Source organism: Apodemus sylvaticus, chromosome 6 (genome assembly GCF_947179515.1).
Source record: "Apodemus sylvaticus chromosome 6, mApoSyl1.1, whole genome shotgun sequence".
Lineage (NCBI taxonomy): Eukaryota > Metazoa > Chordata > Mammalia > Rodentia > Muridae > Apodemus > Apodemus sylvaticus.
This window is the reverse complement of record NC_067477.1, coordinates 127,936,263-128,153,166: the sequence shown is the minus strand read 5'-3', so window position 1 is coordinate 128,153,166 and position 216,904 is coordinate 127,936,263. Positions and strand designations below refer to the sequence as shown.

At 44.1% G+C, this 216,904-nt stretch overlaps 6 protein-coding genes and 1 non-coding gene across 20 annotated transcripts; 2 read left to right on the top strand and 5 right to left on the bottom strand.

Annotated features, from left to right (window-relative positions):
- Nucleotides 1–25,435: 25,435 nt before the first annotated feature.
- Nucleotides 25,436–32,528, bottom strand: Morn2 (MORN repeat containing 2). Of its 2 annotated transcripts, none has more exons than XM_052186453.1 (4): nt 32,471–32,528; nt 28,212–28,318; nt 27,073–27,209; nt 25,436–25,656 (listed from the first exon to the last, which is right to left on the bottom strand). In XM_052186453.1, the coding sequence occupies exons 3-4, from the start codon at nt 27,207–27,209 to the stop codon at nt 25,554–25,556; spliced, it is 240 nt and encodes a 79-aa protein (XP_052042413.1). In that variant the 5' UTR covers nt 28,212–28,318; nt 32,471–32,528; the 3' UTR covers nt 25,436–25,553. The 2 variants fall into 2 exon arrangements, with proteins under 2 accessions (XP_052042413.1, XP_052042412.1); XM_052186452.1 differs by lacking the exon at nt 32,471–32,528 and adding an exon at nt 30,348–30,401 and having other exon boundaries at nt 28,212–28,356.
- Nucleotides 32,529–32,631: 103 nt separating this feature from the next.
- Dhx57 (DExH-box helicase 57) lies at nt 32,632–82,703 on the top strand. Of its 4 annotated transcripts, none has more exons than XM_052186448.1 (24): nt 32,632–32,752; nt 39,299–39,528; nt 42,530–42,688; nt 44,246–44,431; nt 44,670–45,508; nt 47,348–47,526; nt 50,395–50,516; nt 51,774–51,969; nt 52,923–53,047; nt 55,131–55,264; nt 56,427–56,481; nt 59,299–59,507; nt 61,997–62,113; nt 64,831–64,927; nt 65,960–66,133; nt 67,043–67,243; nt 69,456–69,732; nt 71,046–71,141; nt 71,226–71,309; nt 72,554–72,688; nt 73,732–73,806; nt 75,272–75,406; nt 79,166–79,366; nt 82,044–82,703. In XM_052186448.1, the coding sequence occupies exons 2-24, from the start codon at nt 39,305–39,307 to the stop codon at nt 82,185–82,187; spliced, it is 4,164 nt and encodes a 1,387-aa protein (XP_052042408.1). In that variant the 5' UTR covers nt 32,632–32,752; nt 39,299–39,304; the 3' UTR covers nt 82,188–82,703. The 4 variants fall into 4 exon arrangements, with proteins under 4 accessions (XP_052042408.1, XP_052042409.1, XP_052042411.1 ...); XM_052186449.1 differs by lacking the exon at nt 32,632–32,752 and adding an exon at nt 32,760–33,082; XM_052186451.1 differs by lacking the exon at nt 32,632–32,752 and having other exon boundaries at nt 39,348–39,386.
- Nucleotides 82,704–93,744: 11,041 nt separating this feature from the next.
- On the bottom strand, nt 93,745–97,694 carry Gemin6 (gem nuclear organelle associated protein 6). 3 transcript variants are annotated; one of them, XM_052186446.1, is made up of 3 exons: nt 97,467–97,694; nt 96,594–96,737; nt 93,745–94,508 (listed from the first exon to the last, which is right to left on the bottom strand). In XM_052186446.1, the coding sequence occupies exons 2-3, from the start codon at nt 96,716–96,718 to the stop codon at nt 94,133–94,135; spliced, it is 501 nt and encodes a 166-aa protein (XP_052042406.1). In that variant the 5' UTR covers nt 96,719–96,737; nt 97,467–97,694; the 3' UTR covers nt 93,745–94,132. The 3 variants fall into 3 exon arrangements, with proteins under 3 accessions (XP_052042406.1, XP_052042407.1, XP_052042405.1); XM_052186447.1 differs by having other exon boundaries at nt 97,584–97,694; XM_052186445.1 differs by having other exon boundaries at nt 97,471–97,693.
- Nucleotides 97,695–105,792: 8,098 nt separating this feature from the next.
- On the bottom strand, nt 105,793–114,212 carry LOC127686749 (tetratricopeptide repeat protein 39B-like). 2 transcript variants are annotated; one of them, XM_052184795.1, is made up of 2 exons: nt 113,899–114,212; nt 105,793–107,899 (listed from the first exon to the last, which is right to left on the bottom strand). In XM_052184795.1, the coding sequence occupies exon 2, from the start codon at nt 107,784–107,786 to the stop codon at nt 105,957–105,959; it is 1,830 nt and encodes a 609-aa protein (XP_052040755.1). In that variant the 5' UTR covers nt 107,787–107,899; nt 113,899–114,212; the 3' UTR covers nt 105,793–105,956. The 2 variants fall into 2 exon arrangements, with proteins under 2 accessions (XP_052040755.1, XP_052040756.1); XM_052184796.1 differs by lacking the exon at nt 113,899–114,212 and adding an exon at nt 113,300–113,396.
- Nucleotides 114,213–114,346: 134 nt separating this feature from the next.
- Srsf7 (serine and arginine rich splicing factor 7) lies at nt 114,347–120,591 on the top strand. 6 transcript variants are annotated; one of them, XM_052186441.1, is made up of 8 exons: nt 114,348–114,490; nt 115,628–115,808; nt 116,322–116,498; nt 117,379–117,453; nt 117,535–117,612; nt 119,032–119,085; nt 119,560–119,595; nt 120,286–120,591. In XM_052186441.1, the coding sequence occupies exons 1-8, from the start codon at nt 114,463–114,465 to the stop codon at nt 120,338–120,340; spliced, it is 684 nt and encodes a 227-aa protein (XP_052042401.1). In that variant the 5' UTR covers nt 114,348–114,462; the 3' UTR covers nt 120,341–120,591. The 6 variants fall into 6 exon arrangements, with proteins under 6 accessions (XP_052042404.1, XP_052042403.1, XP_052042402.1 ...); XM_052186440.1 differs by having other exon boundaries at nt 117,535–117,636; XM_052186439.1 differs by having other exon boundaries at nt 117,535–117,645.
- A 12,847-nt stretch (nt 120,592–133,438) lies between these two features.
- Nucleotides 133,439–187,855, bottom strand: Galm (galactose mutarotase). Of its 2 annotated transcripts, XM_052186438.1 has the most exons (8): nt 187,402–187,855; nt 177,125–177,279; nt 171,124–171,330; nt 166,129–166,210; nt 137,201–137,342; nt 135,273–135,447; nt 134,440–134,552; nt 133,439–134,134 (listed from the first exon to the last, which is right to left on the bottom strand). In XM_052186438.1, exons 1-7 carry the CDS (start codon nt 187,589–187,591, stop codon nt 134,475–134,477), a joined length of 1,029 nt encoding a protein of 342 aa, XP_052042398.1. In that variant the 5' UTR covers nt 187,592–187,855; the 3' UTR covers nt 133,439–134,134; nt 134,440–134,474. The 2 variants fall into 2 exon arrangements, with proteins under 2 accessions (XP_052042398.1, XP_052042397.1); XM_052186437.1 differs by having other exon boundaries at nt 133,439–134,552.
- Nucleotides 187,856–209,630: 21,775 nt separating this feature from the next.
- Nucleotides 209,631–209,734, bottom strand: LOC127688084 (U6 spliceosomal RNA). The gene has a single exon (XR_007978547.1). It is a non-coding gene; the product is annotated as a U6 spliceosomal RNA (small nuclear RNA).
- Between the last annotated feature and the right edge of the window lie 7,170 nt (nt 209,735–216,904).

Below are 216,904 nucleotides of genomic sequence, written 5' to 3'. Positions count from 1 at the left end.
TGCCTCCACCTCCTGAGTGCTGGGATTATCCACGCCTCACCAAGCTTACGTTTTCTTCATCAATGAGCAGTGTGTACATTCTTCATTACTTTTATTATTTTATATTTTCATCTTATTCCATGTATGACTCCCTCTGACCCAGACTAAGACCTACTGACTCCAACCTATTCCTTTTTAGAGACTGGGTCACACCAGTAGACTGGACCTGTAAGGAGTGCTCCTGGCTAAACCTCCTGAGTATTGAGAATACGGGCATGCACTCCACCCAGACTGTAGCCAAATGCATACAATTCTTACAGCCAGTTGGCTGATTCAGGAACAAAGAGGACAGCCCTTCTATCCAGAGTCCAGAACAGGGACAGACAAGCACTAACAATTGTCCTCTGACCCCACACGTGTGCCTTCTGTACTCTTTGCCCCATACAAATGAGTAATGACTGTAGTGAACAAATGTGAAGGGGGGAGGGGTTGAACCAAGCCAGGTGTGATGGTGCACACTTCTGAGCACTCCACTAGGGAGACTGAGGCGTGGTGAAAAGTTCCAGGCCATCCTAGGTTGCATAGTGAGACCTTTTCTCAAACAACACTGTAATACGTGGCGGCTAGATATGTTCAAATTCCTCAGCGTCTTGTTTTAATTTGGAACAATTTAGGAGACAAATAAATTAATAAACAATGGGACAGCTGGGCACAGTAGCACTCGCCTGTTGGGTCACCTAAGTCCAGGAATTCAAGGCCAGCCTGGGAAACACAGCGATACCTGGCACTAAAAGTAAATAAATAAGGTGCTCCACCCTCACCTTCCAGCTGAATTACAAGGTTCTTGTCACTCAGATAATTGGAAAGAAATCCTATTCTGTATGACTTTTCAGTGCGTATTGAAAGGCACCGAACACCCTCCCTGGGAACGAGTCCTTGGCGCTGCTGAGCATGCTGGGAAACCCCGCCCTCCACAGCCCACTTCAATCCTTCCTCTTCAGCCATCACTGGAAGGGGTCCTTTGTCTGAAAGCACACGGTCTAACAACGCCCACGTCACTTCCTGCCTTTCATGCTCTGTTGTGTTTTGCTTTTAAGAACCCTTCCATTTTGCTTGCATGTGACCTCAGCATTTTTATCAGGCTCCTTCCATAAAACCAGGCAAAAAATGTTCCCCAGCGGGGCAGAACTGGGCATCATACCTGTAATCCCAACACCTAAGAGGCTGAGATTGCTGCAAACTTGAGGACAGCCTGGTCTATGCAGTGTGTTCCTAATGGGTCAGGGATATGCAAGGAGTCCTTGTCATAAAACTGAAAAACAAAAGGTCGCATCAATGCCCCACTCCAGTGTCAGGGAATGGGAAGGGCACAAGGCTGAGTAGGACCTTAGCTTCTCACACCCCGAGACATAGGAAAAGCCAGGAGCCATCTCTGGTCTTCCATGTCCATGTCTGTAGCGTGAGGAGATGCTCAAAAGCCCCCGTGACTCTAAAACGCTGAGGACCATTCAGCAGGGCATCTCCAAGCATTGCTCGGTGGCACGGGGATCTGTGGTACCACATCAAAGACTCTCTTCCTGACCCATGTGCCCCCCCCATCAGTTCTCTCTCTCTCTCTCTCTCTCTCTCTCTCTCTCTGTGTGTGTGTGTGTGTGTGTGTGTGTTTGTGTGTGTGTGTTTCTCTCTGTCTCTGTCTGTCCATCTCTGTCTGTCTGTCTGTCTGTCTCTCTCTCTCACTGACAATGTAATCCAAGCTGGTTATGCTAAGCATCTCATAGTTCCTCTTTTCTAGGTCTTCTTGTTTTGGTTTGCTTTTAGTTGTTTTGTTTTGATTTTAGCATTTGGGTCAAAGTAGGAAAAACTGTTCTTTTGGTTTGTTTTGGGTTTTGTTCTCCTCTTTTTTCCTCCTCCTCCTCCTCCTCTCTTTTCCTCCTCCTTCTCCTGTTCCTTTTCTGGTAACCGAACAGCCTATGTATATTTAAGTTTCCTCACAATCGATGCTTTTACCCTTCTGTGGTCACCTCCCGTTCGCCCTCTTGGCATCAGACTGGTCTTTAGCCTACTCGCCTTTGGATTTTCCAGCTCTGACACCGACACTGCCACTGAGCCCAGGCTGAGTCTTGATGTTGTCTTCACTAGCCTTACAGTCCACCAGTCATGAGCCCAGCCTCAGTCTGTCCACCGCCTGCATCCTGACTTTCTCTCTCATATTACCTGAACTGTCCTCCTCAGCCTCCTCCTGCTCTCATTTTCGAGAACTCATTCCAAAAGTCAAACTCTAAAGGAGGACCTGATCCTCCCTTTTTAGAAACAGCGTAGAACTTGATTGTAATCGAACCTGTGATTTTCTGCCATTGTCCCATGTGATGATCTCATTTTGTAAGCTATCATAAACTTCTTGAATGAAGAGTCTGCTTTCCCTTCTACTGCCCACAGCTCCCATTCTGTGTCCTTACACAGACTAGAAGCTCAATAAAAGTGCATTGACAATGGAGCTGCCCAAGCAATCAACAGTATTTATCACTCATCTCTCCAAGTTAATTGCTAACAATTACTTCAATGACCCATTGTCTGAAAATGTGGCAGTCAACAATGATGGGTGTAGGTGCTAAGGAAAAAGAATTGGCAAGATTATAACAGTAGGATAAAGGGTTTTAAAATATTGTCTGGGCCTCAAAGATTATTTTCAGAGTTACATACTCATTAAATGGGGTGCCATGCAGAGGCTACGCTCTGAAGTGTGTACAGAAACTTCCAGTGTTTTCATTCGAAAGCCACTCTTTTCCTTCCTTCCTTCCTTCCTTCTCTTTGGAATGCGCTCTAGAGCCTCTCCGAGCTTGCTCACTTCCTCCGGCAGCTGGATGACCCTCTTGACTCCCAGTATCTACTGTTCATCTGCTTGGGGGTCCATGCTTCTGGCCTGCTCCTGGTCTCCAAAACAAAGTAGTGAAGAAGCCAAAAGTTTCCTGGTAAACTGAGCTCACAAAACCAAATCACTCCAGTCATTTGAAAGTGAGCCATTATCTTCCATCCTTTCTTCATATGGTTTGGCTTGGGGTCTTGCCTGGCCTGCTATATAAAGACAGAACTGTTTGTAAACTTGGATGTGGTGTTCACATGAAAAAGATTCCTGCTTGCTAAAATAGTATCATAGTTTTAAATAGTATTTTATTTTTTAAGTATGGTCTTCTGTAGATCAGGCTAGCCTTGAACTCACTGGGTAGCCCAGGATGACCTAACTCCTGCCTTTCCTTCCCACATCACCCATGCTGGAATTGCAGGCCCTGGCCACCACGTTTGCCTCTTTGAAGCCTATTAAGTGTGTGGTAACTCCTATTCATAAAAAATTAAACACATGGGTACAACACATTTGGAAAATCATTGCAGTGTTAAGAGTATTTGGATTTGTAGAAACAGAGGAGCTTGCTCTTTGATAATTCAGGAATATAAAGGATGAGGAAAGATGAATTTGAGCCCTTCTTTACCCCTGTTAAAGCTGATTTCCTCTGTCTTGACAACTTTAGAAACTACTACATACTAAAGATCTTAAAAGACCTGTAGTTTCTGTTTAAAAGTCACTTTAGCTGAAATAGCTCCCATTTGTTTCTTTATTTGCTCTTCTGTGGTATTTAGTATCAAGTGTGGAAGTAAGTACCAATTTCTCAATGACCACCTAGGCCCCCCAGCTCCACCTCACAAGGGCTTCAATACTTTGTTTACTCTGCATTCTGAAAGATCTCAGTCAGGGTCTAGTACATATTCTGAAGAAATTGGTAATGAATGAATGAACTCATCTCATAAAGATCAACTCAACTTTTAAAAAAATTTCCAATGACTTCACCAAATCCTAAGGTCCTACTTTGAAAAGATTGCTACAGAGTACAAATTTGTTCTCCAGATACAGCCATTACAAGATCTAGTCATCAGTCTCACTGAGGAGAAGAATCTGAGGTTTCAAGTACTGAAGATCTGGACTAAAATTCCAGGCCCTCTGTCCATTCTCTGCAGGGCTCAGGTGCGGTATTAATCTGAAGAGCTGGCCGACCTTGGGAAACTATGTAACCTCCCTAAGCCTGATTTAGGCTCTGGCGTAAGTCTCCAGCAGTGGTGACCACTGTGCTTCACAGGTTTTCCTAGAACAAAGCTGGAAGGTCAGCCCCTTGCCTGAGGTCGACAGATAAAGAAGACACTGAAGGCTGTATTCTCCTGAGGAACTAAATATTATGCCTTGCAGGTCAAAGGCCAGACATTATACTTCTGTGGTCCAAAGCACCAAGCTTAGGAATGAGTCTTCCAGTTGTTGGTTACCACTGTGAGAACAAGAACCGGGAGGTTCAGTGTCAGTGCAGTTGACACTGGAGAGGAAGCCACCAACATCCAGGCACTTGGCGACCACTGGCCTGTACTAGATTAGGGCTGGCTTGGGTGCCAGTCAGAGGTACTGAACAGCCCTTGAAGGAGGCTGGGTGTGGGGGGGGGGGGCGTCAAGGATGGAAAGAGGAGTTTAGTATGATTTGGGGTATACTAGATACAGGCTTGAAAAGAAACAGGTAGACACCAAAAGACTTGTAAGACCAAGTCTGGTTTCCTTAGCAACTTTGGTTGTGTGGCGTTGGTATAGCCAGTGCTGGACCACAGTTGCTCCTAGGCAGAAAGCTGAACACTGCCATGGTAAGAGTGGTGGGAGGTCCTTTCCTGACCTTGGGTAGTGTGGTCAGCCTCTTAACTATAGGTATCACATAGCAACTACAGAGCTTAAGTTTTTAATGTTTCCTTATTTACTTTTAAAATACTTTTATTTAATCTTTGACAATTTGATACATGTCTACAATAGATTTTCATTATATTATATTCACCCTCTTACACTCTCTTACTCTTTTAAATTTTTTAATTGGTCAATACAATTGTATTATATTGGCATATGCTTTTAGGTACAGTATAATGTTATACTTGAATATAATTCGGATTGGTTAAATCAAGCTAATTAACATGTTCACCGTCTCATATACTTATCATCATTTACGGAAGGAACATTTGAAATTAATCCTTAACAATTTTGAGATAAACAGTATGTTATTTACTGTGGTCACTTTGCTTTGCAGTAGATCGTTCTAAAAAATATATCAAAATAAAACAAGGCATCTGGTCCTCCTGTCAGAAACCTGCACACTTTGACCGACGTCCCCCACGGCACCTCCCTCCCACCCACCCCTAGGCTTAGCAAACAGCATCATCCTCTGTGAGTTTGACCTTTCAGGTCCCAGTCATGAGAGGCCATGCAGTGACGCTTTCCTCAATCTTGCTCAGCTCACTCAGCTCAACATCTTATTATTCTACTGTGCTCGGTTTGAAGACCGAGGACAAATCATCTTCAATTTTAAGACATTCCCCCTCCCTGCCCCACTCCAGCCCAGCTCCCCCCACCCCACCCCTGCTCCTGCCCCACTCCAGCCCAGCTCCCCCACTCCCTGCTCCGCTCCCAGCGCCCCCCCCTGCCCCCCTGCCCTGCTCGCTTCCTCTAGCCCTGCTTGCTCCAGCTCTCCTCACTCCTTAAGATACTTCTTAATTACTGTCTACTACAGATGCTTGGGTATTTGTTGCGTGCGTGAGCATGGATGGATGGATGTGTGTACATGTGTGCGCATGTGCCTGTGGAGGTCAAACGTTGACATCAGGTATCTTCTTCAGTTGCTTTCTACCTTACTTTCTGAAACAGACTCAGTGACTCTGGAGGTCACTGGTTGCTGGCAATGTCTGCCCAGTGAGCCCCAGCAGCGTCCTGTCTCCACTCTCCAGCACTGGGGTTATAGGTGAACACCACCATGTCTGGGTCCTTACACAGCCTCTGTGGGTCCGAGTTCACATGCCCATGCTTGCACAGCCAGCACTTTACCCGTTGAGCCATCTCTCTAACCTGAAACGTTCGGACATTTTGACATTTGCTTGTGTTTTGAAGATAAATGTATTTTCCCCATTCGTTCATATTCCAGGCACAGGGAGCGCCTCTCAACGGATATTCACTTTTATGTTGAATAATTCTTTCCCTAAAGAAAGCCACACAGAGTTTTCTTTGTTCATATAAATAGCAAGGAGACCCGTTCTTTTTATTTCATAATTAATGGGTTGGAAAGAAAAAACTGTGGGGGAGGGGGAGTAGAATCAATGACTTTTCACCTAAATTGTATATTTTGTTTTGAAAAAAATTTCACTTTCTAAATATATAGACTGGAAGTCTTACACAGAACTACTATTTGCTAAAGACCAAATGCTCCTGTGTATTTAAAAACTGTAAACCCCAGGAGTGATGGCACACATCTGTAATCCCAGGACTCAGGAGGCCGAGGCAGGAGAGTCAGGAGTTCAAGGTCAGCCTAGGCAACTTGAAACCGTGTCTTAAACAAAAACATAACAAAAAAGGGAAGAAAAGATATATGACATATACACATTAATATGTACACTATACACAAGTTTACTTTTTGAAGCCTTTATGGCACCTAATAAAAATTTAAATTAATAATAATAATTTATTATTTAACCTAGCAAAACACCCTTGTTACTTTATGAAGCCACCAGCAAGAAGTAGAGGGTGAGACCAATATTAGAAGTTTAGTTAGGTATATTAAGTTTAGTACAGACAGACAGAAATGGACCAGGTAGGCCATTCTATGTAAACCTTGCTTTACAGAGGAAATTACAAAAAGAATTATCCCAGGGCCACAGCTCACGCTAAGCTGTGGAGGACCTGAGCCACTGTACTCATTCCTGCGGCTGCAAATGACTCCTCTGGAGCAAGAGGAGCAGACTCAGGAAGGAGCCAGCCACCTTCAAGGGCTGACCTCAGCCTGACCACGCCTATGCTCCTGAAGCCCACTTGATCTGGGCAATGTTTCTTTTATGTAGCAGATTACTTAGCCAGCCAGCCCAGCCTGAGTTAAGGCAATTTATCTTCCTTTATTTTCACTTTTATTATCTTCATCTTGTATAGCTCTGGGGATTGGACCCAGGGCCTTGTAAATTCTAGATAAGCCCTCTACCATTGAGACACAGCCTCGACCCTGGGATCCTTTGGCACCATCTTTCCTGTTTATAGCCCCAGGCCTTTGGAGATGGGAGGTAGGGGGGATCTGGAGATCAAGGTCATCTCTAGGTACATAAATTTGAGGCTGGTTTGAGATTTCTAAGTGCCTGTCTCAAAAACCCAAAGCCAGAGCCAGGGAGGCCCTCAACTCTGGTGAGGGACTTGTGGAGGAAGGAGAAAATTGACTCCACCAAGTCGCCCTCTGACCTCACATAGACCTTGGTACAAGCACACACCAAAAATGTAATTCTTAAAAACCAAAGGTGTCATGGCTCCATGTCCTCTCTGGTCTCTGCGTTCTGTGGATGCCGCCCCACCCATCCCTCAACCTTTCTGGGCTCTACCCGGGAACTGGGCTAGCTCTGGCACTTCTCTCCTGGTTTTCATGATGTTCCACTAGAGCTTGGTTCTGCTTTTGCTGTTGTTCTTTTTGTTTGGTTTGGTTTGGTTCGATAGGGTCTCATGAAGCTCGGGCTAGCTTTGAACTTCTGGGCCTCTGCCTCCACTTCCCAGGCCCTACAGTGCAGGCAGGCACCAGCACACTTGGAAAATGCTACTTTTCTAGGTTGCCATAACATCTGTCCACATTCCTATGATGATAGTTACATCAAATAGTTAATTTAAATGTTTCATGTCTAGGTGATAAGGATCTCTTATATTTTTGGTTGTGAGCCTAGCCTTTAATGGCTGAGTCCTCTCTCCAGTCCGAAATGAGGATCTCAGATAACTCAGGGTGCCTGAAAATCTCCTGAATTATACGCAAAATTCTAAGCAGATTCATTTCTTCTGAGGAAAGGAGGTAGAGCTACATCTGTCTATCAAAGGGTTAAAAATTACTCCCTCAAAAATAAATGAGGCGTCACTGCACGAGATTAGACAAGTCCCTGGGAAATACAGTGAGTTCCATTCTTTAGAGTTTCTGTCTGAAGATGACCCCTGTTTGCTGACTGAGAAACATTTAAATGTTTATTATTTATGCTAGTACTAATATATTACAAATCCACTTCCTTACTCATGGTTTTCTTTTTCCTCAATCCTCTGCCTTAGCTTTCCCAGTACTTCACATGCCAAGCACACATGCCAGGTGATTACAGGCATGTGCTTCCAGCACACTGGATAAAAGCAAAGACAGGCAAGGACTTACAGCAAAATCCTGAGTTTTACGGGGATGGGCGAGAGGTGGGAAGGGCTTCTTGGGCTTCCTCTTCTCTCGGCTGCTTCACATCTCTTTGTTTGCTTCTCAGAATGGTTTTGCTTCTACATTTGTTAGTGGGGTGGCGCACATCCCACTGCACACATGTGAAGGTCAAAGGACGTTATGAGAGTTGGTTTCCCCTCTACCACATGGATCCTGGAGGTTGAGCTCAGGACATCCGACTCGGCAGCAAGTGCTACGGCCAACCGCCTCACTGACACCAGTCTGAGATAATGGCGCACTTAGTAGTTTTGAATTTTTCAAATGAGCTTTTAAACTGTGATTTTATAACTACTTATCTTAAATTGCTTTATTATTTTATATGTACGCCTGTTTTATCTGTATATATGTTGTCCACCATGTGTGTACAGTATCCACAAAGGCCAGGAAAAGGTGTCAGAACTCCTGGAACTAGAGTTGAGAGCTGTTGTGTGGGTTCTGGGAATCATAGCTGGGTCCTCTGGACGCATAGTATCCCTCCTTCTAAAGACAGGTTCTCACTCTCCATAGCTCAGGCTGATTCACTAAGTAGCCCAGGCTGGCCTTGAACTCTCAGTAATCTCCTGCCTTTGTCTTCTGAGTGCTGCTGGGCTTATGCACTGGCAGGACTTTTTTCTAAGTATGGCCGACATACTTCAAATCTTGGCTCTTTGATTAATTTAGTTTTGTGATCATGAGGAGGTAAGTAATCTTTGGACTAGGCACATAGGTCAGTACTTGCTAAGCAAGCGTGAGGATCTGGGTTCAGATACCCAGCACTACCCCACAAAGCCATCTGTCACTCCAGTGCCAGGAAAGGATGGAGACAGGCAGATCTTGGGAACCTGCTAGCCATCCATCCACCCTAACTGAAACTGTGAGTACCAGGTTCATGGAGAGTCCTTGCCTCAAAAAAACAAGGTGGAAAGTGACAGGGAAGAGCCCAAGGTTGGCTTCTGGCCTACACATACACACTGGCAAATGCACCTGCACATGCGTGTGCTTGTACATACGCACCCCACAGCCCACACACAAAATGGAAATTCAAATTACAGATTCACTAACCTCAGCTGTAAATGGGCATTATACAGGTTGTCTTGTCTAGACCATATGGTTATAATGTGACAAAGCCAGAATAAACAGGGACTCAGCATATTAGTTCATCTTGCCAGAGGACTTTTGTAGTCCCCCAATTGTTCCAAACAGAGATCAACAGTTTATTAATTAAAACAGTTCATTCCTCGTCAGTACAGTCAGTCAGCATCCATACGTAGAGTAAGAATCTGAAGTGACACGGCTGTTTATAGGGTGGCTATTATCTCTGGCTTCTACCTATAGAAATTCTTGTCTTTTAGTTGTTGACAGTTTTCAGAGGCTTACAAAGTTCTCCCACCTGTTCTCCGTAGCATGCTTCTATCTCCAGAAGGAGCACTGCTCGGCACTACTCTGTCCATCTGTCTGTGCTCCCACTACAACAAGGTCTGTGTGGTTTTCACTCACCTCGTGCCCCGTCTCCAGCAGGAGACATCACATCAGGTTTTGGAAGTCTTCTTCCTGATTACTCTAGAGGGTCTATAAAAGACAAAATGCTGTTGGCAATGACAACTACCTTACATTCTGTACCATTTTCCCCATATAATTGTGTGATGCAATCGGATTACATTTTTTTATTTCCCTGTAAAAATTCTCTTGTTCCAATTCATGCTAAGAAAAAAAAATCAAGTCCTTGTGTCCCTTCCCTTCAGCATTTATCCCTTCGGGTGACTGGTAAGATAAATTCCCACGCACTTACGACTATAGCTAGACTACTACAGCATGACCTGGGGTGGGGGCCTTTGCCCCATCAGGAGTTCAGAGCAGCTGATCTGACTCTAAAGTCAGGGTTGCTTCCTCAGTCTCTCACACTGAAGAGAGTATCCCATACTGAAGTCTCGAGAAGCTATGTCAAGGGACAAGTGGAATGGGTTGCAAGAAGTTTTTCCATAGCAGGCTGACTGAGGTGCTCTGCCAAAAAATTGAGAATTCACTTGGGAAACACTCCGATTTGTGTGCTTCCGCTAGCAGCGGCAGATCCAAGCCGGCTGATTTTTAAAGCTTTTGTCCTTTGAAGCTAGGGGACAGCTTAGCTGCTCACTCCACCCACAGGAAAGCCTTCAGCAGGAGCACACACTCACCTGCCCTGAGGCTCAGGGGCATGCGGGCTGAAGGAGGGAGAGGACCGGGACAGGGACACCATGACTAAGTCGCCTTCGCCGTCCCCTTCAGCCCTGGTGAACCTGTGTTTACTGCCAGCTCAGCTCTTTGTAAATTTCCCTTAACCTTGCTGTGCCTTTTTCTATAGATATTGGCTTCATACATGGTGCTGCACTTTATTCTAGAGGCATAAAAGTGGCGATGCCAAGCCTGATGTGGCATCCATCACACTGCCAGTTGGCACCCAGAACTGATCCATCTTCCCCCAAGCCCTTGGTCCATTAATTACCCTATTAAATGACTCAATTCCCCTTTCTCCCTCATGGTTAGCTATAGCCCTGAGTCAAGGTCTTTATCCACAGGGCTAGATGCAATAGTGTGGTTTCCTGTTAAAAGAGAAAACACCTCTTATGTCCCCCTCTCCTGCCTGCCGGTTGAATCCCAGTGTGGAGTGCAGCCCCATCATCCTTCTGGACTAAAAGGTGCTGGCCAAGAATGAGCAACACAAAAGAACCCGAGTCCCTCATCAGAGTGACAATCCAATAGCTCTGGACGATGTGGCTTCCCAGTTTTCTTGCTTATGTTTTTAGGAATATGAGAAAGAAGTGTCTTGTTTAAAGCCCTATTTATTAGCTTGACTTTTTCCATCACAGACAGATGATCACAATCCTTATGCTAGCCCCCTAGGAAATTATGTAGAAACAAGAATTGTTTTTAATTCTGGAACATTCCCTCAGAGACTATGCTTTCTACTTATTGATGACAAATGGCCCACTCTTCAGTGTTCTCTCTGGTATCCCTCCTGTCCCCTCCTGTCCCCTCCTGTCCCCTCCTGTCCCCTCCTGTCCCCTCCTGTCCCCTCCAGCCCCCTCCTGACCCCTCCAGACCCCTCCAGCCCCTCCTGTCCCCTCCAACCCCTCCTGTCCCCTCCAGACCCCTCTAGCCCCTCCTGTCCCCTCCAACCCATCCAGCCCCTCCTGTCCCCTCCAGCTCCTTCTGTCCCCTCCAGCCCCTCCTGCCCCTCCTGTCCCCTCCTGTCTCCTCCAGACCCTCCTGTCCCCTCCAGCCCCTCCTGCCCCCCATCCCCTCCTGTCCCCTCCAGACCCTCCTGTCCCCTCCAGCCCCTCCTGCCCCCCATCCCCTCCTGTCCCCTCCAGACCCTCCAACCCCCTCCTGTCCCCTCCAGCCCCCTCCTGTCCTCTCCTGTCCCCTCCAGCCCCCTCCTGTCCCTTCCAGCCCCTCCTGTCCCCTCCAGCCCCCCTGTCCCCTCCAGCCCCTCCTGCCCCCCTGTCCCCTCCTGTCCCCTCCAGACCCTCCAGACCCTCCAGACCCTCCAGCCCCCTCCTGTCTCCTCCAGCCCCCTCCTGTCCCCTCCTGTCCCCTCCAGCCCCTCCAGCCCCTCCTGTCCCCTCCAGACACTCCAGCCCCCTCCTGTCCCCTCCAGACCCCCCAGTCCCCTCCTGTCCCCTCTATCCCCCTCCTGTACCCTCCTGTCCCCTCCAGACACTCCTGTCCCCTCCAGACCCTCCAGTCCCCTCCTGTCCCCTCCAGACCCTCCAGTCCCCTCCTGTCCCCTCCAGACCCCTCCTGTCCCCTCCTGTCCCCTCCTGTCCCCTCCAGACCCTCCAGACCCTCCAGCCCCCTCCTGTCCCCTCCTGTCCCCTCCTGTCCCCTCCAGACCCTCCAGACCCTCCAGTCCCTTCCTGTCCCCTCCAGCCCCCTCCTGTCCCCTCCAGACCCTCCTGTCCCCTCCAGACCCTCCAGCCCCCTCCTGTCCCCTCCTGTCCCCTCCAGACCCTCCAGACCCTCCTGTCCCCTCCCGTCCCCTCCTGTCCCTTCCAGCCCCCTCCTGTCCCCTCCAGCCCCCTCCTGTCCCCTCCAGCCCCCTCCTGTCCCCTGTCCCCTCCAGACCCTCCTGTCCCCTCCAGACCCTCCAGCCCCCTCCTGTCCCCTCCAGCCCCCTCCTGTCCCCTCCAGACCCTCCAGCCCCCTCCTGTCCCCTCCTGTCCCCTCCAGACCCTCCAGACCCTCCTGTCCCCTCCCGTCCCCTCCTGTCCCTTCCAGCCCCCTCCTGTCCCCTCCAGCCCCCTCCTGTCCCCTCCAGCCCCCTCATGTCCCCTCCAGCCCCTCCAGCCCCCTCCTGTCCCCTCCAGCCCCCTCCTGTCCCCTCCTGTCCCCTCCAGACCCTCCAGACCCTCCTGTCCCCTCCAGACCCTCCAGCCCCCTCCTGTCCCCTCCAGACCCTCCAGCCCCCTCCTGTCCCCTCCTGTCCCCTCCAGACCCTCCAGACCCTCCTGTCCCCTCCCGTCCCCTCCTGTCCCTTCCAGCCCCCTCCTGTCCCCTCCAGCCCCCTCCTGTCCCCTCCAGCCCCCTCATGTCCCCTCCAGCCCCTCCAGCCCCCTCCTGTCCCCTCCAGCCCCTCCTGTCCCCTCCAGACCCTCCAGACCCTCCTGTCCCCTCCAGACCCTCCAGCCCCCTCCTTTCCTCTCCAGCCCCATCCTGTCCCCTCCAGACCCTCCTGTCCCCTCCTGTCCCCTCCAGCCCCCTCCTGTCCCCTCCAGCCCCCTCCTTTCCTCTCCAGCCCCATCCTGTCCCCTCCAGACCCTCCTGTCCCCTCCAGCTCTCTATTTTGTCCCTGCTCTTTGTTTATCGGTTACCATTTGAGCTCTCCAGCTAGGAACTTCAGCCACTCTTTGAGAAAGAAAGAAATTAAGATTTCGGATTCTTTGTGGATTATAGGCTGACAGTATTTTTTAGCCACGTAGTGTAAAAGGCGTGTGCTTGGTGGTAAGGGACCTTTTTAAAATGATGCTCCTTCTGCAAGGAGCCTGCAGTCTAATGGCAAAAAAATGAGTCACACAAATAACTCGGACCCACAATGTAGTGTGAAAAATGGAGTAAGTTCAGAGGACAAAGGACGAGCCCTGGCTTCAAGGAGACAGGCTTTGAGCTGAGCTTTGCAGGAAATGGTAAAACACTGGATCACAACAGAACATGGTGTAGAGGTGGGTGGGGATCCTAGGGAGGTGGTAAATAGAATAGGGGTGAATCTGGACCGACAGACTGGGCACAGATGGATGGCCATGAACACCTTCTTTGGAGGCTGGCACGCAGTGGAGAGAGCAGTCGCTGAGGTTTTCAAGTACAGAAGCAACAGATCAGGTTAAGGACTATCCAGAGAAGCCAGCTGCAAAGAGGCCAGGGAGCGAGGCCCCTTTAATAACTCAAGAAAAGACAACCATGGCCTGAATTTTAAAAACTACTCTTAGGAAAGGACACAAATGGACATGGCTGTCGATGGTGCCTTGCTTGGCTTAAGAAAACGAGTTGGAAAAAAAAAAAAAAACAAAAAAAAAAGCAAACAAACAAAAAAAAAAAAGAAAACGAGTTGGACTCACAGATTCAGAGGTAGAAAATATAACTATAACAGATTTTACAAAAGTAAACTGACTGGAACCGAGAAACTAAAACTTGAGCATTCTGTAATAATGAACTTGTTGTGTGCACAATATTAATAGAACCTTAACTTTATTTAGAAATGCATTGGCTATAAGAGATAGGAAAGGTGGCCACAGAGAGCCTTCATAAGGACAAGCACTGCTGGGGTGGTGATGCACACACTGCTGGGTGTGGTGATGCACACACTGCTGGGTGTGGTGATGCACACACTGCTGGGGTGGTGATGCACACACTGCTGGGGTGGTGATGCACACACTGCTGGGGTGGTGGTGCACACACTGCTGGGGGTGGTGATGCACACACTGCTGGGGGTGGTGATGCACACACTGCTGGGGGTTGTGATGCACACACTGCTGGGGGTGGTGATGCACACTTACAATCCTGGCATTCGGGAGGCTGAGACAAAAAGAGCTACACGAGTTAGACCAGCCTGGGCTACACAGGGAGTTCAAGTCCAGGGTGGAATACATGGGAAGAGTCTTTCTTACTTCCCCCCAATACAAGAAAGAAATACAGTAAGGGCTGGGGCGTAGCTCGGTGATAAAATGTTTACTGAGTTTGTGCAGTGCCCTGGGTTTATCCCCCCAGCACTGGAAAAGGGGTTGGTGGTTGGTGGGGGGATTCCAAAGAAATATGGCCATCAGTGAAATAGTAGCAGGGTATTTTACACTGCCCAGTTCTCTCTCTCTCTCTCTCTCTCTCTCTCTCTCTCTCTCTCTCTCTCTCTCTCTCTCTCTCTCTCTCTCTTTCTCTCTCACTGTCTGTCTTATTATATAATCCAGACTAACCTGAACAGAAGTCACTGCATAGCCCAGGCTGGCCTTAAACTTATGCTAACCCCACCTTAGTTTCCCACAGAGCTCTGATTACAAGGATGCATCACCAAGCTGGTTTAAGGTCTTCCACATCTCCCAAGTTATCTCTATATACATCTTTATGGACCATCTTTAGGGGAGGAGACTCTTTAGAGAGCATGAAAATTTTGTAATATCTGTTTCTGTGTTGCTCACTAAAACCACACCAGCATAGCCTGAGGCAGCATGGAAAGGGCTTGGCATGAACCCTTAAATAGCTTTGAGTTAAGTAGGACCCAAAGACAAATCCAAGACGCCTCAGGAAAAGTCCTTTAGATGTCTTCAGACGGACAAACTCGGGCATCTGAACAGCAGCTGCTTTCTACACGTCTGACTATTCTAGAAAGATCATGTCTTCATCAACAAGGCAGGAACCATCAAGAGCCAACTCTCTGAGCTATGGAGCAGAAGAACACCCTGTATAATCCTGAGTGGTGTGCGCTCTGTTTAGCTCATCTTATTTGGAGCACTGAACCTTAGAAACAAAATGATTTTCTTTTTCATCAGTGGTTCTGGTAGCTTTCTCCAGAGGCACGGGTGATTAATCAAATCCCAGGGGCCTGACAGTAGCAGTGAGAGATGCAGCAGTGAGAGGTGTGTTCAGTTAAACTGGACTCCTGTCTTAAGCAAATTGGGTGGCTGAGGGGAGGGGTCTAAAAGAGGACAGAGTTGGTAATGTGACCCTATCCCTGAAAATAGAATCATTCTCTTAATGATTTTTACATTTTATAGAACTCCAGAAACTAAGAAAAAATGTTAGACAAATTAATTACACTCCTGTCCTAAATTCAAAACCAACTGTTCTTTTAAAGCGCCACGGTGCCCTGTATCTGCAATCCCAACACTTGGGGAAGGTGGAGGCAGAAGGGTCAGAAGTTCAAGGTTCTGGCTATCTATACAGCTTGAGGTCTCAAATACAAGAGACTTTGTCTCAAAAACCAACAAAATATCCAGTGTTCTTCATCTGGGGCATAGGGAGGGTTCTATAACTTGGTTTCAAACTATCTACAATCTGAAATGGCATGCAAAAATGTTTCATTTTACTTTAAAAAAAAAAAGATAGAAAGACTACTTTCCAAAGGTCCTTGAAGTCCAGTTTTGCTTCCCCTCAAAGATAAGAATTACTGTTCTTAAAGGGGCAAAGGAAGCAACTGAGGGAGGTGAACAAGGGTGCTCCCTGACGTTGCCTGGGGCGTACGGGTGGCTACGGAGGTATACACACTCCAGACAAGGGAACAGGGAGGAGCGAGAGGCCTTTCACTTCTGCTCCAAAGAAATCAAGCAAATGCACGTGAAGTCTACGCTTGGGACTTCTTAGTTAATGCTTAGCTTGAAATAATTTCATTTCTATTTATATTAGAAGTTAATACCAGGGCTGATGAGTTGAGAGATCCGTGATTATAAGCACTAGCTTCCAAAGCACACGGGTTCGATTCCCAGCACCCACATGGCAGCTCACAGCTGCCTGTTAATGCCAAGATCCAACACCCTCACAGAGACATACATGCAGGCAAAACACCATTGCTCTTAAAAAAAATAAATTATTTTTTAAGTTAATGACAGAGTTCAGAGGTAGAGTATACCCAGCAGGTATAATGCCCTGAGTATAATCCCCAACACTGAAAAATAAAAACAGTATGATGTTTCTTTCAAAAGCCCTAGTTTTAACACAAGTTTAGCACTGTCTCTGCAGAGCCATGGTCATCAACAAAAAACGTGACTACTAACTAGAATTAGTGGAGGCTGTTTTGGGCTAAGAGTGCCAAAACCCTTTCACACAAATTTCTGATCATTTCTGTGGAATCCTTCCCAAGTGACCTTCAGTGAAACATCAGTATTGTGCATGACATAATTCTGTATTGAAAGGGGCTACTTGAAGAAGGAAAGAGGACAAAGATAAGTCTCTATGTCCAGACAGTGCTGTCTCAGCATCTAAAATGCATGTAACTGAAGTACTAACTGTTATGGAAGCAAACACCTTCAAAAAAGAATAGTAAGTTTTTGAGTAAAGTCTGTGTTTTGCATTTTCATCAGACCCCAAGTCCCCATGAAGTGTTTTGAAATGTTTCACAAATAAATACCTTTGTGTAATGAACTCATCTGTATGCAGGCTCTGTCAGCACAACTGTTACTGTCCACAGAACAGCTCTGACCAAAATTCCTCTACCCTTGTTCCTGGTCGGAGAGGCAGCGGTAACCTAACCATCCGCATTCCTCATCTTCTCCATGCGTTCATTGTTCTTAATCCCAAAGACGCAAGCATGAGCTGCCTTGCAAATAAAATAATTCTCTCATTCTCTCTTTAAAACTGTTCTTAAAGTTAACCCAGCTTCAACTAAATACGTAAATGTGCAGAACCACTTCAGTCCCCAGACATTTCAGGAGCTGACAGCCTGCAAAGGTAGATTCAAACATAAATGCTAATCAAGAAAATGAATGAATGTTTTACAAATTGTAACTCCTAAGGCAAAAGTTACTAATTTGAATGTCTGCCTTAAATAAATGTTACTCTATTTTGAACTTGATTAGTACACCACAGATAAATATGGGTGGCTTTGTTCTCTTATAAAAATATTTCCCCTTCCGTGATTCTCCAGGCGTGTACTTACCCCATGGTGCCTGCTGTGGTTAGCTCATTCTCAGACCAAGGCTTATCTGGATTCTGAAGTAACTTAGATCACAGCTGTGGAGAGGATTGCCTTCCCTTGATAGGAGACTGTCATATGCTAACAGGCTTTTAAATGAGGGAAACTGGTGTGTCTTCTAATTACATAAGCTCCAGGTCAACTAATCAAATGAGTGAGCTGAGTCTGCTTTCCAAGGCTGAGAGAGAGGAAGAGCTTCACTCAGGGGAGGACTTCAGCACCTTAGAGAAACAAGACTCCCATCCTGGAAAGTTACTACTACTAGGCAAAGTTACATATGGGAAAAGTAAAACATATATTTTGACGCCATAAATACACTGAAGAAACCTTTAGGGAGAGCTTTGGCTCACTGCAAAGCCGGTGCTCTTCTCTGGAGTATTTCCCAGATGGTCTGGATCGACACTGTATGCCCTGGTTCCTGAGAGCATCCGCTCACCTCAGTTTAACTTCTCTGGTAGTTAACTCCTAATAAATGGCAGCACAATAAATACTATTTAATTTAAAGCAATACTTACCAAAGCTAAGCAACACATTCAAAAATGTCTAATTATTATTATTTGGAAGGGCTGAGGCGGGATTTATTTGAGCACTATAGTCTTTTAAAATGAACAACAAAGCTATTACAAAAATAAAATACCACTTTTAATACTTCAAAAGATATTTGAACCCAAATCTATATTAGCACACTAAAGAATAAAAAAGTCACTATGACAATGACATTAAGAAACACATTTACAATAAAGAAACACATTTACAATATTTTAAGTGAAATATGACACAATGTACTCATTTCAACACTTTTTTTTATCAGTTTTGGAATAGAGTTTTAGAAAAAAATCAGATCTTTACATCTTTAATGTAATTTTAAAACTATAGATGATATATACTACTTTGTTAATTTTTTCCATTCAAATTTTATTTCATTTTTAATTGAACATATTTATGGGTATAGTATAATAATTCAGTAATGCAGTTCTGATACTTTTAAACATTATTTTATCTGGAAAAGTAGCTTTCTAGGGGCCTGGAAATTTAGCTTAAGATTTCTGAGCACAGACTATGTGATAACTACAGATTTACATTTGAGAAATTGAGATATAGTTCATATATAGTACATAAAACTGTTCCTTTAATTGAATAATTCAGTATATCTTAATATATTTACAAAAATATTTTATTAAGAATGCCAAGCATACCTATGTGTTTTGCTCAGCCCCACCCCCACCTCCCCTCCTCCCCTCCCCTCCCCCTGTGACTTGGTGTGCTTTTGTAAACCCCCATGGATGTGCATGAGTGTAGGACCTCTGCTGGAGGTGGGCAGCCTCTCAGGGGCTGCATCCCTGAAGCAAAGACTGTCCCTCCCCAGCAGTCATCAGTGGCTCACAGCATCTTACTTGGGGGTGGGCCTCATGAGCCCCTCCTCAATCCAGGGATTTGGGGCTGGCTTTCTTTTCTCCTCCTCCCCCCCTCCTCCTCTTCTTCTTCTTATTCCTCCTCCTCCTTCCTCCCCTTTGCCTTTTCCCCTCTTTTCTCCTTTTCCCCCTTTCTCCCCTTTCCCTCCTATTCCCCCTTTTCCCTTTTCCTTCTTTCTCCTTCCCCTTCCCCCTTTCCTTTTTCCTCTTTATTTTCCTTCTCCTTCTCTTTCTTCTCCTCTTTTTCTTCTTCTTCTTTTTTTGAACAGGTACTCATGTAGACAAGTCTGTCCAAAAATGACCCTGAACTCCTGATTCTCCTACCTTTCCCTCCAAGATGTTGGGATTAAAGACATGCCCCCCACTAGCAGGCTTTTTCAGGACTATGCAAGCATCACCACCATCTAGCTCTCCAGTTCTTCCATCATGCCTTTTTTTGTTTTGTAATTTCTTAAAATTTGGGGCTGGAGAGATGACTCAGCAGTTAGGGCACTGACTGCTCTTCCAGATGACCCTGGTTCAATTTCCAGGATGTACATGGCAGCTCATAGATGTCTGTAACTACAGGATCTGACACCTTCACACAGACGTACATGCAGGCAAAACACCAGTCCACACTTAATTAATTAGTTAATTAGTTAATTTAATTAAAAATATTTAAATGCATTGCTTAAGAATTTCGTATGCACACACTATGTATTGCGAGTATATCCACCCCAGCCCTTCCCCATCTCCCTCCTCCAACCTCCCCTGCTCTCCCACCAAAGCTCCTCTCAGCTTTATGTCATTAAAAAAATATCTTACTGAATCCAGTCAGTGCTGCATGTGAATGTTTAAAACTGTGATTTCTGAAGATGCAGTTTAGTCCTCATTCTGGTGTGCCAAGCACTTCTCCAGCTGGGCTCTTCCCAGGCCCTGGCTGTCTTGGAGCTAGTTCTGTAGACCAGGCTGGCCTCAAATTCACAGAGATCCACCTGCCTCTGTCTCCTGAGTGCTGGGATTAAAGGCGTACTGCCTGGCTTCAAATTAATTATTTTTAAGAAAAGATAGTTGTTTAATTTTGTGTGTGTATGGGCATACACCTGTGTGCCCACACACACACACACAGGTCCTCACAGAGACCAGAAGAGAAGTCAAATGCCTCTAAGAGGGAGTTATTGGCTTTTGTGAGCCCCCTAATGTGGGATCTGAACTCATCATGAGCAGCAAGTGCCCTTTGCTGCTGAGCTGACTCAGCCCAGATCAACTTTTTGAAATATGGCCGTTCCATAGGTCGTTTATCCAGTCTGCTACTTGCTTTGTTATGTGGAGGCTCTAGTTTAATATATGCTTTTTGTGTGTTCTCATATTGCTTGCCTGTGGGGTTTGGTGCCATACCAAACCAAGACCATATACCACATGAGATATATCCCGAAGATACTTCACCATACAAAAGCTGTTTCAACATATGAAAATGAGCCAGTGTGAGATACAGCATATGAACAGAATGAAGAACTTAAAACCCACATGCTCAGGAGAGATGGCTCAGCCCTCAAGAGTGATTCCTGATTTTACAGAAGACCCAATTTTAGTTCCCAGCACCCACACTGGGCAGCTCAAAACTGTCTATAACTTGGCTCCGGAGGAATCTAATGTGTTCTTCCAGCTTCCATGGGTATCTCCCCTCCCTCATAAAATTAAATGTATCTATTTTAAAATCATATAATTGGCCTTGTGTGGTGTCATAAGCCTTTAATCCCAGCACTCAGGAGGTAAAGGCAGATGGATCTTTGTGAGTTTGAGGTCTATAGAGCAGCAAGGGCTACACAGACACACCCTATCTTGAAAAAAATGAACAACAAAAAAAGGTAATCTAAAAAACTTATAGGGAACACTTAATAATTTGAGAATTAAAATATAATAAAAAAAAAACAAGCTGGGTGTGACAATTCCCATCTGTAATTCCAGAACTCAGCAGATGGAGACAAAAGGGCTGTGAGTTTGAAGGCAGTCTAGGTTGTGTGCATTCCAGGCCAGCCTAAGCCACAGAGTGAGTGCCTGTCTTAGAAAGGCAAAAAAGGAAGGAAGGAAGAGAGGGGAGACGGCAGCTGGGAGCTGATCCTAGGCCAATGCTCCATACCCAAATACCAGTAAAGAGAGATGGCCTCCCAAGAGTGCAGACACGCTTGTGAGCACAGGTAAGACCCCCACTTCTGCTCAGAGGGACCAGTCCAGAGCCATAGAGCGAGCCATCAGGACACAGGAACCAAAGAACAGTCGGAGACAGGATTCTTCTGTATCTGCATCCCGAGCTGACCCTGTGTCACGGCTCTCCATATCCAAATTCCTCCTGGAGAGACCTGGTTTCCCAGGAGTACTGGCACAAAGGCTTGCAGGAGGGACAATCTACAGTCAGAGACAGCAAGACCAGATAACACCAGGGATAACCACATGGCGAGAGACAGGGGCAAGAACATAAGCAACAGACACCAAGGCTACTTGGCATCATGAGAACCCAGTTCTCCCACCACAGTGAGCCCTGGATACCCAACACACCAGAAAAGCAAGACTCTGATTTAAAATGACATCTCATGATGATGATAGAGGACTTTAAGAAGGTCATAACTCCCTTAAAGAAATACAGGAGAACACAGGTAAACAGCTACACGTCCTTAAAGAGGAAACACAAAAATCCCTTAAAGAATTATAGGAAAACACAACCAAACAGGTGAAGGAATTGAGCAAAACCTTCCAGGAGCTAAAAATGGAAATAGAAATAATAAAGAAATCACAAGGAATACAACCCCGGAGATAGAAAACCTAAAAAGAAGATCAGGAATCATAGATGCAATCATCACCAACAGAATACAAGAGATAGAAGAGAGAATCTCAGATGCAGAAGATACCATAGAAAACACTGACACAACAAAAGAAATACAAAATGCAACCTAAAACTCCTAAACCTAAAAGCTCCTAACCTAAAACATCTAGGAAATCCAGAACACAATGAGAACACCAAACCTAAGGCAGAATATAATCAGACTCAGGGCTGAAATCAACCAGGTAGAAACAACAACAACAACAAAAATATACAAAGAATCAACAAAAGCAGGAGCTGGTTCTTTAAGAAAATCAACAAAATAGATAAACCCTTAGCCAGACTAACAAGAGGGCACAGAGACTGTATCCAAATTAACAAAATCAGAAATGAAAAGGGAGACATAACAACAGAAACTAAGGAAATTTTTTAAAAAGTCATCAGATCTTACTACACATATTCAACAAAAATGGAAAATCGGGATGAAGTAGACAATTTTCTAGACAGATACCAAATACCTAAGTTAAATAATAATCAGATAAACCATCTAAACAGTCCCACAACCTCCAAAGAAATAGAAACAGTCATTAAAAGTCTCTCAACCAAAAAAGCCCAGGACCAGATGGTTTTAGTGCAGAATTCTATCAGACCTTCAAAGAAGACCTAATATCAATACTCTTTAAACTATTCCACAAAAGAGAAACAGAAGGAACACTACCCAATTCATTCTATAAAGCCACAATTACACTGAGTATTCTCCCTTGGAGATGGAACTGTTTCTGTCTAATCAGGAACTTGTCGCACAATTTGCTTTCATAGAGGACTTCATAAGAGATTTTTTTCTACTTCTATCATGTTTAATGTTCCAAATAGATTTTAAAAACTGGTTGAGTGCATATTACTTTTAGCTTCAGAAGATATCACATATATTTAAGAAGCATTTAGCTATTAAAAATTATTTTAATGACTTAAAATGTCAATACTGAGTTGTACATTTTAAAATAAATTTTTATTAGTTCAATAAAAAGAAGAAAGAGTTATGTACCATCAAAAAAGGGGGGCGCTGGAGGGATGGCTCAGCGGTTAAGAGCACTGACTGCCCTTCCAGAGGTCCTGAGTTCAATTTCCAGCAACCACATGGTGTCTCACAACCATCTGTAATGGGATCTGATGCACTTTTCTGGTGTGTGTCTGAGTACAATATACTCATATAAATAAAAATAAATAAATCTTTTTAAAAGGGGGGGAACTAAGTACTGCCCACATGCTGACTTTGGACACGTGCATGGGCACGCACACGAATGCGCGCACACGCACACACACACACATAAGCAAATAGATGTAAAAAGGAAAACAATGTATCAGGCATGGTTGCATATGCCTTTAGGCAGTGGATCTTTGTGAGTTCAAGGCCAGCCTGGTTTACATGATAGAAGTAGATGGAAAGATGGTTGAAAGATTAAGAGTACAGGTTGTTCTTACGGAAGACTCAGGTTTGAATCACACCACCATTTGTACCTCCATCCCAGTAGATCCAACGCCAACCTCTGACCTCCACAGGAACTGCATGCATATCATAGTACACAGAGGTTCAGACAGGCAAAATATCCATATACATAAAATAATAAAAATAATTTAAAAGTTCCAGTTCAACCAGGAATATATGTGATACCTGGTCTCAAAAGAAAAGAAAAATAAGGAAGGCATAGGAAGGGAGGAGAGGAAAGAAACAAGAAAAAATATAACTAAATTAGAACCTGGACTAAGAACCTGAGTAAATGTTTTTCTGAAAAAGATACAACAGGCCCCATGAGCAAAATGCTCAGTTCACAAATCTCTGGGGAACAAAAGCCAAAGCCTGTATATGTCAGGATGGCTAACAGCAAAACCACAAATGGTATGCTAACAAAATTGAAACCAAACCAACCACACAAAACTGCCTTAAAGCTGGCATGTAGGAGGCAGAGAGAGGACAATCCTGAGTTGAAGACAGCTTGGGCTATACCATCAAGTGATGGGCCATCTTAGGCAGATCAACCAACTACTACCACCGTCAACAAGAAGAAAGGTAATGTCGCTAAGGATGTGGAAAAAGTTGACCCTCGCATACTGTGAGTAGAAACACACTATGGAAAGACAGCACGGAGAACCCTCAGAGCCCTACTGTGTGATCCAGCAATCCTACTGGGTGCTTATGCATGAGTCAAAAATCAGCATCTTTGCCGGGCTGTGGTGGTGCAGGCCTGTAATCCCAGCACTTGGGAGGCAGAGGCAGGCGGATTTCTGAGTTCGAGGCCAGCCTGGTCTACAGAGTGAGTTCCAGGACAACCAGGACTACACAGAGAAACTCTGTCTCGAAAAAACCAAAGGAAAAAAAAATTCAGCATCTTTAACAGAAGATTGAAGGGAACATTTCTATGTTCACTGCAGCACAGTTCACAATAGCCAAGCTTAAATTGTCTGGTAAGAGAGAAAGAAACTGTCTATACATTTAATGGAATACTACTCAGCTTTTTATGAAGGGAATTTTGTAATATAACACAGCTGAGCAGTCAGGATATTATAACGGCCAGTCAAATGCTGCAGCATTTCTGTAAGGCATATGAAATATCCAAGTTCATAGAACCAGAGTAGATGGTGGTTGCAGCAAGAAATGGCAGTAACTAATCTCTGTGTTAAAGGGTTGGCCAAGCATAAACCCTGGGGATGCGCTGTACAACATCACAGCTAGAGTCAGCAACGATGCACTGCACCTGAGCTCTTGTTTAAAGACAGATTTCATGGGAAGCTTTACCGCAACTGTAAACCACTTCAGTGGGGACCAGCTGATTGCATAACTATAAAGAATATCTCATGAAAAATGTTTTTCCTCCACATAAACCTGAAAGCCCAAGCTGGAAGGGGGTGCTGACAAAGGTTGAAGTGCAGAATTAGACAATGACTTAGCCACCATTTGGACAGACCAGCTCCATTATTAAAACATTTTAAAACATGCATAAACTCTGAACTGATTCACATGAGTTATTTAAAGTCATTACTTAATGAAAATACAATTCCAGAGTTGGGGAGATGGCTCAGTGGGCAACGAAGGCCCTGACTCACTCTCTGGCGTGCTGGTACATGCCTATAACCTCAGTGCTCAGCTGGGAGTGAGCGGAGATGGGTACATCCTGGGGACTCACTGGCCAACCAGATTAGCAGAAACAGTGAGCTCCAGGTTCACTGAGAGGCAAATGAGGTGAAAAGATTGAATCTAGTGGCCAATGCCTTTAATCCTAGCACTCGGTAGGAAGAAATGGGTATCTTTGTGAGTTTGAGGCCAGCCCAGTCTACATGGTGAATTTTAGGCCAGCCATGGCTATACAGTAAGACCGTGTCTCAAAAAAAAAAAAAAAAAAAAAAAAAATAGGTGAAAAGGACTTTTTTTTTCTTTTTCAAGATGTGTAGTCATGGCTGTCCTAGAACTCAGGAGATCTGCCTGTCTCTTCTGCATGCTGGGATTAAAAGCATGTACTACCACCACCTGGCCCAAAAAAGACATTTTGTTTTGTTTTTTTGAGACAGGGTTTCTCTGTGTAGCCCTGGCTGTCCTGGAACTCACTCTGTAGATCAGGCTGGCCTCGAACTCAGAAATCCGCCTGCCTCTGCCTCCCAAGTGCTGGGATTAAAGGCGTGTGCCACCACAACCCAGCCAAAAAAAAGACATTCTAATATCAACTTCTGCCTTCCACATGCACCTGCATGAACAAATGCACACACACACACACATCTACATGCATACAAGCACACATGCACATAAGCACACATGAGCACACACACATACATATACATACTCCAAAAGGCATAAGTGCATGACAGCTTTATTGAACTTACAGAGGAGGGCAGGCCACTTTAGCTGAAGGTGCAGGTACTTTGCCTAAGGGGAGTTGCCGTGGCCACATCTCAGCATTAAGGCAGCAGGTCTACATGTAGAGCTTCAGTTTCAGGCCGGGAGCCGCTGTGAAGTGGAAGTTCCCACTCCACTGCAGGCCTTCGATGTCGGTGTACTCTCCCTCACCTTCTACCCTGCAAATGTGAGATGTGCTCTTGCTCGTTAATGAGCACTGGTCAGTCCCAGCCCAAACACAGCCTCTGTAGACTGCTGTGCTGCGCCTCTGTCTAAGACATTTACCTCCCCACTGCCAGTTCCTATTGAACACCAGTGTGCTGCTTTTATACACTAGGAAAACACACTATTTCAAACAAACACTATCTATATGCAGATATTGGTGCTAATGAATTCAGCATCAAAAAAACTTAACTTTATATAAAACCAAGCAATCGGCTAAAACTTGAAAACTGTGTATTGGTTATCTGGCTCGACTTAAACATTCATTTACTTAATAAATATTTCTTGGTCATCAGCTCCATTTGAGGTCTGTGCTTGGGTAGTGTTCCTTTGCTCCCACTGAAATGGTGAAAACATGTTCATATATGAATAGCCTCTACCCCCTTTCCTCCCTTTATTAATATAAGTGAAAGTAGTTTATGTGTCCTTGTTACAAAAATGGAGTCCTAGAAATGTGCCACACTGACTTCATAACAATTACGTAGCATTTTCATTTCTAGATTGTGAAAGGAATATTTATAAATAAATTTATTTTCTTTATGAGACAGGGTCTCCTGTAGTCCGTGTAGCCAGGGGTGCCATTGAACTCTGAGCCTCCCGCCCTTAACTCTCAGGTGTTAGCATTACAGGCATGAGCTGCCTGCTGGGGTTTGAACTAAGGCTTTGTGCACACTAGACAAGCACTCTATTAACTAAGCTGCATCCCCAGCCTCATAATGAACTTTGGGTGGCATGGTATGGAGTGAGATTAAACTTATAAAACAATGCTTATGCTTCATTTCACTTTTATTTTTTCTGCAATCATATGCTCAGAAAGGGCAATAGTAGGCACATTTCTAGGTTTAACATTATCTAATTTTGGTTATACATTAAAATTATCATAATAAAATATTCATACACATCAGATCAAAATGAAGTGAATCATTATTAAATTAACCACAGGAGTTATTTTAGGTGAAAATTCTTGAGCAAATTTGTTCAAGAATCACATATTTTTCCACTCACCCTACACTAACAGAGACCACAGAGGCTGAGGTAGAAGTTTAATAATCAGCCAGGCATGGTGGTATATGCCTTTAATTCTAGCACTGGGAAGGCAGGAGCAGGTGGATTTCTGAGTTCAAGGCCAGCCCAATCTACACAGCGAGTTCTGGGACAGCTAGGACTACACAGAGAAAGTCTAATCATCTTTTCCAAAAATGTTATTGCACTTTGGACAGCTATGGTTACAGCCTCCCCTCTTACATTCCTCAGCTATTTATGGAGATCAAATAAGTCCCAAATACTAGTTAGCACTAATTAAATCACTACTTAACAAGCATAACTGAAGAGAATCTTTAAGAATTGTAATTATTCTTAAAATGTAAGGTTACCTATTTTCATTGAAATTTCCAGTGTACTTTGCCCCAGTTGGGAATGTGTAAGTCCCCAGTCCATGAAACATGTTGTCCTTAAACTGTCCTTCGTACACAGCTCCCGAGAAATGTTCAAGTCTTCCAAAGCCATTCATCTGGTTGTAAGAAAGAAAATGCTTAGAACCCAGCCTACACTATACACACACGAGCTTGTCAGTAACACCTCCATGAACTTTGTATCACTTCTTGTTCCCACAAAGAGCAGACATTTCTACCGTTATCCGCCCCCCACCCCACTCCTGTCTTTCTGTACTCAAATGCTCTGGATCTGGGGTAGCTGAACATATGAAGGCCAAGCTGATGATAATTAGGGTCCTCGAGACACCAAAGTTCATCAGAAGTCTTAAAAAGCAACTGACGAGTCACTTCAGAAACATTACACAGTCGTTACAAATGTGAATTTGGCTACACCGATGGCTCAGTGGAAAGTGTCTACTGTATAACATGAGGGCCAGAGTTTAGAGTAAAGGCTGGTGTGAGTGAGTCTGACTAGGTCTGGTGGGTAAGAGTGCATGCTCTCAAGCCTCACAACCTAAGGTCGATCCCAGAGATTCCTGTGGTGGACAGAGAGAACCTTCTTATGTGTGCATGACATTCACACCTAAATAGATATGATGGCTTCTTAAGTGTGAATCTGTATTCAAGTAGACCTAGGTACACATTCCCACTTTATCCCCACCATCTGTAAAGGAACCTGAGTCTGATTTATCTCATCTATAAAAAGGAGTTTTAATGGTTTCTTTCTCATGAGGTTGTCAAGAAGATTAAATGGGAAAAAATTAATGTTTTGTCTTTACTCAATGAATAGAAGCTGAGACAGATAATAATATTAGTTCTATTCATGAGATTAACATTGTGTGTAGAATAATAGACACTAAAAACATTTATCTTCCTCACAGAATCTAGTTTGAACACAAGTTTTGCAACATAGCCCAGGAACCGAATCCTCCTGCCTCAGCCTCCTGCATAATGAAATTACAACTCTGAGTCAGTAAGCGAGCTTTACTAAGTGCACTTTGACTGGGAATGGAATGCCTGGAGTCATTTAATCCACAGGGTTATTTACCCACTACAAGAATTAAGGATGATAAAGATACCTTGTCATCTTTCCAGCTTCCTGTGTAGACAATCCCGTTAGGCGTGGTGTGGATGCCTGTCCCGTTTCTCTCACAGATCCCAGAGGCAGTTCTTGTGCAGTCACCATCTAGTAGGGAAGGAAGCCTTGAGCTCTGACCTGGAGCTCTGAAACGAGGGGCGTGAGCTAGGCGGGTGTGACAGTTATGCTGAAGCCAGATCACAACTGCCCGCAACCCAAGTGTGGGCTTTGGGTGGCCTTTTCTTTTCTGGCTTTCTAGGACTAAAACTAAGAGTCAGAGTGGATTTTTAAGAGTGGTTTTTAAGGTATTCTATCTAGATATAACAGTTTTGACTTAAATGTCTATCCATCTGTTAGGATGTCTGTTATTTGAGTGGGATAATATACCAATAAAAGTGGATATTAGCCCCCCCCCAAAAAAAGTCCAGAATGTACAGGATACAGTCCACAGAGTTCAAAAAGGTTAACAAGCCAAAGGGCCCCAGGTGACGACATCTCAATCCCACTTAGGAGGGAGAAATCAATCACAGGAGGGGGGAGGGAGGGACCTGGGTGGGAAAAGGGTCAGGAAGGGGAAGAGGGGAGCATGATCAGATATTGGGTGGAATGAACAGGACTCAAGCCCTGAGGGCCAACAGAAAGAATGGAAACAGGCAACCTCAGGAGGTAGGAGGTGTGGGGGGAACCCTCCAGAATGTACCAGAAACGGGGGAGATGAGAGACTCTCAGAACTCAGAGGGAGGGGCCTTAGATGAAATGCCCTACAGTGGGGAGAGGGAACTTGTAAAGCCCACCTCCAGGAAAAAAAAAAAAAAACAGACATCAAATGAGGGATGGGGTTGCCATCCCACAGTCAAAAACTCTGACCCCATTGTTCCTGTCTGAAAGAATTACAGGGACAAAAATGGAGAAGAGCCTGAGGAAAAGGAGGTCCAGTGACAGGCCCAAATTGGGATCTAGCTCAAGGGGAGGCCCCAAGGCCTGAACTATTACCAAGGCTATGGAGTGCTCACAAAAAGGGACCTATCACAACTGCCCTCCACAAAACTCCAACAAGCTGCTGAAAGAGTCAAATGCACCCTGTGGTTGTATTAAGGAAAAGCTGGAAGAAGCAGAGTAGGAGGGCAACCCCGTAGGAGGACCAGCAGTCTCAATTAACCTGGACCCCCCAAAATCTCTCAGACAGTGGATCACCAACCAGGCAGCACACACCAGCTGATATGAGGCCCCCAACACACATACAGCAGAGGACTGCCAGGTCTGGACTCAGTCAGGGAAGATGCACCTAACCCTCGAGAGACTGGCTGGCCCCAGGGAGTGGTGAAGTCTGTTGGGGGGGGCATCTTTGTCGAGATGGAGGGGGCACAGTCAGAGGGTGGACCAGGGTAGGACTGTAAAAAAAGATATAATTTAAAAAAAAAAAAAGAGCATTGATTTGGGAGGTTGTAGTTGATATGGGATGACTTTAGCTCGTCTTATTTTACCACTGGAAATATAATATATGGTTAAAATAGTTCATAGCTCAGAAAGTTGTTTTCCCTCTGTACTTTAGGGCAAGTTTTAGTAGAAAAAGATAATAGAAAGTTGGATTCAAGATGTAAAATCAGGTAGACATGGTTGAAGTTGAAGTGACTACTTTCATGAAAATATAAATGAGCTATTACTAGCATTATTGTCATTAGTGGGTTCTGCACAATGCCAGAAGCTCAGTCTTCCTGTGGTATATACTATTATAAATGCCAATTCAAAGACGCTTAGGTTTGTTTCTGATGCATATTTGTTGTTGTTATTGTTGTTGTTGTTTTTGTAGTTTGGTTGGGCTTTTGCAACACCATTGAGGAATTAATTGTATAATCTGAATCTGTGGATAATTTTCAGAGAAATAAGAAAGAAGAGGTATTAGGTATTTAAAATGGCACCTATAATTGTAGAAATAACAAATATAGGAATTTGGTTATAGTATTTTATAAGATAGCATTACTAGAAAGGAAAATATTATGATATTTCTAGGAAAAATTTTAAAACCAACTGAAGCATTTTCAAAATATTTAATCTTTCAATTAAATTTTCATAGAATCGAAAAAAGTTTTATAAAACAAATTTCCTATATGAAATGGTAATTAAAATGCATGCTTACCATATGTGTCTCCATTTGGAAATATAAATTTTATCTTATATACTTCTGATGATGCTTTAAGAGATTGAAGAAAATAAAGGTAAGTTTAAATAGTTTAATATCATGAGACCTACAACAAATGTGTTTTCAGCGGTATTCAGATAAATTCTCTTCACACAGACACACTGGCATTTCTACTGTCTGGTACAGAGTCCTGAGGAAATAAATTATCTTGCCTAGAGGACCTGTTTTTATTTATTTTGTAAGATTTTATTAGTGTAACTTTAACTGTTTTTAGGCAGACAGTGGCGGGTGCTTCAACAGCGCTTATCGGACCGAATCTGCTTACAGCGCCCACGCAGCCTCGTGTGCTCTTCTGGGAGCAAGCGCATCTTCTTTGCGTGGAAACAGAATACAGCAGTCATACTCTGGCATGGGGCTAAATTAACTCCGTCACTTCCTCTGCCCTTAGAAAAATGGCTTATACCTCAATTTCTCATTCTTACTTTTGATTAAAAGCATGAACCTACGTACACCGTGCAGGCTAGTGTCTAATTCTGTAGATACTCCTTAGCTCAGATATGGCCTCTCACAAAGTCTTTCTGATTTCTTCTCATCTCATTTCTTCTTCATATCAACTCCTCTAGTCCCAGGACTCAGGGTCTTATTAAAACAATTCCTATGTGTTTGTTCCCTATCACAGTCACCTACACTAAAACAGGGACCATAGATCAGTTAAATCTCCTCCCACCTCCGGACTCAGTATTGAGTACTAACAAAATGCTTATCTAGGGAACGAATGGCCCTTGAGACACAATCATTAAACGCCTACTAAGCAGGGCACTACTAAACACAACTGATCCTGGAGAAAGTCCTCAACCGCTCTTCAAATTTCCACATTTGGTGTGTACAGTCTTATACGGTTTTATCTTGGGGAAATTTTTTTCCTTTTTTGTTTTCAGTAATGTTTTTTGGTTGATACTCTAGCGAGAGTAATCCTTTGAACACTACTGAAAGGAAATCCTATCTAAACGAGTGCACTTCTTGAACAGAGCTGTCACACCAGCGTTTGGGCCTTCTGCTGAAAAAAGTAGAAAGAAGTCTGAAATGCCTTTTGCGCCCTCTAGTGTTACAAACGTGGGACAGCGCTGCATCATGTGAATGTAAAATATTTTTTACCTGCTGCATGATATGCATTGGTAGCTTTATCAAAGATGGTTTCAATATTACTTAGGATATTTTCTTTACAGGTGATTTAAAATCTAATTATATACATGTATATGTATGTGTGTATGTATATGCATATACTTATATACCTGTATATATATTGTGCCGGTACCCTAATGGTCACAGATCTGTGCTGTTTTCTTTTTTTTTTTTTTTCTTTTTTCTTTTTGGCTTTTTGGATTTGATTTTTTCGAGACAGGGTTTCTCTGTATAGCCCTGGCTGTCCTGGAACTTACTCTGTAGATCAAGCTGGCCTCGAACTCAGAATTCTGCCTGCCTCTGCCTCCCAGAGTGCTGGGATTACAGGCGTGCGCCACCAACGCCCGGCTTTTTGCTGTTTTCTAGTTGTTTGGTGGTGTTTTTTTTTTTTTTGTTTTTAAGGCGAGTCTGGATGTCTACAATTTTGTTCAGATGACTACAGGACCTGGAAAAGCTGCTGTTCTTATTGATGCACAACGTACTGCTTTTGGGGGCGGGGAAGCACCCCAGTTTACCATGTCGAGTTGTCATTGTACAGAAATCAGCAGCCATATTAGCCTAGAAGCATCAAGCTTAATTTCTTTTCCATTTGTACAGGGTTACTTCACTGTATTAAATAGGTAAAGAATTATCTGTGCGAGTTGGATTACAGAAACTAATTCTAAATAAAGGGGCGACATTTCCACATTCAACTCTCTGGATTATGTGAGTTCGCAGGAACCTCTGCCATTGCTCTGACACCTTAAAGCAAACAAATCCGGAGAGATTGGCACTGCAAACCAACGACAGACTCGGAGGCCCACGCCGTATCTCCGGACCCCCGGACGCCGGGCGGTCGGTGCCCCTCCACCCCAGTGTGGATGCTGCGGCTGGCTCCGGGTCCATCGGCTCCAGGGGAAGGCGCTCTTCCCTGGAAGCCTGGGCGGAAGCGCACTCACTTGATGGAGACGTGAAGGACAGGCTTTCGCGACTCTGCGACTCCCCTAGGCTCGCCAGCTCTGCAGGCTGGAGGGAGCTGGGCGCTAGGACAGAGCGGACCTGGGTTGCTGGGGCGACCGGCGACCTCTCACCCGGAAGCAAACATGCAAGGAGCCAATCGGAAGACGCCTGGGCGGGGCGGCTGCTGCGGGTGAGGTCCAGGAGGGAGGCCGAACCCAGCCCGGACCCTGACCCTGGGTGCCGCCTCCTGAGCTCCCGCGGCCAGCGACGCTACGAGCCAGGTACGGCCTGACGTGGCGTGTGCGGGGCCGCGCGGGTTCGGGGTTGCCAGGCCCGTCTGCCGCCTCCCCTCTCCAGTGATCATCACATCCGAGGACCATGCTGCCCCTATGATCCTGCCTGTCAGCCCAGGGCCAGTGAACCGGGACCAGCGGGATCCTGGGGACCCCGGGATCTGCAGTCGAGGTCGTCCACACCCGAGGCTCCGAGCAGGGTTGAATAGGAGGGGCACAGCCCCATTTCCTGTCTGTGGCTCGGTGACGACCCGAGGGGCTGTTTGGGGAGAGGGTTGGAGAAGATGAATGTTGAAGAAAGGAGCCTTGCATGACTAGGTATCTGAATGGATCTGGGTGATGTATAGTGGTCAGAGGTTTGCATGGGAGGCAAGCGGAGTGGGATCAGTTTTCATCACCTCAGCTTGATGATGCTGTCTGTACGTGGGAGCCAAACTTGGGTGTGAAACAAAGGATCCTTTTAGAGCCAAACTTAGATCCAGTGTCTATGGTAAAGATGAAATCTTCGCTGGCTAGACAGATAGTGGGATTCCTCCCTGTGGATTATACAACCTAATTTGTATTCTACAGAAAACGTCTGGGGAATGTGGTATTGGATGCCGCTATAGTCGGTAAATCTTGGTTCAAATTTTTGTGTGAAAATCCCAGCTCAAGTTGAAAATGTAACCTTTTCTGTGTTGGTGTGAGGCAACTTGTTTTAAATCAATACAGAATCTCCTTGCCTTTTTCCAACCATTTCTCAGTGTATGGGTGGTGAGATATTTGATGTGTGAATGTTTTCCTCTCTTCCTACATTAAAAACAAAACAAAACAAGACCCGGTATGCAGCTGGGCGTGGTAGGGCACGCCTTTGGAAACAGAGGCAGACGGATCTCTGTAAGTGTGAAGCCAACCGGGTCTGCAAAGCGAGTTCCAAGACAGCCAGTGCTATTACACAGAGAAACCCTGTCTGGAAAGATGTTGAGGTGGAGGGCGGGGGAAGGAAAGGATGGGGAGAGGGGAGGGGAGGGAGGTACAATTATTGATGCATAGCATCAGAAAGTTCAGTTTGGGCCATTCCTTCAGGCACATGTTAATCATTAGCCAGCGGTGGTGGTGCACGCCTGTAATCCCAGCACTCTGGGAGGCAGAGGCAGGCTGATTTCTGAGTTCGAGGCCAGCCTGGTCTACAGAGTGAGTTCCAGGACAGCCAGGGCTATACAGAGAAACCCTGCCTCGAAAAAACCAAATCCAAAAAACATGTTAATCATTTAATGTCATTATGGTTTTGTGAGTGTATGTATATACTGCTGTCCTTTACAGAACTTGTAGTTTGGATTTACGATGTTCTTACCTAGTGGAGATCTGGGGTCAGAGAGCAGTAGAAATAATTGAGGGGGTGTTGTGGTTTATTTGTTTGTTTGTTTTTGTTTTCTAAGACAGAATTTCTCTATGTAGCCCTGGCTGGCTTGGAACTCACTCTGTAGACCAGGTTGGCTTCCAAATCACAGATCTACTGCTTCTAAAGGCATGTGCCACCACTGCCTGGCAAGCTTTAAAGTTTAAATTGAAAGAGGACATTATTTGCATTTTGTTTGGTTTCTATATGGTGTTTGGCCATTTGGGGGGGTTGGGGGGAGCCTACTCACCAAGGAAAAGCTGTCCTTCCAGAGCTAGCTAATGAACAGCTCACAAGGTGATGAGACTTCACAAGTAGCCTCTCTGACATTTCTTGAAGACCAGTCTCACAGTAAATTTCTCCCATTCATATGAAAACTAACCAGTCTTGGATTCAAATCCCAAACCACGCCCTTATCCACCATTCACACAGCAATGAATACCGAAGTCACCCAAAGCAAAGAATCAGTTATCCAAATATTTGTTGAAATCTTTACTTAAACACACACACAGCATTCCACCAAAGCCAGATTACCCTATTAAGTATAAATTTTCTGCTCCATTTACATGAACCAGAAGCAGCACTTACTTCTGAGGAGCTAGCATTCTATCCCAGAGTCTCCCTGACAACAGACTGACACTTCATCCCACCCCTCATAGCCGGCTGCGGAGTTTCAATGAAAACACCTTATGTCTTCCTCCCGAAGTTTTGAAGTCACTGCATTTCAGTTTCCTAATTGAAACTATAATTCCCTTCGTGTGGCTCTCATCTCATCCCAACACCCGCCCTGGGCGCTAACTGATGCTCTGAGCCTTAACCCTTTGGGTCTGTCATTGCTGCTGCTTGAGTGTTCTCTTCACAAGTATTTCATGGCTAGCGCGCTCCATTTATCACACATCTACTCAGAGGTTATCTGGCGAGCTAGTCACCAACTACTCTGTAAACAGCCTTGTTCTCTTAAATAGTTTTTACATTTTTTGAAATTATAATTTCATCTCCCCTGCATCCTTTTCCTCCCTCCCCCCTCCTTTGTATTTCCCTTGCTTTCTCTTGTATTCATGGTCTCCTTTTATTGTTGTTACATGCATACGTGTGTGTGTTTGTGTGTGTGTGTGTGTGTGTATACACACACACACATGTATATATATTGTTGTTACATTCATACATGTATGTATGTGTGTATGTGTGTATATATATATATATATATATATATATATATTCCTAAATACATAAATACAACCTGCTCAGTCTATATAATGTTACTTGTATGTATATGATCTCAGAGCTGACCACTTGGTTTGAATAAACAGTTGAGGGCTCTTCCCCAAGGAAAACCATTCCTGCTATTCTCAGCATTCCCCAGCTGCATGCCAGTTCCTCATCTAGTTTTGAGGCTCCGTGAGCGTCCCCCTTTCTGTGTTAGCATTCCATTGGTGTCCTTGTTCAGGACTTATCTAGGCAGCCATATCGATGAGACTGCACAAGTAGCCTCTCTGACATTTCTTGGAGACGAGTCTCACAGTAAATTTCTGGTTCCTCTCACTCTTACAAGCCCATTGTAATGTCCCTGAACTATTCAGGAGTTGTGTTGTAGGTGGGCCAGTTGGGACTGGACACCACACAGTCTCTGTTCTCAGCATTTTGATCAGTTGTGGATTTCTGTAGTGGTCCTGTCTGTCGTAAAGAGAGGGTTCTTCGATGAGGGGTGAGAACTGATAGATTTCAGAGCTCAAAGTGACAGGAGGCAGAAAGGGACTGCAGTCTGACCCCAACAGGTAAAGCCATTCGTTTCAAACCTCAAAGACAGGCAGACACTCTTCCACAAGACAGGGCTGTCTGCCGGAGGAGAGGGAGGGAACACTTGGAGTTGAGAGAGAGGCTTGGCAGTGAGGAAGTTGATGCAGCTTCAGGGTCTACAAATGAACCTCTCCTTCCTGGAATTGTTGGCTCTCTGCAGTCAGCCTATCTTGGGGGACTGGCTGTCTCAGTAAATCATTTCCTTTCCGTGGCTGATTGATAATGGTTTGAACAAGGTTAGTTGTAACCTCATACACATTCTGTTCTTACAACCAAGGCACTCTATCAAAAACTACACTTAACCTGTGGCTATAAATATTTACAGTGTAGTTAGAAATTATATTAACTTAGTAAAAGACAATTGTAAGTTCTCCTCTAAGATCCATGACTTCAGTAGCCCAGCTTGGTTTTCAGTCCCAGGCATGATTTTCCCCTTTGTTGGTCAGGTTTTAATTCCAGTTAGAGAGCTGTTGGTTACCACCAAGGTGTGTATGCTACTGTTACCCCCTTCGGGTCATGGCACCAGGCTGGCTGTTTTGTTTCATAGATGTTAAGGCTGGGTAAGACTGTTGTTCATGTCCTTCTCTACAAAGCTTGCATGGCGCCATCTGGTGCCATGGGAGCAAGTCCCCAGGGAGGAGGCTTTCAGGCCAGATCCAGTTCAGGTCTTCTGGGCCTGTGTCTGAACGGTATGGTGGTATCATTACTTTACCTTCCACCTCTGGGGAACAACCATAAATTTGTTGCTATAGTTTGGATATTATTTGTCCCCTCAAAAAAAAAAAATCATGTTGAAATTGATTACCAGTGTTAGGAGTTGGATTCTTTAAGGGTGGTTAGGTAATTAAAAAAAAATTAATACCTCAAGGGAGAGAAACCAGTCTCACGAGATAGTTATTATAAAGCAAGGCTTTCCCTTGTGTTTTGACTCTTCCATAAGTTTTCTTTCTCTTCTCTGCCCTGCCAAGACCCAGTTCAAAGACTCTGATTGACATCTGCTCAGATAACCATGTGCTTTGTACTTCCTAGCCCTCAGAACTATGAGCCCAAATAAAGCTTTAGCCTTTATAAATTACTCAGTCTTAGGTATTCTATTACAGAGTCCTGATTATACACCTGTTTATTATCACCCATATCCTCTAGAAAGTAAGCTTCTTCACAAGGTATGAGTTTGTCTTAGCTGTTGAATCTTCAAGCTCTGACCCATACTCTTTCAATAAATATTTGTAGAATAGATAAATTAATGCATGAATCTTCACTCTTACATAAATTATTCATTAACCTCCATTCATTCCCCAGTACATGTTTAATTCCTGCTTTCTGCAAGATATTGCATATGTTAGAGATATACTAGCAATCAAAATAGACATGGTTGCTGCCTCTAAAGAGCTTTCTAGGTGTAGAAGAGGAAGACAAATTAACACTCAGTATGTATATAAAGCCATGAAGGATCTTGAAGAAAAAATACCAAGAGATCTAGTTTTAATTTCCATGTATTTGTGAGTTAACCAATTTTTACCTGCTCTTAATTTCTAATTTCATTTATTTTAGTAGCAGAGTATGTTTTGTATTATTTCTGTGTTCAGAAAATGTATTGAGGTAGCCAGGCATGGGGTCTGGAAAGGCAGAGGCATGAGGATCTCTGTAAGTTCAAGGATTAAGTTTAAGAACAGGCAAGGCTATGAAACCCTGTCTCCAAAAACCACCACCACCAACAACAACAACAACAAAAAGTAGTGAGGTTTGTTTTACAGGTTAACATATGGTTTATCCTAGACAACATTCCTTATGTAATTGAATAGCTACTTTGTTGTGGGATGCTATGTCTGTGAAGTCTGTGCAGGTACTTAGGACTTTCCAGCTAGGTGGTAGAGGCAAGCAGTTTTCTGAGTTTGAATTTGAGGCCAGCCTGGTCTGCAGAATGAATTCCAAGACAGCTAGTACTACACAGAGAAACCCTGTCTGGAAGGGAAAAAAAAAGAGGGAAAAAATGAAAGACTTCGCTCCTTAATGCTCCTGAGCTTGTTCTGCAATTATGGAAAGTGGGCATTGCTGTTACTGAGTTGTCTGTTTCCACATTTCTTATGGTTGTGGCTTTATGAATGTGGGTGTTTTACTGTTAGGTACACATCTGCCTGTGATTGTATATCATCCTTCTGAGTTGGCCCCTTTATTGTTATGATGTATCCTTTTTTAGCTAAAATAACATTTTAGTTATATTCTATTCTGTCTGATATTCATATAGCTAATCTACCTTTCCTTAGTTTCTGATTGTCACATAATATCTGGAACATAAATCCTCAAATATTTACCTCATCTTTTCCATTCTTTGGTTTGTATCTTTGGATTTATATGTTTTCCTTTAAAAAAAAAAACAAAAAACAAAAAACAAAAAACAAAAAAAACGCCTGACATCTTCTGACTGGATTGTTTATTCCATTCACACTTACTGTTGCTACTGACATAGTGGGAGTTACGTACATCATCACGGTTTAGTTGTTAACAATAGTCTTGTGTTTGTTCCTCTGTCCCTAGTTTACTCTGTGATGCTCTCCTTTGGAATTAACCATTAACTATTTCCTAGTGTATTTTAATGATCTCTTTAGAGCATCACTTCTCAACCAGTGGGTCAGGACCCCTACAGAGATCACATATCACATATTCTGCATATCAGATATTTACCTTATGATTCCTAACAATGGCAAATTATAGTTATGAAGTAGCAACAAAATAACTTTATGATTGGGGGCCAGCACAGCATGAGGAGCTGCTTTAGAAGTCAAGAACCACTGCTCTAGAATCTATTGTATCCATCTCTTTGTTTTGTTTTTTTGTGTAGCCTTTGCTATCCCGGAACTCACTCTGTAGACCAGGTTGGCCTCAAACTCACAGAGCCACCTGGGATTAAAGGCATATGTGCGTATAACTTCCCCCATATGCCTCTGTAGTGCCTTCCTGGTTAATAAATCTGGGGCTGGACAGGTAAGAACACTGGCTGCTCCTCCAGATTTCCTGAATTTAATTTCCAGTACTCTCAGGGGTCTCAGCCATCTGTAATGGGATCTGATGCCCTCTTCTGTCATGCAGCCATACAAGCAAATAGAGCACTCATATACATAAAATAAATAAATATTAAAAAATAAATGTGTCTCAGAGAAACTTATTAAATATTAGTTCTAAGGTACATGTATTTGTAAAAAAAAAGTGAAGCAATTTAGCCATTCTGCCCCTAACCTGGTCCATTTAAAATGTGTATGTTCTTTATTTCTTTAAAGTAGGCTTTATCCATAACTTTGATCAAAAAATGGCTACTAAATTTTTTGGTTTATGTTTTCTGTATTAAATTTTTTGTCTTTCAGGTGAAAATGAGTTCTTCAGTAAGAAGAAAAGGCAAGCCAGGCAAAGGGGATGGAAAGGGATCTTCTAGAGGAGGAAGAGGAGGCAAAGGTCACATGAATAAATCTCATGGGGGTGGAGGTGGTGGCGGCGGTGGCTGCGGCGGTGGCGGTGGCAGTAGAAAGGCCTCAAATAGAATTTGGGATGATGGCGATGACTTTTGTGTCTTCACTGAATCCAAGCGCCCGTCCAGGTCATTATGCATTCCCTTACATGTATGTTATTTATGTGTGTGTTTATATGTGGGTACTCTGATGTGCACGTGGAAGTCAAAGGACAACATGTAGGAGTTGAATTTCTTCTACCATGTGGGTCCCAGGGATCAAACTCAGCTAATCAGGCTTGGTGGCAGGCCCCTTCTCCCAGTGGGCCATGTTGTCAGCCCTTGGTGAGACCATTAGAATGTTAAGATACAGAAACTGTTTTAATTCCTCGTGTGTGGTACAACAAATGGCCAAGAAGAAGGTGGGGGTAAGTAGTTCCAGTCCGGTTATTGTTCTCATCTGAAATTCTGGCAGTCTCTTTCTTCACAACTTTTTAAAAGCATGGTGGTAAATAATAGGGTTTTTATTTTTATTTTTTAAGTAGGTTGAATTCTGGCATTTGCTACCTTGTGACACTGAAACTAGAAGTCATGTTACTATTGAATTAAATGTTTCTAGGAAAGTAAATACTAGAAGAGATAAAAGTGCAACAAAATTTAAAATCTTATGTGAACTCCATAGGTTGGTGTTAAAATTAAACAGCCCACAATGCAAGCTGCTCCTGTCTTTCTAGTTGATGGGTTTCCTCTGTCCAGCTGGATGAGCCGTCATCTGATGGCCTTGCACGTGGCGACTAGTAACAGATGGTGGCATCAACCTTCCTCAGCTCCAGCTTCTAATTAATGAATAGACAGAATGCTAGTAAGTCGAGTGGATGGTGACAAAGTAAATGTAGCTAGTGCATCTTATACAGAATAAATATAAACTTCCTATAAACGAAGGAACTATACTAAGTTGTATACGGGATTCTTAGAGGTAGAGAGACTTCTTCAGATAAACATATATATTCACAGGAATAGCGCATCTGAATATTGGTAAGGAAGGAATATAATTGGGTGCAGAGTTTGATGATATCATAGATCATCTGAACTTTTAGCCTAAGTCGATTCAACTGTATGCATTCAGAAAAGAAAAAGAGAAAGAGACTGTAAGTCATTAAACTGGCTACCAAATAAATTGCTGTAATGGATCTGATTGGAGGATTTAAATATATGTTCTTCATACATAATCACAAAAAAAAAAGCAGGTGTCCCACCAGAGAATCTACATGCTTTTCCTTCTTGAAAAAGAAAGGAAGGAAAGAAGGAGAGGGAGGGAGGTAGGAAGGAAGGAAGGAAAGGTTGAGTCATTGTGGACACTATTCAGAACAATATGTCTCAGTTAATGAAAAAGTAACTGCAGTTTCTCTGGAGGGTGGTAGATAAGGCTCTCACTCGAGCCTAGGCTGGCCTAGAACTCACAGCTTCTTTAGTCCCTCCATTTCTGCTGGGATTACAATCATGGGCCATCACACCCAGCTTGTTCACAGTAATTCCAAAGTATGTGTTTATCTTACCTGCTATCTTAAGACCTAACTTCTGAGTTAAATGCAGATCTTTTGTTTTTCAAAGTATATACATTATAGGTCTTAGAGTATCGCCTGTTCAAGTATTCATTAGATATCTACTGAGCACCTTTTATGTCCTGGGTAATGTTTTACAGTCTAGAATTGAGTAATAGGTAAATGTTGTACTTATCTTCATAAAAGATGTTTAAGATGGAAGGACCATAAGTGTATCACAGAGGCAGTAAGTGTTATGAAGCAAAATAAAAAATAGTACTATGTGAGGTAGGTATATAAAAAAATGGTAGAGTTGAGTTTCTGTCATGTGGAAATCCTCTAAAAAGGTTCATTTGAACAAAGACAAGAAGAGAAAGAGCCAGCCATGAGCCTCTGAGAGAACATCACTCAAGGCAGAGGGAAAGAGCATGTGTGAAGCCCTCAGTCGAGAGTACACTTAGAAGGCCTGGGGGAGGCCGGGGATTCAGGGGATAAGAGTAACTCATTGTGTTAGTCAGAGCAGAGCAGCGTGACTGCGCAGGGCCCTGCGACAGGAGAGGGAATCTGGCTAACATGGAGGCAGGTGTAGGACTCTCAGTCACTCTGGCCACAGTGGCCTCTCTTCAGCAAGTGCCTCTCTGACACTCAGAAGATTGGACCTTTCTCTTTGAGCCATTACAGCCCCGTGCCAGGTAAGTTGAGATAGAAGAGGATAAATGATGGAATGAGTCACTGGAGGATGTGAGGAGGTTGGGATAGAGTCTCCAAACAGAGGGGGGACTTTAAGATGAAAAATGGATCTGTGAAGAATGGATGTCATGGTGGACCACACCTGATATCCCACCACTTGGGAGGTGGAGGGAGGCTAGAGGATCCTCTGAGGATATCCATGGTTACAGAGCTAGTTGACCCCAGCCTGTGCTACATGAGATCCTGTCTTAAAAAAAAAAAAAAGAGCCAGCAATGGTGGCGCACGCCTTTAATCCCAGCACTTGGGAGGCAGAGGCAGGCGGATTTTTGAGTTCGAGGCCAGCCTGGTCTACAGAGTGAGTTCCAGGACAGCCAGGGCTACACAGGGAAATTCTGTCTCAAAAACAAAAAAAAAAAAGAAAAGAAAAGAAAGGAAAAAAAGGATGGGAAGGTAAAATATAGGGATATGTAAATAGTGGTCTGTGAGATAGGAACCTGTGAGCCCTCAAATTCCAGAGAAATGATAAGACAAATTGAGGTTGTGAGAATTTCTGTAAGACAGTGGCCCTTCAAAAGTGTACTGCTGCTGTGCAGTGGAGGCACACGCCTTCAGTACCAGCACTCGGGAGCAGAGGCAGGCGGATCTCTGAGTTTAAGGTCCATGGAGGGACACCAGGACTACACAAAGAAACCCAGTCTCCAAAAACAAGCATGTCCTTGTCAGAGAGTAGGCTGGGAACTCTCAAAACTAAAGGAGTCTGAGGAAACTGCCACTGGTAGCCAGGGAATGCTAGCAAATGCTGTAGGAACACTCTCTGTTTGATGTCATCTGCTGTCGGTGTGTGGTGTGTGCTGTGGGTATTTGGGAGCTCTGATAAGAGTATCAAAGTTGTGTTCATGAGCATGTGACTTTAATTCAGGCCCTGCGACAGTAACAAAAGCAAAGGAGAGACACGGCCTAAGTGGAAGCCCAAAGCCAAAGTGCCCCTCCAGACGCTGCACATGACATCAGAGAATCAGGAGAAGGTGAAAGCCCTCCTGAGGGACCTGCAGGAACAGGGTGCGGACGCGGGATCCGAGTAAAGTATCTTGTTTGAGTACATTTTATACTGAGGAGAACGCATTGGCAATGCCAATGGCTCTTCAGCTTTGGGTGCTATATGAGTGAAGAGCAGTGCTTCTCAACCTCCCTATCGCTGCGACCCGTTAACACAGCTCCTCGGGTTGTGGCGACCCCCCCAGCCATAAGATTATTTTTGTTGCTACTTCATAACCGTTACTTTGCTACTGTTGTGAATCATAAACATCTGATATGCGACCCCTGTGAGGGTCGTGACCTGCAGGTTGAGAACTGCTGGTATAGACCCTGTTGTGGCTATACAGTTAGTTGAAAATGAGGCAAGAAAAATACAAGAGCAGTTGTCCAGCCGGTTTTAGAGTGAGTGTACTTCGCTCGCACTGTCCTGAGCAGTGCCGTGGGTTGCCTCGGCTGGCTTTTGTCTCCAGCCCGTACTGATGTAAGATGCTAGTGCTTTACTGAAATTATTCCAACTAAAAGTGTATACTAACAAGTAGAAGCTTGTTCTAGGAGCAAATATAGAGGCAAGTCCTTGCTAATGCAGCCCTGCCTGGCCTCACACTCACTGCAGTCCTCCTGCCTCAGCTTTCCCACCCATCCCAAACCCCTAGCAAGATAAACATTTGTTTTTTTTTGTTTGTTTTTTTTTTTTTTTACTAATGTATATGGGTTTTTGTCTGTTGTATGTCTGGGCACCACTTGCTGCCTGGTACAGGAAGCGGCCAGAAGGGGTAAGCTCCTTTGGAACTGGAGTTAGAGACAGCCGTCAGCTGCCATTTGGGTGGTGGGAATTGAACCCAGGTCCTCTGAGAGAGCAGCCAGTGCTTTTAACCACTGAGCCATCTCTCCAGCTTCTAGATCAAGCTGCCCAAGTGCAATAGCTTCTTGGCTGCCCCCCCTCCACCTCTGCACTGTGCTTCACTCCTCTGTTACGCTGTCAGTTGAAGAGGTTCATTCATTTTTATGTTTGCTAGAAATCATGAGTCATTGGCTATGCTCTACCCTCAGCAATACATAAATGAATCCTTTGATAGAATTAGTAGCCAGTCAGGAATAGCAAATATTCTTCTGTCCTCTACAAACTTGTTTGTCTCAGACTTCCGAAGAGGAGGTAATACAGTAAATATAAGTGAGAGAGACAGGGATAGTACCTAAAATAAAAGAGCGACCTTTGTGGCTAAGAGTGCAGGTTCTGGGCTTAGCCTAGGGTAAGAAGCTTACTGCTCCTTTCTGTGTAACCTTAGTTACTAATCCTCTCTGAGGCTCAATTGATCATTTGAAAAATGGGAATTTCAGTAAGATAGAGCAGGGTTATTGAGAAGCTAAAAAGAATTGTTTCTATAGATAACTTTACCTGGGACCTGAATGGCATGTAGGTACCTATGAAACTTCATTTCCCAAGACAGAAACTAACCGTTGACTATAAGACGAAACCAGCAACTGAAGGGCAGGGTCCCAAGTCCTTGGCTCTTTGATTAAATGTTTAGACCCTTGATTAATTGTTCTCTGCAATAAGTAGACATTAACACCCAGTACTTGAAAATGTCCCCTTCCCTAGAAGAGGCACCTCTGGGGAGGAGGAAGACGACGAGACGGAGCGTGCTGAGGAGCAGTGCTGGCCAGCTGGGCAGGAGCCTATCTTCCTTCCTGATTCCAGTCCTTGGGAATATATAGGCCCAGAAGAAGTGGAGCCTCCTATTCCAGAATTTGCAGTCTCGCCATTGGCAGTGCAAAAACTTTCCAGGTGATCACTTTGTCACTTAAAGAAGTCATGGCAGCTAAGCCTGTTCTCGTCATGACAGTGCCAGTAGGGCCCAGTATGCCGACAACTCTGTCTTCTAAAATGGAGGGATTAGTAATATCAGGGGTGCTTTTTAGCAATTCAGAATGTAGCTGTCCACACTTATAACTCCATATGTGTATTTAGGTCAGTGGTGTGAAGACTTTTACACAGCATCTCTGTCACATTTTGCCCTTGGCAGGTATGGCTTCCACACTGAGCACTGTCAGCTGGCCCTGAGGATCTGTGATGGAGACTTAGGGGCGGCACTGGAGCATCTTCTCCACCAGTGTTTCTCGGAGATGTTTGGAGAGAGGATGGCGCTCTCCGAGGCAGCTGTTTATGTCAGCCTGAGTGAGTGTGTGGAGCAGAGACAGGAAGAGGCGCTTGCTCTCAAGTCCATCTGTGGAGAAAAATTTATAGAAAGGATTCAGAACAGAGTCTGGACCATTGGGTTGGAACTGGAATATTTGACAAACAAATTCTGCAAGTCTAAGCAAAAGGAGAGGAGCAAAAATGCACGGGACACTTCACCTGAGACCTGTAAATTTTACCTCAAAGGAAATTGTAAATTTGGATCAAAATGCAAATTCAAACATGAAGTGCCCCCACATCAAATCATTGGGAGAGCAGAGAGAAACGTAGATGACTCTCATCTTGATGCTGATGACGACACGAGTTTTGTGTATGAGCTTCAGATACGCTTTTCTAAAGACCACAAATACCCCTACCAAGCTCCCTTGGTGGCATTCTGTTCCACCAATGAGAACCTACCTCTGGCTTGTCGTTTACATATTTCTGAGTTCCTTTATGGCAAGGCCTTGGAATTTGCAAAAACTTCAGAACCTGTTGTATATTCTTTGATAACCCTTTTAGAGGAAGAGTCTGAGATTGTCAAGTTACTAACGCACACTCAACATAAGTATAGTGTTCCTCCTGTGGCCGTCCCTCCAGGACCTTCCGAGACCAGGATAAGTAAACCTGCTTACCGCAGGCCAGTCATCCCGAGTAACACTTTCCTTTCTAATCAAATGCTAGAAGGTACGTAAAATAATTGATTTTAGGTACAGGATGGAATCAGCATTCAGAGTAATGAGTTTAAAAGTAAAACATTTTGAGACTGGGTGAGGATTATTTCCTGGTGATCTTTAACCAAAAGAGTTCCCGACTGGTCATTGTGCCTGCCTGTAACTATGACTCGTAGCTGCGACACTTTGGTTGAGTTCCCTAGACAGAAAGTCTGGGCTGACGTGTAAACTTTATAACTGTGTAGCGAATGACCAGCCCCCGGGAGTGAACAGCAGTGCACGCCCCTGGGTAAGTGCCTGCCTTCTTCCTGACTGGAGACTGAGGCCAAAGAGGCCTTAAGACACTTTCTCAGAAAGTCAGTTTCGTTTAACTTGGTTTCATATGTCTACTTCTTATACATGTTATCCATTTCCTCCTGTTTTTTAGTATTCTAGGCTGGTAAAAAAATAAATGGCCAAAATAATGCTATCTTTATGAATCCTTAAATACAAATATATGTAGGCTGCTGGCTTTGTCCAGCTCTGCCAGGCAGATTCTTATACTACAAACTCTTCTTCAGCATTCTGCAGAGGAATTTACTTTCATTCATGTCTCTATTTCAGGAAAAATGCAATTTCCCATCTTTCCTAAGAGTTTGCTGGCTAAGGGCTAGAGACCCAGCTCAGCAGCAGAGAGTCTGCCTGTGTCCGTGAGGTTCTAGGTTTAAACCCCAGCACTGCTGGAGAAACTGAGTTTCCTGGTCAGTGTCAGCACTGAGGCTGGAGGAGACTGCATGGGTGGCCCTCCTGGCCCGACTCAATCCTGAGCAGCAGCGCTAGAACGTGGTGTTCACACGTGTTCCTTAGGAAATGGCAAAACTGTATGTCATAGAAGTTTGTTTGTCTCATTTTGTTTTGTTTCATTGCTTTTTGTGGGTTTTGGTGGTACTGGGCATTGAACTTCTTTGGCTTCTTTTATACCAGGCAAACACAACTATACTAAGCTACATCCTTTATCTGACTTTTCAGCAACATTACTGAGATCATTTATATAGCATAAATTCACCCATTTAAAGGATATCATTCAGTAGGGTTTGGGTGTTTGTTTGTTTGTTTGTTTGTTTGTTTAATGTTTTAGAGTTGCCCAGTCATGAGATCTTCCTGAAATAAACCTGTTGTCCTCGGTCCCTGTTGCTGGCCTAACAACTGCTATCCCATAGGCTGTGTTCATGACTTTGCCTAGTTTATACGTTTCCTAGAAATGGAGTCATAGGGTATGAAGCTTTGGAAGCTGGATTCTTTCACTTAGCACAGTGCTCTAAAGCTCCCACACGTCATAGTGTGCATTTATTCCTTTTTGTTGTTGAGGGATATTTTGTTACATGGATATGCCACATTTTGTTATCAGTACATCATTTCATAAACATTTGGTTCGTTGTATACCATTAAATTTGGAGGACACTTGCAAGTAAGTAACTAAGGCATTCTGTGTTAATTCCTTGAACTGAAAGCTTTGATTCTGGTATACATCTTTAATCCCAGTGCTTGTAAGACAGAGGCTGGCAGATCTATGAGTTCAAATCTAGCCTGGTCTATAGAGCAAGTTCCAAAGCTACACAAAGAAACCCTGTCTTGAAAAACAAAAAGAAAAAGGAAAGTCTCTGTTGTTTCTTTGATTAATAGCACCATTTATTCTTGTGGAAAGCTCAAGTTAGCATCCTAACTTCTTGCTTCAGAGTAGTATGGAAACAAATGAAGCTTTTCAGTCAAGCCACAGGGTTTCCTGTCTTAAGATGCTGTTACTTTGTTAGCGATTTTCTCCCTTTCCTAAAGAAAGGGCAAATTGAAAAAGTTTCCTTTTTCTCCATTCAAGGGGAAAGGTTATCAGAACTGGAGGAGGATGCGGATGCGGATGAGGGACCCGCACCGATAATCGTGGAGAACGAGAGCTATGTGAACCTGAAGAAACGGAGTTACAAAAAATATGACCGGCCATCAAAGTCCCTGTTTGCTGAGAACAGTAAGATCTGCAGGCAGTTCCAGATGAAACAGGTACTGTTCAAGGGCCAGCGCCGCCTCCCTCCGGCTTTGGTTTGCTCTGAACAGTTAAAACTCCTTCCCTCGCCCTTCCAAACCTACTTCTTTTTCTTTTCTTTTTTCTTTTTTGTGTTTTCTTTTTTGTCATTTTGAGACAACATCTTGCTAGCTAGACACAGGTATGTGCTACCACTCCCTTCCTGAGTACTTAGAAGTCTCTACATGCCGTAGCAAATTTACATGCATGTGCTAGGTACTTTGAGCACACTCAACTAGCAAATATCAAATGCAGGTGTAAGCCAAATGTTCTAGGAATGTTTGATGCAATGGTAGCTAATTTAATATTTAAAGGGAATATTAATGGTGTGATTTACTTTAGAAAATCCATATCTAAGAGAAGGGAAAGAAAAAAATTTTTAAAAAGAGAGAGAGAAGGGAAAGAGTCATATGCCATTTCAGAGGCTTACGGGGTAAATAATGTGCCCGGGGTGACACAGAGAGTAGGTAGTAGCAGAAATTTGTCTCAAAAGTCCATGCTGTTTTGATGTGAAGATTTGTTTTAAAAGAAACAATAAATAAAATTTGAGGTTGAGGACCCAATTGGATGTGATGCAAGGGTCAATTATTGGATGAATTTGTGATTAGATTAAGTAATGTCTTAGGACCCTTCTGTGATTTTTATAATTTTATATATTGTATATTATAACATCAAGTATATACTATATGTTATTGTCTTAGTCAGGGTTTCTATTCCCGTACAAACATCATGAGGAAGAAGCAAGTTGGGGAGGAAAGGGTTTATTCAGCTTACAGTTCCAAATTGCTGTTCATCACCAAAGGAGATCAGGACTGAACTTCAAGCAGGTCAGGAAGCAGGAGCTGATGCAGAGGCCATGGAGGGATGTTTCTTACTGGCTTGCTTCCCCTGGCTTGCTCAGCCTGCTCTCTTATAGAACCCAAGACTACCAGCCCTGGGATGGTACCACCCACAAGGGGCCCTCCCCCTTGATCACTAATTTAGAAAATGCCCCACAGTTGGATCTCATGGAGGCACTTCCCCAACTGAAGCTCCTTTCTCTGTGATAACTCGAACCTGTGTCAAGTTGACACACAAAACCAGCCAGTACAGTTATATACTATCAAAATGTATGTAATCATACCATAAATAAAATTATAGAGACAGAAAGTTATTTAGTCAGTTTGTCATGATCTATCTATATTGTTGTTATTTGTAATGACATTAGTATAATTTTGTATTGTTCCAAGTATAGCCAATTATTTTTCCTTTTTTAAAATTTTATTATTTATTTGTTTGTTTATTTATTTATTTATTTTTGAGACAGGGTTCCTCTGTGTAGCCCCAGATGTCCTGGAACTGACTCTGTAGAGCAGGCTGGCCTCAAACTTACAGAGATCTGCCTGCCTCTGCCTCCAAAGCTCTGGGATTAAAGGTGTGCGCTACCACCTTATATTTCATTTAAAAATATTTATTTTATTTTTAAAGAATATTATTATTTATTCATTTGTGTGAATCTGTGTGAGTTTATGTGCACTGCACGAATGCAGGTGCCTTCATAGATCAGAAGAGGGCATTGCATCCTCTGGAACTAAATTTAACACATAGTTGTGAGCCACCTGATGTAGGTGCTGAGAATTGAACTCTGGTCCTCTGAAAGAGCAGTACAGACTTCTAACCATTGAGCCATCTCTCCAACTCTAAAATTTTGTATTTAGTTGACATACATATACTTGTAAGTATGACATTTCAGTACATGGATATAGTATGATTAGTGCTTGTCTTATCTGTCATCTTAGACATTCAGCAATTCTTTCAGAGCATTAAAAAAATCCTTTAGCTATTTTAATATATACAAAAACCATTATTTTAAAAACAGGATCTCTATCCCACCTGGCCAGAACTTACCATGTGGCACAGACTTCTGTTCCTCCTGCTTCAGCCTGTGCTATGCTATAAAACATTAGAAGTTTTCCATCTTATTGAACTTCAAACCTGTTCCTGCTAAGTATCCACAATCCATCTTCCCCATAATATTAGTGTGCAATGCAATGTTTCTTAGTTGATTAGATCTATGTATTGATCTTTTTTTGTTGTTTTTGTTTTTGTTTTTTGTTTTTTTGGATTTGGTTTTTTCAAGACAGGGTTTCTCTGTATAGTCCTGGCTATCCTGGAACTCACTCTGTAGACCAGGCTGGCCTCAAACTCAGAAATCTGCCTGTTTGTGAAACTTTTTTACATAGTTATGGTAAATGGCCAAAAAAGAAAGCTTTGGCAATTGTTCTTGTTATTGATCTAGGGAAGGTCTGATTTTGTATAGAGTTATGCTGCCTAATGCAGTAGCTCTTAAATTCTTTGGCCATTTACAGTTAAACGTACTCGTTAAAATAAGTTCAGTTCCTCAGAAGGAACTGAATTGGACAATGTGTGTATGAATCGTTTCTGGGGACACATAAATACTTATTAGAGTGTTGATATAAATGTTATTGGTAAGGATCAGATCAGTGCTCAGCAAAGGCGGTTCATACCGTTCAGTTTATTCAACTATGTAAAACTACCGATTCCTCTGCTTACTCTGCCGCTACGGCAGCCGGCCTTCTAGCTAACGTCCCTGGATTCAGGCCCGGTGGCTCGGAACTAGGAGAGTAAACTGCTAAAAAGAGCAGAACAGTGAGTTTTGTGAAAGGTAACTAAACCAGCCCTTGGGAGGCAGAGGCAGGCGAATTTCTGAGTTCGAGGCCAGCCTGGTCTACATAAGTTCCAGGACAGCCACAGCTATACAGAGAAACCCTGTCCCCAAAAAAACAACAACAAAAAAAAGTAACTAAAAATAACTCAGCTGCTGCCTTCTCCTTCATTTTTATTAGGCTTCCAGACAGTTCCACGCAATTCTGCAAGAAAGACAGTTACTACCTGCTTGGGAAGAAAGAGAAACCATTCTTAAACTGTTGAGCAAGCACCAAGTGGTTGTCATAAGTGGTATGACTGGGTAAGAAAGTGACGTACGTCAAGTGCAGCTTTAGTGGACACATAAGGCAGGAGCACTGGCTACCTCAACCAGGTCTGCTTTAAAAAAACATATGTAGCCTACGTTGTTGTCCATTTTGTTTTCTCTGTCAAATATCAAATGGTATTCCGTGAAGGTGGTTGAATTATGTAGTTTCAAGGCCAAATTACAAAAACCTAAAATGAAGCTCAGAAATTCCTCCTCTAGCTGTGTCCTCTGCCCTGAGGCTCCTTCATTGCAGGTCTAGCTGCAGGCGTTCACAGGCCTGTTGCTAGCCCAAAGGAGAATTCTGTTCTAAGAGCTGGAAAGCTGCGTATCTCCTGCCTTTACCCTGCTTTCTTTAAGCTTGGTTTTGGTTTTTTCTTTTAGCAACAACTCAAGCAGCATTTTTTCCCCTGTTCATACTCTCTATGAAAAGCAAGCATGCTTACCCAGGGCAACTCTCGAACTTCATTTAGTTTTAATACAGGATTACACAAAGCATTATTAGTTTTGCACTAAGACTCAACTAAGAGAGTAGTTTTATATCTTCTAGTTCCTCATAGTTCTTTATTTCAGTCTCTTTATAGCCAAATCATTCCACACCAAAGAGAAGAATATAAAATGCATTTGTATGAGTGTGCATGTGCATGTTGGGCCTATACGTACAGGTGTGTGAGGGAGGCCTTGTGTAGAGAGGCCACAGGAGGATGTCCTACGTCCTGCTCTGTCACTCTCTGCCTCCAGCCCCTGACAAGCTCTAACTGAACCTGGAACGAGGCTAGAGGCCAGCAAGTCCCTTTGCCCATTGATCCTTCTGTCCCTTCCTTACCCCAACACTGGGGGACAGAGGTTTTCACAGTCGTGTCCAACTTTCTACCTGAGTACTGAGGATTTGAACTCAGGTTCTCATGTTTCACTACAAGCATTCTTACCACTGAATCATCTCTGCAAAGCCCCTAGAATACGCAAATCATAAGCTAACACTTTTTCTTTGGGATCCATTTGTAGAGTTCATATCCCTAAAGACATGTTTTGATCTTAATTGTGTGTTTTTCACAGTCCTCATTTTATAAATGACATCAGACTATCACTAGATTGCCCCGTTCCTAGGACTTGTTAGGCCTGGGTACTCCGTAGGTCAAAGTGTTAGGCTAAGCAGCATGACTCTAGCTAGCTTGGCTTCCTTGTTGCCTGTGATTGCTTTGTTAACTAGCCCTTGAAAACTTCATTTTAGGACTCCTTTGTTTTGACATACAGATGTGGGAAAACCACACAGATTCCACAGTTTATTCTGGATAACTCTCTGAATGGGCCACCTGAGAGGGTGGCAAACATCATCTGTACCCAACCCCGACGAATCTCTGCAATCTCTGTTGCTGAACGTGTTGCTAAAGAAAGAGCAGAAAGGGTGGGTCTGACCGTGGGATACCAGATTCGGTTGGAAAGTGTCAAGGTGTGTATGCTCTGCTTGCCTCCTGGTAATATGAACTAATTGTTTTCAGACAAAAAGAATCTGGGGGATCTGGAGATTGACAGGCAATTGGAAATATGTAACTGCAGTTTATTAATACTCACTTTCAGTAGGTTTGGAATCCCTTGAGAAGCATTCTTATATAAGAACTCTAATCTGGTTGTACCAAATATGCTTTATATAGGCTTTTTAAAAAACCTTTTTAGATTTATTATATATGTATATGTTATATACATATATATATATATAGCACACACACACACACACACATTGTTGTTTTGCCTGCATGTATGTCTATTGCATAAGGTGCGTGCCTGCTGTTTTCAGAGGCCAAAAGAGTGCAGAGCATACCCTGGAACTAAAGTTATGGATGATACGGATGATTGTAAGCTGCCATGTAAGTGCTGGGAATTAAACCTGGGTCCTTGAAAGAACCAGTGCTCCTGACTGCTGAGCCATCTCTCCAGCCCTGGCTTTTTATTCTTAATTAGTAGAAATAATCTTGCTATTAATAAACATGAAGCAAATGTAGACTTGATTTAAACACCCACTTTAAAAACATGTTTTAGAACCAGGCCTGGTAGTATGCACCTTAACTCCCAGCACTTGAGAGGCAGAAGCAGGAGGATCTCTGCATGTTCCAGGCCAGCCTGTTCTATATAGCAAGCTCTAGGGCACCCAGGACTCTACCTACCCTGTCTCCAAAAAAAAAAAAGGTTTTATAATAATATTTGTGTGTGAGAGAGAGCGTGTGTGTGTCTTTTATAGTTGTAATATGAAGCAGAAGAATGCATGGCTGACCTTAGTTAGAAGCTAAATACAATCTTGAATTAAGTGGAATTGCTGGCGGGGCCAATGTTGTTTGTTCAGTTTTGCTTGCCAATAGTTACTTTTCCAAACCTCATAGTGCGTGACAATGCTCTCTTCTATGTAAGTCCTCAGCCACCAGACTGTTATACTGCACCACAGGAGTGCTGCTGAGGAGGCTAGAAGGAGATGCGACCTTGCAGGGGGTCACCCACATCATTGTTGATGAAGTTCATGAGAGGACGGAAGAAAGGTAAAAGGAAGGCCTTCCCAATGGACACGCACGCACGCACGCACGCTGTGAAATGAAGGTGTGCCTGAAAACTGTTGCTTGCTTCCAGTGGAGTTGCAGGCTTTGTATCGATAAGTCATAAGGAAGGCTAAATTAGAGGAAAGAAGTGGCTTTCTTGATCTCCAAGGTTGGGCGCACAGTGGTTGGAGAGGGCAGGCCCATCCCCAGGAGAGCCTCCTGGGCATCGCGCTGTGCTCCTGAGGGGTAGTCCACCTGTGCTGCTTCTGTTGTGTGATCATTCCATAAGCATTCATTCATGAATTTATAACACCGACATCAAGGGCCCTGTCTAGTAGTTGCTGGGGACACAGGTATGAGTAGGTTTCTTGTCTTCACAGTCAAAGCAGAAAGAAATGGGGAGCTGTGGAAGGCGACACCGTAAGACAGCTAGAGACCACGTTGCTGAGGAAATGACTTTAATTAATAACTGAAATACACAAGAGAATCCATGTAAGAGTTGGGAACAGAGACAGTATGGATGGGCATTCTGAACTGGGGAAAGGCAGTTTGACAGGCAATAGTTAATGGAAGAGAAGACAGCAGCAGGAGGAAGACCAGAAGCCAGATCTTCAGAGGCCTTATAAACCAAAATAACATCTAGAATTTATTTTAGTGAATTAGAAATCATTAAAAAACAGTTTTAGAGCCAGGCATGGTAGCACATGCCTTTAATCCCGGCACTCAAAAGCAGGGCAGATAGCTGGGTGGTAGTGGCGCACGCCTGTAATCCCAGCACTCTGGGAGGCAGAGGCAGGCAGGTTTCTAAATTCAAGGACAGCCAGGGCTATACAGAGAAACCCTGTGGGGGGGGGGGGGGAGCGGGGCAGATGGAGTTCAAGGCTAGCCTGCTCTACAGAGCAAGTTTCAGGACAGCACAGGCTGTACAGAATACTATCTTGAAAAGTCAAATATAAAATATATGAACAAAAAGACTACCTGCTAGAAATCTTTTGTTTTCAGAGATTTCTTCTTATGGAAATAGGAGTTTATTTTGTAAATTAATAAGTATGTGTTGAGCGCTTGGTATGTCCTGAGCATTGGAGTGGTGAGCAGAACAATAACAAACCTCTGAAACCCTTGTCCTTGAGTTTACATTCTAATTGTTATGGGAACCCAATAATATAGTGAATAAGTAAAATACACAATGTTTAGTTCTAAGAAGAAAAGATACGAAATGCATGGCGAGAAGTGAGGTTCATTTGAAATTTTAAATAGGTTAGCCAAGGTTAGCGAAGGAAGACCTTGCTGAACATGTTTTAAGTGTCTTGAAAGAAGTGAGGGGACATCCGTGTAAGCGTCCAGCAGACTCTCCTGCTGGCAAGTTACTGATGTACAGGGACCCTGAGCTGCATTCCTCGAGGACAGCAAGAATGGAGTCCTGAAACCCACCCGCTGGGGAGAGCAGAAGGAGACAGGTGCAGGTCAGCAAGCCTCTGCAGAGAAGGCACCAAAGGGCGCGAGGAGAACAGCTCCCTCGCTGAACAGTCAGCTGAAGTGGTAGTCAGCTGTGTTGATCATAGATTGCGGGAAGGGGAAGATGAGGGCTAGCACAGACCACTGAAGAGTGTTGCTTGGTATTCTGTTACTCTGTGGAGTCTGTCAGAGCATGGAGGGCGTGGTTTGTTTTCACTAACACTAGGCCCAGGAGTGTTTGTGTCATTATCTAGACTTCTAGCTTATCCTTTTAGCAGCTGCATGCCATTCTGTAGACTGGATACTGTTACAGTTAGCCATTTCTGTAACTTTGCTCTTGTAAACGATGCTATAATGAAAATCATTGTATGTGCCTTTTGTATACCTATAAATAATCAGAATGATAGACTTCAGTGATAAATCCTATTATATTCTGATTGGTATTGCATTGAATTTGCTGAAGAGATCTGGTGTTTTGTATTTTTAGATTCTGAACTGTTCTCCACCAGGACTGTAACACATCTAAGTTTTATACTTTTCCCCTAAGTCTTAAATGCTCCAAATACACAAAAGTCATTAGTTTTCTTATGCTGCATATGTCTGACCCACACCTATCTTTTCTCGTCTCCAGTGACTTCTTACTGCTAGTTTTGAAGGACATTGTGATGCAGAGAGCCACCCTCCAGGTCATTCTGATGAGTGCGACTCTGGACGCTGGGCTCTTCTCCAAGTATTTCAGCTACTGCCCAGTCATCACCATACCAGGTGAGAGAGCACGCTGAGAGGCCTCCTTCCACTGCCGTGCAGCTCTCCACAGAAGAAGGCTCACCACCTCAGAGTTCACTCAGAATGGGAGCGATTTCTACCTGTCTCCAGAGAAGTGCTTAATTTACAGCAAACAACCCGATGTAAAGCAGCTGATGAAGAAGTAATTTATCCCCTTGCCAGATTTTAGTATTGTATGACCTTAAAGTCTTACTTCTTAGGGCTTCTAACATTCTGTTATGTTCAACATCAGAATATATGTTTTTAAGAATAATCTGTCATGGGACTAGAGAGATAGCTCAACAGGTAAGAGCACAAGCTGATCTTTCAGAGGTCCTGAGTTCAAATCCCAGCAACCATATGGTGGCTCACAACCATCTGACATCCTCTTCTGGTGCACCTGAAGATAGCTACACTGTTCTTAGATATAATAATAAATAAATCTTAAAAAAAATAATCTGTCATAAAGAGGGAAAATACACCAACTTGTTCATTTATGGATTGTGCTACATATCCAGACACTGATTCACTGGAAAGAAAGTTGGATAGTCTGTTTTCTTTTGATGCTTCTACAGCCTTGTGGAATAATTACCACTCTGAGCCTGGCCTGGTTGTCTACAGTTGATTGATTACAACGGGGACAATTTGGAAGCACTGATTGAAGTGATAACATTCTTGGTGACAGCAGAGGAAGAGAAGGAGGCATGTGCTGGACCCAGAACACAGTGCTGACTGATTAAAGTCTCTGTAGGGAGAGTGCAAGAAGGAAACAGGGGCCTGTGGGGAGCTATCATCCTGTCCTTACCCACCTCTGTTCTTTCTACTAATTACAACTTATGCCTGCCAATTTCTGTCATCAAAACCTTTAAGCTGGGTGTGGTAGTATACACCTTTAACCCCAGCACTCAGGAGGCAGAGGCAGTGAGCTTTCTATGAGTTCAAGGCCAGCCTGGACTTCATAGTGAGTTCCAGAACAACCAGAGAGACCCTGACTCAAAGAGCAAGCAAACAAAATACTTCAAAAAAAAACACATTTTATTTTTATTTATTTTTCCAAATACTGTTTTAATATGTACATGGTATATACAAACATACACACAAAATTCCCAACTTTACTTACTGGAGATTCTGATGATTCTAGTTTGTTTTCTTGTTTTTCTAGGTCGTGCATTTCCTGTTGATCAATTTTTTCTGGAGGATGCACTTGCTGTGACGAGGTAAGGAAGAAAATCTTTGAGCACAGGTGCTGTTTATCTTGAGTGTGCCAATGTATTACCTTCCTTTTTACATCTTTTTCTTTCATTTCACTTCTCCATTGAGCAGTTTGTTTTCCTCTCTCTGTCAGCAAGCAGGCTCTAAGTCCTACTTGTTATTAACTAACTCTGACAAGAGGTTAGTGCCTCTGCATCTCTGTTCCATCAGGGCCAAGTGTGTCTATTACTATTAGCATTTCCCTGGGTCATGAGGACCAGCTGAGGAGTTAATAGAGTAATAGTTTACAAAAACTAGCAACAAAAAAAAAGCACTTGCTGTTCTTCTAGAAGAACTAAATTCAGTTCCCAGCAACTAGGACCCCAGCTCCAGAGATCTGATTCTCTCTTCTGGTCTTTACAGGTACCTACATGGCTAAAAAATAAAACTAAAACCAAATAAACAAAGTGCTTAGAACTGGGCCTGACACATGGTACATGCTTTATAAATGTTAACCGTTATCATTATGTTGTCAGAAAGTTTGTAATACAGGCTGAACGTCAGGATGTCTGTGTGAGGACTGGAAAAATGGTTCAGTGGTTAAGCATACTGACTGCTTTTCTAGAGGTCATAGGTTTAATTCACAGCACCCACATAGGGCTCACAGCTCTCTATAACTCCACTCTCAGGTGATCTGATACTTCCGACCTTCCCAGGCACCAGGTATACACATGCACATGCCCACATGCAGACACATACACAGACACGACTATTTAAAAATAAATCTCTAAAATTACTTTTTAAGAGCCAGGTGGTGGTGGCATAGGCCTTTAATCCACTTGGAAGGCATAGGCAGGAAAATCTTTGAGTTCCAGGTTAGCCTAATCTACAAAGTGAGTTCTAGGACAGCCAAGGCTACACAGAGAAACCCTGTCTCTAAAAAATAAAAAATAGATAAATAGATAATTTAAAAAAAAAAAAGGAGGAGGCTAGACAGCTTAGAGTATAAAGATACTTGCCACCAAGGTGATAGTCTGAGTTTGATCCTGAAACCTAGATGGAGGAAGGAGAAAACTGACTTATAGAAGTGGTCCCGAGTCCATTCAGGCAGGCAGGCAGACAGGTATGCAAGCTTGCATGCACGGGGTTAGGGATACATACACACACACACACACACTTTTCTATTGTATACAAACTGCTTTCTCTATGGCTTTTCGACCTTCAGAATCCTCCAAACTTTTATGCTTGCTGAGTTCCTTACTGTTAAACCCACCCTTGCTGGCTGTCCGATTTTTAGCTGTCACTTCTGTGACAAAGACTTCTAGATCAGGCTCTTTATTGCCAAGTACTAAACCTAGAGTGGAAATACTGCTGATGTGGAGCAGCTCGCTGTAGAAACCTCAGCAGCCTCAGCCTGCAGCTCCTTCGCAACGGACCGCCCTCGGCCTGCAGCTCCTCCGCAGCGGACCGCCCTCTTTATTCTTTACTTCTGCTCCCCCTTTCCTTCCAAGTCATCCTTTAACCCTTGGCTTGCATGCTACCTTCATGAAATTCCCATCTCTTTGTTTCTTGGAGGTCTTAGGTACTTCTCTTGTTCCTCTAATGGTACTTTTCCCAATCTGCCTTGCCTTAGTAACTGCTTTGGTCTGTTCTCACTGGTTTTTAAGTTTCTTAAAACACTGTCTGAGCCAGGCAGTGGTGGCACACGCCTGTAATCCCAGCACTCTGGGAGGCAGAAGCAGGCGGATTTCTGAGTTCGAGGCCAGCCTGGTCTACAAGTGAGTTCCAGGACAGCCAGGGCTACACAGAGAAACCCTGTCTCGAAAAACAAACAAACAAACAAACCAAAAGAAGATTTTCTGTACTTCACCATGCATCACCACACCATACCACACCACACTGCCTTGGCCCCTGCATAAGACTGACATCTGATAAATGCCTAGATGGATGCTGACTGGGAAAGGAGAACACAGCATTTGATGGTGAGAAGTAGTGGAGAAAGTCAAAGATTACAGAACCACCAAGTTGTAGACTTTATAAAAGGCTATAGAACTCTTTCTGTGAATAACATCTTGTAGAGAATCATAAAGAAGAACTAAAGTGGGAATTATCTGGGTGAGCAAGGGAGGAGGGCAAAAGGGGCCCCACTTGTTCACTACCCCCTAACTCTTCCCTTTCCTAGGGCCTCTGAGAAACCTTAGACCTCTAGAGGAAGGAGTTTCCAGTTATGCCGGTCAGTTCTCCCAGATGATGAGAAAATGAGGCCTTTGAAATGGATGCTTGGAAGTTCTGTGGCATGGTGATTTAGGGACGGGCCTAGAACTCCAATCTAAGCTTTTAGTACCAAGTGTAGACTTTTCCACTTCACCATAATAACAGTATTATCGCTAACAAATAGTAAACTGTCTTGCAGTGTGTTTGATTATGGCCTTGTAGCAATGTTCAGAAAGGTCGTGGTAATTCAGGTCTACATTTGGTTTCACAGGATAGAATTATCTGCTTTAGAATTATAGTTGGAGCCTTGGGGAGATGGGTGATATTCTCAAAGAAGGAATTAAAACATAGCTGAAATGTCTTCTGAAAGTCTGTGTCTTTCTTCCTGGGTAGCACTTCCAGTCTTATCTGAGTTAGGTAAGAACATTAGACAGAACCAATGGCATTCATTCCAGTGTGTTCCCAACCAAGCAGGGCACAGCCAGCAGAATCCTGGACTGCTGAGAAGGTAACACCTGAGCTAGACAGAGACAGCAGCTTTCTGCTGAGGGGAAACAAAGTGGGAGAAGAATTTCTTTCTTCTGTAGCAGGAACACACCAGAGACACATTCCTTTATCTTCCCCCACAGGTATGTGTTACAGGACGGGAGCCCATATATGCGTTCCATGAAACAGATTGCAAAGGAAAAGCTTAAAGCCAGGCACAACAGAACCGCACTGGAGGAGGTAGAGGAAGACCTGAGGCTGTCCCTTCATCTCCAGGATGAGGAGGAGTCTGTCAAAGATACGATACCTGATCAGCAGTTAGATTTCAAGCAGCTCTTGATCCGTTATAAAGGTACTGTGCTCACTTACGAATGGTATCAAGTATGCCAACGTTTCTTCTCATTGCTTTCATACCATGACCCACAGGAAGGAAAAACAGGACTTCTTTTATAGTAGCATTGCCTTACATTTGTCAGAACAACTTTAAGCTTACAAACCCGGCAGTCCCATATACACATTACAGCTAGCACACAAGCCAATAGCCTTTGTTTAGTTTGTTTTGTTTTTGTTTCTGTTTTCTGATTATTAAAGAAAAGTCTTTGATAGGAGAGAAAGGGAAACCAGCTGACTCTGCAGGAGTCACAGAGGTTAGAGGTTCTTACAGAAGATAAGTAAGAAATAGGAGTCTAAAGAAAGAGAAGAAAGGTGAACTGGGAGCTGGGGCTAGCTTCAGCTTTAAGGGCAAAGGCAAAGTAGTAACCTAGGACTTCCTGCATGTTCACCTCTGGTTATGTTATACACATAATCAGGCTTCATAGGAAGGAACAGTAGCCAGGTGCAGTATGTCACAGGAGGAAGGACATAGCCAGGTACAGTATGTCACAGGAGGAGGGGATCCCAAACAACACAATTAAAATGTTTAAATGAGGAATTATTTTAAAGATGTAATTTTATTTATTATTTTGATTATTTTTTGAGACAGAGGTTTTACTAAATTTCATGGGCTAGCCTTGAACCCCTGGTTTAGCCTCCCAAGTAACCAGGTCTATAAACATACGGTATTATACTCAATTTAACTATGTTCTTTTTAAAGTTCATATATAGCCAGGCAGTAGTGGTGCATGTCTGTAATCCCAGCACTCTGGGAGGCAGAGGCAGGCAGATTTCTGAGTTCGAGGCCAGCCTGGTCTACAGAGTGAGTTCCAGGACAGCCAGGGCTACACAGAGAAACCCTGTCTCGAAAAAAACAAATCCACCCCCCCCCCCCAAAAAGTTCATGTATACTTCTGGTGTGTAAAATTTACCCAATACTTAAGTAAATTTCATACCTTTCCATGAATGACTTCACTGCAGAGGGGGGAACTAATAACAGTTTCCCAGGGGAGAATGATCAGAGTTAACCAATAAAGGGGCAAGCCAAGCCTGCAGGCCCCAGTCATGCACCGAACACCTGCACTGAAATACCACAACATTATTTTGTGATATTTCAGTCAAAAATGTGTGACTTGATTGTAGTGAACACCAGAAAAACCAAATAGAGGGACACTCTACAAAATAATCTTTAAAATGCCAGTGTTGGCCTGGAAAGATGGATTAATGGGCACATCTATGAGGATTGGCGTTCAGATCCCCAGAGCTTGCATAGCAATCAGGCATGTCAGTGAGCGCTCGTATCTTCAGCAAGAGGTGGTCCTGGAACACACAACACACAGTAGGGTCCCGGGCACATTGACAGTCAGTGGACTGAAACTGCGCTTCAGGGTCAGTGAGAGACCCACAGCTGAGGGGGCTTTTGCTGAGACGTCAGTGGTAGGAAGTTTATAGATTCTTACCTGGATTGTCTGTAGATCGATATCAAAGGGATGGAGTAAGTTCTTTCAGCAGTCGGGGGTCAAAAGAGGACCTGGAACTCACTCTATAGACTAGGTTGGCCATGAACCCACAGAAATCTGCCTGTCTCTGCCTCCCAAGTGACAGGATTAAAGGCCTGCACCACTATGCCCAGCATCGAGGAAGTTCTTAAATTCACATGCATCCTTCAAGGAAGAGCCATCATTTCCATCACTGTCTCAAAGGGACCTAAGAGTTGAGCACTGTTGTGGGAGGCTAGTGAAACAGCTATGTTCCATTCATGTGGTAATTGTTACCTGGGCTTCTAGATGATCTGACTCAGGGTTTGACTGAATCTGGCAGGAGTTTCTAAAATGTGCCTGACTGGATTTTATTCTAGATCTTAAACTTTGAATATATATATGATGGTGAAAGGAGAAGAAGGAGAGAGATAAAAGTTCTAACAGGGCAAGCACTGTCAAGGCAAGGGCTTTCTCTTTGGGTCACTGTTCCAGAAAAACAAAGTACACATGGGCCAGGGCTGTAACTCAGTTGATACAGTCTGTATCAAGTGTATGGGCGTGGCAGGGAGCCTTGGCTTTGCTCTCCAGCAGTACAAAAACTAGACGTGCTGGTGTGCGCGTGCTGGTGTGTGTGTGTGTGCTGGTGTGTGTGTGTGTGTGTGCTGGTGTGTGTGTGTGTGTGTGTGTGCTAGTGCGTGTGTGCTGGTGTGTGTGTGTGTGCTGGTGTGCGCATGCTGGTGTGCGCGTGCTGGTGTGTGCACACTTGAGAGGGAGGCAAGAGGATCGAAAGTTCTCTAGCTAGCCTTAAAGAGAGGGGGAGGGGCAGGGAAAGGGGAGAGTGTGTGCACTTCTGTAACTGGTGGTTTCTGAAGGACTAAACCAAGTAAGCACTTGGATGCAAACTCCTGTGCTATTGAACTGACCCAACGCTCACAAACCTCACAGGTGTATGGTGTAATTACTCTTCTGATTTTTACTTTTCTTTCAGGGGTGAGCAAGTCAGTCATCAAGACAATGTCTGTGATGGATTTTGAAAAGGTCAACCTTGAATTAATAGAGGCCTTGTTAGAGTGGATTGTAGACGGCAAGCACTCCTACCCCCCAGGTAACTCTCCTCAGGCCCCAGGGAGGCACATCGAAAATACTTGGTCCTTGGTAAGCTGCAGGGCTCATCCTCAGTGGGTCTCCTCTATACGTCCCCATTACAGGCCATCCTATCTGGGATCTTCTCTTCACTCTTACTCTGCAGAGCACGACTAGTATTTGATACTGTCTGAAATTATTTTGCTTACTGACCCATCTCCCTTCAGTCCATATAAACTTAAGAGCAAGGGTTTTGCTGGGTGGTGGCAGCACACACTTTAATCCCAGCACTCAGGAGGCAGAGGCAAGTAGATCTCTGAGTTCGAGACCAGCCTTGTCTACAGAGCAAGTTCCAGGACAGCCAGGGCTATGCAGAGAAACCCTTTCTTGAAAAAACAAAATAAAAAGAGCAGGGCTTTCTTGTTCTCCTGTATCTCTCAGCTCCTAGGAAAGGGCTTGGAATGTTTAAGTATAGACCTTTTTAAATTAAGACACAGTCTCACTTTGAGGTTCTAGATAGCCTAGAACTCATTATGTAGACCAGGCTGGCCTTGAACTCACAAAAAGCCACCTGCCTCTGCCTTCTAAATGCTGGGATTAAAGGTGTACACTACCATGACTAACTAAAAAATTTTTGTTGAAGGGTTGGGTGCTGATTGAATAGAATAATAAATCAGTAAAAGACTTTATATGCTCATTACGTAGTACTTAGTAGACTTTATATGCTCATTACGTAGTACTTAGTAGCAATGGTAATGGCTGCTCTCTCAGTTTAGACTTTATCATCGTGATGTTTTCTAAGGAAACTTGAAAGCCATACAAATTATTAAGTTCCTTATTTCTCTTCTCTTGGCAAGTGGCCAGGTATTGCTAACCAATGGGCTGGTTTCATTCCAAAGAAAAAGATTTTTTAAAACAAACATGCCAGGCAAAAAAGAAATCTTAGAGAATTATCAAAAATCACCTGGCATGGTGATACATGGTTTTAATCCCAGCCCTAGGGAAGAAGAGGCAGACAGGTCTCTGTGAGTCCAAGGCCACTCTGGTGTACATAGCAACAGAGCAGTTCCAGGTTAGCCAGAAATACGTAGTGAAACCCTGTCATAAAACAAACAACAACAACGAAACAAAAATTGAATCAGTGATATATTTGTGAATGTGAGAGCTATTCCTGACAGGTGGCTAAGCCCTGAGGGAGGAATAGATAATAATAAAGTAGACAAAAATAGACAATTTCCTATCTATCCACCTATCATCTATCTATCTGTTGTCTCACCACTCTAAGTTGTGTGTCATTCAGTGCAAAGGAGCAGGAGATGGATCTGAGGCTAGAAAATGAAAGTCTGTATTAAGGCAGTCAGCTTACCAGCTAAGGCCTAGCCAAGGGCTGAGTAGTGTGTCTCCTACTGATGCCCTTCTTACGTAGGGTGACTGTGAAGGCCAAATAAGGTAATATGTGTGGAAAAAAAATCCCCGTGCTGTTTGGCCCTCCTATCTTTGTGATGATTTGGACACCTTCCTTGTTCCCTGGGAGAGTGAGACATGACCATAGGCAGTGAGTTCAGGAGGTCTGTCTACTTACAGCCATGCCACACGGCTGCACAAGCATTCTGCTTACAGGTGTGAGGCTGAGGGAGACATTAGTGAGGAGGTTTTCTCATGCATGAAGCACAAGATAAAGCTGGGTATGGAGCTCATGGCCACAGCCCAGTGCTTGGGCCACTGAGGCAGGAGACTCAACATAGGCTAAAGGCCAGCCTGAACTACAGGTCTCAAGACCACCTGAACTACCAAGTGAGACTTGGTCTCAGCAGTCTACAAAAGTAACAACTGGGTTAGAACAGAAATGCTATAATCTCTTACTGTTGCTTATTTTCTTAAATGGACAGTATTAAAGGCCATTAAGGCATGGCTAGTTAATATACTATCTCTTCCAAATGTGTCTAAACTTAGATAATTAGATCAGACCACCCATTATAGTTTTTGTTCTGCTTTGTTTTGTTTCTTATCATATCCAGTAATATGTCTGGATCTCATTAACAAAAGAACCTTCTGGTGTAAAAGATTACTTTTCAACAGTAAAAACAGATAACAATGGCCCCGGTCCTGAAGTATGTTGAAGAGCTTAGCTGGGTCTGATATGTGCAAGGTATTTGCTTTGGTTCTCAGATGTTTCAGAATACACACATACACAGACACACTGACACACACAGAGCTTGGCTAGTGCTTCTTGTATAACTTTTTTTTTGCTTTTTGAGACAGGGTTTCTCTGTGTAGCCCTGACTGTCCTGGAACTCACTCTGTAGACCAGGGTGGCCTTGGACTCAGAAATCCGCCGCCTGCCTCTGCCTTCCAGAAGAAAGTATCAGATCCCATTACAGATGGTTTTGAGTCACCATGTGGTTGCTGGGAATTGAACTCAGGACCTATTGGAAGAGCAGTCAGTGCTCTTAACCACTGAGCCATCTCTCCAGCCCTACTTCTTGTATAATTTAAAGCATACTTTTCTATACCTCAGTTTTCTATTGGAAAAAGGTAAGACTAGTTTGTCCTTATTAAATCAGAGTATATACAAAAATATGATTTCATTTCATTTAGATACTGAAGCTTTACAAAGAAAAACTGGTAATGAAAAGTTATCAGATTGTTGGTTTAAAAACAGTTTTGTGACCTCTATTAGTTTTCCTTGATTATTTATTTATTTGTTTGTTTGTTTGTTTATTTGTTTATTATTCCTAGGTGCTATACTTGTGTTCTTACCAGGGCTAGCAGAAATCAAGATGCTTTACGAGCAGCTACAGTCTAACTCTCTTTTCAACAACAGACGCAGTCACCGGTAAGCTTTCTATCTGTAGTCATACACTGCAGCCATCTTGAAAGATGAAGAGCTGAAAGGGCCCTATGGTCGCCCTCGCCGTCCTTAGACTGTGGTGTCACCTCCCAAACGTGTTTGTTTACCAGCTAGAAATGGGAGACCTCTGTGCTCCAGGAAATGCTACTCCATTCCATCAAGGACAGACATTTCTCTTCACGTATCATAGTGACTCAGCAAATCTGCATGCAGTCTCCCTTGCCCGATTTCTGAGGAGGAGGGGAGGCTGGGGAAAGCCAGTGTTAATAATAACAAAGAAAAGCTGCCATGTTGAGAGAAAACCATTTTCCCCAGTCATTGGATGCGCCATCACATACGAGGGCAAGCTAGCTAACAAGCACTTCCTGGAAATTTAGCAGTGGATATCCAAATTTGCATCACGCTTTGCCTCCCTCTCTCTGGACTTAAGGCAAAAGATTATTCTTTGCTGGTTAGTTTGCTTTAGGCTTGTTACTTATAAAATATCAATCATTTATTCCTCTTAGTGGTTTACTACTGAATAACCCCAGAACTTTTCCCAGGTTGGTACAAGGTTTGTGTTTCTGGAAGGCTGTATTTTATGAGAACAGAAGGGGCCCTCATACCTTGAAGGTTGTGCTCACCGCTGTCAGGGCTTTAGTTAGGGCTGGTTTACAGGTTCAGAGGTTCAGTCCATTATCATCATGGTAGGTAGCAGGGTAGCCCAGGCAGATAGATAGGGTGCTGGAGAAAGAGTTGAGAGTTCTATATCTTCATCCAAAGGCAGCAGGAGGAGATGGGCCTGGCTCTCAGTGGCCAGAATTAATTATACAAATGAGACCTCAAAGTCCCGCTTCCACAGTGACAGACTTCCTCTTGCAGGGCCACACCTCCTAATAGTGCCACCTCCCATGAGCCAAACATATTCAAACAACCACAACTCTTGAAGTCATTTAATTAATTACAGTAGAACTTTACCCATCACAGGTCAGCTTCTAGGGTTTGTGTGGAATCCTTACTGCGCTCCACTTCCTCTAGGTGTGTCATTCACCCGCTCCACTCCTCCTTGTCCAGTGAAGAGCAGCAGGCGGTATTTGCGAAACCTCCCATCGGTGTAACCAAGATTATCATTTCCACCAACATTGCTGAGACATCCGTAACCATTGATGATGTTGTTTATGTCATTGATTCTGGGAAGATGAAAGAAAAGAGGTGGGTGAAGTCACAGAGGGACTGACCTCCTTTAGGATAGCACAGCTGTTGGTGGTTACTGCTAAGGTGCTCTAAAGGAATACTGTATGTGGTTCCATGGCCAGCGTCATGAATGCGAAAGTCAGACTGGGATGAAAAATCACAAGGAATGGGTTCATTTTCCCATGTGATTTTTCATGTGCTTGGATGAGAAGGAAATGGCTAAAGAAAATGTATGTGGTGTCTGAAGGACCTAAATCATCACAGCACTAGTTATACCACTGTCCTACAATAAACCAGCCTGTGTATCTGGAGGAATAAGGTGGCTGTCTTACATAAGTAAGATCACTTGTCTGTGCCCAGTAGTCTTGACAACATTCTTAAAAGTAACTCAGTAAAGTAATTTCAAGAACTGTGTTCAATCCCTAGAAATCACACTTAAGAAAGGAAAGAAGAGCCAGGCAGTGGTGGCACACCCTTGATCCCAGTACTTAGGAGGCAGAGGCAGGTGGATTTCTATAAGTTCGAGGCCAGCCTGGTCTACAAAGCAAGTTCCAGGACAGCCAAGGCGAAACCATGTCTCAAAAAAAAAATAAAATAAAATAAAAAGGAAAAAGGAAGGAAGGGAAAGAGGGAGCAAAGAAGAGAGGGAAAGAGAAGGGGTAGAAGGAAAGAAAAGAAAAAGCTAGCTGTGGTGGCATGTGCTTTTATTATCAGTTCTGAGAAAGGAGAGGCAGGAAAATGACAGATATTCACTGGTTAGCCAGCCTACCCCACTGGGCCAGTAAGAGACCTTGTCTCAAAGAGAAAGAGAGGGAGGGAAGGAGGGAGGGAGAGAGAAAAAGAGAGAACTACAGCCAGCGTTATTCTCTGGCTTACATACACATGCACACAGAATGACTCGGTCTGGTGTTTCCCTTTCCTTTCTAGATACGACGCTGGCAAAGGAATGGAAAGTCTAGAGGACACATTCGTGTCTCAGGCCAACGCTCTGCAGAGAAAAGGCCGAGCTGGCCGAGTTGCATCTGGAGTCTGTTTCCATTTGTTCACGAGCCACCACTACAACCACCAGCTTCTGAAGCAGCAGCTCCCAGAAATCCAAAGAGTGCCCCTGGAACAGCTGTGCCTCAGGTACGGCCACGTGCCTCTGCTGCGCGCACAGGCCATGCTTCTTGTTCTACTTAAGTTTCACGTTCTTGTTCCTAGTAGAAGACGTGGCACTTAGAATAGAGTGCAAGAGCTGGGGGTGGGGTGGGGGGTGGGGGGTGGGGGGTGGGGGGTGGGGGTGGCGCACGCCTGTAATCCCAGCACTCTGGGAGGCAGAGGCAGGCGGATTTCTGAGTTCGAGGCCAGCCTGGTCTACAGAGTGAGGTCCAGGACAACCAGGACTATACAGAGAAACCCTGTCTCGAAAAAAACCAAATCCAAAAAAGAAAAAAAAAAGAATAGAGTGCACGAAGTCATCCATTTGCATAAATCAGTGTGGCCTTTCCTTCCCTTTAACTCTCTGTACATAGAGAGTCTCACATTTTCAGAGCAAGGCCTTACAATAATTCTCAAAAATGCATTTCTAAATTAAGAAAGTAACTTGACTTGCCAGGGATTTCTGCCAGAGGACACAAATATCACAGTATGCCAGAGAAAAATCTACAGCCTCATTATCAGTTAGAGAAAAGCAAACAAAACTTACAGCACCATTATTAGCTAATGAACAAATGTCATAAAATAGGATTTAGTAAGTAGTTAAACAGATTCAATATTACATAATCTAAAGAAGTTTTAATTCAATGTTTATGAAAAATTGTTTTATGATATAAGAAATGCAAATTATTCATACTCTTTTATCCAATTGTTAACTTAAAAAAGGAAATAAAATAGCCAAGGCTATGGTAAGGCTTAGTTGTAGAAAGCGCTTCTTTTTAAGTGCTGGGATTGAACCCAGTGCTGTGCATGGCAGCCAAGTCTTCTGCCCTGGGCTATACCTTCCCTCCCATCCCCCACCCCCTCCCACCCCCCCCACCCCCAGTCACGTGTGCTCCTGCCAGTGTACTTCATCCTTTATCCCCCCTGCAGTGTCACTACGTTGGTCACTGTCAGGGCGAGAGAGAAAGCTGAGCACCAAATATGTGCACATCAGTGAGCCACGGCTGTGCTGTATGAGCGATAACACCAAAGGAGATGCTAAGATGGGGGAGGGGTGGGGGTGGTTGGAGGCGCGCACCTTTAATCCCAGCACTCACTACAGAGTGAGTTCCAGGACAGCCAGGGCTACACAGAGAAACCCTGTCTCGGGAAAGCACGAACAGGCACAGGCAGTCTGACTGCCAGGTCCTATGGGTCCTATGGTAGTTCTGTTTTCAGCTGGAGGAGCCTCCCTGCCTCCCACGGCAGCTGCCCAATGTCCCTTCCCACCCGCAGTCGTCAAGATTTCCACATCCTTACCAATGCTTTGTTCACTATCGGAATTCTCTTTCATAATCTGAACCCACTGTTAAGAGAAGGCCATCTTGAAAAGCTTGAAAGCTTTCATTTGAAAGTTTGTTAAAAGAATTTTTAATATGGGTAGGTAGAACTTGGAGTGTTTCTGAAGTTCATTGCTAAGAAAGCTAGAGGGACAAGATTTTTAAAGGCTTTACTTAAAGCAGCCCTGCAGCTGGGTGTGGTGATCCCAGTCGGTGATCCTGGAATGGGGGAGGTGCCTTCTACTTGTCTCAAAACCATGACGTGCTGTGTGGCTTAGAAACGCACTTAGGAGTTGGAGAGCGGGCTGTGGGATTAAGAGCTCTTGCTGCCCTTCCAGAAGACCTGAGTTCAGTTCCCACTGCCCATTGTCAGACAGCTCAAAACCATTTGGAATACAATTCCAAGGGAGTCTACACCCCTGGCCTCTGACAGCACCTGCAGTGTGTGCACACGCCTACATACAGACACATCTCACATAATTAGCCCCGACTGGCGTCCAGTGCCCCATGCAGCTTGGGCTGCTGTGAAGACTGGTCCTAGCTGGATGCTTAAACAGAACCCAAACTCGTCCTCACGCATGCACCAAGTGCATGCACTACACTTTAACTTCTGACATCTACTGATTTGTTTTTTTCGAGACAGGGTTTCTCTGTGTAGCCCTGGCTGTCCTGGAACTCACTCTGTAGACCAGGCTGGCCTCGAACTCAGAAATCCGCCTGCCTCTGCCTCCCAAGTGCGTGGATCAAAGGCTGCACCACCACCGCTCAGCAAATCACCTCTTTTTTTAAAGGCATTTCTTACTCAAAAAACAAAAGTCATCCCCCTGCTTCATTCTACCAGATATCACATTTACAAATCATGATTTTTTTTTCTTTTTCAGAATTAAAATTTTAGAAATGTTTAGTACTCATAATCTCCAGTCTGTGTTCTCTCGGCTCCTTGAACCTCCACATATTGATTCTCTGCGTGCCTCAAAAGTGCGGTTGCGAGACTTGGGGGCCTTGACTGCAGATGAAAAGCTGACTCCTCTGGGTTACCACTTGGCCTCTCTGCCGGTGGACGTGAGGATCGGCAAACTGATGCTGTTAGGATCCATCTTCCGCTGCCTGGACCCTGCTCTCACCATTGCTGCCAGCTTGGCTTTCAAGTCCCCTTTTGTAAGTGAACATATGTCTAAATTGGAATTTCTGTCACAGGTCTCCAAGGAATCTTTAGACTTCAGCGGCATGTGAGCCCCTAAAAATGTGCGTGTATGTGGGTGTGAAAGATCTCAGAGCACAATGGTATGTGATCCTCAGAAAAATTTCTATCTCCCCATCCCCCCAAAAACCTTGGGAATCAGAGGTATAGCTTATTAAAGTAATATGCTTTTTGTTTGCTATTGCTTATTTTAGAAAAATCAAAAATAGTAAACAGCAAGATACCACTATATATTTTCAAAAGGTAATGAACACATTTATCAACCTTCAGAAGTAACTCTATTGAAAGATAATTTTCACACACAGCCCACTCATGTAAAAAATATTTAAGTCAGTAGATGTCAGAAGTTAAAGTGTAGTGCATGCACTTGGTGCATGCGTGAGGACGAGTTTGGGTTCTGTTTAAGCATCCAGCTAGGACCAGTCTTCACAGCAGCCCAAGCTGCATGGGGCACTGGACGCCAGTCGGGGCTGTAGAGTAGAGTCCCTCTCTGACATCAAAGTGAAAAAATAAGTTGAGTGTGATGATCTGTATTCTGGAAGCAGAGGGAGGATGACCACCACAAATGTGAAGCCAGCTTAGCGTACATAGCAAGTTCTAGGCTAGCCAGTGTCTCACAGTAAGAGTGTCTTAAAAAACAAAAACGGGGCTGGAGAGATGGCTCAGCAGTTAAGAACACTGGCTGCAGGCTGGAGAAACGTTCCAGAGGTTAAGAGCACTGACTGCTCTTTCTGAATTCCTGAGTTCAATTCCCAGCAACCACATGGTGGCTCACAACCATCTGTAATGGGATCCAGTGTCCTGTTCTGGTGTGTCTGAAGACATGACAGTGTACTCATATACATTTAAATAAACCTTAACCAAAATGTAAAAGAAAAGAAAAGAACACTGTCTGCTCTTCCAGACTAGGGTTCAATTCCCAGCATCCACATGGCAGCTCACAGCTATTGTATCTCAAGTTTCAGGGACTCTGTCACCTTTGCTGAAGGTAAATCATTAAAAAAAAAAGAAAGAGCCAAACAACAGATCCAGCAAATAAAATGAGCGGTCCTTGATGGCTGTCTTTTGCCATTTGGTCCTAAACGACTAAAGAGCTTACCTCAGGTTCATTTCGGGCTCAAAGAACAAAGAGCCATTCGGTAGCTCGACCGACCCGCCATGCTAGCCCTGACCTTGCCAGATGCTGTCCCTGGGGAGTGGCTTCAGCTGTCGGAGAGTGCCTTTTGAAACCCCAGATAAACCTTGTCCTTCAAATCCCTTCCTCACGTAGGTGTCTCCCTGGGATAAAAAAGAAGAGGCTAATCAGAAAAAGCTGGAATTTGCATTTGCAAACAGTGATTACCTGGCTCTTCTATGCGCATATAAGGTAGGGAACCTCAGACCGTAGGTGTGCAGCCACAGCTGGCACCAATATCAGAGTGAGTTCAGCTTGATTTTCTCCTCAATTTAGGGTTGGCAGCTGAGTACAAAAGAAAGCGCACGAGCAAGTTACAATTACTGCAGACAGAATTTCCTGTCTGGGAGAACCCTGCAAGTGAGTTACCTCTTCTGTGCCCCCCTCACTGTTTCCACTGTGATAGCTGGCAGCTGCCCAGAAGGGTTGTCAGGACAGTGGGAATGCTCAGTCTTGTCAGCTGGGCAAAATGCGCTCCTGAACATGAGGATATGTGTTTCTGTCTTCCCTGTGACGTGGTCATAGGCCTCCTTCCATGGTGTCTTGATGGAGGTCTCTACAAAGCTTTCGTTTTACGAACAATCTGGAGGCTGGAGAAAGGGAGGCCCACGGAACACAAAACAGGTGTTCTTGGTCCTTCTGCTTCCTGGCCTCTAAAAGTCCTTCTTTTCCTTCTGGTAGCTAAGTTGTGCCAGAGACCTGATCTGATCTGACCTGCTTTGCTCTGATCAGAGAATGAACTGGATTCAGGTTGCCCGCATGCGTAGCAAGCCATCCGCCATCCATGTGTGCCTCCCAGTTTTACAGTAGTGGGCTCTTTTGTGTTGCCAGGACTGTCCTCAACACCTATACTCAATCCTCCTGCCTCCCCCTGCCTTCCAAGTAAGGAGACCTTAAACATGAGCCGCTGCATTTGATTCTTGCAGCCTATATTTGACCAAAAGTCACAAGACAAAGATATTGGCACGTTTTAGTGTCTAAATGTAAAACACTCAGTGTCCCCATATTCCCAGCATCAGCTGTGATTCAGTAATTCCATAAGGTAAGGAAGGTTCTACAGATGAGTTTCACTGAGAGAAACGTTAGCTACTCTAGGCTCTGGGAAGGGACTGACAGGACTTGGATAGAAATGCAGACAGACAGGTTAAAAAGTAAAGCAACAAGCCTGATGTGGGAGCTGTGGGCAGATCTCTGAGCTGGAGGCCAGCCTGGGCTGCAGAATGAGTTCCAGGTCAGCCGGGCTACACAGCCAAACCCTGTCTCGAAAAACAAAACAGACAAAACCAAAGCAAAAGGCAACAAGCAGTACCACAAGCAAAAATAAATTACATTTGTTTTGCCCATCCCAAGATTTTGCAAGAAACTCAGACCAGTCACACTACAGTTAAAATGTGTAAAATATAAAATGATGATGGGGTTTTTGAAGGCTTTGGCTTCCATGTAACTGTCTCACTCTGTCTGCCAGTTTGTAATACGTGAAAGCCACCTTCCACCTTCCAAGAGTGACAGAGCCCAAGTGTACTCGTCACTGTGTTACACATCTGGGAGCCGTTCACTAGATGTGTTGCTAGCTCCTTCTTTAAAAGGTCCATCCCTTCTTTCAGGAAATGGCCAGCCTCAAACGGCAGTTCACTGAGCTGCTGTCCGACATAGGGTTTGTAAAAGAAGGACTCCGCGCAAAAGAAATTGAAAAAAGAGCCCAAGGAGGAGATGGCGTCCTGGATGCCACAGGAGAGGAGGTGAGGAATGTGCACCTCTGTCTTGATTGATTTTATTCTAATAGCTTAGCACTGGAATGTGGGCGGGGCATCGTGGCCAGGGAGCAGTGGCACACCGGACTCTCGGGTCCACAAATATGTCAGCTAACTTTCACGAGATCAGGAGTTTTTCAGTTCATTGTCAACACTGCTTTCTTTTAAATTTCACACTTGTTCTTCATAATTCTGTAATTCACAGTAGGCTCTAGTAATGTTTTCTCAAAATAGGCCAGCCTTTACCAACCAATGTCTTAGGTGTGATTTTAGAAAAAGACTTCTTCCTGATGAACTTATGTTCCTTTGTTTTAAAACTATTAGTATTTGCTGAGAGTCTGACTGTCTCACAAACCAGACTCTTTCTCTCCATGATGTTTGTCAGCACCACCTCTGTTTGTTTACTTGTTTAAATCTGTGCAAAAAGAGTTGGCTTTGATCATACTGGGCAGCAGGACCTGGCACCAGTTTCGCCTTGGCCCTAGTGCGGGCCCCTTAACCACAGCACAGTCAGGAGCACTGGCTTCATAACTGCTGGGCATGCTTCTAGAAAATGAGCATCTAAATTACCCCAGGCTGATATGAGCAGTGCTGTCCGTGCTCTGTATCCAAATGTAGTGCAGGTAACAAGACAATCTGCCTGAATTCTTGTTCTATTAGATGCATGCATCTAGAAATGTAAGCTCTTTAAGCCTGGATGCTGACATGTTCCCACCTTGATGATAATGGACTGAACCTCTGAGCCTGTAAGTCAGCCCCAGTTAAATGTTGTCCTCAAAGAGTTGCCTTGGTCATGGTGTCTGTTCACAGCAGTGAAACCCTAAGACAGAAGTGTACACCTTTAATTCCAGCATTTGGGAGATAGAAGCAGCTGAGCTCTTTGAGTTAGAGGCCAGCCTGGTCTAGATAGTGAATTTTAGGCCAGGCAGGGCTAAAGTGGAACCGTCTCAAAAAGAAAAAAGAAAGATAAATGATAGCAAGCGCATGACCTCCTAAAATACCTCCTATGGCAATGCTATGTTTCTCTACAGGCTAACACGAATGCTGAGAACCCCAAGCTGATATCAGCAGTGCTGTGTGCCGCTCTGTATCCAAATGTAGTGCAGGTAACAGGACACTTCCTGAATCTTCTTGTTTCTTGTTCTATTAGTGACCAAAGGATAAACTTTAAATTTGTTCAGTAAATACAGCGCACAAGGATTCCCAGTTCATTCATTCTCCCAATCCCAGATATTGTATGAGACAAGGTTGTGAATGAGTCTGCAGTGCACACACAGACTGCCTAAGTTTAGTAGTATGAAGAAGTGCAGAATTACCCAAGGACATAGATTTGTTTACTTTTTTTGTTTACTCTTTTTTAAAAGATTTATTTATTTATTTTATGTATATATGAGTACACTGTACCTGTACTGATGGTTGTGAGCCATCATGTAGTTGCTGGGAATTTGAATTCAGGACCTCTGCTCACTGCGGTTGGCCCTGCTTGCTCCAGTCTAAAGATTTATTTATTATTATATCTAAGTACACAGAAGAGGGCATCGGATTTCATTACAGTTGGTGTGAGCCACCATGTGGTTGCTGGGAATAGAACTCAGGACTTTCAGAAAAGCAGTCAGTGCTGTTAACCGTTGAGCCATCTCTCCAGCCCGTCTTGCTTACTCTTAAAATTGGCCAAAACAAACAAACAAAAAAACCCACATCTAATAATTAATACAGATTCTGTGTGAGTCCTTAAATAGCCACTATGGGTGAGAATAAAATTTATATATCTGTCCTAACTATGCTCCATTTCTAGAGCTATAGAGAAAATTTGCAAATATGCACAAAGTTGTAACCAGGAGGATATTCTTTCAACAGATCTAATTTTTACCCGGCAAATCTAACTGTGCAGTAATGTGTACCAGCTGTGGTGGTGCACACCTGTAATCACTGCGCAGGAGGATGGAGGCAAAAGGACTGGGAGTTCAGAGGCTGCGTCAGCTACACAAGTCCAACCCACGCGGGCCATTTAAGACCTGCTCTATAAATAACAAAGTTTAATGATGAAGTTATAGACACTTACAATGAAGTACTATATAATTCTTGATAACAATGCTTTAGGAAAATCTTGAACAAATATAAAAATGTGTTCAACATAAAAAGCTTAAGAAGCAAGTGATACAACAGCCCTGGGACAGGGGGCCGGCTCAGCGATAAAGAGGCTTGCCTGCAAGCCTCCAGCCCGAGTTTGATCCCTGGGGCCTACATGATGGGAAAAGAGAACCAGTTCATGCAAGCTGTTCTCTGACTACACATGGTGTGTGTGCCCCCCCCCAACACACACACAGACTTATACACATTCATATCCTGGCACTAGGGAGATGAAACAGGAGAATCACAGGTTTGAGGCCAACCAAGGGTTCATAGTAAATTCCAGGATAACCAGGGCTATACAATGAGATCCTGCCTTGTAAAAAATGAAACATAAAAAGAAACAAAAACTACTCAAGCGATTCTTGTTTTTTTTTTCCCAAAGAACAAGTCCTGCAATGAAAATATGTTTATCTATTTTCATAAATACTTGTCATCTAGGTCAAGACCCCAGAAGGAAAGTTCCAGAAGACCAGTTCTGGAGTCGTCAGACTGCAGCCAAAGTCAGCTGAGCTGAAGTTTGTTACCAAGAATGATGGATACGTCCACATTCACCCTTCCTCGGTGAACTATCAGGTCAGCATGCAGCGTCTGTTATGCTACCTGTAGTACATCCTCAAATGAAACACAGTCCCTAAAGCAGAAGAGCCTTAGTCTGTGACTTGCATGTCTCCAGGAGTGCCACAGATTTAGAGAAAGTTGACTCTGTATAAACAGACTGACAGGCTGTTTCTGGAAAGGCTTTACATTTTGAGAAAATTCTACTATATATATAAGTCTTCAACCCTGCTCTCTAATGAGCCCTGTTCCCGTGCACTGGTCTGGAGGTCGTGAGGTCATCCCACCATCAGCATGCTTTTGCCAGCCCTTTAGTCTGTCCCTCCTTCAGCCTGCTGCCATGAGACTGCAGCCTCTTCCCCATAGGTAAACTCATCTATGGTCACAGTAGCTGTCAAATCTAAAGGGACATCACCTGGTCCCCATATGGCTTTTCACATTGTTAACTTCCTTCCCCTTGATTCAGTGATCTCTTTACTCCTGAAGGAGCCCCTCCCGTCCCTGGTCACTGTCTGCTTTTCCAGGTCCCTTTCTCTGCTCGGGGGCAGTGGTCTGCCTTCCTTCTGCTTTTCTCACTGCAGTGTGTGTATACCCCTAGTACCCCTAGACCCTCCGAGGGCACACGTCATGCCCTCAGCTGCCCACTACATGCTGACCTGAGGTCTGTCCAGAGCTCAGCATTTTCTGAACTTTCCTGCTAGAGAACAGCAACTAGCGTTCTCCAGTCACCTCAGATCAAAAGTCACTGTCTTCCTGTGCACTACTGTCTTCCTGTGTACTGTCCTGGTGAATGGTGCCATCTGTATCAGAGCCTGATGTCATGGCGACTTCTGCTTTTCTCTGTATTGATTCAATTGGTCACCAAGTTAGGCAATGCCACCTTTGCCTCTTCCACTTCCTCAGTTCAAACCCCAAACACTGTTTCATGCCCAAAGTACTGTAATAATCTGGAGTCCTCTCTGGCCTTTTGCATTTCTTTTTTTGGTTTTTTGGATTTTGTTTTTTTCGAGACAGGGTTTCTCTGTATAGCCCTGGCTGTCCTGGAACTCACTCTGTAGACCAGGCTGGCCTCGAACTCAGAAATCCGCCTGCCTCTGCCTCCTAGAGTGCTGGGATTACAGGCGTGCGCCACCATCGCCTGGGCGCCCTTTTGCATTTCTGCTCTGTTATCTTGATCCTTTTCTTAAATCTTCATATATGGAGTGTGTTGTTGGCTCTCACTTGATCCTTCACATCTGCCCTGATCCCTCAAAACCCACTTCCCCTGTCTGTCTGGATGCTGTAGAGGTGCACACACTGCAGCAGAGTTTCCCATTACCATGACCCCAGACATGCTGCTTCTGTTCCCAGAAGGACAGTCTCATTCCCCAGGAAGCCCGTGCTTACCCTGACATTTCCACTAAGTCATCTGCTGGGTGGGGAATGTGGCTAGTGATAGAGTGCTTGCCTGGTCTGGCAAGGTCCTGTGTTCAATCCTCAGCACTTCCAACTCAGAACAGAATCCCCTTAGTACCACTCCCCCTCTAGACTTCTCTGCCTCCACTGTTCTGCGGCCTGGGTATACATCTGCCCACTGTTCTTCCTGCCACACTGTCCTGGAATTATAAAATCCATGAGGAGAGGAGTTTTTACATTCCCAGAGTCTATCATGATGCATGGCTGAAAGTCGATGCTCAATGAAGCTTTCAGGAGAGATGAAGAAGAAAACACAGAAAGAACACAGAGAGAGCCAGGTGGAGTGGTGCTCGCCTTTCATCCCAGCACTAGGGAGGCAGAGGCAGGTCCACACGGTGAGTTCCAGGACAGCCAGAGCTACATAGTGAGACCCTATGTCAAACAAAACAAAACAAAACAAGTAGAGGCCACGTGAGGTTGAAAGGCCAGTGCTGGGCTGGAGCGATGGCTCAGCGGTTAAGCTCACTGACAGACTGCTCTTCCAAAGGTCCTGAGTTCAAATCCCAGCAACCACATGGTGACTTACAACCATTGGTAACAAGATCTGATGCCCTCTTCTGGAGTGTCTGAAGATAGATACCCTGTACTTAACATGTAACAAATAAGTAAACTTAAAAAAAAAAAAAAAAAGAAAAGAAAAGTCACTGCTGGTCAGCCCATGGTGCTACTGAGAAAAGTGGTGGTAAACCTTAGGAAGGGTCTCCTCGGGCTCAGAGGCCCAGGAGGCCGTCCACTCATCTTGCTGCATCTGACTTAGAGAACACAGGCCTGAGTTAGCTCCACTCTTCAGTTAGCCACGTGGAAGACATCCATGCATCCGGGCAGGGCTAGTCTGACTCCGGGTTGTAGGCCACGAAGGATAAGTGTACGTGAACGGGGTCCTTCCACTTGAGCAGCTGTAGCTGTGTAGACAGGCAGGAAATGAGTCAGTGACAAATGCCCTAGAGAAGAGGTTATGCAGGCAGCAAGACTGAGCGAGGATCAGTCAGGAAGAGCTCTGGGTTAGCAATAGGGTCCTGACTGAAAAGCAGGCCACACAGATCTCTAAAGAGAACATCCTAGCACAGGAAGTAAGTGCTGAGACCAGGAGCAGGAGTGTATTTGGGATGGTCTGGAATATGGAAGAAGGCAACAGATCATAAAGTTCAGTGGGGTGACCGAGCCAGGCAGTCATGACGGGAGCTGTGCAGGGACAAATGGGCCAGGGTCGGGTTGTGTAGGGAATTTAGATTTTTACCCTTTGGGGACCACTTGGAGTGTTTTGGCCATAACAGAAAGGTCACTGTGACTGCTGTGGGAGATGCGGAAGCAGCAGTGTGAGTGCAGAGGAAGCCCCTGCGGTGCTCCCTGAGGAAGGCGAAGGTTTATGGCTACAAAGGTCATGCGAATGGGACTCTGTGAGATCCTAACTATTTTAAACACATAGCTGTCAGGACTTGATGATGTTCCAAATGGAACTGGGCTGAAAAGACAGGCAAGCTCTCCCACGCGGGGAGGGGGCTTGAACACAGGGGTGGGGAGCCTTTCTGAAGCCATTTTCTGAAATGAGGATCTGTAAAGAAAAAGAATCAGGAATTCTTTTAGGTATTAGCTTGCAGAGGACCCAGATTCAGTTCTCAACTGATGGTTCACACTGTCCAAAGCTCCAAATGCAAGGATCCAATGCCTTATTATAACCTCTGTAGACACAAATCTATGCAGGCAAAACATGCATAAAATGAATAAATGTAGAAAAATTATTTTAAAACATTATGTATATATGTATCATAACGTCACAAGAGGCCCCAAAAACATGTACAGTTTTACTTTAGTGTTCAGTTACAAATGTAGGTGCTTCTGAGATGGCTCAGCAGATAACTCTGGTGTCAGACCGTGCGGCCTGAGTTCTGTCCCTGGGACTCCACTAGAGGAGAGGGAACTGGATCCTGCCAGTCTCCGTCAACCTTTACATGCGTGCAATGGCACATGAATACGAGCACAAATAAATAAAAATAGTTTAAAAACATACCTCTGAAAACGTCTTTTGAATGCCACCAAAAGGGTCTTTTTATTGCTGTTGATTTGTTTCCTGGGGTACCAGGGATTGAACCCAGGGCCTTGTGCATGCTGTGCAAATGTTTTATCACTGAGCTACATCCCCAGCCCTAACAAGGAGAAGTTTGCAAAGCGTTGGATGCATGTTAGATGTCTAATGGGTATTAGGAAGTCACACATAACACAGCAAACGCAGAGGAAAGGTCTTTAGTGGCTGCACAGCTCTGAAGTCCACGGGACTGGCGGGAATCCCCTTATGTGGCCACCGACCTCACTTTGTTGTTACAGGTCAGACACTTCGACAGCCCCTACCTGTTGTACCATGAGAAAATCAAAACCAGCCGGGTGTTTATCCGAGACTGCAGCATGGTGTCTGTGTACCCCCTGGTCTTGTTTGGAGGGGGCCAAGTAAACGTGCAGCTTCAAAGAGGGGCGTTCGTGGTCTCCCTGGACGATGGCTGGATCCGCTTTGTGGCTGCCTCCCATCAGGTAAGGAGCAGCTGCTCTGGTTAGAGGCTCGGGGCATGAGGGGCTCTGGAATATGAACTGAACAACATTCTTTCAGGACCAAGAGTAACAGAACTAAAGGGCAGGAGTGTGGAACCAACATGAGGCAGAGGAGGGCCTAACAGTGCCGGAAGCAGCGGGGTAGGGGCACCTGGGATGGTTAGAACGATACAGAGGTCCGAGTCAGAGGCTGAGGCAAGATGATTACTGTGTGTTTGAGGACAGCCAGAGTTACATAGCAAAACCTTGCTTCAATAACAAAAACAAACAGTAGAATCTACAAAGAGAGGGTGTTGGACCCTCCTTAGTTATATACAGCTAAGCAAAAATAAATCAATAAAAATCACCCTGACCTTACCATTATCATAAAAGAAAAAAGTGATCAGACTATACTTCATTGATAGGCCTTGGGTTTAATCTCCAGAACCACAAAAATAAAGCAATAAATAAATAAGAAATGAACTATATATACTAGGAGTCCCAGCCACCCAGGAAACTAAGGCAAGAGGATCACTCAAGCCAGGTATGTAAGACTACAGGTGGTGGCGCACACCTTTAATCCCAGCACTTGGGAGGCAGAGGCAGGTGGATTTCTGAGTTCAAGGCCAGCCTGGTCTTCAGATTAAGTTCCAAGACAGCCAGGGCTACAGAGAAGCCCTGTCTCAACAACAACAAAAAAATTAATTAATTAATTAATTAATTAATTAATTAATTAAAAATGCAGATTCTTAAAAGACTAGTAGCTTGGGCAACATAATAAATGAAAATATACCTCAGAGGTAGAGCATGTAGCATAAAACTTTGAATACAATCCCTAGTACTTTAAAAAAAAAATCCCTAGGGCTGGAGAGATGGCTCAGTGGGTAAGAGCACCAACTGTTCTTCCAAAGGTCATAAGTTCAAATCCCAGCACCCACATGGTGGCTCACAACCATCCGTAAAGAGATCTGATGCCCTCTTCTGGTGTGTCTGAAGACAGCTACAGTGTACTTACATATAATAAACAAATCTTTAAAAAAAAAAAAAAAAAAGAAAGAAAAGAAACCCTAATATATGTTATTTACCCTAATATACCCAGCATGTTTAGTTCAAACGTGTAATCAATATGAAAAGCTACTGAGTTAACTTACCTCTCTTTGCATATTGCCTTTAAAGTCGGGTGTGCACTTACACTCCTCAGCACATCTCAGTTTGAACCAGGTAGACTTCATGTGCTCATGAAATCACCACTATGATGATTGGCGTCATAAGCCAGGGGACCAGGCAGGGCTGGTTAGGTGCAGCAGCTGGATGGCAAAGGGCCACTCTCCCTGTGTAAGCAAGATGGCTGCAGATCCTGGCTTCACAACTATTCAACCTGCCACCCGGAAAGGAGAGAGAGAGAGAGAGAGAGAGAGAGAGAGAGAGAGAGAGCGATCCTCGTGCCTGGAGGCCTCGTCAAAGCGTCCCTCCTAGCGTGGTGGTGCCATCTGCTTATAATCTGACACGTGCATGTTGAGGTGGGGGCTCATTTTGAATTTGTGGCCATCCTAAGATACACAGTGAGACCCAACTTTAAAAAAAACAATATATGGCACCATATAATCTGAGGAAAAGAGGAATCAGAAGTTCTTGTCCAACTTCAGCTACATAGCAGGTCTGAGGGCAGCCCGCTCTGTGAGCTCTGTGAGGTCTTGCCCTGACCGGTGGGTGAGCTGGCTCAGCAGGTAGGGGTTGAACCCTGACAAGCAGGGTTCAAGCTCAGAGCCTACTTGGTGGGAGGGAAAATTAACTTCCTCATGTTGTGCTTACCCTCATGTGCATGTTGTGGCCCAAATGCACACACAAATACACCAAATAAAACAAAAAATGTAAAAGCTCCCCATGGGGCTGGAGCAATAGCTCAGTGGTTAAGAGTACTCCCTGGCTTCTCTTCCAGAAGACCAGAGTTCATTTCTCAGCAACAATATAACAATATAACAATAGCTCACAACTGTCTGTAACTCCAGTCCCAGGAATCTAACACCTACACACAGACATACATGCAGACAAAACACCAGTGCTTACAAAAGTAAAATAATGAAATTAACAAACATTAAAAAATAAAACCAAATAAAAGCTCCCAAAGCTGACCCCTGGAATCCTGGAATCCCAGCATTCAGGAGGAGGGGCTGGGAAGCTTTCTGTGAATCCGAGGCCAGTCTGGGATACATATGAGAGAGACTGTCTGAAGAGCCTGACGAGGCTGGAGAAGTGACAGTAAAGCCCTTTCTGTGTGAGCATAAGAACCTGAGCTCAGTCCCATGCACACACCTATGGATGGGCACATACAAGCACAGACACAGAATCAACAAGCTGTAGTGTTGAAAATACTTAAAAGCCACACTCTGTGATAAGTAATGAGGCCTGGCAACACGTGCTGTGACCCCAGCACTCACAGGCTGGGGCAAGAAGACAAAAGTTTCAGACCAGCCTGACTGTATAGCAAGAGCTTATGTCTAAATAAATCATAAATAAATGTGTTAGAGATAAACACTATGTGGATATATTTATAATGGCTTCATTAGTATATTACCGGATGAAATGTGTTCTAAAGTCCTGGCAGAGATCAAGCCATAACCACAGTCAGGGACGTTGCTGTGAAAGCCTCTGCCAGCTAATGCTGCAGTTCCCATCGCAGGTGGCCGAACTGGTGAAGGAACTCCGCTGCGAGCTTGACCAGCTCCTCCAGGATAAAATTAAAAACCCGAGCATGGACCTGTGTACCTGTCCCAGAGGCTCTCGGATCATCAGCATGATTGTGAAGCTCATCACCACACAGTGAAGACTGGTCTGGGCTGCCGGGCTGCCGCACGCACACGCGCTTCACCTCTGTCCCCCGCAGGGCACAGGGGCACTCCTACCTCCCACGGAAGACTGACCTGGGGCTGCCCCTGGGATGCAGAGCTGGGGCCCCACCACCCAAAGGACAGTCTCCACACTGGTGTTTCTGAAAACGTGGGACACTCCCAGCACAATTTCGAGTGTCAGTGGTAGGACAGTCTAAAACCCAGCCTGTCTTTTTGTGACTGTACCAAACTGAATGCAATTCACCTCATCACTCAAAACTGAATGTTTAATACAATTCTGTCTTAATCTATGTATTCTTTTCCTCCTGTTTTTTATTATGCATTGTCTATACTTAATTGATGATTCTTTTCTTTTGTTTTTTACTGGGCATGAGGAGAAATGTTTGGTTTGGCTTTCCCCATCATAATAAAGGCTCACCTGAGAGAACTCAAAGGAGAGGAAGAAAGAAATCATGTGATTAAGAAAAATAAAACTTGCATTTTAGACCTGGTGTGGAGGAGACGTGATTTGTTAGGGGATTTTTATCCATAAATTGAGGTTTTAAAAAGAAGTAAAGGGCGCATGCCTTTAATCCCAGCACTTGGGAGGCAGAGACAGGTGGATTTCTGAGTCCGAGGCCAGCCTGGTCTACAGAGTGAGTTCTAGGACAGAGCCAGGGCTATACAGAGAAACCCTGTCTCAAACAAACAAACAAACAAATGTAAAATCCTACCTTCAAAAGAGAAAAGTTAGTAATTTAATTTTATTAGTTCTGAGGCACTACCTCACAAGCTGGTCCCCACCACCACACCCTACTCAACAGGAGAACCCTCAGGGCTTCATTCTCTGCTTGCACAATGAGAATCTTTGCAGGACTCAGCAGTTCAGAGCACTTGCTGCAGATGACCTGAGGTCAGTTCGCAGAACCTGCTTCACAACCTCCAATAACTCCCTCTCCAGCCTCCCCACACACCAGACACCTCAGCGAAGAATGTATTATTATAGGTAAGTTTTTAGGAACTTTAGGCTGCCCCAAATTACCAAGTAGGTTTTAGTTTCAATACATTTGAAGAGCTTACACTACTTTTTTTTAGTCTCCAATTCTCTTTGCATAAAAACATACATATGCAAAGTTCCCACAATATTCAAGTACTGATTAGCTACTGAAACAAAGCTCTCATTACAAAATGGATAAACCTAAACCCCTTAAAAGAAAGAGAACCAAACTGTATTATTGCTCAAAATAACTTTATTTTAAATGATTGATTGACTGACTGACTGACTGATTGATTGATTGATTGATTGAAAATAAATATAGTGTAGCTATCTTCAGACTTGATTGATTGATTGAAAATAAGTATAGTGTAGCTATCTTCAGACACACCAGAAAAGGGCATTAGATCCCATTACAGATGGTTGTGAACCACCATGTGATTGCTGGAAATTGAATTCAGGACCTCTGGAAGAGAAATTCGTGCCGCTGAGCCACCTCTCCAGCCCCCAAATAAAATTTTAAAAGCTTTAGTTTTACTATTTTCAGTTATGTTTCTGGGTGCAGATGTCCTCGATCCCTGAAACTGGAGTTACCGGTGGCTGCGAGCCATCCAGTGTGCGCACTGGAACTGAACTTGGGTCCTTGGCAAAAGAGGTTGGTTGGCACTCTTTGTGTGTTTTGTCTTTGTTTCTCTGTGTGGCCCTGGCTTTCCAAGAACTTGATTTGTAGACAAGGCTGGATCGTCTCAGAGACCAGCCTGCCTTTATCTCCTGAGTTGGCTGGAATTTAAGGTGTGAGCCACCACTGCTGGCCCTGCCATATTACACTTTTAATTGAGCTGTCACTCTAGCCCAGATTGGGGGGTGGGGGGCGGTTGTTGACATTTTGACACTTGGTGAGAACTATCTGTCAAAGTAGACCTATAGCTTTTTTTTTTTTTTTTTTTTTTTTTTTTTTTTTTTTTTGACCTATAGCTTTTAACACAGGTTTGATCCAGCTAGGAGGTAGTCACAACAAATCCTTCTACCCAGAGCACTGGAATGTCTGCTCTAGAAGCCAGACCTCGAACTGGTCACTTCCAGACACACATAAATTCCATCATTCTATAGTTAGGTCTGAATGTGCAAATAGATGGGAAACCTTCACTTAATACATTAAATAAGGGCTGGAGAGATGGCTCTGAAGTTAAGAGCACTGACTGCTCTTCCAGAGGTCAAGAGTTCAAATCCTAGAAACCACATGGTGGCTCACAAACATCTGTAATGGAATCGGATGCCCTCTTCTGGTGTGTCTGAAGACAGCTACAGTGTACTCATCTACATAAAATAAATAAATCTTTTTAAAAAGAGAGAGAGAGTTTCTTGGTTGCTCTAGCTTGTTTTTTTATTGAGGAGAAGTATTAGAGTGACAAGTCTCACACTAAAGAAATTGAATTTGTAGACAGGCGGTAGTGGCACATGCCTATAATCCCAGCACTCTGGGAGGCAGAGGCAGGCAGATTTCTGAGTTCGAGGCCAGCCTGGTCTACAGAGTAAGTTCCAGGACAGCCAGGGCTATACAGAGAAACCCTGCCTCGAAAAAACTAAATCCAAAAAACCAAAAAAGAAAGAAAGGAAGGAAGGAAGGAAGGAAGGAAGGAAGGAAGGAAGGAAGGAAGGAAGGAAGGAAGGAAGGAAGGAAGGAAGGAAGGAAGGAGAGAAAGAAAGAAAGGAAGGAAAGGGAGGAAAGAAAGTGAGGAAAGAAAGGAAAGAAAGAAACAAACAAACAAAGAAACAAAGAAATTGAATTTGTGGGGCTGGAGAGATAGCTCAACAGTTAAGAGCGCAGACTGCTCTTCTGAAGGTCCTGTGTTCAAATCCCAGCAACCACATGGTGGCTCACAACCATCCATAATGAGATCTGACTCCCTCTTCTGGTGCATCTGAAGACAGCTACAGTGTACTTACATATAATAAATAAATAAATCTTTAGAAAGAAAGGAAAAAAGAAAGAAGGAAAGAAATTGAATTTGCTTTCCTCCTTGAGTTCCTTATCTGTTTATTATAGCTTGCTCCCTGACAAGTAACAGATTTAATCTCCATCCTTTCCTTCTATAACTGAGTGGTGTAATTTGAATAATATGTCTAAGTACAGCATGTAGATCTGAGTCATGTGGTAAATGTCAGCTCCTTTTAAACATGTTCCTAAAATGTCATAAAATAAGACTTTGGAAAGTACTTTGTAAAATTAAAACACAAAAACATACATTGTTCAGAGGCTGGGGAGGAAGCCTCAGAAAAGTGCTTGCTGCGTGAGAGAGAGCCTGGGCTCAGATCCCTAGCACTACACAAGAACTGGCTGGGTACAGGGGCATGCTAGCCTGTGTCTATCCCAGTGCGGCTGTTGAGGGGTGGTGGTAGACCCCTGGAGCTTGCTGGCAAGATAGCTTGGCCAAACTGGTGAGCTCCCGGCTCAGTGAAAGACTGTCTCACAAAATGGGGGAGGCTAGCAAGATGACTCAGTGGGTAACGGCACTGTGGTAACCAACCACGCCTGATGACCAGAGCTTGATCTCAGGGCTCCAGGTAGAAGAACCTGTCCTGCAACTTGTACACACAAGCAGTGGTGCATATATGCTAAACAGTAAATACATAACTGTAATGCAAAATTCCTTAGGGTGAAGAGCAACCAGAGAAGACATTGAAGGTCTGTTTCTAGCAGGCGCGCGCGCGCGCGCACACACACACACACACACACACACACACACACACACACACACGTAACACGCACGCACGCACGCGCACACATACATACACACACAAGGGGCAGGAGGAGAGGGGGGCACTGGGATCAAGGGTATGATTTTCAAATGTTCCTCAGGCTGGGTCTGTGGAGACTCTGCTGCGATATATTCTCTTAATTTCTAGATCTAAAGAGGACCCTCTGGAAGTAAATAATAATAGCTCTATCACACTGTCATTATTTGAACCCCCCAGGTAGATGCTGCTTTTCCCTCTTAAATCATGCTGAAATTAATCATAAATCCTGAAGCACATTTCTCTCCACATTCAAGGCAGAAACTGCCAAAGTAGCTACTGTTTTCAGAAGTTAGATCTCACACCTCCTCTGCCCCATGCCTAGGATAAACCTCAGACCTGAGTGCCAGCATTTTGATCATGAGCCTGTGTCAGTGAGTGTTTGGGTGCTCAGAGGGCAGAGTGCCCAGACAGAAACAGACGAGAGAATGGTCTAGTCATGATAATAGTTTCAGACTGTTCCAGGGTGGGTGGCTTCTTCCATATCTTTTGTCTCCTCCCACCTCTGGGTTGGGGAAGTTGCGTTTCATTTGTTTTGCAGGTCTGGGTTCTGAATCCAGGTCCTTGCCCATCTAGAGCCCTATCACTGTGATGTATCTCTGGCCTTGCTTTGTTTTGATTTTAGACATGGTCTCACTATGTGGCCCAGGCAGGTATGGACCTTGGTGGGGGGCCATCATGGGGGGCAGAGGTCAACATCAGGATTCCCTGTTGCTCTCTACCCTACTCCTGAAGACAGCTTCTCACACTGAACCTGGAACTCAAGTTTTCTACACTGGCCATCAAGCTCTGATCCACCTCCCCATCTCCTCCCTACCCAGCCTTGAGGTGACATATTCACAAGCTTGGCTTTTTTTTTTTTTTTAAGATTTATTTATTTTATGTGAGTACACTGTAGCTGTTTTCAGATACCCCAGAAGAGGGGCGTCAGATCTCATCACAGATGGTTGTGAGCCACCATGTGGGTGCTGGGATTTGAACTCAGGACCTCTGGAAGAGCAGTCAGTGCTCTTAACCGCTGAGCCATGTCTCCAGCCCCACAAGCTTGGCTTTTTACATGGGTGCTGGGTATTCAAACTCAGGGCCCCATGCTTGTGTGGCAGCACTTGACTTCCGGAGCCACCTCTCCAAGCCCTCTTTTAGTATTGTACATGTAACACTAAAGTGTGGATAACAGCCATGATGAGTAACTAGATGGTGAAACTTTTTACCATTTCTAAACTATCACCCCAGAAAGATATCTGACATTGTACTTGTAGTGGTTTGATAAGAATGACTCATCATGGTTACTGTTCTATTGCTGTGAAAAGACACCATGACCATGGCAACTCTTATCCTTATAAAAGAAAGCATTTAACTGGGGCGTGCTTGGTTTCAAAATTAGCTCATTCTCATCATGGTGGGTGGGGTGGCAGCATGCAGGCACACATGGTGCTGCAGAAGTAGCTGAGAGTTCTACATCTGGATCTGAAGACAGCAGGAAGAGAGAGAAACACTGGGCCTGGCTTGGGCTTTTGAAACCTCAAAGCACACCCTTAGTGACACACCTCTTCCAACAAGCTCACACCTCCCAAGCCTTTCCAAGTAGTTTCACTCCCTGAAGACTCACTTATGGGGCCATTCCCACTCAAAGCACTATAGATAGCCCTCACAGGCTCACAGCTCTCACAGGCTCACAGCCCTCACAGGTACATATATTTGGATACTTTGTCACCAGAGTGTGGAACTCTTTGGGGGAGGGGGGAAGCTGGAGAGATGGCTCAGTGGTTAGGAGCACTGACTGCTCTTCCAGAGGTCCTGAGTTCAATTCCCGTAACCACATGGTGGTTCACAACCATCAGTAACGAGATCTAATGCCCTCTTCTGGTGTGTCTGAAAAAAGATTGACAGTGTACTCACATACACAAAACAAACTTTAAAAAAAAAGAAGAGGGAAAACAGAGAGGAGGGGAAGCCACCTGCTCAATCTTATAACTGCAATGAAGGATGAAGAACAGGGCTTAAAGTGATATTTAAATGCTACAAAAATATTGATAAATATGCCATAATAGAATAAAACATGTTTAATTAAAGACTCAAAAGACTCACTTGCACCTGAAATTCCACTTTGAATAAGCTTTTCTTCTTTCTGTCTTTGGACTTTAGATATATTAGACACCAGACACTGTATGCGTGCGCGCGTGCTGGAGGGGGGGATCATAACTGGCACATTTTACTGGGATGTCCCATGCCTTGCAGGACACTGAGCAGTGAGTGTCCTTGCACTCTCCTAGATTCTAATAGCTCTTTCTTTCAGCTGTGACAACCAACTAGGAGACAAAATTACCACCAGTTGAGATCAAGTTTTAAACATACTATTTTGTAAATAAAACTACATTTTGGAGACTAGCAAGATGACTCAGCTGGTAAGTCAAGCCTGCAAATCTGAGTTTAATTCTCAGCACCTACACCATAAAGAGAGAACTGATTCCCAAAAGTTGTAGACCAAAAAAAAGTATCCAGGCCAAAATGTTAGTGTTGCCAAGGGAAAGAAACCTAAACAAAATGAACAAGGAACCATTTATAAAGCATAATAGCTTATAATCAAATAAAAATTGTGCCAATAGACATATCTAAAACTGTAAACATTTTAGAATACTAACACAAAACCTCAGCCAGAACAGCTCTTATAAGGGTGTGCCATGGGGCGCTCAGGCTGCTCACTGGGTAAGGGAAATTGCCAAAGCTGCGGAAGCTGACCTGAGCTGGATCCCCAGACCCACACATAGAGGGAGAAAACCAACATGCAACTTGTACATGTTGTCCTCTGACCTACACATCACACACACACACACACGCCGCGCAACATTACTTACATGCATGTGCACAAATGAATACACTAAGCATGTGCTATTTGAGTAAGTTGCTAAGGATGAAAGCATAAAGACCAAGAACTGAAATGTACAAACAGGAAAAGGCCATGTGCAGATGGAGAGCAATTTTAAAATGTCATCTTTCAGTTCTGATTTTTTTTTTAAATCACATATTTGAAAAATGTGAAGGCATGATTTGTGTGTGATTGCTGAAACTATCACTGCAAGAGTCTAGTTATTATTCTTAGGACTACAGTCAAGTTGTCATTCTTAGGCGTACACACCCACCCTTATCTTATCTCCATGCTAACTGAACAAAATCCAATCTAGTAGACTTTGGCTTATTTAATAAGTAAATCCTAAACAGGAACTTTAATTTCTAGGCTCAGTAACTCTTCTCTCCCAAAGTTTGCTGGAAAAAAAATCCATTGGTTTCAGGGATTGTTTATTCATAAGATTGCCAAGAAGAAAGTAAAGTGTGGCATGCTCTCTGGAAGACTGGCATCAAACAAACCAGAAGGCCGCCACATGACAAGCACTACGGGCCATCCCACACAGTAAGGCTACTAGCTGATTAGACCCCCCGAACAAAACACCTGGTGATCAGAATTTCCGTGCCCTCCCGTATGAAATTCACCTACTCAGCAATGTATTTAAATCTTTACACTGCCTTTTCCTACAGAGAGCACGGCTAAGGACAGACTAACTGAAGCATGCCGAAGTATACCACAGCACTATCCTGAAACCCTCAGTGGGCTGCAGAAGTGCCTCCCACGTGCATTTTGAATCTCATTGAACAACCTCTCTAATCCGGTCGCTGAAGATCAGTTAAAGGGCTAGACATTCAGAGCACAAAGATAGGAAGCTTTCTCGGAAACATTCCATCTGGAACGTAACTTACCCACATACAGAGAGTGTCTTGGTGGCTCAAGAATCTGGATACCTACTTATTGAAACTAAAATGAAAGAAACTGGGGATAACATTTGAAATGTAAGTAAATAAAATAACCAATAAAAAAAGGGGGAAAAAAAGGAAAGAAACTAAAGGCATCAAGTTCCCTAATTCTGCTTTTCCACCCTCAGGCCTATGAATGCAGCGTACTTGTCTAGCATGCAAGAGGCCTTGGGTGTGATCCCCAAGCCTGTCTCCATCATAAATAAGGTGCGCTCATTTAATGGGGTGATAGTACTTGGGAGCTGAGGCAGGAGAATTGTTGCAAGTCTGAAGTTAGGCTGGACTACATTGTAAATACCCGGCCTGACTGGGAAATATAGAAAGGCCCTATTTCAAAAACTAAAATAGATTTTTAAGAAAGCAGAATAAGATTTATATGCAGAAAACTACAAAGTACTGTAGTTCTCTGATTTCTGCACATAGGTGTACATTAACAACTGCTGATGGCCAGGCATACCCTTTAATCCCAACACTCGGGAGGTAGAGGCAGGCTGATCTCTGAGTTCAAAGCCAACCTGATCTATAGAAGGAGTTCAAGGTCAGCCAGGGCTACACAAAGAAACCGGCTCAAAAACAAAACAAAACAAAACAAAACAAAACAAAACAAAACAAAAACCAAAAACCAAAAACCAACAAACCAAAATGATGGGAAGGACATGGAGGACTTTAAAGCCTTCACAGGATGTGGATGGAATATAAAATGGATCAGTCACACTGGAAGGTTAACCATTCCTCCTTCTATAAACATGAACTAGATAGTAATCCTTAGCACAAACTAGCTTCCCACAATCTCTCAAAGTATCATACATTTCCATCAATACTCTTGAAATTAACAGTTGCCTGTGAAGGCTATTAAGTTTTCGTTAATAAATAATTTCATTTTTACATGTATTTCCTGGGGTGGGGTGCTTGCCAGAGACGGTTGCTTGGAGTCAGGTAACCAGGCATGCCCCTTACTTGCTGAGCCACCTCAGAAGCCCTATGAATTTAAAAAACTTGGGGAAAAAATCTGTTTCAGGCACAATGTCTCTAAAAAACAACAGAGATGTTTAGGAAATAAGAGAAACACCATATGGGGAAAAATTACTACAAACTTTGCCTCTAAAACAATTTTTAAAAATCTCAAAGGTTGGCCTTTAATCCCAGCACTTGGGAGGCAGGGGCAAGCCGATCGCTGCGGATTGGTGGCCAGCCTGGGCTACATAGTGAGTTCCACAACAGCTAGAGCTACATATCGATACTCTATCCAAAAAAAAAAAAGAAAAGAAAAAAGAATTTTTTAAATATTTTAAAAAGCTGAATCAATACCCTAAAGCCTTAACAATTTGTTTTTGTTTTAAATTTTATATATAAATTTAATATATATAAATTATATATAACATATAATTTTAATTTTTATATATATATATATATATGAAGTGTGCCTGTAGAGCAGAGCAGGTGCCCACACAGGCCAGTGTCAGATAGCCCCAGGAACTAGTTATACTTGGCTGTGTGCCAAATGATGTGGTTGCTGGAAATCAAACTCGGTCCTCTGGAAGAGCAGTATGTGCTCTTACCACTGAGCCATCTCTCCAGCCCAAGTCTTTTGTTTTTGCAAAAGTATTCCTGATGCCATGTTCAAAGACAGCCTTGGCTGCCACCCAGAAGCAGTAGGAAACAGAGCCAGCTTCGGGAAAGGCTGCCTCTGCAGAATCTGGAGCTCCAACCATTGGCCCTGAGGGAGGATCAGGACCAAGTGAGCTAAACTCTCTGGGCGCACCTTAGCTGAGGTGGTGAGGAGAAACTCCCTTAGCAGCCAGTTTCCATGGCAGAGAGGATCATCTCCCCTCTCCAGCACTCAGGTTTTATTTGTGGGCAAATTGTTTAAACAGTCAAACGGTTCAGTTGCCAAGAAACAGCATGTCTCCAACAGACTACCTTGACAGCAAGTCTATCTACCAACACTAATGGCCCAGGATCTGTCCCTGAGCCAATCCAATCCTGCGTGAGCTTGTGGCTAATTTCCTAATGGCTTATTGCATGTCAGCTATTTTGTATTCTGCGTCCTCTTTTAAATTTCTACAGATTCTTGGACATTGAATCTTACTTTTAGAATCAGGATGCTTAAAGCTGTGAGGAAAAGCCAAGTGTAGTGACCCACACTTGTAATCCCAGCACTCAGACGGCTGAGGCAAGACTGTGAGGTCAAGGGACAGCCAAAGTCAGCCAGGGTTATAGAGTAAGAACCTGTCTCAGACACACCACACACACACACACACACACAGAGGAAAAAAGCCACGCAGCCTTTAATCCCAGTGCTCATGAGGCAGGTGGATCTGAGTTTGAGGTCAGCTTGGTCTACAGAGCAAGTTCCAGGACAGCCAGGGCTACACAGAGAAACCCTGCTGGGGTGGAGTGGAGGCTGCAGACCTAGGAATCTATTAGAAATGGATTCTTGACTGTGTAATGGTACATGCTTGAGGCTGAGGCAACAGAATCGCTGAGTTCTAGACCAGCCTTGGTTACAAAACAAGACCCAGGGCTAGAAAGACTGTTCGGTGGTTAAGAGTACTGCTCTTACAGAGAACCCCAATTCAGGCACCAGCATCGACAGTGGACAGCTCAAAACCACCTGAAACCCCAGCACAAGCATATCTGACATTCAGTCTTGGCATGTGCACACGTCGTATACATTCATACAGACAACACACACATACATAGAGAACATAAATCTTTTCTCCTCTTCAAAAGGAGTGCCTTCCTTTAAATCCCAGTACTCAGGAAGCAGAGGCTGATGGATCTAGGTGAGTTTGAGACCAGCCTGAACTACACAGTGAGTTCCAGGATAGCCTGAACTACACAGTGAGTTCCAGGATAGCCTAAGTAAGCTACATAGTGAGATCCCGTCTCAAAAAAAAAAAAAAAAACTACCAGCAGCTAAAACCTTCAACTTTAATATATTTTAAGTCACTAAAATGAACTAACTACCTGAAACAGGCTATTTATGAAACTACTATTTATAGGACAGTACCATGATGTCAGGTCCATTTTGGTCTGGGCTGGAGCATGTTCACACAAAAGAGCTTTTTCTTTCCCAAATACACATCCTGGTAGTTTAAGAGCGTACTTAAATCATCAAATAGGAAATCTGAGATCAGGTCCCATAATCCTTCCTATGGTGCTTTGGATAGAAATGATTCCCACAGACGCATGTGTTCGAATGTCTAGCCATAAGGAGTGGCATAATTAGTAGGTTTGGTGTTGCCAGAGTGGATGTGACCTTGTTGAAGGAAATATAAAACTCTGAAACTGTAAGCCAGCCCCAATTAGATGTCTTCTTTTATAAGAGTTGCCATGGTTATGCTGTCTCTTCACAGCAATGGAACCTCTACAACCCTTCCTTAGAGCATACCTTTCATGACCTAAACATTTCCCATGTCTCATCTCCCCCCCTCTCTCCCCCCCTCTCTTTTTAATGATTTACTTTTATTTTGCGTGCATTGGTGTTTTGCCTGTATGCATGTCTGTATGAGCATGTCAGATGTCTTGGATCTGAAGTTACAGATAGTTGTGAGCTTTCATGTGAGTGCTGGGAATTGAACCTCAGTCCTTTGGAAGAACAGCCAGTGCTCCTAACAGCTGAGCCATCTCTCCAGTCCTATACGTCAGCTCTTAAAGTTAGAAGTTCCCATCACAAGAACTGAGGGGTGCATAAGCCATAGCCAAAGCACAGTTTATTCAAATTGAAAAACTGTTGTTGAGTCAACCTCAAAGGTCAACGTTTTGTTTTATATTTTCAGGACAGGGTTTCTCTGTTGCCTTGGCTATTCTGGAACTTGCTCTATAGACAGTGCTGGCTTTAAACTCAGAGATCTGCCGGCCTCTGCTTCCCAAATGCTGGAATGAAAGGAATGCACCACCACCACCACCCAGGAAAGCCAACATTTTAAGAATAAAAATATGATTAGTCCAAGGAACCTGAGACTGATTTTTACTTTAATATCTTATATTGAAATTCATAAACTTATTTCACATCGTTATACCTATTCAAAATGCATTCTTGTCTCACAAAAAGGGTGATTTATCTTAAATCACACACAAGAAGAGCTCCTTCCAAATCTGGCTTCCCTGCGTTATTTTCAGTGCAAAAGACGCTGCTCTTGTACCTTTTCCTCCCAAGGAACCTAGCACTCATAATCTACTCATCTGATCTGACCTGAACAAAAACTTAAGACACACACACATACACATACCTATAACCCTCATGTGCTTTTGATGTCTTTGTAATATAATCAACTTACATTTGAAGAATTTAATACAAAAGCAAACAGTGAAGTCAGCATATTCATAGTACTTGGCCTCTCACTGGGAAGCTGAAAGATGTCCTTGAATAAGATCCTGAATTCGGGACAGAATGATCTCATTAGAGCTGCTACAATTTTCTGGAGCATATGGTGGGTCTATAGTCAGAACCCCAGCCACACAGAGAGTCCTTTGTGCATCTCCCTGTTCAGTGACAGGGATGTGGTTCTTCTCGAGCCATTTCTTTAGGCTGGTCTTCTTCTTTTCCAGATCCTCGGGGCTGTATCCTTTACAATCTCCAGATGTGAACAAATTCATCAGCTTCTCTCTTACTCTGGGGTCCCCTTCACTTACAGTTTCCACAGTCTGCACAGAATGTCCCATAATTCCAGTCACAGACAATCTGCCATCTTCAAGGAAGTTCACGAGGACAATGCTTTAGAGACAAATAAATTGAGAGCAGATTTGTGGAAGAAAACCATAAGAATTAGGAAGAAGCGATGGACTAAGAGCATCATCCACAGCTCAGGTCCCTTCAAAAGAGGGAACAACTATCCCTGGGGAAGATCAGTCTTCTCATCACCAACTGTAGCCCTGCCTGGACTGAAACTCCATATGTAGACCAGGATAGTGTCAAAGGACAGAGACAGTCCTGCCTCTGCCTCTGCCTCCTGTGTGCCAGGGTTTAATTAAAAGCTTGGCCCCCTGCTCCTTTCATATCACTTCTTAAGAATTAGGACATCTGTCTTAAATGTAAATGATTTCTTTTTTTTTTTAAGATTTATTATTTATTATATGTAAGTACACTGTAGCTGTCTTCAGACTCCAGAAGAGGGTCTCAGATCTTGTTAAGGATGGTTGTGAGCCACCATGTGGTTGCTGGGATTTGAACTCAGGACCTTCGGAAGAGCAGTCAGTGCTCTTAACCGCTGAGCCATCTCTCCAGCCCCATGTAGATGATTTCTAACAGAAGAGTTATAGTCATTACAGAGTACCCCCTGATCACTAAGCTTCCCCTAAAGTTAACATTGCACATACTAATGGTGTTTTTGTCAAAACTAAGAGTTCACATTAACTAAGTCACAGATGTTATTTAGGTTTGAGTTTCCCACTGACAGCCTTTTTTCTGTTCTAGGATCCAACCAAGATGCCACTTCCTACAACCCTGTGAGTTTAAAAAGTACTAGTGAGGTGTTTTGTAGAGTGTGTCAATTTTTGGTCATGTGGAGCTTTCTCATAAATACACCAAGAATTATTAGGCTTTGGAAAAGAGTAGCACAGAAGTGAAATTCCTTTTTGGATTTTGAAAACAAAGTCTGTTTTCAAAGTCCAAAAACTATGTATTTTATTGAAGATTTGAGCATTTGTAATCATAAATGGAATTAGTTTAATAGCTTTCTTTTTTGAATCCTGTCCTTGACTTCTGATATCAAAATGCTATCAGCTTCAGCCTGGTATGATAGCTCATACCTGTCATCACAGTGCCCCCGAGGTTAAGATAGGAGGATCCTAAGTCTGGGCCATTTCATGCTAAATACAGAGACTGGGAGAGGGGCTATTACATAGTCCTCCACAATGCTACAAAAGGTTAGTAAGATTAGAAATACTTAGTACTGGGGCTGGAGAGATGGCTCAGCTGTTATGAGCACTGACTGCTCTTCCAGAGGTCCTGAGTTCAATTCTCAGCAACCACATGGTAGCTCACAAGCATCTGTAATAGGATCCAATGCTCTTTTCTGGTGTATAGAGAGCAATAGTGTACTCACATAAATACAATAAATAAATGTATGGAGAGATGGCTCAGGGGTTAAGAGCACCGACTGCTCTTCCAGAGAACCTGAGTTCAATTCTCAGCAAACACATGGTGGCTCATAACCATCTGTAATGAGATCTGATGCCCTCTTCTGGTGTCTCTGAAGACAGCTACAGTGTACTCAAATAAATAAATAAATCTTTAAAAAAAATAATAGTAATACTTAGTACTTCAATAAAGTATAGACTTTGTCAATAAATGGTATGCGCACTTTTCCCCTTGACATCTATGTATCTTCAGTTGTTTTTTTACTTTTGAAACAAGTTCTCACAATTGGATATGGTGGCCCACCACATGGATATGATGGAGATAGGAGGATCAGGGGTTTGTGTTTATCCTCAGCTACATAATAAAGTTGAGGCCAGTCTGAGTTATGAGAGACTTACTAAAAAAAAAAAAAAAAAGTTGGGTGTGGTGTTCTAGCATTCAGAAAGTAGAAGCAGATGAATCAGAAGTTTAAAGTCGTCTTCAACTATGTAGCTAGATAAGGCCAGTCTGGGCTACATGAGACACTCTGACAGGAGAATTAGAAGAGGGGAGATATACAATTATAACTGTGTCTGGTTTGCTACACATTCCACAGTTAAAACAGCAGTCAGCAATTCTTCTGTGTGAATAACCCCTCTTTCACTGGTCTCTGCCTTCTCATCTTGGATATCGGGGCCAGTACATAGAACTGTCACTTCAGGCAGTAAGAGGCATACTCACCTGGCAGAGACTGGGTCTGTAGTTAGAAGCCATCCTTTATACTCCTTCTCACAGGCTATCACTCTCACTTCTTTATAAACGTAATCTTCCCATTCTAAGGGGCTTTTCTTCATCCATTCGCTCATGGTTACAAGCTGGCTAGATCTAGAACCATTACCAATTTGGGTTAATCACTATGCATACCCACACAAGCAAATGTCTTAACCCCATTGCCATTCTGGAAGCAGCGAAAGTATGTAATTTGCCTGAAATTAACAAGTTTCTGAATGCAAGTAAGCACTAACATATAGAGCCAGTCTTAACTCACACCTACAGTCCTACCTACTAGTAGCATGGAGCCCAGCCTGGTAACATAGTGTGCCGTCTCAGATCTCAAAAGAACACACAGAAAGCCCATCTGGGGTATAAGAAACTAATACTATGTTTGGAGAATTTTTGAGAATGTTTTGTTTACTATATCCGGGAGGGGCAACTTATAATTCGGACTATACTATGGTAATAACGAATGGTCGTAGGTGCAACTCTAAAACTCCTGTGGCGTGTCCACTCCTTCCAATTCTGGATACGGCTTTCAACCCGACTTTGAACTCTGGCCCGTAGATGATACTCAAACTCCTCAGGGCTGGAGAGGTGGCTCTTCCAGACTGCTCTTCCAGAGGTTCAATTCCCAGCAACCACATGGTGGCTCACAACCATCTGTAATAGGATCTGATGCCCTCTTCTAATGTGTGTGAAGAAAGCAGTGGTGTACTCATTTACATAAAATAAATCTTCAAAAAAATAAAAACTCTTCAGTTCTGGTTTCCTCAGATAAAAGAATTTTGCCCTAAACCCCTTATAGACGTAACTGATGCGGAGTTCTCGGATTCCCACCTACTCTTTATAGATGATTCTCCGCGGGGTTTGCGCCAATTTTCTAGTAAAGCGCTGAGGACGCGCCCGCGAAGTTCTAGAGCTCGAAGACCGGGTCCTGCCCTGAGGCCGCCATACCCAGAGCAGTGCTCAATCCAGAGAAACGCCGCAGAAACGCCTGGCTACATTCCTATTTAGCTCACACGCCACCGAGAGGTCTTGAGTCGGCCCGCCGGAGCCCAGCATGCTTTGCTCCTGACGTCATTTCCTTCCCCCAGAATCCTCCGACCTGTAGTCCTTTGCCTCCGCTCTTGGGGGCGGAGTCACCTGCACTGCAGGTTGTGTACCCGGAAACGAAACCTGAGTTCTCCAGGCCACCGCGCACGTCTCGAGAAATCTTTGTAAGAGGAAAATGTTCGTACCCTGTCCTCAAAGCTTTTTAAGTGGGGTATGAAAATGCGCTTTTGCCTTGAATTCAGCCCAAAGCTTTCTGAGTAAATCTTAAGGCTCTAGAAGCTGAGGTAAATGGCATGAATTCTTGTTTAGCTCGTTTTGGGAGGGCGGTTAAAATGCGTGCGCCTTTGGAGACGTGTTCTCAGTAAATCTCAAGAGCATTGCTGAAGCTGGGAAGATCAGCACTGGATTATGATGAGTACCATCACTCATTACACACCCCTTTGGTAGAAAGGTTTACAGTCGTTGCTTCTGCTTCAGATTTCTGGTCACATAGCTGACTGGGCTCTGACATACTGCAAAATCTTCCAGACTATGATCCTGAAAGGTGGTGCTAGGCAGTAAATGCTAAGATTCTGCCTATACTTAAAAAAACAAACACAAAACAAAACCAAGGGCGATGAAAAAACTGAGCTATAAAATTGTCAAGCCAAGCAGCAGAAACATTAAATACGAATAGGCTTTTTACTACTACTTGGAATTCCATATCAAATAATCCTTCCCAACACCTTCATTCATCGAATGATTGACTGCTTATATTAATGAGCTTTCATGGATTAAGTTAGACTTTACCAGTTAAAACCCTTTATAAGTCTACAAACAGCTAATGTAAATTCCAAGTTATTAATAGTATGGGAGAAAATGTTTGACCTTTAAAGTTACAGTATAAAAAAGCTACAACTGATTTGTGACAACTGTCCAGTTGCATTTTAAGTTTCATTCTTTACTGCAAGCATGTTTGGCCTTATGTTTTCTTCCTCTTTTGAAGCATGGACATGCCCCTACCCTGTCCAAATTACCAGAAATTTAAGTTGCATTTGGGCCACACGTGGTGCTCAGGCCTTTAATCCCAAGCATGTGGGAAGCAGAGGTAGGCAGAGATTTTGAGATCAACAATTAGTCTACACAGTGAGTTCTAGGCCAGCCCTGTCACACACAAACACACACACACACACACACAAATCAGTTGCTTTGTGTTGCAACTATGTACAAGACATTTAAAATATTCTAGCTTTTCTATTCACTTTCAATTAGTACCAGCCAATTGAAATTTCTCTTCTTTATGTATATGCTTCATCATCAAGATTATACTGATGAGGACAAGGAATAGCTCCATTTGTAATCTTATGGCTGGGGAGTGGAAACAGAAGGACCTATGTGGCTCACTAGTCTAATTGTCAAATTCTAAGCCAAAGAGACCCTGTCTCAAAGAAGGTGGGTGGATTTCCTGAAAATGACACCTGAGGTTGCCCTGCACACATACAGAAAGGAACAGAAAACAAATCTACAAAAAGAATACATTAAGGGGCTGGAGAGATGGTTCAGTGGCTAGGAGCACGGTCTGTTCTTCAGAGAGCCAGGATTCAATGCCCAGTACCCACATGGCTGCTTACAAATGTCTAACTCCCAGGAGCTGACACACTCATTTGGCCAGCAGGGGCACCAGCCACCATAGTGGTGCTCAGACACGCATGCAAGCCAAAATCACACATACACACACACACACACACACACACACACACACACACACGAGATTGAGAATACATTGGACTGGGGTGATGCTGTTAAGAAAGTGCTTGCTTGCTTGCACTGGAAGCAGGAGAGCCTGAGTTCATACACCCAGCACTGACATCAGAAGCCAGAGGAGCCCGTTTAGTCTGCTGAGATTGCTCAGTGGTTAAAGGAATTTGCCACTCTTCCTGATAAACCAAGTTTGATCTCTGGGACATTTGTGGAAGGGAAGAACCAATTCCTGCAAGTTCTGTGTCTTCCACAAGTACACACACACACATGCATTTTAGGTTGGATGTGGTGGTGCACACCTTTAATCTCAGCAGTATGGAGGCAGAGGACGGCCCTGTCTGTATAGTGAGTTCCAGGCCAGACAAGGAAGGCTACAGAGTAAGACCCTGTCTTAGAAAACAAGACAAGCCGGGTGGTGGTGGCCGGGCACGCCTGTAATCCCAGCACTCTGGGAGGCAGAGGCAGGCGGATTTCTGAGCTCGAGGCCAGCCTGGTCTACAGAGTGAGTTCCAGGACAGCCAGGGCAATGCAGAGAAACCCTGCCTTGAAAAACCAAATCCAAAAAGAAAAAAAGAAAACACCCAAACTAGAGGACCTGTGTGTGGATTGCTGTCTGTACGTAGATGAGGGCAGGAACAAGGTAAGGCTAGAGCCTGTGATTGATTGGGCAGGGGAAAAAGGCGGAGCTCAGAGTTTCAGAGAACAGGGGACAGGGAGGACAGGACTGAGAAGATGGAGGAAGAGGAAGAACCAGACCCATGTGGCTTTAAATAGCACAGGTAGCTATCATAGAGATAGAATAATACAGGGCAATTTGTCCAATTTAGATGGTCAGCTTGTATCAATATCAATTGGCTCTGAGTTCATAGTGTGGGCGTTTTGTGGGTTGAGAATTTACTGCTGTAAATCTGACTGATAAATTACAAGCCTCAGCCGGGTGGTGGTGCGCACGCCTGTAATCCCAGCACTCTGGGAGGCAGAGGCAGGCGGATTTCTGAGTTCGAGGCCAGCCTGATCTACAGAGTGAGTTGCAGGACAGCCAGGGCTATACAGAGAAACCCTGTCTTGAAAACAAAACAACAACAACAACAAAAAAAATTACAAGCCTCTAGAGTTTAGATTTTACTGGGTTACAGTAGTCACGGGGCAGATGGATGGGAAGATACGAGTTCTGGGATAAGCAAACTGCCACATGGGGACCATGAGGGCGGGGAGACAGCGTTACTGGAGCATAGCCAGCTGTATTTGGTTTTTATTATTACTTGCAGCACTTGTAAGAAGGGTCAGAGTGTAAAGTTCTTCCTATGTATGCATGAGGTCCTGAGTTCACCCACATGAAAGGCAGACATGGCAGCAGGGATCTGTAACCTCAGGGTTTGGGGTTGTGACTGCCAGATCTCAGGCCTGCCTAGCCTGCCATTTTTGCCAAAGCATCAAATTCCAAGTTCTGAGAGAAGGTCTGACTGAGAAATTAAAGTGGCCATTGGGCATGGGGGTACAGGTCTTTAATCTCAGAACTGAGAAGGCAGAAAGGCTTTGAATCTCAGTGAGTTCAAAGCCAGCTTGGTCTACAGTATTGAGTTCCAGGACAGCCAGAGCTACATGGCGGGACCCCGTGTATAATAACAACAACAGCATCTTCCAACTTAGTTTATCAGGAATAGTGGCAAGTTCCTTTAAGCACTAACGACTCCAGGGGCTTGTCTGGCTTCCGGTGCTGGTGCTGGGCAGATGAACTCAGCTTCTTACTCTTCCAGTGCAACTTCCTTTAATGTCACCCTCTGTCTGCTTCAAGTGCCTGCCAGACCAGCACATGTGCATGCATGCATATAATACACACACACACACACACACACACACAGGGGGGGAGAAAGAGGAGAGACAGACAGACAGAGCTTTTAGTCTATTTTTTTCTTTTTTGGCTACTTTGTGGGTTCCTCTCCTGTCTCTTAACCTTATCTTCTCTGGCTCTGTATCTTCGACTGTCTCCTAACAGTATCTTCTCTGGCTCGGCTCAGCTTCTCCTGGCTCAACTGTCACCAACTGTCCTCTCTTCTACTCTCTGACCCTGCTCCCTGCACTCCCCAGTCCTACTGCCTGCTCTCAGCCTCTGCTGGCTTTTTATATCAAACTCTCCTGCTCCCAGAATTCCAAGAGGCAACCGACACTGAAAGGTACAGAGCCCTTTAAAGGTGCAGGCACACCTTTAGAAGGTCCAGGTCCTTCTGTATGTATCATACTACATACAGGAGGGATTGAGGAAGATTCCTGGCATTGACTCTGACATCTACATGTGTTCACCCACACACAAGTCCACACACAGTAAACACACACACACAGAGAGAAAATATTGCTATAGTTTTGTTGCTATGATTTCTGCTAAAAACTGTAATTATTTCCTATAGGGCTGGGTGTGTAGGCAGGGTCTCATTTAGCCCAGGCTAACCTTGAACTTGATGTGAAGCTGAAGCTGGTCTTGAACTCTTGATCTTCCTGACTCCATTTCCTAAATACTAAGATTACAGGAATCCACTACCCATGCATAGCTAAAAACAGATTTTTTACACTTTTCATTCGTGTGTGTGTGTGTGTGTGTGTGTGTGTGTGTGTGTGTGTTGTGTGTCTGTTTATTTGCTTCCATATGGGCACACAAGTGTGGATGCATACAGTTCCACTGACTGGATTTCACTCACCTCATCTAGAAATGAAAATGTGTGATTAGATAACAAACCCAGTCTGGAGAGATGGCTCAGTAGCTAAGAGCACTGACTGCTCTTCCAGAGGTCCTGAATTCAATTCCCAGCAACCACATGTTGGCTCATAACCATCTGTAATAGGATCTGGTGTGTCAGCAACAGTATACTCATATACATAAAATTAATAATCTAAAAAAAGATAACCCCAAACCATTTCAGCTCTAAAATTTCATAACTAGGACATTATTCCTAGAAGCCCTCTAAAGTGAGCAGGGGTTATGTTTTGTTTTATTGGCAACCATATACTTAACAGCCAGCTCTCCCCCCACACCAGCATAGAGAAAGTGTTCAGGTTATTTTTTTTCCTTTTTTCTTTCCTAGACAGTATTTCTCTGTGTAGCCCTGGCCGTAAACAAGGCTGGCTTCAAATTCAGATATCCACCTGCCTCTGCATCCCAAGTGCCAGCATTAGGTGTGTGCCACCATGCCTGGATGACTAAATTAAAATCTTTTTAAAATTGTTAGCTCTCACTATGTAGCCCAGGCTAGCCTAGAATGCAAGATCTTCCTGCATTAGTCTGCAGAATAGTTATTAAAGCACTGCACACCACACCTGACTACTTTTTATTTGCATAAGAAAACATGTGTGTTTGAGCTGGAGATGTAGCCCAGTTGGTAGAAAACTCGCTCAGCTTGTATGAATTCCTAGGTTTGATGCCAGCATTGTATAAGCTTGGGGTAGTGGTATATACTTTTAATCACAGCACCAAGAGAGACTGGGCTGGGGTTTGGGGGACACATGACACAATCCAAGGACATACAGTATGCCAGGCACTGTAAGAACTTAAAAATATTAACTGTATATGGGACTGGAGTGGAACTTGAAAGGCCCAGAGTTTCAAGCATATTAGGTAATTACTTTATCATTGAATTACAACCCAACACTAAAAATTAATATTAGCAATGGCTTATGGTTTTCTTTGCTGCTGTTTTGACAGGGGTCTCACTTTGCTGTCCAGGCTACATTAGCAACCCTTTGACCCTTTGATACGTGGACACCTTATGTCTTTTTAATGCATAGATAAATAGGCTTGCAGATTATTTTTTGTTGTGAAATGACAGGGTTAAGTCAATGCGAACAGCCTGGCTGTTGTGACGCTTGCCTTTGTTCTCAGCACTCAGGAGGCAGAGGCAGGCAGATCTCTGAGTTCAAGGCCAGCCTGATCTACAGAGTGCATTTCAGGATAACTAGGGCTACACAGAGAAACTGTGTCACAAAGAAACAAACAAACAAAAAAAAAAACCACAGATAGATAGATGGATAGATAGATGCAAGGAAGGGGTACAAGGGGGTAGGAATGTGTCTCAATAATAAAACACTTGATTAGCATATTATATGCCAGAATTCAATTTCCCAGGTCAAGAAAAAAAAAGAGAGGGAATGTAGAGAAATTGGACCTAGGGAATATAGGGAACTAAACCATATACACTACAAAAATAATGTAATATATTCTGTGTACCCAAGCAAAAAAAAAAAAAAAAAAAAAAAAAGAATGGTATTTGGAAAAACATTTCCAGAACATCATATCTTTAATTTGAAAAATCCAATTATAAAAAAAGGGTGGGTCTTTGAACTGACTAGGATTATGTTCCTTGCCCAGGGGGGAGATTCAAACCCCAGGAATTGCTTTCTCTGGCATAAAGTAAAGATTGGTTTACTTTTCTAAGATGAACACTTTTGATTTTTGTTTTTGCACTCTAAAGCAATAACTATGAACCATGAAAGTGACTTTTGTTTCTTGTTTAAGACAGTCTCGTGTAGGCCAAGTTAGCGTCTAACTCACTTTGTAGCCCAGGATGATCCTGAGACCTTGGTCCTCTGGCCTCATCTCCCAACGGATGGGATTATAGACATGGGACAGCCTGCTGCATAAGACCCTGTCCTGAGAAACGATGGAAAGCTAAGGGGCTGGAGAGATGGCTGTGCAGCAGATGGACTGGTCAGTTACCAGCACCCACCCATTAGGCAGCCACCAACTGCCTTTAACAACTCCTCTCTCACTTCCATCCTCTTTAACAAGCCAAGCATTGCTAAAGCTGAAATAACTTGCTGCCTTATTGTGCTCCATTTAATTCTTTGTCCACAAAACCCATGAAGCATTAAGAGAATGTGTCTTTGCAATCCAAACTTAGGAATCTAAAAGAACACATATTATTTTTTGTGGGGCACTGGGGATCAGGCTCAGGGCCTTGCTGTGTTAGGCAAGCACTTTACTGACAAAGGAACATTCCCAACACCAGCCTCACATTTTGTTTCCTTTCCTCTGCACAGGGCCTGTCTGTGTAGCCCAGGCTCGTAGCCTCTGTCCATGAGGTCAGGGTATAAGTATGCAGCATCTTGTCTGCCTCTTTCCTAACCAGGAGTGAGGATGAATTCAACCCAACTCACTGCTCAGAAAACTGGGGACTAGTTTTTAATCACTGAGGCAGGTACAACAATACCGAGTCCCGAATCTTTAACTACATTTGCTCTTCAGATGGTTTAAAGGTGTTGAAGAACTAGCTGGTCTTAAGTAGAAATTACACCTTAGAGAAGACAATGAAAGCAAGGGTTCCTTACTTAATTGTACCTCCAACAGCCTCATCTTTTTTTTCCACCTAAAAATGTTTATTTTTAATATTCAGCTGTGTACAGTCCGCCTGTGTGTGCTTCTCGTGAGTGCGGGCATGCATGTGTAGAAGGGCATCTGTGTGCCTGTGCACATGGAGGCCCCGGGTTGATATGGGAAGGGTGTGATTGCGCCTCCCTTTATTAAGGCTGAGTCTCTCAGCTGAACCTAGAGCTCTTGCACAGGGTTCATCTCACTAGCCAGCCTGTTCCTGGGACCCCCATCTCCTCCCACCTCTTACAAGTGGGGCTGCCAGGGCTGGAGAGATGGCTCGGTGGTTAAGAGCACTGAGTACTCTACCAGAGGTCCTGAGTTCAATTTCCAGCAACCACATGCTGGCTCACAATCATCTGTAATGGCATCCGATACTCTCTTCTGGTGTGTCTGAAGACAGCCACAGTGTTCTCACATACATATAAAATAAATAAATCTTAAAAACAAAAAAACAAAAAACAAACAAGTGGTGCTGCCACGCCTATCCAGAAGAATTTACGTGGGTTCTGGGGAGCCAGACTCTGGTCTCCATGTTTATATGGCAAATGCTTTATCTGCTAAGCCATTTCCACAGTAATCTTGATTTCCCTCAATTATCATCATAGGGTTTATATGTAGATGGAGACTTCTTTCTTCTCTATTCTCTGGCAAATTAGAAATTCACACTAGAGCTTCCTTAGTACTCCTCATGTAACAGTGTAAAAGATATTCCCTATCACATTGGGGGAAATCGTCTTTGCTATAAAAGCCAATGAAAGTGATTATAAGGGAAACCCTTTCAGAGTTTATAGTACTCATGTGCCATTATTATTGAAACGGTAATGACCGAGGTCATTTCTTTACCAGTTAAGCATCTACTGTGTTATGTGCAAAACATATTCAGTGTCTAGTGGAAGGCTAAACCTTTGGAAGTTTAAAAACTATTAACATAATCCCCTCATGAATGTTTTTGCAGTTACAGCATCTGCCTTTCCTTTTTCAAGAATGTGCATCACTCCGTTCTCAGTCTGAGTATTGCATTTTATGGGGAAGGAGGAGGAGAGAGAGCAAAGCAATGGTGGGTCCCTTTCTTAGTTACTTAGCAGGTTCTTAGCAGCTGCCGCTTGGATTTTTGCTTTTCCCAGAGGAATTACTTTTCTACCCGCTAATTACTTGACTGATTGTAGATAGCTCACTCACACCACAGAGAAGCACTTTTCTAATTTAGCTATTTGTTCAAGGGCAATATGAGCCCTAAACTGTAGCCGGGCTTCCATGGAATAGTCTTTATAGTTCTTTATGATGTCCAGGTTTTTCGTTGCATTGGCATAGTCTCCTTTCAAATAGTGCAGCATTCCCAGTTCATAGTAACTATATGGCACCAAATAGTGGTCATACTTCAACATTTTCTCTTTCCTGATAACACGAATAAAGTAGTGCTCGGCCTTCAGATGCTTGCCCAAGTGCTTCAGGCACAGGCCTTTCAGCAGATTTAACAAGCTCATGTCATCTATGCCATACTCCTCGTTTGGGTTTTCATTCAAAAGCTCTTTTCCTTTGTCAATTATCAATAGCCAACTTGAAATAAGATCAATTTTCTTACTCATGACTCGGAAGCCACTCCAGGCGTAGATGAACTCCAGAAGGGGCTGTGCTGTGAACCAACCCGTCGTTGTACCATAGCGCTGACTTTTCTCAGCAATAAACTTTTCTATGGGCACAGAAGAGCCTAAAAACTTGATTCTTAGGCTATCCACGCGTAAGAAGTAAGAGCTCAAACTCTCGTTCTCTGAATCCACAGAGTCAGGAGGAAGCAAGGCCAGTATGATAGCTTTGCTGTACGTGTAGATTGCCTTAGACCACCTGCTATGCTGATACAGCAGATTGGCATAGTTGTATGCCTGCTTCCAATTCTGCAAAAAAATGTGGCACCACATGAGTTCCCAGTAACAGAGGTGATGAACCTGCTTCCATTCGTTCTGGGTAATAATGCACTCTTGTAACTTCAACTTTGCACTTTCAAAGTTCCCATTTAGCATGTTAAAACGTGCACGAAAAAATTTAAGTACAACACAGTTGGGGAATTTCTCCAGGTATATCAGGAAGAGACTCTCTGTAGCAGCAGTAGAAGCCTTTTCAACACCAACAACTACACGCACGTAATTGTAATAAAAGAGAAGAGTGAACACACTTAAGATGTTGTTTATATGAGGTTCGGATGCACTGTCATGAAGCAACGCCAGGCCCACATCTCTATCTCCAGAATAGCCAACCATATTGAGAAGTTTAAGTGATTTTGGTGGTACAAGTGAAAACATCAGATTGAATACTCCAACTCCAAATTTTATCCCTCCATTCAGGTGTCTGTGGGTTTTACTTTGGTTCTCAGGCATAAGTTCTAAGACTTGTTGGCAGTCTTTGTATATTTGATAGCTTGACCCAACATTGACACCACTTTTGAGGAAACTCAGCAAGCTGTCGTCCTGTATAAATGTTATAGCAGACTTCAAGACTAGACACTCAGCATAACAGACTTCTGCATGTAATTCCTCTTCTTTGATAGACTTTATTCCTTGCCTACTCACTAGGCGAGATAAAGTCATTATCCTGGGTTTTTTTCGGAAATTGTTACAGGTTTTCAAAGCTTCCTTTGCAGCAGTCATTCCGATCTGGATATCCTGTGGCTCAAAGGTGAGGATGGCCTTGACAACCATAAACATACTGTATATTAGGGCGTGGTAGGAGCTGTTTTTTGACCATGGGTGAATAAGATTGATGGCATCTGAGAATCTGTTATTTAGAAACAAATACAATCCAGTTGTGCATTCTTCCAAGGATGATAAAAGACTCATTGTTGTTGCCACAGGGATAATTTCATGGGCATCCTCGAACTTGTCCTCTGCTTCACTGTCTCTTAGATTGATTGATCTAGTTACTTTTGCCATTCTATCAGTCTCACCTTCACTCAGACTAAAGGTATTTAACAGGTACTCGTCATTGTCCTCATGTCTTTGGAACCGTGACATATTTGCTTCCTCGATTAGAGGTAGGAATATCTGAGGTGGAGTTGCAATGTAAGTAGCTGCTGCACTCCTGACCAGGGTCTCTTCTTCCACACAAAGCTCAGCCTGAAGTGTTGCTGTTAAAATGGAGGCAAATGCAAGACTAGCTGTGAGATGCAGCATTAGGGTATTCTCTATGATCTATGTCAGACAAGGAGAGGATCACTTTATGTACCCAGAAGATGAATTTCTGAAAAGTTCATCTAGAATGTGCTAAAGAAAAGTAAGCACTAAGAAGCAAACCCTGTGTAGTCAGTAGGGTTCTTCTGTACCCAGTTGGTCACTGAACAAATCTCATAAGCTCACGACTCTGTGTGTTCTGTGGTAGCTGCACAAACTCTCACTAGGAGTCAAGGATCTGGTTAGAAAGGATATGTATAAAGTTCTCTAGTTCAAGCTAATGAAGGTGTGCATTGTTAGTTCAAAGAAGAAAGATTATGGGGATGGAAAATCCCTCTAAACTATTCTGAGTACTTTGCATGCACTGTCACTGAAACTAGTTTTTTGTTCGTTTATCTGTATGTTGTGTGTGTGTGTGTGTGTGGGGGGGGGTGTTGAGACAAGGTCTTTCCACCTAGTCCTGGCTATCCTGAAACTCACTCATTAACTCAGGCTGGCCTTAACTCACAGAGAAGCACCTATCTCTGCTTCTTAAAGGAAGCCCAGCAAAGAAATGCAACTTTTAATAAAGAGAGCAAAAGGAAAAAGAGAAATGTTACATTTTTTAAAATGTTGATGGGGATCATCTCAGAGGTATTATTTTAAGGAAAATCTTTGGTTTTACAACTTATATTTCAAGGAATTAGCAGTTATAATTAATAACCTCCAGAAAACCATGTTAATCATGCACAACCCTGAAGACTTTGTTGTGCATGGGAAAGCCATGTGGTGCACTGAGAGAGAAGTTAGTCTTGGTGTGGAATAGCAGTGGGTAGTAGGTAACATGTATCACAGGGGTAGAGTTCTCACCTCATGTGCACAAGGTCCTGGGTTATATCCCCAAATTGCAAAAGCAGCAGCAAAACAAACAAAAACCAAAAATGGAAGTAAGGATAAAATCAAGGATAGTGGCTCTCTCAAGGTTATCAAGAGGCACTGTCAGATTCTGCCAGAAGACCAAGTTTGTCTTCCCATGCATCTAACCCCTGGGATTACCAGGGTAGCCAATACGACTGCTCTGCTTTTGTGGGAGTTCTGGACTCAGAACTCCAGTACTTCATACTGGGCAGCAGCATTTTAACAAACTACTGAGCCATCTCTCCAGCTCTTGTTTTGCTTTCCTGGGACAGGGTCTTAAAGCAAAGCCCTAGTAACCTGAAACATGCTGTGTAAATCAGGCTGGTTTAGAACATCCCATGATCTTCCGTCCTCTGCCTCCCAGCTGCTGGGTTTATAGGCATGCATTACCATGCCTATAAAATTGGATTTTCCCTACTTATTTATTTATGACATTAGGTATAACACCTAAGGCTTCATGAGTATGTATTACTGAGCTCAGGCTGTCAGAATTCTTAAATATATTTTGGGGTTTGGGGAACTGATGATTAAGCCTACAGCCTTATACATAAGGAAAATGCTGTCTCATGCTGCATCACTATGGATGTTCAAATCTCTTATACAAAGTAGCATTCAACTATGCACATTCTCCAGAGGACTTTAAGTCACTTCTAGATTACTTTTTTTTGAAACTTTATTCATTTTATTTATCTTTTTTTCAAGACATGGAGTCTCTATAGCTATGGCTGTCCTGGAACTTACTCTATAGACCAGGCTGGCCTTCAACTCAAAGAGATCCACTGTGTCTACCTCCTGAGTGCTGGGACTAAAAGTATGCACCACTACCAGCCTTCTAGATTACTTATCATACAAAGACTGTGTAAATAGTTATATTGTATTGGATAGAGCAAGTCTGTAGATATTCAGTATAGACACAAATTTTCCCGTGTGTGTGTGTGTGTGTGTGTGTGTGTGTGTGTGTGTGTGTGTAAGAGAGAGAGAGAGAGAGAGAGAGAGAGAGAGAGAGAGAGAGAGAGAGAGAGAGAGAGTATTGAGAGAGTATTATTTGTTTGATTGAGACATGGTTTCTCTGAGTAGCCCTAGCTGTCTTGAACTTACTTTGTAGACCAGGCTGGCCTCAAAAATTACAAAGACCTGCCAGCCTCTGCCCCCCAAGTGCTAGGATCAAAGGCATGCACCACTGCCACCTGGCCCAAATTTTTTTTTTAATCTCTGTCTCTTATATTTCCATTTTGTTTTAAGACAGAGTCTCATGTAGCCCAGGCTATCTCAAACTAGGTAGTGATGGAAGATCTTGAATTCTTGACCCTTCTGCCTCTATCTCCCAAATTCTGGGACACACACACACACACACACCTCTCATGTGGAAGTCAGAAGAAAACTTGCATAAGTAGGTTTCCTCTTACCAAGTGGGTCTTGGGGATTAAACTCAGATCTTCAGGGATGGCAACATCCCTTTATCTACTGAGCCATCTTGCCAGCCTTTTAAACATCTTTTAAAGACAGACTCTCCTTACATAGCTCTGACTGCTCTATTACTTCCTGCCTATAACAGGCTAGTCTCCAAATAAAAGTAATCCTTCTACTTTACCTCCCACATGCTGGGATTATAAGCACATGCTGCCACACTTGGATACTTATTCATTTAAGGCAGAATAAAATCACTTCTAGGGTCTAGATCAAAAGAAAGCCAATGGTCTTAAATAGTTATTTCTCCAAAAATGGTCAATAGCCAGTTACAGTTTCCATGGGTGAATCCTATGTCTAAGGATCAGTGTCTCTTGAGGAGAAACCTTGAAGTTTACATTGTTCACATCATCCTAAACAATTTTGTAAACATTAAGTTATTATGTAAAATAATGTTAAGGAGTTTTTCGTGAAAAGGTTCCAAGAATCATCCTGTTTTAAACCACACCCACTTCACCCCCAGACTATCCCTAGCCTAAAATAACCTAGCTCTGTAGCTAGAGCATCCATCAGAGCCAGTCCTGCTCGGCAGTGTTCTTCGGAGAAGGAAGAGCATGAATGATTTGTTAAGGGCATCAAGAGTCCTTACTTTTACATTTTTTAATATAACAAGGTGTTCCTCAGAAAACCTGGCTTTCCCTGGGTTTTAAACTCCTAAGTAACCCCTGCATTCGTTTTCTTCTTCGTAGTTTTACTATCACATTCCTAATCCCCCATCCTACCCCTACCTAGTCCTCCATGCAGCTGGGGCTGTCTTCAAACCCATGATTCTCCTGATTCAGTGGGTTCCATGCTGGAATTACAAGCATGCGCTACTACACCCTGTTTGTGTAAAGCACTCAGAGATCTTTCCTGTTGCTCTACCATCATACTTTAGTATTGTTTTCAGTGTATGTGGCATGCAGCTAATGAGAAGTTCTTTTTTTTTTTTTTTTTTTTTTTTTTTTTTTTTTTTTGGTTTTTCGAGACAGGGTTTCTCTGTGTAGCCCTGGCTGTCCTGGAACTCTCTCTGTAGACCAGGCTGGCCTCGAACTCAGAAATCTACCTGCCTCTGCCTCCCAAGTGCTGGGATTAAAGGCGTGCACCACCACTGCCCGGCTTCATTTTTTATAATATGACAGAATTACATATTCCACAAACCTTTCCTTTCCAGAATTTCTAAAAGTATTCTGGGAGATCAGATGATCGTAGTTTACAGAAAAATAATGAATGGATACAGTTGAACATGGATATTTAGAGCAACCTGCAGTGAATATGTACATTGTAAGTTGATCATAAATTAACATACATTAAAAGATCACTGCTAGAGATTTTTTTTCCTGCAGGGTTGTAGACATTGGCTATTCTAGAACTTACTATGTAGACCAGGCTGGCCTCAGACTCATAGATATTTGCCTATCTCTGCCTCCCAAATGCTGGGATTAAAAGCATGTACCACCACCACTCAGCTAGATTAATTCTTTGTGTTAAAGAGAAAAAGACAACTGTACAAAATATTCAAATTGCTTGTCTTATTTTTGGATTTTCCTCATCTGACATAAAGGTGACAATAATTTAAAAACAAAACTAAAACAGTGAAGAAAGCAAGATTTAAAAGTGAACTTTCCCCCTTGCCTCCTGCATACGTGCCTTGGGCACTAGGTGACATCACCACTAATCTCTCTCTCTCTCTCTCTCTCTCTATATATATATATATATATATATGTATATATATATACATATATATATAAACTATGAAGTCAACTTTTTCTCAGAACACTGGAAGATGGATGTTGGAAGGGCTTACAGCAAGATCCTGTTTCAATAAACAAACACCACAAACAAAAACAGCTGTTCAACTCTTTTCTGGAAATGTTACATTTAAGAAATGAAGGTAACTTTTATTAAAAATTAATGTAAAAAGATTATGAATACTCTACCTTCCTCTTTTTTTTTCTAAATTCAAAGACAGGGTCTTCCTGTGCAGATCAGACTGGCTTAAAATACTCTGTAGCCCAGGTTGGCCTCTAATGAGTTTCCTGTTCAAGCCACAACTCCCAACTTTAATGTGGTAACAGCCAAGATTTAACAACTGCCACATATTAATAATTACTCAATAGTTTATATTGGCAAGTGTTAGAATAGTTGTTGACCTAAGTAGATTCATTTAAACTGAATCTGGAGGCCAGGCATGGTGGTATACACATTTAATCCCAGCACTCAGAAGGCAGAGGCAGGTGGAGCTTTCTGGGTTCCAGGATAGCCTGGTCTACAGAAGGAATTCCAAGATAGCTAGGGCTACTCAGAGAGACTCCCATCTTGAAAACAAACAAGCAAAACCTAATCAAACAAAAAAAAAGTGAAATTAATTAGACTTTATAGAATTGTTATTCCTTCAGAGAGAATAAAAATTTTTATAATTATTGCTCAATGCTTTTCAGAAGAGAAGCAGATAAAAACAAAAATCAGGGATTGGGGATGTAGCTCAGATAAGAAGAATATTTCCCTAGCATGAAAAAAAGCTCTGGGTTCTATACATAGTGAATCTGTGGCAGGCCAGCCTGGACTGCAGGAGACCCTGTGGCAAGCAAACACAACGGTAAGACTGAGGCAGAGCAATAGGCTGTGATGCCAGAGATTTTTGTTGAGACACTATCATTTTAAATATTTGAAAATCAACATGCATATAAATTGGTAGCACTTAGGAGTCTTATGCTTAAAAAAAAGAGGGCTGGAGAGATGGCTCTGCCTTTAAGAGCACTGACTGCTTTTCCAGAGGTCCTGAGTTCAATTCCCAGCAACCACATGGTGGCTCACAACCATCCGTAATGAGATCTGACACCCTCTTCTGGTGTCTCTGAAGGCAGCTCAGTATACTCATATAAATAACAAATAAATCTTAAAAAAAAAAAAAGTGTCTCACGCTTTGTTGACCAAGTAGGACTCCTTTCTCTGCACTTCACACCTGAATCTACACACACCAAATGAAAATGAAAAAGATGAAATGCACATACCTATGAACTTCCTCTTTTATGTGTAAAATTTCCAACCCTTGAGTATTCCAAGTAGTTATGATGTAATGTCCGGGTTTTTTGGGGGGTTGTTTTTTTTTTTTTTTTTGGTGGTTAATAAAAAGAACTTAACTCTATTTAGAGCTGAATTATGGCAAATGCAGAATTCAGAGGCAGATTTTAAGCAACTCTAACATAGAGATAAGAGTTTCACTGGATATGTATTGAGTGGCTGAGCTGTAAGGTTTTAAGTAAAAATTCGAATACCACTTTAAAAAAATCCAAAGCACTACAAGGGAAAAATAAATTTGTGCTTCAGATGCAAGAATTATCTCGACCAGTATGCTTGCAAACTTTTACAGTTTTGCCACAATTTTAACATTGCCAGAACCCCTTCCAGATAACTCTATCCCTTTGTTTCAGCAAACTCCCAAGGATTCAGATCAAACTTGGTGACAAATTAGCGACTGACAGTGCAAATAGGAGAGGTATTATCCAGAATCCCTGGGGGGAAATCATCCCTTTTGAGGCCTGTGATGCAATGACCATTAGACATAACTGTGGAGTAAAGGGTATTTTCACTCTGGTCATAGTCTAATTACCTCTGTTGAGCCTTAAAGTTCACTGAGCAGCAGACTAGGCCAGGTACCTCAAAGGTGGCGAAAGCGGCATCAGCGGTTAAATTTTACAGACTTTCACAGAACGGTCTAATGTACCTGTACTTAGGTTACTGTCGCTGTCAGTTCCTAGATTAAAATGAAGAGGTAAAAAGGTTGGGAAAGGTTAGGAGGATCCTTAGGGTTCAGGAAAGGGGAAGGGGAGGGGAGGGAGCAGGACACCGCCCGGAAGGCCACAGGTTTATGGGCAAGATCCTGGCGTTCCCATGGAAACGTATCCCTCCGCCCGCTCCTCCCAGAGTCGGTCTCTCGGTTCCCTCCGCTCCGCCTCTAGGCTGTTTCCGCCCAGCTCCTTTGTGCCGCGCAGAACGTTGACACAACGCATGCGCAACAAAAAAAAAATCCCCGCCCGCCGCATATATAAGCGCGAATCCGGCCTCTTCCTTGTAGTGCGGCCGGAATCGCTGGCAGGGTACTTTGTGTAGCTGCTTCCGTGCTACTCGCGCTGTGAGCATTACAAGCTAGAGCCGAGTACTCGGGCCGGCCATCATGTCACGTTACGGACGGTATGGAGGAGGTAAGCGGCCAGGGCCCAGGGGAGGACGGTGCTGTCCGCCGGCTGAGCAGAGCGAGGCCGCAGGGTCGGCGCGGCGGTTGGAGACGGTTATTCCGCGTGCGTAATGGCGGCTTGGGCGCACGCTGTAGGAAGCCCGAGGCCGCGGGGGCGGGGAGTAGGAGGGAGAGCGGGACTGGAGGGCGTGTGTGCCGCGTAGGGCCCGGGCGCTGGGGCATTTTGGTCTCCTGGACAGGCGGAAGCCTGGCGGGGTCGCCGCGGTGGCGTTGCCATTCTCCGCGCTGCCGCCCGCCTCCACCCCCTACCCCCCCCCCCCCGCCCTCTGCTGCCGCGGCTGCCATTTTGAGCACATTGACGACCGTGGTGGCGCATTTCCTCAGAGCTTTCCCGCCACTGGAGCGGGGAGTTCTGGGCGTGAAGATTCGGGTTGGGTTGGAGACGGAACGAAACCGGCAGCTGCGAGCTGCGCGTCGTCCGACAATTGGTCGAAATGAGGAGTAGCGTGAGGAGAAGACCGTTGCAAGCTGCGACGGCTTTTTTCTTTTCCTTGTCTTTTTTTTTTTTTCTTCCCTTTGCCGTTTCAAGCGTGGCTTCTAGCGCTGGGGCGGGGACTTGGGTGAGCCTGCGCCTGCCGGGGAAGAGGGAACTGGTTCGGGCCTGGCTGCTCTTCTCCGAAGACCTCTCGGGCGCGCCCGAGGCTGCCGGGCCTGGGGGGCGGGGCGGGGTCAGGGCCCACCTCCACCCCACACCCCTTTAGGCTACCCTGCTTCGATGCAGTTTCCAGGGTTTCCATCCTATGAGAACGCCAGAACTTGGTCACGAGTCTGGCTTCTAGTATTTCACGCTGTAGATAAAATAATAGTACTTGGTGAAGCCCTCCAAATAAAAGGAGCAGACATAGTGGCGCACACCTTTAGTCCTAGCTGCAGCCTCAGGGAGGCTGGGGCACGAGAGTCATTCAGCTGATGGATAGATGAAATTTTTGTAGGGTGGCCCCGTAGTAGAGCGCTTAGCTGGCCCAGGGTCTCCAAAACAAAACCTGAACGCCGCACAGCTCTTTAAGGATGGTCTGTTTTAAAGAAAGGAATTCAAACTTGACACTCATTGAATAACATTTGTTGTGTTTGCATTTTTAAACAGAAACCAAGGTATATGTTGGTAACCTGGGAACTGGTGCTGGTAAAGGAGAGTTAGAAAGGGCATTCAGTTACTATGGGCCCTTAAGAACTGTATGGATTGCCAGAAATCCTCCAGGATTTGCCTTTGTGGAATTTGAAGACCCTAGAGATGCAGAGGATGCTGTTCGAGGATTGGATGGGAAGTAAGTGGGTTGTTTTTCAAATTTCTTTAAAATACTCCCGCGGGCTAGATAAGTAATCTTGGTGCTAATCATAGACTCTCTGGGGGTGGACCTTATTTTTGGATAGTGTCTCCAGCCTATGTTGGCCTGGAATTCAATCATATAGCTCAGGTGGTAGTTGGAGCCATCCTGTCAACCTCTCAAATGCCTTGCCCTTCAGGCACTTGATAACTTTAAGATTTAGGTCTAAAGGTGAGTTGGCAGAGTTTTGAAAACAAAAGACAAACTACGTAGAGAGAATAAACAGTTGATAGAGTTTAAATTTAGAAGTCACATGTTGTGCCTGGCCTTGGTGGTGCATGCCTTTAATCTGAGCATTTGGGAGGCAGAGGCAGGAGGATTTCTGATTTCGAGGCGAGCCTGGTCTACAAAGTGAGTTCTAGGACAGCCAGGGCTACACAGAGAAAAACCCTGTCTCTGAAAAAAAAAAAGTCATATGTTCTTCTAACATCAGCATTTTCTTATGTTTTGTAGAGTGATTTGTGGTTCTCGAGTGAGGGTTGAACTATCAACAGGCATGCCTCGGAGATCTCGTTTTGATAGGCCACCTGCCCGACGTCCCTTTGATCCTAACGATAGATGCTATGAGTGTGGTGAAAAGGGGCATTATGCTTATGACTGTCATCGCTATAGCCGACGAAGAAGAAGCAGGTATTTAATTAATTAAGGAATGGTTGGTATTCTAGTTAATCAAAGTAATTCTTTTATTAGCAAGGCAGAAACTAGTGTTTTTCTATAAACTTGAATGTTAATTGTACAGGTGTATTTTACAATTTTTGTTTACTTAAAAATGTTACTATATTAATAATCAACCTGGTCAAAACCTTTCAGGTTTCTTCGTTTGAGTCAGTCGCCTTGATTCAGAATGTCACGAGCCTTATGATATCATGCTGAGGCGCCTTGCAAATCCGACAATTAAGATCCTCCTAGACCTTGAGGTGATCAGCATAAGAGGCCAGATCCCCTCGAGTCATCTACACCTAGCTTCACCTTATTCTTTAAAGGGCAGAAAATTTGAGTCGGTGATCGCCGTAACAGTAAATTTGGCTTACAATTGGGGCCCCCCCCTCCGCTTTAGAAAGAGGAACACCAGATTGACCACATTCCCAACTAGAAAAATCTTCTTGCGTCAATCAAGCCTCACCTGGCTCTTTTGGCTGTCAGTTTGATCGTCGTTAGATTGAAGAAAACATCTAGATGCAGCGATCGGCTATAGATACTTCTAGATCATCTAGATCTACTAGACCTACTACTAGACCATGGGCCAAAGAGGGTCGACCTGCAAACTTGCAAGGTTTATTTTAAATACACATTATGGCGTTTTATATTTTGTAATTCTAAGTTGTAATTCAGCTTTTAACAAATCTTTTTTTAGGTTAGTAAAAAAAAAAAAAAAAAATTAATAGGCCCAGAGTTTTTCCAAATGAGATACTAAATTTTAAATAGTTTTGAGATTTGATTTCAGCAGAGGTACAAAACACTAAAACTGAGTTATCATCTAATATTTTGTATTTTTCTAACTTGAAATTAGGTCACGATCTAGATCACATTCCCGATCCAGGGGAAGGCGATACTCTCGCTCACGCAGCAGGAGCCGTGGAAGGAGGTGAGAAATTTGTAAAATTCAAATTTTAACAAGTAGAAAAAAATAAGACAGGTGGGCCTAAGAACTTCTTTTAATTTTTAGGTCAAGATCAGCATCTCCTCGACGATCAAGGTCTGTGTCTCTTCGTAGATCAAGATCAGCTTCACTCAGAAGATCTAGGTCTGGTTCTATAATAGGATCGAGGTATTTCCAGTATGTAGCACATTTTTCCTGCTTACTAGTAGATGGATTGTCATGTCTTTAGTTATCGAGACAGGGTTTCTCTGTGTAGACCAGGCTGGCCTGGAACTCAGATCCATTTGTATCTGCCACCTAAGCACTGGGATTGAAGGTGAGTGTACCACTGGATCCCGGCTGGATTGTCTTAATGACACATTGAAGTATCTTAATTCTAATGGGCTGCTTCCACATATTAGATTGTGCACTTCTAGCACTTAGACTGAGACTGAAACTAGGAGTTACTTAGACCTGGGCGGTTTGAGGACAAAAAGGTACATGCCCCACCTACCTCAGAACAGATTTTTTTAAAAGTAAATTAGTAATAATCTAGGCAGACATGATGCTAGCTCTTTGAAGAAAATTGTGACAGAGCTTGTCATCAAGCTGATAACTTGCATAAACTTGGAACCAATGTACAGGGAGGAGAGACCCAGTTCCCACAAATTGCTCTCTGACTTCTGGAGATTTGTGACATTTACCTACTTTACATATACTCCGAATAAGTTAATATAAATTTAAAACATTTTTGGAATGAGTAAACTTGAGAGTAGGAGGGAGACAGGAGCTGCTTGCCTCTTAATCAGATTAAAGGTGTTGGCCATCACAATAGCTGAGTGGACTTTTTCATTTAATGAGACAACAGTTTTTCTTTGTACTACTAGCTGTCCTTGCTCTATAGACCAGGCTGGCCTTAAACTCGCAGGAATCCACCTATCTCTAACTCCTAAGTGCTGGGATTAAAGGTGTGTGCCATCATTACCTGGTCTGAATAGGGTTTAACCTTACATTTGGATTCAATGTGTTTGAGTCAACTCTACTCCATTGTAAGAAGTCCTTAAAAGGTTATAAAATGTTTTTTTTTTAATAAATAATTTGTACTACGGATAAAAAGCAGTTGTGTATAAGCCACTGCTGTTTAAAACTCATAAATTAATCAATTTGAGAAAGTTCATCTCTAGATAGGCTTAATTATAGAGTCCCAAGGTTTTTAAAATATATATGGCCAGCCTAACTTGATTGACAAATTAAAGACCCTCAACTATGATAAGAAGAATAAAGTCAACTCAACAATTGGATGGAGCCACTTGATACTTGTGGTTATTAGTATTTGAAAATGGGGCTGTTGTGTCTCCGTAGGAGTAGTGACCAAATTGTGTATAATGGAAATAGGCATTTGAAATAGTGGTTCTCTCCTATTTGAAATCTTGTTGGATCATTTGTGCTACATTGGATCAGTGTAAGGCAAGACTTGTGCAGCAATTGTTTCTCCTCTTCTATTCTGTCCTATCTATACTATCTGGGAAGGTGGTCAGTTATAAAGTCATTCTTGTAATGGTTTCTCCTTTCCTTTTAATTAAGATCCCGCTCAAGGTCGAGATCAAGATCCAGGTCTATTTCTCGGCCAAGAAGCAGGTAAGGTCAGACTTTCTGATTTAGTGCTCTTATAATTATATAGCACCAATATCCAAAGAGTTCAAAGTGTTGAAAATTATTGAGAATTGGGTGTTAAGTAGAAATACCTGTACCTTGTTAACCCAATTGAGAACTTCATTTATACATGGCCTATTGCTTGGCTGAATTGATGGAGAAATAAATGTTATGTGACATTTTACTTTGGAGGTAAGAGGCCCTAAAAGTTGTAGATGAATAGAGAAATGTGCTTTAGAATAATGTAAAAGATGAACTGTAATTATACAGCAGTTCACTTTTAATGGAAATGTAAGCCCTTTAAAATTGGCTTTTAAAAGGAAATGAGACTGGCTCTGAAATTTTAGCTGTAATATGACAATTTATTATAACATAATTTGGGGGTTTGTTTTGTAATAAGACTAAAAAGAAAAGATTGGTTGGTGCTTTTTCTTACTAGAATTTCTCATGTTTTAACAGCCGATCAAAATCCAGATCTCCATCTCCTAAAAGAAGGTAAGCTAAATGTTTTGTTGCCAAATCTTACCAAAATGTGGCCTCTTGGAGAACAACTGCCTACTCTAGTCTTTGAACTCTTTGGAAAATTGGTGCTGTATAGATTGGGTATATTTTTAAATGATGGCTTTTTAGTTTGTTGGAATAACCATACATGTTAGAAAAATGTAAGGTGTTTTAGTTGTGAGTGCCTTATAGAAATGTCATGCTTAAGGAATATGTTTTTAATGAAAAATTTTGAAAATAGTTGCAAATTGTATAATTCCTGCCCAGTGCCCCTTAATGCCTCCCCAACTTGGAGTAATTGTCCTTTTTAATGTAATAGTTTTTACTAGAGTGGTTCTTAAAAGCCTAATTCTGGAGCTGGAGAGATGGACCAGTGGTTATTGAGAGCACTTAACTATTTTTTTACGGAATAAGTAGAACCTAGCACCTATGTCAGGTGGAAGTCTGATATCTTCTTTGGCCTCTCCAGGCACTTGTTGCATTCATGTGTACAAAGCCAACACACATAATTAAGAGTCTTTAAGAAAAATTACCAAGCAAGGTCAAAGGGAGATATATATTTTGTGTGTGTGTGTATTAGGTCTTTGGTATATTTGATCCCTTTGAATGTATTGAAATATTGGATTGCTCTGACTTGTACACAAGAAGAACTAATTGGTTCCAAACTTAATGTTTCTCTTTTAGTCGTTCCCCATCAGGAAGTCCACACAGAAGTGCAAGTCCAGAAAGAATGGACTGAAAGAATGGACTGAAGTTTTCAAGTTCACCCGTTAGGGAAAAGTTATTTTGTTTACATTATTATAAGGGATTTGTTATGTCTGTAAAGTGTAACCTAGGAAGGATCATCAACCATCTAATCAAAATGGATCTGGATCATTACTCTGTAAAATTCACAGCAGTAAATACTGTTTTTGTTGAATGTATTAACATCTTATGGTCTGAAAAATGGGTTTTTATTTGACACATTTAAATAAAACGTTTCTAACTAGATGTTCTGATTTGTGTTCAATATTAATACTTTTCAATTGGGTAAGCATCAGACAAGGTAACAATCAAGAAAATTGTTATTGACCATATTTATATGGGCCTGTATTCAAAGTTTAATGGTGTTAGTTAAACATCATTAACTGTTCTATACATAACACTGGCCAGGATCTGAAAGGACTTTGAAATTTTCATTTTACTCTTACTATTATTCCTTTGGGTAAGATGATCTTTGAGTCCTCTTAATAGCATGAATGCATCATGGCAGATCTCTAAATTAACAGAATTGGTGTTAACAATCTCAAATTGTCAAGCTTAGAGGGACCACTGATTAGCCTACAAATGGGTGCATGACAGGAAATAAGCAGAGTTACTAAAATGTCAAGAAGTAGAAACTGATTTCTAGAGGCTGAGATTTTAGTAGTGTAGTTTTTCAGACTATTAAGTTGGGATGATTCTGCTCAATGTACTTTTTCCTTTCAAACAGCCAATTTAATACCAAAAAAATGCATGTTTGAGGAATTGTCTGAATTTGGAACAAAACCTTGTAAACCAGCTTTGCAAAATTATCCAGCCCCAATACTCTGTTCTTTTGAATGGATTGCCTTATCCCGTGCAAAAACCTGTTATCTGAGCTAGATTTTGCAGTTACCGACAACATTGTTCTATTTTGCCAAGCTGGTATAAAGAGATGTCAAGCAAAAATGTTAATAAGACAAAGCAGATTTGTAAACCTTACATATTAGCATTTCATGTAGCTAAGGTTTATGTTTTTGTTTTGGGTTTTTCTTCCTTTGGTAGTGTCTGGTAGACCTTAGAATGGTGTAGCCAGTAGGTTCTTATTCAGACTTTAAATATATTATGCATTATAGGGCAGTAACAGTCATTTTCAAGTGTTTTTTGGACAAGCTTTTTACTATTATTTCTTAGCCTTGGTGTAAAAACAATAGCACAGGAATCTGTCCTTGTCTATTTTAGGCTTTTTCAACGAAGTTGTCTGCCCCAAATTTATTTGGCTGAGTGGTCACTAGTATGTTGAAAGTCATTTGGATTCTGTTTTTAGAATTTGACTGGTTGAATAAGTGGTTGATATGAAGCTATGTGTAATTGGCAGACTTATCTGTTGCACTTGGTTAGCTTTAATTGTTCTGTATTCGATAAAAATTAAGTTTGTTCAACAATAAATCTGCAGAGATTGAACAAATAATCCTGATATTCAGTCTTTGGAAGTATATCTGAGCCAAACATCAACCCATGTAGCTTTTTAAGATTAACTAGTAGCATTCTAGATATATATGATAAAACTAAAGGGATGAGATGGAGTAAAGCATCTCAGTAAACAGCTTCTACAAGAGCTAGGGCTGCATAGCCCATCGATACGCATCTGTTTGGTGGTACCCATCAGTTCCAGTCAGTTTAGTGCACCTTTTAAATTTTAGGTAGTTGTGACTGACCACCACTACTAGACAGACAGGAAGTGTTGCTATTTTATAATTTTAGCCTTTAGGGAATGGAGCCATGAAATCAGGAGCCTAAGGTCATTCTAGGCTACATAAGTTTGAGACCATGCATATGAAACACAAATGCATTGGCATTCTGGAGGCTGAGCAGGAAGATTAGAGGTGGGGTCTAATGTGGGTTAAAGCCTGAGACTCCTTATTCTACCCACGACCTCTAACCTTGACAGTTTGTGTAGTCCTGGAACTCTGTACTGGCTGGCTTTGAACTCAGATTGGGCTGCCTCTGCTTCCCTAAAGGATTAAAGGCAGGAGCCACCATCCCCTGCCTCAGCCTGAGACTGGGACCTTTTTTTTTTTTTTTTTAATCCCCAAATGTTACCCCCTATCTCAGTTTCCCCTCTGGAAACTCCCTAACCCATACTTCCCCCTGCTTCTATGAAGGTGCTCACTCACCCACTCCTGCCTCCCTGCCCTGGCATTCCCCTACACTGGGGCATCGAGCCTTCACAAGACTTAAGGTCCTCCATTGGGACCTTGTGCTCAGTCCAATGATTGGCTGTGAGCATCCACCGCTATTTGCTCTGGCAGAACCTCTCAGGAGACAGCTATATCAGGCTCCTGTCAGTATGCACTTCTTGGCATCCACAATAGTGTCTGGGTTTGGCGACTGTATATATGGGTTGGATCCCCGAGTGGGGCAGTCTCTGGATAGCCTTTCCTTCAGAACTGAAGCATCCACACTTTGGTCTTCCTTCTTGTCACCTGTGAATTGTATCTTGGGTATTCCGAGCTTTTAGGTTCATAACCACTTAACGAGTGCATACCATATATGTTCTTTTGTGATTAGGTTACCTCAGGATGATATTTTCTAGTTCCACCCATTTGCCTAAGTATTTCATGAAGTCATGTTTTTAATAGCTGAATAGTACTCCATTGTGTAAATGTACCACATTTTCTGTGTCCATTCCTCCGCTGAGGGACATCTGGGTTCTTTCCAGCTTCTGACTATTATAAATAAGACTGCTATGAACATAATGGAGCATGTGTCCTTGGTAAATATATATATATATATTGGAGCTTCTGGGTATATGCCCAGGAGTGATACAGCTGGGTCCTCAGGTAGTACTATGTCCAATTTTCTGAGGAACCACCAGACTGATTTCCAGAGTAGTTGTACCAGCTTGCAATCCCACCAACAGTGGGGGAGTGTTCTGCTTTTTCCACATCTTTGCCAGCATCCGCTGTCACCTGAGTTTTTGATCTTAGCCATTCTGACTGGTGTGAGGTAGAATCTCAGAGTTTTTTTGATTTGCATTTCCCTGGGACTAAGGATGCTGAACATTAAGTGCTTCTCGGCCATTCGGTATTCCTCAGTTGAGAATTCTTTGTTTAGCTTTATACCCTATTTTTTAGTAGGGTTATTTGGTTCTCTGGAGTCTAAATTCTTGAGTTCTTTGTATATATTGGATATTAGCCCTCTATCGGATATAGGATTGGTAAAGATCTTTTCCCATTCTTTTGGTAGCAATTTTGAGACTGGGACTATTAACAACAAAACCTACCTTTTTATCCTTGGGTATAGAATGAGGGAAACAGCTCCCCCATTAGGCTTTGAACAACTATGTTAAGTGATTAGCTTTCTTTTTAAGATATAATATATGCATTGCATATGTAGTTCAGGTGCTCAGAGAAGAGAACATTGGATCCCCTGGAACATGTTACAGGTGATTGTAAGCTACTGAGAGCCCAACCTGGGTCCTCTCAGAGTTGTCTCCATCCAGCCCCTTTGATTTTGCAAGTTGATAAGGCTCAGAATGTATCAAATTGGCAGTTGGCATAAAAGAAAATGACATGGGATAAGAAGAGTTTATATTTATTAGGAAAAAGAAGCAAAGGTTAATAAATACTAGACTTGCTATGGAGTATTTGAAGAGTGAAGATGGATAAACCCAAAGATGGCTAGTAACTAGGATAGTATTTTAGTATAAAATCATCTTCTAAGTACAGAGCTTTTTAAAAGGTCAGATAACACTTTTGTCCAAGCTGCTCTGAAATTTGTAATTTTTTTTTTTTTTTTTTTTTTTTTTTTGGTTTTTTGGATTTGGGTTTTTTTTTTTTTTTTTTTTTTTTTTTTTTTTTTTTTTTCTCGAGACAGGGTTTCTCTGTGTAGCCCTGGCTGTCCTGGAACTCACTCTGTAGACCAGGCTGGCCTCGAACTCAGAAATCCGCCTGCCTCTGCCTCCCAGAGTGCTGGGATTACAGGCATGAGGCACCACCGCCCAGCTAATTCTTTAGAGACAATATATCCCTGGCAGGCCTTGAATTAGTGGCAGTCCTGCTTCACAGTGTTGGGGTTATAGGCCTATAAACCATTCCTAGTTCAAATCTGTATTGGGATGGGAGGGGGTGGGATTTCATTGTGTATTGCAGGCTGATTTAGAACTCAGATCCAACTGCCTGTGCCTTATGGGTGTTAGGATTAAAGGTATATGCTACCACATGCATTAGAGCCTTACTGTGTAGCCCAGGATGATTCTGGACTCTTGCTTACCTAGTAATTTCATACATGAATGCTGCATGATCATATCCTCTCCCTGCTTTTCCAGTCTTACTTTTTTTTGTAACAGTCCCCTGCATGTTCTCAAAACTTTGTTGTAACAGGCTGACCTTGAACACCCTGAGTGTTGCAATTACAAGCACCTGCCACCATTCCTGCCTGACTTCTGAGTTTTAAGGTTGTTTGTTTTGTTTTGTTTTTTCCCCCAAGACATGCTTTCTCCGTGTAGCCTGTGCTGTACTGGAACTTACTCTATAGACCAGGATAGATCCAGCTGCCTCTGCCTCCTGAGTGCTGGAATTAACAGTGTGTACCACCAGGCCTGGCTAGAGCTTTTAATTTTAAAAATGAAGAAAGGAAGCAACAAACAGTAGGAAGGTTAAACACTTGGAGAAACTGATGGCTTTCATTAGAACAGACTTGAATTAGGTACAAACTCAGCAAAACAAGTTTTTGTGTGTTTTTCTTTTTGTCAAGACAGGGTTTCTCTCTATAGCCCTGGCTGTCCTGGAACTCACTCTGTAGACCAGGCTGGCCTTGGAACTCAGAAATCTGCCTGCCTCTACCTCCCAAGTGCTGGGATTAAAGGCGTGAGGCCACCACTGCCCAGCTAAACAGGAGGTTTTTATGTATATGAGTACACTATTGCTCTGTAAAGACACACTAGAAGATGGCATTGGATTCTATTACAGATGGTTGTGTGAACCACCATGTGGTTTCTGGGAATTGAACTCAGGACTTCTGGAAGAACAGTCAGTACTCTTAACCGCTGAGCCATCTCTCCAGCCCACAGGAGTTTTTTTTGTTTTGTTTTGGATTTGGTTTTTTTCAAGACAGGGTTTCTCTGTGTAGCCCTGGCTGTCCTGGAACTCACTCTGTAGACCGGGCTGGCCTCGAACTCAGAATCAGCCTGCCTCTGCCTCCCAAAGTGCTGGGATTACAGGCGTGCGCCACAGGAGGTTTTTATACTTGGTCAATTTACTGTAAGGAAACCATTGGAGGAAATGGGTCTCAGCAACAAAATTGATATTTCTATCTTCCTGGGTTCAGAAATTAGTACTTTATTCTGGTTTATTCATCTGGTAGAAGATAAGGAACATTTTGAACCTTTTGTTAAGTTGTAGGCTGGGTTCAAGAGATCTGCTGCTGCTGCCTTCCACTAGAGTTGCTCCAAATCCCAGCTCTATTATTTTCTTTCTCCTTGTAATCTTGCATTAAGCATTTTAACCTTTAACCTCCCTATGTTTTGTGTCTTGATAACTCATTTATTTTTAGTGCTGAATAACAGTTGGATATTCCAGTTCCATTTGCCTGCTAGAGGATGTCTTAGTTACTTCCTAGTTTAGGTCATTAAGAATAAAGCTAGCCAGCCGGGCGGCAGTGGCGCACAGCTGTAATCCCAGCACTCTGGGAGGCAGAGGCAGGCGGATTTCTGAGTTCGGGGCCAGCCAGGTCTATACAGTGAGTTCCAGGACAGCCAGGGCTATACAGAGAAACCCTGTTTCGGAAAAAAAAAAAAATCAAAAACAAAAACAAAACAAAAAGAATAAAGCTACTCAGGCTGGAGAGATGGCTCAGTGGTTAAGAGCACTTGGCTGCCCTTCCAGAGGTCCTGAATTCAATTCCCAGCACCCACATGGTGACTCAACAACCATCTGTAATGGGATCCAATGCCTTCTGATGTGTCTGAGGACAGCTACTTATATATATAAATAATAAAAAGAAGAATGAAAAAAAAGAATAAAGCTATTCTGCCACTAAAGTGGTTTTGTATAGACACTTAACACCTTTGGATAAAAACAAGGAGCACGGTTGTTTACTTTGAATGTGCAGGTGATCTGTTACACAACTGATCTCCAGCGTTAATATGTCTGGTCTCATCTGGCTCAGTGGGTGTCCTTTTCCTCTCTCATCACCCCTGTATGTCTCTTTCAAAGCTGTGTGCTCTATCAAAAAGGATGACTTTTCCCTAGTAGAGGACAGTTTTCAGTCGAGAGTACAAGTAGCCATGCTCCTGCTAGATCCTCTGGAGCTCTCAATGTGTGTAAGGAACTGCCCTGAACCTTTTCACATTCCCGGCAGCAAGCTGCCACTGTTGCTAACCCTGAATTCTGGTTTTGAAAGCACTGCTCAGAAAAGGTCTGTGAGATTGTTGTGCAAATGTATGTGCAGAAGGTCTATAAAGTGGGACTAGGGAGAGCCTGGCCTCAGAGTTCTCATTTCCTGGTTGTCAGCTACAGGAGGTTCCATGGCAGAGAGTCTCAGCTACAAAGGTTTGATTGAAAGTGTCTGGATTGGGTCCTGTTCAAGGAAATCTATCGTAGACAACAACAAAGCTTCAGACATTAAAGAAAAATTCTGCATATCCCAGCACCTAGGAGGCAGAGTCAAGCAGATCTCTGAGTTCAAGGCCAGTTGGATCTACATAGTGAATTCCACCAGCCAGAGCTACATAATGAGACTTTTTCAATCACTCTTCAGCTATCTACAGCTGAGGGAAAGGTAAATGGGCAGTTACCTCATCCTGTGTGGCAAGAACTATCAACACTGCTTCCTTTCCAACTAAGATATAGCTAATGTTTATAGTTTCATTTAGACCTCTGTCATCCAAAATATACTTTTCCTCTGTATCCTGGCACAAATCTAAAACCTTTTCAAACTCCTTGAATTCTTGAAAACGATGTTTGTTTGCTTTTAATACTGACAGACTGACTTGGCTGGGGACTCCTAGATAAGCCTCAAGATGGATGCTGATCACCAGAAAGAGGAGTAAATAGTTACAGAGTTGGGACTTTCTTGCCACACTCCACAGTCCTGGAAGGGAAGAGAAACAGAAGATTGTATTGATCACCTGTGGCCAATGATTTTAATCATGGCATTTGTTAATAAGCCCTCCCCCTAAATAATAAAAGAAGGCCAGCAAGAAGGCTCCTTGGATAGAGGTGCTTGCACAAAGGATTAACAGCCTGAGTTTGATCTCAGGACCCCGTAGGTGACAGACATGGTATATCTGAGGGAAGTTCTAGAATGGGTTTGAGATGAGAAGACTCACTGAATGAACAGCCATTTGGGTTTGGAACCTAGGCTGAATACAATGGAAAAGTAACAAGCACTAGAATTTATCTGTTTCCTGTCCTTGGGCAGTGTGACCAGTCACCGTGGCCTTACCTAGGACATGGACTGGACTCTCAAACTAAACCAAGGTTATAGCCCTTCCTTCTTTAAGTTGCTTTATCAGGTATTTTATTACAGCATGGGGAACTAACACAATTGCTAGAAGTCAAGCCAGGGCTTTCCCAGCTGGTGAGAAGACTCAGCAGGTACAGGCACACGCTGCCATGCTGGGTGGCCTGAGGTGAAGGATGCAAGTGGTGCGAATTGAGAACCAATCCCGTCCACGGTGTCTCCTGTGCTCCTTATGTGCGCCATGCACGTGACCCCACACCGGAGTAAACAGTGAAAAGAAGGTCTGTCCCTCGGGTCACTAAGAAATGCCCTACAGGCTTGCCTGCAGCCAGATCTTAAAAAGGTATTTTCATAACTGAGGCTCCCTCCTCCCTTATGAACCTAGCATAAGCGAACATAAGTTACCATAAAAGCAGCCAGTAGTGCACTTGGTAAACTGGCCTTGGCAAATCCACCAATATTAGCACTCAACATCTTCACAGGAATTTGTTTTAAAACCTGGAAAGTTTTAGACAAATGTCTAAACCAGGGGATGACAAATACTTTGTTTACTGAAAATGAGTAAATATTTTAGGCTTTTTAATGGTCCAGCTCTGCTACTTCAACACAAAGTCATGGGCAGACAGGAAGTGCTTTCATGTGATTGTAATTTTTATAAAAAGTCACAAATGAGATTATGGGTATATTCCAATAAAGTTGATCTTACAATTTGAATTTTATTTCATTTATATGATCAAATGTTGGGACTTCTCTTGGCTCAACCACCTCGAACTGTTAAACCTTCTACAAAACGAAGCAGACCAAATTATGGCTGGTTGTAACCCGAGGGAGTTAAGGTGCCCAGCCCATTCTAGGATGTGGGTGGGGCCATCCCTGGGCTGCTGGTCCTCGGTTCTATAAGAAAGCCCCTGAGCAAACCATGGAGAGCAAGCCAGTAAGCAGCACCGCTCCACGGCCACTGCGTCAGCCTTCAGGCTCCTGCCCTGGCTCAGTGATGAACTGTAATGATGAAGCAAACCAAATAATCCCTTTCCTCTGGAGTTACATTTGGTCACTTTTTTATCACGACAATAGCCATGACTAAGACACCAAAGTAATGCTTCTGGTGTGGAAGTCTATTCTATGAGACTTAATGCAGAAAGTGCTTGTGGATTAGGGAGGGAATAAACACATTTGTGTACTTGGACAAGCAATATTGGTGACCATAGTGAGACACTTAAAAAAAAAGCTGCTAGGGCAGTTGATCTCATCACTTTGTAATAGGATCATTTAGGGACCTTAAAAACATTCTCCACAAATGGATTAGTCTTGTTAGTAGTACAAAAGCCTCCTGGTGATCCTAACACAACTAAATTGGAAACCACGGTTCCAGACTGGAAGTGACATTAACCTGGTTGTACAGAAAAGCTCTCATGTGGCTAAGGGGCAGGTTTCAGGTGTCCTCTAGGTTACTCTAGCCAAATGCATGTTTCTAAGAAGCAGCAGAAACTGTGTTTTAATCAACACCTGTACCAGTAGAGGTCACTGTGCCAAAAGATATAAACCGGAGAAAAAATGAAAAATCTCATCAGGAACTTTGAAGCAGTATTTCACAGAAGAACTATTAAGTTAGGCCCAGTGACTATAAAACAACATATGCCTCTAGTCATGATTATTGCTTCAAAGCATCCGAAGGCTTTGTTGTTGGATACATACATAAATTTATAATTGTTATGCTAATGTGTGTGTGTATATATAAACAGGATAGAGGACAGCTTCATGAGTGTGTGTGTGTGTGTGTGTATAAACAGGTAGATAGAGGACAGCTTCATGAGTGTGTGTGTGTGTATAAACAGGTAGACAGAGGACAGCTTCATGAGTGTATGTGTGTGTATGTGTATAAACAGGTAGACAGAGGACAGCTTCATGAGTGTGTGTGTGTGTGTGTGTATAAACAGGTAGAGGACAGCTTCATGAGTGTGTGTGTGTGTGTATAAACAGGTAGAGGACAGCTTCATGAGAGAGTGTGTGTGTGTGTGTATAAACAGGTAGACAGAGGACAGCTTCATGAGAGTGTGTGTGTGTGTGTATAAACAGGTAGACAGAGGACAGCTTCATGAGTAGGTCCTCTTCTGCGACTTTGAGGCAGTCTTTGTTCGCTGCTGCATACCTAGGCTAGCTGAGCCACAAGTTTCTGGGAGTTCTGACTTGGGAGTACTGAGCTATTCTACAGCACCTGGTTTTCTGGGAATTCTGGAGATTCAAACTCAGGTCCTCACACTCAACAGGCCGTGCCTTACCCACTTAACAATCTCCCTGGATTGATCCTTTTATTATTATGAACCTCCTCTGTCTCTAGTAATAATTCCCTTCTTTCCCTGCTAATCGTTACTTTAAGACAGTGTACTGGCTGGTTTTGTGTGTCAACTTGACACAGGCTGGAGTTATCACGGAGAAAGGAGTTCAGTTGGGGAAGTGCCTCCATGAAATCCAGCTGTGGGTCATTTTCTCAATTAGTGATCAAGGGGGGAGGGCCCCTTGTGGGTGGTACCATCCCTGGGCTGGTGCTCTTGGGTTCTATAAGAGAGCAGGCTGAGCAAGCCAGGGGAAGCAAGTCAGTAAGGAACATCTCTCCATGGCCTCTACATCAGCTCCTGCTTCCTGGCCTGCTTGAGTTCCAGTCCTGACCTCCTTTGATGGAAGGTGTAAGCTGAATAAACCCTTTCCTCCCCAACTTGCTTCTTGGTCATGATGTTTGTGCAAGAATAGAAACCCTAGCCGGGTGGTGGTGGTGCACACCTGTAATCCCAGCACTCTGGGAGGCAGAGGCAGGCGGATTTCTGAGTTCGAGGCCAGCCTGGTCTACAGAGTGAGTTCCAGGACAGCCAGGACTACACAGAGAAACCCTGTCTCAAAAAACCAAATCCAAAAAACCAAAAAAAAAAAAAAAAAAAAAAAAAAAAAAAAGAATAGAAACCCTAACTAAGGCAGGGTTTTTCTGTGTAGCCCTGGGTGTCCTGGAACTCACCTTATAGACCAGACTGAATGCAAATTCAGAGATCCACCTGCCTCTGCCTCTTGAGTGCTGGGAGTAAAGGTGTGTGCCACCACTGCCTGCCTGGCTCCACTTGGTTTTTATTTAAGACATGCTAGCCTGGAATTCTCTGTGTATCCTAGGCTGGGTTAAAAATGATGGCTATGACAGAGCATACCTCAGTTGCAATTGATGGCCCAAGACTTGAAGGGGTCATGCATAGGAGCAAAGGCTTGTCACCATGAAGAGAGCCTATGAGAGGATATTGGTGAAGCCTAATTACAGTAGAAGTCAGCAGTGTTTTGGAGATGCCAGGACCATGCGATGACCACCAAGAACAGCAGCAGCAGTGGAGTACAGGGAGCTGGAGCCTAGAAGACAAGCTGTGTGCTACAAAGGGCAGAGCTGGAGAAGTGACCCACGCCCTTGGAGGAGCCCAGAAGATCGTGAGTTTGATCCCAGACATTGAACCATTGGAGGTTTTTGCTTTTGGTTGTGACTGTGCCCTGATATGTTTCCCTCTTGAAGGAAGAAAGTATTTTAGTGGAGCCCACAGTTAAAAGACTTTGAATTTTAAAGATATTGGACATTTTATGGTGATTGAACTCTTTTTTTTTTTTTTTTAAGGATTCTTTTTTGGCTATTTATTTATTTATTTATTGGCAATGTGTATTGAAGTGTAAGGGTCCTTAGGTGGGAGGCTGTCCTGTTGGTTAATAACTAGTCTTTCTTTTTTTTTTTTTTTTGGATTTGGTTTTTTTCGAGACAGGGTTTCTCTGTATAGCCCCTGGCTGTCCTGGAACTCACTCGGTAGACCAGGCTGGCCTCGAACTCAGAAATCCGCCTGCCTCTGCCTCCCAGAGTGCTGGGATTACAGGCGTGCGCCACCACCGCCCGGCCGATTGAACTCTTAATATGTAAAGACTGTGGGACTTCTAAAGTAATTTAGATCTTGGGGATGAATAAGAAAGTAAGGGTTGAGGCTTAATAGTGATGTGTTTGTGTGTCAAGTTGACAAGGGGCAATTGTACTGGCTAGTTTTGTGTGTCAACTTGACACAGGCTGGAGTTATCACAGAGTAAGGAGCTTCAGTTGGGGAAGTGTCTCCATGAGATCCAGCTGTGGGGCATTTTCTCAATTAGTGATCAAGTGGGGAGGGCCCCTTGTGGGTGGTACCACCTTTGGGCTGGTGCTCTTGGGTTCTATAAGAGAGCAGGCTGAGCAAGCCAGGGGAAGCAAGCCAGTAAGAAACATCCCTCCATGGCCTCTGCATCAGCTCCTGCTTCCTGACCTGCTTGAGTTCCAGTCCTGACTTCCTTTAGTGATGAACTGCAACGTGGAAGTATAAGCTCAATAAACCCTTTCCTCGGGGCTGGAGAGATGGCTCAGTGGTTAAGAGCACTGACTGCTCTTCTGAAGGTCCTGAGTTCAAATCCCAGCAACCACATGGTGGCTCACAACCATCTGAAATGAGATCTGATGCCCTCTTCTGGAGTGTCTGAAGACAACTACAGTGTACTTACATATAGTAAATAAACCTTTAAAAAAAAAAAAAAAGCTGGGGCGTTGGTGGTGCACGCCTGTAATCCCAGCACTCTGGGAGGCAGAGGCTAGCGGGTTTCTGAGTTCAAGGCCAGCCTGGTCTACCGAGTGAGTTCCAGGACAGCCAAGGCTATACAGAGAAACCCTGTCTCAAAAAAAAAAAAAAAAAAAAAACCAAAACAAACAAAAAACCCTTTCCTCCCCAACTTGATTCTTGGTCATGATGTTTGTGCAGGAATAGAAACCCTGACTAAGACAGCTTAGATTAGCTGAACCACAGCCTATACGTCTTTCTAATAAATACACTTTACAAGTTCTGTTACTCTAGAAAACCCTGACTTCCCTGGAGGAGGGACCTTGCAAATCTTACAACTTGGAGGAACTTCCTGATTCCTATGAACCTTTGTTCCTCCCTCTTGGAGGAAACAGCTCCCCCACATGGGAACAGTAAGGATTTATTTATACAGAGGGTCCTAGAAGACTATGATCAAAATACAGATTGTTAGGAGCTCCGAGCGGGGCTGTGTTAGACCTACATGTCTGCTCAAATGTAGTGAGGAGAAAGAGCAAGGCCATGGCTCCAGACGCCTAGCCCTTGCAGCTTAGGGCGTTGGTTGCTTGATCAAGCATTTGCTGTTCACCCTTTCCTTGTGCTCTGACGTCATCTGAGGGCCCTGGGCCAGAAGAAAAAGAACTTGATTCACATCTCAGCTTTAGGTCCTACCCTGAAGACATGTATTCATCTTCTTGTCCCTTTGTCTCACAGATGAGAAGACAAAAGTCCCCACATGACTCAGTGAGTAAATGTGCTTGCTTTGTATGCGTGACTACCTGAGTTCAGACCCCTAGCACCCACATAAAAAGTCTGGGCATGGTCATACATACCTGTAACCCCAGTGCTTAGGGGTTGTGGTGGAGACAGAGGAGGCTTCCTGGCAGCCAGCCCAGCTGAAAAAAAGCTGAGCCTGAGGCTCAAGAGAGACACTGACTCAAGGTGAAGAAGCGGAGAGAGAAATGTCCAAAATCATCCTCTCACCTCCACAGGAGCACACATGAGCGCTCACACACACACACCAGTGAATAAGAGTCTTCTTCTGAAGATGAAATTTTTGGTTTTATTTGAACTGACTGTCAAAGATAACATAAACTACATATGGTTTTTCAAAACCAGCAGCCTAGGCACTTCAGCGGTGACGTAATCTTTGAGGAAATGAGGAGCCCCCACCCATTTCATCTTGGGAGCATTTTCTAGTGCAAAGTTGAATGCTCTCAGCACTGTTGGTGAGGCTCCTGCCTTCTGTGCCCCTGCATCTTGCTACACCTTAGCCAAGCTCCCCGTTAACCTTAAAGGCAGGAAAACTGAAATTATTCTGGGTATTTGGATCTTACAATTTAAATCATAGCATCTCTAAAAAGATAGGTCAACTCTAAGGCTTTTAACGTGATTTTTTTTTTGTTTTACTTTTTAAGATTTATTTTTAACTGCTGCGGCTATGTGGATGTGCATGAGTGTGGGTCTCACAGAGGCTAGAGGGGGTGCTTGCTCCCCTAGAGCCTGACATGGTGGACTCTAGTCCTCGGCAGGAGCAATGTGTGCTCTTCACAGCTTGGCCATCTCTGTAGCTCCTACGGTGAGTCTGAGAAGAAAGGCTCTGACGGAGCAGGTCCAAGGACCCGCTTGTCCTTCAGTGACCCTAGGAATGTCCAGGCAGGCTGAGGCAGGGGCACGGACGGGGACCTGAGTTCTCATAGCTTGAACTCAAGACCTGGTTGAGACTTCTGGAGGATAGTCTGAGGTAAAAGAAGAGGCAGGAAAGCAGAGCTCTGTCAAAGAAAGGAAGGCTTAAAATAGGCAAGGTGAAGCCAGGCTGGAGGGATGGACCCTATGAAATCAGGAGAGTCCAGAGGACCACTTCTCTACCAGGATCAGACCTTAGGTGATGGCACTGGACAGAGAACAGAGCTGGTCTTTAGACATGGCCACAGGCTGTTGGGAATGGATATCAGTATTCGGGCTGATTACTATGGCAACTACCAACGGCACAACTTAACACGAGGGATTACTTTTAAAGCGAGGCAGGTGAGTGGGGACCAACCTGGCCCCAACCACAGATCCCGCCGTCCGTCTTCTTTAAGCAACCGAGAACTTGAACCAGGTGGTGTGGTTGTACTCCTCTCCAGGCCTCAGCAGCACCGGAGGGAACTGGGGCTGCAAAGGGAAATCAGCAGTTAGAACTTACCAGCCATCATGGCTATACAAACAGCCACAGGGGGTGTGCCTCTGTACTAGTGTCTGGAGCAGGGTCTGTGGACCACGCCAGTGTGAGCACAGTGTGTTACAGATCTGCAGTGAGGTGAACGAAAATCTCCCACAGCACCAAGCCTACTTTGTTAAAGCAAGATTTGCTTCAGCAAGTGAGGCCTGGACTTCCATTCTGGAGTAAGGCACAAGCTTCTTCCCATGACTGACACTTTGAGGAGGGATGCTTTAAGTAACAACTAGAGAGGAAATGAGAAGCAACAGAAAGATTTGGAGGAACTCCCAGCAGAGCGGTTGTAGGCTGGTGAGATGGTTCAGAGGGTTAAAAGTGCTAGAGGCCAAAGCTGATGACCTGAGTTTCATCACTGGAACCCGCTTGGAGGAAGAGAACTGACCCCTGCAAGTGGTCCTCTGACTTCCATGGCTTGTCCCTGCCCAGCCCCCACCCCCGAGAAAGTGCAGAGAATGAAAGAGGACCAGGAAAAACACTGGAGAAAGATGAAGGTACAAAATGTGTGCCTTCGACCAGAGCTGGATTTTCTGAGGTTGTATACACTGAAAAGCACAAACATGGCCTTTAACCATGCAGCCTCCCTCACTTGAGTGTGACTTGCCATGCTTCGTGACAGTGGATCAACGCCTCTCTGACAAGCAGGCTTGTGGCTTTACCTGATTGACGGCATCAGGCCAGTTCTGGGTCTCGAGGCAGAAACCGGAGTGCTTGGGATAGACTGCTCCGTTCTTGCCTTTCAGAGTACCATCCAAGAAGTTTCCTGTGTAAAACTGGACGCCAGGCTGGGTGGTATATACTTCCAGGGTCCTCCCACTTACAGCATGGTGCACCCTGGGGTAGAGACAAGCCAAGCTGAGTGGGGAAGAGGCTGTGAAGCTGCTTTGGGACGGGAAGCAGACCTGACTGAAGAACAGGGCCAGGATGTGGGAGATAAGAACAGGACAAAAGTCTTCACAGGCAAGGCATGAGCAGCTGGCTTTGAGGACCCTCAGAAACAACTTGTCACATGATCTTGGCCTCTCTGGGGAATGATAACATAAACTGGCCACAGCCAGTTATGAGAGCTGGGAGGAGCAGCTAGGCTGAAGAGAGGCAATTCTAGGGTCCTAAGATGATTCCCTTGGGATGGTCAAGAGAGAACCCACTTGACCACTGCCACTGAGACACACTTCCCAAGAGAGTGGCCCAGACTGCACCGGAACTCAGACCTCTACCTGCCCGTTCGCTGGAGTCCTGGGAGTAAAGGCCTGTGCGTACCACCCCTCCCCCCTTCCCCCCAGCTCCCATGTCCAGCTACAGGATTCTGAAAAGATTGATTGATTGATTCATTTTGTTTTTGAAGACTGGGTTCTTCACAGGTTCTCTGTGTAGCCCTGGCTGTCCTGAAATTCACTCTGTAGACCAGGCTGGCCTCAAATTCAGACATACACCTGTCTCTAACTCCTGAGTGCTAGGATTAAAGGCCTATGCCAGCACTGCCTGGCCTGGTCTGTACTTCTTGTCAATGGGATATAAAGGCCTGTGTCACACAGTCTTATGTCAGTAGGCAAATTATATAAGAAATCATTCAAAGTATGTTGATGGGCTGGTGAGATGGCTCTGCTAATACAAGCCTGAGAATTAATTTCTGAAAGATATTCTCTTTCAACCCCGCCCTCTCCTTTCTCTCATCCTCCCCCTAATGCGCACTAATAATATGATTTAAAATTATTTTTAAAAGCAAAATACATTGTCAACCAAGAGGCTAGAGGAGAAAAATGTTTAGGAAGAGGAGGCCCAGGATCTGACTCAATGGGGGGAGGGCAGGACGGGCTCCTTGGGTAGGGGTGGTGGGGACAGGAGCGTGGGCCAAGGCACACAGGAAGGTTTCCTGAGCGGGCGGAACCTAAGAGGGCCCTGTGCCCAGAGCTTGAAGGAGCAAAGACTCATAACCAAGGCTCTGGAGCTCAGTGATGGCAGGGGCGACCAGAACAGGAGATTCGGGTCTTAGAGAATTAGAGAAAAGGGGCTTATAGGCTAGGCAGAGGTGGAAAGCCAGAGAGGATGCTGGGTAAGGTGACAGGGAGCATATGAACTTGAGGAGTAAGGACTCTACAGAATTCACTTATGCCACATGTGATAGTTTGTATATGCATGGCCCAGAGAGCAGCACTGTTGGGAGGTGTGGCCATGTTGGAGTAGGTGTGTCGCTGTGGGCATGGGCTTTAAGACCCTCCTCCTATCTGCCTGGAAGCCAGTATTTTGTTAGCAGCCTTCAGGCGAAGATGTAGAACTCTCAGCTCCTCTTGCACCATGCCTGTCTGGATGCTGCCATGTTCCCGCCTTGATGATGATGGATTGAACCTCTGAACCTGTAAGCCGCCCCGATTAAATGTTGTCCTTTATAAGACTTGCATTGGTCATGGTGTCTATTCACAGCAGCAAACCCCTAACTAAGACAGCAGGGGACTTTACAAAGATATGGGGTGTGGCATTTGACCTCTGCTCCCGTTAGGTGCTATTGAAACTGCCATAGGGAATGCTCCTCATATAAGAACCGCAGTGTCTGCTCCCAAGCAGAGGCAGTAAGAACAAAGTTCCCAACCTTGCACAAAACTTCTTTTCTTTTGACTCCTTCAGACAGAAATTATGGTCGAAACCATGGATGTGGTGACCCTGCATGTGTTTTCCAAGCTCCACGGGCTTTCTCAGGTCGAAGGCAGTTCCTTCCACTGGAGCAATGACTCCTGGGAAGAGATTGGAGAAGACAAAGGTGGTTACTACCAAGACCAAACCTAACGACACCCTGGTTCTATTCTCTCAGCTTTCCTTTCAGTTTGTAAAAAGGTGGGAGCCTGGATCCCAGATCCCAAGGAGGAGAGTGAGTTGTGGGGTTCCCTGGTCAGAATATGCAATTGATTGCCAAATGCAATATCTAAAACAGTGGACAAAAGGGGTGGGATGCAGCTCTGTGGGCAGAGTGCTTCCATAGGACACAAGAAATGCTGCGCTTCACCTCTAGAACCACAAACAACTACATGGACAGTCTACATCGCACCAGCACAGAGGAGGTGGAGGCAGGAGGATCAGAAGTTCAAGTGTGTCAATTGTGGTGGGTCTTTAATCCCAGCACTCAGCAGGCAGAGAGGCAGGCAGATCTCTGTGAGTTCCAGGACAGCCAGGGCTATGCACAGAGACCCTGTTTCAACCAAAACAAGACAGACAGACAGACAGACAGACAGACAGAGATCTTGTCTCTTCTGAGTTGGGGAGATGGTTGAGGGAAGGTCCTGGAGTTCAAGTCTTCAGAACCCACATAAAACTGGACTCAGTAGCATTCCATGTCGGCTAAGTTTCTTCTACCATAGGAAACTTCTGAGGCTTTTCTATGGTCTCAGTTATGGTAAAATGTTTGTCTTGTTTTGTTTTTGAGACAGGGTCTCACCATACCAGGTTAGCCTCTTCCTCTCATGCTAGGATCAAAGGTGTGCATCACCATGCCTTACCCACGTTACTTTTTGAGGCAGTGTCTCTTACTGGCATGGAACTTGACTAGTTTAGGTTGGCTGGCCTAGTGAGCCCCAGGGTTCTACCAGTGCTGCCTGCCCAGTGCTGTGCCACCTTGATTGGTTTTCTGTATATTGTGGGGACTGAACTCAGGTCCTTATACCTGCAGGGAAGCACTTTACAAACACTGAGCTATCCTGCCTCCTAACCCCCAAGCCTCCCTATTCCTTTTTGGGAGAGCTGCCCCTGCCTCCATTTTCAAAATTCTTAGTCTTAGATTTCTATCCCTTTGAATAGAAGGTAAAGGCACCCGCTCCCCAGGAGGTGGCGCTAGAACCACTTGAGCAAGCACATCTGCTGTGAATGTGCCAGCCAGTCAATCCTCTGCATCCTGATTAGTTCTGGGAGAATTAGTAGCTGGTTTTGGATCTCAATGGTCAAATCCTAGATGGTGGGGAATCTGCTGGGCACAATTTTTTTTTTAAAGCATTTAAACATGTAGACTTTAAGAAGTACAATCAATTCAGTTTGTAGATAAACCTACCAAGATAGATGTGGCCTTCTTAAGTTTCTATGTTTCATTCTTTTTGCAGAATATTTATCAAGGTTGTTTACTATATAATTGTTCAACTGTCATTTTGGTTTTAGAAGTCCTTTATTGTAAATACACAAACACACACATATAATATTTAAAAAACACATGAGTTTTATGTTTTTGTTCTTGGCACAGAGTCTACTATGTAATTATCTATTATATTATCTATAACTATCTATAATTATAGATATACCTATACTTACCTCTATCTATACCTATCTATCTCTTTATATATCTATAATTATAATAGACACAGTCTATGATGTAATTATCTAATAGTTTACTATATATTACCTATTATGTAGTGTTATGCTCTGACTTTCCTGTAATTCACCATGACGAACAAACAGGCTGACCTTGAACCCACAGAGATCCTATGGCCTCTGTTTTCTGGGATCAAAAGCCACTGCCGTGGCTGACTGAAAAGAGAATTTTTCTCGTCTGCAGACAGGCAGCAGCCACAATGGCCATTTTTTGCCTCCATGTATGCTGGATACAATCTCCCTGAGATAGAGCTTTCATTTTCTGGATTTCTGAGGTAACGTTTTTATTATTTCTGTGGTGTCTGGCGGGCCTCTGATACAGCAGCAAACCTGAAGACAGACTTTCTTTACAATGAATGCGGTGAAATCATGGAAGAGTCAGTCAGAGGGCAGCTTGCTGATCTCATAGCCTGAGTCACAGAGTTCAGGACTCTCTTCTGTCAGGGTGAACATGTAGTGAACATGTGGCTCCACCACCCAGATGTCTGCTGTGGGACACCTTGCTGCCCGTCATCATCCCGGAGTCAGGTTGCTTCCGTCTGTCTGCTTTTATTGTGCACCAATTGTGTGGCCAAACACAGACTGATCACAAAGATCTACAAATGTTGAACACTGTATGTATTTGGGGCTGGGTGTGCACGGGTGCCCACACCATGTAGGGAGGAGAGAACTGCTCGTGGGGTCCATTGTCTCTCCCTCCTCCACATCCAATCGGGGGATTCAAACTCTGGGACGAGTCTTCACGTTCCCCGTGATGGCTGGCCTTGACCTTCTGCTCCTCACCAAGCCTAGTTCCCACATTAAAAGGCATTCTTAGGAAACTCTTCTGAGGTCAGGGTGAGTTTTAGTTCTGCCAACCCATATGCTGTGTGATGTCTTATATTACACCTTTTCCTGTTTACATTTCACCTTTTCTTAAAGCCATACATGACTTATAGTCTTACCTTGCCTCAGGCCTAATTGCTGCAGGTGTGCCAAAGCTGCCTATACATACTTCTCCACAAGGTATGTACAGAAGGCTGGAAGAAACAGAAGAAGCCACGGAATCTCGTGGCAGGGCACACCGCAGGCCAGCTTTGCAAAATGCAAGTCAGCGCTTCCTTACCCTTCCTGTAGGAAGCTGCTGCTGTGTGTTGCTTTACATAGGACACGGACATTCTTGATAAACGATATGCTTGGCTGTCAGAGTCTACCCACACGTGAATGAACCAATACATAAGGGTAACACATCCAGTATCCAGCAGAAGTTGGAGAGGCTTAATTCTTAAAAACTATGCCTTGACACAAAATTAGAAATTTGGAAGAGCTGTGTGTGGTGACACATGCCTCCAATTCTAGCACTCAGGAGGCAGAGGCTGTAGGATCTGTGTGATTTGGAGGCCAGCCTGGTTAACATAACAAATTCCACGACAGCCATAATGATACAGAGCAGGGGTTCTCAACCTCTGGGTTGCGACCCCTTTCCCACAGGTATCTCCATTAGATATTCTCATTATGATTCATAACAGTAGCAAAATTATAGTTATGAAGTAGTAACACAAGATGGTTTTTATGGTTGGGGGTCACCACAGCATGAGGAACTGTAGCAAAGGGGCACAGCATCAGGAAGGCTCTGACATGAGAGACTTGCTAGAGAGATAGCTCAGCAGTTAAGAGCAAACCAGCTGCTCTTCTAGGTAACCCAGGTACAATTCCCAGCATGCATATGGTAGCTCTGATGTCCTCCTCTGGCCTCTGCAGGCACCAGGTATGCATATGATGCACAAACACACATGCAGGAAAAATAAATGCCCATACACATAAAATTAAAAAACAATACTCTCTAAGTCACAAATGGTGATAGGTACTTGTGACCTCAGTATCACAAGGATGAGGCAGGAGCATCACCCTGAGAGGATAGAAAATACAGCCTAACTCTAATGACCCCAAGAAGTCAGAAGTTTAAAATGCTATCTCGCTCCAAAGAAGCTCTAACCCCAGCCTTCTAAGGAGCCCCAAACACTTCATATTCCAGAGCCCACTCTTTGTGCTCTTTGTTAGAAACTAGGTAAAAGGTTGCATTCCAGAGCCCGCCCTTTGTTAAAAGCTAGGCAAAAAGGTCTTGAATAGGTGATCCTGGCCCCATAAGGTAACTGGAAATGAGCTAATTATCTGCTTATCTGCTTATCTTGCTTCTGTAAACTGCTTACGCCATTACCCCCACCCAGGAGTTCACGCAGCTATAGACCTCCAAGAAAATAGGACATTGGTCCGCGGAGTGCGGGCTCTGATAATTTAAACTGATTGGCCTAAAAACTCGTGGTACAAATCGATTGTCTCGCACTACTCGGGCTCTCGATGCTAAGGAATGATTGGTTTGTGATTCATGGGCTTTGTTGTAAACTTATAAAAGCTGTTGCAATTCAGCACTCGGGGTCCACAGTCCTCTACCCCAGCGCAGTGTACGACTGTGGAACCCAGAGCTCTGGAATAAAAAAAAAATCCCCTTGCTATTGCATCAAGACCGTTTCTTGCGAGTGATTTGGGTGTTGCCTTCCAAGGCATGGGGCACTGGGGTGCCCTCAGCTTTTCCCGGTCTTACATCCCTGAGGTTATGTCACTCCAGGGTACAGAGCAACAACAGGAAAAAAAAAAGAGTCATCTATAATATGGTGGTACATGCTTGTAATAGCCGCCCCTGGCCTGGGCAGAAATGTCTCCAGTTTGAGGCCAACGTGGGTGACACAGTTTAAAAACACAAAGCCAGGCAAAGTGGATCTCTGTGAGTTCCAGGCCAGCCTGCTCTGCTGGTCTAGGTACTGAATTCTGGAACAGCCAGAGGTACATACTAGAGAGACCCTGTCTCAGATATCTACATTTACAAAGAACGAAACAACAGAAGTCAGAGTACTATCTAAACCGTCCAATGGCATTTCTTCTGGGAACACTCCTTTCACAGGTGTCACCTATTAGATATTTACATCACAATTCATAACAGCAGCAAAATCACAGGCAGACTAATAATCCTCTCCCCTCCTAGCTATCGTCAGATGTGGAGCAGACTTGCCAAACATTTACCGCTCTGTGACGAGGGACTTAAGGTCAGGTGGCTTATGTGACCGCCGACCGCCCTTTCTGACGCACTACGATGTGTCTGCCTTGGTGACAGCATCTTCCACCCTCAGCCCCCAATTTTTTCTAAGACTCTGGAGAAGGAACGATCTCTTTTAACTTTGGTTGATCTGCATATGTGAATTTCTTAGCTCTGTGCTAAGAATAGAAAGGAAATGTCAATCACGCTTTGTGCAAAGCTGAACATACAGAAATGGAAACGGAATGGAAAGTGTGTCCATAGGCAGGGTGCCATGTCACGGTTCTAATCTGAAAGCCGCCAGACTCACCCATCCCTGTCCATCTAGCTGTGTGCTTTCTGAAGAGGATCTGTATCCTCCAGATAAGGCCGGGTGTGTATTAAGGTGTGAGCAGCAAAAGGTAAAGCCTGGCAGTTGGTGACCTCTGACCTGAAGACGTGGCGGGGTAGCTCAAGGGCACAGGAGTGATTTGACTGATCCTGCTGCTTCCTCATTCCAGCAAAGCCTGAGAACACACAGTAGTAACGATCCCTCATGTGCTGTTCACATGGCCACAGGGTAGCAGCTGTGGTGAGTGTGGGCTGGCAAACTAAAGAGGAGGGAGAAAGGCAAGAGGGTTGAGGGCATGTGCAAAGGGCTGCTTTTCAATGATGAGCTCCTGACCCAAGTGGAGGTGGGGTTGGGGTGGACGAGAGGTCATGAGTGGGCAGATAACAGCGAACGGAACTAAAGGGCGGAAGGATCAAAGGACCACAGGTTCTTGTGGTGCTGAAGAATGATGGGCTCTCAGAGACAGACATCGTGAAGAGTGGCCACAGAGGGCTGCCCTGGGAGGAAACCAGTCAGACCCAAGGAAGTCACAAGTGAGCAGGTGAGAAGACAAGACGGGGACCAGGATACCGCCAGTGAACACTCAAACAGTTATGGAAGGTGACAGGAATGGTGTTGGAGTGACTGAGATACAGGTGAGGCAGGACAGGAGCAAGGGCGTGTGACAGGTCAATAGAGAGCTCATGAGTCTGCCTCTCTAGCTGCAATAGCTGAATTGCACTTCTCAAAATTTGCAAGCAGTAGATCTGATCGTTGAAGACACAGCTTTCAGACTCCATCACCAGGAGTCAGTCTCCCTCTTTCTAATCGTTGATAGATTGATAATTATTCACTCTCTGAAGGTAAAGAGAAAGCTCTTCTGCAACCCACCTGCATCATCTCTCATCTCGCTGAGGGTCTCACACTCAGGTCTTATGACAAGACACGTGGCCTTTCTTCATGTCTGTGGCAGACTGAACCCTGGTCTACTCCCATTCCTTGTGTGCCCTTGCTGACATGACACTGACACGCCCCCCCAGGCCCCCAGCTGGCATCTCCCTTTCCTCTGAGCTTGCATGCACATTAATAACCACCTCAGACAGTAGAGCTGCTGGGGTGTTATGCCTGAGACACCATTATGAAATATAAAATGGCTTCAGCCTAGGCTGCTCTCAAGACATGTGCTCTTGAAGCCCAGTCACTGTATCATTAGGAAGCTCAAGTCACAAGGGGGGTGCGGGTGTACAGTTAGGGTGACAGCCTCAACTGAGCTCCCAACCAAAAGTCAACACCAACAGCCAAACACAGAGGAAATATCTTTAGATGTTTATGTGTCAGCTCTGATCTTTGCTGACTTGCCTGTGGAGAAAATTTTTTATAAGCATTGCTTGTCAATAAAAAATCCAATGGCCAATGAGCTGAGTCAGGAACTAGGAGGTGGGACCCTGGCAGGAAGAGAGTGAGTTCTGTGAAATAGCATGAGAATACAAGGAGATGCAGAGAGAAGAGAGAGGGATTGAGGAGACAGATATAAACCAGCGGGTAGATGAACTCAGGGAGATGCTGAGAGAGAGAAGGGAGCGGGACTGAAGAGAGGTAACTAACCACATGGTAAACACAGGAAAGTTTGAATGGGTTAAGAAGTTACAAGCTGTCAGGAGCCACAATGGGACGAGCTAATAACTAGCAGGTGATCGTCCTGAGATGGCCTACTTCGGATTATTATATAATCTGCGACAGGTGCGCCCTTATTAAGTAAGGCTGTAAGGGATTTATTTTAGGAAAGATTCCTGCTATTTATATGCTTTTCCTGTTATTATTAAACATATATAACAATCACTAAGTAATAGCATACCCCTTTGGAGCAGATCTCTGCAGATCCACGAAGATGTACTGTCTTATAGTGATGCTATGTAGACAAATAGATGACTTAAGTCTTTTCGTAAGACTTGATCTTACGAAATTCAGGAGCAAGACTTTGTCTTACAAGATATTTAGTGTTGCTGTATAATAAAAAGTTTTTCTTAGATATCTAAGTCTAAGTTACTATGCTATTGTAGCTGACCTGCCTTCTGTGTTCCTCTGAGGCCTGAGACTGCAGTCTAGAGCCTTTTCCCTATTATCCAGATGCCTCTTGCTTGTCGGGCTAGAGGGGAGTTTGGAGCTGTAAACTTCTATTGAACCGGAAGAGAATAACATTGATAGAAGGAAAAACTTTTACATAAGCGAATATGCATAATCTCATGTAAGTTCATATACAGCTTCATGCATGCTCATTTATACGTTTCAAATCCAGTTGGGCCCAGTTTGCATGCATTCTCACAATTACATATTTATGCACATATACATACATACATTCTCACAATTACATACTTACACACACATCCATACTTACATGTGTATATGGAGCAAAAGACCAAGCACCAGTGCTTCCCCCTCCACTGCCTCAAGAAGAACCCCTGCCGGGGCTCCCCACCAGTTTAATAATAAATAATTAATCTCAGAGTTGTCATTCTAGGAGTAGGACTGGGAAGGAAAACCAGAACTTAATATATTTTAACATTCGTCCTGACTAACAGAAACAGACGATAAAAGACTGCATTGGAATGATTTGTTATGTAGCAATAGCTCCAGGAATCACTCCAGGGTGTTTTTGTCTCTCAGCACTGACTGACAAGCCTCTATGGAAGACTCTAGTCTTCCTCCACCTTCCCCTTTGCACACTGTTTTTAAATGCCTTTGAGAGAGTGTACGTCAGGAGCATGGATCCCTGAGATCACTTTTGGATGGGGCTAGGAGGGAACCAGACACAGGAAGATGCAGAAAGGGAGCAGCTCGGGGCTCACTGGTCCGCAAGCCAAGCCAACCAACCAGCTTGTTAAGTTCCAGGCCAGTGAGAGACCTCACAGAACAAGAAGGATGGAGCCAAAGGAACAACGGCTGAGCTTACCCTGTGGCTTTTGTGTGCATGTGCACACACACACACACACACACACACAGGAACTTTGGAGTCCAACTGCTTTGTTGTTGTTGTTGTTGTTAAACTGACCTCAGGAAGTCTAGAACCAGATGGCAGAGAGAGACTTACAATATAAACTTTTTCAGGGTTGTGGAAATGCCATGATTGTGGGTGTTTTGCAGTGGTGTGACAGGACTCTAACCTTAGGAGATGAGTCAGGATTGGCTAATGCGAGGAGGGACCAGAGATGTGGACACAGGAGTAGATTTCTGCTTCCTATGAACTTATGCTTGGGACACAAGCTAGACACGTTTATATAATATCACACGGATCCTAAGAGTTTCTGAGCTCTCACAATTGGTGGGGGGGGGGGGTGAGTAAAAGACATATGCAGTGGAAACTTAAGGGTCCTTTGGAAAGTCGGTTAGATGGTATTTTGCTGGGGCAAACACATTACTGAAGCAGACACAGGAGAGAGGATGTTCTGCTAAAGCAAGCACGTGAAAGGACACATGATAAAAGATTCATTGCTAACAACATGCATGTATTCGTCTACCTTACATTACATAGTTGAGCTAATTTGTCAGTACTCTATAGAGAGAAACTTGCCAAAAAACTTCTGGTGATGTGTTACAGTTTCTTGCTGCTTCCGAAGACTCGGGCTGATCGGCAGAGTGATGTCAGCTGAGACAGATGCACATGCTGAGGCTAGACCCGTGGAGGACACGTGATGTTTGGAGACAGTATAGAAAGGACTCCATGGACAATGACAGAGGCTGAGCTGGGCTTGCTGGTACAGCTAACTGTGCAACGCTTGTGGGTCTCCAGTCTTCGCTGATCTTCAATTCCCTGAGAGAGGCACAGCTGAGAACGTCTCCTTGTGTCCCTCCTGGTCCCTCCTACTGTCACCTGCTGAGGCAGAGGCCTGGCTGTCTCTGCTAGGTAGTGTCACCACTGCTGATTTGTGTTTGCCATCCTGACTCTACCAAACTGGACTGCTGGTGTGTCCGTGAAGTGTTTGCCAGTGGATCGAGCTGCCACTGCTGACCTGTGAACTGAACTGCCGATTTCCAGACAACACAGACAAGAGTTGCTCCAAAGAACCCCTGTATCCTTTCTTTCCCACTACCTCTGGTGGATGGTGGGTTAAAACAGCATTTAAGAACCATCATTAGAAATAGGTTTTGAAAAAAATGAAAGTTACAGACATAAGAAACAAGGTAGATGGTAACTTGTTCTTGTGAACTCTTGATCAAAAATGGGCCACAGTGAAATAGTTGTGTGCTTTCTCTGTGTGTGTGTTCAATAGCATTGTCCTGTACATATATGCTGTGGCATGCATGCACCCCTGCCTGCTCCATCACAGACTTCAATCTCCCCATTTATAAGATAGAGCTAATACGGGCATCTACTTGGCACACAATTAGCTTGTTTTGATTGTTACATACAGGCATGCACACACATATGCAGTAAAAGAAGACTGTCAGAGCATGGCCAGTTTCATTTAAGAATAGGATATTTCTGTTCTGTTTTTCACTTTCAACTTTTCATTATTTAAACATTACATTTAGAACAATGTTTTTTGTTTGTTTGTTTTGGAGACAGGGTTTCTCTGTGTAGCTCTGGCTGTCCTGGAACTCACTCTGTAGACCAGGCTGGCCTCAAACTCAGAAATCTGCTTGCCTTCCAAGTGCTGGGATTAAAGGTGTGCGCCACCACGGCTGCCTGGCGAGAACAATGGGTTTTAAACTGTGTGTTGAGTCATGAGTTCCCTTGAGAATACTGGAAGAGCTACAGACTTTGTCTCCGGCACAGAAGGTCCCCAGAACTTCCTAAGCCCAGCTGCACCTCCCTTGTTAAAGATCCCTGACCTGCAGGTTGGAGGAGACAGACTTCCTAACCAAGGAAGTATCACAGAGCATGCTGCCCTCCCGATTGGATGCCAAAATTCACAGGGGGGAATGCTGCAGTTACATCGCCAGGCACTGGTGTGGGAGCCAGTCGGGAGTAAGTCCAGATCCCACACCAGGGCCTCCTGCAGCATTTACAACCCCTCCATTTTTTTCTCAGCACATTTGACAAACACACAAAGGCAGAGATGCTTCACTCAGTGTGAGCAAATCAACAGCTTTCAGAAATATTGTAGGGAAATGAAACATTGACGAAAGCAGAACTCGTTCCTAATGACAATTCCCAAATGGGGCTGCAGGGCCTAGGTCAGTACCCCTGGATGTTGGTGGGTATCAGAAGTCACCTATAGCTGTTAACTAACCCCAGTTCCCTGGGGCATCCTGCTTCCCTTCTGGCAATCAGACTCCAAAAGGTCAGGACTGAACCATTGTTTTGTTTTGTTTTTAAATTAGCAAAAAGATTTATTTTATAAGTGTTTTCCTTGCACCAATATGTGTGCACCACATGTGTGCCTGGTGCCAATGGAGGTCAAAGGGCAGTCGGATGCCCTGGAACTGGACTTACAAATGGTTGTAAGCCACCATGTGGGTAATGGAAATCAAGCCTGGGTTTTCTGCAAACGCAACCAAGTGCTCTCCGCCCCATGCTGGAAAGGCCTTTCTCTTTTCTTTCTTTTGGTTTTTCGGCACAGGGTTTCTCTGTGTAGCCCTGGCTGTCCTGGAACTCACTCTTGTGGACCAGGTGGCTTTGAACTCAAGAGACCCACCTCTGCCTCCTGAGTAAATGTTTACACCACTACTGCCTGGCCATCTCACCACCCACACGCCTTTACAATTTTTTGAGGTAATAACTCAGTATGTAGCATAGGCTGTCTTCAACTCAAATTTATCAACCTCCTGCCTCAGATTCGACAGGTAGTGGTGGCGGTGGCATATGTCTTTAACTCAAGAGGCAGAGACAGGGGGAATCTCTGAGTTCGAGGCTGAGGCTTTATAGAGAAACCCTGTCTAGAAAAAAAAAGTATATATTTTCATATCCAGTTCAGGTCTGCAATTTTATTTTTTGAAACAGTCTTGCTTTTTTTTTTTTTTAAGATTTATTTATTTATTATATGTAAGTACACTGTAGCTGTCTTCAGACAACCCAGAAGAGGGCGTCAGATCCCATTACAGGTGGTTGTGAGCCACCATGTGGTCGCTGGGATTTGAACTCAGGGACCTTTGGAAGAGCAGTCAGTGCTCTTAACAGCTGAGCCATCTCTCCAGCCCCAGTCTTGCTTTTTTAAGTGAATTTTATTTTTATGTGTACAGGTATCTTTTGCCTGCCTGTCTGTGTACTACATGTATGCCTTTTGAGTTCTCAGCTTTCTCAAAGTGCAGGGTGATACTTATTTGAAAGGGCTGTTCAGGGGTTAAGAAGCACTCAGTTAGTAGAATATTCATCTTGCCTGGGGCATATGAGACAGTTTCAAAATAAGTAAGCAAGCCAGGATGTGGTCCAGAATACCTGCGATACCAGCGATACCAGCGTACCAGGCATATACATATTTAATCCCAGCACTCGGGAGGTAGAGGCAGGCAGATCTCTTTGAGTTTGAGGCCAGCCTGGTTTTGCTTTGCTTTTTGTTTTGTTTTTTTCAAGACATGGTTTCACTGTGTGGCTCTGGCTGTCCTGGAACTTTCTCTGTAGACCAGGTTAGCCTTAGACTCAGATCCCCCTGCCTCTGCCTCCTGATTAAAGTCCTTTGCCACCACCACTACGCTACCACCACACAGCATAGGCCAGCTTGGTTTAAGTAGCAGGTTCAAGGCTAGTTGGAGCTATACAATAAGACTCTCCCCAGAACCAAATTTAAATATATATATATATATATATATATATATATATATATATATATATATATATATATAAAAGCCAGGTGGTAGTGGTGTAAACACTTATTCCCAGCAACATTTATTCGGGAGGCAGAGGTGGATCTCTTGAGTTCAAAGCCACCCGGTCCACAGATTGAGTTCCAGGACAGCCTGGAACTAAACAGAGAAACCTTGTCTTGAAAAAAACAAAAGAAAAAAGCAAGGCCTTTCCAACATGTTGACCCAGTGGACAATGAGCAAAGCAGCGACCTTTCTCAGAGCCGTCCAGTTGCTGTTGAGCTCTGAATCCAGATGTGGAACGGATACATAGGTGATGACTTCCAGCTGCAGCGCCCCAGGATTATTGGGTTGTGAGACAAAAGCAATGAAGCTGGTGGTCGATTTGGGGAATACTCTGTGATATCTGGCTATTTTTTCTTCTTTCTCTTAAAATTTTTAATTTTGAGACAGTCTCATATAGCCCAGGCTGGCCTTGAGCTTGCAGAGCTAAGAAGGCTGAACTTTTCGAATCCCGCCTCTGCCACCTGTGCTGTGATAACGGGTGTGGCACCGGGACCACGATGCTGAGGATGAACCCGAGACCTCACGCTAGACAGGCGTTCTACCCACCGAGCCTCATCCCCACCCATTTGTGTTTTAATAGAATTCTCAGCTTGCCTTATTCAAGGAGACCCCTGGCTGAATGCCATTTGCTGAAGACGGACCTGAGGAACATGCGTTTAGTGACGGAGTCCAGCACCCACGAAGGGCGTGCTGGAGGTGGGAGGGAGAATACAGGGCACTACGGACCACCGGAGTCCATAGAGGAGCTGGGGAGGGCAACAAAAGTAGGGAAATAGTGGCAAAATGAGAACACAACATAGGCTCCTGCAGGCTAGTTGGAGCTTTGTTGAGGCACTGGTGGATAGCTGCTTGGAACGAGACCCGAGGACCAGCAGCAGCAGAATACGCCTCACCTACGGGCTTGTGAGAATCATGGACCCAGTAGCTCAACCAGAGAATGCGGAGGCGGAATCTGTATTCAACGAGCTCCCCAGTGATTAGTATGCACAGACCCGAGCGCTGACGCACTGCTACACAATGAAAAAAGAGCGAGCGAGGAAGAAAGCTGGCAACAGGAAGCACTCGCGCTGGAGTCTGGTCTCCATGGGGACGGCCCAGCTGTGCTCGCAGCCCAGCTGCTCCAATTGCATCAGTCCCTTTAGCGAGTCAGGCTGGGAATAGTCAGAGATTTGCATAAGGAGGCCTGCAGTAATGGGGCTCCAGAGCACAGGTATTCGTCTGATACCTAATTAAGCCATCTTGGTAAGTCATCTCCAGAATGGCAGTTATTATTTTAGGAAACAACATACAGAGGATGATAATGTAAAGTAACATCCTGGGTGGAAATTCTTACTTCATTCCAGCAGTTGGTAAGGAATAGCACCTTGGGACTTTTCTATAGAGGTAACATTTGGTAACATTTCACAGATCCCGCGGTCTCAACGCTCCTCTGCACTTTCCTCTGCTGTCTGGTTGTGTCTATGACGTCATTCCAATACTGCGTGGGTGGGTCCCAATCTCTTTTCATTCCACTGAGCGCTTTCTGATTTTTGACTCTGACTCACAGTGGAGGGAGGGTGTCGCTTCCAGATATGACTTGACATCCACAGCAGGAAGAGCTGAGCTGAGCCGCAGGTCACTTTCAGATGAGAGGGCAATTCTTCATGGTTAACCCCACATAAGGCATTTTCCTGACAGTGTTTTTCCATCTTAGACTCCCATCGGCACAGAACACAGGGATTTGCCATTAAGCAAGAAGTTCACTCTGCAGTTGCCCTCTGTCCAGCTGTGGCCCCCAGGCCTTCCGGCTGTGCTGCAGGCATGAGGTTCCAGATAGGTCTGATCTTCTCCAGAGACTGCTAGGTCCCTGGTGTCACCGTGGGTTTTTTGTTTGTTTGTTTGTTTTTGTTTTTCAAGACAGGGTTTCTCTGTGTGGTCCTGGCTGTCCTGGAACTCACTCTGTAGACCAGGCTGGCCTCGAACTCAGAAATCCGCCTGCCTCTGCCTCCCAAGTGCTGGGATTACAGGTGTGCGACACCACGCCCGGCTCCTGGCTCCCGTGTCTTATTATTATGCATCCTTCTATCCTTCAGTCTTTGATACTTAGGAGAGACCTGTTCCTAAGCTACTTGGCTTAGTGACGTTTCTGCCTAACACTCTGACCTCCTGCCCTTTGTTCTGACCGAGACCCTAACTTTGGGCCAATTCAAATTCTTTGACTTTTGAGAGAACCAGGAGAAAATTCCCAGAAGCCCTGACTGAGGCTTCACATTCAGGGTCTTCATCAGTTGGATTCCCCAAGTTCTCCCATAACCATTTCAGTTCTCAAGTCAGTTTCCCTCCACCTTAAAACCTCTTTACCTTGAGTGTGGCCCAGCCCTCTCTCCTTTTCTCTGCCTGTTCCATTTCTCATAGGCTGTTGACATAGACACCACCACCACCACTAGGCCTCGAGGATTCTGTGTTCAAGTTACCTTAGCTGATAACGGCTCACAGGCCCACACTCTCTAACCCTCTTCTCACTGTCAATCCTCCATGTTCCCAACCTAGCTTCCGACCTGATCAGGTGGGGTTAGCTGGGACACATTCTCCCCTGCTCTCTGCCTGGCCATCTTGGTTTTTTGAGACGAGGGTCTCTCCCTGGTCGGCAGTTTGCAGATTTGCTACGCTGGCTAGCCAGAGAGCTCCGGGGACCCTGCTGTCTTTCTCGTCTCTACCTCCTCAAGTGTGGGGAATACAGGCATGCTCTGCCAACACTGCTTTTTGTATGTGCATTCTAGGGCTAGAACTCAGGCCTGCAAGCACTCAACTGAGCTAACTCCCCAGCCCCAGCCACCTGATTTGACCTCCTAGATATTATAAAATTCCCTTCTTCCAGCTGACCCCTGCCTTGGGTCCTCCTTAATTCTCACTTGGACATTAAGTAGCTTCTCAACTGGTCTCTGTCTGCAGTCAAGCCCCACCCGTACACTTGATGAGGTGGTAATTCTAAACTGACAACTGTGTGAGGTCAGTCTCCTGGATTAAAACACTCCAAAGACCTCCCTGAGGTCTACTGTGCAAGCAGAACCCTGCTCTCTAGTGCTGACCCTGGAAGAGCATGAACCAGCAAGTTAAGAGCTTAAAATTTCCACTCTGTGGGGCTGGAACGACAGCTCAGCAGTTACGAGCACTGACTGCTCTTCCAGAGGATCCTGGTTGAATTCCCAATACCCACATGGCAGCAATTCTAGTACATCTGTCTGTAATTCTAGTTCCCAGGGATCTGACACCTCCACACAGACATACATGCAGGCAAAGCATCAATGCACATAAAATAAAAATAAATTACATATTTAAAACCTTGCTACTCAAGTCCTTGCCTTGTATTCCTTAAAAGCCCACCCACTTCATACCCCATGCTTCCGTTAGTTCCCTTAGTTCTTTATTTGTAGATTCTGAGACACTAAAAAAAACTTCCCAATAGCCTCGCCCCTGTGCTCAGTTAACACCGGAAGTATTAATGTCTACCACACCCTGAGCTCCACTGGATTCTTCTCCTCCCTGGGAGCTTCTCCAGGGCTCCATTCTCTAAGTATGGCCCGGTCTTAGGTAGTATGGAAGTCAGCGGGCAACGTATGAACCTGAGATTGCTCTGGAAACTAAGCCAGCCTCTGCTGTATCATTCAAAGCCCGTCATCCCTCCTCCTCCTTGGAATAAATGACCCTGAGAAGCTCTGCAGACCCTCGTCGGACCTGTGGGAGGGGGAGCCACGAGTGTTAACTCAGAACTCCGGGTACCGATCAGGGCTCGAGCAAATAACTTCCATTATGACAAAGTCACGTGACATGAGCCTGCAATTTTCACAGCAAATACATGGAGCCTGGCCGAGTGCTTTCTTCTGAGCTATCTTCCTGCCAAATTTCCAGCAGGCTGGCTTATGTTCACCAGTCTTGTGGCAGTGGGTGATGTGTTTTCTAGCAGGGAACATAGGTAGCTCTGGGAGTTACTTTGGAGGCTCACAAAGCTGTTCTTGGATCATTCTGTGGAGAGGTCCTCAGAAATGTGTCCCCTTGGGAAGCATCACTACCATCAGGAAAGGACCCTGGGTCCTTGATGACCTTCTTGCATATTGTTTAGGCAGGATCTGGCCTAGAACAAGCAGCTCTAATGCCAGGGGCCTATTTTCTTTTATAGTGCCACTGTTTTGTTTGTTTGTTTGTTTGTTTGTTTGGTGTATATGTATGTGTGTGTATGTGTGTATGTGTGTGTGTGAAGAGTATATGAGTGTAGACATGTGCATGCCACAGTGAGCATGTGGAATTCAAAGGAAAAATTTCAAGAGTCAGGTCTCTTCTACCATGTGGACTACAGGGTTTGAACTCAAGTCATCAGGCTTTGTGACAAATGCCTTTACCCATCTTGCTAGTCTTTTCCCTATCGATCTATCTATCTATCTGTCTATCTATCTATCTATCTATCTATCTATCTATCTATCTATCTATCATTTCCCTATCTAGGAGTTGCCCTTGAACTTGCTACATACCAAACTTTCAGTAATCCTCCAGCCTCAGCTTCCAGAATGCTGCGGTTACAGATGTGTACTACCATGCCTGGCTTTACTGCAGGTCTCAAGATGTGTACTTTATTTTTATGTGTCTGCATGCATGTCTGTGGGTCAGATCCATGCACTGTATATCTACCCATCATATCTGTGCAGTGCCTGCAGACGACAGGAAGTGGCAACAGATCCCCTGACAGTAGAGTTACAGACAGTTGTGAGCCGCCACTGGGGTGCTGGGAATCGAACTTGGGTCCTCTGGAAGAGCTCGTGGTTTGTTTTAAGATTAAGTCTTGTGTGGCCTACAGTAATCTCAAACTTCCTATGTAGCCATGGGTGACCAGGAACGTATGACTACCCTCCCAGCATCTCCTGAGTGCTGGGATTAGAGGTGTGTACCAGTGCAGTATATTCAAACTCTGAGCTTTCATATATGCTAGGCAAGTGATCTACATGCCCAGACCCTACAAAAATATTTTAAAGGAGTAATTATTGAAATAAGATTTGCATTTCAGATGCATTTAGGAACCAGATGGAGAATAACTCTTTAAGGTTTTATTTTCATGTGTCCATTCATTTATTGACCAAAATTTATGTTCCCACAATGTAAATTAGGCCCTGATTAGAGAAAAAAATAGTCACCCAAACCAGGAGAGTACTGACAGATAGAGTTCTATAACCAATGTGAAAAACTAAAGAGACTTGAGGAATATCAGAAGCTAAAAATCAGCAGGACTTTACGTCTCAGGATGGAGAGGACGCATGGAGGTAGGAAGGAAAGAGAAATGACCGCAGACGGCTGAGAGAAAGACCTAGGTAGGCTCCAGGCTGTATCTCAAGATTAGGTGAAGTCTCCAGGAACTGTCAGTGAGAACTCTAGAAAGATTAAGCCACATGCCAGCACACAACTGTCAGTGCTCACTGGCAACATCTTGGAAACAGGAGGCAACCTTGGGATACTTTTTCTTTCTTGGGGAAAGACAGGTCTACCCTAGAGAAGTAATTAAATCACTGGTGGATTGTAGGTTAAATGGAAAGGAGTTGAAATAAAATAGAAACGTCTAGCTAATGGCTGGGCAGGTGGACAGAGACAGGACTTTTATGATTCCTGGGCAAGAAAGGAAGGAGAGGGAGGAGAAGGGAGTCCACCAGGTGAGGGGGGTCGGACAGAGGAGGAGGGTAAAATGGCTGAAATGTAGGTGCAAAGGGAAAGTAGCCCCGTGGGAGGGCTGCCCAGAAGGAGACATGGCAGCAAAGATAAAATATAGGCTTAGAAAGTGTCAGCCCAGGAATACTGGAAGGGAGTGTGTGTTAGCCGTGAGAGGTCTGGAAGTGCCCAGCCACTGAGCTAGTTAAGGCATATTAAATACAGGTTGCATATGCATGTCTTTCATTCATGAATCCAGAGCTTTTGGGTACAGAGCCTCGAACACACCAACCAGGAGCACAAAGCGGACCTTAACAGTTTACCACTACATAGATAACTGGGCTCCCCTGAACAGCCTTGTTGTAAGCTTTTCCTACCAGAACTCTACTGTGGGCAAAATGGGGCTGCTTTCACATAATTTTAGAATGAGCTTTCCAAAACTCACTGTAGCAAGAACAGGGCACAGGAGTGCAGACAGGGCACAGGACAGAGCAACCTGGGTAAACTTTTTTAAAAATAAGACGTATATTTTCTTAAGAACAGGAGTTTTAAACTTAGGAATGAAAACAAACAACCCTCCCCCCAGTGTTACTATAAGAAGATGAGTGGCCAAAGCATTCATTTCTGCTTTCTTTATTCCTCAAATCTACTACAGATACAATGTAGCAAAAACTAAACAGTTGTACACGATGACGTTGCCTCCCCCGCCCTCCATTCTGGAAGACCAAAGGGAGCAATGCAGGATGCAGCAGCAGCTGCGGGGTGGAATTCATCTCTGCATTACACTCTCATGTGCTCACAGCTAGCTGGCTTGTTACCCGAGTAGGGTACCAGTTTTCTCTTGTTGCTGGGGGACAGTGCACTAGAATCAGGCGCTAAAGCAGAACACCCAACAAAATTCAGAAACTGGGGTCAGGAAGACGGCTCGGTAGTTAAAGAGCTTGCTACAGAAGCATGAGAATCCACATTTGGACCCTCAGACCCATGTAAATGCTGGGTAGAGGAGATGGCTTCCCTGCAATTCTAACCTTGGAAGGAGGAGACAGAAGATCCTCTTTGAGAGATGGCTAGGGTGACTAGCATAATCTGCAAACTCTAGGTTTGATTGAGAGACTGTGCCTCAATCCTAACTTAAGGCTTCCTCATGTATGTGTGTCAGCATGCATACACACACATGTAACAACATGTATACAGACATGTATGCACACCACACACACATAAACACGAAACAAAAAGTCTGATACAGAAGCTTTCTCTAGTTTGGACACTGGGCCTTTTTTTTTTTTTTAAAGATTTATTTATGTATTTGATGTAGTTACCATTGCTGTCTTCAGACACACCAGAAGAGGGTATCAGACCCCACTGCAGATGGTTGTGACTCACCATGTGGTTGCTGGGAACTGAGCTCAGGACAGTCAGTACTCTTTTTTTGGGGGGGGGGGGGCGGGGGATTTGTTTTTTTTCCGAGACAGGGTTTCTCTGTATAGCCCTGGCTGTCCTGGAACTCACTCTGTAGACCAGGCTGTCCTTGAACTCAGAAATCCACCTGCCTCTGCCTCCCAGAGTGCTGGGATTACAGGCGTGCACCACCACCACCTGGCCAGTCAGTACTCTTAACCACTGAGTCAACTCTCCAGCTCCACCAACACTGGGTTTTTTTTTGTTTGTTTGGTTTTGTTTATTTTGAGACAGGGTTTCTCTGTGTGATCCTGGCTGTCCTGGAACTCACTCTTTAGACCATGCTGGCCTCAAATTCAGAGATCCACCTGCCTCTGCCTCTGCCTTCTGAGTGCTGGGATTAATGGCCTGTGCCACCACTGCCAGACTAGTCTGAACACTGATAATATTATCTGTCCTTTATTGCAAATGGCCTCTAGGACTTTCATTTCAGGGCTAACGATCCACGAGGCAAACACTCAAAAGGACCATGGACGCCCTAATGAAAGTGGACTCTCAACTCCTACCAAAGAGCAAAGGCTTCATGGGCAGAAGGTTTGGGGTTGGTTTGTTTGAAGAAGCTTAAAGCAGTTGCTCTGGGGAAACAGGGAGGCTAACTGCCAACATGCCATCAACTGCTGGCCTGTGCTGCGGCTGGGAAGGAGCTCTCCCGCCTCACAGACGCCTGCTGCAGAGGCAGCCCGCCAAGGCGCAACAAGGAGGCTGCCGCAACCAACGGCTGTGAGTTCAGCAGAGCCCAAAAGTCATCCCATGGAATAGTTTTAACAGCCAGGCAATGGGCTTTATTCAAAAGATTTGTCTGATTTAAGGCATGTTCTTTCCTTCTTTTTTTTTTCCTTACTCTCTTTTGGCCCTGGGGTCTATGTTGCCTCTAGGCTGATCTTGAACTCCTGAGTTCAAGTGATTCTCCTGCCTCCGCCTCCCAAGTGCAGGGATTAAAGATGTGTGCCACCACCACCTGCCTTGGTTTTTATTTATTTATTTTTCAAGTGGAGAGAGCAAAGATGCCGGAATCTTGTAGTGGAACAGTGAAGACATAAGAGATATTGCCTGTTTGTGTTATAAAACTCCAGCTGGTAACAATTTCCAATGGAGAAAGCAAGGGTGACTTTAGAGCACCTTGTTGGGTCCCACGGAAGGCTGTGAGTGCCCCTACTGTTGCAGAGACTTGGGAAGAAGGAGGAGAGCCTCTCCATGTAGGAGACGGGACAAAGGAGAGGATGGAGAAGCCAGACATCATAGGCTGTTGTCTTCTATGCTTTATTGGACAAAAAGGGCTTAAGTCAGTTTGTATGTCCCCTACAATTGCCAAAAGGAGTAAAATGGGTCACAGGGTGCCTGGGGTAAGGTTTATGTGGGAGCTTCGAGTGTTCAGGAGTCATCGCCGTATATACCACACACCCATATACCACAGTGTCCTATTCTATGCAACCGCTGCCCAGTGAGTAAGAGGAAGCCTGCAAACAGAACAGGACTTGACGCCTCCCTAAACGCACAGCACACCGGGAAAGACAGTAGCCCAGCCACCGTGTTACTATTACTGTTACAGTCAAACAGAAAGCGCTGCTGTCTCGGCACACAAGTTCTCCCATCATCTGAAAAACTGTTTACTATGCCTAAACAGAGCGAAGGCACCCCCAAAGTTTAGAGCTGCACCAGCATCTCCCTTCAGAACAGTTTAGATGGCAGGTTAGATAAAGAGTATAAATGACTAGCCACAAAAGGGGAAGGACTGTGGTGGGAACTGTCTTGCATGTTTGACAGGACCCCTCAGAATCCACTGAGAGTCGACCTGCGGTTGAGCAATTGAAACCACAGACATTATAATCAGACTGCAGAGATGGCTCCGAGAGATGGCTGCCCTTTCAGATGACCCACAGTCAGTTCACAGCATAATATCAGGTAGCTCACAACCATCTGTGACTCTGAGAGCGCATGCATGCATGCACGCACGCACGCACACACACACACACACATATAGACACAAATAATAATTAAAAATTGTAACAACAAAAGCCAGGTGATTGTAGCATGCACCTTTAATTTTTGCACTTGGAAAGCAGAGGCAGATGAATCTCTTGAGTTTGAGGATAGCCTGATCTATATAGTGAGTTTCAGGATAGCCAGGGCTACAAAGAGAACCCTTGTCCAGAAAAAATATAAATATGAACATAAAAATTTTTTTAAAAATTATAATTAGATTAAATACCGGAGACAAAACCACAAAATTCAAGGAATGCATATGATCTAATAAAAGCTTTGTAGTTAAAATATTGCCTTAACATCTCTCAAACCCCAACTCACTACTGAGTCTTCTGCCTGAGCCACTCTTTCAGAAACGGCTTGGTTATCAGCTAAAAAGTACTGGATGCTGGGTCTATCTCCTCTACAGTGATAGAAACAAAGACCTTCCTATCTCTCAACTACAAGTAACATTAACAATGGGCCTAGAAAGAGAGCTTTGAAAAATAAATATACAAGCAGGAATTTAAGGTAGAAATTAGAAGATCTGGAAAGTAAAAAAAAAAACAAAAAACAATTATAAAGTAAAAGATATTCATAACCAAGGACTTGGGAGGCAGAGGCAGGCGGATCTGAATTAAAGGCCAGCCTGGTCTACAGAGCAAGTTCCAGGATGGCCAGGGCTACACAGAGACAGTCCCATCTCCACCAACCAAAACCAAACCCACAAAGATACCCCCCCCCCAAACAGAACAAACTAAACCAAAACAGCAGCAGCAGCAACAACAAAACGTTACAACATTACAGACCTGGAAGTTCGAAGCTAGACTCAGGTACATCTGTGAGTCTGCTCTGCTCTGCACGGATTTGCTTGGGGCGGGGCGGGGGGGGGGGGGGGGGTGCGGGCCCGCAGCTTCTCTAGGGCACACAGCACCGGACAGGGACAGTCGAGGTGCTTCTGGAACACTGCACTTCTCTGGGGCTGATCCCGATGCTTCCTGCTCTGCTCTGTTCTGCTCAGGCTGCTCATTTCCATTTACCCCCTTCCCTACCTAACAGAGCATGCGTCGGCCACCCTTATTCCACATCTATTGATAACTGTTTTGCCTTTCCCACTACATGGCTAACTAACTCCTGGCCCTCCCCGTGGGGGGGGGGGGGGTGAGGAGCATTTCTGGATGCTGGAATGATGGGCGCGCCCTCGGGCTGGTTTTTGAATGACGTCATCTGCTATGGGGCTTTGTTTATGTTGAGAGTCATGGAGACCAGAGAGATGGCTTAGCAGTTAAAAGCACTCACTGCTCTGGCAGAGGACCTCAGTGCCGTTCCTAGCATCCACATGGTGGCTCACAATCTGACCTCCCTGGGCATCAGACGCACACATGCTGCACAGACACAGATACAGCCAACACTGGTACACATAAAATAAACAGATCTACAAAAGTTAGAGGGAGTCCTCCTCCGTAGGCGCTCCTCTGTTCTTTATAGTAACTAACGGGGACAGGCATATGGGTTCTTCCACCACTGAGAGACAAAGCAAGAGTAGTTAGCACCTGTTTTTTGGAGAAGCTTCCAAAAGAATCATACAGCTTGTGTTTGAGTGGTACGGGGCACAGAGGTAACATTTACTGATGAACAAATGGGTAGATGGGAGAACTCCATGAGCTCTGCTGGCGTCCTGTTGGACCCGAAGCGTTGTGGATCAGGGGTTGAACAGTTGCGTCTTCACAGAGCCACAGAAAGGAAGGGCTACAAGCGGCCTTCCAGATGTCCCATTGGTACACAGAAAACTGAGAGGCACTGGGTCAGTCTGCCATGCTAACTCTTTAAAAGCACTGCCTGCCAAGCCTGCCAACCTGAGTTCAGGCCCCAGGACTCAGATGGAGGAAAGACACAAGCTGAAAGTTATCCTCTGACCTCCATCTCCCTCCAATGCACCCATGCACCTGCCACATATGCCACCAATGCATGCGACACCTGCCCATGCACACCCCGCATAGACACACAAAATAAATCAACAAAACATAATCAAAATTTAAAGCTAAGTGTTCTTTGTTTTGAAATTGAAGAATTCCTACCTCTATGGAGATTAAAGTATTTTTTCTTGGTTTGGGGGCACAGGTCATAGGACTATGCTTGCCCTGCCCACATGAGGTATTTGGTTCAAGTCCCAGAATAAACACACACACTGATACACACACACACTGATACACACACACACACACACACACACACTGATACACACACACACATACATACTCATGCCTGCACGCACACACATGCGAACACACACACAATCTTTCTTATATGAAAGGATGGTGATTATAAATAATAGCTGGGTATTTTCTTGTTTGGAAAAATGTAGTATATTTATCTCTCTTCATTATTATTCAAATTAGGCTTTTAAAAAGTTCTCATGAAGATCCAGTTGGACCTTATTATCTATAAATATCAGAACTGGTATTTGTGAACTCAACCCCACAAAAAGCTAAACAGTTTAGGAAAAACATTATTAGATTTGTACTAGCATGTTACCAATTTCTCTTTTAATTATTCCCAAACAGCACAGTACTGTAGCTATTCACACAGTGCAGGGTGGTGGACCCTGAGAGGAAGTCTGGTGAGGTCAAGCAAAAGGCTCGAAGCCCCAGAGACCCTGAAGGAACAGTAGGCGGTCTACCTGGCCTGCTCCCAGGACCAGGCCCCCCCCCCACCAGACCCCGGTAGCTGCAGCCCCCCATGGAGAGGTTTGTGTCCATCAGTCACATAAGGGCAACACCCCAAGCCCTTCCACATGTAGTGAGGCATCCCTAACATCTCAGAACAAGACAATAGGAAAAGAGAGGTGATCACAGTCATATAGGCCCACAACAAAGTTCTCCATGCTAATGAGGTCCCTAGAGGCCAGGAGGGCTTAGCCAGTAAGCTTCCCTCCCCAGACACTCCTCCCTGCAAAAAGTATTCAATCTCAGGCCCACCCTGAGGAAGGAGGTACAGTTTCATGCATCCACTTTCCGCCATGACAATAAACTGTTTAGAACCACGGACTGTCTCTTTTCATCAAGATCCACTGCCAGGAGTCATGAAGGAGGCCTTCGCCTACAGAGCCTCAGCCTCAGCGTGGGATAAGTGCAGTCAAATTCCCTGAGTTCCTCCTCCCTAAGTGGCCATGCCTTATGGCGGAGCAGACCCAAAACCACAACCCTACAACACAGCATCTGTAATATGCTAGGTATATGCTATGTAATCTAGAAATAATGTAAATAAGCAGAAAGGGGGGCTGGGCATGGTGATAGCACCTGTAGTCCCAGCACCCAGGATGCTGATACAGGAGGATTTCAAACTCAAGGCCACTGTGAGCTACATAGTTCCAACCCAGCCTGGATGACATTGTGATATTCTATCTCAAACCAAACAAACCATAAAAACAAGTTCTAAGGGAGAATGTAGGTGGGGTATTTGCAAACACTATGCCAGTTTATATAAGGGACTTAAGCAGATAAGAATTGTGGTATCCTTACAGGGTCCTGGAATGGAGCCCCACAGCGGGGGACAACTGCTTAACATACACAATCTCAGTTTGTTTTTTTAAAAAGAGACTGTTTTCATCATTTATTTGTACAGGTGTATAGCCACGCATATGTATACACACATGCATCCATGCATATGTATACACACGTGCAGCTACCTTCAAGGAGGCAAGAAGATGCTGATAGACTCTCTGAGCTGGAGTTACCGGCACTTGTGAGCTTTCTGATGTGTAAGTGGGAATCAAATTTAGACAAGAAGCCTGGTCTACAAAGCAGGTCCAGGGCAGCCAGGGCTACACAGAAAAATCCTGCCTCAAAAAAATCAAACCCAAACCAACCAACCAAAACAAAACAAAAAACTCAAGACAAGAAGCCTGGTCTACAGAGCAGATTCAAAACGGCCAGTCTACACAGAAAAATCCTGCCTCAAAAAACCAAAACCATGGGCTGGAGAGATGGCTCAGCCATTAGGAGCACTGACTGCTTTTCTGGAGGTCCTGAGTTCAAATTCCAGCAACTACATTATAACTCATTACAGATGGTGGCTCACAACCATCTGTAATGAGATCGGATACCCTCTTCTGGTGTGTCTGAAGCCAGTGTACTTACATATAATGAAATAAATAAATCTTTTTTAAAAAAACACCAAAACAAACAAATCAAAACAACAACAAAAAACTCAGACAGGAAGAGTGAACACTCTTGATGGCAAAACTGGGCTTTATGGGTCTTCTAACTTGAACAAAGGGAAAACTTGGATACTTTATATAGGTATCCAAATTTTCTTAAAATATTTTTACTGTATTGTAAATTATGCATGTGTGTTCGGGGTGAGTGCACGCGTGTGTGGGTGCCAGCGGAGGTCAGAGGCGGTGCCAGCTGCGGATTCTCCGGAGCTGGTGTTTTAGCTGTGATTCTCTGTGATCCGGATTGGTGCTGGGAACTGAACTGCAGTCCCCTGGAGTTATGCACGTTAACCGTATGCACGTTTAACTGCTGAGCCATCTCTCTAGCCCTCCCACACTCCCCGTTTCATCCCTCTCCCCTTTGTTTTTGCTTGTTTGTTTTGTTTTTGTTTTTTGTTTTGTTTTTTTTGTTTTGTTTTGTTTTTGAGACAGGGTTTCTCTGTGTAGCCCTGGCTGAGCTGGAACTCACTCTGTAGGCCAGGCTGGCCTCGAACTTCAGAAATCCGCCTGCCTCTGCCTCCCAAGTGCTGGGATTAAAGGCGTGTGCCACCACTGCCCCTGCTTTGTTGGTTTTAAGACACGGTCCTGAAGTAGCCAAACTTACCTTAAACTGCCTATTTTCTGCCTATTTGCAAAAGAGGAAATGGGAATCTGTATGGTTGAAAGTTAAAGCATTGCTCACACCCAGGAGGCCTGGCCTGGTTAAGAGGAAATCGAGCTCTGGGCGTGGCAGCACATGCCTGCAACCCCTATTGCCAGCAACCCCCATTCGGGAAACCACGACAGTTCCTATACAGTTCCAGGTCAGTCAAGGTTACACAAAGTGACAAACAGAACAAAGTGAAGACTAGGGCAGTCTCCTGCTCCCAGAATCCGGAACTCTTAGCTCCCACTCAGCAGGTTTTCACTGTTAGTACAAGGTGCAGAATCTCACCCCCGTGGCATTTGCGGTACAGAACTGAGGAAGAGAAGCCAGTTATGTTTATGCATTCCATAACACTTCCAGCTCGGCTCCAATGTGCTCCGCCCCTCCCAATCATGACACATTTCAGGCACCAGATGTGCACTTGTGTGATTTTCATTAGATTCAAACCCAACAGAATGCAGAAGATGACTCACGAGTGTGCACAGATAAATACATCTGTTTCATATGAAGCATTTATAAGCTACTTAGTTTACCTTCTCCCTTATCAGTCACAGACAGAAGTCACTGCTCTAATGTTGTAATGCCATAATTCTGCATCTAGGACAAGATGGGCCAGTTTATTTCTGCTCATTTATTGAGCCACATAAACATTAGGAGACGACACATTAGTGGGATTGGCAGAAAAGCCTTTAAATCCAGCTTAGCCACCAGGATAATATTCAAAGCTGAGATGCCAAAAACTTAGTCCATTTATTTCAACTTCTCAAAATTATTCCATTTGAAAATTTTTTACATTTATTTACTTACTCTTGTTTTGAGATGGGGTGTCTCTGGGTAGCTTTGACTTCCTGGAACTTGCTCTGGAGATCAGGCTGGCCTTGAACTCACAGAAGCCTTTGCCTCCTGGGTGCTGGGATTACAGGCGTGCCCCACTAGTACCACTGCCAAGCTATTATTATTATTTTTGTTTGTTTGTTTTGTTTTTTTCGAGACAGGGTTTCTCTCTGTAGCCCTGGCTGTCCTGGAACTCACTCTGTAGACCAGGCTGGCCTCAAACTCAGAGATCCGCCTGCCTCTGCCTCCCAGAGTGCTGGGATTACAGGCGTGCGCCACCACTGCCCAGCTGGCTATTATTTTTTAAACTTAGGGACTGTTTTATTCAAATCTGAGAGAAAAACAATAGGGTAGGCAAGCTGTAAATCTTGGCAGCTGCCAGGAAGAGGAGGGTGAGAGGTCTGGAGAGAGTGGTTAAAAGCACTGACTGCTCTTCCAGAGGATCCAGGTTCAAATCCTAGCACCCTCATGGCAGCTCACAACTGTCAGTAACTCCAGCTCCAGGGGATCTGGTACTCCAACACAGATATACACAAGGCCAAATCACAGATACATATAGAACAAGCATGAATAAATAATTTTTTTAAAGGAATAAGAAGGTAAGAAAAAGCCACACCTTTCGTAATGCTGGCTGATACACAGCGTACTGCTGGTGGTGGGGGTGGGGGTGGGCTTCAGAGGAAGAATGCTCAGAGTGCCAGGGAAGCCATGTTCAGGCTTTGACCAGCAAAGTGGAGCAGGGGAGAGAAGGGAAATGAAATGGGTGGGATCCACAAGGCGACATGGAAGTTCTGTAAGTATCTCTTCCCCAATTAAGTTTTGGGTTTGTTGTTGTTCAGTGAGAGAAGGAGCCTCACTGCAAAGCCCTGGGCTGGCCTGTAGCACAGAGATCTCCCTGCTGGCCTGTAACACAGAGATCTCCCTGCTGGCCTGTAACACAGAGATCTCCCTGCTGTCCTGTAACACAGAGATCTCCCTGCTGGCCTGTAACACAGAGATCTCCCTGCCTCTACCTTCTGAGTGCTGAGATCAGACAGACATCCTCTGGTTAATTTTACAGCCACTGTCTTTATGAAATTCCCATCCCCTATCTAGTTCCTGCGGCTAACACTGTTCAGTATGTAGTCACACATACTTACCTTTTTTCCTTGTATATTTTTTTTAAACTTTATTACTGTGTGTGTATGATACATGTATGGGTGAGCATGCACTGTGGCTTGTGTGTGAAGGTCAGAGGACTGCTTTGTGACGTCAGATCTCTCCTTCTATGTCTATGTGGGTTCCAGAGACCAAACTCAGGTCAAGCTTGCACAGTAAGCACCTTTACCTACTCGGACATCTCACTGGCCCTTCCCCTTCCAACCGTGGGCTGAATGAGAATGGATCCACAGGCTCACGTTGTGACTTGATCCCCAGTCAGTAGAACTTGTTGGGAAGGATTAGGAGGTGTGGCCTTGTTGGAGGAGGTGCGTCACTAGGGGTAGGCTTTGAGGTTCAAAAGCCCACAGTGGCCCAATCTCTCCCTACCTCCCTCCCTTCCTCTCTCTGCCTGCTCCCAGTGGATCAGAGGTAAACCCACTCCTGCAGCTCCATGCCTGCGTGCTGCTACTAAGCTTCCCATCATGATGTCATGGACTCACCCGCCAAAGCCCAAAGCAAACCCCAGTGAAATGTTTTCTTTCATAAGTTGCCTTGGTCATGGTGTCTCCTCACAGCGATAGAACAGTAACTCAGACACCCATCAGGTCCAATACCCTTGTAAACACTTTACATTTGCAAGAGTAAACACAAACCCACTGTGTTAAAGAACATGCACGCACACACACACACACACACACACACACACAATTTTCTTAGTGTAATTAAGACCTGCTGTCCAGTAAAAGTGAACCCATTTCTCATACGATTTTTTCGCTTTGAATTTTTTGAAAAATTTCAGATTTACAGAAATGTGGGTAAAAACTAATATATCTGTGTTATACCTTTCATCAACTCCCCTTGCCGTTAACTTCTTGTATAAACATGATACAAATATTGGAACTGAGAAGACCAATGTTAGCATGTTAGTTAACTAAACTACCACTTTTTACTAGGACTTCACCTAGTAAAGCTGAACACGGAAACAGTCCACACAGTAACAACCTTTCTGAGGCTAAGAACCATGGTTCTACACAACATAATAGTTTAAATTCACTGACCTGTTGGAATCAGAGTTTCATCCACAGGCAAATACGCATCTGCTGCAATGGTCACTTCGTGGTCATATATATTTGGGGAGCCCTGGGTAGGAAAAGAGAAAAAGAAGATGTACTGCTTCGGTCTTTTGGGGGTGGGTGAGGGGTAAGAAAGGGTCTCTCTAAGTAGTCCTGATGTTTTGGGACTCACTATGTAGACCAGGCTGGCCTCAAACCGACAAAGATCCACCTCACCCTGCCTTCTGAGTGCTGGGATTAAAACTGTGTACCACTCCTGGCAACTGGGTTTTATTTTACATATTCACTTTAAATCTTCTGCAAAAATGTCTTCAAGCATTGACAGCTGATCAATGGCTATGATTAATAAGGTCACTTAAAGGTAGGTAGACAGAACCTCTATATAGCTATTGACAAGTTTGGAAGAAACTGTCAAATGTAACTGGAGGGTAACTGAGGTGGCTCCGTGGGTGAAGGAACTTGTTGCCAAGCCTGTCCTGAGGACCCACAAGGTAGAAGGAGTGAACTGACTCCAGTAAGTTGTCCTCAGACCTCCATATGCGATCTACAGCATGTGTGTATCTATATGTACACATAAATAAATATAATTCTCAACACAAAAAAAGTGACCTTAGCATGCAACTCTCTCAAATACAAGATAAAAAGAAGGGGGAGGGCACACAAGCCTTGCATAGCCAGGGACCACTTCAGGTTCCAAAAAAGCCACCTGTCACTCTTCCCTGGCTTAGCTCCTCTCCACAGGACATCTTTCCTCTCATGCAGCAGGAATCAGAACTGCAGTCCCTGCTTCTGGGAGTTTATTCCTTGGGGCAGAACCAGCTGGTCTAGGAAGCCCAGATGAGTGGTCAGAGGCCCAAGGTTGGGGAAATCACAAAGTCTCTGGAATCTTACTTGTTTTGGTAGACCCTGGGAGACACTTTTCAGAGTGCCCTTCTGAGGTACAGGTACAGGTTATTAAGGTGATCCGCTGTTTGTAAATTGCAAAATACTTTTATAATGTGAAAACATATAAACCATATATATAATAATATATAATATATATTATATATAATATATAATATATATAATAATATATATATATATATTATTTTTCAGTATCTTGAAAGCCACACAGTGGAAAATGGGGAAGAGAAGCCAAGCATGGGCTCTTTCTCATGATTGCTCAAAGTTCAGCTAAAGCAAGGTTTTGGCCCTCGAGAGGGACGTCTGCAGTCTGGAAACATAGTGCTGCTTGCTGCCTTCTAGACCGGAAGAGGCCAAGGAGGCTGCCAAACACCCTACCTGCACAGAACCACCCGGGCTACCACTAAGAACCGTCTCCCCCAAAATGTTAGCGCCAATTCTGAGAAACCCTTAGTGATGGCATTCAGCAGAAGTTCTGCCAGGTTCCAGAGAGGCAAACAGGAGCTGGCTGAGCACTGACCCAGAAAGACGAAGGCTGCACAACCAAATGAGTCATTCTGAGAAGAGAGGTCGGAGTTCAGAGACTCGGGAAACTGTGTCTAGCACAGCAGAAATGGGGTTCGCTCTCCGGCTGGAGGCTGCTCAGTTAGCATGGGCGGTTTCGTAGGAGGCCTCAGAGGCACTAGATCAGGAGCCACAGAGTCTATCTATAGAGCAGAAGAGTCCAAAACACAGAGCCAAGCTCACTGCGCCCTCCACCGCCCTCTGAACGCCCTCTGAACGTGAGTCTTGAAAGACACAACCCTGCTACTCAGTGAGGGAAGCCTGGTAGACACGCCCACTCTCTAGGCTCCCCACCCAGCCTGTGTCCAGATCTTTACCTTTCCAGGTGCAGCCTCTCAGCCGTCACGCCTTCATAACAGATAAACACCTATTTACAACCAGAACACAATTTTGGTTTCTACAGCGAGAGACTGACTTCTGTCCTAGAGCTTCACATAAATGGCATCCCTCAGTAGACACTTGTCAGTGGCTTCCATCTACTTCACAGAAGAATGCCCTTGAGTGTGCCCGCGTTCCCAGATCAGCAGCTTGGTCCTTGGCATTGTAGGCCATAGCCCTGACTGACTTTATACTACTATCCTGTAGATAAGCCTGTGCCTTCCCCCCATTGCTTTCACTACAGGAACAAAGCTGCTGACGAATTTCCTTGACTTTTTTTTTTCTTTTGTTCTTTTTTTAAGCACTAAGGCAGGAAGAAAATCAACATAAATGGAAAACCACACAGCAAATGGAAGTGTCTGAGATACTAAGAAGGGTGAGGAGAAGACCCAGTGAAGCAGTATTCGGCAAAACCAGAACAGGGAAGTGGGAAGGGGTGGGTGGGAGGACAGGGGAAGAGAAGGGAGCTTAAGGGACTTTCGGGGAGTGGGGGGCTAGAAAAGGGGAAATCATTTGAAATGTAAATAAATTATATCGAATAAAAAAAATTAAAAAAAAAAAAAAAAGAAGGGTGAGGAGAGACAGCGCATGTCAGGAGCCTGTTTTCTGAACAGCCCAGACATTTCTTCACTGGAGAGAAGGAAGCATATTTTCTGAGTCTTCAGGTCTGGAAAATGCAGTGCTCTAGGTTGGTGGACGATGACTCTCAGATTCACTTCCTTCCCAGGCTGATGAAAGCTTGTCACGAAACACCGGTTCCAACACAGACCTTGAGACCAATCTCTGAATTCAGTGTTATATTTTTTTTTCCTGTTAATTTCCCTTGACTGTTGCTTGTTGTAACTAAACCATTTGTATTATGACTAGCATGGGTCTTACAGACCTTTTGGTACATCAACATGACTACTGCCTGTTTCAGCTTCTAATGATGCTTGCAGGAGGAAACAGACAAGAGATTTCTGCCCAAGAGTCTCAGCAACTCCTCTCCATCATCTCCCTTCCTCCTGGAAGAAATCAGACTCACTGACTAATGTAGGCTAGTTCATATATTCAGGGAAGTAGAGTCCTCGCCAGCCTCGGAAGGCAACTGTTCTGTAGTGATCTCCTTGTGGGTAGTTGGGTTAGGTAGAGCATGGGTCACGCTTTTGGCTGATGAAAGTGAAGCAAAGCCTGTGGGGATGCTTCTAGACAATGTCCTATTTGTCTTAGAGAAGGAATAGCACACACACACACACACACACACAAGGGAAGAAGTATTGTTTTATCTGTGGAGATGCGCATACAAGGATGAGATTTCTGGAGCTACAGCAGCCATTCTATGACTACAAGGGAACAAGTCTGAAGACAAAAGACCCCACCACCAAGAAAGGGGTTGTGCTTTAAACAAGAATGGCCCCCACAGACACATATACTTGAATGCTTGGGTGCGAGTTAGTAGAACTGTTTGGGAAGGATTCGGAGGCGTGGCCTTGTTGGAGGAGGCGATATTACAGGAGGTGGGCTTTGAGGTTTTCAAAGCCATAACCGGTCCCGGTGAGTTCTCGCCCTCTGCTTCATGCTCTGGGTCAGGGCCATGTCTACATGCCTGCTGCCACGTTCCCAGTCATGATGGTCATGGATTCACCTTCTGAAACTGTCCCCTCAACAGACTCTTTCTTCTATAAGCTGCCTTGGTAATAAAAAGTAACTAAGACAAAAGGAAAATGGACAAAGGGAAGAAGATGGGTCCTTGATAGCACATCTGTCTGGTCACCCCAGAACCACACAGCTTGCCTTCCATCTCAACCCCTCCCCTGTGTGTTTCCACGGCTCTTTAGGTAACATCTCAATAGAAAACATGTTCCCTGAGTTTTGCAGTAGGCATAGGCTAGGACAGGAAGAGAAAAGCAAAAGCCACTTGCAGCCTTCATGCCTTTTCCATTCTTTGAGAAACATGATTCCTAAGAAATAATAAATAGAAATTTCTATGTATTAAATCTAGAAGACGGACATGGCGGCTCACACCTGTAAGCCCAGCATCTGAGAAACCGAGGCGGGAAGATGGCTGTGAGTCCCAGACCAGCTTAGGCTATGAAATGAGACCCTCCTGGAACCCAAAACCAAAACCAAAGACAAACAAACAAACAAACAGAACAACTAAGAACAGGTTGATGAAAATCAAAGATGAAAAAGAGTCATATTTGTTATTCTGAACTTTGGAGATTCTGTAAGAAGCAGTTATCTGCTGTTTTAGGAAGCTACCATCCGCAAATCAGCAGCAAAACCCAATAAAGGGTGAAAATGGAAGCCGTTGCCAGCTGGCCATGACCACCAGCTCGAAGGAAATCGTGCCGATGTGACTGAAATGATCAGATAAGCTGATTTCTTGAGATGAGGAGGAAGTCATAGAGATAGAATCTGCAGTCTGGCTCCACATCTTGTTGAACCACCACGGGATAGCCTCTTTAACTGGCTAAACAATTAGGAGGCCACGACTCCGCTTGCAGGGGGTCGCTACCAAGGGAAGGGACTATCTGGTTCTACACAATTCTCAGATGTTTTCAGGGTCCTGTTACAAGGATGGTTTCGATATTTTCACCCATGTCTTCATAAAGTGCCACCAACAAAGTTACCTACTATCATGAATCTAAAACCCAGGTCTTCTAAATGCAAGCCCAGTGCCCTGTCCACTGAACCTACCACACAGGACAAGACTGACAGCCAGAAGTCCTGGGAGGGGCTGCGGACCACATAGTCGGGACACACACATGCTAGCTGAGGCATTTTTAGAGAGGCTGAGGCAAACAAGCTCATTGCCAACGTTTAAAGATGGAAGGCGCCTAGATGGGAGTAATTCCGGAGGGAGCAGGAGAACAGGAGAGCAAAGGTCAACAAGGTGAAAGGGAAATCGTGAAAACACTGCCGCTTGTCAGCATCGCGGGGAGACAGCTGCTTCCCTCCCTTGGTAGGATGACATTTCCCTCCCTCACCCTCTATGACTTCTGGTTTTACTGAGCTAAAGCTAGATACTCTGCCTGGCCCTTTTGATCACCTTTTGATCATAAGTTCATCTCTGAAATGGGCTGGTCTCTCCAGCCACAGCCCTCGGTCATTCTAGCGCTCTGGTTACAGCAGGAGAGAAGTAAGTTCACTCACCTGGCCTGCTAGGTTGAAATAAGAATGGTTGGTCAGATTCACCGGAGTGGTCTGGCTGGCCTGTGCTCTGTAGTTGATCACAAGCTCTCCGCCCTCCAGGGTGTACGTCACCCAGACTTTCAACTCTCCAGGGTAGCCTTCCTCACCATCCGGACTGACTCGAGAGAACTGGACGCCATTGGACAACACCTGAGGGGTCCAGAGGACCTAGGAAGAAATGTTCAGAGATGCTGAGTCACTGTAGTCCCCATGGAAATGCCACATTTCAATATTTAAAGAGCAGAGTCTGGAAAGGAGGTTGGCTATAAAGAAATAAAGGCTTCTGACTAAGAGCCCTAAGAGCCCGGAACTTAGCTCATCAGAAACCATTTTATACACGAAGAGAAGGCTTTTGGGAGAAAGCACTTTCCTCTTTATCTACTTGCATTTCCTATATTTTCTTCTCCTAACTTTATATTTATGTGTCTATGTTTTCCTTTGTTTTGTTTTTCCTTTAATATTTTCTTCTTTCTTTCTGTTTTTTGATACAGGGTTTCTCTGTGTAGCCCTGGCTGTCATGGAATTCATTCTGTAGACCAGGCTAGCCTCGAACTCAGAGATCCACCTGTCTATACTTCCAGAATGCTGGGATTAAAGGTAAGAACCACCACCACCTGGTTTTGATGTGTGTTTTAATCCTGGAGTTTCAGTCAAACATAAGATATCAAAACCTACTTGTAATATTTAAAGATAACCTTGGGGCCTAGGTGGAGGGCTTGCCCAGCATGCATAAAGCCCTGTATTCAATGTCTAGAACCACATAAATCCTGGCATGGTAATGCCTGACTGTAACCTCAATGCATGGAAGGAAGGCCAAGGTACGAGGATCAAGAATCCAAGGTCATGCTCAGCTCATCGGGAGTTAAAGACCAGCCTGGGCTACATGAGATACTATCTTCAAAAACAAAAACTTCATCAACCCCTTTCATTTAATTCTTACCACTACTATTTTGGTGTTGGACCCAGGGCCTTGCACATGCTAAGCACGTGCTCTCCCACAGAGCTATATTCCAGCCCTCTGTAAATATTTATTCTAAGCACTCTGAGGTTGGCCATGCTCCCGGGTCATGGGTTAAAGCAAACAGCACACTTATTCCATTTGGAAGAATTCCAAGCCACAAGTCAGGAGTTTAGGGACTAGGGTGTCCCTAGCTCAGTATGTGGCTTTGACCACCAACTTTTTCCTAAAATAGGGACTAGGGTGTCCCTAGCTCAGTATGTGGCTTTGACCACCAACTTTTTCCTAAAATAGAGGTACTGAAAAAGTTATCCTGAAGGGGTCTTCGTTTTTTTTCTTTTTAAAGCAAACATGATTCTGAGAACTGTAGGGACTATGATGAAATTCTCCAGAAGAGCTTTTGCACACAGAAATGGGAATCCTGGGTTCACAGTGGAGCCTCGTAGCTTTGCCCAGGAGTCCTAAGCTCATGCCTTTACTCTAGTAAAGGGAGTGCCCATTATTAGCCGCACCTGGGTGGCAATGTCACATGGGCTGTCTAACTAAGAGTAGACTTTCAGGAGGCACCATTATAAAATGACCAGAGAACCGCAGCTCAGATATAAAAGGGGAGTCTGTCACAAATGCCATTTTAAAAATAGAAGAAGAAGCTGGACTGTGTTGGCATGTGACTTTAATCCTAGCACTTAGGAGGCAGAGGCAGGCAGATCCCTGAGTTCCAGGCCAGCCTGGTCTACACAGTGAGTTCCAAGGCAGACAGGGCTACACTCAAAGAGACCTTGTCTCAGGAAAAGGAAAGAGAAGAGAGAGAGAGAGAGAGAGAGAGAGAGAGAGAGAGAGAGAGGAAGGAAGGAAGGAAGGAAGGAAGGAAGGAAGGAAGGAAGGAAGGAAGGAAGGAAGGAGGAAGGACCTCAAATGGCTAAACTTCCACCTTAGGTCACCTGGAAAGCAACAATGGATTTGAGACAGAGCCTGTGCCTGCTCCTTGTCCTACAAATATCAGAATGAGTTGGGTAGAATGTTTTCTATGGAGTTGAGAGTAACTGGTAAAGACCTGCATGGAAATGGGAGAACTTCAATTTGCTGAGTGTTCCCAGGTTGTTTATCTATTTCACATAAGTCCAACCAGGTGTAGGTCAACGATTGAGCACCAGTCACTTCTTATAGCTCCAACTATTTTTGTTAGCTCCGTATTAAGTTCAGTGTCAGGTTGTCTGCTTCTGCCTCCCACAGTGCAGGAAAGAAGAGAAGCCCAGAATACTGCATGGTTTACAGAGGTGAAGCTCGAACTTGCTGAAAATCAAACATGTTACGTGTGCCACGGCAAGGGCTCGCATGCAAGTCTGGCTGCCCTCCCTGCTCCACGTTCTGTCTTCAGTAAACATGCTTGTTTAAGTTTACATTTAAAATATTTTATTTTAATTAACAAAGTGTGTGTATCCGTGAGGGATATACACACATGCCTGCAGAGATAAGGAGAGGGAGTCAGATTCCCGGGAGCCGGGTTACAGGCAGCCACGAGCCACCTTAAGTAATGCTGGGGACTGAACTTGGAACAGCAAACACTTTTTTTTTAAAAGACAGGGTTCCTCTTTTTAGCCCTGGCTGTCCTGGAACTCTCTGTGTAGACCAGGCTTGCCCTCAAACTCACAGACAGCTGCCTGCCTCTGCCTCCTAAGAGTTTGGATCAAAGGTGTTCATCCCTAAACCTGCCAGCTGCGCAAGTACTCTTAACCACTGAACCATCTCAGCAGCCTAAAGATCCTTTTTAAAAAGGAACAGAGCTGGGCGGTGGTGGCGGCGCATGCCTGCAATCCCAGCACTCTGGGAGGAAGAGGCAGGCAGATTTCTGAGGTCATGGCCAGCCTGGTCTACAGAGTGAGTTCCAGGACAGCCAGGGCTATACAGAGAAACCCTGTCTCGAAAAAACCAAATCAAAAAAAAAAAAAAAAAAAGAACTGTTGCTCTTGTAGCGCCCACATTGTGGCTCACAACCATCTGTAATTCCAGGCCTGGGGAATTACAGATTTCCTTTTCCAGGCATGCAGGGCACAGATATGCTTGCAGGCTAAATACTCATACACATTCAATAACAAAATGAATAAATCTAAAGCAAAAACAAAGAAGAAGCCTAGGGAGCCAGCCTTCTGGACAATAAGAGTTCCACTCCTAGAACCCACAGCAGAATCCGAGAATGGATTTCTAAAAGTTGACCTATGACCTCTACATGCATATACAGACACACAGACACCCACAGGTATACACACAGATGTGCACACGAGAGCACACACAATCATATAAACAGACACCCACAAGCGGACACAGACATACACAAACACACACACACAGATACATACAGTTACACACAACACTAATAAATAAAAATTCTAAAACATTAAGGAAGCCTGTTATATGTGTAACCTTAAGAAAAAAAAAAGAAAGAAAAAAATCACCAAAAGGAAAATTTTAACAATAAAATGTTATTGCCTTGCCACCTAGATTTTTGACCTTTACGGAAAGGACACAGTGGAAAGATTTTTTTATTATCCTTAGCTAAGTACAATTCCTATCCACAGAATGAGTTTCCTGACCCAGAGTTTCCAATTTTCCAGAAATTTCATATCTTTAGTCTTTCTTGTACTATTTCTAGTCCTGTTAGGACTCAATTTTCATGTTTTTTTTTAAAGTGTTGATATAAATAGAAAAAGCACATTATCTCCAAACTAAATTATTCATTTGTTGTCGCAATCAAATAGAGTGAAGTATCACGTTCAAAGCTGCTGCTTGTGCTACCACAGGAAACTTTCTGCCCCAAACTCCAGTGGCCCATAGAAGCCGAGTCTTCCCTTCACAGTCATCTCTTGAATATCCACAGATGGACAGACGCTACCTGTTCTTCAGGAGTTCAAATCCCACCAACCCTGACGCTCACACTCACTTCCTACAGCACATTGTTCACACCTGTGTTCCTCTCTTATGAAAGGAGCCAGCCGCCGAGCCCCAGGAATCCAGGCCCGTTAGCCTTGCTGGGGCACAGAAGGGACTCACCACTAAAAGGCATTGCTAAGACTGGAATGTGCCGCTCAGAGCTCAAAGCTTTCATCTGTTGGAAACTTGATTCTCACATTCACTGTATGGGTCTTTGAGGCAGAGCAGAGGTAGCTAGGATTGGACGAGATTGCGATAGTTAGCGCAGCCCCGCCCCCAGGGTGGTTTTGGTGGTTTTTGTAATAAGAGGAAGAAAGATCTGTGTGGTGCAATGATTCTAAGACGCCTTCTCCAGCTTAGGATAAAGCAAAGGGTACATCTGAAACAAAACCAGAGGCTGGTGTTCTGTTCTTGAACTTCCAGCCTCTAGACATGTCACCAGCACTGCGTACTCAGCTGCACTGATACAAAATGTACTGAGGCAGGGTTTTAGGGGGTGTGCCTCAAACAGCTGAGCTAGCACGCAGGAAGCTCTGGTTCAGTCCCCACCACCACCTAAAGCTGGTGATTTCCGGACCAGAGAGATGGCTCAGCGGCTAAGAGTGCCGGCTGCCCTTGCCCAGGAGCTGAGTTTGGTTTCTAGTACCCACATCTTGTAGCTCACAACCACCTGTCCCTGTAGCTCTAGGAGCCTAACACCCTCTCTGGCCCCACTTAGACACCCACACACACCCCCAACACCGCACACACAAACACACAAATAAATAATAAAAGAAATCTTTAAAAAAAAACAAACAAACTAGCAATTGCAGCAAGGGGGAGCTAGAGAAAGGACAATCATAAACTCAAGATTGTTCTCAGCCACTTAGCCAGGCCAAGGCCAGCATGGGGTACCTTAGATCCTGTCACGAGAAGATGATTTATGGAGGCGCACCTTTTGGTCTGTTTGTTAGGAAATACATGCTAGTGAATACCACAGACAAATACAGTGGGACAGAAGGAGGAACAAGCGACACCAAGTTGCTGTTTTCAGGCTCTTCTGAAGACTCCTGTCCTCACCAAGGCTGGGCCCAACATCCCCTGGGTTGAGGTTTGTTCACGGACATGGAATATTCTAGAGGTCCTCAGTCCTAATGCTGGCAGAGCTGGCATTCCCTCTCCCTTCTGCCCTTCCCAACAGTGTGATCTGGTTCTAGGCCACAGACAGGAAGCTGGTAACAGGAGTGGGGGAACGGAGCATCCAACTTCCTTCAACAGAAGAGGTAGTGGCCAGAGGCAGAGAGGAAGCATGGCTTCCAGCTGCTGCTCAGATTCTCATCTTCTCTGGCTAGAGTCTAGGAAGTAACCTAAGCCCAAATACCTCTCAAGTTTTCTTTCTCACAGCTCAGAATGAGACTGGTCTGAGCCGCTGAGCGGATACACAGCAGGGCTGGGAAGTGGGAGGCTGGGATCTGCCCATCCCAGAGGATCTGCCTGATCCACTTATTTTCCTGACCCTGTTTCTCAGAGATTAGCTTAGGTAATGGGAGTGTTTGTCTAGAAATGGGAACCTGGAGACAACCTGAGTCAACTTTGGGGAACAAAGCAATTCAGTGGAAGGATACAGGCTAAGTGTCGTACACACCATGCATGGGGGAAGGGACTGAGGACGGGTACCTGGAGCACTAGAGGACTCGAATACTTACAGTGGAGGTAGGAATGAGGGCTTGGGGCCAGGCACACAGGCCTGGTTATCCCACTAGGAGATGTCTAGCTTTTTTTGGGTGGGAGGGGGACGGGGCAACTTTCTCATTTGGTGATCACTCGTGGTTTTAATACATTTTACTGACTAGAGAACATGGATGTGAGTGTCCGATCTGTAAGTCTCAGGAAAGATCATTAATCTGCAACCCGGCTCCCTGATACAGACTCTGTGAAAGCCATGCCCGGCTTCCTGAGTCCAAGACCGGCAAAATCTGGAACAAAGCTATTCCTGGATCCCTCCACCACAGGAGTGTTCTAGGTTCCAGCAAATACAGGCTTGAGGGGACTTTATAAAGTGTGCCAAGAGGAGCTCTTGTCCCATGCCCAACTCACCTTATCAAAGCCCGTGAATCCGCCATGGAGACTGTTGGGCTCTCTGTTGATGGGCAGGTGGTACTCCTTCCCACCTATGGTGAATCTTCCTTTGGCTATTCGATTGGCTACCCTCCCAACCACTGCTCCAAAGTAGGGCTGCTTCTGGAGGTAACCTGCACAAAGAGACCAGACAGATTAGCATTTCTTTAAAAACTTACAACCACGCCTCCGCCTCCTGCATTCTTCTGAGGATGTACAAGTAGGACAGAGCAGAGTCTGGTTCAAACTCAAACAAGTCGCCTTTGCTTGCACATCTTGAGACTCTGCCTTTTCAGCTATGCAGGTCAGCTAGGTCTCAAATTTGAGATCTTTCTACCTCAGCCTCCTAGTGTTGCTATTAGGGAATGTGACGGACATTACGCTCCCTAACTACCACCACACCTAGCTTAAGATGGCATTGTTACACAGGATCTCATCCTTTGAGGGCCAGTAGGATGCTAAAGGTGCTTTCTGCCCAGAGATGCAAGCCTGGCCACCCAAGTTAATCTCCAGAGCCTACAAATTAGAAGGCGAGAATTGACTCAACCCATCTGTCCTCTGACCTCAACGTGTGCACGGGAATGCTGGGAATGAAGGTGTGCACCACTAGACCTAGTTTTTACTCAGTCTTTAAAAATATTTCTAAATTATTTGTATATATTATATAATGTATTTTGCATGCATGTGTGTCTATTGGTCATATTTATGCCCAGAAGAAAGCATCAGATCCCTTGGGACTAGACTTACATATAGTTTTGAGCTGCTATATAGGTATTGGGAATTGAACCCAGGCCCAGGTCCTCTACGGGAGCAGCCAGTGCTCTTAACCACTGAGCCATCTCTCCGGTGCCCCCCATGCAATTCTTTTAAACTTCAAAAATACCATACAATTAACAAATGAAAAAATCCTTTAAAGAAGGTGAAGTAAAACACAAGGGTATAAGGCAGACTTGCCAGAAGGAACATAGAATGCCCAATTAAATTAGCATTTCAGATAAGCATTATATTGTTTTAACATATGTATGCTCCTAGTATTATTATACACAGTGTCAGATGCTTACCTTAAGCTTAAAGTACGGATCATATATTTTGATTGCCTCAGACTGGCAGGTAAAATGGACACCCTTCTTTGCCTCTCATCTCTCTTCTTTCCCAGTAGATCCAGTGTTGACAGTGTGGTGTGTCCAGATATTCCCCCTACCCCCACTTCTTATGAAATGGGGTCTGTGATGTAATCCTGAATAGCCTTGAACTTAATATGTTACTGAGGCGAACTTTAAACTTGCAGTGATCCTTTTGCCTCAAACTCTCAAGTACTGCCATTATAGGTGTGTACCACCATGCCCAGATACTTTTAAGCTAACGGCAGATAAGCAGATATACAGATATGTACATCTTCTTTTTTTTAGGTGTTTTTTTTTTTTTTTTTGAGATACAGTCTGGGGTACCCAAGTCTAGCCTCAAACTGGTTATGTAGCTCAGGATGGTTGTGAACCGTTCCTCCTGCCTCCACCTTTCATGCTAAGCAAGCATTCTACCAACTGAGCTATACCGCCCCCCACCTCCGCCACATTCATTAGAGTTATGCTATCCGAGTTCATTTGCAACTTTTCATTGATCCAAAGTCTTGAAGCCCGCCCAGCCCTAATGCAACCTGCTGATGGCTGCAGGTTGCCGCGATGAGCGCACAGCCTGGGCTTGGGTCAGGTGCTATGGGAAGAAAGCCGCATCACTGCAGGGATGGCTTTGAACATCAGCACACTCACTGCAGCACCCCTCCCCCTCCTTGTGCCTTTACAATAGGAAATATCAAGGATCTTTTGCAGACATGTTTTTGTTGTTGATCACATTAAGAATTCCACTCTCAGGCTGGAGAGATGGCTCAGTGGTTAAGAGTACTGACTGTTCTCTTCCAGAGGTCCTGAGTTCAATTCCCAGCACCCACATGGTGGCTCACGACCATCTGTAATAGGCATCTGATACCCACAGTGTGTCTGGAGAGTGACAGTATACCCACATACATGAAATAAGTAAATCTTAAAAAAAAAAAAAAAAAAAAAAGAGGCTGGTCCTAAAAAAACAAAACCAAAATAAGCCAAAACCAAAACAAAATTCCAGTCTTGATGGGCAGGTGGCCCAAGCCTTTAATCCCAGTACTCGGGAGGCAGAGTTGAGTAGATATCTGAGTTCAAGGTCAACCTGGTCAGAAAGGGAGTTCCACCCAGGACAGTCAGGACTACACAAAGTAATCCTCCTGTCTTGACCCTCTTCCCCCAAAAAGAATTTCATTTTCTTTCCCCAAGGTACCATGCAACTCCCACCATGGAACATGGGATTCAAGCATATAAACTCTTTTTTCCATAGTTGTAGGAGATTCTCAGGTACAAACCCTGTACTGACCTGTTCAGGAGCCATCAGGAGGAGTATGGTAGATGGTTATATTAGGGCTGGGCAGATTTTAAGACTTTGGATAAATGAAAAGTTATAAACGAATGCGGATAGCATAACTCCAATGAATGTGCCACAGTGGGAAATAATAGCTCAGTTGGTAGAAAGCTGGCCAGCTAGAGGCCGGTCATCCATTACAGGTGCCCACTGCCCACCGCAAGCCAAACATTGACTGCTGTTCTGCAAGGTCCTTGCTAATCCGTGAAGATTCAGAGTCTCACCCCTGAAGATAACCACTAACAGTCACTGAACAATGCCTAAACCCGGGGCACTTTCTGAGGGCCTGCCTTTCACTTGGTTTACACTGGAAGCACTTCACCAAGGGAGATGATACTCTTACGACCCTCCCCTCGTATTACTGAAAAGCCTTCTTTTTCTACTTCCCAATGCTGGGATTATCAGTATGGGTCACCACACCCTACCCGGAGTCCCCAATCTTAAGCATAAGATCACCTACCAGTCTTCCCTCAGTATCCCAGGGGTTTGCTCCACTCAGGACCCACCCTTCTAAGACATCAAACTCTTCGGATGTTCACATCCTCTTATAGAATAGTAATGCATTTACATATAATCTACACATATTCTCTCATATTTACATATAATATGGAATATATTTACATTATGTTTACACATAATCTATGCATATTCTCTCATTATATTTACATATAATATGTAATATATTTACATTATATTTACACATAATCTATGCATATTCTCTCATATACTTTAAGTCACAATTACATATAATACTAATTTATGCAAACTATATAAATTGTTGTTACATACTACCCTTAGACAACAACTAGTAGACGTCTAAACAGTTTTAGTACAAATACAATCCCCTTCCCCAAATATTCTTTGTTTTGTTTTGTTTGTTTTCATTTTGGTTTTTTTTCGAGACAGAGTTTCTCTGTGTAGCTAGCCCTGGCTGTCCTGGAACTCACTCTATAGACCAGACTCGACCTCGAACTCAGAAATCCGCCTGCCTCTGCTTCCCAAGTGCTGGGATCACAGGTGTGCGCCACCACTGCCTGGCTATTATTGTTTTTTACATTTTGTGTGTGTGTGTGTGTGTGTATGTGTGTGTATTTGAAGAGGCCAGAAGAACTGCCTGGAGCTAGTCAGGAACAATTGTGAGCCACCCAAAGTGGCCTCTGGAAACTGAACTTCCGCCCTCTGAAGACAAGCAGGTGCTCCCAGCTGCTGAGCCAATCCTTTTCTTTCGTCTTTCTCAAGCAGGGCTGTAACCTAGGTTTATGGTACTCCTCCTGCACTGGGCTTCCAAGAGATGGGATTACAGACATGCAGCACTGGGAATATCTCTCCCAAATGTTGGTTGGTGAAATCCACAGGTACTGAGGGAAGACTATATTTGGAAGGCACAGGCCATTCAGGTCGAGTGGCCTTACCACCTCCATGAATGAGTGGCAGTCTCTTTGCCTGCTCCATTCTGCCTCCATTTTGGAAGCTGTGGCTTTAAACCCCTTAGAGTGGTTAACCAGAAAGAGCCCCAAAGAGCCAAACAACTTCTTTTTGGTTTGCTTCCTGTGCAGTTTGGCCATTTGTACATTTGTGATGTGTTTTGAACTCTCACAAAGAGTCACAGCTGACCCCTATAATAAAAGACAGGTGAGTTAGCAGAGACCAACACACCAACCACATTTGGTCATAAGTTGTTACAAAAGAGACTTAGATGTGAGGCTGAACGACCCAAGGTGAGCTAGCCATTTTTGTGCTAATGTCTGATAGAAGATATAGAAGAAGCTAAAGAAAAATATGGTTTGCTAAGTGGGCTTAATACAATAGTGAGGGACTGCAGAGGAAACCCACCAGGGCTGCATCCCTGTCTGTTAGATTCTTGTTGGCCCCTTTGGGAAGGACTCCCTCTCCTAGGTCTGGGGTTCTCACTGAGAGATCTTGTGATCTGCGGTTAGTCAAGGAGGGTCAGAGAATTTCTTTTTAGCCAACATAGTTACAAAGACAGGAGAAAGGACTGCTTTTCTAATATACCGTGGCTGGCTTTTCAGAAAGCGGTTACTGGTTTCTCGGACCCTGGAGAGGAAGAAGTCTGTCTTCTTATGGCACTGCTTTGGTGGAGGACTATGAAGGGGTTACAGGAGGCTAGGGGACAGCTGGAGGCTACAGCTAAGGACTTCGCTTTGGAGCATCATTTTCTGAGCCCCAGTTAAGCTCAAAAACATAAAGAAATAAAATTGCCCTGTCTCAAAAAACAAAACAAAACCAAAAAAAAAAACAAGCAACAACAACAAAACCAAAAAAACTTTTTTTTTTTTGGTCTGAAAACCACTTGGCTCTATTTTTTATTGATACATTGAAATATCTAACAAATGCATGTGGCGCTCTGACTCTCCCAAGCTGTGTCAGGTGACGGAGAGAGTCACACGTGAGACTGCAAGGCTCCTAGGAGCTCGTGAGTTCGCAAGAATCCCTTCATTAGGAACCTCTTCTGGTAGCAATTACTTGTGCCCCCCTCCCCCCCAAAAAAGAAAAACACTCGGCAGTTCTTTAGATAGATAAAGAGTTTCTAAAAATTAAATGGAGGAAGGACCAAAAAGGATGGCGAAAAAACTACTCCCTGAAAAACCTTTTCACAGAAGAAACAAGCATACTATTCTGAGCGGTCTGAAGCCTTCCCATCAAGCCAGGACTGTGAAAAGGGACAAGCCCAGACTCTGAGGTGGGCGTGGCAGGCAGGGTTTGAACTGCAGAAAATCTTGTTTACCACCCAAAGGTCAAAATTTTTAGGTCAAACTAATTAGTGAACTATTGAACTGAAAGAAGCTAACCCTGTTCAGGTTCTTGAGCCATCAGAAATTAATAATTGCTTAATGATGGCCCACGGCCCTTCTACTCCTGTGCCATCCATACTAGGACTTGCCAGAGAGCCCTAAAATCTAAAGCAAAATCATTCCCTCCTTTCCCTCAGAAGCTCCACTCACTGAACCACAGTTCTTGGGCTGTAAGAAAACGACTTCAATTGACAATCACTTTAATTATGCCAGATATTAGCTCCATGGTATATTAGCAGGCTAAAGCCCAATGAAATAGATAAAACTTTTAGCACAGTGAAAGAAGCTATTTGGGGGCAAAAGAAGGAGAAGAGATGAAATAAACAACAGTTCTCTAGTTAGAGACTTAGTTCACAGGGTCCAACAGGCAGATACATATACTACAGGTCTGGAGATGTTAAATAACTCACACACTAACAGACAAAGAATCGGTTTAAACTGGGAGTTCCTGATGTACCAATAAGGGCACCCTTGGGAGTTTGCAGTATCAATCTTCAGTCTTTAACCAGAACTCTACTCCCTGTTCAAAACCTAGGTTGTTTATTATTATTATTTATTTATTTATTTATTTATGTCTTGTTTTGAGACAGGGTCTCATTTATCCCTGGCTGATCTGGATGAAGATGACCTTGAACTTCTGATTCCCTCCTACTTCCCTCTCTTAAGTGCAGGCAAACCCCACCGTGCCTGGGCTTTATGCACCAGGGATGGAATTCAGGTCTTTAAGGCTACACCCACGTGAGGCAAGCACATCACCAACTGGGCTACTTTCCTGGCGCCTAGACCTCAGCACCATTTGTTCATGGCCAGTCCTGGGCTCTGCCATTGAACCACATCCCTAGACTTCAGAGTGGCAAGGTTTTTTTATGTTCATTCTTTCCACAACGGCTCTCAGGGCAGTAATAGCTGGGTATTCGGTGGTAACTGGGGAAAATGAAAGAGAAGGAGACTTGTTGATGGTGTGTATGGGTAGGCTGTTTATATATATCTGTGGCTTATAAGCAAGTGCTCTTATCAAAGGTTTTGAAAGAAGTCATAATGACTGTTGGTGGGTCACACAGATGATATTAAGAAAGAGTAGGAAAAACCCACAGGAGACATTACTAATTTTTTCCAGGCTATAACTAAATGATCACATATAATTTCCCCTTTAGAATTCTACAGAAGAAAGATCTCATCTTCCCAGAGAGATGTCAAACCATTCTGACCCTTGGTCATGGCTGCCATCCAAGGAGTTTATATAAAAATCTGTCTGGGAAACTGGCGGTTGCAAAAGGGGCATATTTCACAGAATGACCAGTGATCTGCACTTCCTCATATCTCACAGCATTTGTGAGAGAAGGGAAGTTCTTTCACTGCAGATCATTTACTCAGTTTGTTTGTGTAAATTTACACATTCGAATTTTATTTTTTTTTTTTGTTTTTTTTGTTTTTGTTTTTTTTTTTTTGAGACAGGGTTTCTCTGTATAGCGCTGGCTGTCCTGGAACTCACTCGGTAGACCAGGCTGGCCTCGAACTCAGAAATCCGCCTGCCTCTGCCTCCCAGAGTGCTGGAATTACAGGCGTGCGCCACCACCGCCCGGCTACATTCGAACCTTAAAAATTAAATCACTGGGTGGAATGAAGAAGATGAGGGGCATCTGCCTGAGACCCCGTAGTCACCGACTGCCCTTGGAGCTGACCTTCAGGACCTGTTTCTACTATCCAATCATGGACTTGGTGCCCACCCCTGAGCCACGCGAGTGACTCCCATCTATCCTCTTTGCTGATATGTCGCACACAGAGCAGTAGAGCAGTGGGGGCTTGGCAGTGGGGACCAAGCAGGTGAGGTGTACCCCTTTGTCGTGGTGAGAGAAGGTCACCTCTGCGTATTTATACTGTAGAGCAGTAGAAAGGAACTCTGGAGAATTGTCAATAAAAGGCCCCATGCTTAAAAAAAAAAAAATTAAATCACAGTTGTGTAATTACTTATTTATGCACCTATGGAGGTCTGAGGACAATTTGCAGGAATCTATTCTTCCTCCCACCGAGTGGGTCCTGGAATCAAATTTGGATCATCAGGCTTGGCAGCAAGCGCTTTTACCTGAGGAGCTATTTTTATGACTCTATTATCAGGGTCTTCCTGTGTAGCTCTGGCTGTTCTAGAACTTGCTAAAACAGATCAGATAGATCAGGGGCCACCAGACCCACTCTAAAATTGTTTGGCCTTTTGTTTTTATTAATTTTTGTGTTTCTCCATGTAACAGCTGTAGTTGTTCTGGAACTCACTTTGTAGACCAGGCTGGCCTCAAACTCACAGAGAAGTGACTGCCTCTGCCTCTGCCTCCCAAGTGCTGGGATTAAAGGTGTGTGCCTTTAAGCCTGGCATCGAAAATGGGTTTTAATATAGTGAAACCCACCAAGGTCGTAGTAGAGAACCATTTTATATGTTCACAGTTAAGACACGGTACTTCCTGTTGTGACATGTACCAACCCCCACCCCTGACAACCCGAGAAACAGAACTTTACAAGGGAAACTGGGTTTCTTTGGCGGTAATTTTGAAGACAAGCTAATATCTCCGAAAGCATTGCTTGATATTTGACAGGTGCTTTCCTTCCAACTTCTCCTTTGAAAATAGCTTTCTATTAAAAAAAAAGTATTATTATTTATTTATTATTATTTCTTTCTTTTTTGTTCAGCATTCAAACTACAGCACAGGAATGAAAATGTCCGTCTTCATACAGCACTAAGAAGATCTTAAAAGCTTTGATTTGGTGAAGCCATAAGGCATCTTGATGAGAAAATGCTATAGGGCGGCAATCCTCAACCTTCCTAAGGCTGGGGACCTTTAACATAATCCCTCCTGTTGTGGTGACCCGTCACACACAAAATTATTTCATTGCTACTTCATAACTGCAATTTTGCTATTACACTGAATCAAAATGTAAATATCTGACATGCAGGTTATCTGATATGGGGCCCACAAAGGACCCACTGCTACGGAGCCTTCTCAAGCACCAGAGAGTGCAACAAGAGACCTGCTGGGTCACTGATAAAGGAGAGCTAATGCCTTTGTCTAGAGCTTTAATGAATAGGTGAGGATAATCCTTTCACTAAGCCTCCAATGGGCACCCCAGACTACAATGAATAGGTTCCCAATTATTACTTCCGTGCCAGTAAAGAAACTGGTGCCACCTGGGTGGCATGTCACCTCAGCTCACATTTCATAATGGTTTTAAAGACATCTTGAGGTCTTAGTTCAGGTTCCCTGGACTCTCACCTCCAAACTGAAAGTGGCCTGGTATGTGTCTGTAGGGTGGTGGGCAGTGCCCCTCTGCATGCCCGTGAGGCGGAGACAGACAATAGGAGCTGGTACCCACCTACCACCTCTAATTCTCTTCCTGGTTCTGGAGTCTTAGGCCTCATATCAGACTCTCCCTCCATGCCACAGTAATAATCTCTTGGTGATTTTATTTCAGTCCACAAAAGGGTTATTCACCTAGCACAGAGGAGTGACTCTGCAGTTTCTAAAACTTCCTCCATCACCTGTCTGGATACAGAAACCAGGCCTTACCTTCTCCAAGTCTCCCACACCTTCCCACCAGCCTCTTATACAGCCTTCCCAATCAAGTTACCCAAGAAATTCTGCCGGGGGGAAAAATAATCTTCAGGGTTTTGTCTCTAGGACAATAAAGACACAAAGACAGCCAGCTACGAAGAGAACAGGGAACCCAGCAATACTCTTACAATGCTTTTGACAAGATGGGGGAACACATTTATTACCTAAGGGACAGATTTAAAAAAAAGTGAATAAAACAGGGTTTTCCTTTTGACCTCAAATGAAGAGCCAAATTAAACATATGAAGAACCAAGCAGGTAGAAAAAGGAACCGCAAGGAAAACCTCATATCTCCTTTTGTGGTTCAAAATTTGTATACACCCATTACTGAGCAGCGTGGATTCATTCTGTTTCCATTTGCCCATTTTACTTCAGATTTTGTTTTCTGTCTGGTTACATGCAATGCTAAGGAATGACAAGATATAAATGGTTTTCTCCTCTTACAAAGCAAACTGCAATCCAGTGATTTAATTATGCAACTGTCGGGCTAAAATCTGCGCCCCCCTCCAGGTAAACCGAAAGTTGAAAGTGACCTTGTGTATCTTGTAGAGTGAGTCCACTGCATTAACAGAGTTTTAAATGCATAAATTAAAATAAAACCCGTGCAAGGTTCAAGATGAAACTGCTGGCTTTTGCCAGTAATCCCAACACTCGAGAAGAAGCAGGAAGATTGGCTTGGCTACACATTGAGTTCCAGGCCAGCTTGGGCTGCATGACAACCTCCATTAAAAACAACAACAACAACAACAACCAAACAAACAAACCCAAAACCAAAACCAAAAGACATGTTCCTAATTGCCCGGCAGATCCTAATGATATGTCCACGTCTTAGGGGACCTTATTTCTACCCCTTTCATTGAGAACATGTTCCTGAGCAGATGAAGGCACTGTACCCTACATTGACCACAACAGTCAAGCATTCTGATGCATTTACACCCGGCCTAAACTCTGAGGCATTTCTGCTCAAAGAAAATTCGACAAGAGGAGGAGAGATAGTAGCAGGCGCCTGTCCGTCTTTGATTTTCCTTCCTCAGAAAACCACAAGAGGACTGACTAATCATCTGGGTAGTTCAACAAGCCCCGTGCCCCACAGTTCTAAGCTCACTCCAGGGAGTTGGTCTCTCTCAGCTGACTTCCTCGTGAACAGGGACAAAGTCTAACTGTCTAAGCGAGGCCAAGTTCTACAGCTATTTGGATTAGATCCGGTTTTTTCCAACCACATAATCCCGTTTAGTGGCTTACTTTAACCTGTTCGCGCGCTTCCAAGTCAGACTGCCCCAAGCTTGGGGACTCGGCCAGGTCCCCTGAGTGACTGGAAGAACCCGGTGTACACAGGATCAGGAGTGTGTGCCGGCCTGTTTGGCAGGCCGTTTGGCAGCCCTGGGCAGGACGCGACCCACCTTCCAACTCGGCAAAGCCAAGCACCACGTCTGAGGCTTTCCCCTGCTTGTCTTTGACTTGCAGAGCAGTGATCGTGCAGCCCCAGGAGATGATGTCCACACTCAGCTGGTCTGACAGAAGCTGGAACTTCTCCACTGTCCCTCCCCCCGAGGGCAGCTCTCCAAACGTGGTTCTGGTCACCGAAACCATTGGGAAAGTTCGGGGCGAGCAGCTTCTCCTTGCTGTTCAAACTCTAGCCTGGATCACGTTTGGAATAATAAAAGTTCCCGGGAGAAGGGGAGGGACTCATCTTAACTCCTCCCCTTTATTGGCTGGCTTTAAACAGTTGACCACTCCTGGGGTCCGGGAAAATGCCCCGAGGCCTTTTTAAAACTTTCCTTTGCCCAAGGTAACTGAGAAGCAAACTTTCCAGTTGAACTTGGAGGTCTTTTCCTTCGCTAACCCCGACTGCAGTGCATGTCGGGAATGCTAGTCTTTAAGAAAATTACAATTGCATTTTGGGGCATGTAGTTTAAAACGAATCAACTTTATTTTGCGCAGGCGCACGCGCATAAGGAGTTAAAAAAACAAAAACAGTCTCTCTTCTTTCCTCCTTTCGCAAAAGGTTTTCTTTTCCCTAATGGGTTCTGAGGAAACACCTCCGGTGGACAGGTTTGGAGGTCCTCTCCTTTATCTACTAAGACATGTTGCCCATCACATTTAGTCTTTCTAAACTCCATATCCCTATTTCTCTGTACACCTTCACAAGATGCGCTTAGCTGATTGTCCATTAATGCTGGTTATTACGGTTGGGACAATAAGATCCTGAGGGAATTCTGCTTAAGATCAGGGTGTAACGTGGTACAGTGGTAGTTTAGAAATGGGAAGAAAGTCCTCGCAGACTCTTGGCTGACTACTATCCGTTTTGTTTGTTCGTTTGTTTTGTTCTCAGAAGATGAAGCCCTAGTGTGGGTTCTCTGTCTGTCTGCAGCTTAGGCAAACCAGACATAGGAGGTTAGTTAGGTCCTCCTACGTGTAATCAGAGAGAGCCTCAGACTTGTGTAGGTATCTCCCCCTTTGCTCCTGAAGTACAAAGCTCCTTTAAGAAGGGATTGATGACAAAGCAAAAGAGAAGGGATTAATGATGCTTGTTTCATAAACACATGTATTAGAAAGAAAGAATTAAAGGAGCATGTATTGCAGGCCAGGTACCAGCTAAGTGCCAGGTACAGTTTCTTTCTTGTGTCCTTCACAAGTTTAAGTGTGTACAGTTTGTAGAAGACTCTGAGGTCCTTAAATTATTATTTTGCTTTAGTATCCTTTATAATTAGTTGCCCGAAATTTCTGTCTCTGGGAGCCTAAGGTGATAATCAGAATCTTCATTTTTAGATGTATTTATTTTATGTATTGAGTATTTTGCCTGCAGGAATGTATGTGCACCACATTCTTGCTAGGTACCCAAAGAGATAAGAAGCGGGTGTTGGGTGCCCTGCAATTGGATTTATAGATGGATGTGAGCTACCATGTGGGTGCTGGGAACAGAACACTGGTCCTCTGCAAGAGTAGGAAATGCTCTTATTTGCTGAGCTATCTCTCTAGACCTGTACACATTTTAACTTTATTTATGTATTGATATTATATTATGTATATATATGAATGTGGAATTGTGCCCATGAATGCAGTGCCCATGGAGACTGGAAAAGGGCATTGGATCCCCTGGAACTGGAATCTTAGGCAGTTGTGAGCCACTTGACAAGAAGGCTGTGAGTGACTAGATCTTGCATTCAGACGCCATCTTAGAGAACCTGACCTCAGGTTAAACTTGAGTTAACTAACATGTTGGCACCTAGCACCAGTTTCCAGGTTATTCCCTAACAAATCTACACCTCCAGGTGATTTGCCTCCAAGTCTGCCCCTGGCACGTCACTTCCTAACAACTATCAATCATGAGGTAAACAGAAGTAAAGTTTATGGTGTGGTTCCTAGCACCAGCCAATTATGGTAATAGCCATAATGGCCCCCAATCAGATGTGTGCCAGGCTTGATACCCCCTTTTTGCCTCTATATGTACCTGCTTAAATTTAGACTTGGGGCTTCACCCTCCAGTCCAGCTGTGCCAATGATGGGTGCTGGGAACAGAACACTGGTGTGGCCCGGGCTCGAGCTTGTAAATAAAAGACCCTTAATGAGATTGTATTGGAATCTGCTCCTTGATGGTCTTTTGGGGTTTGAGGATGCAGAATGATCACAATGGGCTGGGGATCAAACCACCACCACCAGCACCCCCCTCACCCCCATCCTCCCACCCTGGTCCTCTGCAAGAGCAGTGTTATATCTTGGCGACAGGGCCATCTCTCGACCCTTCTTCACTTTTCTTCCTCTCTCGGGCCACTCTGATGTTGATTATCTGGGACTAGATTTAAGTAAACTGAAGGTCTGATGGCTAAGTCTGACTTTTGCTTTTGAAGACCCAGGGTTAGGAAAGTGTTACTAGGATCCTCAGTAGGGCCATGAAATAAAATCCCTCTGTCTTTCATGGCTGAATCTGCAGCTCTAGATGGTTGCTGGCTCTAGGAAGAAGAAGTCTGGGAGCCTAAAGAAGTGCATAGCTCAATCTATCTGTGTTTCTGGTCTCCATTTAGCCATGGTGAGGGTGGAAACGCATCTGCAATTAGGAAATCGGGAGAACTGACTGAGCTCTTGTTCCTGGAATCAAATGCCAATAAACAAACTGTCTCACTTGTTTCTGACTGTGAAATATGAAGGAGTCTTAAGCATTCATGCTGCAACGCCTCAATTATCCCTCACGAAATTAGGGAAATTCTGAGAGGAAAGAAAAAGAGCTTGCAGCAGGCTTCAGTAAAGTACAACATACAATATCAAAAAGACCCAAACAAGTCAAATTACAGACTGTGCTCCCCTCACACAATAACCCAAAGGCACTCTGTACACCGCTCATTGTACGCTCTTATAGATTCTGCAAGTCTCCTCAGCCCACTTACCATGTGTGCCTGACTCATACGCAGGCCCTTTCAGCAACACTGTGCTAGCAAAGATGCCTGAGAACCCTCTTCTGTGAGTGGGAAGGCCACATTTTTCATTTCTCAGCCTCCAGTTCTCAATGTTCTGCCAAGCCCATGCTGCCACAGAAAGAAAGACACCTTGGGTGGTTAGCACCAAGTGTCACCAGAGAAGTTATTGCTTAACTTGCTATGAAACATAGCATATTTCCCTAAGGTGTGAAGGATACAGGTCTTGATTTTCTTTCCCTGTGGCTTTGAAGTATTTAGCATTGTAAACAAGACTACCCCATGTGAGCTACAAACCTTGCTCTTCTTTTAACTGAATAGCCCATTTTCTTACCTTCACACCACTATTCTACATTCAAAGCCTCAATCGACAGCAATGTTTATGATCACTCTCCATAGGGAGGTCAACATCAGAGCATCAATGTAGGAATGAACCATTGTTAAATACTACCAGCTATTTAATTTTTCATTTTGGATAAATCCTGGGGGTTAAGTTAAATAGTATAGATTGTGACTTTTTTTTTTTGTAAGAATTACTTATCTTCTTCCTCAACCAGAGCAGAGGTATGTAATACAACCAATTCAAGCTTATCCCCAACTAGCTTACAAATAAATTGAGAAGGCTAGGCTGATTCCATGACAGGCTTCAAATTGGCAGTTCAGGAGACTAGGCCTAAGAGCAGGCCAAGTCCAGGCAAGCCCAGGCAAGTCAGTTACTAGAAAACAAAAAACCAAACCAAACCAAACAAACAAAAAACAGGCTTCAGACAGCTAGTCAGAAACTGCCCTGTCACCAGAAGCTGCTCAACTACACGGCCTGAGGCAAGAAAAATGGGTCAGCAGCAGTTTCCAGACTTCCTCAATAGTTTCCAGACCCTATGCCCCAGTAATGGTTCTGGAATGTCCCTAGAGATGGACTCAACAGATTAAGAAATAAGTCACCTACCCTGGAATTCTCCTAATGTACTATAACTCAGGCCTGCAAGCTTACTTCAGGGTCTCTCCACTGTGGTAAATCTCCAACCCCAATAAGCCTGTGCAAAAACACACAACTCAGTTGCAATATTTGTAAGCTGCACATCTAGATTGGGCCGATGTACCACCACACTGCTCTATTCCCCAGCTATGAGATCCTTGCAGCTTCTCTGGGCCATGTGGTTCTGCTCCATCTTCCTTCCTCCTCTTCGTCTGTCTTCTTTCTCCCTTGTCCCTACTCTAAAACCTCCAGCCCCACCTTTCCCTCCCAGGGCCCACTCACAGGCTCTAGCCTTTATTTGACTAGTTAAAATGGGAAGAATGTTCACACCTGAGTATGTGATTCTCCTCCACATAGGGGCAGCCCCTCTTGAGGAAGCAGAATTAACACAAACAGCACCAGGGCACCCACAACACTCTATCTTGGTAATGAAAGGCCCCAGCATGCTGGACTCCTGCAGAATAAAACACTGTTTGTGTTACATACTATTTGAGTTGGGGTATCATTCGTCAAATCATGGACCCTTACAAAATGAAACTCAGACTATGGTTATTTTAATTGGCTTTGACGATTACTGGGGGAAGAGGGGTTTAACCCCTAATCTACTCTTCTAACTGCTGGCCTGGATATCCCCGCAGCGGTGTACCTCAGGCTGTTTTTCCTGGCCATATGTTCATGGTTCATCTCCCTTAATGGTGATTTCCTCTGTCTTTCTTGCTCTTTTTCTTCCAACCAGGCCACTCCCCCCCCCCCATTAATTCCTCCAATAATTGGCTGTAGTCAATGTTAATTTTTTTTTAAAGTTTAAAATTAAGGAACAAGGTTTGCACAACAAAAGCTTGTAAATATGCTAAGTCACTGGTAGGCCTAGATCTTCAGGTATAGAACTTAGCATTACAATATATAGCAGTAGACCAAACCTCAGCAAAGTTGTCAGGCTGAACAGTTAAAGAATAAGGCTTGCTGCTTTTCAGTGGGTGCACAGTCCTCTAAACAAGCCAGTGGCCTGGGGATATGTGAGCTCATGGACCCTGTGTTCCTCGTGACACACAGAAACCTCAGGATATAGTGCTCCCAGGACCTCAGCTCCAGACTCATAACTCTGATGACTCTGAAGCCTTAAGCTATTGTCAAGCTCTGGTCTCTTGTCATACAGGAGGAACAACAATCAGCTTTAGAACTCAAGGAATTTGGCCAGCTGGTTAGCACAGCCTCTACGGATGTGCTGAGGACCTCATCCTGTTACAGAGTTCTGCTCTGTCTGCCTTCACATCCCTCTTCACCTGAGAATTGAATGAGAGAGAACTCTAAGGGGGATTGCAGCCTCTCACTGGGCCACATCACTGCCACAGTCATAGTGCCTGATCTCTTTCAGGCATTGCTGCTGCAGTACATTAACCATTCCATCACCACCCAGGAGAGAACTTAGAGATGTAGATTGTCAGCAATGACCACCATCCTTAGAAAGCACTTGGAAAAGTAAAGTTAGTGAAGCAGATTGAGATGTTTTTGCTACTGGCTCTGATGTAGAAAATCTTACAGAACATTTTGAAGTTCAGAAAGGCACACTCTTAATAGTTAAGCTGGGGACTTTTTGAGGTCAGGGAACAGGAACAATGGCAGCACCTGCTGTCTTGACTCTTTTGCAAAGTCTGGGCTGGTGCTCAAGGCAATGAATTCCTCATACCCATTTTTGCCCCCAGCCTACTCTATACAGTTTAATAAATTTGTTAATAAGTAGATGTGCACTCTGAGGATTTAAAATACAAATGGGTGGTTGCCTTTTATACAGAAGGTTAGATTTGTGGTTCTTTTAAGATTTTTATATGATTATTTTTTAAGATAAGTAATAAAAGAATTGATCCGTTCTCTGTAACTGCAAATTGTTCCCTGCCAATAAGAGAAAATGGCTGAGAAAATTACCTTGCTTGTAATCTATGGCAAGTTGCTTAGCTACAAATGTCTGTGGGTTCTTGGGAATAATTTGTTTTCTTTTCCTGTCCTATGCAATTTTATTTCTTGTAAAGGTATTGGGGAATACACTGTTTTTTTTCATAGTCATTCGCTAATAGAAAAATAGAATGTAATCACATCGTAATGTTACACTGTTTGAAAGATTGTGCTGGGACATATAAGCTGTAGGAGAAAAAAAATAAAATTTTTGGAGTCTGCTCATTGAAGTTTTGCTCCATCTAACAAACATGTGTACATATGTGTATGTAATGTGGTTGGAGCCAGCTCACTGGAGTTTGCTTCATCACCAAAAATATGTGTATGTACATGAATAGACAGTGGTTGGAGCTTTGCTCCATCTGCCCAGTATGTGAATGTGTGTGTGTATGTATGTATGTATGTATATGTATGTATGTATATGTATGTATGTTGTATGTATGTTGTATTATGTATATATGTATATATATGTATGTATGTATGTGTATATGTTAAGTTGTTGGAGCTTGATTATTGTAGCTTATTGAAGTTTGCACCATCCATGGTGCACCTGAGGGTGTGTGTGTCTCTGTGTATGTCTGTGTGTATATGTCTGTGTTTGTCTGTGTAATTCTTTCCTCCCTTTCTCTTTCTTTTTTTTACCAGCTGGTTGTGGCCTCCAATGAATTTATTAAATGGCCCTTTGCTGCCCCCAAGAAATTTTTTCACCAGCCTCTTGTAGCGCCTAAAGGAATTCCTCATTAGCACCTCAGGGAGCATTCAGGGAGTCGATCAAGACTGTAAGTCCCCCTTAATTTACCCCCCCCCCATGTCAAAGCTAGTCTTTGACACACTCTTCCTTGGTCACCACTTCCAAGATGCAACCCCACAAACCTTGAAGCCAGATTCAGTACGATGTTTCATTGGGCACTGGTAGGTAATGGCTTTTGAAATTTTTATTGGAGTCTTTTAGAAGGGAGAAGAGGCTTATATCATGTTAAAGGGTAAGCTCCTTGGGAGCAAAGACCACACCTTATTTATCAGTGTATAACTATCACTTAGCACAATTCCTGGGACATAGTTATCAATACTTGATAAGCTAATGGAGATGCTTACACGGCCAAATTTAGTCATCTTTCTGAATAAGCCTCGTGTGCCTTCCTACTTGCTTTCCCCAGGAGCAAATCTGAAACGGGTGATGAAAGTAGGTTCACTTGAACCACAAAGAATTCTACCTCTCGTGGACTTGATGGAGTCTCCCTAGTATTCCTGGTTTTTAGATACAGATAGTTTTCCTCTGAACCCAAATATAATGAACTTGAGGGTTTTTTTTTTGTTTTTTCTTAAAGTGAGTGAGTGAGTGTGTGTGTGTGTGTGAAAATATCAAGTCTGGTATCTGCTGCAAGACAGTTTCTTCTACATATGACAGAGAAGCTCTACATACATGAAATCTCGACAATATGACTACCTAAATAAAGCCTGCATAACGACAGCTCCAGTTGACATGCTAAAGTGGATGAGGAATATTTCACAAGGCCTCATCCCTAGATGAAGAGCGACAGGCAATCAACCAGTGGGTGCTAAAAGAAGGAGAATCAGTTTCTGCAGGGATAGCACCCCTAATAAGTTACCCAGTCGCAGGTGGTCAGCTCTAAATATGTGTACACACAAGCAACACTAACCAGACTCAATAGATTACATACATGTAATGTACATATGTAACAATAATTTTAAAAGCTGAGGCCATCAATTTGTAAGGCAGTGAGGGACATGGGAAGGGTTAGGGGAAGTCGAAGGAATCTAATACTAATTATGACATGCTCCAAAAATTGAGAAAACAAAATTGAGTCTTGAAATCAATACTTGAGTGAAACAACAAAACAGAATATTTTTCTTGACAACAGAAGAAAATTAATGAGTCCTGCGTGTCAGGAGGCATTTTACCAATAAACAGCTTAGGAGCCTGGACAATGTGTATGTATGTGTGTGTGTGTGTATGAGAGAGAGAGAGAGAGAGAGAGAGAGGTTCTCTTGACTAATGGCTTAGAAGCCACTTAGGTTTTTATCTACAGTCCCTAGGGTGCTTCCCACATGTCAGTAGAGTTTAGCAAGACAACCCTCTAGTCTCGTTCAGGGATGCTTTTCCATGGAGAATTTGAATTTCCACTCAGAGCAGAAGTCTTTGGCCAGCTAATTTCAACTGTACATGTACAGTATATGGGGCCTCAGGCATGTAGCCCTTGATTTTGTGCCAGCTTCTACCAAACTGAGCACATCTCCTTCTCTGTAGAGGGGAAAACAATCATTGGTTGGTCAGTATTACAATTAGTCTCTCAAGAACCCTCCAAATGCCCAAGTAGTAAAGACCTGGTCCCTGGTGAGGCACCACGGGAGAGAAGCAGAGATTTGACCAGATAGTGCCTAATTTGCAGGACAGTAGATTTGTGGGAAATAAAGAGGCTAAGTCATTCCTATAAGTAAGAGAGACAAGAGATCTGAGGAGGGACTGAGAGAAAACGGAGAGAAAGGGGTACCAGTCTGATGAGGTGAGGGGGAGGAGGGGACACGGGGAAAGGCCGGAGGAGAGATGAGCAGATGAGAATATTAATGACCCATATAAAGAGATGATGGTGAAATCCTTGTGTATGCTAAACAACATTAACTTTAAAGAACAGAGAAAAAGATAAGTGTCTAGTGAGGTATGTCAGGTCACTGAGGTGTGCCTTCAAAGGAGGGGGCGGGACCTTTGCAGCCTCCTCCTCCTCTTCTTCTTCCTTTTGTCACTTTCCAGTCTTGAGGTAAATGGCTGAATCATCAGAGGCCCAAAGGTGATGGGACCAATGGACCACAGGTCAAAACAATCAAAACTGTGAGAACGTTTTTTCTTAAAATTATCTCAGGTGTTTAATTTTTAATTTTATCATATTGTTATTTTTATTTTATGTGTATGAGTGTTTTTCCCTGAGTGTGCATTATTTTCTTGCCTGGTAACCATGGAGACTGGAAGAGGGCATCTAATCCGTGGAACTGGAGTTACAGTTATGAGCTGCCATGTGGGTCTAGGAATTGAACCCAAGTCCTCTAGAAGGGAAGCTGGTGTTTTGGTTTTTTCTTTTCTTTCTTCCTTGCTTTCTTTAATTTTTGAGACAGGGTTTCTCTGTATAGCCCTGGCTGTCCTAGGACTTGTAAACCAGTCTGGCCCTGCAAACTCACAGAGCTCCTCCCGCCTCCGTCCACGTGCTAGGATTAAAGATGTGTGCCACTAATCCTTGGGTGAGAAACCAGTGCTCTTAACCACTGAATCATCTCTTTAGCACCTATTTTGTTTTTATATTTCTTTTTGTTGTTGTTATTTTACACAGAGTTTCAAGTATCACAGGCTGGCCTCAGACTTTATGTATAGCGAGGGATAACCTTGAACTTCTCATCCTTCTGTCTCCACCTCCTGGGGTTATAGGCTTGTGCCACCAAGAGGCCAAACCTACTCCATCGTCGAAAAAAAGGCCTGAAAACTTGGCCTACAGCTAAATCCAAGCTGCACCCAAGCACCAGGAAGGACCCCATGGCTTGTTCTTGGCCAGAGTTACTCCCTAGCTACCTCCTAGCAACAGTTAATCAAAAACTAGTCTGATTGTTTCAGATGTACTTTCAGACTGTTCTTGATTGTATATGGTCTTGCTTCAGAGCACCCACCTGTCAGTGTGCAATAGTCATTCAATTTGGTGCTTGCCAGGATGGACCCTGTCTTAGGGTCTTACTACCGTGAAGACACCATGACCAAGGCAACTCTTATAAAAACATTTAGTTGGGACTGGCTTACAGGTTCAGAGGTTCAGTCCAGTATCAAGGTGGGAGCATGGCGGAGTCCAGGCAGGCACGGTGAAGGTGGAGCTGAGCGTTTCACGTCTTCATCTTGAAGGCTGCTATGAGGAGACTGACTTCCAAACAGCTAGAGGAGTCTTAAAGGCCACGCCCACAGTGGCACACCTATTCCAACAAGGCCACACCTCCAAATAGTGCCACTGGCCAAGTGCCCTGGAGCAAGTACATTCCAACCAGGACAGACACCCATCCCCCCCCAACCCTGCCCCCACTTCCACTTTCTGTAAAACCTTGTTTGTCCTGGTGGGTGTTCGGGGCTGCTTCACCTGGTGGGTCAGTGGTAAGCCCTAACTCTAGTGTATAATAAAGAGACCCTAATGTGCTCCCGGCTGAAGTGGCTCCTTAGTGGCCTATTGGAGCTCATGAACGCTTCCTGACACAGCACCACTGTGCTGGTTTGTGCAGTGGGAAGGATTGAGTTCCAGGCCTTTGGATGTTAAGCTCTGTCCCCAGTTTCCAGGCATTCATGATAGTGGTGGAAAGCTGATGAATGGGGTCTTGGGAGAGAAAGCCCCTACCAAGAAATACCACGTGTAAAAGAAACTGAAACAAGGCCCTGTCTGGGTCCAGCCTCACCACAGGGTGGGAGTTCCCAATTAGGAGCAGGGGTATCTGGAAGGTGCACAATAAACACGCAGACTACCTTCTGGGTACAAACCGACAGGCAACTTTTTAAAGCTTAAGGTTGTTCTTTCTCTCTCTCTCTTTCTCTCAGCTCGAAGCTATGCTTTCACTCTCTCATTGGGCTGGGGGTTGTGCTCCCTTTCTCACACTTACACACTCACTCTGTGAGTCCTTCTTTTCACACACACACTCCACACATGCTCTCTCTGCTCCATGCACACCTCACATTCTCTCTCTCCTCACCATCTCCCTCACATGCTCCACAGTCTCTCCACACACTCCCCCTCCACTCATTCCCCACACACTCCACACTCACCTCACTCTCTTGACTTTTTGCCCAAGACTATAATTGTTACTCCAAAAGCAGGTAGAAAAAAGACATTGTATAATCATTGCCAAATCAAATTCAAAGGAATGACCATATCCCACAAAGAATCAGGAACTACAATTGTTGCCCAAAGTTCCAAGCTTACTGTATTCCCAGGCCTGTGGCCAAAATAATAATTGCGAACTTATCATTATTTAAACTTTAACTTTTGACTTATTATACTCCAGATCTCAGTACTCCGGGGTCAGCTGCATGTGTTTTCCTGTGAAGCTCTAATGATCAATGACATGGGCAAAGCTGACAGGCAGTGGCCAGAAGAGTCAAGTTGACCCTTACTTCAGCAGTTCCCCTAGCTTTCTGCTTCAGCACATTGCACACAATGACTCTCCTAGAGTGCCAGGGTCTTGACTAAGTTTTTACTAACATATGATTTTATACTTTCTTATTCATACATATCCAAAGGAGACCAAGGACTGCTCTCAAATATTATGTAAAACTCATTTCATAACTTCAATAGCTCCTTCTTTTTTGAATTAAAGTATCCTGTGTTTGTGCTCCCTTATCCCATGATCGTATCTCACGATTCCAATAAATCCCTTCACTTTCCGGTAATGGACCCTGTATGACTCTAGCAGTATGTGGCTCTGTTTTATTTTCTAATAATTTCTTCAAACTGTCTTTGCAAGTCAAGCATTAATCTGGAACCAGCACTGTGAAGTTATTGCATTGTTTCCAAGATGAGAGCACACAGCAGGCACCTGGGCCATTAGGACTGTGCTGTGCTGGGCCCCATGCCTCAATTTTTAATTGTTTAAGAATCATTACATCAAGGAACATCTAGTTTCACAGAATTCGCCAGAGCAGAAGGAGAAGGGAGTAGGAAAGTCAGAGATAATAGAATTATGCACACCAAGGCCAACTGAAAAGCAGTTACGTACAAATGAAATCTATACAGCGGTTGTCCAGGGTTAAGGTTAGGAGAAATGGGAATAACTTTTCTTCTTTTTTTTTTTTACAAAGAGCTGCCTCGGGCTACTGAGATGTCTCCATCCCAGCCTACTGCGGGCTGTCCCCAGCAAGGCCTGGCAGGCTGGGTAGCTTCAGGGATGTTTGTAGGAGGACGAAGGTGCAGTGCTGTGGCGGGCTAACTAGGACCACTCCACAGCTTACACTGGAACTTCCAGTATGTGGTGTTAATAGATGGAACCTTTGAAGAAGTAACCGGTGACTAGTGCTTTATAGAGAGGTGGAATCAGAATGGCTTTGGCCACCTTCCACTTCTGTCTTTCTGACATATGTGGACACAACGCTCAAGACATCCCGTTGGAAGCAGAGATCAGATTCTCACCAGAAATTTCCTATGGATACCTTGATCTTGGAGTCTCAAGCATCTAAAACTGTGAAAAACAAATATCTGTTATTTAAAAAAAAAAAAAAAAAGTTTGTGGTGCAAGCCCTTTAATCCAGCACTTGGGAGGCAGAGGCAGTAGATCTCTTTGTTTGAGGCCAGCTCGGTCTACAAAGTGAGTTCCAGGACAGCCAGGGCTATAGAGAAACCCTGTCTTGAAAAAACGAAAACAAAAACAACAAAAGGAAACAAAACAAGCAAACAAACAAAACAGGTTTTGAAACAAGATTTCATGGGCTGTTCTGGAACTTGCTCTGTGGACCAGGCTAGACAGAAACTCACAAAGATCAGCCTGACTGTGCCTCCTGTGTGCTAGGCCTAAAGGCACGCACCACCTCACCACTCCTGTTGTTGCTTTTAACAGAGTCTCAAGTATTTTTGTCGTGGCATCACTGACGGGCAGAGCCAGGTGACATTGACTGATAAAAAACGTTGGTCTTCTTTAGATGGGGAGAGAGGGAGAAGGAGAGGAAGGAGAGGGAGGAGAGGGAGGAGAGGGAGGAGAGGGAGAAGGAGAGGGAGGAGAGGGAGGAGAGGGAGAAGGAGAGGGAGAAGGAGAGGGAGGAGAGGGAGAAGGAGAGGGAGGAGAGGGAGGAGAGGGAGAAGGAGAGGGAGAAGGAGAGGGAGGAGAGGGAGAAGGAGAGGGAGGACAGTGAATCCAACAGCAAACACCGGCAGCAGCAATCTGGGCTTCTTGTTTAGGGTCAGAATAGGAAACTTTTTTGCCTGGGCTCCTAAGGCAGAGTAGAGTTTGTGAGAGGACTTCTTGTAGCATCATTAGGGTCCTAGAAAAAACTTGACTGAATTGGGCGGTGGTGGTGCATGTCTGTAATCCCAGCACTTGGGAGGCAGAGGCAGGCAAATTTCTGAGTTCGAGGCCAGACTGGTCTACAGAGTGAGTTCCAGGACTGCCAGGGCTATACAGAGAAACCCTGTCTCAAAAAAAACAAATCCAAAAAACCAACCCCCCCCCCAAAAAAAAAGAAAGAAAAAGAAAAGGAAAAAGAAAAAGCTCGACTGCCAGTAAGCAGTCAAGCACAGCTAGTGTAAAGGGCTCAATAAACAGGACTCTAGTAGGCCTAATGTCTACGTAGATTCAAAGGCCAACAGGCAGCTCCAAGTCCAGTGATAGGCAGAACATTCTGTGTCTGCCATGACTCATACCCATGGGCGGGGCTGTACCCAATTCCAGTGCTCCTGGCCGGCTGGCTCAGGGTCCTGCAGGGGAGTCCCGCCCTCTCTGGTGCAGGCTTTACTAGAGCAGTGCATACCCCACTTCTATGAATGTAGGTTAGAGAGTTGCTGCACAGTGCCTGGCACGTCAGACTTAACCACATTCTGCATAGAAATGTGTCACAAGAGCCAGGTGACAGAAGTGGGTAAAAGTATGACAAGGTCCATATCCTGGGCTGAGCCTTGTTTTGAAACCAACTACATTTTGTCTCTCCACATACCAACGATCTGTGACACCAGCTATGTGACTAGTGACGGTTGGGCCTTGGAAGACAAGAACCCAGAGCCGGACACTTTGAATCTCAGAAAAGTCTCACAGAGAAGGGGTGGTGCATGACATCAGTCCCAGCACTCAGGAGGCAGAGGCCTTCGATCTTCGTGAGTTCAAGGCCAACCTGGTCTACTAAGCAAGTTCCAGGAAATCCTGTCTTGAAAAACCAAAACCATAAAAAAAAAAAAAGCTCTTTCTCACTTCCTCCTGCCCTCTTGGGTCTTACTCTCCATTTGCTTCTGAAGCTAGAATTCTGAAATTAGAATCTATCTTACTAAGAAGGGTCATAGATGGGGCTAGGAAGATGCTTCAGTTGTTAGGGGCACTTGATGCTCTGCTGGAGGACCTTGAATTCCCAGTACCTAGGTCAGTCTGTTTACAACTTCCTGTAACTCCAGCTCAGGGGATGCAATGTCCTCTTCTGTCCCCCTTGGGCACGGAGACCCATGTGGAATGCACAAACATAGAAACATAATAGCAGAGACACTATCTATCTATCTATCTATCTATCTATCTATCTATCTATCTATCTTTTTTTGAGACAGAGTTTCTCTGTGTAGCCCTGGCTGTCCTGGAACTCACTCTGTAGACCAGACTAGCCTCAAACTCAGAGATCTGACTGCCTCTGCCCACAAGGGCTAGGATTAAAGGTGTGCACCGCCACTGTGTTGAGTGAATGTTTAAAAAGTAGAGAACAGCAAATTCCCTCAATTCACGGAGCTGCTCTCTGCCCTGGAGGGCTGGCCGGCCATGCACTGGTGGGCAAAGGCCAACCTATTTTAATCTCAAGGAGTTTCTGACTGTGAACTCCACAATCTCTCCACCCAGCTTGCTAGGTTCCCACTGGCAAGTCACTACCACGCCAATCTAGTGCTTCAAATCCCCCGTGGCCTTTGTGGAGCACCTCAGGCAAACCCACACTTGGCCGCTGTACCTTTCTCTCTCGAACCCAGACAAGTCGCCACATGAAGGAAAACGGAACACAAACTTAGTTCAGAAACAACAGTAGCTCAATCTCTGGGCACAACAACTAAAACCCAATCTTGTAAGCCTTACTAAAAACTGATCCCTCCAATGGGGAATCCTTGTGGATCCACTGGATCCACCATGATACCAGGAAACTCTAGCAGCTACATCTTACCCCTCTGCTCTCCTGGTTCCAAAGAGGCCTAACTCTCTCCTGCTTCCTCTCTCCTTCTGTCCAACCCAGAAGTCCCGCCTACTCACCCAGTGATTGGCTCCTTTATTCATTAGGGGATTGGTTCACAAGAACAGCACCAAGCCCATCCACAACACTTCCCAAACATCAGGAGCTCAAGCAGGTCAGTTCAGCATGTCTGACGATGAGACTCACCAAGGCTGCATATTCTGTAATACACAAATCTCAAAACAAAATTTTAGTATCATGAAGATAACTTTTTTGTTTGATTCTTTGGAATCTATTTCTTCGGGGGGGGGGGGGTCTCCCTCTATCAGATCTGATCCATATTACTCTGGAAGGTGTATAGACACTAATCACCTTTTCTACAAATGCAAAGACAAAACCTTTCTCCCAAATCAGCATGTCCTTGAGCCAGTAACCAGAAAAGCCTTTATTTTGAATCTCTCCCAGAGGAATAATATAGCCACAAAACTCGAAATCACACCCATTTTGAAAATCAAAACAATCTCAAACAAATGAAGTAAAGATAAGATACTGTATGTCCTTACACTAGGCCTTTCCTATCTTGCCAAGCAGGAAAAGATACCCAAGATTCCCACGGAGCCCATGTTAACAGAAGAAGAGATTCCTGTGGCTGGTTAAACGATCTATACCATCTTTCCATTTGGCTCTCTGCCCAGAGCCACAGACGTATTTTATTAACACCTGTATAACATCTGTCTGTTGAACTCTCTATCTGGTGCCACAGACATTGATAATTAATACCTGTACAAAGCAGGCAATGATTATCACTGCACTCTCTACTCTGGAGTCGGTGTCTAATATTCCCTATCCTAGTTCAAATGAAAACAATCCAAAACAAATGAAGTAATCTAAAATACTGTATGTGCCTATACTTAGGTCTTTCCTATGTTGCCAAGAGGATATAAAACCCAGTATTCCTGTGTAGCCCATGCTAGACAGAATTTGAGTATCCTGTAAGATGTATTAGAGCAACATATATTTACACTATCTTTAAAGCAATTAATTCAAACATTCACTAATATCTGCCTATAGGAAGCAGGTAATTTTTACTTGTTAAGCTCTCTGCCTAGTGCAGCCAGCATTCCCCACAGCAGGGACCTCAGAGCCTACTTTATATATTTCAATTCCCGCATGACTCATCTCAGTGCTACCCAGCTACTCACTTTAAAAAAAAAAAAAGGAAAGGAAATAAAACAAAACTCTAACTCTCAGGCTAATAATCTTAAATTTCTAGTGCATTCATGTCCAGCCAGCACATTGGATCTCCATCTGTTAAGGGGACTATTAAAAAAGTAGAACTGGCACGTTTCCCGCTTGTGTCTCCAACTCTGCCCAGGTGGCCTGGCTGGCCATGCACTGTAGCTTCTGAGCTACTTTTTATATAGGAAGTTCGTAGGAACCAGAATCTGCTTTTCCCAAAGTAAGCCACAACACCTAGAACATTGCCTGAATTTCCCCTGGCTTTTTTTGTCTTCAAACTGACCAGAAAGAAAATCTTTTATCTCCCTTGTCTGATACCAGGGTATCATTGAGGCCTGTATAGCTATAGCCATTTTGTCCCATGCCTAGGAGCTATTTCATATTGTTACTATAATATGCTTGCCAGTCATTGATGCAGAAAACTAACTTGATTCAGAGCAGGGCTATGCTGACCACATGCTGACAGGGTACTGTTATGTTCTATATGTTATGGGATGTGTTAATCTTAAATTCCACAACTATAAGCTTCCTCAAAGGACCCATCAAATTTAAGGTCAATATGAACTGCTATGTCTAAAATGCTTGAGTCAGAGCTGACCACTGGGCAGCACTTCCAGCACCTGCATATGAGCTCATTGTGGTTTTTGCAGTTTTAGCCTTTATAAGCTAGCCCTGATTAATGGCCAGCACACAACTTTGAGCTGTAGCCCTTGTTGATCAGTCTTGGGGTATGCATTCAATAAACCATCCTTGTTTAACTTAGATCAGTGTTTGTGTGGTTTAGGGGGTGACTCCTGGACTCCAATAGTCACAAGACCCCTATCTCATAATGGGTTCTTCCCTATGCCTGGGAAGAGAGAACGCTATTCCAAGAAGCCAAGAGGGATCTAAAGAAGACACATCTTGCTGGGTTCCACTTGGATCATACCTTCTCTATACAATTAGAACTTCATTCTTGAGGTCTGACATGACCCTAGACTGGCCTCAAACTTGTATATAGTCAAGGTTGACGTTGAACCCCTGATCCTCCTGTTTTCGTCTTCTAAGGGCTGGGATTATCAATGTGTGCCACTATATCTGACTGGACATAAACTTTGATTAAATAATTTGCTAGTCTTTTTTCTCTTGCTAACCTGTCTTTTGTTAGAGACAGGTCATGTATTAATGACTTCTTTTACCTTGATAAATGCCATGACTGAGGCAATTTATCGGATTTATGGTTCCAGAGTGGTAAGAGTCCATCCTGTCAGGAAGATGTGGCTGCACGCATTTCTGTAAACAGAGCATGAAGCTAAGAGCTCATATTTCAACTACCAGCATCAATCAAAGAGGACAAACTATAGGTGGGGTTTACACTTAAACTCAAAAGCCTGACCCAGTGGCATAGTTCCTCCAGGAAGAGCACACCTTCCAAACCTCCCCAAAGGCACCACTGACTGGAGACCAAGTGTTCAAATATATGAGACTGTGGGGGACATTCTCATTTCAGTGCAACACAGTCGATGACCTTATGGCTAGTAAACATTAACCCACTTGTTTATAGATTTATTGATTTTATTTTATATATATATATATATATATATATGAGTGTCTTGCTTGCATGTATGTTTGCCTATGGAAGTCAAAAGAGGGCATCAGCTCTCCTGGAACTAGAGTCACAGATGACTGTGATCCACCATGGGGATTCTAAAAACCGTATGCCCCTTGGTCTTTGCAAGAGCAACAAGTGCTCTTAACCAATGAGACGTCTCTCCAGTTTAAATGGATACCACTCTTATCTTCCCTTATAAATTCAATTACATTCTAGCCCAGTGGTGATGGTGACAGCGGGGGCAGTAGCATATGCCTTTAATTCCAGCACTCTAGAGGCAGAGGCAAGTAGATCTTCATGAGTTCAAGGCCAGACTGGTCTGCAGAGCAAGTTTCCAGGACAACCAGGACTACACAGAGAAACCTTGTCTTGAAAAAACAATTGAATAATTGATTGTTTGATTGATTGATTGATTAAATTCTGATCCTGTTTACCTAGAGTTAGAGTTAGATTTTATAAATTAAAAGATTCAGTCTTAGCTGGGCGGTGGTGGTGCACATCTTTAATCCCAACAATTGGGAGGCAGAGGCAGGCAGATCTCTGAGTTCGAGGCCAGCCTGGTCTACAGAGTGAGTTCCAGGACAGCCAGGGCTACACAGAGAAACCCTGCCTCGGGGTGGGGGTGGGGGGTGAGGGGGTGGAGAAAAAAAAAAGAAAAAAGATTCAGTCTTACAAGGCTACCCTCATTTGAGATGTTAGCCACAAATTGGGTATACTTCTTCCCAGTGGACTACAAATCTGGGGTTTTCCATGGGCTCCCCTGGTGTTGGATAATTCATTAAAATGGTTCACAGAAATTAGGAAAAAATATACTTGGGGGGTGATTGGGGAATGGGTGGAGGGAAGAGGGCTTATGGGGCTTATGGGGACAGGGGAACCGGGAAAGGGGACGTCATTTGGAATGTAAACAAAGACTATAGAAAGTAAAAAAAAAAAAAAAAAAGAAATACAATGATACACACACACATACACACACACACACACTTTATGTTCACTGCTATATTTATGTTCACTTCTATTTGGCTGCAATTAAGGAACATGAAAAGATGCATGAGGCACACTGTAGAGCCTGGGGCTTCTATGTCCTCTCTGGGAATGCCAACACGTTGGTTACTTCCATGTCCTCTCTGGGAATGCCGACACGTTGGTTCCTTTTCTTGTAGCTATTACAGAATACATGGCAAAAGGACTAAGGATTCCTGTTGGCTTCCAGTTCAGAGGAATGTACTTAGTCACAGTGGGGGAGCCATGGCTGAGCTACACTCTTGTCCTGTCTAGCTTTATGTCCACTTGACTTGAGTCATCAGAGAGGAAGGAATGGCAATTGAGAAAACGCCTTAAGATTAGACTGTAGGGCAAGCCTATGGGACAATTAATCAGCGATTGATTGCAGAGGGCCCAGTCCATTGTGGGTGGTGCCATCCCTGGCTGAGTCATCCTGGGTTCGATAAGAAGGCAGGGAGGAAGCCAGTAAGCGGCACCCCTCCATGGCCTCTGCATCGCACCCCTCCATGGCCTCTGCGTCAGCTTCTGCATCCAGGATCCTGTCCTGTTTGGGTTCCTGTCCTGACTTCCTTCAATGATGAACAGTAATATGGAAGTGTAAGCCAAACAAGCCCTTTCCTCCCCAAGTTGCTTTCCGGTCATGGTGTTTCTTTGCAGCACTAGAAACCCTGCCTGAGGTGGCAGTCACAAAGCAGCAGGGGACACATGCTGGCATCAGCTCCCTTTCTTTCCCTTGTCACCTGTCCCAGGGCTCCACCCTGTGAGGTGGTGCTGCCCCCATTCGGAATGGATTTTCTTTTCTCAACTAAATTTCTCTGGATCCATACCTTTAACAGAAATGGCCAGAATTGTGGCTCCTAGGTGATTCCTAGTCCTGCCAAGTTGATGATGAAGATCAACCACCTCAGCCACTGTCTGAGAACATTAGTGTGTACACCAATCAACTGAAACACAGTAATACTCCATTTCTTCAGGGTTTCGACAAAGCATCTTTAAGCATCATTCATTAAATCATTAGCCATTGAGGACTGGACTCAACTTCTAGTCCCTTTCCTTTCCTTAGAGGTTGAGAAATGGGACTCTGGTACTTTGAATAAAAATAAGCCCCATATGCCGGGCGGTGGTGGCACACGCCTGTAATCCCAGCATTCTGGGAGGCAGAGGCAGGTGGATTTCTGAGTTCGAGGCCAGCCTGGTCTACAGAGTGAGTTCCAGGACAGCCAGGGCTATACAGAGAAACCCTGTCTCGAAAAAACAAACAAACAAACAAAAACACACACACACACACAAAAAAAAACAACAAAAAAGAGAGCCCCATATTTGAATGCTTGATAATTAGGGAGTGGTACTACTTGAGAAAGATTAGGAGGTATGGCCTTGCTGGAGTAGATGTGTTCTTGTTGGAGGAAGTATGTCACTGGGGGGTGGGCTTTGGGTTTCAAATGCTCAGACCAGGCCCAGTGTCACTCTCTTCCCCAGCCTTCAGATCCAGATTTAGAAGTCTAGGCTCCATCTGCAGCATCATGTCCGCCTGTATGCTGCATTGCTTCCTGCTATTACAATAATGAACTAAAGCTCTGAATTGTAAGCCAGCCACAATTTAATGTTTTCCTTTATAAAAGTTGTTGTGGTCATGGTGTCTCTTCACAGCAATAGAGCATTGACTAAAACAAGGGCTGAAAAAAATGTTTTTTATTTGATTTTTCAGACAGGGTTTCTCTGTGTAGCTCTGGATGTCCCAGAACTCTCTCTGTTTACCAGGTTGACCTGGAACTCACAAGAGATCCCCTGCTTCTGCCCCCCAGTGCTTGGAACAAAGGCATGGACCACCATCACCTGTCAGGGGCTGAAATTTCTAGTCCCTTAAATTCTTGACTGATTTTTCTGATAATCAGCTCCAATCCTAAATCTTTTGAGCATCCATCCCCCCCCCCCCCCCAATTATTATCAAATAAAAAGCTCATTGCTCAGGATATTCCAAAGGCTTTGGGTTTTGTGCCAGGAACCAGGAAGAAAAACTATACTGCAGCCCCCAGCTAAACTGAGAGCAGGCACTCTTTTTCAGAGGTAACCAGGTCACAGAGGAGGAGGATGGAGCTTGTAGGAAAGGCAGTGGTTCTCAAACTGTGGTGTGTTTAGAATCTTCTGGGAAGCTTATTAAAATATAGATTATTGGATCTGACTCAGTTGTCTAGCAGTAAGGCTCAGATGTGCCAGAGCATTTATCTTTAATAAGATGGGATGGGTTAGAACATTTATCTTTAATAACCTCAATAATTCACAGTGAATGTCCCATGTTACTTAAGTCTGAGGACAGAGAGGCAAGCACAGTTTTGAATCTCCTGAAGTTGCCCAGGAGAAGAACACCTTTAGACCCTGGAGATTCTCTGTTGGAACATTCAGAAAAATAATCAGAACTTACATCTTTATGTGACTTTTCAATGAAGGCAAGGTTGTGATTTCATAGCTGAGAAAACGGAGGCCCAGGGAAGACTGGGGTCGAAGAGATATGGCTGGCGTCAAAACTCAGGCCTGCCTCACTGCGGTGCATTCCTCTAAACGGTACTGACAAGGCAAGGTGTCGAGCTGGAAAAACTTGGTTGTGAGCTCAGTCTCTGCAGCCCCTGTGCAGTGTGAATCCTTCCAGAATCTCCAGAGCTGAAGTAAGGGTACTGACAAGGCCACTGTGTGCTACCACATGGAAGAAGCTTCTGCTCCCAGACAGAATCTCTTTCCCCAAGCGCTGCTTCCCCAGGACCTCCCCAGGAAATCGATAGTCTTGCTCAGTATACTGGCACTCAGTATGCTGATCTTAGATTCCCGAGAGAGAGAGAGAGGGGGGGGGGCGAGGGGGGAGGGAGAGAGGGAGGGAGGGAGAGAGAGAGCTTGGCAAAGTGATCATTACATTGCACATGGAATCTGGCTGGTTGATACCGATATGACCTTTTGACTTCCTGAGCGTGCTTGCAATAGTTGTCTGTTCCTCAGAAGTACTTGCGAGGCTGAGAAGACATGGTTGGAGAGACTTTTGACTGCATCTGGAACTAAGAGCTTTTCTGTTCATTGCCGGAGTGGCCAGAGTACAATAAAAAAACATACATAGCCAGGCACTGGAGAGGTGGCTCAGTGGAGCTAAGAACACCTGCTTCTCTTGCAAAGGACCTGAGTTCAGTTCCCAGCATCCACATGGAGGCTCACAACCATCTGTAACTCCAGTTGCAGGGGATATGATGCCCTCTTCTGGCCTCTTAGGGAACTGTGTTCATGTGGTGCACAAGATATACATGCAAGCTAGACGCTCACACACACAGAGAATAAAAAGAATTATTTTTATCAATAAATAAATTATTTTTATTTTTAAGAAAAATAAGAATAAAGAATAAAATTTTAAAAATTAAGAGCTGGGCACTGGTGACTCATGCCATGCCATTAATTCCAGTACTCTGGAGACAGAGGCAGGCAGATCTGAGTTCAAGAACAGCCTGGGCTACACAGAGAAACCCTGTCTCTAAAAACAAAACAAAACAAAACAAAACAAAAAATACAAAAGGAAGGAAGAAAAGAAGCCCAGCCAGGTTGTTTAAAAAAAAAAAAAGGAACACCTCATGAATTTCTGTGCCATCCCTGTGCGGGGGACACACTAATCTTTGTATCACTCCAACTTTAATATATGTACTGCCAAACGGAGCACCCAGGTTTAATTGAATCCAAATACGAATCGACGGAAATCGACGCAAGGAAAGTCTCCCTTCCCACTCTGATGGCTATTCTTGGTTGTCAACTTTTGACTGCATCTGGAACTAAGAGCCAAGTGGTGGGATGTGCCTGGAAGGGAATTTTTCTCATTAAATCAATCATTTGAAACATAAAAACCTACCCTAAGTCCAGATCTTTAGAGAAGGGAAGATCGGTCTTTAATCTGGGCCACACCTTTTGGTGGCAGCCCAGGTAAAGGACGTGGAAGAAGGAAATGATCGCTGTTTGCCTGCCTGCTTTCCTCCTTGCTGGCAAGTGCATCCCTTCACTGGCATTGAGTCTAATTATTCAAGACCAGCATATACTGAAGACCACCTGAGACATCCAGTGTTGTGGGCTGAACAACTACTGGGTTCTTGGACTTTCCAATGGGAGATAGCCATTGTTGGAATAGTTGAACCATAACTTGTAATCCACTCTAATAAATTTCATTCCGGGTTTTTTTTTTTTTTTTTTTTTTTTTTTTTTTTTGAGTCAGAGTTCTCTGTGTAATCCTGGCTTCCTGTAACTCACTCTGTAGATCAGGCTGGCCTTGAACTCACAGAGATCTGTCTGCCTTTGCCTCTAGAATGCTGGGATTAAAAGCATGAACCAGCATGCCAGACTACATAAATCCCATTCATATACATACATACATTTACATACATGCATACACACCTACATACAAGATAGATACAGACCCAGATGCAGTTAGATAGATAGATAGATAGATAGATAGATAGATAGATAGATTCATTCCATCATTTCTGTTTCTCTTGAGAACCCTGACTAATATGTCCACATATTCTCTGTGTTCTGTGCTAGCTCAGAGTGTAGCAGCTGTAGCAGTTAACACACTGCCACAGCATTACTTGCCCTCCCTGGGACACTGGCTCCTGTCACATACAGACTTACTCTGTCCTCATTTCTGACTGTGGACCGTGATCCTATCCTTTGTATTCCTTCCCCATTGCTCTACCACAGCCTCTGCAGTGGGGCCTTTCTGTTGAGACTTTTCATTAGTTGTATATATAGTAGTGGCCTCCCAATAGCCTCTTGACCATGGCCTCCTATAACCACTCTCCTCACAGCTACAGGACGTCTTCCCTAAAATACTAATATAATCATACAACTCGTCTCACTCAATAAGACCAGGGATGTAGATCAGTGGTAAGGTGCTTGTCTATAGTGCATGAAGAAGAACTGGGTTTGAGCCCAGCGCTATATTAACCAGGAGTAATGAATCATACTAGTGCTTTCAGCCCTGAAGAAGTACAGGCGGAGGATCAGAAGTTCAGTGCTGTCTTCTGCTACATAATGAGTTTGAGGCTGGGTTGGGCTACATGAGACCCTGTGTCCAATACAGCAACAATAACAACACCCTGCTCCACACACATAGCTCCCTGTTAAGAGCTTCCTGTTTTCTATAGGATAAACTAGAAACTGACTTCTATAGGAAAAAAAATATTTCAGACCTCACAAGTTCTCCATGCTGTGAACAGATGAAAGTGTGTGTCTTTCCATTATGTTATAAATTCACAAGGTGTAGCAGTTTTAATGGACTCAGTTTGTCAGACAGCCAAGCCGACTTTGGTAATCTGGCCAAGACTATGAAAGTTCTCTTCTTCTAATTTTAATTAGTGCTCTTAACTCTCATAACACACAGCAACTATATTTTGTATATATGTAGTTTCCAGAATGAATGCAAGTCAAGCAGGCTACAGCAGGGCTCAAGAGGGTTTAGATAAGGCAGGAAGCTCAGAGACAGGAAGAGGTTGCTGTAGAGAAAGAGGCTGTGGGAATCAGGATGGACAGCGCTCCCCCCTCCCCCCCCACCCCCCTCAACCCCCCCACCCCCCACCCAGTGTCATTTTCACATGTCATGTTCACAGACAGGAACAAACAGCCTGCCACTCAGTAACTCAGTGTTTCTCAGCCTTAGTGAGAACCACAGTAGTAACTGCCTCACTGTGGCAACAATCTCTCCAGTAGTTACATGTCTTGTTCTGCTGGTACTTGTAACTAGAGAAGGTTGAAACCAGGAAACAAAGCAGCTATTTGCTACAGTTAAACAACTAAGACCCTGACAATGCTTTCTGACCAGAGAGGCTTGAAAACTGTAGGGAAAAACCAAACATATATGCAGATTTTTTTTTTAAAAGTGCACATAGACAGACATGAGAGATTGTGAAGCTGCTGCTTCATTTTGAGTTAAGTACCACTATACATAGAGACCTGAGGGCTGAGGATGCTTGTAGCTCAGGTGGTAGACTGCTTGCCCAGCGTGCCTGAGGCCGTGGGTTCAATCCTCAGTATCACTGAAACACAGCATGGTGGTACACACCTGTAATACCCCACTCTGGAAGTAGAGGAAGGAGGTTCAGAAATTGGGGGGCTTTCATCCCATCCCTAGGCGGTTGGATTTCGTTGATAGTGCACACTGTATGCAGGTACAGAACTATCACACTGAACTGGGTTGGGTGGCACATCCTTTAACCCCAGCACTTGGGAGACAAAGGCAGGCGGATCTCTGTGAGTTTGAGGTTAGCCTGGTCTACACAGTGAGTTTCAGGACAGCAAGAGCTACACACAGAAACTCTGTATCAAAGCAACAAGCAAAAAGAAAAAGAAAAAGAAAGAAAGAAGGAAAGGAAGGAAGGAAGGAAGGAAGGAAGGAAGGAAGGAAGGAAGGAAGGAAGGAAGAGAAATGACACACTGAACTCAGTTAATATGTACAATTAACTCATATAATAAAAATTGTTTTCTTTTGTTTTGTTTTGAGACAGGGTTCTCTGTGTAGCCCTGGCTGTCCTGGAACTCTGTAGACCAGGCTGGTTTTGAACTCAGAGATTCACCTGCCTCTGCCTCCCAGTAATAAAGGTGTGCACCACCAGTGCCTCCCAGCATATTTTTTTTTTAAAGAATGTAACACTAGTTTAGTAATCCAATGAAAGGGGAAACCCTACACTATTTAATGATTCTATTTCACACTTAAATAACCAGAAGTCCTGAGCTTTTAGGAAGGATATCAAGATACTTAAATTGATTCTTCCATTATGAACATATATACACAATGTCATGGACAGTGTTGTATAGAAAGAAAGGCATTGGGGCTGCAGAGATGGTTCAGTGGTTAAGGAGACTTCTCCTGCAAACAAACCAACGTTCAGTTTCCAGTCCTGGCACAGAGTGGCTCACCAATGCCTGTAACTCCAGCCCCTGAAGATATAACCTGTAAATGTAACTTTTATTCCCCTGTAGTAATTGTTGTCTCTGTGGCTTATTGTCTCCATCGGCTAACACAGGCCTAGTCCTGGAAGCTTCTAGCCTCCGTACAATCTTATCTAGGCCGAGAAGGTTTTCAGCCTCTTAGACTTGGGGCTGAATAAGCTTAACACCTCCTAGAGCTCTGGCTGGTTGGTTCAACTCAGTTCTGGCTCAAACTCCTTTCCAAGCTGACTGATTCAATCCAGTTTCTCCTGGCTTCTCCTGACTGAATTGCTCTGCTTGGCCTCATACTAACTTTGGCAATATGTTCTAATCTTCTGCCTCCTTATCATTCTCTGACTCATTCTCTTCACCTGTGTCTAGTTTGTTCTCTCTCCAACCTATCTCTCTGATCAACTGCCCCAGGAAAACTGCCTCCTTCCTCTCTCTGTTTTTCCCTCTCTCTGTGCTCTCTTAAATAGCTCCCCCTTCCTCTCTGTTCTTGGAGAGTTGGGCAGATCCTATTCTCTTAAATCTTTCTCTGATTCTTCACTTTGTCTGCCACTCAATTAGACATCACTTTAAAACATGGGTGCTTCCTTCTACAAACTAACTTTACCTGCATTGTTTGGGATTAAAGGTTTGTGCTAAGGCTGAGACACACCAAAACTAAAAAAAAGATCTTTTTTTTTTTTCAGTAAATAACACAGTTTCAGATTCACAGTGGAATCAAACATCCTGCAACAATGACCTCTGAGGATACCTGCACTCATGTACACAGAACACAAATATTTGCATGTATATATAAATATAATTTAACATAAATCTTTTAAACAAAAGAAAAGGCTGAAGAGGTTCAGCAATTAAGAGGTGTGCTGGCTGGTCTTCAGAGGCCCAGGGTTCAATTCCCAGCACCCACATTGGCTCGCAATTGTCTGTAACTCCAGTCTGGCCTCTGGAAGCATTGTGCACGTGTGGTACGTAGATTTATATTAATCCCGAATGCTAAGACACATAAAATAAACACAATGTTCATATGTGTGGTGCCTGCCTGAGTTTGTGCCATCACACTGCTGCCCTAGCCTTTCGACTCCATACTGAAGGAATGTAGTTCAAAGAGACACATTTTCTCTCCCCTATCCCTCTTCTGTGTGTTTGTAGGGCCCGGAAGCAGTTTGAGAACAATTTGATGCATTGGTTGCCATGGTAAGTCTTTTTCCTAAGAACAAAGTAACTATTGAGAGCTGTTATAATTTACTATCATTATTTCATTTCAGAGTGACATGAACAGTTTCGCTTCCTACTCCCATTTAAACATTTTATCTGCTTCAGAGTTTCCCTTTTTATCCTTTTAATCTCTTCTGGGGGAAAAATGTGCGTCATTGCAAAATGGGATTCGGCAGTGATGGTGAAATTGTGTGGGCTTTTCTCCCCAAAGAAAATAGTTCCTGTAATTTTATATTTGGGACTGCACACCCTAAAAGCACCTGACTGTGATATCACATTGAAGTCTGTTTTTAAAGGAGGTGATAGACCTCAGTCTCTGGAGTTCAGGTAAAACGGGAGTGGAGTCATCTTATGCAGGGAGGGTTTGTGAATGGTTATGCCACGTCTATAGTCAGCACTATACTATTCATATCATCTGTAGGGGTAATGCTAAAACACTGTTAACGCTGAGACCCCGTGACAAGCACCTGAGATGCCTATTTAACATATCAAAGCAGACCTGATCTCTGGCTTCTCCCAGCATCCCTCAGTCCCTGTCTGTATGGCTGGCAAAACCAGCCCTCTATCCTGAACTCTCTGGCTTTTCACTATATAATCCAGACATCTTGGTTACCCGCCTCTTTGTTTATGTTTTGCCTCCTGGCTTCTGTACTTGGTTCTCTTCTCTCCTTCCTTTCCTCCTCTCCCTACAGGGTGTAGGGTTGTGACCACTCTGGATGTTCCCAGATGTCCCCCTGCCTCTGGCTATGCTCTCCCACATATCTATAGTAAACTTTCTCCTTTGCCATACCTAGGAGCAGCTACTTTCTTTTCGGTCCTTTTTGTTTCTTTCTTTTTTCATTCAAGCATAAAATGTATCCATCATTGTTACTGTTTTGTTTTTGAAACAGACTTAGTCTAGTTTGAAAGTTCTGATCCTACTGGGATTACAGGTGTACACTGTCTTCCTTAGGAAAAATGGCAAACTTTAAATGTGTTTTTATAGCAGACATGAGTTCTGCAGCTGTAGCAAAAGCATGCGTATGGTCCTGCGTCTCATGGCTTTGTTGTTGATGGACTTGTAGTGCCCAAAGGTCTGGAGATAGTTAAATACTATTAAAAAGAAAAGACACAAAACTGACACTGAGAAGTAAGCGCATGCAATCTGCATCGAGAAACTTGAGTGTGCTCCAGCCATGTCCTCAATAAACCAGTGAACCCGGCTGAGCCATGTGTACTTGAAGCCCGAGACTGGCCATGTGTTCCTGCAGGGCCACCTTTGCCACTTTTATTCTTCAAAACCAGAGTACTCTCGTTTTCTAAGGTGACTGTGGATTGGCGGGGGTTTTGTTGTTATTTTTCGTTTTTCCTATCTTTTCTAGAATGAATGATTGTATCCGTTATTAGGTTTCCCTCATTCCCTTTACACACACCTTTCTCTCTTCTTTTCCATTTTTTTAAAGGTATGTATGCATACACACACACACACATACATACATACATACATATACATGTGTGTATGTGTTTTGTATGCACGTACATTTGCACAACTAGATTTTGTACAACCAAAATAAGGTATTGAGTCCCATGGAACTACAGTTTAAGACAGTTTTGAACTCAGGACATCTACAAGAACAGCCAATACTGTTAACCACCATCTCTCCAGTCATCCTTTCCATTTTTTCTCCTTCTAGAGCCTTCTTTCCTTCCTTCTTTCTTTCTCTTGTTCTTTCTTTTTAAAATTTATTCTATCTTTCATGCACGTGCATGTGTGTATGTGTGCGTATGTTGTGTGTAAGTGTGATATGTGCATTTGTGGAGGTCAGACATCAACTTTGTGGTCTTGATTTACTCTTTCTATCTTGTGCAGGGTGCTGGCTAGTTTTATATCAACTTGACACAAGCTGTAGTCATCTTAGCGGAGGGAGCCTTAATTGAGAAGGTGTTTTCATAAGGCTGGGCTATAGGCAAGCCTATAGGACATGTTCTTGATTTGAACTGGTGGTCCTGGCTTCTACAAGAAAGCTGACTAAGCAAGCCAGGAAGAGCAAGCCAGGAAGCACCCCCACCTCCATGGCCTCTGCATCAGTTTCTGCCTCCAGGTTCCTGCCCTGCTTGAGTTCCTGTCCTGACTTCCTTTGATGAGGAACTGCGAGATGGATAGACCCTGCGAGTCTAAGTTGAATAGACCCTTTCCTCCCCAACTTGCTTTTGGTCATGGTGTTTCATCTCAGCAATAGAAACCTAAAGATATGAAGGTTCAAGAGACTTGCCATCCCGTGTGGTGGCAAGCAACTTGTTTTTACTAGCAGAACCATCTTGTCCTACTCCCTGTTTTCCTCCTCCTAATCCTATTTACACCTTTCCAAGGAAATCACTGGAGGCAGAAATGGTCAAAGTTCTTTTTCCCAGGGTTGTGTGAGAACCTGGAACTAACTTGAAGCGGGTGGCACATGCAGCCAATCTGGATGTTGTGAGGCAACGATGCTCAGAAGAGCTCTTCCCAATCTCCTTATCACAGTCTTATTCATCTTGGCAAGTGGAAAACAATCATTTTAGTGACGACTTATTTATTATGTAAAATGCCATCTGGCTAGGGACAAGAGTTTTAAAAAGTATGAAACAGAACAGTTAGAAAGGATAACAGGAGATATCATAGAAGAAAAACCTTTAGAGAGAGGAGCTGGTAACTAAAATCTGGTTCCCTAATTGT

What these genes read in the sequence shown, in the direction of transcription:
- Gemin6 (XM_052186446.1), bottom strand. Translation starts at nt 96,718, where the DNA reads ATGAGCGAATGGATGAAGAAAAGCCCCTTAGAATGGGAAGATTACGTT. An exon ending in ACAGACCCAGTCTCTGCCAG is followed by an intron (nt 94,509 to 96,593) that starts GTGAGTATGCCT and finishes TTGTCTCTAAAG; the next exon opens with CATTGTCCTCGTGAACTTCC.
- Srsf7 (XM_052186439.1), top strand. Translation starts at nt 114,463, where the DNA reads ATGTCACGTTACGGACGGTATGGAGGAG. An exon ending in AGCCGACGAAGAAGAAGCAG is followed by an intron (nt 116,499 to 117,378) that starts GTATTTAATTAA and finishes ACTTGAAATTAG; the next exon opens with GTCACGATCTAGATCACATT. An exon ending in AGCAGGAGCCGTGGAAGGAG is followed by an intron (nt 117,454 to 117,534) that starts GTGAGAAATTTG and finishes TTTAATTTTTAG; the next exon opens with GTCAAGATCAGCATCTCCTC.
- Dhx57 (XM_052186448.1), top strand. Translation starts at nt 39,305, where the DNA reads ATGAGTTCTTCAGTAAGAAGAAAAGGCAAGCCAGGCAAAGGGGATGGA. An exon ending in GAATCCAAGCGCCCGTCCAG is followed by an intron (nt 39,529 to 42,529) that starts GTCATTATGCAT and finishes ACTTTAATTCAG; the next exon opens with GCCCTGCGACAGTAACAAAA. An exon ending in TTCGGTTGGAAAGTGTCAAG is followed by an intron (nt 51,970 to 52,922) that starts GTGTGTATGCTC and finishes CTTCTATGTAAG; the next exon opens with TCCTCAGCCACCAGACTGTT.
- LOC127686749 (XM_052184795.1), bottom strand. Translation starts at nt 107,786, where the DNA reads ATGTCACGGTTCCAAAGACATGAGGACAATGACGAGTACCTGTTAAAT.
- Galm (XM_052186437.1), bottom strand. Translation starts at nt 187,591, where the DNA reads ATGGTTTCGGTGACCAGAACCACGTTTGGAGAGCTGCCCTCGGGGGGA. An exon ending in GATTCACGGGCTTTGATAAG is followed by an intron (nt 171,331 to 177,124) that starts GTGAGTTGGGCA and finishes ATTTCTTCCTAG; the next exon opens with GTCCTCTGGACCCCTCAGGT. An exon ending in ATTTCAACCTAGCAGGCCAG is followed by an intron (nt 166,211 to 171,123) that starts GTGAGTGAACTT and finishes TTTCCTACCCAG; the next exon opens with GGCTCCCCAAATATATATGA.
- Morn2 (XM_052186453.1), bottom strand. Translation starts at nt 27,209, where the DNA reads ATGAATGGCTTTGGAAGACTTGAACATTTCTCGGGAGCTGTGTACGAA. An exon ending in GGAAATTTCAATGAAAATAG is followed by an intron (nt 25,657 to 27,072) that starts GTAACCTTACAT and finishes TCACATTTGCAG; the next exon opens with GGTAGAAGGTGAGGGAGAGT.